This window comes from Giraffa tippelskirchi, chromosome 11 (assembly GCF_054371585.1).
Source record: "Giraffa tippelskirchi isolate mGirTip1 chromosome 11, T2T-mGirTip1v1.2.pri, whole genome shotgun sequence".
NCBI lineage: Eukaryota > Metazoa > Chordata > Mammalia > Artiodactyla > Giraffidae > Giraffa > Giraffa tippelskirchi.
In genome coordinates this window covers 104,540,519-104,824,161 of record NC_137285.1, presented here as the reverse complement: position 1 = coordinate 104,824,161, position 283,643 = coordinate 104,540,519, and the positions used below count along the sequence as shown (strand labels likewise).

Sequence of the window (283,643 nt, the reverse complement as noted above, 5' to 3'; positions counted from 1 at the left end):
AACGTTCTGGATACCTTCTTCAAATACATCTTCCTGTTCATTACTTTTTTCTTCAACTCTGTTGAAACTGTGCTTTTTAAACCTATCCATTGAGTTCTCATTTCAACAACTACATTTTTCACTTTGAGGTGGTCCCTTTTGAGTTTACATTCATTAAATATAAAATTAATCATTGTAAAAAGGACAATTCAGTGGCATTTAGGACATTTACAATGTTGTATTAAATAAAATGACTGGATTTGAGGTTTTAATTTCAAATCTGCTTGTCCCTGATAATTTCTTATCTTATGCTTATCTTTGTAATTATATTCTTTGAAGCATTGCATTTTTATGCATTTAGTTCTTTAAACATTTCCTATATAACTAGTCTGTATTGAGTATCGGACACTCCATCATCTGCCATCCTTGAAATCTACTGTTCATTGCGGTCCATTGTCTCTGTGACTCTCAGGCATGGTAACTTGGCTTCTAATGGATTTGGTCATCTTTATTCAAGAGCTCATAATAATAATCTGTTAGGGTCCTTTGAGCCTAACTTGAGAATGTTTTCTTCCAGAGAGGGTTTGCCTCTAGTACTCTGCTCGCTGGAAAGCATCTCCAAACAAAACAGTCTCTAACTCAATTGAGAGTTTGGCTCAGAAAGGAAATCCAGATCAGCATCTCCATCTCTCCTTCCAGTATCAGTGAACACATGATGGTGTTCTCTGGGCCCCCTGTGTCGTGATTCTGGTCCACTCCAGCAATTAAGCTGATATTTCTATCTCCACCCTGTGCTGCTGTCTCTCAATTGGCTGTGAATTCAGGCATGGAAAGAGGAATTATTTATTGAGTCCCCTCAAATGCCAAAAGAACATAGTCAGAAAGCGTTGGGAAAAAGAGAAGGGGGTGGTGTGAGCATGGACTCCCTCTCTGAGCCTGTTTCCTCTAAAATACAATGAGTATAGTCCTACCTGGGCTGACTAGTTCCAGGGTCATTGTAGAATTAAGTGAAAAGACAAGGCGGGAGGATCTTTGAAAGCTGAAATAATTCAATAAATTTAAAGGATTGTTAGTACTGCAAACATCATTATTACTGCTAAAATGAACCATAATAACCAGCACCAGTGTTTCACCTCCACAGACAGGAAAGATGGAAAATCTTCAGGAGGCTCTTGGCAATGGTGTGAAGACAGAATGACAGCCAGTTCCTCATCTGCAGTTATTTTATTTCATGCCCTTGGACACATAGTTCTGCAAAAATGCCACCCATATTAAGTTCTTGAGCCATAATTCTCAAGGTGTCGACTAATGAGCTTGTTATTTTCAGCCTACAGAACCCTCTTCTTACCTCTTCTCTTGATTAGATATACAACCCCCTATATGTCTGCCTTTTAAGATCCTGACGACATGGGTTTTTCCGCTGCATCTTTCAGTAAGTGTTAGAGACAGAACAGTTTAACAGAGAAGCAGGAAAGACCAGGGTGAGGTCTAATTCTTCTTTTCTCTGAAAAAATGCCTGCCCACAGTTGTACACCTTATATTTATACGATGTTATATGTCCAATTTATTCAATGTTTTTAGAAGTCACACTCACCAACAACAGCTACTTCATATCGTGATAGCTCATCTCCATCTGCCTGACACCTTGTCACCTGGTCTTCATCTTCATTGTTTCAGGATTTAGGCAAGAAGAGGGGTGCTCTTTAGAGGGCCTCCTTGCACACCCACCATCTCCCACAAGTGATTCTCAGCCCTTCCCATTGCACATCCCCATCTTGGCTTCTTGCTGTCTCTTTCTACCCCTCTCACCAGTGTTTTGCTTCACAAAAACCCAGGAACCAAGTTGGCAAAGACAGCCATCTCCCTGGCAGGCAGATACGGGAGAAAATCCAACAAAAAAGACACATGTCTTTAGTGAGTAGCGAGGGGAAAGAGGCTGTAACACTCACATCCACAGATCCAAACCCCATCTCATTCTTAAAGCCCAGATTCAATTGCATTAATCCTGCTTATAACCTTCCAATGTGTTACTAAAAAAAAAAAAACCTCTTCCGTCCACTATGAAAGCTAGTCCTCATCTCCTTTAAGGCAATCCTGTGTCCTCTCCTCTATAGCACTTTCTGTGATTCCCCTGGGCAGAGGGACTTGAGCCAAGGAAGCATATTTAACTGGGGCTTCCCTGGTGGCTCAGCCGGTAAAGAATTCACCTGCAGTGAAGGAGACCCTGATTCGATCCCTAGGTTGGAAAGATCCCCTGGAAAAGGGATAGGCTACCCGCTCCAGCATTCTTGCCTGGAGACTTCCATGGACAGAGAAGTCTGGCAGGCCCCAGTCTGTGGGGTCACAATACTTTCTCTGACTCCCCTGGGCAGAGGGACATGAACCTGGGAAGCAACATTTAACCAGTTTCTGTCATAATGGTTTAATGCAAGTACTGCTGATGTGCTTTGATATTTGAGATTCAATGAAATTGGCTAGAATTCCATTCTCACCTCCATCCCTGTCCCTCTAGAATTCTGAAGGGGATATACTGCTAATACAGTCTCTAGTCACCACTGCTTCAACCCTATTTTGCCTAATTTGTTCAATAAACAGGTGCATTGTCCTCTCATAAAGCTGCCCCTGTTCTGCACTAAATGACCCAGATGTGAAATTCACACACAGGCCTTTATATATTTAGTAGATTCAAGTAAAGTTTTATATGATAGAGTTACATTACAGAACTCAAGTGATTTAAAATGAAATACTAGGCATCCTGTTCTAAGGATTCTATCAAGTCACTTTCCACCTCTCCACTTATTTTTTTTTAATATTTATCTTATTTATTTGGGAACTAAAATGAACTGGAATGGGTGAATTTACCCATTATATTTACTAATGTGGGCAAGAATCCCTTAGAAGAAATGGAGTAGCCATCATAGTCAACAAAAGAGTCCAAAATGCAGTACTCGGATGCAATATCAAAAACGACAGAAGGATCTCTGTTCATTTCCATGGCATACCATTCAATATCACAGTAATCCAAGTCTATCCCCTGACCAGTAATGCTGAAGAAGCTGAAGCTGAATGGTTCTGTGAAGATCTATAAGACCTTCTAGAACTAACACCCAAAAAAAGATGTCCTTTTCATTATAAGGGACTGGAATGCAAAAGAAGGAAGTCAGGAAATACCTGAAATAACAGGCAAATTTGGCCTTGGAGTACAGAATGAAGCAGGGCAAGGCTAAAAGACTTTTGCCAAGAGAACCCACTGGTCATAGCAAACACCCTCTTCTAAAAACACAAGAGAAGACTCTACACATGGACATCATCAGATGGTCAATACAGAAATCAGATTGATTATATTCTTTGCAGCCAAAGATGCAGAAGCTCTATACAGTCAGCAAAAACAAGACCAGGAGCTGACTGGCTCAGCTCATGAACTTCTTATTGCCAAATTCAGACTTAAATTGAAGAAAGTAGGGAAAACCACTAGACCATTCAGGTATGACCTAAATCAAATCCCTGATGATTATACAGTGGAAGTGACAAATAGATTCAAGAGATTAGATCTGATAGACAGAGTGCCTGAAGAACTATGGACAGAGATTTGTGACATTGTACAGGAGGCAGTGAAAAAGACCATCCCCAAGAAAAAGAAATGCAAAAAGGCAAAATGGTTGTCTGAGGAGGCCTTAAAAATAGCTGTCAAAAGAAGAGAAGTGAAAGGCAAAGGAGAAAAGGAAAGATATACCCATTTGAATGCAGAATTCCAAAGAATAGCAAGGAGAGATAAGAAAGCCTTTCTCAGTGATCAATGCAAAGAAATAGAAGACAACAATAGAATGGGAAAGACTAGAGATCTCTTAATAAAATTAGAGATACCAAGGGAACATTTCATGCAAAGATGGGCACAATAAAGGACAGAAATGGTAGGGACCTAACAGAAGCAGAAGATGTTAAGAAGATGTGGCAAGAATACACAGAAGAACTGTACTAAAAAGATCTTCATAACCCAGATAATCATGATGGTGTGATCACTCACACTCACCTAGAGCCAGACATCCTGGAGTGTGAAGTCAAGTGGGCCTTAGAAAGCATCACTACGAACAAAGCTAGTGGAGGTGATGGAATTCCAGTTGAGCTATTTCAAATCCTGCAAGATGATGCTGTGAAAGTGCTGCACTCAATATGCCAGCAAATTTGGAAAACTCAGCAGTGGCCACAGGACTGGAAAAGGTCAGTTTTCATTCCAATCCCAAAGAAAGGCAATGCCAAAGAATGCTCAAACTACCGCACAATTGCACTCACCTCACACGCTAGTAAAATAACGCTCAAAATTCTCCAAGCCAGGCTTCACCAATACGTGAACCGTGAACTTCCAGATGTTCAAGCTGGTTTTAGAAAAGGCAGAGGAACCAGAGATCAAATTGCCAACATCCGTTGGATCATCAAAAAAGCAAGAGAGTTCCAGAAAAACATCTATTTCTGCTTTATTGACTATGCCAAAGCCTTTGACTGTTGGATCACAATAAACTGTGGAAAATTCTGAAAGAGATGGGAATACCAGACCACCTGACCTGCCTCTTGAGAAACCTATTTGCAGGTCAGGAAGCAACAGTTAGAACTGGACATGGAACAACATACTGGTTCCAAATCGGGAAAGGAGTACGTCAAGGCTGTATATTGTCACCCTGCTTATTTAACTTATATGCAAAGTACATCATGAGAAACGCTGGGCTGGAAGAAGCACAAGCTGGAATCAAGATTGCCGGGAGAAATATCAATAACCTCAGATATGCAGATGACACCACCCTTATGGCAGAAAGTGAAGAACTAAAGAGCCTCTTGATGAAAATGAAAGAGGAGAGTGAAAAAGTTGGCTTAAAGCTCAACGTTCAGAAAACTAAGATCATGGCATCCGGTCCCATCACTTCATGGGAAATAGATGGGGAAACAGTGGAAACAGTGGCTGACTTTATTTTTGGGGGCTCCAAAATCACTGCAGATGGTAACTGCAGCCATAAAATTAAAAGACGCTTACTCCTTGGAAGCAAAGTTATGAGCAACCTAGACAGCATATTAAAAAGCAGAGACATTACTTTATCAACAAAGGTCTGTCTAGTCAAGGCTATGGTTTTTCCAGTGGTCATGTATGGATGTGAGAGTTGGACTATAAAGAAAGACGAGAGCCGAAGAATTGAAGCTTTTGAACTGTGGTGTTGAAGAAGACTCTTGAAAGTCCCTTAGACTGCAAGGAGATCCAACCAGTCCATCCTAAGGGAACTCAGTCCTGAATATTCATTGGAAGGACTGATGCTGAAGCTGAAACTCCAATACTTTGGCCACCTGCTGCGAAGAACTGACTCATTTGAAAAGACCCTGATGCTTGGAAAGATTGAAGGTGGGAGGAGAAGGGAATGATAGAAGATGAGGTGGTTGAATAGCATCACCAACTCAATGGATATGAGTTTGAGTAAGCCTCGGGAGTTGGTGATGGACAGGGAAGCCTGGCATGCTGCAGTCTCTGGGGTCGCAAAGAGTCGGACAGGACTGAGCCACTGAAATAACTGACTGATTGGTTCCCTGATCAAAGATCCAACCCTGGCCCCTTGAATTAGAATCACAGAGTCTTAGCCACTGGACCACCAGGGAAGTCCTCTTCACCTCTCTGCCTCTTACTTGGCCCTCACTTCTGCCCTCTGTGATGCCCGATTCCTATAGATTTCTTACACAGATTTGTTTTGGTATTGCTCTCCTTTCTCAGCATCCAGCTGATCCTGGCTCTCAGGTTCTCCCCTCCCACCTCCACGTGGCTCATCAAAAAACTTTTCTAATGGATGTAGCTTCTTTCAAAGAGCAATTGCAATGTAGGTTGTAATTGTAGTCATTTTCACTCCATTGTCTGTGGTCATGTTTGCTATAATTGCTCATTTTTAAATATTGTTCTCTAGAAATGGTGAGCATCTGGGAGCAGCTAGAGGACAGGATCTGCACAGGTTTTCCTGTTCTTTGTTTAGCGGATAATTTTGAAGATATTTACGATTTCCTCCTTGCCTCCCTTTCCTCCAGCCAATCAATAATTCCTGTTCTTCCTTGCTTCTGGGAGGGCAAAGACTGCTAGATGTCATTTTATTCTTACTCTGGTAGTATCTCAACCCCCACTTTCTGGCTGTGCTCATAGACATCCAGAATCATGACATTTGCCAGCCTCCCTCAATGTTAGATGTGGCCATGTGACCAAATTTGGTCCATTATGTATGAGCAGAAGTGAAGTGCACTTCAAAGGAAGGGGCATTTCCTTTCCTCTCCCTTATTCCTCTATGTGGGCCCAGGGACATGATTGGGAGCTCCCAGGGACCATAAAGATAAGAGCAACCTCCCTGGGAGTGACAGAGCAGAAAATCAAAAGGTGAATCCCCAGCCCCACATCAGCCCTGATGCCCATGTTCACGTTCATTCATGAGATAAAAATTAACTTGCATCATATTTAAGCCACTGTATTTTGGGTTCCACCCTTGAGAGTCCCTTGGACTGCAAGGAGATTCAACCAGTCCATTCTAAAGGAGATCAGTCCTGAATATTCATTGGAAGGACTGACGTTGACGTTGAAACTCCAATACTTTGGCCACCTGATGCGAAGAGCTGACTCATTTGAAAAGACCCTGATGCTGGGAAAGATTGAAGGCGGAGGAGAAGGGGATGACAGAGGATGAGATGGTTGGATGGCCTCACCAACTGAATGAGCATGAGTTCAAACTCTAGGAGTTGGTGATGGACAGGAAGACCTGGCATGCTGCAGTCCATGGGGTGGCAAAAGTCGGACACGACTGAGCGACTGAACTGTTACAACGTGCATGCATGCTCAGTCGCTTCAGTTGTGTCCAACTCTTTGCAACCCTATGGACTGTAGCCCGCCAGGCTCCTCTGTCCATGGAGATTCTCCAGGTAAGAATACTGGAGTGGGTTGACCCTTTCCTCCTCCAGGGGATCTTCCCAACCCAGGGATGGAATCTTCATCTCTTACATCTCCTGCATTGGCAGGTGGATTCTTTACCACTAGTGCCATCTGGAAAATCCGTACATTAGAGAAACCAAACACGAATTCCTAACAATATTAATTTCTTAGGGTTGCCACAACAAAATGCCAGAGACCAAGTGGCTCAAACAACAGAAATTTACTTTCTCACAGTTCTGGAGGCTGGAAGTCTGCGGTCAAGGTGTCAGCATGACCTTGAGGTTGGTTTCCTCTAAGGTCTGTCTCCTTTGACTTGTACATGGCCGCCTTCTTCTGGAATTTTCACATGGTCTCCCTCCTGTGAGTGTCTGTGTTCAAATCTTTTGTCATGAGGACACCAGTCCTATTGGGTTACAGCTCATGGGGAAGACTTTATTTTTAACATAATTATCTCGTTGAGGTCCTTATCTGTTACACTGTGAGATACCAGGCCTGACGACTTTAACATAGGAATCTTGCAGGGACACAATTCAGTCCATAACACCAATGAAGACAGTACTCTTCCTGTATTCGTGGCTTCTGTTTTCCCAAGTGGATATGCTAGGTGTCCTTGATGGAGAAGAGAGACGCTGGAAGCATAGAAAGAGAGTCTCCTTGGACTAAAAAGAGATTTCCCTTAGCCAGAGAGGTATAGAGGAGGAACTGCCAGCAGTGGGGAGCATGTCCTGCTCCCCACTAGCTCCCCAGCCAATGACTAGGTACGGGATTCCTGTACCTCAAACCTGAGCTCTGGGGGGAGGACAGCAGCAGAGCAGGCTCAAGGGAGCCGCAGCAGTGTGGCAGGCAAACATGGCCACCAAGAGGCCCGTCTCCTGGTGCCTGGGCTCCATATGTGACCTGGAATCTTTTTACCACCTTGGGTCTCAAGACACTGAGATGACAAAGTTTCAGTTCCCACCAACCAGGCAGAAACTGGGCTTGGAGTCTAATTAATGTTGTTTTAGAGAAAATAGAGAAATGCATTATCTCTTGTGTGTGAGTTTCCCTGGTGGCTCAGATGGTAAAGAATCCACCTGCAATGCAGGAGACATAAGAGATGTGGTTTCAATCCCTGGGTTGGGAAGATCCCCTGGAAGAGGGCCTGGCAACCCACTCCAATATTCTGGCCTGGAAAATCCCATGGGTTTTATCTCTTGTTATCTCTAATTAATTAAATAAAATCAGTGCATTGTATGTACCGGGGCCTGATGAAGAATCCATACAGAAGAGCATACTCGAGGGTCCATGGGGGGTTTGGAACGGGAACAAAAGCACATACACACACGATCCCCTCTTCCATCTTTACCCCACTCAGCCTTCCCACCTGGATGTGACCTGGATGTGTTTCCCTCTCCTGAACTCCACCGGGTGTTCATCCCCTCACAAGAACATTGATTTCCTTGGTGGGCTTGCGCTCTTGCCTTAAAAATCCCTACGACATCCTGCAGCCCAGACAGGGACTCTGCTGATGTTTTTCTTTCTTTCTGTTTTCCTTTTTGTTCACTTTTTTCTTTTTGTTTTTGTCCTTTTTATAAATTGTTGGTGTTTCTCTAACTGAATGAAATGGGCCCTGGGTCAAGACACAAAAACACACAGTCGCTCAGAGTGGAATCACCTGGAGGAAGCTTCCTGAAGGCGGGCGCTGGGCTGGCTCCAGGGAGAGGAGGAAGATGTGGTTTGGAGCAGAGTGGTAGGAGAGATGGGGAAGGCCCAGGAGATAGGCAGCACCCCTGGCCCTCTCAGGAGCCTGACATCAGGAGTACTGTCCTGCTCCTGGTCGTGATTTATTCAACTGCGGCTGTGACTGACAATATCCCAAGCATTTGGTTTCCTCTCTGAGGACCCACCATGTGGGAGGACCCTGAGCACAGCCTTTGGATACAGACCTGAGCTACACAGGATGCTAGGACAGAGGCATGAGGGTCAGCCATCAGCCCATTTCACAGAGGACCACACTGAGGCCAGAGAGATGATACACCTTGCCCAGGATTGGGCCAAGAACTGCTAAAGGACAAAAGAAGGAGACAATATGGCCCAAAAGGAATGACAGCATTTGTCCCCAGTCTGAGTGGGACATGTGTGTTGCCATGGTTTAAGCCCCTACCTGAGGGCATGCCAACTGCTAGGTAAGGAAATCCGGGCCTGGCTAGAAGGAAGCAGTTGGATAAAATAGAAGAAAGTCATGCAGGAGCCAGACCTCTGAGGTTCTGTCCTTACCTCTGGCACACTCCAGAGCCAGGAAGCAAAGCTTGACCATCTGTGCCTCCATGCCCCCATCTCTTAAGGCGGGGCGATAACAGCTCAGCTGTGTTTCTGCTCCACAGTCAACATGATATTCTGGTCTGGTGGTCAGAAGAGAACGGAAGACCTAGGTTTGAATCCCTGCCTCATCCATGTGACTTGGGCAAAGGCTGTAGAACTACCGGAGGCTCAGTTTCCTCATCTGTAAAATGGAAACATCTTATCTACTTACAGGGCTGCTGGAAGGACCAAATGTGATGTTGCCTAGGAAACCGAGCAGGACAGAGATGTGAGTGGTCTGGGCTTTCGGAGTTTGGGGAACTTCACCCTTGCCTCACATCAAGCCATGCAGACCCTCCCACCCTAATCCATGGCTACTCGCTACCCCCCAGCACAGCCACTTCATTCAACTCAGGCTGCTGTAACAGACTGTAATAGATTAGGGGGAAAGGTGCTTAAACAATGGACATTTATCTCTCACATTTCTGGAGGCTGGAAGTTTGAGATCAAAGCACTGACAGATCCCCTGTCTGGCAAGAACCCTCTTCCTGATTCACAGACAGCTGTCTTCTCATTGTATCATCAGGTGGCAGAGAGTGAGAGAGGAAGTAAGCTCATGTCTTTTCTTATAAAGGCTCTGTAAAAAGAGGTGACCACACACCTACAGTCAATTAATCTTTGACAAAGAAGGCAAAATTATACAATGGAAAAAAGATGGTGTCTTCAGTAAGTGGTGTTGGGTAAGGTGGATAGCCACATGGAAATCAGTGAAGTTAGAACCTCCCTCACACCATACACAAAAGTAAACTCAAAATGGATTAAAGACTTAAATACAAAACATGACACCATAAAACTCCTAGAAGAGAACATAGGCAAAAACATTCTCTGACATAAATTGTAGCAATGTTTTCTTAGGTCGGCCTCCCAAGGCAATAGAAATAAAAGCAAAAATAAACAAATGGGACCTAATCAAACTTAAGAGCTTTTGTACAGCAAAGGAAACCATCAACAAAATGAAAAGACTACCTCGGACTGAGAGAAAATGCAAATGATGCAACAAACAAGGGCTTAATTTCCAAAATATACAAACAGCTCATACAACACAACAACAACAAAACAAACCTGATCCGAAAATAGCATGAAAAGATGCTCACCATCTTAATTATTCTAGAAATGCAAATCAAAACTAATGAGATACCACCTCATACTGGTCAGAATTGTTGTTTAGTCACTAAGTGGTATCTGACTCTTTTGCCACCCCATGGACTATAGCCCTCCAGGCTCCTCTGTCCATGGGATTTTCCAGGCAAGACTACTGGAGTGGGTTGCCATTTCTTTCTGCAGGGTATCTTTCCAATCCAGAGACTGAACCCGTGTCTCCTGCATTGGAAGGTGGATTCTTTACCACTAAGCCACCAGAGAAGCCCCCTGGTCAGAATAGCCATCTTTAAAATGTCTACAAATAATAAACACTGAAGAAGGTGTGGAGAAAAGGGAACCCTCCTACACTGTTGGTGGGAATGTGAATTGGTGGAGCCACTATGACAACAGTATGGAGGTTCCTCAAAAAACTAAAACTAGAATTACTATAATCCAGGAGCCTTACTCCCAGGCATATATCCAGACAAAACTATAATTCAAAAAGATACATACAGCCCTATGTTCACGGCAGCACTATTCACAATAGTCAAGACTTGGAAACAACCTAAATGTCCATCAATAGATGAATGGATAAAGAAGATGTGGTACATATATACAATGGGATAATATTCAGCCATAAAAAAGAATTAAATAACGCCATTTTCAGCAACATGGGTGGACCTAGAGATCATCATACTAAGTGAAGTAAGTCAGGAAGAGAAAGACAAATATCATATGATTATCACTTATATGTGGAATACAAAATATGACACAAATGAACTTACCTACAAAACAGAAACAGATTCACAGACATAGAGAATGGAGGTTGCCAAGGGTGGGGGGATGGATTAGGAGTTTGGGTTTGGAATCAGCAGAACCAAACTGTAATATATAGAATGAATAAACAACAAATCCTACTGTACAGTACATATATTCAATATCCTATGATAAACCATAATGGAAAAGAATATGAAAAAGAAGGTATGTGTATGTATAACTGAATTCCTTTGCTATATAGCAAAAATTAACACAACATTGTAAATCAACTATACTTCAGTAAAATAAATTAAAAAATGATATTTTTGCAGTGGAGAAAGCCGGCAGACTCTATCCTAACCAAGTAAACGAAATTCAGTTCACCAATAATGGCACAACCTGACATAAGGTGCATCCTGCAGTGATGGACTGAGAGGGACACAACACCAATTTTGCAGTATTACTGCCTGAAGTGCATAAACTGAATCTAATTATGAAGAAACACCAGATTAAATGACAGCAACAAAGTAATAGCCCCTGTACTCTTAAAAAAATGAATTGAATAATAGCAGTAGGGATAGAGAAAAAGTAGGCCAGTTCACGAAATAATTAGAAAATAAATCTAACAGAGTGTTCTCTACTGTATGTAGCGTTCACTATGATCCCTGTGGGGGTGGGAGAGAAAGGCACACAATTAGAGACCTGTTTATGCCTAAACTTTCTCTTCATAAATGCTCAAGAAACTGGTAACATTGGTTATCTCTGGAGGAGGGAGGTGGAGAATTGGATTTGGAGACAGCATGGTTTTTCACTATAACCTTTTCATCCTACTTGAGTTTTTAAAATCATTTAAGTATGTCATTTGTTTAAATTTTATTTGTTTAATCATCTTCTTTATTTGTTTATTTTTGGCTGTGCTGGGTCTTTGTTGCTATGCTGGCTTTCTCTAGTTGCAGCGAGTGGGGGGCTATGCTCTAGTTGTAATGCATTGTGGTGTCTTCTCTTGTTGCAGAGCATGGGCTCTTGGGAACACAGGCTTCTGAAGTTGCAGCACAAGGGCTCTGGAGCACAGGCTCAGCAGTTGTGGTGCACGGGCTTAGTTTTTCCATGGCATGTGGGATCTTCCCGGACCAGGGATTGAACCCGTGTCCCTTGCAATGACAGGTGGATTCTTTACCACTGAGCCACCAGTGAAGCCCTAAAGTTTTACATTTTTAAGTTAATTTTAAAAGGTAGCTCCCAAAGATAATATTAAGTAGAAGAAAACAAACACAAAAGAGTACATTTCATATGATTCCACCTATATACATTGCAAAAAAAAAAAATTAATCCATGTAATAAAAGTCAGGCTAGGAGACTCACATTTCCCAATTTCAAATCATATACGAAGCAACAGTAATCAAAACAGAGTGGTACTGGTACTTCCCGGATGGTCCAGCGTAGCAGTATGGGAAATGAAGATATCATGGACGACTTTAGGGATTTTGGCTTGAGTGATTATGCTGATGGGGGTCCCATTTATCCAATGAGAAAGACTGGAGGTCAATTTAGAATATATCAGATTTGAGATCTCCAAGTGGCTACACAAAATAATAGCTGATTAGTGGGCCAGAGCTCAGGAAACAGTCTTGACTGAAGTTATAAACATGTTCTTCATTTTTGCAAGAGGGAAAACATTTAACAATATAATTTGAATTAGACATTTAGTAATAATATTTAAAGGCACTCAAATCCTAAGAAATTTGATTGATCAGTTCAGTCAGTTCAGTTCAGTTCAGTCGCTCAGTCGTGTCCGACTCTTTGCGACCCCATGAATCGCTGCACGCCAGGCCTCCCTGTTCATCACCAACTCTCGGAGTTTACCCAAACCCATGTCCACCGAGTCGGTGATGCGATCCAACCATCTCATCCTCTGTCGTCCCCTTCTCCTCCTGCCCCCAATCCTTCCCAGCATTAGAGTCTTTTCCAATGAGTCAACTCTTCGCATGAGGTGGCCAAAGTATTGGAGTTTCAGCTTCAACATCAGTCCTTCAATGAACAACCAGGACTGATCTCCTTTAGGATGGACTGGTTGGATCTCCCTGCAGTCCAAGGGACTCTCAAGAGTCTTCTCCAACACCACATTTCAAAAGCATCAATTCTTCAGCGCTCAGCTTTCTTCACCGTCCAACTCTCACATCCATACATGACCACTGGAAAAACCATAGCCTTGGCTAGATGGACCTTTGTTGGCAGAGTAATGTCTCTGCTTTTAAATATGCTATCTAGGTTGGTCATAACCTTCCTTCCAATGAGTAAGCGTCTTTTAATTTCATGGCTGCAATCACCATCAGCAGTGATTTTGGAGCCCCAAAACATAAAGTCTGACACTGCTTCCACTGTTCCCCCATCTATTTCCCATGAAGTGATGGGACCAGATGCCATGATCTTAGTTTTCTGAACGTTGAGCTTTAAGCCAACTTTTTACTCTCCTCTTTCACTTTCATCAAGAGGCTCTTTAGTTCTTCTTCACTTTCTGCCATAAGGGTGGTGTCATCTGCATATCTGAGGTTATTGATATTTCTCCTGGCAATCTTGATTCCAGCTTAAACACATGTAAAATGACATTTGTATAAATCACTCATTGAAGCATTGTTTGTAAATCACCTAAATAGTCACTAATATGGGACTGATTGGCTTCCCAGGTGGCACTAGTGGTAAAGAATTCACCTGAAAATGCAAGAGATGCAGGTTCAATCCCTGGGTCTGGAAGATCCCCTGGAGGAGGAAATGACAACCCACTCCAGTATTCTTGCCTGGGAAATCCCATGGACAGGGGAGCCTGGTGGGCTACAGTCCATGAGGTCACAAAGAGTTGGACATGACTGAGCACACACACACACACACACACACACACACACACACGGAGCTGGTTAAATAGACTGTAATATGACCACAAATGAACTACAAAATCATTGATAAAAGAATAAGTCAACTTTATATGTCCTAATATAGAATGCCCTTCAAGAGATATCATTCAGTGAAAAAGTAAGATGCATAGCAAAATGTATATAAAAGGCTACATTTGTGTGTTCTCCATACTTCTTCAAAAAACAGATTTGCTATGTTATATTCATGGATTATTTCTGGAAAGATACATAACTGCTGGAGCCTGCCCACTGGCTCAGTGGTAAAGAATCCACCTGCAGTGCAGGAGCTGCAGGAGACATAGGTTTGATCCCTGGATCAGGAGGATCCGCTGGAGGAGAGCATGGCAACCCACTGCAGTATTCTTGCCTGGAGAATCCGAGGGACAGAGGAGCCTGGCAGGCTACAGTCCATAGGGTTTCAAAGAGTCAGACACAGCTAAAGCGACTTAGCACACATACATCACACAATTGCTAACAACTGGTAGCAATGACTAGGGGACAGAAGTTGATGAAGATTTACTTTCTACTCAACATTCTTCCATATAATTGAATTTAGAACAATATATATGCATTACATTGGGGCTTCCCTGGTGTCTCAGTGATAAAGAATCCACCTGCAATGCAGGAGAGGCGGTTCAATCTCTGGGTCAGGAAGATCCCCTGGAGAAGAAAATGGCAACCCATGCCAGTATTCTTGCCTGGGAAATCCCATGGACAGAGGAGCCTGGCGGGCTACAGTTCATGGAGTCACAAGAGTCAGACACAACTTAGCAACTAAACAACAACAACATGCATTACAAACATTTTAAGTATGTAAATTATTTAAAACATGGTTTTGGGGAAAACAATCACTCAGGTAGCAGTATGGAGCAACAACTGGAAGCAAGAGACCCATTAACTGGCTACTGGAATAATCCAAGCGAGAGAAGATGAGTCCCAAGGCTAGAGCTGTGTCAATGAGGATGGGAAGGAAGAGTTGGCTCCAAGAAGCATTTTACGGGTATAATTCAAAGTCGGATGAAAGGCTGGTTATGGGGGTGAAAACAAGAGAGAATAACTCCCAGGATTTGGGCTAAGAAGGATTTTGTACTCAGAGTTACTCCACTCAGGTCTACCTATTCCTCCAATAGCTCCTGGAAGGGCAGATGGACAGAGATCTTCCTGGGCAAGCTGAAGAGAGAAGCTGAGGGCATGCCTAGGTGAACTGAGCTCCAGCCACCACCACTGCCTCCCCCCCACCCCACCCCCACACTCTCACCATTACATGGCCTCAGGACTGTGCCTCATACTCTCATCAGAGAAGCTGAAATATTAATACATACCTTCCTATATGCAGTGCACTTTGGAAGAAAGAATACCCGTCAACACTCTCCTTTCCTTCCTGCCAAGGAGCAGCAGAAATGCCTCCAACATAAAGAAAATATTTCTGATTTTTTTTTTCATTTTCCCCCATCTAAGAGCTGAATTTCCCCCTCTTAGAAGAAATTCCTCCTACTTTGCAGTATAGCCTGACCCAGAGTAGCTGCCGATGCTCTATTTGCATGCCGCAATTCTACTGGCTGAAGCCAGCTGGCATTGGGATGTTGGATAATTGTCAGCTTCTTCAGAAGGAGTGAGCTTGCAAAGCAGGAGACAACAGTTTGCTTACGAGGCAGCTTTGCCCAAGATGTGTCCTGGCTGTGGAAAGTTAAGATGGAGGCGACCTCAGAGAGCTATGGGACCTATGACTGTATTTTTCTTTGTTCTGTTTTCCCCAAAAGCCAATAAAAAAATATGCTAACTCTGCTCACATTCCACAAGGATGAGTCTTGTTTATCCCTAGGCACAGCAGTACCTGCCAAAAAACTGCTAATTCAATTTCCTTTTACTGGAGAGACTGAGTCAGGACTCAGCGGGGGCTATTCTCACCTCTCAGACAGCCCTTTCTGGGCCTCCCCCAACTTTGAGCAAACTGAGCTCAGCCAAGACAACACCCCCGAGGCTTAGCCTGAAAGTCCAGGTAACCCCACATCCCATGCTCTCAAACATCTCTGCCAGGCGCTGCTGCCCAGGAGATGGGCATGAGCAAGATCCCACCAGTGGGCAGGTCCTGACCTTCCTGGGAGATTCCAGCCCTCTGCTTTGGAAACCAGCAACCTACCTCACCACTCCCAACCACCACTGAGAGAAGAAGGAGCCCCCGGTAGCCCCTCACATACAAGGTTTATATCCTCAGTCTTTCTGACCCACTGCCCAGCCCATGACTATATTAACCATGTGTTTTACTTTCTGTATTCTGATGCTTAGATATCTGGGGTGACTGCCCCCACCACAGTCCGCTAGTTCCTGGAGGTAGTAAACCATTCACGCACCAGTGCACCTTTCAAATAGAAAACAATCACTTCAATCAACCAATCTGATTAACCAAACTAATTCAATTAACCAATCAGATTGGAGGGTGCCCATATCCTCAACCATCTCCTTTATCAGGCTCTCACACTCCAGATCACTAGCCACCTGGCTTCATCATCTCATAGCCAGGTACCAGCCAACTGGAAACACGCTTGTGCCCCAGAGCGCCCACTGAGATGATTCAAACTAGCCAATCCTAAACCTGTTAATCGCCTCATCTATTCCTTCCCACAGAAACCACAAGGAAAACTCTTGCCCACAATTTCCCCTTTTCCTCTGCCTCCTGACTAGCGCCAGTATTTCCCAGTGGGCTCCCCACCACCCCTGCCTCTGTGAGTGGGGTACAGTACTCTCGGAATCTATGACTATAACCAACTACCTTTTCAGTGGTAGTCATCCCCTCATGGCTGGCCTTCCACACCTAACAATAAAACCTATATTTTTAAACAACAACCTCAGACCTCAGCTCCCACCAACTTTTAGAACTGTCCTCACCAGGTGACCTCCTTGTTGCTAAATCTCTTGAATACCTTTTAGTCTTTACTTGTACCACTGACCACTTGCCCATTTCTGGGGTATGGCTCTCTCCTGGCTCTCCCATCCTTCTGACACTCCTTCTCACATTCATTTGTGGCTTAAACACCAGTGCCCCTTCAGGTCCTGTCCTGAGTTCTGTATTCTTCTAGGCCTATAATGCCCCTTGGGCACTCATCACCCCCTATTTGCCAACACCTACCAAATATCTGCCCTCTACTCAGACCATGCTCCTCAGCCCTAGCCTGGACCTCTCCACTGCTTATCCATAGATCTCAGACCCAACAGAGCTGACATTGAACTCAAGATCTTTTGTCTCAAAAGAGAAAAACAAATATCACATATTAACACATATATATGGAAGCTAAAAAAAAAAAAAATGGTACTGATGAAACTATTTGCAGGGCAGCAACAGAGATGCAGACATAGAGAACAGACTTGTGGACACGACCGGGGAAGGAGAAGGAAGGATGAATTGACAGAGTAACATTGAATCATATACATTCAGTTCAGTTCAGTTCAGTTCAGAGGGCTCAGTCGTGTCCAACTCTCTGCAACCCCATGAATTGCAGCACGCCAGGCCTCGCTGTCCATCACCAACTCCCAGAGTCCACCCAAACCCATGTTCATCGAGTCGGTGATGCCATCCAACCATCTCATCCTCTGTCGTCCCCTTCTCCTCCCGCCCCCAATCCTACCCAGCATTAGGGTCTTTTCCAATGAGTCAACCCTTCGCATGAGGTGGCCAAAGTATTGGAGTTTCAGCTTCAACATCAGACCTTCCAATGAACACCCAGGATTGATCTCTTTTAGGATGGATTGATTGGATCTCCTTGCAGTCCAAGGGACTCTCAAGAGTCTTCTCCAACACCACAGTTCAAAAGCATCAATATACATTACCATACGTAAAATAAATAGCCAGTGGGAATATGCTGTTTGATGCAGGCAGCCCAACCTGGTACTCTGTGAAAACATAGAGGGGTGGGAGGTGGGAGAGAGGTTTAAGAAGGAGGGGACATATGTATACCTTATGGCTGATTCATGTTGATGTATGGCATAAACCAACACAACACTGTAAAGCAATTATCCTCCAATTAAAAATAAATAATTTTTTAAAGGACCTTTTGCCCCAAAGTTGCTTCATCTCTTCTTTCAGAGCAACCACACCACTGGTAGTTATTGTAAGACCTCAAACACATCTACGAAGTGCCCAGATACTGTGAATTCTCCCATGTACGTCTCCTTCATCTGTCCCACCTTGCCCGTCCATCCCCACAGCTCCTGCCCCGTTTCGGGCCCTCGTCCTCTCAATCCAATTCCTATGCTCCCATTTGAGCTGCATCCATTCTTGTGCATCCTCCCAATCCCACACCATCACTTCAGTTTCCACTCCTCTCTCCAGAATGCAAGTCTCATCAAACTTCTCCCTGGCCTCAGAGCCTGCCATGGCTCCCCACTGCTAACAGGATAAAGGCCAAAACCTTTAGCCTTATAAATCCAGTCTCCTGTCATCTGGCTTCTTCTCTCTCCCCCGCCACATCTCAGGCACCATCACTCCGCCCACTCCATGCTCGAACTACGTGGGACTTCAGAATGTGCCGTTTCCCAGACACTGTTAAGGCCTCCATGCCTTTATTTCTGTCAGAAACACCCTTCTTCTTTCCAGAGAAACAACCACTGCTTTCTCCCAAACCCTCCTGGGACTTTCCTCCTTTTTTGCCTGATAAACAGCACCAACAATACTTGATTGCTCTTATTTCTGTTTCTTTTAACTATATTTATTTTATTTTTTGGCTGTGCTGGGTCCTTGTTCCTGCACGCAGGCTTTTCTGTAGTTGCGAAGAGCCGGGGTTACTCTCTTGTTGCAGTGAGCGGGCTTTCATTGTGGTGGTTTCTCTTGTTTCACAGCATGGGTTCTAGGCACGCGGGCTTCAGTAGCTGTGACTAGTGGGCTTAGTTGCCCCGTGGTATGGGGGATCTTCCCAGGTCAGGGATCGAACTCATGTACCCTGCGCTGGCGGGCTGGTTCTTAAACCACTGACCACCAGGGAAGTCCCACTTATTTCTTTTCATATTCACTCAAAAATATTTACTGAGCTCTATTTTGTCCTAGGACCTGGGGGCCCTCGAGAAACAGCAGGAAATAAGACACAGACAGGCCCTCAAGTAAGTGTCTATCACACTAAAACCATCTGGTGCCGTTTCAGGGCTCCAAAGAGCTCTGGCACCACAATAGTGGCTGGTTTTCCCCAGGCTTGCTGTTGGATCTGCACAAGCACAGCCACTTTACTGCCTTTTTATGTTTTCATGCAAGACTTGAACCTGGCAAAGCAACCCAGACAGTGAAATTCTTTCCTTTTTACATACCATTTCCCTTGTCACCTGCACCAGCAGTAAGATCCCTTCTACTTCTCTAAACACCCATACCACTTTTTGTGAAATGGAATATCTACTGCCATATCTATAAACAAGAATGTCAGAGCCATCTGAGATTCTGGCCCTCCAAATGTGAATTTCTGAACCCGGAGGGCCCCCCAGAGAACAACGCCTGCGATATAGTGGCCACCATTCCCTACAAATGGGAGGGGGAAGGGTTGGGTGGATATGAAAATGCAGGATGCTAGCCCCAGATAACTGAGATGCATATGAAACAAATGAGTTCAGTGAGCTCAGACGCTTTCATCTTCCCATACATAGAAGAGCGCTAAATTCCTAGAGATACCTGATTTTCCTTATTGTTCAGTTGCTAAGTCATATCTGACTCTTTGTGACCCCATGGACTGCAGCACACCAGGCTTCCCTGTCCTTCACTATCTCCCAGAGTTTGCTCAAACTCATGTCCATTGAGTCAGTGATACCCTCCGACCATCTCACCCTCTCTCACTCCCTTCTCCTCTTCCCCTCAATCTTTTCCAGCATCAGGGTCTTTTCCAATGAGTCGGCTCTTCACATCAGGTGGCTAAAATATTAGCGCTTCAGTATCAGTCCTTCCAATGAATATTCAGGGTTGATTTCCTTTAGGATTGACTGGTTTGATCTCCTTGCTGTCCAAGGGACTCTCAAGAGTCTTCTCCAGAACCACAAGTCGAAAGCATTAGTTCTTCGGTGCTCAGCCTTCTTTATGGTCCAATTCTCACATCCATACATGACTACTGAAGAGAAGAGTGCTAATTCATGGAGATATCTGGTTTTCCTTAATTAACAATAATCTTTGATGTTCAGACTATCTGCCCCCTTTGTTGTAAACTTCTTTAAAACCTGACTCCTTCCCCACCTCCTTGGAGCAATTTCTCAGGGCTACCTGAGATGCTGCCTCCCGAGCTTGAAGTCCTAAAACTTCCCACTGCTTAAACACAACTCTCAACTTTCAGGTTGTGACTATTTTTTTTAGTTTAGCCATCTTTAGAGCAATTCATGTTGATTGCCACCTTTCCTCCAGTTGCCTGCCACAGGCAACCCCACACTATCTGTATCTTCCCACATCCGCTTTGCTTTGGGTCTATGCCTTTGTTTATCCCCTCTCCTCGATCCTAAATGCCCTTTCTTCTCTTCACCTGGTGTATATGTTATATGTGGCTGTGTAACAAACCACTCAGAGTAGTAACTAAAGGCAATAACAGTTCTGGGTATCAGTGGTCAGGGGTCAGCAGGGACAGTGCATCTGTGCTCCATACAGACTTGCAGGGCTCACCCACGCATTTGCAGCCAGTTTACAGGTGGACTAGGAGTTGGATGATCCTAGAATGACTCACTCAGTGCCTAGCAATTCAGTGGGGCTGTTAGCTGGAGCATTTGAGTTCAGGTCTCTCCACGTGGCTAGCCTGGGCTTCTTCACATGGCAGCTAAGTTCCAAGGGGCAAGCCCTCATGAAGTTTCTGCCTGAATCACATCTGTTCAAACCCCATTGGCCAAAACCTGTCACGTGGCTGAGCTCAGAATCAGTATGGAAGGGGTATGACTCCCTGGGTAGCCATCAGCGGAGCAATGTACCACAGTCTGTCCTCTACTACTAAGGATGTTCTAGGTGGCTCAGTAGGACCACACATGTGTTTGTGAGCATGTGGCAGGTCAACTTGGGGCTAGCTTATCCCAAACGGTTGTTGATATAAACTGAGGCACCTCGGTTCTCCATGTGTTTGCTCAAACTTTCTCTTGTGGCAACTGAATTCCAAGAAGGCAAATCCCAACATACAAACACTTATCAAGCTTCTGCTTGCATCACATTTGCTGACAGCTCATTGGCCAAAGCAAGACACATGGCCAAGTCCAGAGTCAATGCAGAAGGTGATCACAAGAAGGCATGGAAATCAGGATGGATGATTCATTGAAGGTCAGTAATGTAAGAATCTACCATGCTTTTCCCCTATTGCTTTCTAATTATCTATTTACCATTTCCATCTCCCCACTTGGACAACTCTTCCAAGGCAGAGACTATGCTCTATTGATCTTTGTATACCCAGGGTTTAGCCTTGTGCCTTAAACATTGTGCCTAGAGCAATAATGTCTTTTAATTATTTTATTAATTTCACACATTTTGTTTATTCATTCATCAGTTCATGGACTTTTCTGTTGTTTCCACTTTTTGGCAATTATGAATATTGCTATTAACATTTGAATAAGTTTTTTGTTTTTTTTAATGAAATAAATATGAGCATTTTTAATGATAAAAGGTACAATTCATAAAGAAGATAGATATCATCAACTATTGGATACCTAACAACAAAGAAACAAAGATACATAAAGTAAAAATCAGAAGAAATATAAAGGAAAAGAAAAAATATACAATCATAGTGAGACATATTAACATTTCTCTGAGAATATTTTATCAAGTACAGAAAAAATAAGAATAGGAGCATCTTGAATGATGTCATTAATAATTTAAATATAATAGATTTATATTATTTTATATCCTACACAAATATATTTAAAATTTTGTGTCTTATACATTGTTATTAGATGTCCAAAGGACATTTAGAAAAACTGGCAAAAAGATACACATTACTATTAATTATTTGATCAAACAGTCATGAATAAAGGTTCTTAAATGTTGAAAATGTGATCTTCATCGGTGCTTGGACCTCTGCCCTGCATTCTAAGAGAAACTTCCCTTTTTTGTCATACTCTCCAACCAAACATGCAGTTTTTCAGGGTGACCTCACTCAGGGAGTTGTCTTCAACTAGAGATTAGGAGAGGCAGGAGAGTGTCAAGCAGTTCCAAGACTTTGTAATTTCGTAGACTAGTCATATTTCCAAAGAAGTTTGAGGAGCAACAGAAAATTACCACTTTTATTTTTGCGCCTAGAAGGGACATTAAAAACACACCATCTACCACCATTGGTTCAAAAAAGTAGAAAGGCATAAGCTTAGAATGAGAGTACAGACCATCCCAAGGAAGGGCCAGTGTGTAGCCTCAATTAGACCAAAATTAGGACTCAACAGTCTTGACATCTGATCAAATTGTGGGGGGCTCAAGTGGTCTAACCACAAATTCTATTTCCCAGTTATTAGCTTCTGTTGATAAGTTCCTCTAGTCAATTAACCATCTTTTTTCCTTCTTATCCCTGAGAATCAGCCTTCAGTTCCCTGCCAGTCCACAGAATTATTCAAACCAGCCAATCATATCCTCCTGCAAGAAATGAGCATTCCACCCTTTGGATACCACAAAGCCTCCCAGAGCTCCTCTTGTTCACTATTCGAGTGCAGCTCCTGAGTGACAGACAGGGCCTGGCTTGTGGTGTCTTTCTCTGGGCTGTGAGTACAGGTGACTAATAAACTGCTGTCAATCACATCTGTACAGTGTCAGGGGTCAGACATGGATTATTTCTTGCCATATCAGTAAACAAGAATATCAAGTTCATGCATGCTCAGTCATGTCTGACTCTTTACCACCCCATGAACTGTAGCCCACCAGGCTTCTCTGTCCATGGGATTATCCAGTCAAGAATACTGGAGTGGGTTGCCATTTCCTCCTCCAGGGGATCTTCCCAACCAGGGACTGAGCCTGCGTCTCCTGCAGCTCCTGCAGCTCCTGCATTGGCAGTTGGCTTCTTTACCACTACCACTATCACTTCTTTACCTGGGAAGCCCCTCAGTCATCAGCAATCACAGCCCTCCAAGGTGAGCTAGTGAGCCCTAAGGGCACTCAGGAAGGAAAAGAATACCTGCCATCTAGCAGCCATCAGACTACAGCCACTCCCTATGGTGAGCCCTGAGGAAAGGGCGCTCAGGATGTGAAAACACAGGATACTGGCCCCAGATAGCTGAGATGCACCTGAAAGCAATAATTTCAGTGAGTGAGCCCAGACTCTTGCGCCTTCCCATATACAGAAAAGCGCTAAATTCCTTAACTTTGGAATTCTGATTTTCTTTAATTAACAATAATCTTTTGATGTTCAGACTGCCTGCCAGACTTCTCTATAACCTGGCTCCTCCGCTCGCCTCCTCAGAGCAGTTCTCTCAAGGTCACTTGTGATGCTGTCTCCCATGCTTGAAGTCCTAAAAATTCCCACCAAATAAAACAGAACTCTTAACTTTCAGGTTGTGACTATTTTGTTAAGTCAACAGGTTTCATGTGTTTGACCATCTCCGAAATCCTAGGATGGGAATCTGGGAATTCTCCCTTATCAACAGAGTGAAGGGGAGGCGATCAAAACAATGTAGCAACCTGACAGGTATGTTCAGAGTACTCTACAACGTCCTTGTTTTTTCCATTTCATCCAGGCCAGTGAAGTCAGTCCAGCAGAAGTCTGAAGACCCACCCTGGAAGGAGTGGAGCACCCTGTACGTGGAGTCAAAAGATCTGCAGTCTAGCTTGTCTTGGCTGTGTTTCAAAATATTTGTCTGACCTTTAACACATCATTATCCTTTTGGGGCTTCATTTTCCAGCTACAAAATGGTGAGATGGCTTCTGCCACTTTTATAAAGACAATCAGATGAAATCAGGAAATAGAGTGAATGGCTGGTAGACCCTTTGTTAGCCTAAAGAAAGGTGCATTTTGAGAGGAGCATTACTCCATGTATCTCCAGATGGGGCACCTGGAGGTGATGGGAGAGGAAAGACCTCAGGGACCTGCAGGGCAGCCACAGTAAGTCAGGAAATCTTGCCTTAGGGGGATAAACCCTTCCTTCCTGCTTTCAGCACTCCTATCCTGTGCCATTAGAAAATGGGAGTTTTTAAATCTCCTCCCCATCAGGACCCTGTCTTCCATCCCAGCCCCTAAATGGATCATTTGAGCCATTAACTCCATCCAGTCAGACACCTTGGTTTAGCAGACACACTGTTGCCACACTCCCCTCCCCTTCCTGAAGTAAAGTGCTTGGGGACCCAGAAAATAGGCCAGGTCCTTGAAACCTTATCAAAATAGCACAGCTAGGCCTTCCATCCAGCAACATTCAGAGACCAGGCCATAGAGTGGGAAACAGAGCATCCAGGGTCTTATCCAGACAGAGCCCAGATATTTTCTGTTGTTAAGGGGCCTGTGGGTATCCTCATGTCTTGCCCAAAGGAAAAAAGAACCATCTCCAACCCCATGGGGGTAAGGGGCAAGGTTAAGCTGAAGCAAAAGCAACTAAAGCAACTGTGTTTTGATAGGAGAGATCCTTGGATTGAGAACCAGAAAGCTGTTGAGCAGGAAAGAAGACAGAGTGGAGAGCCAAGGAGGAGGCTAGCGTGTCCAGAATGCAGCAGGAAGAATGGGAAAGATGAGGCGGTGGTGGAGGTTGGCCGCCAGGGGCAGGACATCCAGGGACTTAAAAATTACCCTCCAGGGCTCTCCTGGTGGTCCAACGGTTAAGAATCTGCCTTGCAATGCAGAGGACACTGATTCAACCCCTGGTCCGGGAAGATTTCAGGTTCCACATGCCACGGAGCAACTAAGCCTGTGCGCCACAACTACGGAGCCTGCACTCTGAAGCCAACAAGGTGCAACTACTGAGCCCATGTGCTGGAATTACTGAAGCTCTCCGTCTCTAGAGCAGGTGCTCCACAACGAGGGAGGTCACCGCAATGAGAAGCCCACACACCACAGCCAGAGAAAGCCTGTGCACAGCAACAAAGACTCAGAGTAGCCAAAATTAAATCCATAAATACTTTTCAAAAAAATTACCCTCCAGACAATGAGAAGCCAGGTCACCTCATCTATGAAAAGGGATGGTCTGCAGTTCCCAGGTCCTGGGAGCCTGTGAAATGTAGACTCGGGTAGCCCTACTACTAGGCTAGGGAGATCCTGGGTGGGCAGGAGCAGCTACATTTCTCATAAAGTGCTCCAGGAGCTCCTGCTGTTTACCAGAGCCAAGGCTCCATGGATTGGACCATCTGTGAGGCTTGTTCCAGTTAGAAAGTTCCATCACTCTAAGTGCTGGGAGGCCACCTAAGGAGGGAGGGAGAAGGAAGTGAATCTCCCACTTGCTAGCCCAGGGATGGCTTCCAACAGTACCATTACAGTAATGGAAACTGCAGAGAAGGTGCCAACACTGATCTCTGTGAAGAAATAAGAGAATGGCTAGGCAGGGGGGGCAGGGTCAGCCCACAGGATGTCCCAACCAGAACTCACAAAGAGGCCACAAGGATGCAAATTAATCAAATAAACCTTTGTTCCAAAAAAAAAAAAAAATTGGAGACACAAGTCATCAGCACTGGCTATTAAAAAAAAAAAAGTCCAAGGGCTTCTGGTGACTTCAAATTAATGGAGCAAGGACAGATGCCCCAGAGTGATAAAAGAGTGGTATCTGCTGTTCTCTCTAGTGGTCCTGTCTTCTCTCCCTTCCCACAGTTCCAGAATTTCCCCTTCCCCTGGGCTGAGATGCAGCAGTGGAATATAGCTCAGCACCAAAGACTTGGGGCTCCAAAGACTTGGGGCTCCATAGCTCAGGTCGACTGGCCATCTCTCCACCTATTAGCCATGAAATGGGATAAGATGATCCCAGCAGATTGTGGCCATGGATGGAACCGGCCAGGCAGAGTGTTTTATAAAGGGCAGCACCCCTTCTCTTGTCTAAAGACCAAGCACACAGTGCTCAGGGACTTGGGTGGGTGTGAGGGGTAAGAGGAGAACATGAAATTGAGAAGAACCTTCTAGCTGTCTGCACCAGGAAGTGCCAGCCCCGGAGTTGAGGGACACAGTGCCCCAGAGCAGAAAGCCTCTTAAGAGATGGGTGTTCCAGGCTGGGTGAGGAGTTGGGGCAGGGCTGGGGACCAGCAAAGACCAAGTGCTGCCCTTAAGGGCTGTTGCTATGTGGAAAAACACCCCACTATCTTCCTTTGGAGAAAACCTGGAATATTCCAAGACCAAAAACCTCTCACTGGCTGCTGCCGCGGAGATGGGTTCTAGCTGAAACGGAAACGAGGAGGCGTGGGCGCTGCCTAAGGGGGCCCAGCAGCTGGCTTCCATCCACCATTCCTTAACCCCTCGGTTTTCGCGCAGGCTTCCGAAACCTAGGTCAAAAGAAAGGGTTAAACCGTTAAAAGGGGAGCGGTCTTGGCGGGGCTCTGGGAGGCGGCTAGCGTTCCCTGAGCGATCCCAGCCCGATCTCTAGGGTCCAGAACCCTGCCCTCCCAGACCAGGCCAGCCGGCCAGAGGATGGCGGCCCCCTTTTGCTGCAGAAGTCCCCTCTTTCACATCTATCTCGGACCGCCTCCTCCTCCCTCCACCACCCTTTTTCACTGCCGCTCGGCCTCTGATTGGCCGAGCCCCCGGGCCCTCCCCGCTCCCCCTCTCCCACCCCTGGTGAAAACTGCGGGCGCGGGGTACGGTGCAGCAACTGGAGGCGGCGGCGCGTCTGCGGGCGGCTGCAGCGGCGGAGGACCCGAGGCCAGGTGGGAGCTGGAGCCAGGGCGGGACCCGGGGCGCAGGGATGGATAAGTCTCGGGCGCCCAAGCAAGCCCTCCCGACCCGAGGCTTCGGAAAACGGACCGAGGGCGCCCTGGGAAGGAGCTGCGCAGTGCCTGGAGAGGGGCCTGCTTGCAAGGCAGGGGCGGGAGCCGCGGCGGGAGCCGCGGCGCACCTTTCGCCCGCTGGGAGACGCTTACCTGGGACTGGAGTGCTGGAGGAGAACCGGGAAGAGGGCGGCAAGGACAGGCTTGGATTCTGCTCTCCACCCAGACGTACCCAAACCCAGATCGTAAAAGCGGGGTTGGGGGGCGGTGAGGCGGGGTGAGACTAGGGGAACGGAGGACCGAAAACTGAAGGCAATCTCGGCCCTGCGACCTCGCGGCGGGCTGGGTGCAGGGCATCCAAGTAACGGGAAACCGCAGTGCCGCGGGGCCGGCGGCGGGGCGGGGCGGGGTGGTCGGGAGAAGGACCGGCTGACAGAGGAGGCGAGAACCGGAAAAGGATAAGGGAGGGAGAAGGGGGACCTCAATTGGGAAAGGGGAGGCTTGGAATAGGAAAACGGAATAAGGGTGGGGTTAGTCGAATGCGGACTAGAGCGGGAGGGAGCGCGAAGCTTCTCCGGGTTCTGAGCTGCGGGGACACAAGGCCAGGGAAACGCTAACAGACGGCGCCCCCCCCCCATAACGTCCACCCCACCCTTCCGCTCTGCATCCCCTTCCAGTTCCAGCCCCATTTCTTCCTTTCTAGTTCTAGCCGCCTACCCCCTTCCTCTCTAGATCCCAAGCTCGCCACCCGCCTCTGTAACTCGGTGTCTGCTAATCAAAACCAGATGTTGCCCCCCCTCCTTTCTTCCCCAACAGCACCTCCGGGTCCCTTTCGGCGGGGGTCTGAAAGGGAACTGACTGCAGCGCAGGCGCCCGGGGACCCCAGCCTCGCCCCTCCCTCCCCGCACTGGGCCGAGCGCCGGGGACCTGGATGCGGCTAGCGGCGCGCCCTGCGCACGGGAGCGCTAGCACCTGGGCACAGCCTTCCTGTGGCCTCTCCCTGGCGAGCGCTCCTGCAGAGAGGCTAAGCTACCCGCTCTGTTGCCTCGCCAGGATACTGATTGAGCCCAGGCTGCAAAAAAAGATGGGGCAGACAGCCGAGTCAGAGAGGCTACCAGAAGCCGGACTGGAAAACTGCAGGTCCAGGAACCCCGCCCAGAGAGCTGAACAATAGAAAACGTCTTGGTTCCGATGCAGAGAACACATGCCAATAGGAGACCACTGCCACCTTTCTCACACACAGCCGGAGACACGTTTAGCTGTGTGCCAAGTGGGGCCCACACACACATGACCGACCACCCAACCATCATCCCCAGCCACACAGTCAGTCAAAGATGAACGCTTGTGGATCACTTACTCTTGAACAGTGCTAGATGTTTGTCATTCTCCTTAAGCCCCATCACAACCCGGTGGGTATCTAAAGCCAGGTTCATTCAGCATCTTTCAGGCATCTGTTATATGCCAAGAACTGTTTGGGCATTGGGGAGTTTCTTCAGAACAAGAAATAGGAAGGCCCTGAATGAGAAGGTTTTGTTTCATGGGTAGAGAGTTCTGGTTTTTGCAAGATGAAAAGGTGTTTTGCTGAACTTTTATTTCAGGTTGGAAGGATCCTTAACAAAAGAAGCCACAAATAAATACACAAATAAACAATTTCAATATTTAATAGAGGCTTATTTAACTTAATTTCAATATATAATCATTAAAAGAAAAGAGAAACAGAAACAGTAAAGTAACAGCACATACATCACCAAATTGGGCTGACCAGCATCCAGACTTAAACAGCACTGGGAAGTCCCAAATAACAGCAGTCTGGAGTCCCAGTTGGAAAAATGTCCCAGGCTGTGCATCCACTTAGCGGGTGAGACTTCAAATTGCAGTTTTGGGGGTTCCTGCTTGTAATCCCAGGTGACAGCATCATTTGTTTGCATGCAACAATGCTCTTCTGGTTTTACTTATTTAACCTTTTTACAATGCTGTTTGTTTCACCTTATGAGTCATAGGATTTCATTAGACCCTGGGGGATTGGCCAGACCCTCAGGGGTTCAAGAATTCCAAGACCCGCTCTTTTTTCTTAACTAAAGCATCTCCTGACTAGCTGTGCTTGCAGGAAGGCACAGAATCCGGGCAGTGTCCAGGCAGGTCAGCGGCCTGCTCTCCTGCTTCTGAAGCCTGAACAAGACTTCCTCCATTTTAATTTCCTCAACAAAAGGGTTCTGGAGATTGGCTGCACTACAGTGTGGATGAACTTAACACTTCTGAACGGTACACTTAAAAATGATTAACAGGGACTTCCCTGGTGGTCCAGCAGTTAAGACTCCATGCTGCCTGATGTAGCCAATTTTTTTTTTAATATATAATGGTTAAGATAAATTGTGTTTCTGCAGATTTTATGATAAAAAAAGTAGGAGGTCCCTGCCTTGGAAATGATCAAGTTAAAGTCACTTATTCAAAGCCACCCAGCTAGTAAATGTTCACATACACACACACCACAGAAGGGTGTGTTCTCCCACCCCCTTGCTTTCCCTGACAGGGAAGAGCTGAGTGGCAGTGTCACATTCACTTGAGAGGTGGGAAGGGGAGAGGGCTGTCGAAGGGGCTTGGATGGCCATTATGGGATGTCTCCCAAGGGCCCCCAGCCCTGGCAGTAAGTCTGGGCACACTTGCCCTACCTCCTGGCTGATTCTCATCTTGTTCCACCGCAGATCCAGGACTGAGCTCTCGGCACCATGAACCCTACCATCGGCATCGCCCTCCTGCTGACAGGTATCAGGCAAGGGGTAGGGCTGGGATTCCAAGCTCCCTGGCTGCTTTCTTTTCAGAAAAGCTAGCTTCTTCCTCAAGAACTCAGAACGTGGAGGTGACTGAGGGAGAGAGGGCTTCTTTTATCCCTAAGACAGCTGAGCAACCTAGTTGGTTTTCTGACCACCTGGGACCATTTCTGGAAACACAGTTCACTAAGCCTGCCCCATACTGAGTTGGAATCTGCAAATGCGGACCAAGATGTAGCATCAACTCCCCCAAGATCTCTTGCCCATGGAACACACTGGTGGGACCCCAGGACTAGAACAGAGGGAGATGGGCTGGAGTCTGCAGAAGGGAAGGTACACTGGCCCTCAGGGTCCCCTTGGGCAGGGAGAGGTGCTCGACAGCAGACCCTTGTGCCCTGCCTGGTCAGGCCTTTCTCTGCTGTGAATGTGGGTGGGAGGCCCCCTGCTCTATAGGTCCTTCCCCAACTTGGAGGGGGGCACTGCTGGTGCCAGTCTTACAGGTGGCCCGTGGGCAGAAAGTGACCAGCCTGACAGCCTGCCTGGTGAACCAGAGCCTTCGTCTAGACTGCCATCATGAAAATACCACCACCACACCCATGCAGTATGAGTTCAGCCTGACCCGTGACACAAAGAAGTGGGTGCTTTCTGGCTCCAATGGGGTCACTAGGCCAGAATACAGCTCCCGAACCAAATTCTTCAGCAAGTACAACCTCAAAGTCCTCTACCTGTCCAACTTCACCACCAAGGATGAGGGGGTCTACACGTGTGAACTCCGCCTCTCTGGCCCGAATCCCACCGTCTCCAACAAGGATGTCTCTGTGTTCAGAGGTGAGGCAAGCCCCCAGCAAGATCAAGTAAGCAGGCAGAGGCAAGCTGGGGAGGAACGGGCCGGCTGGGACACGTCTAGGCTGGGCTGCAGAGGAGAGTGGCCCCATAACCTCTCTCCCCTTGTCCCCTACTGCCGCCTGTGCTCAGGGGAATCACTACCCCCAGCATGAAAGGGGGAAGGGCTAAGGGGACAGTCAGACAGGTGGAGTAGTGTGGTGGATGCTTCCCCTATGACTGTGGGCAAATCACTCGGCCTCCCCAAACCTCCTTCTCCCCACCTGGAAAACAGTATGGCTCTAGCTACCTCACCCACAGTTTTCTTGTGATAATATGTGTTCAGGGGCTCAGGAAAAAAAAAAAAAGATGAAAGTGTTAGTCACTCAGTCATGTCCGACTCTTTGTGACCTCATGGACTGTAGCCCACTGGGCTCTGTCCATGAAATTCTCCAGGAAAGAATACTGGAGTGGGTTGCCATTCCCTTCTCCAGGGGATCTTCCCAACCCAGGGATCCAACCTGGGTCTCCTGCGCTGCAGGCAGATTCTTTACCATCTGAGCCACCAGGGAAGCCCTTCAAGGGCTCAGGAACCTGCAAATGGGAAAGATGGTTGGTTCAACCAGGTTGGCCCTGGTTGCAGCCAAGACATCATGGCGCCAGCCTCCCTGAGGGAAAGCACCCTTGCTCTGAGCCTGGCCCCTCTCCATTCCTGCCCTGCCTGTCTGCCCCATTCTCTCGCCACAGATAAACTGGTCAGGTGTGGGGGCATAAGCCTGCTGATCCAGAACACCTCGTGGCTGCTGCTGCTCCTCCTCTCCCTGCCTCTGCTGCAGGCCATGGACTTCATCTCCCTGTGACGGGTCGGGCCCACGGAGGACACAGGAAGCCACAAGGCCCAGTCCAGAGATCCTGCTTCTCTGAGTCAGCTAACCCCCTTCCCCACAACCCCTCACACACCTTGGGGAGAAATGGGGACCCCACCCCTCCTAAGGAATCCCAGTGCTGCATGCCATTCCCTCCCCTCCGCCAATGCCACCTCACACCCCCTCTGCCCGCCACTGGCTACTTGTACTCTTTGTTCCAGAGCTGCTTCCTTCTGGTGTATATTTAGGGCTTATCCTTCCTTTTCTTGGGGAGTTTGTGAACACGGATGCCAGGGTTGGAGACCTGATGGAGAGTGAGGGGATGGGAGGGATGGAAGGATGGAGGGGTATCAGTCCCTGGAGGCCGTCATCCTTGCCCACGGGGACCTGAGGCCTGGGAGAGCCCTGCACGAGGAGTGGGAGGGTGTGTCTGGCCCGAGCAGGCGGGACGGCGCCTGAAGGCCCCAGATGTGGGGGCACCGCCAAGCGTGGCCCACCATGTGAGGGGAACACCAAGCGTCGCCACGAGCACTTTCTGCCACAGAAGAATGCCATCTTCTTACCCTGCCGAGGGGCCGTGGCCCCAGGGTTTGGTCCAGTGATGATGCCAATTGTGCGGGAAGCCGTGCTGATGGGTTGGAGGCAGGTGGAGGGTGCATCACCCTCCCCCAGCACAGAGGAGGCTAAAACTTGGAGCCCAGTGTCTCACTGGCCCAAACAGCAGCTGGGAAGGTGGCAGAGGAGGACAAGCCCCCTCCTGGGCTTATCCCAAGGTCCTGTGAGCTTCCGGAACTCGGACCTGAAGGCAGTCAAGTCAGGTCTGGTGGAGGCCCTGATGGAGACCCACGGAGTTTGGCCCCAGTGTTTCTCCAGGAGGCTCTTCCCCTCTCCTCCAGCAGTGCCTGAGCCTTCTGACAGCCCCCTGCCCCTTAGGCCTGCCTTCTCAGGGACCTCCGGGGGGGCCTGAGGCAGGCCACGGGGTGAGACCCATGAGTGGGACCTGTCTCGAGCAATGGCTTTTCCCAGCACCCAGCTCCCCACCCAGCGGCTCTGCCATGTGTAGTGCCAGCACAGCTTATGGCATCTCGTTGAGGAGAAAGAATACTGTACAATAAAACCAAGCCTCTGGAATCTGCCCTCCTGTGGGTCTCTGCTTTGCCTCTCTCTCCAGGCCTGCCCCCCACCCCACCCCCTCCCTTAGCCAAGAGGTCCAACCCCCTGCCTCCTGTCCCCGCCCACTGCCTCCAGCGGTGGACCACTGCACGCCTGGCTTCTCAGAACCATCCTAACACCACGTTTGCCCAAATACAGGAATATTCCCTCTCTGCAGACTCACCTGCCCACAGCACGCTGTGGGCCAAGCCACATGGCGCTGGTTCCAGGACAGGATAACAAGCACCAAGGTGCGGAGTCTGCCTTCTCAGATGAGGTTGTTCTCAGAAATGCCCCATCAGGTTACATCTGCTACGTGGGAGCTGCTCTCATCCATCAAGGTGTGAGGACAAGCATCTCTTAAGTCCAGCCTGGCCGTAGAGAGCTCTGGGGTGGGGAGACAACACAGGCGCATCCCGGGCTCCCTCCCCTAAAATCACTGAGTAGAATGCCAACAGCGCCCCCTGGCACCAGGGGCTAGAACAGCACCACAGGGTGGCTCTGGGTCCCAGTGGCTGGCAGAGTGACACAGCTCCCAGACATCCTTCCAGGCTTTGCCAAGGGATCTGGGCGAGGAGAGTGGTGACTACCCAGTGGTGACTACCCAGAATCTGACTCTCCATCTGATATTTAGTGCTGGGTAGGATGATTTTTCTGAGCTTTTGCTTAAAGGCCTAGGATCTAAATTCACGCCAGTGACTCCCAAGCCCCTAGTGGCCTGGCTAGAAAAGAGCAAGAGAAGTCCCCAAGGAAAAGACACTGTGTTGCCAACAACAGGGGCCCACCCATCCCCACGTGGGCTGTCAGATATTAAGTACAGGGCACCCAGCCTGGACACAGTCCCTTTTGCTTTGCTTGGTGGTGGTTTCGTCCCTACATCGTGTCCAACTCTTGCAATCCCATGGACTGTAGCCCGCCAGCCTCCTCCATCCATGGGATTCCCCAGGCAAGAATACTGGAGTGGGTTGCCATTTCCTTCTCCAGGGGATCTTCTTGACCCAGGGATCAAACCCAGGTCTCCTGCATTGGCAAGCAGAGTCTTTACCACTGAGCCAAAAAAGAGTCTTTAGCAGGGGAAGGGAATTCAAATGCTACACTCGGGGTAGTAAGAGTTCAAGTTGGAAGGAACTGGGAAGCCAGGCATGCAGCCTTGACTGTGAGAAGCCATGAGACCCTGGCACCTGCGTAAGCCCCCTATGGGGTCTTTGTCACCCTGGCACTGTTCCCCTCAAGAGTTTAGTGCCCCACCCCCCAAGGGTCCGTCTACCGCTGTGGTGCAGAGGGGGAGGAGGAGAGCCCAAGGCTCACAGTGAGTGGGGTTAGCTTCAGAAGATACAGAGGCCATCTGAGGTCCAGGGACTCCCAGAAGGCAGAGACAGAGAAGAGAGGAACAGGCCTGGGCCTGAGAAGGTGCTCAATGACTTAAAAGTCAGAGCTGTCAGGCCTCACAGCACAAGCCGACCCGGAAAGACTGTGGGCTGGGGCTGCGGCGGGCTCTCAGAGGCAGGCCGCCACAGCAGTCAGCTCCTCTCGGGCCAAGTCGGTAGAGCCTGAAGGCGCTGCAACACGTCCACGGTGACTTGGCTAATAACAAAGAGGGGTAGTTAGGGACTTTGGGAAGGTCGTGTACACACTGCTATATTTTAAATGGATAACCAACAAGGACCTGTTGTATGGGACTCTGCTCAGTGTTATGTGGCAGCCTGGATGGGAGGGGGGTTTGGGGGAGAATAGGTACAGGCATATGTATGGCTAAATCTCTTCACTGTTCACCTGAAACTACCTCAACATTGTTAATCGGTTATACCCCAATACAAACTAAAAAGTTTAAAATTTGGGGGAAAAAAAGAGGGCTGGAGCCCACCCTGGTTCCTGCACAGATGCCCAGAACTCACCCCACCAAGCCCCTTCCCACTCCTCCTCACCCCTCCCCACACCCCCCTTGGCCGTCTTGGTCCCTTAGGGCACAGAATGCTTGCTCTGTGGCAGAGTGACACAGAGTGAAACAGAAAGAAGCTCCTCTCCACACCTCCGTCACTGAGACAGAGGAACATCTGAACATCTGGTGTGAGGGTCTTCCCAACACCCAGGGGCTCCCTTGGGAAGGGCAAGGGGATCACCATGGGGAGATGCAGGGACTCTCTGGCCAACCAATTAATGTACCCGCCATCCAGGGGACCCATGACAAGCGTCCTCCAGCCACCTCACCCCCTGCCTACCACCACCACCATGATGTTCCTGTCCTGTGTCTGCAACTCCCATGTTGTGATGAGCAGGTTTGTCTTTACATGTGAAGAAAGCAAGTCCCAGGTTAGGAGTCAACCACTTTCTCATCCACCGTTAAGGAATCTGTGGGGCTGGAGTCCTGAGTTCTGGCAAAGCGTGACAAAGGTCCTCCCTCCTGCTAATCCAGCAAAGATTCAGGACAAAGGTGGGACTGCCTCCTACCCAGGTCTCTCAGGGCCCAAATATGCCCACCGCTCGGGAGGATCGTGTCCTGTGAAGACTCCCAGAAGGATTTCCCTGGTGGCTCAGTGATAAGAGAATCTGCCTGCCAATGCAGGGGACTGGGGTTCAATCCCTGGTCTGGGAAGATTCCGTATGATGAGGGGCAACTAAGCCTGTGCACCACAACTCTTGAGCCTGTGCTCTAGAGCCCTGGAGCTACAACTACTGCAGCCTAGAGCCCGTGTTCTGCAACAAGAGAAGCCACTTCTCTTCACCCATAGCAATTACAGAGTAGCACTTGCTCACCGCAACTAGAGAAAGCCCACTGCACACAGTAGCAAAAACCCAGTACAGCCAAAAAAAAAAAAAAAAAAGACTCTTGGGAGGCATCTTTGCCCAGCAAAGGGAAGACCTGGGGACAGGGAAGGTATGGAAATAGGCACATGCTGGAGAGGGCAGAGTAGGACCAACAGGAGAGTTCTGCAGAGGCCAAGTGTGGCTCCACCCTGGAAGGGCCTTTGATAGCCTGGCCCAGCAGCAGAGGTGGGAGTGCCTGGCAGTGGGCATGGTCAGAGGAGGTCATTCAAATAGCTTCTGGTATTCAGTGGAAACCTGGGCTAGAAGATCCTAGTCACTTCACCCTTCAATGCCTCACTTCTCTGATTTCCAAAATAAGATGGGGGAAACTCCCTGGTGGTCCAGTGGACTCCACGCCCCCCACTGCAGGGAACTAAGATCCTGCAAGCTTCGCAGCACAGCCAAAAATAAAATAAAAAATAAAATCAGATGGTAGTACTGGAACATTTATTTGTACAACAAATGTTAAGTACCTAGCTGTGCTAAGAGGGAAAAGACACAGCCCCTGGCTGAAGGAATCTACAGCCCAGTAAGAAGTAAGGAATTGATTTCAAACCAGTGATTGTTGCTGGGAGGCAGCAAAGCTGTGGCAGACTGCTTAGTGGTTTCCCAACATGCATTCTCTTCTTTTTCAGCAATAGGACCCACAAATTTGAACTAGAATAAAGACTACATTTGATCAGAATGAAGACTACATTTCCCAGCTCCCTTGGAGCAAGATGTGCACATATGGCTAAGTTCTGTCCAATGGAACAGTAACACAAAATAATGAGTATAATTTCTATGTAAGTGTGTTCAGTCACTCAGTCATGTCTGACTCTGTGACCCCATGGACTGTAGCCTGCCAAACTCCTCTGTCCATGGAATTTTCCAGGCAAGAATACAGGAGTGAGCTGCAATATTCTTCTCCAGGGGATCTACTTGACCTAGGAATCGAACTCGTGTCTCCTACATTGCAAGCAGAGAAGTGCTCTTAAAGGGAGAATGTGCTTTTCAACCCTTTTCATCTTCATGCTGGCTGGAATGTGGAGTTGATGGCTGGAACTGGAGCAGCCATCTTGGACTGTAAGATAGAAGTTGTATGCTACACATGACAAAGTACGAGACAGCAGCTTGGATTCCTAGTGATGGTAGAGCTATCAGAGAAGCCATAGAATACTGTGTTAGAGCGACTGTTACTTGGAATTTCTGCGCTCACAACTGAACCAAAATGTACCTTTAAAAAGAAGTTGCTATTTAACCGATTTCTAGAGCATCCACACCCTAAGTGCTCGAGTGTCTAGAAACCCCTCTGGTGCTTGGTTGAACAAGGGAATCACACAAAAACGAAAACGCAAAAACTGAACTTCAGGGGGTGGTTCTGTGCCTTCCAGCGTCTTGTACAGCAAACCCTGACTCGTCTTCTTCCCCCAGAATATGTCTCCAGTAGCTGTTGGATCTGCCATGATCACAATGAGTTACCTGCATTTATTCCAAATAATCGCATTTACTCTCAACTGTATGCGAATTGTATAAGGTTTCTTATGCCCAAGCTTGAAAAATGATTTCCCAGTAGACCAGGTGGCTCCCTGACCTAAATCATGGTATTTATTTACATGGAGAGACCTGACCAGAACCTTCTGCTCACGTCCGTCCCAGCACCCGGCAGCTGCAGCCATGGGAGATGGTGCCGCGGCCGCCGAATAGAGCGGAGTTCAGGTGACCATGTCGGTGGTGGGGTTCTGCCCTTGGTTTGCTGGGTGGGGGCTGGGTGCTGCCAGCCCCCCTTCGAAAGTGCAATACAAAAGGGACACCGTGTATATGCAGCGTGCGTTTGGTTGTTTTTCTTAAAAATTTTTTTGCTTCTGTTTTTCTTTGCAGTTATTAAATCTGTATGCATGGACTTTTAAACCTCTGCCATACGTATATGCACCAATGGGCATTATTACCGTGTCGTGTTGTGTCACACAACACTCAGAATGCTGTGTTTACCCTTGTTTTTCCAGAGTTGTGATTTCCAGTCATTTCTTCAAGGGAAACTAAATGATTTAGTTGGAGCAAAGCTTTGAGTGTGTCAGTGTGCTTCTGTGTGGCTGTGCTCTGTCGCCGTCTGAACCTGTAGTGAGGTCGCAGGGCCCCTGGGACCCACCACCCGAGGCCGCCGGGTTTGCTACGTTCACTGTCTGAGTTTTTAGACTCCAGAGGGAGACACATTTTTCTAAGTTGCGCGTGGGGGCAATGTGTCGCCTCACTTCCCTTCCGCTCACCCGCACATCTGACCATTGGCTAGGTCTGCCGCGCCACCATCCAGCTTGGTCCCTGATATCGGGAAGAGCTGAGGTACGGCAGTGGGGTTGGGCAGCCTCGTCGCCCCCCAGCCCAGGCCCACTGCGAGGGCCCCATGACCTGCCAGAGCTGGTGGCAGCCGCGGGCGAGGCCGCTGTGGGGCTGTCTGTCCTCGTCACCGTCCTCGGGGGCAGGGTCCCGAGGCTCCCACCTCGCAGCTGCAGTTGTGTTTCTTTCAGAAGAGGCATCTCTCCGTAGGCTGTTGACTCTCCCCGTGTGTAATACCCATTACCAGAATGACCGTGTATTCAGTTTAATCACTCATTATTTCTATGCTGAAAGATTTTTAACGAAGGGAAAAAAACAACAGCAATAACATTGATGTCTATGGAGCAGCTAACTCACTCACATAGTGTCCTGCTTTTCATACAGAACTCGCCAATGTACAAAGCGACCGTGTAAATACTCTCTCCTCTTACACTCGTGTATCATACGTGTACATGGTGGGTCCTCCCCCGGGACTCTCTCCTTACTGGCAGCTGTCCTATTTTCTGGGTTGTTTCTAACAAAGGAAAAACACACCCACTGGCTCGCCTGGCTTCCTGGGCAACCCCACCCGTCCTTCATGCCTGCTCACCGGGCCTGAGGGGCTGTCTTGTTCTTGCTTTAAGTCAGGAGACACAAACGACACTTTTTTTTTTTTTTTAATTAAGGAAAAAACCCACAGCTCCACCCTGGTGCCCATCAGGAGCGTCTGCATTGCCATCCCCTTCTCTCATTTGCTGCTGCTAATGACAACATGATGACTTACTCTACTATTCGAAAACTATTTTCATGTAATTAATGTATGCTTTCTTGTTTATAAATGCCTGATTTAAAAAGAAAAAAAAAAGAAGTTGCTATTTAACACGACTTAACTATATGCTTAAAAATGGTTAAGATAGTAAATTTTATATATATATATTTTTACCACCCAAAAAAAAGCCAAAAATCAAATTCAGAGAGACAGAAAGTAAAATGGTGGTTGCCAGAGTTTGAGGGGAGGGGGGAGGAGGGATGGGGAGTCATTATTTAATGGGTACATAGTTCCCATTCTGCAAGATGAAAGCATTCTGGAGATGGATGATGGCAGTTTCACAACAATGTGAGTGTACTTAAGGCCACCAAACTGTTTTATGTATTTTGACACAATTTTTTTTTAAAAAAGGAAACAAGGGAACTTCTTGCTGTGTTTATGTGAGCACTTATATTTGTAAAATGCATTTTAGAGTCTTAACTGTGTCAGGAAGTAAAAAGGTCAGAGAGTGGGCAGATTACACATCCAGAGAAAGAGGAGGTACAGGGGGCCAAAAGCTGACAGGCCAGAGGGCTGGAAGGAACATCCACGTGGTTGTTGAAATCATGGAGAATGATGAAAGAGACACAGTGGAAAGGAAGCCATTGAGCCAGGAGCCAGCAGTGACCTGGAGCCAGCAGGTGGCAGCAGTGAGGAAGGGTGGCAATAGGGTACCCAGATGCCAGTAGATTCCTCCACAAGGGAGGAAGGCAGCAAGGACAGTCCCCCACCTGTTGTGGGTTGAAGTGTAGCCTCCCCCAAAAGAGATACATTCAAGTCCTAATCCCCATGACCTATGAACGAAGCCTTATTTGGAAACTGGGTCTTTGCAGATGTAATCAAGCTAAAATGAAGTCATAGGATCAGGGTTAGTTGTTCAATCATGTCCAACTCTGTGACCCCATGGACTGTAGCCCACCAGGTTCCTCTGTCCACGGAATTCTCCAGGAAAGAATACTGGAGTGGGTTGCCATTCCCTTCCCCAGGGGATCTTCCCAACCCAGGAATCCTGCATTGCAGACAGATTCTTTACCTTCTGGGCCACCAGGGAAGCCTATAGGATTAGAGTGGACTCTAATCCAAAGATTGGTGTCCTTATGAGAAAGGGAAATTTGAACACAGAGAAACAGGAGACACACAGAGAAGACAGCCATGTGAAGATGGAGGAAAGACTGGAGTGGTGCTCCCACCAGCCAAGGATCACCAGGGACCACCAGAAGCTGGAAGAGGCCAGGAAGGACCCTCCCCTAGAGGCTTCAGAGGGACCATGGCCCTGGCAACACCTTGATTTTGGACTTCTGGCCAAAAGTGTAAGTCTAAGAAAAACATTTCTGTTGCTTTAAGCCATGGTCATTTGTCCCAGCAGCCCTAGGACACCCAAACCCCACCTCCTGACCCTGAGGTGTGTGAGGGTTGGAGTAAAAGCAGACTCCAGTGAAAGTGGAGAGGGAAGCTCAGAAGGAAGGGAGATACATACATACATATATATATATATATATATACATACATACATATATACATATACATATAATTATGGCTGATTCGCATTGTTGTGTGGCAGAGGCCAATACAACATCGTAAAGCAAGTATCTTACAGTTAAAAGAAAAAGCAGACTCCACTGAAGGAGGCTTCAAGGGAAACAACGTCCTCAGGGGACAGTGAGTTTCACTGAAGGCCGGCACTCAAGAGACTCTCCGGAGAAGAGACCGAGAACAAAGCAGAGCTTGTCCATCCCAGGGAAGTGTCCGGGCGTGAGAGGGTTTTGAGGAGGTGGGGACGGGAACTGGCTCAGGTAAGGAGATGCTACAGAAGAGAAATGCTGAATTCTCTGGACCACTGGTGACTGAGCTGGACAGGGAGGACCAGGCCTGAGGCAGTCACTATGGGATGGTGGGCAGTCAGTTTCACTATGGCCTGATGCTTGGTCCCACTGTCCGGGGCTCTTGGGGTGTCAGCTGCAGCCTTGGCACATTTAGGACACTGGCGCCTCCTGCTGTGGGGTCTTCTGGGGCAGCTCCAGCCACCACACAGGGTGACACAGCCTCTTGGAGCCTCCATGTCCTCTGATGATGACAGCCAGCATCACAGCTCTGGGTTCAGGCTTCGGGCTTTAATGCTTCATGGCTTTCTGCCATCTAGACCCTAGCTGTCCAGTATGGTAGCCACTAGCCACATGTGGGCACTTAGACATAAACAAGTAACACTTAAGTAAATTGAATTGTCAGTTCCTCAGCCACAACAGCCACACTTCAAGCGCTCAACAGCACATGTGGCTGGTGATGTTCCCTCCTCACAGAAAGCTCTATTGGACAGAGCTGCACCAGGCCAAGGGCAGGAACCATGGTGGTTTGAACTGCTGTCCTTATGAAGCAGAGCTCAGCCAAACTTGTGAAGAGGAGGAGGGCCTTTAAAAGGGACACCCCTCAGCCTCGCGCCCTCAGGTGAGGGTCAGCTCCAGGAACGCTCTGAGCACACCAACCCTCAGAACCCAGAACACCGTGTCAGAAGGCCCAGAAAGGGGAAAGCTTCTCCTCCCCGAGAGTCTAAGACCCATCACCCCCCATTCTTTACTTCCTGTCTCAGCACAACTAACAGCGGAAAGTCCACTTCCCTCAGAGGCATGGGCTGGGGTGCACCTCTAACCCTAAGAGGCCACTCAAACCCAGACTCATGACATATGCCAACTCAGTTCATTTGAAAATGTCTGTGTCAGCTGGCCGTCTGGGCCCTGAGTAGGCCTTAAGGACGTCCACCACCCACCAGCTCCCTCTCACCTTCTATCACCTACAGCACCCCCCACCCCCCACCCAGGTCCCTGTCTCACACCTCCGATCCTGTACACATACGCTGGGCGGAGACCCAGCCAGGGCACTTGAAACTCAGAGCCAAGGCATACTTTCTCCCTAGTGCCTTCTAAAAGAGGTAGAAGGCCAGAAAACAATTCCCACCCACCAGATCTAAATACCCTCTCAGTTCAGTGATGGATACTTGCTCCACATCTGGGAAACTAAAACCTCTTTGTGGTGATTTTCCCAAAGCAAAGAATCAGTCAGCCCCAGTGGGAAGTCTCCCTCTATATATAAACTAAAAATGTGCTTGAAACTTTTTCAAAAATATATTTATTATTTTTATTTGGCTTTGTCAGGTCTTTAGTCGGAGCATATGGAATCTAGTTGCCTGACCAGGGACCGAATCCAGGCCCCCTGCACTGGGAGCGTGGAGTCTTAGCCACTGGACTGCCAGGAAAGCCCCTGTGCTTGCAACTTTTAAAGGATGGTTTTTCCTGTTTCTCCTTACCAAGGTGTCAAAAATCACAGGATCTGATCTCCAGCCGGCATCCTTTATAAAGGATTCCGCAAAGTCGGCTTGGAGACCATGAGGGAATGAGATCTGGAAATCCTAAAGCTCGGGAGACAAGCCTGCAGAAGGCACCTGGCCTGGGGAGAACCCCTAACTGCGTGTCGCCTGCATAGAAACCAACTAGACTGTTGAAACTGCAGGGAAACCCCAAAGAAGTGAAATCACCCAGGGATGACAAATAGAAATTATAATATACATATTACTGCTAACTTCAGATCTGTAAAATATTACTGATACTTCCTTTAGTGCGAGAGCTAAATGTTAGCGTTGATTTTAGTCAAGATAAAATATTTATCAGGCATTGGATATGTCGCTCAGTCTTCCTAAACTTATTTTTTTTATTAAAGGTCTTCAACCATAAAAACCTCACATTGTTTTCCAGAAACCTGACCCTCAGGATTGGGAAGAAAATTTTGCCAAACCAGGAGAAATATGAGAATGAAACTCTGGGAACTTCCCTGGTAGTCTAGTGGTTAAGACTTTGCCTTCCAGTGCAGGGTTGGGAGGAGCCAAAATCCCACATGCCTTGTAGCCAACAAACCAAAGCAGAAAACAGAAACAATATTGTAGCAAATTCAATAAAAACTTTAAAAATAGTCAACACCAAAAAAATCTTTAAAAAAACAAACAAACTGGGAACTAGGAAGCAATGGAGGCAGTAAGAGGGGAACCTGAGGGGAACAAAAGAAAGAGAATAAGACAGACATGGCCCCACAAGATGCAGTGAATGCAGTACGATGATATTTTTAAATATTACTTTTGTTGACTTCCCTTTACCCCTATAGCCCTACTTTAACCAGCCAAGGTTTTGTGCTCATGCCTCGGCAAAAGGATGTGACAGCAAAAACCAGGGGGCAGGGCTTCCCTTGTAGCTCAGTGGTGGAGAATCCGGAAGATGCCACAAGCCACGGAGCAGCTAAGTCTGTGCGCTACAACTACTGAGCCTGTGCTCTGGAGCCCGGGAAACACAACCACTGAAGCCCATGTGCCCCAGAGCCCATGCTTCGCAACAAGAGAAGCCGCCACAAAGGGAAGACTGGGCTCTGCAACTAGAAAAAAGCCCACGCAACAATGAAGACCCAGCACAGTCAAAAATAAATACATAAATTATTTTAAAAAGGGGGGGGATGGGAAGCCAGTTCTGGCCTTTATACTCCATTAGCCTAGACCCTTCACGAGACAGAAAGGACTCACGGCCTGGAGAGAAGTTGTGGAAAAGATGTCTTGGGTAAAGCCAGGCCTCCCATTGGCATGACCACCAGCACCACCAGCAGGCATAAGCGAAAGGGGAAGCCTAGGGACAGAAAAAAAACCCAGAGAAGGTTTTGAGATCTGACCACAAGGGGGCCCTACCACCCAACCAGGGGTAGATCCTAAGATAGAGGACAGGGCCCCAGATAGAGGAAGTGACTGCAGAGAGCAGCCTATTTTGGAGACAGCTGGAACCTTGGACAGCGTCATGCTTTCTCATGCTATTTTGGGGCCTGGAACAGGCAGAATAATTCCCACATGTCCAAGAGTGACTGAGAGGTAGAAGAGACACATCAGACCTAAAGAGGTCACACAAGCAGGAACCAGGCAGCATACATCCCAATGGACACTTGGGTGGCCATTTAATATTGGGTTGGCCAAAAGGTTCATTTGGGTTCTTCCATAACATCTTACAGAAAAACCCAAACGAACTTTTTGGCCAACCCAATAACAAGGGTTACTAACTTCCTCCAGGGCTTTAGTAAATATGTATGGGACACCCCTCAGAGTTCAAGAAATCCTTGGAGAAAGGAAGGGCAACTCCATCAATGGACTGAAACTCAGTGACCACCACTCCAGTTAAATAGGGGCTGGCTCCACATAGAACAGTTTCCCAGGTGGTTCAGTAGCAAAGAATTCGCCTGCCAAGGAGGAGACTCAGGTTCAATCCCTGGGTCAGGAAGATCCCCTGGAGAAGGAAATGGCACCCACTCCAGCATATTCTTGCCTGGGAAAGTCCATGGACAGAGCAGCCTGGCAGGCTACAGTCCATGGGGTCGCAAAGAGTCAGACACGACTTAGCAACTAAACAGCAGCCCCATAGAAATGTAGTTATATATATACATACATATATAGATATATACAAAAAAACAATGTTAGTTTCCTATATATCTGAGTTGATAGACTAAGAAAATACCTCTGTTTGAAAACTATGGGAGGAGAGAAGTTGAAAACTAGCAAATTTTTGGTAGTAAACTAGACAGATGATGCCACCATTCATAGATGTGGGGATTAAAGGAAGGGGAGCAAATGGAATGAAAATGGTAAGTTTAAAGGTTTAGACATGCTCAGATTGAGGTACTGATGTGATGTCCAAGGGTATGTCAGGAGGCAGTTGGATAACTATGACTGGTACTCAGGAGTGAGTACAGATTTGGGCATCATCAACCCGTACAAGTACTAGCTGATGGATGAGCAGGAGATCAGATGAACTCGTGCACTCACTACAGGCCAAGCACCACTGAAAGCTTTTTGTTGATATGAACTTTTCTTTTTTCACCGTGCCACATGGCTTACGGGATCTTAGTTCCCCGACGAGGGATTGAACCCGCACCCTCAGCAGTGAAAGCATGGAGTCCTGACCATTGGACTGCCAGAGAATTTCCTATATGAACCCATTTAGCCCTCAAATCAACTCCGTGTGGAAGCAGATACTACTATCCCCATTTTTTTTTAATATCTTTTTTGACATGCACACACTGCTATCTATCTATCTATCTATCTATTTATTTATTTATGGCTGCGCTGGGTCTTCATTACTACACACAGACTTTCTCTACTTGTGGTGAGCGGGGGCTACTCCCTAGTTGTGGTGCAGTGGCTTCTCTTGTTGCGGAGTACAGACTCCAGAGGCAGGGGCTTCAACAGCTGCAGCACGTGGGCTCAGCAGTCGTGACTTGTTGACTCTAGAGCACATGGTCTTCAGTAGTTGCGGCCCACGGGCTTAGTGCTCCGCAGCATATGGGATCTTCCTGGACCAGGGATCAAACCCATTGTCCCCTGTATTGTCAGGCAGATTCTTATCCACTCTGCCACCAGGGAAGTCCCCCATTTTTTGTTAACATACGAAGATACAGATGTAAAAGTTGCAGGGCTCGCTGCTAGTAACCAGAGGAATCAGAAGTTATCTTAGGAAATCTACAGTATACAATCTGCAAGTATAACAACCACTATGCTATGAGCTCTCTGAAAACTGAGAAGGAAGGAACACCAGAGGAAAGGGGGGAATGAGAAGGAGGTAGCAGGGAGTAAAGCATTATCACACAATCTGTAGGAGGTATCAATTTTGCAAGAGGTCAAGTAATCGAGTATGACTAAAAAGGCCCATTGGAGTGAGCAAGCAGTAGGGGATGCTGAGTGGGTGGGGCCGTTTCCAGCCGTCTGCAGAATAGACGGGGAGGTGGGGAGACAGCGTGCACAACTCTTGCAAGAGAATTTGTGAAGAGAAGAGAGCTAACAGATTTAAAGATTTATGGTTTTTTTAAGGGGAAGAATTGGGAGACATATGTCAAAGGGAAAGTTGGCAGATATCGTATAACATCCCTTATATGTGAAATGAACTTACTTGCAAAACAGAAAGAGACTCACAGACATGAACTTGCTGGGTGGTGTGGGGAGAATGAAGGGAAGGGGAAGTGAGGGGATTTGAGATGGACAGGTACACACTGCTATATTTAAAATGGATAACCAACAAGCACCTACTAGATAGCACAGGGAACTCTCCTCAATGTTATGGAGCAGACTGTATGGGAGGAGAGTTTGGGGGAGAATGGATACATTATATATATGGCTGAGTCCCTTCACTGTTCACCTGAAACTATCACAACATTGTTAATCAGCTATATCTCAATACAAAATAAAAAGTTTTAAAAATAAATAAAATGGATAACCAACAAGGACCTACTGAACAGCACAGGGAACTCTGCTCAATGTCATGTGGCAGCCTGGAGGGGAGGGGAGTTTGGGGGTAAAATGGATACATGTGTATGGCTGAGTCCCTTTGCTGTCCTCCTGAAACTACCACATCGTTAACTGGCTATACGCCAATACAAAATAAAAAGTTTAAAAAAGACAAAGACAGGACTCCAGCCAGGGACAGTGACTGTGAATGTGATGCGGAAGAATACGGAAGAATACAGGAAGAAACACTTTCAATCCCTGATTTCCAACCTCAAGCCAGTCCTTGAAGCTGCCCATCTGTCCCTACTGTCTGTCCACAGTTCATACACTCACTCTCCCACCCACTGGCCCATACTAGCTAGTTCTCAAAGGGTCATCCCTAGACCAGCAGCCTCAGCATCACCCAGAAACTTTTTAGAAACTCAGATTCTCAGGCCCACCCAGCCCTCCAAAACCAGAAACTCTGGACGGGGCCTGAACAGACGCTCAAGGTGATTCTGATACACACTCAAGGTTAAGCAGCCCCAAGATGACTAGTGCATCAGCTGCCCCCAACCTCTCTAAATTTCCAGCCCTTCCTCCATCCTCTCTCTCAGCTGACCTTGCTGCCTAACTCAGTGAGGAAAAGAGGCCATCCGAGAGAATCGCCACCAGATTCCACCACATCCATCCATCTCTCTGCCTTGGTGCCCATACTGTGCTTCTCGTTTCTCTCTCTGGATGCACCTTAGTGCCCCGACCAAAGCCAAGCTCTCATTATGTACAAGATCCCATCCGCTCTTACCTCATCAACAAGGTTGCTCCACTAATCTCTGTCCCGCATCATCTGACTCTACTGGCTTTTTCCTATCAACATATAAACATACAACTATTTTTCCCACTTTAAAAATTGTCTTTGTTACTGAACAGGACCCTATGGGGCCCTCCCACAGCACAGAGCCGCCTATATCCTCTGCCTTTCTCTTATTTGTAGAAAATCTTTAGCCTCCTAGGCCTTCCCAAAGAACAAATTTAATCAGAGAAGTGAGAAAATGCAGAATGAAAGGAAAACAGTCAAGCAAGACAATAAGAGTTTATCTATTAAACCAAGTCAGGGGGGACTTCCCTGGTGGCCCAGTGGTTAAGACTCTGTGCTCTGCAGATACTGAAACCCTCACCAGGTGGAAGAAGTTAACTTCATGCTGACCACAAACACTTAGACCCCAGACAGCTGGAACTGAAACTGTGCAAGTCAGACTGGGACTTGAGCCCTCAGTCTTCTAACTGAGATCACACACGTAGCCTCAGAACTTAATGAAACTCAGGTTATTAATGTCTCATCACAAAAAGAATTCAGTGAGAGACAAAGTGATAGGTAAAAAGTGGACTTAGAACACACTTCTCAGAGTGTAGGCCGTCTCAGACGGTGAGAGTGGCCCCAGCATATGGGGTTGTCAGTTTTTACATAGGTGGGTAATTTCATAAGCTAATGACTGGGAGGAGTATTCTAGCTATTTGGGGGAAGAGGTGGGAATTTCCAGGAATTAGGCAACCACCCACTTTGACCTTTAGGGTCAGCTCTGAACGGTCAAGGTGCTGGAGGGTGTGTCATTTAGATGCTAATGTATTATACTGAGCATATAACGAAGCTCATTTGCCATCACTTCATGGCAAACCAGATGGGGAAACAATGAAAACAGTGAGAGACTTTATTTTCTTGGGCTCCAAAATCACTGCAGACGGTGACTGCAGCCATGAAATTAAAAGATGATTGCTCCTTGGAAGCTATGACCAACATAGACACCATATTAAAAAGCAGAGACCTTACTTTGCCAACAAAGGTCTGCCTAGTCAAAACTATGGTTTTTCTGGTAGTCATGTATGGATGTGAGTGTTGGACTATAAAGAAAGCTGAGTGCCGAAGAACTGATGCTTTTGAACTGTGGTGTTGGAGAAGACTCTGAGAGTCCCTTGGACTGCAAGGAGATCCAAATAGTCAATCCTAAAGGAAATCAGTCCTGAATATTCATTGGAAAGACTGATGCTGAAACTGAAACCCCAACACTTTGGCCACCTGATGTGAAGAACTGACTCACTGAAAAAGATCCTGATGCTGGGAAAGATTGAAGGTGAGAGGAGAGGGGGATGACAGAGGATGAGATGGTTGGATGGCAGCACCGATTCAATGGACATGAGTTTGAGTAAGCTCCGGGAGTTGGTGATGGACAGGGAAGCCTGGTGTGCTGCAGTCCATGGAGTCGCAAAGAGTGGGACAGGACTGAGCGACTGAACTGAACTGAACTGAATGAGGCTCAAGGTCCACTGGAAGTCAAATCTTCTGCCATCTTGGACCTAGATGTTTCTAACCAGTTTGTCATGGTAGCTCAGTGGTAAAGAATCCGCCTGCCAAAGAAGGAGACACGGGTTCAGTCCCTGTTGGGAAGATCCCTTTGAAAAGGAAATGGCAACCCACTCCAATATTCTTGCCTGGGAAATCCCATGGACGGAGGAGCCTGGCAGGCTACAGTCCATGGGGTCACAAAAGAGTCGGACATGACTTAATGACTAAACAACAATAATTCTCTAAAACCATTTAATGTCGGAGATCTCAATGACAAACTGGCACTTGCCAAAGGCATTTGCCATCTGCCTCTGCAGGGACTGAATCCTGTGCAGTTGCAGCTGTTGATCTTCATATGCCCTGAAGGAAGTTCAGGGTGGAAAACAGGAACAAGATACTTTGTGTTCCAGGGAAACTGGCAGAACAGGTCCTTAGATAGCTAGATATTTTCAGGAACTGATTTTATAAGCCCAGTCCTTGCATCTCCTCCTATCTAGAAGAGCACTAAATCTCCTCATGGGGACATCAGCTCCTCATGGCTAGCAGAAAACATCTGCAAAGAAAGTGCTTAATTGTATGAACTCCCCCTTCACCAAAACCACATATACTGACCTCCCCAACACCTCACCTCATTGGAGCAGTTTCTCAGAGCTATCCGAGGTGCAGCATCTAGGGCTGCAGTTCTCATTTTGCCCCCAAATAAAACTATTTTCCCCCTAATAAATCGTAACTCTCACATTGTGTATCTTTTTTAAGTCGACAGAGAGCTCCAGGATTCAGTCCTTGCACACCTTTTCTTTCCTGTTTATATTTGCTTCCTTGGTGATTTCTTTTAATCTCATAGCTTTAAATAACATCCATATATGCTGATGACTCTCAATTGTATATCTCCAACCCAGATCTTGTCAAACATGTAAATCCAACCTCTTTCTTGGTGTCTTGACACACCTAATAGACATCTCAAACTTAATATGTGTTAAATCAAGTTCCTCATCTTCCCCTCACTCCCAAATCTGGTCCTTCTGTGATGTGTGTGTGCACGGGCACACATGCGCACTCAGTTGCTCAGTCTTGTCTGCGACCCCATGGACCCCATGGTCTCTCTGCAACCCCATGGACTGTAGCCTGCCAGGCTCCCCGTCCATGGAATTTTCTGTGCAAGAATACTGGGAGTGGGTTGCCATTTCCTACTCCAGGGATCTTCCCAATCCAGGAATTAAAACCCATGTCTCCTGTATTGGCAGGCAGATTCTTTACCACTGAGCCACCTAGAACAAAAGCTGACTAGGTGTTGGATCTTTCTTTTACTTTAATCTTTGCTTCCTGTTGCTTTTGTTCACTAACAAGATACTGTCTGTACATAACAGCCTGCCATAGGGAACCCTCCCTTCTGCCTGAAGATTAAACCAAAGTGCCTTTGTTTAGGGAGACATCCTGACCTTGTCCACCTGTGAATGGGTATAAGAAAGAAGAAATTAACACATTTCCTTCCCTCTGTTACCCAAGACTGGCCATTCCAGGAGATATTTGCAAGACTTATGGCCTTTTTGGGCTTTCTAGGTGGCTCAGTGATAAAGGATCTGCCTGCCAATGCAGGGGACTTGAGTTTGATCCCTGGATTGGGAAGATCCCAGTCTGGCAGGCTACAGTCCATGGGGTCACAAAGAGGCGGACACGACTGAGCGACTTCACTTCACTTCACTTCTTGGAGAAGGAAATGGCATCCACTCCAGTATTCTTGTCTGGGAAATCCCATGGACAGAGGAGCCTGGTGGGCTAGTCCATGGGGTCACAAAACAGATGGACATGACTGAGCATACAACACAAGGCCTTTTTAAATACTTTACTTTCTCACCTTCTCCCCCTCTCTGTTCTATAAAAGACATCCAGACCTCGATAAGATGTTTTTTTTGAGACACTAGTCTGCCATCTTCTCTGCCAACTTTCCGAATAAAGTCACTATTCCTCGCCTCAGCACCTTGTCTCCCAATTTTCTGGCCTGTTGTGCATGGAGCACAGAGAGCTAGGACTCAGTAAACCTTTCACAGCCTATACATCCTCAGTTAATGGTCAGGCCAAAAATTCCTCCCTTTTTCTCATGCTACCCAATCCATCAGGAAACTCTATTGGCTCTATATTCAAAACATCCAGAATCCAACTGCTTCTCACCTCGTCTCCTGTTATCACACTAACCAGAGCCACTGTCACCTCTCATGGGATGACTGTAGTGACCTACTTAGTCTCCTGCTTCTACTCTGGCTCTCTTCAGATCTGTCCTCCATTCACTGTGGGGTCCCATACCAAGGTGACAGATGCGAGACCTTGAACCAAGGCCATCTATGGAACTAACTGAACCCAGTTGTAACCGTTGCCAAAAGCCCCCCAATCCTTACAGGCAGCTTCCTGACCCCAAATTAGGCAAAATACCCACCCTAACCAATCACCTAATGCCACCTTTCCAGCAGGAATTTTTTGTCTTGAGGCTATAAAAATTGGCTACTAACCCACAAAAACTGTCGACTCTCCCTGACCTGTCAGAAGGTCAGCCCACTGCACTTGAAGCACCCTAAACTCATTCCCTTCTGAAATCCTCTGTGTCTGGAAATTCTTTTCCAACCCAGGCTCAGACTGCCATGACATACAGTGGTTTTAGGGACCCTGTTAAAACAAAAATCAGATCTATGTCCCTCCTCTGTTCAATGGCTCCTATCTCAGAGTAAAAGTTCAGTTCAGTTCGTGTCCGACTCTTTGCGACCCCATGGACTGCAGCACACCAGGCTTCCCTGTCCATCACCAACTCCTGGAGCTTGCTCAAACTCATGTCCATTGAGTTGGTGATGCCATCCAACCATCTCATCCTCTGTTGTCCCCTTCTCCTCCTGCCTTCAGTCTTTCCCAGCATCAGGCTCTTTTCCAAGGAGTCAGTTCTTCTCATCAGGTGGCCAAAGTATTGGAGTTTCAGCTTCAGCATCAGTCCTTCCAATGAATATTCAGGACTGATTTCCTTTAGGATTGACTGCTTTGATCTCGTTGCAGTCCAAGGGACTCTCAAGAGTCTTTTCCAACATCACAGTTCAAAAGCATCAGTTCTTCGGTGCTCAGCTTTCTTTATAGTCCAACTCTCACATCCATACATGACTACTAGAAATCTTCTTTCCAGTAAAAGTTAAAGTCACTGAAATGCTCTTAGGATCCAACAAGGGTGTTCCCTTATCTCTTTGACTCCGTCTTCCACTCTCTAGCTCTCCCTCTTTCACTCTAACTGCACTGATCATTCTCTTCCTCAAAGATGGCCTATCTCAGGACATTTGCATTACTGTTCCCTCTGTTTCGAATACTCCCTGCCCAGATATCCAGATGGCTCACTCCCTCAAGCTCCTTTGGGTTATCCAAAATCACTTTATCATTGGGACCATCTCTGATATCACCTGACACACTGTATCATCCTCCTTGCTTTATTTGCCTCTATCACTCTGACTGCCATCCAATACTATATATTTTACTTATTTCCTTATTTGCTTATTGTCTTCTACTTCTACAAGAATGTAAGCTCCTTAAAGGCAAGGACTTTGCCTGTCTTGTTCACTGCTGTAACCCCACTTCCAAGAAGATTACCCAGCATGTCCAGTAGCTATCTGTAAAAGGCAATGGAATGAGGGTCTTAAGGTAAACAGATAGAGTAGGAGGTCCCTGGAGAAAGAGAACTAGGCATGGCTTTTTCGACAGAAGAGAAGCCATTTTTGGCCGAAGCTGTTTTGTCATCTAAGCCTGGCCTCAGTGGCAGCTCTTGAACAGGTCTCGGTGATCAATGACTTTAAGTGAAGGGAAAGAATCCAGAAATAAAGGAAAACGAGTCAAGAAACAATTGCTCAGTTAAGTAATAGTAAACAATAGTTTAATAAAAAGAGTCCTAGTTCTTCCTCAAGGGATATATATAAGAATCTGATGTCAATCTTTTTGTTCAACTGGATCTAAGGTGCTCACCAAGGTGGAGGATGATAACTATCTGCTGAGACCCTAGACAGGTCTGAATCTAGGGAATGATGCTGACCTTTTCCAACACTCTGACTTCAATCAACTAAGGCTCTCTGTTAAAAAGCAGAGACATCACTTTCCCGACAAATTCCGTCTAGTCAAAGCTATGGTTTTTCCAGTGGTCATGTATGGATGTGAGAGTTGGACTATAAAGAAAGCTGAGTGCTGAAGAATTGATGCTTTTGAACTGTGGTGTTGGAAAAGAGTCTTGAGTCCCTTGGATTGCAACGAGATCAAAGCAGTCAATCCTAAAGGAAATCAGTCCTGAATATTCATTGGAAGGACTGATGCTGAAGCTGAAACTCCAATTCTTTGGCCGCCTAATGAGAAGAACTGACTCCTTGGAAAAGAGCCTGATGCTGGGAAAGACTGAAGGCAGGAGGAGGAGGGAACAACAGAGAATGAGATGGTTGGATGGCATCACCGACTCGATGGACATGAGTTTGAGCAAGCTCCAGGAGTTGGTGATGGACAGGGAAGCCTGGTGTGCTGCAGTCCATGGGGTCGCAAAGAGTCAAGACTGAGGGAGTGAACCAAACTGAAGGCTCTCTATTAACCTTTGATCCAATTCTATGCGGAATTCCCCTTAAGCCCCTTCATGAATATGCATACACTGCCCAATCCCTTTCATGAATATGCATGTACCCTTAGCTTAAAACTTCCCCAGTTTTGCTGTTCAGGGAGACACTGCTTGGGGTAAGATCCCATCTACTCTCCTTACTTGCTGCAAGTAATAAATTCTTCCTTCTCCTGATCTTTTGACCTGGTTGTGTGTTTTGGCTTGACACCCACCAAAAGGGGAGCCCAGTTTGGGGGTAACAATAAGGAAATAAAAAAGCTGAGATCTGGAAGATATTTGTCTTGCACAAGAGGGACAACGGCTCTCACCTCTCCTAGAGCAGAGGTAAGAGTGAATTCAGCTATGTTTGTAGGCAGAACTTTGAGGGTTTCCCTCTTGATTGCCTCCAGTTCCTCAGAGAAACAGAAGACAAGGAGGGACTTGGGAGAGTGGTAATGGACAAACGCCAGCTGTAGAGAATAAGAGAAACAGCTAAGGATACTTGGAAGGACTGATGGTCCAGGTGAAATTGAAAACCTTGGACTTGCCTTGGCACCAATCTACCTGGCTCTGTGGTTTTCTTCACGGTGGAGGAAAGGGGGGAAGTTACATACAAAGAATGGAAGTGACAAAAAAATCAAGTTTCCTTTGGCCTTTTCTTGAAAGACAAAAAGAGAATCTCTTCTACTGACCCAGTGCCACTGTTTACCCACTTCAGGAAACACCACCAATCACTCGTCTCATGTTAGTAAAATAAGCAGAGAATGTCTTAAAGAGCAGAGAAGAAGGGAAGAGGCAGAAGAACTGGCCCTCTCCCAGTCGGGTGGGAAGGAGCTGGAACATTTAGCCTTCCCTGAAAACTGAAAGCTGATATATATGCCCTGGGGTTCAACGCTGAGCCTTCTCCCGGGGACCCTTCCTCTTTCCCAATACCTTCCAGCTGTCCCGTCGTGTCATATTCAGGTCCACTTCAGGTGCTCCAACCACCCCCTCCAGGCTCGTGTGCCTTTTCTCCACGTGGTTGTCTGTATATGTCGGTCGCCTGGGAGATCCTGGTCGGGTGGGGCTCTGATGACGTCACAATAGGAACAAGCCAATCACCGTGACGCGTCTCGGTGACGCGGGACGCGAGGTGTGGCTTTGCCGGCCCCGGCGCAATGAGGCGGCGGCCCGCTGGGTGGCGCCGATTTCCCGGGGAGGTCCTCTTTGGGCCCCCGGCGGAGGTGGGGTAGAGGCGGGCAAGAGCCGAGGCCAGGGAGCTCTCTGCGTCAGCGGCTGTTCACTGCGCCGCTCCAGTACCAGCCGGGACTCACCCGTAGCTCCATGCTTGTGCCCGGCTCGACTCATCCGTCCTCGGAGAATAGGCAGGTACGTGCCACCTGTCGGAGACTGGGGAGTTGGGGATACGGAGGGCAGTGCCGTTTGAGGCTCCGAAAGTGAGGTGTCAACGACCGCCTGGGCAGAATGGGCACTAGAAATGTAGGGCAAGTGCCAGCTGAGCTGAGGATCTCCAGCTGTGGGTGCCAGTTGTTTGTGTGAGCAGACAGCTCAGGGTGCCAGGGAGAGCCATCTGTGTGCTGATTAGTGTGTTCTAAGGAAACGCTGCTTGGGCAGGACCGTATCTCCGAGCCCTGTGTGGGATGTGGCGGAGAGTGATGCCTGGACCCTTACAACCCCTTCCCCACGTGTGCGTGGCAGCTTTCTTACTCCCTCCTCTCAAAGCTCCTGGGGGCTTGTCTCTGGTCAGTTTGCCAAAGTGGGTGGGAGTAGGGGGGAGGGTAGTAGTTAAGTGGAAGGGGGGTAGATTTTCCACCAATCCCAAACCAGAAAGAGGCATCTTTGAAATTCTCACCAATCCCAAACCAGAATCAGGCACGCGATGCTCCAAGGCAAGTAACTTATACTCAACAGCCTAAGGAAGTCCTGGCCAACCCATTCTGGCTGTCCTCTAAGGAGGAGCATCTACCTCCTGACCTGGCTGCTCTTAGAATGGGACTGAGCTGGAGATCCTGCCCATGCTCCTCTCCCCAGGCACAGGCAGGAGAAGGTCCCCAGAGTCTGACATGTACAGTGGAGGAAAGGAGAGCTGGTTGGGCTGGGGTTGGAGCAGCCACCATTCCTTTGATGCTGTAGATGATGCCAGACTGGAGTCGGAATGAGGACTGGAATGAGGGCTGGGGACGAGGGCGTCCTCTTAAGTGCATCGTCAGGACCTGAGCTGAGTCAGTAGTCTCTGCTGAGACTGGGTGGAGGCACCATCCCGGGTACTCCCAGTCCCCAGGGAGAGCCATCGAGAAACAGGAGAAACAGACTGGGAGCTGACAAGCGCACCAAGGCCCGAGAGGTTAAGAATCCTGCACCTTCCTCCTGTGACCCTGCCCAGCCAGCCCAGCTCTGTAGGCTCGGGATCCTGAACACTCCTCCAGGTAGAGTGGAACCACTCCAGAGCAGCCAGGCTTGCTCCTGGTAGCCTGGGGGAAGCTACACTTGCTGTATTTTTCTAGGTAGAGAAGGAAGGAGCCCAAGTGGGCCTGGCCCTTCTCTGATGGGTGGACTGCACATCTGGGAATAGGGTAAGCCTCATTTGCCTTGCAAGCTATGGGATACGGATCACCTCCGAAGACCATGGCACTGTTTTCTGACATGAGAACAGGGCACTCCCACGGGGTGGCCTGGAGGAACCTTTTCTCCCTAGCAAGGTTCACCCGACAAATGCTACCACTAATTATAAGTGGAAGTATTCGATATAGTAGTAATGATCATTTATTGAACTCTTACTATGTGCCAGTAAATTAACAAGTATTATTTAATCCTCACCTCCATGAGGTATAGCATTATTATTACTCCTGTTTTAAGATTAAATAGGCTTGGACTGCTTTAATGACCGCTTAAATGTCTCCGAGGCAATAAAAGGGAAAGACTTGGAATACAAGCCCAAACCTAGAAGTCCATTATAAAAGAGTTTGAACTGGAAACCTGAGCGAGGTCCCTTCTGCCTCTCCCTGCCTCTGTGTCCTCGAGAAAGCTGCTGTCTGCCTCCAGGTCCCCTCCATCTCAAAGCTAAAGGAGGTGGACTGGGCCTTCTTCCTTTTCTCTAGTTCTGTGACTGACACCTCCTTCTCCATATTTTTGCCTAATTCCACCCCCATCCCTCTACCCTCTTTCCGGTTCTGCTTCCCCTTGAATCCCCCTTCTGTTCCATTTCAAAATGCTCCCTGCAAACAGTCTCCTAGGATCTCCTTGCCTGGCACCCACCTCGAGAGGGAGGGCCTGCCACTGCCCCTTTAATTCTCCCTGGGCTCAGAATGCCAGCGAGTAGAGCTAGCCATCTCCATGAGGTCAGATAAGATACTATATATATCGAGTCAGTAACCTGAGCCCCGGATTACCCGGCCCAAGTCAAACTCCTGCTTCTGGGCTCACCACCGCGCTCCCTGCCCTGCCGGGGAAGGAGAAGCCCCCAGATCCTGCCCAGTGGCCCCGGACACAGGTCAGTAACTGCCCCTTTGGTATCTGAACTTCACAGGGCCGTTGTCCAGAGGGCCCTGGACTGTCTGAGGGATCCCTGTCTGTTTGGGGGAGCATGTGAGAGGCCACCCCACCAGGACTGGGAGGTGCTATGGGCAAGACCAAGGGGCAGGACCAAGGGCTGGGAGGCCAGGAGGAGGAAGCTGAAGCCCTGGAGGAGAGGGAAGGAGACTGGGGCTCTCCCCTGGAGTAGGGGTTCCAGGAGAGTGCCTGAGACAGTCGTGGTTGGAAAACAGAATTTAAGGATTCCAATACTGCCTGGGGGCCCCATATCTTTGCCTTTTCTTAGAGGTGTAGAGATGCCCACCCCCTCCCAACCCAAATGAAGGAGAACCCTAAAGAGACACTGCCTTAAGCCCACCCACCTCTTCTCCTCCAGGCGGAATTCTGGTTTTAATCTCCAGTCTCTTTATCTTACCTCTTTTGCCCCCTCCCAGCCCTTGAGTAACTGTTGGGATCTAGAGAGACTGAGAGGGACACAATCCCCTTGATGACCCCTGGCAAGGCATATCAGGCACTAAACTGGTAGGTCAGAGGGTACCAGCCCGAGAGGTAGAGCCGCTAGCGGCAGGCTGAGGCTCCCGGGCATCTGAGAGCAGTAAACAGAACTCCTGAACTGTGAGAGCACAAACATCCCCCACCCCGACCCCCCCTCTGCCTAAATCTTCCACTCCTGCCAGGACATCCCTCGAGCTAGGGGATGACGCCTGTGTCTAGGCAGTGTCCCAGCAGCTGGGCTTGTGGGTGGGAAAGTGTAGATGGAGACAGGCCCCTCTGTCAGCCCACTTTACCCTTCAAGGTCAGCTGTCTCAGTCAGTGCCTCATTCCGATGTTGTTAGCAAGCAGCTTTGGGAAGCTCTGAGGTCACCACTGTGACGGTTCCCAAGCACCTGTGGGGCTGGCTGGGATTCCCTACTCACCTGCCTCGGACACGGATAGGAGGGGAGGGACTGAACGCCGCTGAGGTATATGTCTGAAGCCCAGCTAGGGGTTTTCTATCCAGGCAGTGGCAAAGCCACAGAAGCTGGCGTGCCTTCACCCCATACAGGAGAGCGGATCTGGGCAGAGAGGGACCATGAAGGCTGCTGGGATGTTGGGCTTCACCTATCCCATACTCTGGGGGCCAAGAGTGCCTGGCATTCCTGGGGAGCAAGTCCCTCCCCTGGCTGGGCTGGTTAGGGAGCCCTTCACGTGAGCAGCAGGAAATGACAGTGGCTGACGTAATGGGCTGGTGGCCTCAGGAAGATAGAGTTCATTTTAAACCCTGACTCACCTAGTCTGGGTACCTTGGGGAGTGGGCCAAGCTGCCGCAAGGGTAGGAGGCGGGGGACATGCAGGAGCTTGGCATCACAGGTGAAATGGAGGCCTCCTGGACCATCTCTCAGCAGATCAGCATTGTTCTGGGGCTCAGGTTGCGCCTGGCTTCGCTTTCATTTGCCCGCAGTGGAAACTTGAAGGGCAGCTCCTTTGGGAGTCTGTACCTGCCATGCTGTTTTGCCTAGACGGTGGATACCTGGACCCCCTCACCCCATGCTGCAGGCCCCCCACCCTATGCCAGCTCAGGGAAAAGCCAGGGAAGAGAGAAGGGGGCAGTGGGTTGGCTTCAAGGTAGGTGTTACCAGACAGAGCCCAGGTAGGTCCCAGTCCCAGTGTGACCCCGGGGGATCCACACCACCTCTCTGAACCCTTGTTTCCTCATCTGCACATGGGCATAATAATAGCACCTGTTGCTTAGGGCAGTCGTGAGGATTAAGTGAGTGATTAATACGCGGTGTCCCAGAAGTCTTAGTGCTGATTTAAGCTTTAATAACTTCAGAAATATGAATGCTAAATGCTTCACTTGACTGTTTCACTATTTAAATTTCTTGTCTATTTGAATGAAAGTATTTTGAATTTCAATTTAACGTTTAAAAAAATTAAACCTTCAAATGACATTTGTAAGCCAGGTGCATTGAGAAGGCTGTCTCAGTGTTGGGCTTTCGGCTGCTGAAAAATGACAAGCTGCCTAAGAAGTACCCAGTGGGATGCCTGGCCCAGGGGTGCTCTGTACGTGCTGGCGGGGCGATGGCCAACAGGTTCCCTCCTCCTTTCAGGAGGAGTGCCTCCACACCTCCCAAGAAGGGGAAACTGAGTAAAGCGAGAGGGAAGCAAGGGAAGCCTGGCAGAGCAGGGAAGAGCCAAGGGTCCTGGTGAGCCTGCACGGAGAAGGAGGCTGGCAGGAAGGCTGCCCCACTGTCCGAGGTGGCGGGCACCTGGGGAGGTGCTGCCTGGAACCGCATGCCTGTACTTGCCAGCTCTGGGTAAACAGCGAAAGGAGTCAGGCAGCAGGGGCCCCACGCTGGGCAGGGAGGGGCACGGGGGAATCTCAGCCAATTGGTTGGCCTCCCACTGCCCCATGAAAGGGCCATTCAGTTCAGGCCGTTCCTTTAGCAATGAGGAGACTCACGGCCATGTGAGTGCCCGTCCTGTCCCTGTCTTGTGCAGCAGAGCTATAGCCAGGGCCCCGGCCCGCTCTCCCGCCCAGGGTGCCTCCTGCAGCCTCCAGGGACAGCCATGCCAGGGTGCCTCCTACAGCCTCCAGGGACAGCCAGGTAACTCAAGGGGCACCAACCCAAGCTGTCTGCTCACCTGCAAGGTGCTGGCACTGTCCTCAAGATGGAAACTAGGGGCTGGGGGAGGAGACAGGCATGCTCCAGGCCTCAGCCCCAGTGGGGACCCTCTCCCCAGACAGAGGAACTCTCTGCCAGATGCCAGCGCTGACAGACAGCTTCCAGGGGGCTGTTAGCGGTGGGGAGGCCTGTCAGTTGTCTGGCAGATTGAAGGAGACAGGAGAGCAGGGTTTAGGAGCCCTCCCGCAAGTGGGGCGGCTCCACTCTCGACCCCGATCCTGCCCAGGGTGACCTGTGGGCCATCTGTCCCTGTCCACCGTACCTGTTTGGCCCCAGCACTTCTGCATCAGCAGGGCCAGAAGAGGCCACAAGCTTGGGGCACTGCCTGCAGAATACCAATTCCCCCCCAGTGCTGGGGGGAGGGGTAGAGAGACCTGTGGGGAGGAGGCAGGAGTTCAGGCCCTTGTGGGGGTGGGGGGACATATCTGATTGGCTGCCGGGTGTCCCAGAGCCCAGCTCCTGAGACCTGGAGTCTCTGTGACTTTGAATTATTGATGGAGCTCTCCAAAGTGAAATAGAGCAGGACTGGTCCCATGCCCCCACTCCGAGCCTCTGCCTGTCTCCACCCCTGGTCTCCTCAGCCTTCATCCTCTTCCTCCCCTGGACCCCAGGAAGCTAAGCAGATGAGAGGGAAGCTTGTGGTTCCCCCATCCCTACACCAGGTCCTCCTCCCGTTCTCCTTTCCTAGAAAGGGGTACAAGTTGTGCTGGCCGTGGGAACATGGCTGGTTGAGGGAGCCCCCAGCCAGACTAGGCGGGAATAAGGGTGGATGATAATTTATAGGCCAGGCCTTTCTGACATCGGCCTGGACTGAAAATGGCTGGAGGTCTCTGGCAGAGCCTGGAAGTTCTGTCCTGGGGCCTATATGAAAAGTGCCACCTGCTCACCTCCTCCCACCTCTGCAACCTATCCCATACCCTACATGGACTGAGTATCTAGAGCTCTCTGCCAGGCACTTAGCACTTGGGGCTTGGCACCAGGTCCCCTCTGCCCTAATGAGCTGGGCTGCAGCCTAGGGCAGGCTAGGCTGCCTGAGCCACTGACTGCCAAACAGCTAGATTCTGCCCACAACCCACTCATCTCACCAGGAGCTGCAGGGAGAACCCCAATGCCCGGGGCTGCGGTCAGAGGCCGGCCCGGCCAGCAGACAGCCAGCCCCGACATTATTATAGGCCTACAAAGGGAGGAGCCAGGCTGCCTGGCAGGGCTTGGGAGAGGAGATAATAACCACTGTCTTTGTTGAGAGCTTTCACATGTTATTATCTCATTTATTCCTCGCAACAACCCTGTGAGGTAGGAATCATAATGATGATTACTATACTGATTTTGCAGGTGAGGAAATTGGGGCTCAGAGAGTTCAATGACTAGGGCAGAATCACCCAGCTAGTCAGCCATGGGGCAAGACTCCTCTGAGTCCTGGATGGCTCTGCACCCCCACCACCTCAAGAGCCCCCAATAGCCCCTGTTGACCCTCAAGGAAAGTAAGAGATCTTACCTACTCCTCCTTTGCCCTCCAGCTCCATTAGAGATAAAGCCTGCAGGTTTACAGTGATGGAGGGACTCTGGGGGTCCCCACGTGAGCCTAAATTTGATGGGGGTGGTGAGTCGAGGTAAAGTGGGAAGGGCACTGGGCTGTAAATCTGAGAGACATGGACACCAGTTCTGGCCCTGCTAGCATGTGACTCTGGGCAAGTCAGTGGCACTTTTCCACTTGTACAACAGAGAACATAAGATGGATGACCCTTCATCAAGTGGACACTCTCATATGCCCCCGGGGGCGGGGGGTGGTGGTGGTGGATGTCCTAAGCAGTCTTAATTGGCTAGAGCATGCACTTGGACACAGCTGACTCCAAGTTCCTGAAAAACAGCTCGGGCAAACATCTTGCTGTTTAGTCTGAGTAACAGTTGGAGGATGTTGCTACAAGTCCTTTGTAGCAACAATTAAAGCTAGCTTGACAGTGAGGGCAGGTGACAGGTGCAGTGCTTCTAACTGATGATCACCCTTGTTTCAGCAGCGGGGAAATCTGGGCTAGATTCCCAAATCTGATGTCCCCATGGTGAAACCTGGCTCTAGCTGTTTCACATCGGTCAGCTTTGGTGTCCTCTATGTAAAGTGTGGTCATGGCTGTCCACTCCCTAGGCCCATGGGAAGGTTCAATTGGATGATGGATGTGGACATGCCCTCTTTCACTTGTGGTAAAATATATATGATGTGAAATTAAAAAAAAAAGATCAACTCGTTGGGGCTTTGAAAACTCCTCAATTCAGAGGTTCTGTGTTCCTTTAGCAGATCCACCCCAGCGGCAAGGACTGCGGGTGGAGACAGGAGCGCTGCTTGCAGTGTAGGATTTTAGCCTCTAGGGGGCCCCCTTTGCACGAGTCATTATCACCATCAGTTTTCTGTGGGTACTGATAGGGGAACCCCTGGGAGGCCACAGGGCCCTAACTCCACTTAGAACTGAAGGCTTAGATCAGTTAAGAGGGTGGGCTCTACCACACGAGGATCCCCCACCGCAGCAGGTGACCATGTCCAGGGAAGCACTCTGGGATTGGGTCTGGAGACTGAGGTCAAGCATCCCTCTCAGCCACTCATCACCACCACCACCCACACATAAGCCCCTTTCCTCCTCTCATGGGCCTCCTGTTCCTCATCAGGGATCTGGCTAAATGATCCTCAGGTCATGCTGTCTGAACAGTGTAAGATTCCCAAAAGATTGCTCCCAAAGAGGGGAGCAGTCCTTAACTCTTGGAATGTCCAGCAGTTTTTAATCCAGGGGGTGAGGGCGGTGGCATCCCCCATCTCAGGGGTGCCTGCAAAAAGAAGCCAAGGAGAGGAAGCAGATGGGATTTGGTTTGGAATACTATTGGGGGCTTTTTTGTTTTTGTTTATTCAGCTGCACCGGGTGTTAGTTGGGACATGTGAGATCTAGTCCCCAAGCCAGGGATGGAACCCGGGGCCCTTGCATTGGGAGTGCAGAGTCCTAGCCACTGCACCACCAGGGAAGTCCCTGGAATACTATTTGTTGCTTGAAGGGCCGCAGAGGTGGGGCAGTCCCTGCTCTCAGGCTGGGGGCTTTGAGGGGAGCACGCAGAGCGTCCAGTCCAGATAGTGCTGAGATTGATTGCCCATGTGGTTTATGAAAGCCTGCTCAGCTCTGGGGCTCTCCCTGAGGTGTGAATGCCTGGGTGTGTGGAGACCTGTGAGCCAGTGCACACGCACATGCAGAGGTGTGTCCCACTGGTGGGCCAGTGACTTTCCTGGAAACAGACAAGTGTGGCCCCTGGTTGAGGTCACGCCACTGGAGGATGGAGAGCAGGCACAGCGGGAGCAGCCTGACCCCCAGCAGGGCCTTCTGACAACTGCTTTCCTTGCCTTTCAGCCCATGAGGCTCCCAGTCCCCACCGAGTGCCGCCCTGAAGGATGTCCCAGCTCTCCTCCACCCTGAAGCGCTACACAGAATCGGCCCGTTATACAGATGCACCTTTCACCAAATCGAGCTATGGCACCTACACTCCCTCTTCCTACGGAGCCAACCTGGCTGCCTCCTTCCTGGAGAAGGAGAAGCTTGGTTTCAAGCCCAGCCCCCCCACCAGCTATCTCACTCGTCCCCGTACCTATGGCCCCCCCTCCATCCTGGACTATGACCGAGGCCGCCCCCTGCTGAGACCTGACGTCATCGGGGGTTGTAAGCGGGCGGAGAGCCAGACTCGGGGCACCGAGCGGCCTTCAGGGAGTGGACTCAGCGGGGGCAGTGGATTCCCTTATGGAGTAACCACCAGCTCCCTCAGCTACCTGCCCGTCAGTGCCCGCGACCAGGGGGTGACCCTGACCCAGAAGAAGTCGAACAGTCAATCAGACCTGGCCCGGGATTTCTCCAGCCTCCGGACCTCAGATAGCTACCGGCTGGACTCTGGGAACCTGGGCCGCAGCCCCATGCTGGCCCGCACACGCAAGGAGCTGTGCGCCCTGCAGGGCCTGTACCAGGCAGCCAGCCGCTCCGAGTACCTGGCCGACTACCTGGAGAACTATGGTCACAAGGCCAGCGCACTTCAGGTGCCCACCCCGACCCCTCCCTCACGAGCCCCCGAAGTCCTCAGCCCTACCTACCGACCCAGTGGCCGTTACAGTCTGTGGGAGAAGGGCAAGGGCCAGGCCCTTGTGTCCAGCCGCTCCAGCTCCCCAGGGCGAGACACCATGGTGAGTTTGCCCCTTGGGGACCTGGTGATGGGCTAGGGAGGAAGCCACTGATGAGGAAAGGTCTTCCACCTTGACCGACGATCACAGGCAGAGGTTTTCCTTCCCAGGCCTCACAGTGGCTGTTCCTATAGCCCAGGTGGGGACGAACCAGGGAAGTCATCTCAGCACACCTGGTGCCCTCGTGGCTTGATGTCTTTGCTCAGGGGCTCTCCCACTCTCCCCAGGAAATGCACTTCATGACCTGTGCACTCAACGATGGCCCTGTAGTGCTCTTGGAAATGCCCAGCTACCCCCACATACACTGCGACTCTTATCCTCTGCCTTCCCACCCAACATGCCTGGGGCTCCTGCAGGCCCTGCCCCATCCTGGACTGCACGCTGAGACTCCCAGACCACCAGTGTGCCCTGTGGTAAGAGAGGCCCCCCAGCCCTGACTGCATCTCTCCTCCTGCTCAGGCTTTTACCTCTCAGCCCAGAGACATGGCTTAACGTTGGGATGTAAGACATCAGAAGAAGAGGGTCTCTCCTCTGATGGATGCAGCCTGGCTCTGGACCAGGGGTCTAGACAGGAGTAGTTCTCGTGTGTCTGTGGAGAAAACGGTGCAGAACTTCTTGTCTAGGGCTTTAGATGATCCAGTCTCTTTCTACTCCAATGTGCCTGGGTTTAAATAAGGGAAGAGGCTCTGCTGGAGACTTGAGTGAGGGCTGGCATGACCCACCCACATCTGATCCCTGACACACCTCTCCTGGGGCACTGACTACAATTCTTCCTTTTGTGTAGTCATCAGTTTACCCATTAGGTGGTGAGCTTTCAGAGGATGAGAAAGAAATCAAATCTCTAGATCCCTCACTATGTGTCTAGCTCAGTGTAGAATTCAGCTGACCTATGTATCACATGGATGGATGGATGGGGGAGTGAGTGGGTAGATAGATGGATGAATGGATGGATGGAAGGGTGGGGGTGAGTGGGTACATGGATGGATGGATGGGGGATTGAGTGGATGGATGGATGGGGGATTGAGTGGGTAGATGGATGGGGGAGTGACTGGGTGGATGGGTGGGTGGATGGGTGGCTGAGTGGATGGGTGGATGGATGGATGTGTCGGAGAGTAGATGAGTGCATGGATGGGTAGTGGGGGAGTGAGTCGATGGGTGGATGGATTGATGGCGGGGGGAGTGGACAGATGGATAGATGGATATGAGTGGGTATGCAGAAGGACAGGCAAGCATATGGGCAGAAGAACCAGGTGTTGTGTCATCTTCATTACTTTATGTGCCCTTCTTCTCTTAGGACACGTGTCTTTTAGAAACAGTAGCTGTGCCATAGCAAGAAATGCTGCTTAGGGGACTTGTCCAGAAGAACGGAGCAGGGGTATAGGATGGGGCGAGGCTTTGGGACACAGACCTTGAAGCTTGTCATAACTAAAGGTCCTGAGAGGACAACTTGATACCATTGCTTAGAGAGTCTCAGCCTTGCTGGACCCCCGGTGAAATGCCATGGGAGATGCAAAAGCTGGTGCCTCCCAGAACATTCAGACTCTGAGGAGGCAGGGCTGGCTACATTGGAGGGCTAGAGTGGACAAGGAATGGCAAACGACAGAGCTGGCCTCAGAGAGAAAGACACGCTCTCAGGGGACATGTACTTGGGTTGGAGCGTGATTGGCTGGAACAGGTCTGGTGTTGCTCATCTCAGGGGCAATCAATCAGAAAGCAGCTCTCGATGGAGGGGCCTGGGTGTTAGAGGCCTCTGAGGGGCTCTCTTCCTTTGTTCAGAAGGACTCTTTATGGGGCTCAATGTTCCTAAAAAGTGGGGTCTGCAGACTGACTACCTCAGAATCATCTGTGTGCTGAATTGTCTGGGGGCCCCATCCAGACCCCCTGGAGGCAAACTTTCTAGGGATATAAGGCCTGAGACTCTGCCCTTTTTTCACAAGCTTTTCAGGTAATCTTCAAGCACAGTGAGGTGTGAAAACTTCCCCTCCACAGACTAAACTACAGAGCTGTTCTCAGCCCCAATCCCCTGAGAGCAGGGCCTCCTCCTTCCCACACAGGCAGGTCCCAAACCTCCCTGGAGACTCCACAGCGGACACCCCGGCCCCAACCTCCTCCCCCAGGGCCAGCCTCAGGGGAGTTCTGCAAGAGGACCTCAGAGGAGTGGCCAGGTTGACCCAGGGCAAACTCAGCCACCGTAACATCCCTTTTTCCCTGTCCAGAAACTACCCACAACACACAGGAGTAACCACCAGCCGTACAACTGAGCTAGTGTTTCACTCTGAGCTCTTCCTCAAGAAAAAGGTCGTCTGAGTTTTTCTGTAATAGAAGAACCCAAACAAATTTCCTGGTCAGCTCAATACTAGCAACTGGGAAAGGCCCCTCTTGGGCTCAGTGGCATAAGACCTTGATTTAACCTCACTCCTCTCCCCTCAACACCCTCACCCTCGCTTCTGGTGCTGATCACATCTTGCTGGGGTGAAAACAACCCTGTTCATGGGGCCTGGACCACTTCTTCCTAGAACCAGGTCCAGTTTCTTTTCTGACCTCCATCCAGCACTCTTCCTGTCTCTTTCATTCATTTATGGTGTTCAGCTTACTAGCAGCGTAACCTTAGAGAAATGCATGAACTTCTGAACCTGTTTTCTCTGTAAAAGGAGAGCATAGTTCCCACTTTAGAGATCGTGGTGTGGAATCAAAGGTCATGGTGTGAAAGGGCTTGGCACTTAGTAGGTGCTTGATCAATATCAGTCCTCCTTTCTGCCTTCCAGGTGCTTCGGCGGGGCAGGAGAGGTCCCTGCCCTCGAGGAAGCTTGGGGAAATAAGTTCTAAAAATAGTTGCAACAGGAGGCTGCCCTAGGTGTTTTTTCAGTGTCATAGGTGATGGGAAAGGGAGAGGTCATCCGAGGCTGGGATGAACAGTTTGACCGCTGGAAGAACACTTCGCCTCTTTAACCTTGGATACCTCTCATCTGAACTGTTGCCTCACCCATAAAAGGGAATGGCCAGGCCTGCCCTGCCCACTTCCAAGGGATGTCATGAGGTTCAAAGCAAATCATGGATGTGGAGGAATCTGCAACCAGTAAAATGCAATGGGAGAGCTGGCTTAAACTCAAGGGGGAAAAAGTACTGGTGGAAAAGAAGGGGCCTTTGGCAGCTGACTGGAGTGGGGGGAGGGGACCACCACTGGGAGGAACAAAGGTGAGAAACTGCATCCTAGGGCAGGGCCCTGCGTGAGATCTGACTCCTCTGCGGCAGCCCTGGCCTCCCGGGCTCTCTGAGCAGCTGACCTGAACTACCGGTCAAAAGAAGCAGGACCAACTGGGAGGCAGAACAGATCTAACCAGACTCAATCCTCCTGTTAATAGTAACAGCCCACACGAACTTGGAATATCACAGACTCAGCTGAGCACGAGTGAAGAACTGGTAGAGGGGGACAAGAATTCTGAACACCTCCCATCCATGGCTGGCTTGCTTAAGCACCAACAAGATGCCAGTCCACGGAGTGTGCGCTGTCAGCCTAGGGCAGTGAGGGCTGCCCTAGACTCCCCCTTCAGACAGATTGCACAGGAGCTGTATGTTGGTTCAGAACTGGGTTTTTTTGTTGTTTTTTTTTTTTTAACAAAAAATGCAAAAAATACCCTTCACTACCCACAGTGGGGACTTCAAGCCAGGCCAGGTGGGTTGGCCCTGCAGAGAGCCAGGGGTCCAAGCCCCCAACTTGGTCACATCCCCCCTCCACCCCACCTCTCTTGTTCCCCTGGGCCTATGGAAGGACAAGCTGTTCCCACTGATCCCTGCCAGGGCTGTGCTTTAACCCCTACAATCCATGCTAATCCTCCGCTCCACCCACTCCAGCTGCTCTCTCCCCTAAGCCCAGGCAGTTCTGCCTACCAGCTTCAGCCCTGCGCTCACCCTGCCCAGCCCTGCCCAGGGCACCCTCTCCTCTCCCTAAGAAGAGCTGGGAGCTGGCCCAGGGCCCTCCAGAGCACAAGTCATGGGCTGGGCACCTGCTATTCAGATGCAGAGCCCAGCCCAGCCTCTTGCCCTCACACGTCCCACACCCTTGCCCTCTGCTCTGGGACCTGTTGCTAGGAGCAGTCCGCCTGGGCACCTGGACTACCTAGATCCTATTTGCCACTGGGCGGGCTGCTGACTCATCTCACAAAGCCTCGGGTTCCAGCTGTTCAGTGACAGGGAGATTATATAAGATGAGGTCATGTGATTTTCCTCTCGGGTGGGACTTTGGACTTGACTGCTGTCAAGCAGTGGGGGGAAGGGAGGAGTTTTAGTGTGAAGTGGAGGACAGCAGTGGCTGTCCTAGGGCTCCTGGGTGAGAAGTGTGACCTTCCCCTCTGTCCCCGGCCTTCTCACTGTTTACTCAGCCACGCTGAACTGCATCCCTGCTGTCCTGTTTGTCCAGCTTGGCAGCCTGAGACCCTGGGGCTTGTCCTCACCTACTCAGCCACCTGGAGGAGGGCAAACTTCCTGAGGGCCCGAAGCTGTGCTCTCGGCCTAGGAAGGTCACACAGAGGGGTCCCGTGGCAGGACTGATCCTAGCTGCTGAGAAAGAAAGGGCAGTTGGTTTGTAGTCTGTGGTCAGAATCAGCAAGACGCCAATGTCTCCAGGCCTTGAAGACCAGCTGTGGGCTGTGACCTGGCCAGTGGCCTTGGAGTCGCCTTACCCAGGCTCATTTTCTCAATCAGTGCCCAGCACCATGCTCCCTGCTTTCTCCTCCACCCCTACTCTGGGATGGATGTCTCGGTGAGTGAGTTCAAGTGGCATGGGGATGGGCTCAGCAAGGCAGGAGTTAATCCGAACCTGGCAAAATGTTCCCTGCCTGTGGGAGAGCCGCTCCACTGACCATCCTGCTGCAGAAATGAACATCATGTTCAGGGCCCAGAGCTGCACACGTGGTTCCCTGTACCCTCTCACCTCAATGGAGACGTAAAACTGGCGCCCCACACAGAGACATAAACGAGAGAGGGAAGTGTGTGGGCCTCAGGAATCCAGCTGGTCCAGACCAGACTGCCCAGGGCCTCCAAGGAGCACAGAGCTTTAGGCCTCCTGGGGTCTGAGTGATGTAGGAAGGAGGAGCTTCCCGGGGACCTCGGTCCAGCTGGTTGGCCCTCCCTCCCCAAGGGCACTGGAGGGCTGAGAGCCAAACCCCTAACAAGGACCTTGAGTCCCCACCAGTTCAGTCAGGCCACCTGTCTGTCCCGTCTTACATGGGTAATTGCAGGTATGTGCAGGAGCAGGGTTTAAGCCGTGTTTCTAAACCTGGGACTGGGCTGCCTACTAACAGCTGAGAAAGCAAGATATTTGCAGTCTTGTCTTCACACAACTAACACTGACTTTAATTTATTTAAATACTCCATCCGTGCCAGGGGGGATTTGAGGGGAGAAAATACCGCCAGGGGAGGCAGGCCAGACACAGGGTCTGAGAAATGGCAGTCCTGGGCTCCAACAAGGAGTTCTGCTGAGATTAGCTCGGTGTGTTTGAGGCAAAAAGTCACGGAGCCAGAGCCAGATTCAGATCCCTGGAGACTGTATGCTTTGCCCATGCCACTTCAGGAAACGGCATTGAGGAGAAAGGGGTCTTGGTTAGTTGAGAAATGACCACAGTTCTTCATGGCTGTGTCCAGCAGCCATCACACCTGCCTGACGAGACTGGACCCCATGTGAATTCTTTCCAACCAGACTTCTCAAAGGGCACCCATGCAGGAGCCTTCCCCAGCCGGGCCTCCCTGCTCCCAGCAATGCCCCTGACCTCCTACATCCCAGGAAAGAGGGAGAGAGCAGGCTGGCAGAATGCCATGATGTCCCCGGGGTAGCTGGCCTACGTCATGGGGAAACAGGCCAAACACTCCAGTGGGTGACCACCTGACAGCACTTCCTGCAAATCACTCAACACACAAACCCAGACTTACCCCACCCTCTGAGGCTCAATGGGACTTCCAGCACCGCCTGGTCTGGCCCCCTTTCATGATGAGCTCAACACCTCTATTAAGCACCCACTAAGAGAACTCACAGTCCTGCCCTTGAGCTATCAGTGTGATGGTACAATCAACACACAAGCTCAGACCATCTACAGAAGTCTTAGAGACATGTATAAGACAAAGATAAACATACTAAGACAGATTGGGACAGTGGCAACTGAATGCTAGAAGACCAAGAGTATGCGGTAATGGAATGTTTAGAACTTGGAGTTCATTAGAAAAGGCTTTGTGGAAAACATGAGTTTTGAGCAGAATTTACAAGGAGATAATTGACAGAGAACAGGAAGGGCATTCCAGAATCTCCTGGTAGTTGTTACTAGCATGGGTTTTGCTGTAGGACCTGTCTGGGTTCAAAGCCCCACACTGCCATGTACCAGCTTTGCAGTCCTGGCAAGTCGTTTGACCTCTCAGGGCTTAAGATCCCTCATTTAGAAAACAGAGGTAATAGTTACTGCGTCACTGTCACTGACTTGTTATGCAAGTTAACTGGCATAATGTATATAAAGCGCTCAGCAGTGCCTGGCATTTAGTAAGTACTTCACTGGTGACAGTTTTGTTAAAGGAGAGAAGGCATGTGCTAAAGGGGGTTGATTGGCAGTGGGGATCAGAGAAGAGTGAGGGTGGTGACCATAGTGCTGTCCAGCCTATGGACCACAGCCTCACAGACAAGGCTACCTAAGGCTTCCGGACTAGCTGGAAGAGTCGGTGTGTCAGGGCAGGGGAGTAATGTGATGAAATGCAACCCTTGCTGCAGCCAGTGTGAGACTGGCTCAGAGGGGTGTGGTTAGGAAGAAGGAAGCATGGAGGGAAAGGTTGTTGCATCTTGTCCAGGGCCCAGCTTTGATCCCAGCAAGGACAGTGACTGGAGATCTGCTCTTCTAATGTCACTTACTACCTAGGAGGATGCCCTGAAGCCCCTGCCTCTTGCCCACTCCTCCCACCACCGAGGCGGGAACACGGGGGCGACCGTCTGTGCTCCTCTCTCAACAGCACAAAAGTTCTGTGGGAGGCCTGGGGTACAGCCATACATGTGTCCTGGACACATTCCCCATGTGGCTGTGGTTGTGTGTGCAGTGCGCGTGTACATGTGGGGATGAGCAGGCCAAGAGGAACAGAAGGAGGCCACAGATGAGTAACAGCACACACTGCTGCCTCTCAGAGTATTTTTAAATGCTAAAAATACTGGCTAAAAATAGCCATCAAGCTCCAAACAAGATACTTTCTCCAGGCAGATTCTATGTGGGTCCCTGATAGGTGAGATGGGTGGAGCAGCAGGAATAAAACCCAAAGACCTCTGATCTCCGAGCATTGCTGCCCTTAGGGTCAGAGAAGGACACTCCCCCCACCACACACCAACTGAGCACCAGTTTCCCCACGTGCTGTGACTTTCTCCCCACCTCCCAAAAACAAATCAGAACCTGAGATTCTCAGAGAGATGGAGTTGCGTAGATGAGGCCAGAAAAATGTTTCTTCCTGGGGCCAAAAGGGACAGTGACCTGTTGTCATCATGTAAAAAATCTAGGCATTGCCTTTCTTGATAGTGGTCCAAACTAGGACCGGAGGGAGGAGGGGAGTTCGTCCGGAAGCCATGGAAATCTACCTTCAGGCCCTCTTACCCTCACGGACTGGGTGGATATTGGGCTCCAAGAAGGCCTGAGTCGTCCCCTCCCACCCACACGCCCAGAATGTTGTGCAAAAGTTTGTGTGTGGGTGCATTTTTTCCTGAAAAAAATGAGTACGGGGCTTTCATCGGGTTCTCAAAATGATCTGCAGCCCTCCAAAAGTTAGGAATCTTTCGCTGCCTTCGGGGAAGCTCACCCGCTGACACTCGGCCTTGGAGACGTGTCCTCTTTGGGCCTCAAAGGCAGTTTCTCCCGAGTCCCAACCCCGAGGTGGTTCCCGGGCTCCGCGCTCTGGTCCTGCCCGCCCGGGTCCAGCCCGCCCTCGGGGACTGCAGGTCTCGGTCGCGGGCTGGCCCGCCTAGTCCCCAGGAGCTGGGGGCAGCCGGGCCGGGGGAGGAACCGCGGGAAGCGCGGGGGCGCGGCCTCACTCCTGTCCGCGTGCAGAGGCCCGGGGGCGGGGCCGAGCGGGGCGGGGCTGAGACCTGGCCCCGCCCCGGCGATGACGTCGCGCGGCCGGAGGCGCCGGCGGGGGCCCCCAGTCGGCCGGAGCACGAGAGCCGGCGCCGGGGCGGTTGGCTGCTCGCGCCGTGGAGGTTGAGGTGCGGGAGCGCGCGGTCGGCCCGCCGGAGCGGTTACCGCCGGGCGCCGCGGACGGCGTGCTGTGGCGGCCTCGCCGGCCTGGGCGTCCGGGCCGTGGGACCTCGCGGTACTCCCCCGCGCCCTATTGGCCAACGTTAGGCGAGGGGCCGAGCCCGCCGCCCGCCCCCCAGCATGCGCACCTCATACACCGTGACCCTGCCCGAGGAGCCCCCCGCCGCCCCCTTTCCCGCCCTCGCCAAGGAGCTGCGGCCGCGCTCCCCTCTCTCCCCTTCCCTGCTGCTCTCCACCTTCGTGGGGCTCCTGCTCAACAAAGCCAAGGTACGCGGGGCCCTTTTTCGCGACCCTCACGCAGAGGGCTGGGGTTCTGCCTCCTTCCCGGGGTACCCCCCTCCCGCCCCCTTCCACCGCGCGCCCGCCCGGCCGGGGCACAGATTCTTCCCAGCCCCCACCCCTCCTTTCCCAGGGTCTCCCGACAAGGAATGCCCCCTCCCCAGGCGATCTCACGCTAACTCGCGGCCCCCTCCTCCTTGCTGAGGTCCCTGCCCCCCCACCCCGAGTCCCCCGAGCCCCCCTGCCGCCTCCCTCTCCTCGACCCCAGCACCAGGTGGCTCTTGGGCTCGTAATTCCTGGCACCTATCAGGACAGGTGCAGAAAAGCGTAACCTTGACTAGTTCTCGGGGTGTGAGGGAACCGGCAGCTCGCTGGACTCTGCGGGCGTGACTCCTCCAAGGCCAAAAGCCAGCAAGAAAGGCTGGTGGGAAAGGGACCGCCTCCCCATCACTCATCGCAAAACGCCCTCTCCCAGAGGGTCGGCAACAGGGGTGCTTTGACCCCGCGAAGGGCAAAGGAGTTGCAGACAGGGAAAGAGGTCACCGTCCCTTCCCTCCCCTCCCCAGTTCAACGCGGTGGGCCCTGGATCCCTTCAGTGATGTAGCCGCCCCAGAGTGATGCTGAGGCTAAAAGCTGGGCACTGCCCCCTCGGGGAAGGGAGAAGGGGCCAGAGCTTGACAGATCTTATGTAACAGCACAAGCTCCCGTGTTGGCAGTGCGTGCACTGCCCCGTGCCAGGGCCACACCAGGCTCCTTGGCTGCAGCCAGGACTCATGGCTGACCCTCATGGCACAGGTGAAGTAAGCCGGAAAAGCCCTTTCCTGGGGTCTCAAGTGAAGACACAAACGTCCATCAGCCTTTCTTTTGTGGCCCGTGTTCCCAGATGTTTCCTCCATGTTCACATAGCACCGGGGCTCTTGCTCCTTCAGTGGGCAGTGAATGCTGTCTGTTTACTAGCCATGGAGGTGGCACCTGCCTTCTAGAACAATGGCTGCTCCTGAGTCGAATTAGGTCTTCTGATGGCTAATTTTAAGGAAGTTTTTGCCCCGAACTTTTCTCAGCTCTTTGCACTTGAGCTCCAGCAGCCTGGCTGGAGTCATTTCCTTCTCCTGCTGAGAGGCTGGTGGGCAGGGTCTCTCCCAGCTTCTCCAGTTTGGGCCTCTCCCTGTCAGCCCTGAGGTAGGATTGTTTTCCCCATAAGAAAGGTCACTCCTGGGACATTTTGTTCCCCTCTGGAATGGAAACTGCTGACTTTCCCTGGAGCTCCTTATTTCCTATTCATGGCAGAAGAATATCTGGCTGGGCAGAGAACAGCCCTGCTCTCCCCTCCACTCCCACCCCCTGACTCCTGATACCCATCCGCCTTCTACACAGAGTGCTTGGAAGTTGGCAGGCACTTTCAAGCTCAGGAAATTTTAGACAAAGGCACAGCCCCCACCCCCAGAATTAAGAGGGTCCTGGTGAAGAAGCCTTAAAGGAGCCTCTCCCATCTCTCCACCAGCCAGGCCAGACATAGGGTTAGATTCTTAAGGATAGTAACTCTCATAGTGACCTGTTCTTGACCTGCCCTCCGCTGGTTCAGAGAGAGAAGTGTCAACACCACAAGAATGCTTCGTTAGAAAGACGCCTCCAGCCTCCCATTGCCGCACCCCCGCTGGTGCTGCAAGACTGCTATCTCAGTCGAGGGCCCACTTTGGTGGACAGTGACAGTCACCAGCGGTAGAATGCTTTGCTTCTGTGGCCTGTTTAGACCGATGTTGTGTGAGGCATGAGGGGCAGGTAGGGGAGGGGTGCGGGGTAGAACTGATAAAGCACTGCTGGAAGGAGGTCTTCGAGTGGGTATTGTAGGGGAGGAAGAGCAGGTATGCAGGTGTGGGCAGGCTTTAATGTTTAGTTCCAAATGAGCAACACAGACTTCAGTGTTTCTGTTGAGACCCAGGTCTACTTCAAAAGGCTGATAAGGTCTTTGTCCAGGGAGTTATCTCTGTTGTGGCCCACTGACTGGAACACCAGGGTTTAGATTGTCATAAAGGTAAGATTTAAATGTCATGTTTGGGACCATACACTGCTGATCTTCAGTGATGCTTGTACCCCACCTGCTGCCAATAGGCTTTTCTTTCCAGCTGCAGGTGGACAGCAGGTCTGCCTGCTAGTTTAGGTATTTCCCTCCCTACCTGTGAGGGTTAGACCTGATAACTGGCAAGGAGGGATCGTATTACTTGTAGGGGATCAGCAGGGCAATTCCTGAGAAAAGCCCTCCTTCAGCCTGCCTCTCCCCACCCCACCCCCTTATGCTGACAACCTCATGGGCTTTGAGCTGCTGACAGCACACGGCATGAGTAATTTTAGCTGAGTTATTTCAGGCTCCTGTTCTGATCAGGGTTGAGCTGGCCCCACGCATGCCCCAGCCAGTGTTGCTCCAGAGTTGCCTGCTCCCGGGTCCCCTCCCCAAGAAAGAGGGTAGCAGGCTCATCTGTATGCTGATGCTTTAACCTTTTGAGCCAGAAGGTTATCTGACTTCTTAGAGGTTGGGCCAGGATTAGCCAAGAGACCTGGACAAACAATGCTCAGAATCCTGTTCACTCTCCCACCCCCTCACCAGCCTCCACAAGAAGTACAGGAGCAAGAGTAGCACCTTCAGCCAGGTGCTGACCTCTGCTTGGCCACAAGCTGCCATCAGAAGGATTCCCAGCCAGTGGCCGATCAGGATGTTGAAACCTGAACCAAGCAGGGAGGATTCTCCCAGGCTCTAAACAGCCCACTGGAGCTGAGCTCAGCTGGAAGGAATTCCACCTGTCTCTGGCAGTTCAGAATGGCAGGCCGACTGGAGTTTTTCCCCAGCTGAAGATCTAAACTCAGTTTAGATGTTTTGTCATTGAACTTTTCAAGACCTCCATGAAGTGCTCATTATGACAGCTGGTTTAGATATCAGACATCTCAAGAGTACAAATGTAGGTCATTAGAGTGCCTGGATTTGGGACCTGAAATTTGTCAAAATCAGGTATATGAATTCATAGTCTCTGGCTTCTAACCTCCAGTCTCCAATATGGCAGAGAATGAAAAGTATTAACATAAAAGATGGGGGGGGATTACATGTCAATTAAAGAAAGAAAAACCACAAAAGTCAAGAAAAGAAAGCAAAATCTTGAAGAATGTTTTTGTTGTGTGTTGAAAATGACAGGCATTCCATACCTTGCTTTCCTACAGTATAAGTAGACTAAAGTTGAAGAGAGGATCATGTGTGTGGCCTGAGGCTAGTGGCTACAACTGGCAGAAAGTTGCAGAGAACCTAACGTAGGCCAGGCCTCTTCCTTCAGCCTGAATATGCCTCATGTTCTTTGCTTACAGAATTCTAAGAGCACCCAGGGTCTGGCTGGTCTTCGAAACCTTGGGAATACGGTGAGTTCTCCCCAGCCCACTTCTTTCCCGAGGTGGGACTCAGTCCCATCTCAACTGGGACTATCTAACCAGATGATCCTGGCTGCAGCTAACTCCCTACCCTCTAGGCCAGTTAGTACCTGCCCTTCCTGGCTGATGTTTTACAGAGTTGCTGGGCTCTGCCTCACCCCGACCCCAGCAGGAAGCACTGCTAAAGGGGAGTCACCCTTTTAACTGATACCTTAGTCACTTTCCTGGATCCTTCTCCTCCAGAACATCCATCACTTCCCACCCACTCTGTCCAGCTGCCCGACACTCTTTTGTACACCTCTGTAGTAAATAACCAGTTACTTCACCCGTGCCAGCAGTGGGGATTTGCCTCACTTCAACACTGTGACTTACAGAAAGAGGAACCTGAGGCTGTGGGAGGCTTCATTTGTAGGCAGGTGTACCAGAGGGCTCTGATTGTTGGGTAACTAGACATGCCAGCCAGGGGTCTTTGTTCCGCTGCTGACGTCCAGTGGTCTCCCGCAGTGCTTCATGAACTCCATTCTGCAGTGCCTGAGCAACACGAGGGAGCTGAGAGACTACTGCCTACAGCGGCTCTACCTGCGGGACCTCAGCCACAGCAGCCGTGCACACACGGCCCTCATGGAAGGTGAGGGCCCAGCCCTGGATGCTTTTCCACGCTCCTGTAGGAGTCAAGGGTTACATGCTTCTCTCCCATTTCTCTTCCTCTGGCTTCTTCTTGTTGGGACTCTACAGAATAGAGAGAATGGCTCAGCTATCCTCCACGCCCCCCTCTACCCTTTTCTTCTTCCTATAGAGTTTGCAAAACTAATCCAGACCATATGGACCTCATCCCCCAATGACGTGGTGAGCCCTTCTGAGTTCAAAACCCAGATCCAGAGATATGCACCGCGCTTCGTCGGCTATAAGTAAGGGCCTTGGGGACGTGTCCCTCCCCAGAGTGGGTGGTGGTGGCAGCAGATTCGAGGGACCAGAGGTGTTGCTTACTCCCTTTTCTTCACGTTCAGTCAGCAGGATGCTCAGGAGTTTCTTCGCTTCCTTCTGGACGGGCTGCACAATGAGGTGAACCGGGTCACAGCGAGGCCCAAGTCCAGCCCTGAAAACCTCGACCACCTGCCGTAAGTAGGAGGAGAGGGCTGGGGCTCAAGCTATGGGAACTTCTTTGGGGATAATAATTTCAGAAGAATTTTGGATATAAAGGATTTAGATGGCTAGGCCTTTAAACTTATCATGGTTTGAGCTCTGACCCAATTGTCTTCCTTTCTCTGGGTCTTAGTGATGATGAGAAAGGGCGCCAGATGTGGAGAAAGTATCTAGAACGGGAAGACAGTCGGATCGGGGGTAAGTGCAGGCAAGGGGGGCAGGGGTGGGTTGCCTGCCTTCCCTGTTAACTGCTTGGCCTGAGCAGAGCATGAGAAGCCCATTCTCCCAGGACCCCTCCTGCTTCCCAGTGCCCAGCCTCCCGAGGACTGAGGTGGGAGCAGTGAGAAAGGAGACATGGCGTTTAAACGTCGTGTGTCTGTCTCTTCCCTAGATCTCTTTGTTGGGCAGCTGAAGAGCTCCCTGACGTGCACTGATTGTGGCTACTGTTCTACGGTCTTTGATCCCTTCTGGGACCTCTCTTTGCCCATTGCTAAGGTAGGCACCCCTGTCACCCCAATTTTGAAGCTCTTGCTCTTACCCTTTCACTTCGTTGACCTCTGACCCCTCACTTCTCTCTCCCAGCGAGGTTATCCTGAGGTGACGTTAATGGACTGCATGAGGCTCTTCACCAAAGAGGACATGCTTGATGGCGATGAAAAGCCGGTACGTCACCCTCTGTGGCAGTGAGGGTGCGTCTCCCCGAGTTCTCTTGGGGGCAGACCAGCCTAGGAATTGCTGCATTCTGCCGTTGGAGTCACCCATGAGTCCTTCCCAGCTCTGTCCTGTTATGTCTTTCAGACGTGCTGTCGCTGCCGAGCCAGAAAACGGTGTATAAAGAAGTTCTCCATCCAGAGGTTCCCAAAGATCTTGGTGCTCCGTATCCTTCAGATGGTCAGGGCAGGGGCTAACGTTAGAGAGTGACTGAGGATGGGGGGCAGGTGAGGGCCAGCAGGGCAGGACGAGAAAACTCGCTGGGCTCTCCCCTCCTCTGCTTCCTGAGACGTGTAGTCGCCCTCAGGGGCTCTGTCTCCTGTTCTAACTCGGTCCTTGACTCACCAGCACCAGATCTGAAGCGGTTCTCAGAATCCAGGATACGAACCAGCAAGCTCACAACATTTGTGAATTTCCCACTAAGAGACCTGGACTTGAGGGAATTTGCCTCAGAAAACACCAGTAAGCATTTCTCAACTGGAAGCACAGAACCAAGGCATGGGTGTCTGAGCTGCAGATGGGAGGCCCCAAGGTGGCGGGAAGCTGCTGAGGAGAGAGAGGTGGAAACTGGGAGGAGATGCAGGACTGGGAAGGGCAGAAGGGGAGGGTGCAAGGGATACCTTGGGGCTTGACACCTCAGGCTTCCTCTTCAGACCACGCTGTTTACAACCTGTACGCCGTGTCCAATCACTCCGGAACCACCATGGGCGGCCATTACACAGCCTACTGCCGGAGTCCAGTGACAGGCGAGTGGCACACTTTCAACGACTCCAGGTGAGACAGGCCTCGGGCAGGGCTCCCGGCTGTCAGACACCCGTCCCTCACCCAGGAGCAGTCAGGGCCAAAAGGTGTGGAGCTGCCCATTAGAAGGCTCTCCAGAAGGAGATGGCCTCTGGTGTCTAATAGGTCAGAGACAGGCCCTCATGCTCCCCCGGCTGCGCGTCACGGGCCCCCCAGGCCGCCAGGCTGACCTGTCCTGCTTCTCCGCAGCGTCTGCCCCATGTCCTCCAGCCAAGTGCGTACCAGCGACGCCTACCTGCTCTTCTACGAGTTGGCCAGTCCGCCCTCCCGCATGTAGCAGCGAGGAGCTACATCCCATCCTCCCTCCCCCGTGGTGGCCCCACAACTTAAGTTTTTCTAAAAAGACCAAAAAAAAGCAAAAAAAGTCCTGACAAATAAGAGGAAAATAAAGGAAAGTGAAACTGCAGAGCAGGAGATGCTGCAGCCTGGCCGGAGCCTGGAGCGGGGAGCCCGGTGCCCCCAAGCCATGCCTGGCAGGGAAGATTGGCAGGACGCAGACCGAGCCAGCACGGTGCCCCTCAGCTTCTCATGTGCATTTGTAAGCGTGTGGTTCTTTTCCCGTGTGTGATAAACCGGAGCCCTCTGTGGGGAGAAGATCCTTGTCCACGGGCCCACTGGCCTCGGCCCAGCCTTGGCCTCCCAAGAACACAGCGCCCTCTGGAGCCTGCTGGGAGGATCGCCGCCTGGAACGCTGCCTGTCTTTACCTGGACCCCGCTCGCCTGTCCAGGAGCAAGAAAAACACCCATGAGCCAAGAGCCCTCTTAAGGCTGCTAACTCCAGGGGGACAGATAAGGGGACGTCTTTGAAAAAAGCTGTTTTTGATTTTTAAAAGCCCAACTTTTTTTTGTTTAATTACTGTAACTAAAGTTTTCAGACTGGAGATGCCCTCTTTCACACCTCTTCACAGCTGGGATGTTGTGCTGGTCATTTTTTTTTTTTTTTAATTCTTCAAGTACAACTTGTCTAGTGCTAGCCCCCAGTGGTGCTAGGTGGGAGTTGGCCAGGCCCAAGCACAGCCACAGTAGACCTGGGATCTGACAGGTTTTTGTTTTTTTTAATGTTTTGGATGGAATCTAGTTGCCTCCAAGACTTGTGCCTTATAGTGTTTGGGGACCAGGGGGTAACTGCCCCTCCCTGAAATATCTCTCAGCCTCTTCCCTTTTCCCCAGTGCCATGTCCAGAGCTGCCAGGGAGCTCGGGGTCACACCCGCAGCCCCTGGCTCGTTTCGCATTGCAGTGAGGTGAAGAGGAGAGGAGATAAAAGGAAATTCTTCTGATAGTGTTTCAAGTTCTTCCCGCCAGCTTCCTCTAATCCAGCCCTGGTCTACTCCCCAGCTGTTGGAAGGATAGCACGAGCCCCTGACCCTTGAGCTTCTCTTACCTTTAATTTATTCCCCCTTAACTTGCTCCTTCTCCCCAGCCTCCCTGCCCTTCCCCTCTTCTCAGAGCCTCCTGACATAGGCCCTTTGGACCGAGTTTCTCAGGGATGCCCATGCCACCCCCAGCTCCCCTTGGCATCAATCTGCAGTTCAGCCTGGGAGTTGGAGCCTGGGTGTCTGGGGACATCTTGCCTCAGTTGCATGGTTCTTCCCCATGGGCTTGATTTTTCTCTAAGTTGTCGGGCAAAACTCTGTGTTGTCCCAGAGAGAAAAGCTGTTCAGCACCAAGGCCCAGAGCTCTGTGCTTGGCACACCCTGCACACCCACACAGCTGGGACCTGCCTGTGCCCCTCGAGGGCAGAATTCTCCAGTGCTCCCAGCAGGCAGCAGAATAAGACACCCTGAGTCTAACTGGCCTGATACCCTACTCCAGGGAAGACCTGTGAACCTGAGCCAAAGGGCTGGTGTATACACTTGTTTACCATGTAAGCAAGAGTAGATGAATGTGTGATGTACAGTGGAACCTTGTACAGAATAAATCATAGCTTTGAGAAATAAGCTGATAAGTGATGGAATCTTGATTTGGGAGGGGTCTGAACCCAGGAAGCGCTCCTAGCCTATCAGTGGCCAGATATTTTACTGCTTCAACAAGGTTGTAAATTCCAAGTTCTGGAAAAAGTTAACTACCTACTTTTTAGCTTAAACTTCTCAATTCTGTTAAAAAAAAAAGCCGGAATAGTACATATTTTGAATACGATATTCATCTGGATTCACCGATATTTTAACTTTTTGCCACATTTGTTTATGTATACACTTTATTCTTTGGGCAAAACATTTAAGGGGTGAGGCGTCCTATTACCACTTCTGAACACCTCAGCGTGTTTCTCCCATGTAACCACAACCCTGTCTTCACACCGAGGAAATCATCTTTAACAGACCTCTCTCTAAATGGTCTGTCTGTTTTTTAACTGCTGGTATGGGCACCCTGGTGGTTCGCTATTGACAACTCGGGTCCCTCTACAGACCCATGACGAGCCAAGACAGGTCTCCAGCAGAGGCTGAATACAAACAGCACGGTTTGCTCTTAGAGCAGAGTGGCCTATGCCTGGGTGTGGAGTAATGAAGGCCTGGTCCTCGTATGAAACATCTCAACTTGCCCCACTAATACCTGGAAACAGCTGCGTTTACATTAAAAGTGTTCTCTGAGTACTGTTTTCAAGACATCACCAGATTGCACTTCTTGAAGGAAGGACCCCCTTGGAGCCCCTGGGACCTGGTTCCTTGGGTTTTCTCTTTTTTTCTGTTCAGATTTTCCATTTCTGTCACTGATCTAGAACTGGGGAAACTTAAGTCTCCACCAGTTGAGCTTAGAGTGTCTTAGCGGGATTTTTCCCAGTAACAACTGCCACCCATGATCCAGACACTGAGAAATCAAGGCCTCCCTCCCTCTCCCTCTCTGAGACAGTGGCACCTGCTGTCACACCTCCTGGGCCAAGACAGAGGTATGTCTGGGCATTTTCCGAGTAGGATCGAAAACAACAGTGACTCAAGGCAGAGATTTCTCCCAAACATGCCCTGGCAGGGGCCTGACCTAGGAAAGATAATTTCCCCCAAACCACAAGTGAACAGGATGACCTTCGAATGGAAACATTAGGCTTCGAGCAAAGTAGATGGCTGAGCCCCTAATCCATGTAAGGTGCTCTACCTCTTCTGTGACCAGTTTTTCACAAGAGGTGGAAGTCACCTGTGTGTTTTGTTGTCTTCTGGGGAACAGACTATAGGTTGGTCATGTATGGATGTGAGAGTTGGACTATAAAGAAAGCTGAGCGCCGAAGAATTGATGCTTTTGAACTGTGGTGTTGGAGAAGACTCTTGAGAGTCCCTTGGACTGCAAGGAGATCCAACCAGTCCATCCTAAAGGAGATCAGTCCTGGGTGTTCATTGGAAGGAATGATGTTGAAGCTGGAACTCCAATATTTTGGCCACCTGATGCGAAGAGCTGACTCATTTGAAAAGACCCTGATGCTGGGAAAGATTGAAGGCAGGAGGAGAAGGGGACGACAGAGGATGAGATGGCTGGATGGCATCACCGACTCAATGGACATGGATTTGGGTGGACTCCAGGAGTTGGTGATGGACAGGGAGGCCTGGCGTGCTGTAGTTCCTGGGGTCGCAGAGTCGGACACGACTGAGCGACTGAACTGAGCTGAAGGGCCTCCTCGAGGACGGGGGCTCAGCCCATCCTTGCTCCCGGCCCTTCCTTCTGTACTTAACCTGTGGTGCTTTCTCATCCCCGTGGCAACAGGTCCTAGTGCTGCCCAGGTTCCCAAACAGCCTGTCGCCATGTTTCCTCACCCATCAGCTTTGCCTCCTAGCAACTGGGATTGCAGTCCCCATTCTTTGCTGGCATCCCAGCAGGCCTCTCCCTAGAGGAGAAGCTCCCCTTGCTCCTGCTCTTATGTGACCTTGAGCAAGAACCTCCCTCTTTCTGGGCCTTGGTATCTCATCTGTGAATTAAGGAGATTGGACTAGAGCTTCTCAAAGGTCTCAACTCAAATGTTCTCACTCTAAGTCATTTTTTCCCTAAATACAAGTCCTACCTCTGGTTCCCTGCTTCCATTTCCTAGAGTCTATCTGTTTTAAAGGAGCCAGTGCTCAGAGAATGCATCCTGCTTTCTGTTGGGGTCACCTTGTCCACGTTCTCCTCTTGCCAGGGAGGACACAAGCTCTAGTCCCCAGCTTGTCGGTGGCAGGGACAGGATGCAACTCGGGGATCTTGACTCCATACCAGCTCTCTCCCCACCTTTTGGTCAAATAATTGACAGCATTTTTCAGGGCTTTCTGCAGCAAATTGCCCAAGCCTGTGTTCAGCTGAGCGGAACAGTAACCTGGGAACTCACTCACTTTATACATTTATATGTGCTAAGTCGCTTCAGTCGTGTCCAACTCTTTGTGACCCTGTGGACTGTAGTCTACCAGGCCCTTCTGTCCATGGGATTCTTACACGTTCATACAGCCAAGAGCAAACCAGCACGATCTGTTGCATACCTGGGCCCACGCACCTCTGAGGGTCCCGTCCTTCACTGCTCCAGAGGCACAAATGAGCACCTGGGCAGGAGGCAGGGGGCAGCAGAGAGAATAGCATTCATAGTCCAAGCAAAGCACTTCATTTCTCTGGGCTTGTTTCCACCTCTGTAATCTGTGCACAACAAAAGCTACAAAGAATTGTGACTGCGAGAGTCTGGCACATAGTAGGTACTCAATAGATGTCCATTTCCTCCAGCCTCACCTCCATTTCCCAGACTGTGCCATCAACACTCCACTAAGATTCTCATAGCAAGTGATCCTTGACAAATGCCTAGTTCCCCTGGCCTCTCAGAGTGCTTCTGACTTTTCAGGAATGCAATAAGTATAGTACAGCATGGCCCAAACCACACAGAGTTAGTGACGCAGAGCACTGTCTGGGCATTCCAAAGCCAAGGGCTGAGCTCTTCTGATTTCCTGGTATTCAGTGTGACCTTCCTCTTGGAGACCACAGAGGGTGGGCTGGGATAGAGCTGCAGTCATCCTGGCTCCTAGAGACCAAAGATCCAGGAACCAGAGGGGTGAGAGTCAAGGGTACAGGTGGCAGTGAATAATGAGAGGAGAGAGTATTTGACAGGCTTAGTGAAGGAGAATTAAGTCCGAGTGCACGCCTAGAATGCTGACCCTGGGAGCGAGCAAAAGGAAAGTGTTCAGATTAGAGGACAAGCCTGGACAAAGACAGGTAGGGTGGGTGCAGTGTGTGCCAGGGACCAGAGAGAGGCCGATCTGGCAGGAGTGGAGGTCTGGGGCCAGAGGCCCAGTAGGAGGGAGAGCTAGTGAGCCAGAGTGTAGAAGGTGACAGCTAACTTTAGCTGGCCTTGCCCTTTCTGGTTATGGAGGGGCCACAGAGAGCCAGGCAGGCCAAACTTTTGCAAGAACCAAAGCAACAGCCCAGTGTAGCTTCCAGGGGTCTGGAAATTGCCTGAGCAAGAAAAGGGGTCACTTCCTTTTGCTTGTTAGTTTTATCCTCAGTGGCTGGCAGGAAAGTCCATGCAGTGGCCCCTGCAGTGGCAAGAAGAGGGAGGGCTGGAGACACAAAGTCCCTGCAGGCAGCGAGGAGGTGGGGACACCCCTGAGAAGGAAAAGGCAAGAAGGCCAAGGCCTGGGGCCTGCAAAGGAGAAAAGGAAGCCCAAGAGGCAGCCAAGAATGAAGCAAGAACCTGGGACTCCATGGCCACCAGCAGAAAACCTCCCCGGGGGCCTCAGGGCCCAGGCTTCCTCCGCACACCTGGGCTCCAGCAAAGGCTGCCTACAAGGTCCTTGCCCACAGGCCCTCTCGCCCCCACTATTCTACACGGTTTGCAGAAAGAACTTGGAAGGAAAGAAAAAAAAAAAAGGAAAGGAACAAAAGGAACAAAAGCTAAAAAATCAGAATCCAATAGACCCAGCTCTGAAACCTAGCTCTGCTCCTTGCCAACTGTGAGACTCTGGCGCCTCAATGACATCTGGAAAATGGGAACAAAAACGCCTCCCTGTCCTTGCCTCCCAGGGCTGTTATGAGTTAAATGAGCCAATGACTAAAGGGTCTAGGTTCTGTTTCTCTTGTCCATTCACCCAAGCCATCTTCCCACCCTGCCCTGGTGCCTTGCCCCCGCTTACCTCCTCTCCTAAGAACACTTTCACAAAGTAGCCAACTGCAAAGGGTGTCGTGGAGGATTGCCGTGGGCAAGGGCCAAGCCAGAGAGAAGCTTCCAGCCCTGCCTTCCTCCCCCTTGCCTCCTTTCTACCACTTCCCCACAAACAGGGACTGTTCTGAGACCTGGTTCTGACCAAGCCACTCCCTGCTTAAAATGGGTTACAACCCAGGCTCCTGAGGCCCACAGTCCTAAGTAGCCCCTCCTTTCTGAAATCCCTATCCAACCCCCAAGTTTTACCTATTAAAATCTTTTTCAATTCTCTTTTTTTTTTATTAAAAAAAATTTTATTTGGCTATACCAGGTCCTAGTTACAGCATGTGGGATCTAGTTCCCTGACCTGGCATAGAACCCAGGCCCCCTGCATAGGGAACACGGAGTCTTATCCACTGAACCACCAGGGAAGTCCCTCAATTCTCTAACTTTAGACTAAATGTCCACCCTTTCCAAGAAGTCTCCCTGCCTGTTATAGCTATCAATATTTACCATGTTAAAATTTGAAATGAATCCAAATACTTATTAATTTTTAAATAAAATTTTAAAATAACAGTAAACCTTTTACATGCTAACGTAAGTAACATTTTCTTTCTTTTCTTTCTTTTTTTGGCTGCACCACACAGTTTGTGGAATCTTAGTTCTGTGACCAGGAATTAAACCACCTGACTGAACCAGTGACCCCCTACTGTGGAAGCACAGAGTCCTAACCTCTGGGCTGCCAGGGAATTCTCTTAAATTTTTTTTTTAAACTACATTTTCCAAAACAAAAGGAATTTAGGAAGAAGGGTAGTATTTACATTTTTGCAAATCTCATTCACACCTGGCTGGATTCTCACCTGCTTCACATCAGGCAGCCTCGTGAAACCCCGCTGTGCACTCAGGAATGCAAGGGAGAAGGACAAATAATGCCTGTGTTATTTATGGACAATACTTTTGACCTTTTAAACCCTCTAAAAGCAGTCCAGCCTTAGGACCCAGGAAAGCCTTCTCCCCTAGACAAAAGTGCCCCAGGGCCCTCCAGCGGGTGAATGGAGAGGAGCTGGGAACTTCCCTGGTGGTCCAGAGGCTAAGATTCTGAGCTCCCAGGGCAGGGGTCCAGGTTGCATCCCTGGTCATGGACCGAGATCCCACATGCCTCAGCTAAAGCGACTGCATGTGTCAACGAAGATCAAAGATAGAGTGCAACTAAGACCTGGCGCAGCCAAATAAATATTTTTTAAAAAATAAAAAGAGACACAGACTTAAGAAAACAAACTTATGCTTGCCAGGGGGAAGGGGTAGTTAGGGGTTTGGGATGGACTGGTACACACTGCTATATTTAAAATGGATAACCTATGAGGACCTACTGTATAGCACAGGGAATTCTGCTCAATGTTAGGTGCCAGCCTGCATGGGAGAGGGGTTGGGAGGAGAGTGGATACATGTATATGTATGTCTGAGTCCCTTTGCTGTTCACTGGGAACTATCACACTGTTAATTGGCTATACTCCAATACAAAAATGTTTTAGGTGTTTAAAAAAATTAAAATAAAAATAAATAAAAATAAATAAATAAAAAGAGAGAGAGGAGCTGGATGTGTGCGTGTGAGGAGAGCTGCCTCAGGATCACAGACTCAGTCTCCCCTCTTCTCTCCCCACTGGGCTCCTCACTCAGTTCCCCTCTGTCACCACCCTGCCTCGGGCCAGTGTAGAGGGACAGAGGTGTGTCTGAGAAAATGTGCGTTTTGGATTTTCCCAGTCCTAGGTTCAACTCCTGTCTGGGTATCTTACCAGCTGTGTAACCTTGAGGAAGTTACTGAACCTCTCAGAGCTGTAGGGCATCATTTGTAAAAGGATTATGCGGCCTCACAGTGATTCAAGGAGAGAAACCGCACTTAGGATCTCTCACCCAGGGCTAGTATGTAACAGACATTCTACAAACAGTAGAAAAAAAATACGCTGCTTCCCCACCTCCTGCCCTGCCCGACTCAGCCTGAGCATGGCGAGTCAAAACAGATTACAATCCCTTTCCAGTCTCCCTGCAGACAGCTGCGCCAGGCGGGGATTTTCCAGGAGAACTTCGCTCCTGGAGAGAGAGGCACGGAGTGATGTAGTTTGCAGAGGGTAGATTTCTATCCTGCAACAGCAGATGGCACCACCCACCAGAATTCACAGCCCATCTGAACGGCCTGCCCTGACCCTGCCCAAGGCCTCAGGCACCTTCTCCTCCTCTGTCCTTTCTCCTGCAGCCTGAAGCGGCCCAGGAAGAAGCAGCCCATCCCTCAAGGTCACAGCCCACCCCTCAAGGTCACAAGCAGCCCCTACATACCATGTCCCACCCACACCATGTCCTTGTCCCTGGGCACCCAGGTGCTTTAGGGGGACTTTCAAAGACCCAGCTTGGGTAATGCCTCAGTCACCCAGATGCCAAGGAGCACTTGTTGTTTGGTCACTAAATTGTTGTCTGACTCTTTGCGACCCCATGGACTGTAGCCCACCAGGCTCCTCTGTCCATGGGATTTCCCAGGCAAGAATACTGGAGTGGGTTACCATTTCCTTCACCAGGGGATCTTTCCCACGCAGGGACTGAACTCCTGTCTCCTGCGTTAGCGGTCATATTCTTTAGCACTGAGCCACCTGGGAAGCCTGGAAGGAGTAGAAGGCCGCTGATTTTGTCCAGGGTACTCAGGACTCACAGGCTTTGAAGCTGCCAAGCCCTCACACCTGGCTTTGAAGGCTCCTTCATGTTTGCAAGACTGCCCCACTGCCCCCCTTTCCTCCCAGCACTCACTCAACACCTCAGTGAGATTAAGAAAGGGGGTGACCAGCTCTCTGTCACAGCCCGCTCAGAGCACCCAGCTTCCTGTGCAGGGTGTCCTCAGCCATGGCCTGTGCCTTTAAGGACCGCTGCTGTGTGCCAGGGTCTTGACTTCAGCATCCTCAGCTGAGTTGGATTAAGGGACCATTCCATGCCTTTGTGAATTCCTTCTGGCTGTTGTCCCTTCCCCCACACAGACGGAATAGCCAGCAGCCTGAGCCAGTCTGCCTAGGGCAGCAGGAGAGCTGGTCTAGCCCGACTGCCCTCTGCCTCAGGGAGCAGAGGCTGCCCCTTTGAGAGGGGGACTGGGGCAGGAAGTGGGCTCTTTGGGGTCTTGAGCTGTCGCAGGGATTCCAGAAAGCCATGCAGAGCCTAGAGCCATGAAGGACTGCTCGGATATCGTCCTCTGTGTGGAGACGACAGAGCTGAGCAAGGTAAGGGTCAGCAGGGCCACTCCCGCGAGACCCAGATGCCTGCCTAGGGCTACCCGGCCCTGCGAACACGCCTGCCAGGCAGCACTGCCGCCGGCCCTCAACCCTCTAATCTCTCCCTTCAGACTGAGTTCTGCAATCCTGCTTTCGAGCCTGAATCAGGGCCACCTTGCCCCCTCCCCGCCCTCCGGGAGGACGCTGACTGCAGCGCCCGAGCTCCCTGGCATGGTAACCATCTCAGGGGGTGACCCAGGGGTAGGACAAGAAAGGCCCGGGAGCTGAGGGTGGTAGGTGAGGGATGCCCAAGGGAGAGGGCTCTCAAAACCCCGCCCTGCCTGTCCACAGGTCGGCATCCCCGACGGCTGCAGCCAGACTGCCGCTTCTCCTGGCTGTGTGTCCTCCTGCTGGCCGGCCTGCTGCTCCTGCTGCTCGGGCTGCTGGTGGCCATCATCCTGGCCCGTGAGTCCCCAGGGCCTGCTGGAAGAAGGGCTTTAGGATGAGACTCCATGAGCTCTACTGCCCATGCGCCCAAGGGATCCAGAGCCTCTGAGCCCCCTCCCCCATCTTGTCACCTTCAGAATTGCAGGCTACAACCCCACCCGGAGCCACCTACCGTCCACTGCCTTCCCGAGGCCTCACCACCATTGGCACTACCCCTGCCACCTCCACCACCACCTCCCAGGCAACTGGGACCCTTAAAGGGCAACTGGAGGCAGGAGTGAGCCTCACACCCCAGTCTGGTGAGTACTCAGGGCTGATCTTCCTGGAGAAGGTCCCAAAATGGCAGGAGGGGTTGTGCAGGAAGAGGCACCTTGAGGAAAAAAAAACCTCACTCTTCTTTTGACCTCTGAACGCTAACCTCCATCTCTGCAGCCTGTGGGGGCCTCCTTCCCGGCCCAAGGGGCTTCTTCAGCAGCCCCAACTACCCAGACCCTTACCCACCCAACTCCCACTGCGTGTGGCATATCCAGGTGGCCACAGACCATGCAATACAGCTCAAGATCGAAACTCTCAGCACGGAGAGTGTGGCCTCTTGTCTTTTCGATCGGTTGGAAATCTCTCCCGAGCCTGAAGGCCCCCTCCTCAGGTAGGTTCCTCTGTCCCCGGAGATCCCAACCCCCACTCTCTCACTCCTGTCCTGAATGACTGTCTGGAGGGCAGAACCAGGGAGGTGCAGAGGGAAACTCTTGACTAGGAGGAAGAAAGGGAGAGACTTGGCCTCTGCGCCCAGCTTTGCCACCATCTTGCTATATGACCTTGGGAAGGTCACTTCCCCTCTCTGACCTTGGCTTCCAAATCTGGAAGCTGGAGCTCCCACATGCCTTTCCCATGAATCAATGCTTCAAGGATGGACAAGCAGGTGCCAGGGAGGTCACAGCTCTGCTGGAAAGGAACGGAACCTTTTTTGACACATCGTCCCCAGGACGGGGCTTCAGGAAAGAGGACCACAGAGCCCAGGCAGGCTCCACTCCCGCTGGCCCTGAGCTCTGAGCCACCATCACCCCTAATCTGGCTTCTTGCAGAATATGTGGGAGGGTGCCTCCCCCAACACTCAACACCAATGCCAGCCGCCTCCGGGTGGCCTTCGTCTCTGACAGCAGTGTGGAAGGATCTGGCTTCCATGCCTGGTACCAGGCGGTGGCCCCTGGACACGGTGAGTGTTCTCCCACCAAATGCTCAGCTACCCGGCCACCAGCCACTTTCTTCCCCTCCAGCCACTCCCAGCCCGGCAAAAGGGGTAGAGACTCTAGAGGGTTCTGAATCCAGATGCCAACCCCCAGGGAGCTGTGCACATGAGGAGTTCCCCTGTGGCCAGTCTGTCTGCTTGCTACGTGACGCGGTGTGTGACGGTTTCACCGACTGTGCTGACGGCAGTGACGAGACCAACTGCAGTGCCGAGCTTGCAGGTACAGATCCGGTCAGCCTCGGGGTGGGTATTGTCTGATCCAGGTGCAGGCTGGACCCCACCCCACCCCACCCCCGGCCTGGCCCAGCTCCAAACCTGCCTGGTCATTCTTCTGGCCCAGAACTTGTTTCCCATGGGCACAGCCAAGACTCTTTGCCACTGTCATGGCCAGGCCTACTGGCCAAAGGCACAGATCCTGGTAAACTCATGAGCCTGCCCCCCTCCTCTCTACAGGGTGTGGGGGGAACCTGACTGGGCTTGAGGGCACTTTCTCTGCTCCCAGCTACCTGCAGCAGTACCCTCACCAACAGGTAAGCCAGCCAGTGCTCCATGGGGAGGGCAGTGGGGCACACCTGAGCATCGGGGTTAGTGCGATTGAGAACGGCATGGCAGATACTCCTTGTACCTGGAAAGACCAGAGATCAAGCAGACAGGAAGGGGACATTATCAAGTGCTTACTAGGTACCCAACTCCCGTGCTGGGTAAGCTTATCGTGAGACCAGATAAGTTAAAGGCCCTTCCGCCAATGATGATGAGAGCGATGTGGGCCAAGCCCGCTCAGTCCCTACCCCACCTGCAGCTGGGAAAGCCCGTCTGGAGCTCAGCCTGAGAACCCCGATTGGGACAGGAGAAGGAACCCATAAATTACCCCACCTGTACCCCCCCCCAGCTTTGCACCTGGCATATCTCGGTGCCTGCTGGACATGGCGTCGAACTGCTCTTCCACAACTTCAGCCTGGAAGCTCAGGACGAGTGCAAGTCTGACTACGTGGAGGTGTACGAGGCCCCCAGTTCAGGGGCCCTCAGCCTCCTGGACAGGTATAGGGCAGAGCCACAGGAGGAGCCAAGGATACACCCCCGCCTCCACAGCCTGACGTCAAGGCTGCCCACAAATTACCATACCCGTTCAGTAGCCTCATTGTCCTCTCTTGGACCAAGCTGGAGGTCGCCTCACTGTCACACTTTTTTAAAAAAGGCTTGTCCTTCTGCACCTTTGTACCTGTCCCTCTTGCCTTGACTCCTTACATTGCCTCCTCCAGGAAGCCCTCCCCAGGCCTCTCCCACTCCCATTTCCCCTGAGTCCGTTTCCACTTCCCCCAGAACCCTCACTGATTTTCCCCAGGTCGAAGTGGCTCAAGTTCAAGCAGTGTGTCTAGTACTTTGTCTACTGAACACGTGTGTCCTCCTCCCATGAGTCAATGACTATGCCTCCCATCACCTCTGGCATCATCCAGAGCACCCGGCTCCCCCTCCCTGGGCCTGCAAGAGGCCTCATGCATGCTTGCTCAGCCAGAGGGGCCCGATGCCAGGATTGCTGCCTGCTCTGGACAGGTTCTGTGGAGCAGAGCCGCCCCCGCGTCTCATCTCCTCGCACCACCAGCTGGCAGTGCTCTTTAGGACAGACCATGGCTTCAGCATTGGGGGCTTCTCAGCCACCTACCGGGCCCTCAACGCCACAGAAAGTAGGTGGCCCTGGGCGCATGGGCGTGGGCAGTAGGGGCGCCTCCAGAGAAATGGGGAAGGGTTCTAGACCCTGGTCTGGGCACAGTAAAGGCCGTGGGAGTTCAGGCATGTCCCCCTGTGCCTGCAGACCCCTGTAGGCCCGGAGAGTTCTCCTGCCAGGATGGCGGGTGTAAGAGTCTGCAGTGGATGTGCAGCACGTGGCGAGACTGCGCCGATGACAACTGCAGCAGCCCCTTGTTCCCACCCCCAGGTGAGGAGCCTGCCCCAGGGCACTGCGGGCAGTCCTGGCAGGCCTGGGGAGGCTGGGTGCCCGTCCAGAGAAACCCACGGGCACACGTCTTCACAGTTATCCCCGTCCTTCCTGATGGGGGCTGGGGGCCCCCTGTTCAGACTCTGGACCACTTCACCAAATCCTGAAGGGATTCTCCCCCAGCCTTGGCAACAGTATTTAGAGTTACCCCCAAGGCAAATGGGAATCTGGGAGACAATGGTTGGGGTTTCAAGAACCACTCCTGGCTTTGTCACACAGAGAGGCTCTCTCCAGGGCCCACCTCACAGATGTGGGTGAGCCTGGGGGAATTCCTTCCAGATGGCTAGTGGTTCTGCCAATGTTGGTGACCCTTGCTTCCTGAGATCACAGAGGTGCCTGCATGATGCCCGGGGCTGGCGAAAGATGCTTGGAGTAGGCTCCCGAGAACAGGAACCCTCTACATGTATATAAGGCATCTCTCCGTGTTAACTCCTTTGATTCTCACAACAATGGTAACCCATTCCAGGATCTTGCCTAGAGAATTCCATGGACAGAGGAGGCTGGCAGGCTACAGTCCATGGGGTTGCAGAGTCGGACACGACCGAGCGACTGACACTTTCACTTTCTTTGGTTCTCACAACAAGCCCCAGTCTGACCCATGAAGGGTGATTAGGTGACTTGTCCCCAGTCGCACAGCCAGGGGGTGCTCCCCAAGGTGACCCTCCCCTCCTCTCCCCTCCCTGCAGAGCTGGCCTGTGAGCCTGTCCAGGTGGAGATGTGCGTCGGTCTGAGCTACAACACCACAGCCTTCCCTAACATCTGGGTGGGCATGAGCACCCAGGAGGAGGTGGTGGAGGTCCTCAGAGGTTACAAGGTGCTCCGGGCAGAGATAAGGAGGAGCCCCCAGGAAGGGAGGGAACCTGGGGAGCCGGATGCCTGAGGGCTCCTCTCTTCCTTCCACAGAGCCTGACAAGCCTGCCCTGCTACCAGAATTTCCGGAGGCTCCTTTGCGGGCTGCTGGTGCCCCACTGCACCCCACTAGGCAGCGTCCTTCCCCCTTGCCGCTCTGTCTGCCAGGAGGCAGAGCGCCAGTGCCAGTCTGGCCTGGCGCTACTGGGCACCCCCTGGCCCTTCAACTGCAACAGACTGCCTGAGGCAGCTGGCCTGGAGGCTTGTGCCCAGCCCTGACCCTGAGGCGGGGCCCCTGCCCTCTGCTACGCAGCCTCCTTTGCCCATCAGGGTGGGCAGGCAGGGGAGCAAGGGAAGGGGCCCAGCATGGAACTCTGCCCATGGCCCCCACCTCAGGGTACTCCCAGGGAGGGGAAGAGGAGTCCTCAGTGGGGCTAGTGTGGTCCTCCCACCCTCCCAGATCATCCCCTATCCCTTTACTTTCCCAGCTGCTGCAAACAGCTGGCCTCACTCCGCGCTGTACCACTGACAATCTGGACCCCTTCCCACCCAAGTCTCTGACCTTGACTTCCTGTCTTCTGCCTTCCCCATCTCCCATCTGGTTTTTCAGGCTCTCTACCACCTGCCTTCTGACATTTTCATTTATTCAACAGAAAATGTCATCTAGAGTCTAGTCATGTGGCAGGGCCTGTTCTGAGCCCTGGCCATCCAGTTGTCTACTGCTCTAGAACCCTCCACCGTCAGTTCTCAGCTTCTGTTTCTCCTGGATTTATCCTTGGTCTCTGTCGCGGCATCATCTCTGCTTCCAGCTCCTTGGAGCTATGGATATCCTGAGCGTCTGTCTCTCACAGTTCTGCCTCTCTGTGCCCGCCTCAAACCTCTCCCTCCTTTCTCCCCCAAACTTTGGCCGGCCGCCGCACGACACCACGAGTTATTTCCCTGCTATTTCCCGGCCCGGGCTCTTGGCCCCCGAGCAACTGGTTTCCTCTTGGAGTCTGGGAGGAGCACAGCGGAGCCGGCAAGGAACGAACCAGGACCAGGGAGACACCGAGGGCAGGGGGAGCCTGGCTGGAGAGAAGCGTAGGGAAGGCAGCCCTGGGGTCACCTGGAGGGTCTGGATTAGCGAGAGCCCCGAAAGCCACGGAGAGAGCGAGCAGCCCCGGGCGCCGGGAGGGGCGTGAGTGGGGCGGGGAGATGGGGCTGGGGGAGGGGACTGTGGGAAAGACTGGGCGCCGGCCGGGCGGGAGGAGGAGGGAGGTCCGGCCTGTTCTTCCCTCGGCGCGGGGCTGTAGAGGTTCCCGGGTCTAGGGACCTCTTCTTCTTCCCCACGCGGCCACTCAGCCTCGCTCAGGGACACGGCGGTGGGGTGGGGACCGAGCCGGCCGCACCGGGAGTGGGGACCGAGACAGGTCCCAGGATTCTTGGTCCCGACTCCTGTCCTGCCCGGCCCACAGACGACCAGAGGCCCGCGGCGTCCGGGCTCCGCGTGCCAGCGCCATGAGGCCGCTCCTCGCCCTTCTGCTCCTGGGCCTGGCGACCGGCTCGGCCCCTCTGGACGACAACAAGATTCCCAGCCTGTGCCCGGGGCACCCGGGCCTCCCCGGCACGCCGGGCCACCACGGCAGCCAGGGCCTGCCGGGCCGCGACGGCCGCGACGGCCGCGATGGCGCGCCCGGGGCTCCGGGAGAGAAAGGCGAGGGCGGGAGGCCGGGTAAGCGGCGCCTCTGCGGCGATCGGTGGGGACGTCCCAGTGAGCGCGGCCCGGCTCTTGCCCGCGGGGTCCCAAGCTAGGGGTTCACGCCAGGGGGCGCCGCTCCCGTCCCCGCCCGACCCCGTCAGATCGGGGAGCCCGCAAAGGAGTGACTCAGCGGCGGGAGCCGGAACCCCTGGGACCCTCAGATCTGCTCCGAGCCCTGCAAGAAGCGAGGATGGGTGCCCCGGGGCGCAGGGCGGCCCAGGCCGGGAAGGGTCGGCTGAGAGGCTGAGGGAGGGTGCGGGAGGACCGCGGCGGGCGCACCCTAACCGCTCTGCTTCCCTTCCCCCCACTCGCAGGCCTCCCAGGGCCGCGTGGGGAGCCCGGGCCGCGAGGAGAGGCGGGACCCATGGGGGCAACCGGGCCGGCGGGCGAGTGTTCGGTGCCTCCGCGCTCCGCCTTCAGCGCCAAGCGCTCTGAGAGCCGGGTGCCCCCGCCGTCGGACGCGCCCCTACCCTTCGACCGCGTGCTGGTGAACGAGCAGGGACATTACGACGCCGTCACCGGCAAGTTCACCTGCCAGGTGCCCGGGGTCTACTACTTCGCCGTCCACGCCACCGTCTACCGGGCTAGCCTGCAGTTTGATCTGGTCAAGAATGGCGAGTCTATCGCCTCTTTCTTCCAGTTCTTCGGGGGGTGGCCCAAGCCAGCCTCGCTCTCCGGGGGCGCCATGGTGAGGCTGGAGCCTGAAGACCAGGTGTGGGTACAGGTGGGCGTGGGGGATTATATTGGCATCTACGCCAGCATCAAGACAGACAGCACCTTCTCTGGATTTCTAGTGTATTCTGACTGGCACAGCTCCCCTGTCTTCGCTTGATGCCCACTGGAAAGTGAGCTCATGCTCACTCCTCGGGGAGGAGGGGGTGACACCGACGGCCCCATCACCTAGGAGGGCTGGGCCCCCTGGAATGTCCTGAATGACTGCGGAGGTGGGGTGGGGGCCTCTCCGTTCTGCTGCCGGCAGGGAATGGGGATCAAGGCTGAGATCGGGGCTGGCAGCATGGGGCAGTGGCTGGATTTCTGCCCTAGACCAAAGGAGTTCACTGTTCTGGCAGATGTAGGTTCCCCCCAGTTGCTCTGGCCCGGGACCCCAAGGTGCGGTGCTCGCTTCCTGGTCCTCTGTCTCTCTGGATCTTCCCTCATCCCTCCTGCTCCTGGGCCCTTTTTCTCAGAGATCTTTCAATAAATCTAATAAAACCCTCCTACTGGCTTCAGTCTTTCTTTACCAGAGGAGATGCTTTGATTCTGAGAATGGGAAGACAAGGTAGCAGGGTGGAGGGAGAGGGTGCTCAGGCAGTCAGGAGGGCTCTTAGGCTGGATGGAGCTACGGACCAGGAGAAACAGAAAACAGCCCAGGTGACGAAGAGGCTGCTCCACGGAGCTGCCCCCCCAAGCGGTGTAGGTTGTGAACAGGAGCGCCCTGCTGGGGATGGTGACCTGGGGGGGGACTCTGGCCACCCAAGAAGGCACACCTTTTTCTAACTCAAAGATGTCATAAGAACTGGTTGGAGCTTCAACACACACATCCCTGCCTTGACCAACAAAAAGGAACTTGGGATTTTCACCCATGGATGCTCTGGCTATGTGCCTGTTTCCTGGATGACTGGAACGCTATTTCTCTGTCCCCGTTGCCAGGGGGAGTGGAGTGTCCCTGGCTGTCTAGAAAGGTCATTTCACAGATGGCCACAAGGGGGCGCCCCAGTTCCAGAATGCAGCAGTGACCCTAGATAGCTTGCTGCTGCTGCTAAGTCACTTCAGTCGTGTCGACTCTGTGCAACCCCATAGACGGCAGCCCACCAGGCTCCCCCGTCCCTGGGATTCTCCAGGCAAGAACACTGGAGTGGGTTGCCACTTCCTTCTCCAATCCATGAAAGTGAAAAGTGAAAGTGAAGTCGCTCAGCCGTGTCCGACTCTTCTGGACCCCATGGACTGCAGCCTACCAGGCTCCTCCGTCCATGGCATTGTCCAGGCAAGAGTACTGGAGTGGGGTGTCATTACCTTCTCCGCTAGATAGCTTGAGCTCCTGGCTATTAGGGCAATTAGGTAGAGGTAGGGTTTTGAGGTCTCCCAGTGTGATTCCAGATAGGGGTGGGGGAGAATGGGGTCATTTGCTCTCAGCTCAGGAAGTTTATCTTCTCTCATAAAATATTTATCCTCACATTAAACAGAGACTGGAAGGAACTAAGCCTCCCCTTGGTCAGCTCCCCTTCCAGGGTTGGGGGAAGGGGGCAGAAAAGGCCTTCCTCAGGCCTCTCCATTCCAAGGTGGATGTGGGGAAGGCTCCCTCACCACGCTAGGCTGCGCCACTAAGTCTGAGGCTAGCCGCAGAGCCCCTTCAAGCCTCCCCACCCTGTCCCGCCCCTAACCCAATGACTAACAAACCCGGCTTGCCAGGCCCACATCAGCTCAGGCTCTCAACGCAAAAGTGGAGGGGCCTCTCCTCAGCGTTTCCTCCTGCCCTACCCCTTTCCCCCCTCCCCTCCTTCCAGAAGGCTGTCCCTGGCATTATGCTCCTACACTTAACATACAATTATGGGGTAGTGTCCCGCCCCCCTCAACCCTTTGCAGGTCACGTGAGGATTGATATGACCAATGGGGACCGGGCCCATTAAGTGAGCTAGAGACAGGCCTCCCAGCTCCCCATGAGGAGGCCCTGCAGCTCTACTCCAGCCCATCATAGCGCCACTCTCTGCCAAGAGATGCAAAGACAAGCACCAACTCCTTCAGGGATCTCAGCGTAGATTGGACACCAGGCAGCAGGAGCCCCACGTTCTCTCCCGCAAAGAGCGGCACTAGAGGAAAAACCTGCTCAATGGGTAGGCTCACCTTCCTCTCTCCGAGGGCGCCACTCTGGCAAAATGGAAAAGATAGGGCTGTGCTTAGTCGCTCAGTCGTGTCCAACTCTTTGTGACCCCATGGACTGTAGCCCACCAGGCTCCTGTCCATGGGGATTCAGGACAGAATACTGCAGTGGGTCGCCATGCCCTTCTCCAGGGGATCTTCCCAACCCAGGAATCAAACCCTGCAGGTCTCTCACACTGCAGGCAGATTATTCACTGAGCCACCAGGGAAGCCTGGAAAAGATAGGGAGAGCTTTCCAAAAGCCCTGCATATGAGAGGGTCCAGATTGGAGAAGGTAAAAGCAAATCTAGCTACATAGGGCACAGGCTCTCCCCAAGGCACGTCTCAGCTCTTCCCCTGCCAGTTCCCCCATCAACTACACTTGTTGGGACTGAAAGACCCTGCTGCAGCATCCGTTACCATAACCAACCATTCACCCTTGCAAAGATGCACACAGAGGCCATCAGAGCTGTAACACAACTTTATTCATTGGATCCTGGGCCAGACGGACCCCTCAGGGAGCTGCATGCCCCTCAGGCCTGGCTCCTTCTGTATTTGGACCCTAGTGAAATGTGCACAGTCTGTCTTCCCCAGTGGCAGGGAGAGATGGCCAGAAGGGGAATGCCATTGTTTTCTCTGTGATGTGGGGAGTGAAAGGAAGAGGAACAGAAATCTGGTTATCCCTCCTGAGGTTCCCAGTGGTGCAGGGTATCAGAGGGTACATGGTCCCAAAGCCAGGTGCAAACATACACACATACACACACACCTGGGGGGTAATTCTTGATCCCAGCTGTCGGGTCAGGTAAGAAGGGAGCCTTGTAAGATCACAACAGGTAGAAGCAGCTCAAAGGGCACCTGAGAAATACTACCCCCAAAGCCTGCCAGAGCATAGCAGCTCCAGCTGAAAGCAAATGTTCAGGATCATTCTAAGGCCCTTGAGTTGCCAAAATACCCAATGACATTGATGGGCGTGGCTGAAGAAGCTGGGAAGGAAGTGGGGAGGGAGCAGGGAGAGAACCTACAAATCTGCAACAGAAAAACCAGAAGCGAAGCGGCAGGAGTCCCCAACGCTGGCATCAGGGTGGGCCCTGGCAGGCTGGAGGGGAGTCCACAGTGAACAGTCTCCGGGGCCTTGCAGAGTGACACCCTCGCCACCCTCAGCATCACAGGGACACACGGGGTAAGGAAAAGCTATTACCCTGCCCCTACCCAAGTCACAGTCTTCCAGGGTTTCCCATTTCAATGTCCTGGAGATGCAGCTTAGAGACGCAGCACGATGACTCTGGGGGCAGCAGGGGATGCAGGCCGGGACCCAGAGATCAGGTGTGAACACTGTCTGAGCGCAGGTGGCTGTGTGGAGTATGGAGGGGTGGGCAGGCAGGGAGGAAGGGAGGAAATCTTCAGAGGTAGACGTTGAGGGTCTGCAGGATGCCCCGGCGGCACAGTGGGCAGTTGCGGTGGTAGACGGGGTGGCGCATCAGGATCTCAGTGCAGGCCTGGCACAGGCACAGGTGCCGACAAGGCAGAAGCAGTACCGTCTTGCTCTGGTCCTGGCAGATGACACACTTCTTCCGCTCCTCCTGCTCCTTCAGCAATTGCCACGGGTCCTGCCCAGCTACAGACTCCTCCACGTTGAGCCTCTCCCGGCCCCGGGCAGCTGTCACTCTGGCCATCCTGACCTCCTCTTCTTCTGCCTCCGATCGGGGCCCAGCTTCAGGAAGAGCGTCCTGTCGCCATGTCCTGGCTGAGGGCAGCCTCCTAGGGCCACCCTGGGGGGCTCCAGGGGCCCCTCCCCGGTTTGGCCAGCTCGCCAGCTGTAGGCTACGGCTCCAGACTCGGCGCCAGGCCTCCAAGCCCAGGGCTAGCCGAGAGAGCCGCACAACATCCTCTCTGAGCCGGTGGTAGGATGGCCGGGCATGGAGCTGACTGAGAGCCCGGGTAGCCAGCCTCAGGGTGAGGTCCGGGTGCAACAGAGTCACTGTCACTGCCAGCACGCAAGCCAGCAGCGCCAGGCCAGTGAGATTGACAAGCATAAAGCTGGCCAGGAGGCGGGCAGCTGAGGCCAAGAGCTCCAGCACTAGCTGGCAGGGGGTCCAGAGAAGGATGGACATGGCCACAGCACTGCTGGAAACGTGGGCTAGGAAGGCAGCCACTACATCTGTCATCCTCCACAGCGGCCCCATCACTGCATCCCACAGGGCCAGCACAAGGGAGAAGAAGTTCTGAGTGCCAATGAGGCAGATGTTGACCAGGCTATTGATCACGTAGGCCACCAGGCTCATGGTGATGGCACAGACGTCACAGATCTGACGCAGCAAAGCATGGCCGTTGGAGACTAGATTGAGGACGCCCCGGTGGAGGATCTCCCGGCTCCTAAGCGCCCCATGGGAGGCCAGGTGCCCCAGGAGCTTTAGGCTCTCCAGGCCAGAACAGCAGCTGTACAGTACGGTAGACATGGCCTGCAAGCCCCCACAGGTGAAGCGGACCATAGCTTCAATCAAGGCCAGCAGTGAAAGTAAAACTCCACGGCCCAAGTGCAGAAGACTAGTCAGTACCGTGTGTGGCAGGTTGTAGATGAAGGCCAGGAGCCAGGCCAAGGAAGCCAGGAGGGAGGATACCAGCAGGAAGTTGAGGTCCAACACCAAGGTCAGCACATCCAGCAACAGGCCCACCCCATTCACTACCAAGTACACAGCCTCCATGATAGGGCTATGGGGTTGGTCCAAGAGAAGTCTGGCTCCCGGTTGAGCGGGGTGTCAGGGTTGTCAATATTTGGGGGGAAGGGGGGCTCAGGGATTAATCTGGAAGGAAGTGAACGGTCTCTCCAATACAGAGAGCAACTGAGGAAGAATTGGGTTAGAAGAAGTGGAGTCTCAGGGGAGGGAAAGAGGGCCAGGTGCCGGTCCAGGACTCCCGGTTTTGAAGGCGGTCTGTTTGGGAAGAAAGAGGCCAAACATCTTTAAAGTGGAAGCGATCCCGGGCTGGAGGAAAAATCTCAGCTTTGTAGGCCTGCTGGTGGCGTACCACAGCCGGGCAATGGGTCAGATCGAGAGGAGACCGGGAACGGAAGGGACCGGGCCAGGCCGGGGCCGGGTGGGGGCGGCGCAGGCTGGGCGCGGGCTCGCGGCCCCGCTACGCAGGTGCCCCTGTCCCCTCCCGGCCCCCGTTCTCTGGGCTCGCGGCGCTTTGCGCCCAAGGGAGCAGGAGGGAAGGGAGCGAGCCTCAGCAAACCCCAGGCGCGGCCTCTACTCCGCTGGGCGCCGCCATCTTGTGTGAGAAAGGGTGGGGCAAGAGGCATGACAAGGAGGGAGGGGCGACGAACTCTGGCCAATCGGTGAGACCCCAACCACAGGAAACATCGAGCATTCATTGGTCCGTTTGAACGGCGCCCAAACATATTCCGTGCTTTACAGAGGTGGGGCGGAAACAGATTGAAATCCCCGCCTCCTTGAGGCGGGGATTGGTCAATTGAAGGGCAGAGGCGAATTGCCCCAGCCCCGCCCCCTAAAGGAGAAGGATTTTGTGTGTGTGTTCAGTGGCTCAGTCGTGTCAGACTGCGACTCCATGGACTGTGGTCTGCCAGATTTCTCTGTCCATGGGATTTCCTAAGCAAGAATGCTGGAGTGGGTTGCCATTTCCTACTCCAAGGGATCTTCCTGACCCAGGGATCGAACCCGCGTTTCTTGAGTCTCCTGCATTGGCAGGTGGATTCTAAAGGAACAGGACTTTGGACTGGGCCAGTAGGGGCGCTGTTCTTTCTCTTCACCTCCAGCCTTGATTTTTTTTTTTTTTTTTTTTTTAAGTACGGATTGGTGGTCACTGTTCTGAACCAGGCTTTAGGATTGCACCACCTCCGCAGCCAGACTCAATCCCTTGTCCTCCTCCATTCATCCATTTACTCCGCCGTGTATTGAGCTGCTACACATGGTACTGAGGACGCAAAAAAATGTTTAAGACCTGCCCGCTCACAAGCAGTTTAGGGGGAAACATTGTGACAGGGGATTCCCAAGCTGCTATTTCCAAACTGTTTCCTCAAGCTCTGTCACGTTTTCTCAGCATCCTCAGGAGATTACCTCATTGTCAGTAAGAAAAAGTGGTCACAGGCCGGAAATAGCTCACACTCCTAGCCTAGGCCCTATTCATTTGTTTACTTAAACACTCTAGTTAGATATCTGCCTGGGCAGCCTTAGTAGTGGCCCGCAAAATTTATCCCTTTTTAAAATATTCAAATAATATTCAAAATATCTAAGATCCTATCCCAGATATATTGAGAGCCTGGTGTTCTCTACTTAAGCCAAGGATACTTGGGGGTGAGCCTTCCCCTGGCCTCTGTTTCTTTAATTTCCTGCCTGCATTTGTTCACTGAAAACAATGCACAACAAGAAAGTTGTGAGTTAAGTTTTACTTAGGGTAAAACGAGAACGCTAGGCCAGCAGACATTCTCTCAGATAGTTCTGAGGAACTGCTCAGAAGAGGTAACAGGGGAGGTGAATGCTGCTGCTAAGTCGCTTCAGTCGTGTCTGACTCTGTGCGACCCCATAGACGGCAGCCCACCAGGCTCCACCGTCCCTGGGATTCTCCAGGCAAGAACACTGGAGTGGGGTGCCATTGCCTTCTCTGGGGGAGGTGAATATATATATGTAATTGTGGTAGGTAATCGGGCAGACGTGCAATCTCGCACATGTTTTTACAGAAGGCTGCTGCTGGTCACAGGAAGTTTGCTGCTAGTCGTGAGAAGCAGATGTCTCCGTTAATGATTGTAGTGCTTTTCTAGATATAAGAAGGTGCAAGAATTTGGGTTCATAAAATCTCCTGAAAATAACTATCTGAAGGCCTGTTCTGCCTGTTTTTCCCAGAGCACAGAGTGCCTCATTCCTGCTCTTGGCTCTGAATTCCCTTCAGGGTATGTCAAACTTCAGTGACTGGTGGCTAGTGACAGTTTTTAGTTGGCACATTAAACTCTTCATCTCCATTCTGGCCTGGACTTAGTCTTAAACTGTCTCCATCACCCCACCCTGGACACTGCCTGAATCCTTTCTTTCCCAAAGCACCACTGAGTCAAGGCTGAAATATTCTGCACACCTTTCTGAGATAGGCAGCTCCCAGTACAGGTTAGAACATGGTGCAATTTCTAAACTCCCTTGGTTTTCCTCTAGCTTCTCTCTCACATCTGTCAGGCCCCAACTTCATGTTTTCTCTGAGACATGTTTTCCCTTTGTCTTCCTCTTCCTTTTGAGATTTCCCCTCTTTCTCTAGCCACCAGACTCCAACTCTCCATTGTTATGATTTATTTATACTGCACTGGATCATCGTTTCTACATGCAGGCTTTCTCTAGTTGAGTTGCTCCAGCTCCTCATTGAGATAGCTTCTCTTGTTGCCCAGTATGGGCTCTAGGGCGTGTGGACTTCAGTAGTTGTGGAGCCTGGGCTTAGTAGTTGTAGCTCACGGGGTTAGTTGCCCCTTGTCATGTGGGATCTTCTGGGACCAGGGATCAAACCCATGTCCCCTACATTGGCAGGCGAATTCTTAACCACTGGACCCCCAGGGAAGTCCTGCATTGTTGTTTGATATACAGAATAGTCTGTTTCTACCCTCAATTCCATCTAAACTTTAGCCACAAAATGCTCATTTGTCTACACAAAGGAAAATAATATAAAGATTTGTTTAACCTTCTGCCCATATCACAGTCTGTTGTGGTTATTGTTGCTGGTGGGTTTTGGTTGGTTTTTTTTTGCATTTTCCCCTAATCTGAAATCTTGTCGAAAATGCCAACCTCTTCTTCAAGATACTTGATCCCACCACCCATAACCTGTCCTCTTCAAAAATTGTACTTGTCCAATGAATACTATTGTGTTTTTAATCTATCTTCCTGCAGCACTTGACACCAATGACCACTTCCTCCACCCTTGGCCTCTGGACCTTACCCTCTCCTGTCTTCTTTCTGTGCCCACCACGACCCCCTCTCCACTCTACCGATGATTCCCAAATCTATGTCTTCAGCCTGAATTTGTCTTTCAAAGTTCAGGTTCCAGCTGCTTCCTGGACAGCTGCTGGATATCCTACTGGTGCTTCAAACTCAATGTGTCCAAAATCAAACTCAGCAAATTTGCTATGCTTGCACTGTGTGTAGTTAACCAGCCAGCTTTCTACACCAAGAAAGACCTTGAAGTTGGCAGGATCCTCTAAGACAGTATTTCCATTAGCCTGGGACCAAGGCCTCACCTTTGTGATCTGAGACATACTTGAACAAGACACAACCTTTGACTCTGCTGGCATTCCAGCGGTAGACAGCCAGAGGTTACCTGTGGTCAACATTCTTTGGGTGAATTACTGTGGGTGAATTTCTGCAAAATGTTCTCCATTCCTATGCTAGAAATATAAAGTACCATGTGACCACAGTGCAAATGAAGTGCTGGGATGACACCCCACCCCACCCTCCCACCACTTGGGGAAACCAAGGCACTTCTGGGTTCTGAGAGGTTGTAAACACTCTCTTTGAGGTGATTTTTGTGGTTTGGACTTAAGCAGTATCTCTACTGACTTGATAATATTTCTTTCTCTTCCAGGACTCTGTTTCAGATAACAGCTGGTTCAAACCCACTGTTGCCAAAGCAGGGGTCATCTCCATTTGAAAATATTTTTTAATGTTTATTTTTATTTATTTATTTGGCTGCTGTGGGCCTTAGTAGCATCATGTGGGAACTAGTTCCCTGTCCAGGGATCAAACCCAGGTCCCCTGCATTGGGAGAATGGAGTCCTAGCCACTGGACCACCAGGGAAATCCCCATCTTCTATTTGGAGGCTGGAAGACTGGGGAGCATTGGTCAAACAAGCCAACACCAGGCCTCCCTGATAGTTCAGTGATAATCTGCCTGCCGATACAAGAGACGTGGGTTCAATCCCTGATCCAGGAAGATCCTACATGCCACGGAGCAACTAAGCCCATGTGCCACAACTATTGAGCCTGAGCTCTAGAGTCTGGGAGCTGCAACTACTGAAGCCCATGTGCCCTAGAGCCTGTACTCTGCAACATGAGAAGTCATTGCAATGAGAACGCCATGCACTGCAGCTAGAGAGTAGCTCCCACTCTCCACAACTAGAGAAAAGTCTGCGCAGCAATGAAGACCCAGCCAGAAATACATAAATACATAATTAATTAAATACATAAATATAATTAAATTTAAAAAAGAAAGAACCAACAGCAACTGGCTTTAGGGAGGAAGTTCAAGTTGCTTATGAGTGTGAGTTGCAGTGATTTGAGAAAAAATAAACCAGATCTGGAGAAAACTTAATGCCTGGAGGTGCTATCCTTACAGAATTGTGTCATGGAAGATATAGTGGTATGATCTAAAATGTTCAGGCATCTGCCCAGGGGCCTGCTGGAACAACAGCTGGTTTCTGCTGTTGTGCTAAGTGCAGGGCTTTTGTGTTGCTAGGTGAGAGATTCAAGCTGGGACAACAGAGGGGGTTTTTAGAGGTTGTTCAGGCTTGAGGATTAAGAGATGGGGTGAAACCAGAAAGACTGTCTAATTTAGGAGTTTTGCTTTGTGGCGTTGTGTGTCCTATAACCCTCCCCTTCATCTTTCCATCAAGTGTTCAGTTAAATCCATATCACTGCATGGTCTTAAGAGTTGGATATTTTTTTCCTTTTTTATTTAATTTGGCTTTTTAATTATGCAAATCATTTACCAGATCCCCAAAGTCAAACTATATGAAAAGGTACATTCCTAAAAGATTTGTGTCATGGTCTGTGTGTGGGTTGGAAAAGAGTTTCCAGATATGAGGCAGAATGAGAAGAGACTAAAGTTTATTAGCGTGGGAGACGCAGTTAGAACAGCAAGCTGGCTCAAGAGAAAGCCAACCCCTTTCAAAGGCTAGTAGCCAATTTTTATAGCCTCAAGACCGAGAAAATTCCTACCGAAAGGGTGGCATTAGTGATTGGTTAAGATGCTATGGGCGTTTCCCTGGTGGCTCAGATGGTAAAGAATCTGCCTGCAACTCAGGTGATCCAGGTTGATCCATCCCCTGGAGAAGGGAATGGCTACCCACCCACTCCAGTATTCTTGCCTGGAGAATTCCAGGGACAGAGGAGCCTGAGATCCTGAGTTCATGAGATCACAAAGAGTCAGACCACCACTGAGCAACTAACACTTTCACTTTTGGGGATGCACTGGGTGGGTATTTTACCTATTATGGGGTCAGGGAACTTGCTGGTTCAGATCCCAAGGCTTATGGCAGCAGTAGATATAGGGCTCCATCAGTTCCAGAGATTTCTGTCCTGTGACCTTGGTATAGGGCTCCACACCTCTGAACTGGGTATAGGGCTCCACAGTTTGCTTTCACCCTGACCTTCCACCCTGTTCCCTTCGAGTAACACCCTAAGCCCCACAAATCACAAACACACTGAAAACTGTTTTCCTCTCTCAGTCGGCATCTGAGGCTTGACACTCACTGGTACAGGAGAACCCAAACCCTAAACATCAGCTCTAGTAATAACACTGTTCAGGCCGAGAGAAGCACTTCACATCTCATAACCCATGTCCTGGAAACATGAGGTGACTGTATCCAAATGCCACAAAGTTCTATGGTTTGTGCCAGGGGAGGATTTTAGCCACTGAAGCGCTTAGGGAAGAAAAGAAATACATTAATTAACTAGTCAAATCCTCTTGCTTTTCCTCCTGTTCCAATTTATAGTTCCAGAAGTATTCAGAAATTAATGTGGTATGTGCAATAGTGGCTGAGGAACATTTGTAATATTAATTCATGCTTTTTTAAATTTGTCTATATATGAGTCTAGATGAAACATGCTCGCGATTTAATTGGTTTTAGTCCTGTTCTGATTTACGGGAAGGACTGAAGAAAAGCAACTTACGATTTTAGGCTTTGATTTAAAAGGATGTTGAAGGCAAGTTGATAATGCGATTGACATAGTTAGTAAAAATCAAGATGAACAAGGTCATTTTTTTCACTGAAAATCCAGAAACATTTTTTGTGCCATATGCCATGTATGGCACATAGTTATTTGTTACTATGACCTGACCTCAACTGTGATCATCATGGCTTTCTTTGGAACATTAAAAAGATTATATACAGAATTTTCTGGATCTTTCCAAAGATGAAACATCTTAGGAAAACACATATCACATTTGACTTTACAACATTCTTAGACACATGATGAGAATATTGGCTAAATGCTATTAAAACAAGTAGACTTAATTAACACATGATACTAAAAGAACTAGAAGAGTTAAGCAAAACAACAGAAAACTCTCAAATAAAGAGTTTCCACATGGTCCCAAGTGGAAAATGACATTATTCTTGAACAGGTGCTACCCACAGATATTTGAGAGGGACTGTTTCTTAATATTAATAATATTGACAAAAGTTTAACAAATCTAAACCTAAGTTTGACTGTTTTAGTTTCTTTGTTTTTTCACAATTGATGAGCTAATACTAATACATTATTGTTACTAACTGAAGTCCATAGTTTACATTAGGGTTCACTTTAAATGTGGTACATCCTATGGGGACTTCCCTGGTAGTCCAGTGGCTAAGACTCCAAGCTCCCAGTGCAGGGGGGTGGAGTTTGATACCTGGTCAGGGAACTAGATTCCAAATGCCACAACTAAAGATCCCACATGCCGCAATGAAGACCCAGCACAGCCAAATAAATAAATAAAAATAAATATTAAAAAAACCCCTGAAATCTGCTGTAGATCCTATGGATTTTGACAGATGTATTATACCATGGTCTACCATCACAATATCATGCAAAGTATTTTCCCTGCCCTAAAAATCCCCTGTGCTCCACAGGGATGACCATTTCCTGCCTCCCCTACAGCCCCATTTCGTGGCCATCACCGATCTTTTTGCCATCTTCTTCGTTTTGCCTTTTCCAGAATATCATATCACTGGAATCGTGCAGTATGTAGCCTTTTCAAATTATCTTCTTAGCAATAAACATTCAGCCTTCCTCCATGTCTTTTTGTGACTTGATAGCCCACTTCTTTTTAATCCCTGCATAATATTCCATAGTATGGATGCAGCTATCAGTTTGTTTATCCATTCTCCTATTAAACGACATCAAGATTGCTTCCAAGTTTTGACAATTATGAATAAATCTGCTATAAACATCCATATGGAGGTAGTTGCGTAGAACTAAGTTTTCAATTCATTTGGGTGAATACCAAGGAGCGTGATTAATGGATCTTATAGTAAAGGTATGTTTCACTTTATAATAAACTTCCAAACTGTTTTCCAAAGGGGCTGTGCCATTTTGCATTCCCATCAGAAATGAATGAGAGTTCCTGTTGCTCCACATGCTCTCCAGCACTTGAAGTTGCCTGTGGTTTTGAACTTTAGCTATTCCAATAGGTGTGCATTGCATCTCACTGTTGTTTTAATCTGCAATTCCCCAGGCTTCCCTGGTGGCTCAGACTGTAAAGAATCTGCCTGCAATGCAGGAGACATAAGAGACATGGGTTTGATCCCTGGGTCATGAAAATCCCTTGGAGGAGGGCATGGCAACCCTCTCCAGTATTCTTGCCTGGAAAATCCCCTGGACAGAGGAGCCTGGTGGGCCGCAGTCCATGGGGTCGCAAAGAGTCAGACACCACTGAAGAGACTGAGTGCAGCACAGCACTCGCCACTACCGAACCGTATGCTTAAAAATGGCAAAGGAGTTAAATTTTACAAAATTTTTTTATCACAATTGAAGAAACACAAACAAAAAACCCTACCTATGCATTTACCCTTTGACCCAGAAATCCACCTCTAGGAATGTACCGTTAAGACACTTTCAATAAAATGAAAATTTATTGTCACATTATTTATAATTGCAAAATACTGGAAATTGTTTTTGGCCCCGCCTGTATGGCTTGTGGAATCTTAGTTCTTGGACCACAGCAGTGAGAGCGCCAAGTCCTAACCACTGGACCGCCAGGGAATTCTCTTGTGTAATTTTGACTTTTAGAAGCATGTTAATTTCCTACACACTTAAAATATTAAACTAAATCAAAATATGAGGAAAAAACAAACCAAACTGAATGCAAACAGAAACAAATGAACTCAGCTGAATTTCATATGAGTGATATAACCACACAGCAAGGAGGGAAGTATATCCTGTGTCTCAGATGGTAAAGAATCTGCCTGCAATGCAGGAGACCCGGGTTCCGTCCGTGGGTCAGGAAGATCCTCTGGAGAAGGGAATGGCAAGCCACTCTGGTGTTCTTGCCTGGAGAATCCCATGGACAGAAGAGCCTGGTGGGCTACAGTCCGTGGGGTCACAAAGAGTTGGACATGACTGGACAACTAACACCACACCATACATCCTCAGCCTGGGGGAAGTAAAGATCTCTTGAACTCACTTTACTAGGCTTACTTTTTGTAGTGTACAAAATTTTGAAATATTGTTGGGAGCCAGAGTTCTTCGTTTGGAAGAAGGGAGACATAAATATGGAATGCAGGAAGGCAAGGTAGAGAACTCCATGAAACTGGATCGAAATTGTAAGTTACCCGTATAAACTCATGCTTTCTATAATAATAATATATATATTAGATATATTATATATTAGCTTAGATGTATTATATACATAGTATATGTGATTTTGTGTGTCCACTGGAGAACCAAGAAGCAATAAAACCCTAGTAGCAAGAAGTATACCTAGTACCCAGATGTTGGTTTCTACCATTCCCCACTAAAAGAAACAGGGTTCCTGGGGAAAAGAGTTGATTATAGTGGCTGAGACAGAGGAGGTAGAAGGTTGAAAATTCTGCCAGAAATAAAGTAGTGCCAAAAATTATGGGGCAGGGGCCAGCAGACTGGGCGTGGGGGTGGCTGTGTCAGAGGATACAGAAGCAGATCAAAGGTGGCCACATCTGGGTTGATTTCAGCATCAAAATAAATAAGGGCAGTAATGGCATAAAACCCACTAAATAAAATAGGAATCCATGAGTCCAAATATATTACAAAGAATATAAATAAACAAAAAATTAGAAAGGAGGGCTCTTGTTTACAATGGAACACTGACTGATGCAGAAGGAGGGAGGCTGACAGGAGAAAATTATCATTTCAAACCATCACAGTGACTTCCCTAGCAGTCCAATGGTGAAGACGCTGCACTTCTAATGCAGGGGTGCAGGTTCAATCCCTGGTTGGGGAACTAAGGTCCCACATGCTGTGGGGTGTAGCCAAAAATTTAAAAATAATAATAATAATAAATAAAACCATCATGGTAAAAATTGGTTCAGACCAGAACAATTAAGGGATGCTAACGTATGTATTACTTATACAGTATTTCAGCCCGGGTTGCATAACCCTACTTCATGCACAAGATTACACCAGACAAATCCGGTTGACAAATATGAAGGCAACGTCTGAGGAACCATTGCAGGTTACAGGGAAATAACAAGACCTGAAGACTAAAGAGAGTAGAGAAACCTGGTCTGCATCCTGTTCTAGAGGGAAAAGACCAACACCACAGTGGATGTTTGGGACTCTTGTCAAACCGGAATATGGATTATAGACTAATGTTTTGTATCAATTTAAATCTTCTAAATTGGATAACTGTATTGTGATTATATGGGACAATATCCTTCTCAGGAAATACTGAAGTATAAATGGAACTAGGAGCACACTGTATGCAATCTACTTTCACGATTTAGAAAAATTATACATATGTACACACATCAAATAAAAAATTTTAGTTAAAATTTAATATAAGTTTTAATTTAGAGAGAATCAAAAAGCAAAATCTGGGGAATTCCCTGGTGGTGCAGTGGTTAGGAGTCTGAGTTTTCACTGCTGAGAGTGTGGGTTCAAATCCTTGGTGGAGGCGCTAAGATCCCACAAGCCAGGTAGCGTGGCCAAAAAAGAAAAAAGCAAAATCTGTGGCAAAGCATTAATCATCTTTGATTCTAAGTAAAGAGTATACAGGGAGTCTACACTATCTCTGCAACCTTTCTGAATGTTTGAAATCATTTCAAAATAAAGTTAAATATATAAAAAGAGAAGCTAAAACAAGGAAATAAAAATGTTTGCAAGGGCATAAAGGAAAAGACTCACAGGCAAATAATCTCCAAACTAATTTCTCTTGAGACTAACTTCTGGCCAAGTTCAAACTACAGCTTCAATTGCAGAGAGATTTTAAGAAATGTAACAAAATAGTACTCTTTTGTGTTTTTTTAAAATAAGAGCTCAGCATTGAATAATTTGCAAACAGTAAAATTTAAACACCAAATGGATCTAGATATTGCTTTAAAGGCTGTTGAAAATTATTATGATAAAGACTTACATGATGAAAAAATACTTTCAGGGATAAATATTTATTATCTGTGACTCCTTTATAATGTTTAAATGTGAGGTACAAAATTTATGATTCAATTCTGAATCCAAGTATTGCTTTAAAATTGTTAGTAATAATTTCAGTTTGTAGCAACGTTTCTCTAAATTGAAATTTATTTTTTAAACAGCTAAAAACAATAACCCAAGAAAAGTAAATTAACTTGGCATTCCTAGCAATAGAATATGCATTATGAGATTTTTATTATACAAAGTAATTAGGGATTTTGCCAAAATGAAGACAAGAACATTTTATTTAATGGAATATTATAGCACATGACTTTATTATCCATCCAAACATTGCTGGCCCTTCTTGAGGACACCCAGACATGAGCGATGAAAATTAAGTTAAATTATCTTGAATATTTTGCTGACTTTAAGTCATACAAAAACTGTGGCATTACATATCTTTTAATTTTGTCATTAGAAAGGTTATTTGCCAAGGTAAGAGGGCAGAGCATATTTAAGAGTTAGCTAGCCTTCAAATAATTCAAACAGCTTGACATACAACATGTGAACCTCCTTTTATATCTGACCTTGCCACACAAGTATTGGAGGTTTTGGTCCTTTAATTATTTCTATTTGAAAGTATAAATAGATGTTGATCATATAAAATATTTATCTATTCTTATACAAAAGGTAGCATTCCACATATAGCACTGTATATCAAGCTTTTAAATTTAGAACTATATTCTACATCAACCATACCTCAATAAAAATGTCAATGACTCTCAAGTAAATAAATAAAATTATATTCCAGTGATCATTCTGTATCAATGTATAGGGGTGTCCTTATCCTTTTAACAGCTGCATAGTACTCCACTTAGTGGAGTTAATTCAAGGATTGTTGATAGGGGACTCAAAAGTGTTGTGTCCCATCTCAAGTTGGATGTGGTAAGGAGAGAAGGCTCCCAAGACATAAGGAACATAAGGAACCACATTACTCCCAAGCTTATGTTTTATTCTAGTGTGAAGCTTTTATAATCAGATGGATTGGCATGTTCAAAGTTAAAATAAAGTGATACCCCAGGTACAGCAGGTATACCCCAGGTATAGCAGCAGCCTCTCCAGAAGTGGCTGGATGTTTCCAACCTCAGTCACCCAAGGGAGAGAACAGATCTGGGAGGGGAGACAGGACCTTAGAAAGTGGAACCTTTGTGGGGCTTCCCTGGTGGTCCAATGGCTAAGACTCCATCCACGCTCCCAATGCAGGAGGCCTGGGCTGATCCCTAGTCAGGGAGCTAGATCCCACAAGCTGCAATTTTAAAAAGATCCTGCATACTGCAACTAAAAAAAAAAAAAAGATCTCACATTTGGCAGTGAAGATCTTGCAGGAGGCAACTAAGACCTGGCACAGCCTAATTAATTAGTTAAAAAAAGAAGGAAAATGAGACCTTTGGTTCTGTCCCTCTGTGCCTGAACTCAGATGGAAGCAGAAAGTGGCTTCGTCCCGCACCGTACAGCACAGGGTGGGCTGCCGTCAGCCTCAGCAGGCCCAGGCAGGCCTCGTGAGAATGTAGGACGTAAACGTTTTGGGAGGCTCGGAAAGTGGACTGCAGAGCCCCTGCCTGCAGCTTTGGTTTGCGCCCTGGCTCCGGCCTTACTTGTGTTTCCTCCACAAGAATGGCTTCCCTCAGTCTTTCCTGAAGTTGGTGAGATTTGGACGTATTAGTGGTAGTAGTAGTATTGTCATTTTTCTTATTATTATCATTTTGAGAGTCCACTGCGTGTAAGGATTGGTGGTCCTGCGCAGGGCGCCATGCAGAAAGCCATGATTTAGAAGCTGGAGGAAGGAGGGCTTATAGATGCTTGAGGAACATCCTTAAACCAGCATGAAATGTTGGAGGTTGAGGTGAAAAATACGGCTTTGATATCTTCGTGGAAGACGGTGTTATTTCATCCCTGAATCTGGTTCAGTTCCCTTATTGACTGATTACTGTGTTAAAATGCTTGTTTAGCAGTGATTGTAAAATAAAAGTAATTAACATGTACATGCTCTCTTGGGGCAGACTAAGGGAAAACAGGTGTTCAGCCTGGAAAAATGTTGCTCATTGGATTTCCTATTAAGTCAGTATGTCTTGGGTTTAACTTTGAAACAAATTAAAAAATTTAAATATTTTAAAATCCAAAAAAAAAAAAACACCAAAACTGATTGGCAGGCGTTCCCCGGCTCAGAACCGTTTATACACACCCTCCTGTGCTAAACCATTTATCAGGGTCTACAAATCCTCTGTAATCTGGCCTCATCCCTCACTAAATTCATTCCTCCCTTGCAGCATATGAACCAACCACTAGTCGTCTCCTGCACAGAGGATGCTACCATACCTCATTTACCCAGCTACCTGCCATTATCCCTTAAAATGAAGCTAGGGGTCATCTCTTCCAGGAAGTCTTCCTTGACCTCCTAAGGTTGAGTTAAGTAACTGTTTCATATGCATTTGTGCACCCTAGTACTTGCACATTATATTCTAATTGTTTACTTATCAGTCCCCCTCACTAGGGCTTCCCCGGTGGTTCAGTGTTAACAAATCTGCCTGCAGTGCAAGAGAGGCAGGTTTGATCCCTGGGTCAGGAAGATCCCCTGGAGGAGGGCATGGCAACCCACTCCAGTATTCTTGCCTGGTAAAATCCTGTGAACAGAGGAGCTTGGCAGGCTACAGTTCATGGGGTCACAAAGAGTCGGACACGACTGAAGCAACTGAGCACACATTCCCTCACTAGAGTACAAACCTCTTACGTCCATGAACCTTGTCTTAATTATCATCCCATCCTCCGCCCCCAAATTTAGTATCTGACACACAACAACCTAGTTCAATGATGAGACAGAGAAGGGAGCTGCCACCACGCCCTTTTCCTTCAAAGCAAACCCTCTCTGTCCACATGTCACCTCTATTTGTACCGCAAATTTGTACCGCAGTGTTGGCATCACTCAGGACGAATTGAAATGAAGCCTAAGACTCTGGCTTCTCCAACTGATCAATTCTGTTTTTCCATCCCCCTTCCTACCTGCTTTCCGTGAATGAGGGAACAATTTAAATTAGGGGCACCAGGGGGCGCTCTCAGGCAAGAAGAAATAGAGAAATCCTTCAGTTCAATCCCTGTCGTGTCCGACTCTCTGCAACCCCATAGACTGCAGCATGCCAGGCTTCCCTGTCCATCACCAACTCCCGGAGCCTACTCAAACTCATGTCCATTCTGTCCATGATGCCATCCAATCATCTCATCCTCTGTCGTCCCCTTCTCCTCCTGACTTCGATCTTTCCCAGCATCAGGATCTTTCCCAATGAGTCGTTTCTTCGCATCAGGTGGCCAAAGTATTGGAGTTTTAGCTTCAGCATCAGTCCTTCAACTGAATATTCAGGACTGATTTCCTTTAGAATGGACTGACTTCCTTTCGGATGATTTCCTTTAGGATGGAGAAACTCTTATAAACCTCAACTCCAATTTCATCACATCATTGCTCAAGAACTTGCAGTGGCTCCCCACTGCCTCTTCTATCTTAAGATCCAAGTTTCTCTCCCATGACTTTACCCCACTTCATCTGCCCAACCTCTCATGTGGATGCACCCTCTACCCTCTTGAATTTCTAGTGAGCCGTGTAACACTTTATTTTAGCACCAGCTCTTTGCATAAAGGTGGTGCCAATAGGTGGTAGCAGTGGCTGAAGCTCTCCTCAAGACACTCTAGGTAAACATACAATGAAAGTGAAAGCGGTGAGCTGGCTATGCAAACAGCAATTCATGTCTGCCAGCCTCCCCACATCAGCCTGACCTTCTAGCCAGATGCTGATGCTGAAACTCTTTAATACAGAAGAAGCAGTTGTCACTGTGTGTGTCCCTTTCTTCAGCCTCACCCCTCCTCTCCTCGTTTGTGCCACTTGCTCTGCTTGGAATGATCTAGCCTCACTCCTCCCCTATCTAAACTTGACTTTTCGCTGGAGCCTCCACACTTCCAGAAAGGCTTTCCTGGCTAGTGCAGGCACCGTCCATAGATGCTCCCTCTTCTGAATCCCTGTTGCATTTCCTGTTTATACCACATAATTCGTTGGTATTCAATCTGCTGCTTTCTTTTCCATGATGTGTTTACTTAATCCAGCTGTAAATTATCACAGGTATGGGGCCCAGGTTTGGGAGTTGGATCGATCTTTGTTCAAATTTTAGTTCCTTGGAGTGATCAAAAAGTTCTGGAACTAGACAGTGGTGATGGTTGCATAACATTGTGAGCATGCTTGATGCCACTGACTTGTACACTTAAAGTGGTTAAAAGGGTAAGTTTTAGGTTATGCACATTTTAGCACACTGAAAAAATGTAGCTCCACTACTCACAGGCTGTGTGACTTTAGGTCATGTAATTCTTTTCAGTTTCCTCATTTTTTGTTGCAAAGATCAAGATAAATATTAGCAATGAAAATGACCCTTAAGTCATGGGCTGAGTTGTACAGCCCTGTGAAAATATTAGCTGTGAGTAGCTTCTTCACTTATTCTGAGTACTGCCATGTCCCTTCTCAACAGTCACTGGTTTGGCCACTTGCCCAAGATTAGTTAATTAAGTGGCAGGGAGATCTCAAAGCCACCAATTCCTTCATGGAGTTTACAGCCAGGTATTGGAGACAAGTGCTTCTATGGTGGTTCAGTCGGTAAAAGAATCCACCTACAATGCAGGAGATGTGGGTTCGATCCCTGGGTCAGGAATCCCCTGGAGGAGGTCATGGCAACCGGCTCCAATATCCTTGCCTGGAGAATCCCACGGACTGAGGAGCCTGGCGGGCTACAGTCCACGGGGTTGCAAAGGGTCAGACACGACTGAAGGGACCGAGCACACGTGTTCACACCCTGGAGAGCAAAGCTGAACCAGCTCTTTCCAGCGTGACTGGGACACAATGGGAAGGTGCCAGGGAAAACGCAGCCCCAGTCTCACCTGGTCTGGGGATTTTCTCTGACTCCAAATTCTGTGTTCTCTCCACTTTTCAAGTTCCCTTGAGGCTGCGGGCCCTGGGATGTGGGTCAGGGAGACAGGGTTCAGCGTCCCTCTCCCCCCAGCTTGCTGTTCCCTTCCCCCCACCTCTCTGGCAGCCTCCAAGACCAGCTGTGGCAACTACAGAAGGGGTCACAGGCCCTGCCAGGGTACAGTGAAACAAGGCTCCCCTGCTCCGGGGCTCCCCCTGGGTTGTTCAAAGCTCTGGGTGTCTCCAGGGGTGTAGCAGAATCTGGGGTCACTAGGCTTCCTGTAGGCTCCTCTTGGGTAGACTAGCTGGCCCTTCCTCAGGGACAACTCAAAGTCAAAATTTAAACAGCTCTCTGGGGACACTCCTTCTCCTGGGTGGTGGTATTTTGGGGAGCGGATGTGAATTTCCCCGAGGGGGAGAGATGTAGGCTCCCAGTGTCCGGCCCTTTGCCCCCCCCCCCATATCGCTCTGTTCTCCAAATTTAGGATGGGAGGAAGAAGTGGGAAGACGTTTGGGTCCTCAGAGGCCAGAGAGCAGAGACCCAGGACCGGAAGCGAGACAATCCTTTATCACAGCTGACAGGAGCCCCCAGCCCTGCCTGAGGCTGAAATCCTGGCTGGATCATCCTACCCTCCCCTCCATCAGAGGTCACTGCGCCCCTGGGAGGCAGTGCTCAGGGATTCCCCATGCCGTCTGGCTCTCTCCCCAAACTCCACCCGACTCCCACCCGCAACTCAGCTCCCCCTCCGTTTCCCAAAGCAGAGACTGAATCACCTCCACCAGCCCTCGCTGGGAAAGGCCTGGAGACCGGATTACGGGGCTTCCGGAGAGCCCCCAAGGTCCCATGCCTGAGCCCCTCCCCGGCCTGCAGCAGTCTGAGCATTTATGGTAATGTTTGGATTGGGGCGAGCTCGGCCGGATGCCCCGCCTCCCCAGGGCAGGACCTGGGATCCCCTGGGCTGAGGCCCTGGGTGCTGGAGGGCAGCCCACGTGGAGAGGGACTTGGGGTCAGAGAGGACTAGAGGGGACAGTCCAGGCCCGAGGGACAGCTCAACAGGGCTGGGGTCTAGGATGGGAGGGATGGGTCCCCCTCTGCACACTGCACTCACTGTGAACCCTCCCTCTGGTTTATGGGTCCCTAATCCCCAGGAAGAGTCCCCCTGTGGCCACATCCTCTTTTCCCTCCCCCCCCCCCCCTTAGCAGGGAAGGGGCTGGGAGGATGGGAGGAGAGGCCAGCAGCTCCCAGGGGAGTCGCTGGAATGCTGGGAGCCTGGGAACGGACCCTGCAATGTCCCTGGGAAAGCCAGGCTGTGGGAATCCCACCCACAGCCCCCTCCCCAGGATGCGACACCGGATGCCAGAGACAGATCCTACCTCCCCAAGAGGGGGCTTCTGTGAGAGTGGGAAAACCCCCCTGTCCCAGCCCAAGCCTGGCTCGACCCCCCGGAGTTCAGTAGGCCAGCTGTGATGGTGACGCCCCCTCCCGCGCCCTCCTCTCCCCCGCCGGCTCCGATATAATCCCGGTCATTGTGCCACCACCTCCCCTCCCCCGCCCCTTCTCTGGACCCCTGTACAATGGGGCCTTTGCCTCTTCCAGCACTCAGGGTGGAGATGAACTCACTGACGGTTTCTCCAAGTTTAAAAATAGCCCCTCCCATCTCCCCTACCCCGCCCCACCCACCACCACCACCACAAGTCACCCTCCTCCTCTTCCTTGGCGTTTCTGGGGCGCAGCTCAATCCAGTCTGCATCTCCTTCCTGCCTGGAGTCAGGTGCGAAGGACATGGGTAAGACCACGTCCGGCCAAGACAGGGGCCGCTTCCCCCTATTCAATCTCTTCCCCAACATTTTCCACCCAGCCCCCCAGTATCCGGTTTCCTGGCCCGGATTGCCTCAGCAGCAACTGCCCCCCACCCTCCTCCTACCCCGTTTTTTCACTCCCTTAGCACAGTCGCCTCCCAGCTCAGACCCCCAACACTGGAAAAAATTCTCCTACCTCTCTTCCAAAGACTCAGACTGAACCCTATTTTTAGGCCAGGCTGGGGGGGGGGGATTCCCCAGCCTCAGTCATTGCCGATATTGCTGGCCCACCCCCTCCACCCCATAGCTCCTTCTCTTACTGCAGATGTAAACTTGTCTTTATCAGCTTCCTTCCTCTGTTCAGCCTGCCCTTCTCATATCCGCCAGGTTAAGGCCCCTCCACCGGAGGGGGTGGGTGGGAGACCACTGTACCCGCTCTGAGTGAGGGCTCCTGGGTTTAATCTCACCCCAGCAGGACTAGACCCCCGGGGCAGGACTCGCCTTCTTTTTACCTCCAGCTCCACGTGGGGGATGGGGGGTGGTCCCACATCGTACAATGAAATGAAAGCCCCCACTCACCCCGGAGACAGCAGTTGAGAGACTCAGACTGTGGCCACCACCCCACGCAGCCTCAGTTTCTCTACCTGTGGTCAGACTTATGCCCAAGAGACGCACCAAGGGCCTTCTGCACCCCCTGGGTCTGCCGTGGGAGTGAAGAAGGCAGCCTTCCTACCCATTCCTTCTGGAGAGAAATGAGGCAGGGAACTTAGGGCTCTGGTCTGGGGCTCTGCTCATCCTGGCCTGCATCTGGGCAAGGCTGCCTCCACCTGAGTCCAGGCACAACAGTGTCTGCAGATGGAAAGCCCACAGTGGCCTCCTTGGCTCTCCCCTTCTGCTCCATCCTCTCGCTGAAAGTTCTTCCCCGTCTGCTTCCTCTCTTTCCTGCAGCTGTGGATGCTCTAGCTTCTGGCATCTCAGAGAAACGGAGATACCCATCTCAGACACCCTCCACCTCCTGCCCCTTCACCCTGTGCTGCCATCACTCGGCCTCCTTCTGCCTCCAGTCCCCTCTGAAGCCTCTCCAAGGACTTGACCTCTTTGGTTTGGAATCCTAGAGGGCCCCGCTCATGAAGCCTTCTCGAGATTGTCTGCCCCCTGACCTCTACCACCCACTCCCTGGCAGTCCAGATCACCCTAAGCTACTGGCTTCCCTAAAGGACAGTCTCTGTGCTAGTTTGGTGGGGACGTGTGGGACACAGAGGTCACCCTGGGCTCTACCCTCATTTCCCTTTCACCGCAGAGGCAGCTCCACCACCCCCTCCTAGCTTCACTCTTCTCACAACGGAAGAAGAATTCTGAACTGACCGTCCTTGGTGGTTAGCTGGCTTTGCTTTCAAGCTGGAGAGAGGAGAATGATTAGTTAATGGTGTTAAGAGAAGGGAAGGGGGTGGGGGGCAGGGAAGCAGAATACCATGCCCAGCTCTGAGATTGCCAGGGCAAACAGCATCCTTCAGCCATTCCCACTCCTGCCCCTGCAGACAAAAACAAACGCATCCATTCCATTCTGGGCCCTGGGCCAGTCCATACATTCACTCTAGGGGATGAGGAAGCACCATCCTTCTCTGACCCCCCACCCCCACCCCGGGCTCCAGGCCCCTGGCTTGGCCCGCCTGGCATGGCCTCTGGCTGAAAATTAATGGAGATGGAGGAGGGGACCAGCAAGGATCTGAAAGATGAGGGCTGATGTGGCTCAAGAGTCATCTCGACGTCATCAAAACGCCATCCCGGAGCATCCTCTAAGTCACCTGCCCATCTCAGGCATTTGCCACCTCACCCTGCTCCTCCCCCAACCAGCGGCAAGGCTGCCCTGCCTAGGACAGGACTCTATCTCAAATCCAGGCCCCCTTTAGACCTTCCCAGTTGGAGGGGTCCCAGCCGATGTGGACCCCTTTCCCAGGGTCAGGGAGCTGGGGGTCTGTATCTAAGAGACAAGAATCAGTCTCACTCCCCAGAGCCTCAGTTCAGGTTCAAGGGACCAGAAGATCCAGGCTTTGGGAATAAGGGGAGATGCAGGTCCCCTCGCCTCGCTGGGACAGATTCCACTTGGGCAGGGCAGCCTGGAGTCAGTTCTGATTCCTCCTCCAAACCCCCCACCCTCAGCAGCTGGGGGGGCCAGAGACTTGCTGCAGGGGGTCCCTTCAACCCTCAGCAACAGCAACAGGTATGGGGGGGCGCAAGCTGGAGACCTTGTGCCGATTAACTCACTTCCCCCCCTCTTTTCTTCATTCAGGGGAAACTGAGTCCCAGGTTGGGTTCAGTGAGTGAAGCCAGCAGAAGCAGAAACCTCAAGATCCGGGCTGGGTGGAACAAGTGTAACAACTTCGGGCCTGTGAATGCAGCCCCTCCCTGCTTCCTCTGGTCTGAGACTTGAAGGGGCTGGGGGTGAAGGGACCACCCTTAGCGCGCCGTCTCCACTCCCCAGTACAGATGCCTCTGGGTCTGTGGACCCTGAGCCCAGGGTTCTTCCCTCAAAGCGGCCAGGACTGCAAGACTTAGGGGCAGTGCCAGGCCGGCGACCGCCGCAGTGATGCAACCGTTCTGGGAAGCCCGATTTCTCTGGGGCAGAGGTCCGGGGAAGTGGACGAGGCGGCGGGCAGAAGAGCTTAAATGGGAGCGAGGCCCCCATCAAGGACACCAAGGACCTGCCAGTGGCCCCTCGGCCAGGAGGTCCCCCAGGGCTACACGGGCTGGCTGGGGCTAAGCGGGGTCTGACCCGGCGGGACTCCAGCATCCGGGCCAGCTTCTCCCCGCAGCCGCCTCGAAGACACCTGTCACCGCCCCCTGTCCGTTCCTTAGCGGGGGGCTGGGAGGAAGGCTCCGGCCTAACCCCGCGCCGCGCGGCGCAGCTCCGGGCATCTCGGCGCCGGGCCCGCCCCCTAGGGCTGCGGCGCGCCGGGCGGGGGGTGGGCTGCGCGGGGTGTGGCGGGCGGCCCGGACGCCCAGGCCCCCTCCCCCGCCCCCCTGACGTCAGCCCCCGGCGGCCGCGAGCTCCCTCACTTGGCTCTCGCCCTCCGGCCGGGAAGCATGGGACGGTCCGTGGTCATCTGCGCTTTCCTGCTCGCCGTCTGCTGCTGCTCTCGCCGCGCCGCGGGTAAGTGAGCTCGCTGGGGCCCCGCACCCAGAACGGCCCGGCCGGGCGGTCTTCGGCGGAGAGTGCCCGGGAGCAAAGCCCGCATCCTGGCGAGGGCCAGGGCTTTGCGCGGCGGCGTGCGCTCCTCCTCTCGGGGTCCCCGGAACCCGGCGCCTTGAGCGCGTACAACTCTTCTTTGTGGCCAGTTTGCAGCCTCTGTTCCAGACCATCCCGGGAGCAGGACTGGGGAGACGGGGAGGGGGCTGCTGCCTAGAGCGGGAAGGGGTGGAGCAGAGTCCCTTCGGGCGCTGGGGAGAGCTTTTCTTCAGGTGCTTTCTCGGGGGCGGGGGGCGGGGAGCGTGATTAGAGCCTTGGCGGGAGGGGCAGCTACAGCGCATCCCCAAATCCTGAATTCCGCGCCCGCCTGTTGCTGGAAAACGCAGCTTTCTCAGCCGGAGGGGTGCACCGACCCCTCCCTCTCCCGCCTGGGCTTCGAGCCAGGCTAGAGGTGAGCGAGAAGGGGAGGAACGGCGGCTCCAGCCCTGCCAGGGCGTTGGCAAAGCCTGGAGCGCCGTGTGGGTCCCCTCGCGCCTACCCGGGTGACGGGGTCACAGGTGGCAGGGACTAGGGATCCCGGAGTCCCAGAGTGCGAGCGCCCCAGGCTTGTTACACCTCCCGTAATGGGACCAGATGCAGGTGGGAAAAGGGCCCCTGCACCTCGGAGTTTTTCTCTGAAACTGCCTAGGAGCCGGGCGCTCCCGGGCTCACCCTGCCCTTGTATGGCCGTAGTGGTGTCGCTCGTTTCTCTTGGCTCAGTTTCCCGGGTTCCAGCCGCTGGCTGGCTGGGGAAGGGGAGGTCTGGGCAATACCCAACGCCATGGCTTCGTGCCCAGGCCAACAGTGTCCCTGGGGTACCCTCGGTTGCTGCCTTTCTGGGGGATGGAGGGGAAAGGGCTGCATGGGGCTCCAGTGCTGCAGAAGGTCCAGCCCCACCCTGCCCCGCTCTTCTAGTGCTGGGGAAACCGAGTCAGGGAGCTGAGGCTTTTGCTCTGGGCTGAAGACCACTCCATCTGCCCTCATTATCTGGGAGCCAGCTCAGGGCAACCACCCAGGCATCCGAGTCCAACCAGATGGTATGGAGTGACATCACCTCCTTATGGGGCGGGCAGGACACTGGCACCACTGACGTCACTCTTGCCCACTGCCTGGCCCTTGCCCTGACCCCTGCCCCCGACCCCAGGGAGAGATTCTGGCCCCTCCATGACTCCAACCCCTCCTGTACTCACAAGACTCCCAGGATGGGGTCCCTTGAGAGTGTGGGAATTCACAGAGGTGCTGCTTACGGAGTAGGAGATAGGGGTCTCCTGGCCAGGGTTGCCCATTGGGGTCTTATGGGGGGGAATTGGGGGGCAAAGGGTAGAGTAGTGATGTCTTACCCTGGGTTTGGGGACAAAAAGGGCCTGTGTGCCCAGGCCTGGCACATGCCTTGCATTCCCGCACTCTGAGCTCACCCAGAGAGGAGGGGGCCTGGAAGGAAAGGGGCCTTCCTCTTGGCCCACCCTCTGCCAGCCTCATCTGGGAGTTCCTGATGCTCAGGGTCTCTGCTCCAATGACCAGAAATGTCCATCCCCTCCTCCCTTCAGCCAGGAGAGGGCCGGCCAGGGATTGGGGGATCATACACAGTGGTTGAGGCTTAGAAAGGACAGTGTGCCCTTCGGACCCTCATAGAAGTGGCAGAGAGAACAGCTGCTGTGAGCGGGTGTGAGCGAAGGGCATGATGAGCAGCTGGAGCTCACACAGCTGCTGGTGCCCCCACCGCCCCCCCAGGTGTGCCCGGAGAGGCTGAGCAGCCGGAGCCCGAGCTGGTGGAGGTGGAAGTGGGCCACACGGCCCTTCTGAAGTGTGGCCTCTCCCACGCCCAGGGCAACCTGAGCCACCTAGACTGGTTTTCTGTGAGTACAGCAGAGGGCAGCAGGGGTGGGAGGCCCTACCCTTCATGTAGGCCCCAGGACCCTCACCCCCGCCCTGCCACCTCCGCTCAGGTCCACAAGGAGAAGCGGACGCTCATCTTCCGTGTGCGTCAGGGCCAGGGCCAGAGCGAGCCTGGGGAGTACCACAACCGGCTCAGCCTCCAGGACAAAGGGACTACTCTGGCCCTGACTGGCATCACCCCCCACGATGACCGCATCTTCACATGCCAGGGCAAGCGCCGGGCTCAGGAGCACCGCATCCGGCTCCGTGTCTTCAGTGAGTGCCCCGTCTGTGCCTCGTGGGCAGCGTGGGGCATGGGAAGCGGTGGTCCCACATGCCTCCCCATCTCTCTCCCTTGTAGAAGCTCCGGAGGAACCAAGCATCCAGGTCAATACCCTGGGCATTTCTGTGAACAGTGAGGAGCCTGTAGAGGTGAGATCTGCTGGCGTGGCCTGGGGTGGGGGGAGGCGGATAGGCAGGAGCTAAGAGGGGGCAGCTTGGCGGGGTCACAGAGGCAGGAAGCCTCACGCCCTGTCCTCCTTAGGTTGCTACCTGTGTCGGAAGGAATGGGTACCCCGTTCCTCAAGTCACCTGGTACAAGAACGGCCAGTCCCTGAAGGAGGAGAAGAACCGTAAGTCATCCTCTCTGCCCTTAGAAGCCGTGCTTGTGGCACTATATGGGGACTGCTTTGCACTTTTACTTTGTTTTTTTGACTGCACTGTGAGGCATGCCTGATCTCCAACCAGGAATGAAACCCATGACCCCTGTGTTGGGAGCGCAGAGTCTTTAATCACTGACCACCAGAAAAGTCACTACTTTACTTTTTTTTAAGTACACTAGCCATCCATGAAAATATTATCGTTACAGTTCAAACTGTACAGAAAATCTAGAAGGAAAATTTCCTTCGTGCCCCAGACCCCCCTTCCAGAAATATCTTTGCTGTCAGTGTGTATGTATTCTTTCAAGCCTATTTCTAGGTCCTTACTCACACATGTAAATACATCTAGGACTATATAGGGTTTTGTTTTTTATTACTTAAATCAGTGGTTCTCTTCTAAGGCTGATCTTGCTCTCCTCTGGGACACTCAGCAGTGTCTGGAAATATTTTTGGTTGTTGCAAATGGAGAGATGCAACTGGCATCTGGAGGGTGGAGGGCGGTGAGGCCAAGGATGCTGTAAACATCCCGCAGGGCACAGAGTACTTCTGACTCCAAATCTCGGTAGTGCTGAGGTGGCGAAACCCTGATCTGAATGGCATGGCCTGCCCTACACTTTGTTTTCCTTTTGACAACAAGTCCTGGAAATCTTGCTGGATCACTCTGTTTAGATCTACCTGATTGTTTACCTACTGCCCAGCACTTCACATGGCTGAGCTATAATGGAATATATAATATAGCTACAATATGATCTAGCTAACCATTCATTCTGGTTTGTAGACATCCAGAGTGTTTTCTCTTTATTTTTAAATCACTGTAGTATTATTTGCACACACCCTTGTATGAGTGCCCACGTGTGTTTGGGGTAGATAACGAGCAGTAAATAGCTGGGTTGAAGGGTTGCAGGTGGCATTTGTAATGATCCACAGCCCTCTACAGGGGCTCCCCTGCCATTCTTTCCCCGACCCAGGATACCACAGGGTGGGGTTGGCGGCGGAGCAGAGACCCACCGAACCCTTCTCCCCTTCCTCCTTGACCAGGGGTCCACATCCAGTCATCCCAGACCGAGGAGTCGAATGGTCTGTTTACCTTGCGCAGCGTTCTGCAGGCACAGGTGTCTAAGGAGGACAAAGATGCCCAGTTTTACTGTGAGCTCAGCTACCGGCTGCCCAGTGGGAACCACATGAAAGAATCTAAGGAGGTCACTGTCCCTGTTTTCTGTGAGTACCGACCCTTCACAGTGGGGCTGGGTCCTGCGAGCTCCTGCCGGCCTGGTGCAGGGGCCGCTTTTGGGCTGAGAACTGTCCCCTTTGCTTGTGCAGACCCGGCAGAGAGAGTGTGGTTGGAAGTGGAGCCTGAGGGGATGCTGAAGGAGGGAGACCGCGTGGAAATCAGGTGTTTGGCTGATGGCAACCCCCAGCCCCACTTCAGCATCATCAAGCAGGTATGGGACCTCTCTGTTCTGGGTGGAGGCAGGCATGCAGGAGTGGCTGGAGGTCTGCTTTGATCATGCCTTCGTCCTCTCCCAGAACCTCAACACCAGGGAGATGGAGGAAGAGAGGACAGATGACAACGGGGTCCTGGTCTTGGATCCCGCCCAGAAGGAGCACAGTGGCCACTATGAATGTCAGGGCCTGGATTTGGAGACCACGACATCGCTGCAGAGCGACCAACAGGAGCTGGTGGTGAACTGTGAGGGGCTGGGGGCCCAGGACAGGGGGACCAGGCTGGGGCGAGAGGGAATCTGCCCCACTCTGTCCTGCCTGACCCCACTGCTGCACCCCCAGATGTGTCTGATGTCCGGGTGAGCCCCGCAGCCCCCGAGAGCCAGGAGGGCAGCAGCCTCACCCTGAACTGTGAGGCTGAGAGCAACCAGGACCTTCAGTTCCAGTGGCTGAAAGAAGAGGTACCCAGGTGGGCCCAGGGCTCTAGGGGGGTGGGTGGGCATGGGAGTGACCTCTGACCCGTCTCTCACCCCAGACAGGCAAGGTACTAGCAGAGGGGCACGTGCTCCAGTTACACAACTTGAAACGGGAAGCAGGGGGAGGCTACCGCTGCCTGGTCTCTGTGCCCAGCGTTCCTGGCCTGAACCGCTCCCAGCTGGTCAATGTGGCCATTTTTGGTGAGGCCCTTGAGTTGGTTGGTGGTTTCAAGCTCTTTGGGGTCAGAAATCACCTGCTGCCCTGGGGCGCTCTGGTGCGGGAGGGGGTGGTGGGCTGGCAGAGTGTGCTATCTCAACCTGCCCTGCCCTCAACGCAGGGCCCCCGTGGATGGCATTAAGGGAGAAGAAGATGTGGGTGAAGGAGAACTCGGTGCTGAATCTGTCCTGTGAAGCCTCGGGGCACCCTCGGCCCAGCATCGTGTGGAGCGTCCACGGCGCGGTGAGTGGGCATATGGCAGCCTCCCAGGCGCTGGGCCGTCCCCTCACAGGCTCTGCTGCCACCACCCGACACCCTCCCACCCCTGAGCCGCGTCTCCTTCCTTGTAGGCAAGTGAACAAGACCAGGAGCCGCAGAGTGTCCTGAGTGTCCTGAATGTCCTGGTGACCCCAGAGCTGTTGAAGACAGGCGCTGAGTGCGTGGCCTCCAACTCCCTGGGCAGAAACACCACCATCATTTTCCTGGAGCTGGGTAAGGAGCAGGGTCCTGCAGAGGGGGTGGGGACCAGCCCCCCTTGGGCTCGTTCCTATCCCACCCCTGCCCCCAATCCATTTCATGTTTTCCACCCCAGACTCCAACAGAACCACCAACATCAGCACCTCCACCGTCAGCCCCCCTGCCAGAGCCAACGGCACTTCAACAGGTGAGCTGGGCTGGACCGGGCATCCTCATGCTGCCCTGCCCTGCCCAGCCCAGGGGAGCCCCGGACAGCCACCCATCTTCCATCAGCCCTGGACTGGGCAAGGCAGATGGTAACATGGCAGCTTGGGGTAGGGAGTGACTCTGAGTTTCTTTGTGGAACAGAGAAGAAGCTGACAGAGCCTGAAAGCAAGGGTGTGGTCATCGTGGCTGTGACCGTGTGCGTCCTGGTCCTGGCCTTGCTGGGCGCTGTCCTCTATTTCTTCTACAAGAAGGGCAAGCTGCCATGTGGACGGTCGGGCAAACAAGAGATGTAAGCACAGTACCTGGCATCTTGCACAACCCCCCCATCTCACGCTGCCAGCTTGCTGCCTCCTCGGGGACGTTCCCCTGCCAGCCCCCGGCCCACTAGCCTGTTAGGAGCAGGAATGGGACACCTGCTTTCCCACCACTACCCAGCTCCTTCCAGCACACCGCTTCCCTTCTTCCCTGTTGCCCTTCCCCAAGCTGGCCCAGAACTCCCAAGGGCCCATCACCCAGTGCCCCGTCCCTCCTGACAGCTCCTGCTTCCCTTGCCCTCAAGTTGCCAACCTCTTGCCTCCCTCCCTCCTCCCAGCACGCTGCCCCCGTCTCGTAAGAGCGAATTTGTAGTTGAAGTTAAGTCAGATAAGCTCCCAGAAGAGATGGGCCTCCTTCAGGGCAGCAACGGTGACAAGAGGGCTCCAGGAGACCAGGTAGGAGGCAGTTCCTGTGGCCAGAGCCTGACAGTCTTCAGGGATTGGGAGCAGCAGGGGCTGACGGTTGCTGAACACTAACTCTGTCCTTCATCCTTCCCCGTCTCCAACGGGGAGCAGCTCCCACCTCGCCTCCCTAACACTACTCACAGACGGTAGGGCCAGGCAGGTGGCTGAGGGACCCTGGAGAAGGTAGCCCCCAGGACCAAGAGCAGGACCCCGTCCATCACCACTTCCTGAACGGCGCTGGTGGCTCACATCACTAGGTGTGACGTGCGGCCCAGTGGGATTTGGGGTCTCATCTCTCATTCCCTCCCCTGCCACCCCCCCGCCCCCACCCCACCCTGGCTTCTTCCCTCCAGGCGCTGCACCTAGTTCATCAGCTGTGGCTTCAGTCCCTCCTCCCTTTTAGCGCTCACACCTAAATCCTGGTCTGTGTCTCTGAATTCCCGCCTCACTTCCGCTCTTCACCCACGTTTAGGGAGAGAAATACATCGATCTGAGGCACTAGCCGCTGAATCGCACGGCGCTCCCTCCCCTGCCTGGAACCTTCCCTGTTCCCTGCTCACCCTCCTCCCCAGCACTCAGGATGGTCGCCAAAGCCTCTAAAGTGGACTACTGAAGTGGAGAAGATCCCCCTCCAGCTCACCTGCAGACCCCGTTTCAGAGGGCACGTGGGCTAGGACCCGAGCTGTCCTAAGAAAGACCTCGTGTGGCCCTGGAGGCCCCCTCTTCGGGGACCTGTCCACCACGGTCTCAATTTGTTGAGTGACATCATGCCAAGGAGGGGCCTCAGTATCCCAGAAATGCATAGGAGAGTTTCTTACAGAACTTGTTTTCTCTTTACACATTATGGATGTAAGTACCTGTCTTCTACCAGCAACCAAATTAGGGAGCCTGTTTACCTTGAGCTGACTTCCTGCTCCAGGGCTGGCTTTCATAATCCAGTTGTATCGCTGAAGCGTGGCTGTGGTGAGCCCAGGCCTCTCTCCGGGGGTGAGGGTCGCTGCTCACTTCAGTTCTGGGGAGACCCCCCCATAGTATATGGAAGCAGCTGCCTGCCTGCCTCTGGAGTCCCTTTTGCGACACTCCTTTCTTTCCCTGGGCAGAAGCCAGGACCTGGTATTGTTCCTTACAGGACAGTCAGTGAGGATGCCGGGCACAGATTTCCAGAGTGAAGGCCATTGGGCCCAAGCACCCTCATTCACTTGGCTCCCCCCACCCTCTCTAGGAATCACGTTATGACTGAAGGCTGGGGGTGGGGGCTGGAGATGAGGTCCAGATTGTCCTTTACAAGGGTTAAGGCTATAAAGTTATATTAGCACCAGGGTCCTCATGGGAGAATGGTACTTGGAGATGAGAAATGGGCCTGGCTAGAGCTTTGGGGCGTGTATGTGTATCTGCGTGTGTGTGTGCGCGCGCGTGTGTGTGTATATATATGGTTTTGTTAGGTTGTAAATTTGCAAATTGTTTCCTTTTTATATATGTGTGTGTATATATATATATGAAAAATAAAGCTTAATTGTCCCTTAATCTTACACTGTTTTTTATTCATCATGGGTATCACAGCAGCCTAGGGCCTGCAGAGTTGGAACGTTGCCAAAAGGAACACAGAGCCCTTTGCAGTTGGGAGCAGGGACCAGAGGTCACCTCTGTTTCTCAGCAGAGGGCTCGAGCTCTAACACAGGATAAGCTTGCTCCTCAGCAGCAGAGCTGCCCCGATCAAGGCAGCTTGCAGAGCCTGGTGAGCTGTCGGCAGAGAGTTTTTGCCCCTTTCCTGTCACTTAGACGGCTCTCCAGGTAGCATGACAGATGTCTGGTGATGAACTGGTGGGGTTATGCATCTGTCCCTATAGTTCCCCGATGTATTCTCCCTGACCCACGAATGAGCAAGAACTCTGGTCTGCTACAACAAAAGAAACTTTATTTAAAAATATTTTTTACAGACATGGGTGCCTGAAAAAGCTCTTTAGTTAACTGTGTATGGAAGTGAAAAAAATTAATAAATAACATTAGTATAACAGAACCTCTAAACATTAATACATTGGCAAAACAAAATGGACTTAAAATGAAAATGACTCTTAAAGCTCTGCTATTCTCTGTAAGAATATTTACCTTCTGTTTTATTCTTTACAGGTGAGAATGATTAAATACTGCTAATATAATTTTTTTATATTAATGACATTTTTAAAATAGTCCACAAAAATCTCATCTAAGGTTTCATTTTGTTTTATTTTTAACACTGATATACAAATGGGACTCTTCATTCTGGAGAAAGCATCAAGTTCTCTCCAGCCCCACCCAGGCCAAGAATGTCAAAATCCTGAATAAGGAGGACTTTGAAAAGAACTGTTTCTATCTCCCAATTCTTTATTAAGTTAAAGGCAAGGAAGAACTGAGAAGAGGGAAAGAGACAAGTAAAACGTCATTATACAGAAAACTGTTGTTGAAACCTACAGTGGCCACCATACTGAGGACAGGCTTCTGTTCCGGTACGTGGTCCTTGCTGCCCTGCCCAGGGGAAAACTCACCCCTGCAGAGGCACTATCTGCTTAATGCTCTACGTCTGAAGTTTTCAAATGAAAGGAAAGCCAAGTCTTAAGAGAGAGGCAGGAGGTCTAGGCCAGTTCAGGATCCAGCATAAAGACAAGACAAGACAAACAACCTCCTCTTCTTGGGAGTCCACTCTACACTGTTCCGTGCAGTTGGGTCATTGACAGGATCGGGAGGCTGGGTCACCTGAAACGGTCCAGAGGATACTTGGCAGTCATGGAACATTCTGTCTCCCGCTGAATACAGAACATCCAACCTGACAATTAAGATTCTGACTGGAGCCAACCAAATGATCCTGGGGTACAGTGCTCATTTCTTCCAACTCAGCACTGTGGCTGGGAGAAGGGACCACAGACCCGCTGCACCTGGGTGCCACCTCCCCGCACGGAGACAATTCCTCTCCCCTAGACTGGAGAACTAATGACACTCAAGGTAGAGGAGCTAAGACTCTGGTATTTCCATATTAAGTCCTAAAATGCAGCCTGGGATACAGTGCTGCCTTAGAAAGGCACAAAATGTTTGGTTTTTTTTTTTTCAGTGTGCTAAAAATTGTTTTGTTTTGAATAAAGGAAAAAGATATATAAGGTTAAAAATACCAAGTCACCACAGCCAGAAAGCAGAGGGAGGAGGTACCTCCTAGCTGCCACGCCCCTGCCACACATTTCAGCAGGAGGCCAAGGCCAAGACACTAAAACAAGGCTGAGACGGGCAGGTCAGGAGGCATCCGCTCTTGTGGGCCTGGCACCTGCAGGCTCACTCACCCGGACAGCAGAAGGAAGAAGCCAAGGAAGAGAATACACGTGGTCTATAGCCTTGTAAGCAGTCCCCTGCCTCTTCAGCTTCCAGACAGCCATAAGCTCAGCTTCCTCAGCCACAAAACAAGGTCAGAGGGAGGCGGGGAGGAGGGAACTGACACACATGGCACGTTGGCACCTATGTCAGAGTGCTGGGTGCAGGCACACATATACCCCACGGGGGGCCCTGCATGGAAGCGGCCCCAGGCCTGGGGAGGCTCAGACAGCCTGTACCGAGCAGGATCCCCTGGCCTCCCAAAGTGACCCAGGGGCAGGAGAATTTGTGAAGGGCGCCTCTCACATTTTGGGGGCCGAATAAGAATCTGGGGCCGGGCAATGAGAACTCTGATTTGTTCCACTGCCAGATCAGTAGGTTGGCCTTCAGCCTCCACTCTCTACACACACAGGGAGTGGTCAGCCACATTTTTCTCAAGCACTGAACAAGGGAAGGGGCAGCGAGATCTCCAAACAGTTGTTAGTCTGTTAGTCAACAGCTGTCCCTTGGCACCGTGCTCTCCAGAAGACTGTCAGGGGGCCTCCAGGAAGGCCTGGCTCTCCCCACCCTGACTCCCCCACTCACTCCTGGGCTACTTTCCGGAACCAAGAAACATTGGTGCTCCCCCTCTGAAACCAACCCAGACTTCCTAGGACTCGGTGAAGGCAAGTGGCACTGCTGTCCCTCTGCCCCTGAATTCTGGAGCCTAGAAGGGAATTTCAAACACACAGGCCCCAGCCTTCACCATGAGCCTCAGTGTGTATCTTTGGATTATTAGGTGACTTCGATGTACATCAAATGACTCCAGTAGTTTAAAAAAGTTGTAAGTAATTATGAAATGCATTAATGACAAGGGACAGGCTCTGGGATGAAAGAAATAAGATCAGAAGATTCAGGCAAGCAAAAGCACGGCTTTAAAAAACCAACAAATAAAGGCTTTACTACAGGACGACAAAGGAAGCAACCGGACAGAGAGGACAGATGCATCCTGTCGAAAGAGCTCTCAGTAGAAACTCTCAACTGGAATCTATACCTAATTCACATCCTGGCAACTGTCCCAATGTCATAAATTCTTACTGCAAAGTAGTTTCTGAGGTACCGCAGAAGGCCTGCCTAAGGACATCACTGCAGAGGAAAGACTAGATAAACGGTGGGGAGGAGGGCGTGGAGGGACTGAGGCCACAGGCCCGGAGAATGAGTATGTTCTCAGCACTAAAACCTGAAGAGAGCCCAGAAGTCCACGGGCAGGGACGATGGGATTTGTGATCTGCTCTCTGAAGAAACTGAAAGACAGCCAGAAACCTGAGATTAAATGAAGGCTAAGAAATGTCACCCAAGAAAAGACTAGCTCTGGAATAGGAGAAACGGGTCCTGAAGAAAGATGTAAGAAATCTTGGATGCCAGGACTCATAAAGGCAAGAATAACAGGCAATAAAGAACAGTGAAGACAGTAACCCAAGTTAACGTTAACCTAAGTGTTTCTTCAATGTCCCAGACACAGTCCTCTGCCTGCCTTTCCCCTCTCAAGAAAGCAGTATGGTAAAATTTTACTACTAAAGTATTGGTTTGGCCAAAAAGTACATTTGGGTTTTCATGTCATGACATCGTGTGCAAAAGCTGATTGAACTTTTTGGCCAACCCAAAATGATTTAGGGTCTCTCTCACCTCCAGTCAGAACCTCCCACTGCCCCTTCTTCCCACCTGAACTAACATGCGGCTGCGCCCTGTGTGGCAAAGGCTGACTGGTTGGGTGTCCACACCTGATCAATAGGAGGGGCTGATTTCCTTGAGAATATGAATAAGAGGAACTGGGTATCTGTTAAAGTGATGATCTCTAGAACTGGGGGGTCATGAGGACTTGAGGACCAGGGTACTGATTTCAGGGCCACACATTACTGACAGATTTACTTGCAGGAGAAAGGACGAGCTGCAAAGTTTCTCAGCTTCACGCAGAATTAACTGTACTGCTTCACTGGGTTATGGAAGATACTCTGCATCCTGATGACTCCCTCCTTTCTTCTGCTTGAATCCTTCTGTTTCTTGTATCCGAAAGACTGCTCAACAGGACGGTCAAAGATACAGCCTTGACCTTCTTCCACTATGTGCCCCGCTCCATGCATTTCTAACATGAGGCTGCTGATGTAGACTGAGATCAAAGTAATAGTAATGCTTTATGCTGAGAATCCTTCAGATCGAATTTCTAGGGCCTGAAAATCCAGAAGGAGAATAACGTGTTGATTCTTATACTAAGTTCCAGGGTCTCTAAGCTCCATACTCTTAGAGATACAGGCTGACATTTTTGAGAACTGAGTTCAGTCTACCTCACTGCCTGGCTCTTGGGAGACCAAACAACTGGTGGACGATCAGGACCTAGAAACAGGTGCTCATCCTCCTCTCACAACTTTGGCCCTTCTAAAGAGACACAGGATTAGCAGAAAGGTTGTGGAATGACCGGAAACCAATTCTACACAGGATGGGAGATGGTAAGAGGTCCCAGAAGGGTCGTAAGAAAACTTCCTAATAAAGGGAAATAGGAATACAAGCAGCTAAGTAAAAAGATCAAGGAAGGCACTAGAGTGGAAAGGGGACTGTAGGCAGATGCTTTCCTTAAACATTTGACTGCCTTACTGTGCAACTCTGAGCCAATGAACAGACCCACCAAACAGACTGTAAACACATAAAAATGGTGGGTAATCCATGAGACTTACATGGAGGAATCGCCCAGACATTGTCAAAACTATACGAAGATAACAGGGGTTAAGGGGAGCATCTTGAATTGATTCTTAACCAGGACAGCTCTATACGGAAACGTATGTCTGCATAAAGAGCTGTGACTATAAACTGCACAGTCGAATTGGGAATGGGTATTTTAGGGCCAAATGCACATGCTGGATAGTCCAAGCACAATTCCCCAGCATCAGTAAACCACCCTGTGGTGGCAGGGGAGAACACGGAGCTGGCACTTCAGGCTCATGGTATTCAGTCACAAGAGAGCCAGGCCAGCGGTGAGCATATCATTATTCCATGGGCAGTGGTCACTGCAGAGTCAGCAAGGCCAACAGCACGAGGGGAGATTTACAGTTTGGGAAGAGGGCCTGTACCCCTCTGCCTCTCATGACGTGAGGTAGGAGAATATTCTGCACTAACACCAATGCTGGTCACATGCAAAAAGGTCTAGATCCTGTTAAAGGGAACATACAGCTGGTTTCTACTTTGCAAGCAAATATACAAAATTCATGTGTGAGGTTTCTGATTGGACCATAAAATATATTTTACTTTTCTGTAGAGGAAATAAATATTTTAAGTATGAGAAATAGCAACCCCCCTAATTTTTCTTCTAAATCCACAAAACAGCTAAATGATACTAACAGTACTATCCCACACCCTGGGCCCTGGTGTTAAGAGTCTGAATGAGAAGCAAAAGAACAGAAGGACGGCACAACACTCAGAGCAGGGTTGGGGGCACAGAGTTAGGGGAGAGAATGGCCACCCACAGGTGTGTATCACTATTGATATAAATATTAACAGATAAACGCTGAGACGATAGACTGCCAAATATATTATTTACCTAAAGGGAGGTATATCACTGAGCCCACAGGTTTTTTCCACCTTGAGAACCCCTGACTTTAATGGAAGGAGTACGGCAGGGGCGGTGGATGAAGCAGGCACCCAGCATCAAGGAGGGCTGTGGAAAGCAGTCTAGGGAGACATGGGGAAGCAGGGTTGAACCGAAGAGCCTAATGCATTTGAGAAAAGGGAAAACAGCAAAGTGGTTTTTACCTTACTCACCTGATAGCTAACGGAGGAGGAACCATTTGTAATGTAGAGGGAGAAAGGGGATGTGATTGCTCCAAATGGCAAAATTCAAAGCCCACTTGTGAAAGGGCAATTTAGTTAAATTCAGAGCAGAACCAAAGAATTAAAAACTGCCACACGAACTGAGGATGAAGAATGGGTGACTGGTGCCTCAAAGGAAAACTTAACAAATTATGGTTTTGGAAATATCCTCAAAACAAGAGCCATGTGAAAACTTGCCTGAGGCTCACCTGGCAATCTCAGGCTCAGACCCAGGCATGAACTCAGAGCACCCAAAGGAACCTCTCACAGAAAGGTCTGAGACCTTGAGTGTCCGCAGACAAACAACCGACAAGCTAAGAACCAGGCCAAGCAATGGTGCATATGTTCAACACCGAGTTTGAGGGCTGACCCAATGAACCACACAGGTACTCAATGAACTGTTGAGTACTGAATGACCCAATGAACCATTATGAAGAAAAAAGGATAAGCTTGCCTTCAGCGTATATAAGTAAGGACATAATCTTCAAAGAAGATTTTGCATGCACTTTGAAAAGACAAAGGATTTGCAGAACCACTGCTTTGTTCTCTTGACAGATCTTCAGACTATAGGTAGTATCTACAGATGAGGAAAAACTCCAGCAGGCAGAGGTATGCAAGCTGCTACCATGTTTTCTAGTTCTTCACCTAGGCCTTCCACATCTAAACAAAAGTGCAAAAATGAATGCTACCACAAGTGAAACACTATACTGGCTTTGAGCGGGAGACGCTAGGTTCCTCTTTCCTACTCTCTGTCACTTTCCTCTGCCCTCTCCACCCCCATTCAGGCCCTCCTGCACCCAGTGGGGGCTGCGTCATTTTCTGCCATAAAGAGAAGACACTGGGTAACCACGGCAATTCAGCAAGAATCCCCGAACCATCCACTCTGGGAATGTAAATGGCTCGGAGGCAAGAGGAGAAAAACAAAAGATTTAGGAGTAACTGAAAGCCAAGAAAAGAGCTAGAAAAAGCTTTAAGTCCAAAGATGATAAGATGGGAAAGAAAACAGATGCAAGGTCATTTCTGTTTGGACTGTGAGACAAAACCAGGTTTTAGATTGTGAGGCAGGTGGGTTTATCAAGGAGCAGGCTTGTTTCTGACCAGGAGGAAGGTTACCCACTGCCAGGGAAGTCAGTTAAAAGGCTCGGGCCGGAGAACTAACTGAAATCAAGAGGTCCCTTGGTAGTATCTACAGGAACAGACCAACAAACTCTGAGTCTTCTTTACCAACTGGCAAGGGCACAAGCTGCAGGGCTTGTCAATGTTGTCTGACTGCAGTAAAGGCATTGATTACACCAGTGATGTCTAATGACAGTGGGGAACGCAGTCACTAAAGAGTATCTGAGAGCTAAAGGGAAGAAGAAAGGGGATGGGGAGGAAGTAGGAAATGCTACATTCCCAAAGCCATAGGCACAAAGAGAAACGCGAGTCGCCAGGCAGCACCAGTGTAGGGTTGGTGCTGTCAGCAGAATGCTGTGCTACCCTGGAGTGATACCCCTCAACTCCTTAAAGCAAAGAAAAAACTCATCTCTGAAAATATAACCTGGCTCATCATCACAGGGAGACACACATATAAGCTGAAATTTACTGGGAAGAAAAGCTGAAGAGAGAAATCCTTATTGTCTGCTTTGTGCAATTTATGTATAACAAGGTAGAGAGCATGTGAACGGAGCTTCCTAAGTGCTTCATGGTATTTGGGCCAGAAAGCCATGCTGGAAACAAATGTTTTCCCCTTCCCATTAAGTAGAAAAACTCATGACCTACATTAGAACACATACCTGGCACCAAGGCAACTGACTCCCGCAGACTACTTTCTGGGGAGAGCATGGAATGTATCTGAAGGCCTCTATCTCATATCAGTCATTACATAATTATGATAATTAAAACATCTTTTTAAAAACAGATACAATGTTCCTATAGAAACAGTGCTTTGGAGTGACCAGTGTTCGCTGCGAGTATCAAACAGGACCATAATGACAGAGCAACAGTACTTTTTTCCCACCTATCTACCAAACAAACCAACACCATCACACATTATAAAGAACATCCTATAAGCTGCTTGGCGTCAGTAAGGCTGATCACAGCAAGCCCACTGCCAATGACGGACACTAAGGAGGAGGAGGGCGAAGGAGACAGGGAAAAGACAGAGCAGGGGGTGGGGAGGTGTTCTAAAAATACAAGACTTCAGCTATGCACATGATAATCCAAGCCAAAGGGGAGTGTTTGAGTTGTAATACACACTGGGGTTGGGGAGAAAACCACAGTAGATGGAAGTCTTTAAGATTCCTTCCTAAACCTCTTGTGCTAATTCCCCCCCTGGAATTTACACACACAGCAGGTTAATCTTATAATCACAGGACATACACAACCACAGACAGACAGACAAGACGCACGCAGCCATATTCTTAACCCAAGAAAGTCTTAAGTCCTCAATTAGGATTTACAGCACAGTACTTCTGCTTTCTGGACTGCTCCCCAGGTAGGCTACCATTTCACAAAAATCCACACTCTTTCCAAGTGGGAACTGAAGGACACCATCAAATGCACTCTTAAAACAAACAAAAGAATCAAGCCTCTTAGCTGTTCTGTCCTCAGTCCACTGCTTTGAAATCTTGGAACCACAGATGTGATACCGCACAGACAGGGCAAGACCTCACTGTGAAGTTTCCAAAGGAACCTAGCCGCCCTTTTGGGTGCTACTTGAGCGAGAGCTCCCGGCTCCTCGGTCCTCTAAGCTGTGGCAGGGAGGGGGTGTGCTAGGTGGCAACGTGGGCCGGAGAAGAAATAGAAACGAATTCCCGGAGGATGTTTTTGGCCATTTCGATGTTGTTGTGGGCAATGACCAAGGCTTTCTGAATGTCCTGATAGGAGTAGCCCTGGCTCAGGAGGCTCTCGATCTCGCTGGAGAGCTGCGGGGAGGCGGCGGCCGAGGCTGCAGCACTGCTCTGCTGACAGCTGCCTGCTTTCCGTTCAGAGTTGATTCTCCGAGGGAACGGCTTGGGTGGCCTCTCAGGAACCTGGGCACTCTCAGTAAAGTCTGGAAGAAATCCGAAAGAGAATATTTGCAAACCTGGGGGCGGGTGGGGGGGAGAAAGCCTCATCTAATAACAATGTGCTAATATGAGATATTACTGACTCACTGTCAGTCGGGTACCTGTGTTCTTCAGTCACACGGCTCGGTTTTTACAGCTTTAAGGGCTTTAGTGTACAGCCTTCCTCTCATGGCAGGACAGCCTTCTAAAGACACCATGCACTTGCCCTACTGACGGGGACCATGCTGCCCTGCACACACAACATCTGCAACATGCTTTACACTGAGCACCAAATTTTCACATGCATTACTGCCTGAATGAGCCAAAAAACATTTCTGAGGGGCCAGAGCAGACACTAGATTTCTCCCTTTACAAATCAAGGAACAGAAATAAGCTGAGGTCGCAGTGAAGAAGCATTAAACAAGGCTGGGTGGCAGAGGATCACCGCCTGTTTGGGCAATGGATGCCATGTATCTTTTTTCACCAGCTGTCCTGAAGGCTGTCTTCTGTTTCTAAAGTGACCGAAACTCTGGCCGCTGCGTTCCCAGGCAGCCACAGGTGCAAGGACAGCCCTTAACAGTTGAGGTCCAAATGTGGGCTGGCTCCAGGCCCACTCAGTGTGCTTTCCAGCAGGACAGGGCCTAGACATCAGGAGTGTGTGCTCCAAATCATCAAGCTGAATTATCACTGTCATCACGCATGCTCAGATGAGCCAGAAAACCTACTACCCCCAGCATAAGCAGAGCCAGGGTGTATGGAGTAACCTTATTTCTAAGTCAGGCAAAATTCTCAAGAGTCTAAATCAACTTTAACTTCCCAATTTGTGTCCCAGGACCAGCTTTCCTCCCACTTTGGTCCACTCCTTTCAGCTACTGACTTACTGTCACTAGGCAGTCATCTCTGTTTTGGTATAAATAGGGAGCCACATAGCATTTCTGGGTAAACCTGAGGGAGCCTGGAGACTCACATGTGGGGGGATCACCTTCCAGGGACAGCCAGCTGAAGGAGGAACTGGCGTTGGAGATGTCGGAGAGTGTGCGGCGGGCCAGCACCGCAGGCACGGGTGGCTTGGGGACATCATACCCATCCTCTTCATTTTCTGACTCCTCAGGGCCAGTGTTGGCATGGGCTGCAGCCAAATTCCCTTCACCTAGAGAAAAGTTTGTGCAGTTATCCTCTTTTTCTAACGTACTTCTCTAACATTTCAGGACAGGGACATCCACTCACCAAGCATATATAGCAGCAAACAGTTACTGAATATCCATTATGGGCCAAACACTGTGTGGCCGGGTGGGTAGAAATAAAAGAAACAAGGAACCTAAAATCTGCACCAATCCTGCAGCTCTACTTTTCTAAATATGTCAAAAGCTACCCTGGCCACGGTTAATGGCCACTGAAATCCAAGACTCAAGCACCACTTTACAGCATTCAGTCAACATTTTCATCTGCATTTCACCTTGGAAGATCAGCCAGAGGGCCCTGTTGTATGTACTGCCTTCTTGAACTTTCAACTTGGTAAGCTAGTTAATATGGGAATTGAGTATTCACCACCCACACACACAAGAATTTCATCAATGTTGAAAAGCAATGGGAGTACGAGGGAGCTAGCTGCCAGCACTGCAGGTCCAGGCTGTATAACACAACGGCCGCCAGGCCCTGGAAGGATGAAAAACCCAAATGGAACTGGCTGTGTGAATGAGAAATAAAAGAGAAGAAAGGCCTTTACTGCCATAGATCAAAGATATTTTGCAAAGAAAATTATTTAAGATTATTCCACTTAGATCAAGTTCTCACTGGCCAGACATTACTGGCTCATTCCTCCGGCACATCAATGATTGTTAAAGCAGCAGAACTGGGGACTTCCCTGGTGGTCCAGTGGCTAAGACTCCATGCCCCCAGTGCAAGGGGCCCAGGTCTGATCCCTGGTCAAGGAACTAAGATCCCACATGCTGCAACTAAGAGTTTGCACGCCACAACTAAAGATCCCACGTGCTGCAATTAAGACCCGGCATAGCCAAATGAATAAATAAATTTAAATAAGTAAATAAAGTAGCCGAATGACTACTCACCAAAGGTACCACTCTCTGTGACAGATGGCGCCACCTGGGACTGAATATTATACATGGCTTCGTATGTACAGCTATCGATCTGCTGGTCACAGTCACACGTTCTGTACCAGAAGGAAAGTGACATAATGATCTTCAGAAACAGAACTCTGTTATCTGCAAACTTACCAGGAGTCACTTATTCACAATATCTCTAGACCATGATTCTATCAAGATAACACTCTCCCTTTGCCAGTGTCACTACTAGTAAATATCATAAGATTGACTCCTATTATGAGTAACAGCTGTGTATGTTTTTGAAATTACAGTGATGCTGAAGAAACATTAAGTGGAACTGCTTACAGCTGCAAGAAGCTTAAAACATTAGCAGCTACACACATCTTTCGGCTTTATTTTTGGCTGGATAACGCCATGTGCAGGCAGCAAGCCAAGCAGGTGAGTGAGTCGGTGTCAACTGAATTCCCAAACAGGACTGTTGTGAACCTACCGTGAACTCTGTGCCATCTCCGGAGGCCACTTCACTTCTGGCTTTTGAAGTCCCACAGGCCTAGAGGAAGGAGTCATATACTCTGTGTCCTCCTCACTTTCACACTGCTCCCCAGGGGGCAGCTTTGGCACAGGAAGAGGTCTGGAAGAGGAAGAATTAAAAAACAGAAAAAGAAAACAAAAAGAATGAATTGCTTTGCAATTACCTGAAATAATTTGAAAATCACTGTGGCAGAAGAAATATATAACATCCTCAGATGTTCAAGAAACTCCTAGTAAAAAACAGCAGGCATGATTCTAAACACGTAAGAATGGCAATGAGTATATTACCTGTTGCCAATTACTGTCTGACTCTAGGTGGTAAGATTCTGCTAACTTTCTTTAGCATTGCTCACCTGTGTTTTTTAAATATTCTTATAACACATACTATTTTCACAAAGAGAAAAAGGTCATTAAAAGGGTGATCCAAAAATTTTAATTACAATTCTTTTTGTTGATGTTAATAAAAATATAAAATTGCACCATTTACTCATTAAGCATTTTGGCGATACATACTTTAAAACATTCACATTCTTCTGTCACAGTAATTCTACCTTGGCTGCATCTCTGGCTATGTAGAAAAATACACTGAAGTAAAGTCATTACATTAAAAGCTTTTAAACAAAATAAATATCCAACAACAGGAATGATTAAATATATGATGTCATAAGCTTGCGGGAGATAGTGAAGGACAGGGAAGCCCATGTGCTGCAGCCCATGAGGTCACAAAGAGTTGGATACGACTGAGCAACAACAAAATAGTCATATTATGTAATAATATACAATCATTAAAAGTGAGGATTTTGAAGAACTTTTTAACTGAAAGGAAGAAGTGCCCAATATATAATGCTAAGTTAAAAAAAAAGGGAAAACATAAAACTATACTGATGTAAAACATACATACATTTCACATGTCTACAGCCATGGCCAAGTAACAAGTATTGTCTGACTGTCTGCCTACAACAGCCAGCTATAAAAGCAGGAAACTATACAAAAGAAAGAAGCAAAGGCATATTCTCTTTCCAGAGGCAAGCATAATACATTGCAACAAGCCCCATATTAGAAGTTCTGAACTTGGGCTTTCTATGTAGTTTTCAACAGACTGAGGAGAGAGGGATTGGAATCTGGGAATACCATGATGGCCAAGACATAAGGAATCAAAAATCCTGGAGAAGGGAACAGTAGAGACACAGGTTTGAAATGCTGCCTGCAATTTTCCCTAGAGCTACTGTGAATCCTTAAACCATGTATGTATGGGACAAGATTCTGAGAAACCAAACAAAAAGCAGTAGCACTTTGGCTGTCTTGCCAAACTAGAGAGACAAAGTTCAAAGTAACAAATATGGCCTTTAAAATAGCTATAATTTATATGTTCAAGAAAAAAGAGAATTTTATTAGAAAGCTATACATGAAAAGTCTAGAACCTAAAAACACAGTATTTGTTAGATGGATTCTGGGGCAGATTAGAAACTGAAAAAAAAAAAAAGAAAGAAAAAGATTAGGCAAGTGAAATAGAGTAAGAACTATTCTAATTCAACTAAAGAGAGGAAAAAGAATGGAAAACATGGAAATGAGCAAAAGAGCTATACGAGGTATGATGAAAAGACTCAACTTTCAGGTAACTGGAGTCACAGAAGAGAAAGAGACTGCACTGTTTCAGTGTATCTGAAGAAACAGTACACACTGGAAACTAACACAACATTGTAAATCAACTATACTCCAATAAAAATTCTAAAAAAGAAAAAGGAAATAGTGGCTTGAGATTTTCTATGCTGATTTTTTTTTGTGGAGCAGTGGGGAGGTGGAGAGAAGGGGGCTGCACACCACGGCTTATAGGATTTTAGTTTCCCAACCAGGGACTGAACCCAGACTCTTGGCAGTGAGAGCACAGAATCCTAACCACTGGACCACCAGGGAATTCCCAGTGGCTGAGATTTTCTAAAACTGATTAAAAACATCAAATGACAAAATCCATAAACTCAAAAACTACATAGGCACAGTATAGTAAAACTGCTGGGATCCAAAGACAAAAAGGTGTTATAAGCAGTCAGAAAAAGAAACATTACCCTTAAAGGAGCAACATTACTCTCATTTTCCAACAGAAGCAATAAAAGTCAGAAGGCGGTGTGATGATATTTTTAAAGTGCTGAAAGACATGGGTTTGAATTGCACTGGTCCACTTTTATGCACATTTTCCCCATAAATGCATACTATAGTACTACATAATCCACACAGTTGGTTGAATTTGGATGCAAAACTGTGGATACAGAGGGCACACTGTAGTTATATCTGGATATTCCAATACATAGTGGGTTGGTGCCCCTAACTTCTGAATTGTTCAAGGGTTGACTGTACTATATTTAGTAAAAATATCTTAAAAAAATGAAAGATAAAAGATATTTTAAGTCAAAGAAAATTTAAGTGAATCCATTAATAGAAGATACACTAACACACCCTCCTCTTTCTCTCCCTCTGCTGCTCTAAAGGAAGTTATTTAGGCAGGAGGAAAAAGATTTCAGATGGAATAGTGGCAAAGCAGGAAGAAATGAAAATACTAGAGGATAAATACGTGGAAATTTAAATGTCCTTGAAGTGTTAAGAGGCCCTGATTTCAAGTGGACTCTAATGATCATGAGTCAAAGGTATATGTTGGAATCCCAAGGATAACTGTTAAAAGAATATAAGGAGTGAAATGGTATAATAAAAAGTATTTTACTCCCAAAGAAAGAAAATAGGAAAAAAAAAATGAGCAAAGACAGGACAAATGGGGGAAAGAGTAGGGAACAAATATTTTAAAACAAAAATGCTGGACTGGATTTAAGGGGGAAAAAAGCCAACAAGTATATCTATATATACTGCTTATGAGAAACATACCTTCAAACATCCCTTCAGTAGGAAAGTTGAAAGTAAAAGGATGGAGAAAGATCAAGCCAACACTAAAAGAGAGCTGAGTCCAGGGGTTAGGTAGGACTCTGATACAGACATTTTAATATATAAGTCAAACTCCATGGGGTCACAAAGAGTCAGACAGGACTTACGCAACTGAACAATAACAATAAAGCAGACTAAGGCTGGTTAGAAGCACAGAGAGTAAATGGAGTAACAAGAACAATTATTATTTAGTCAATAATTCTACATTTCTATGTACCCTAATTACACAGACTAAATACACATACAAGTGGACAGAAATAAGCAGAAAAAGAAGAGACCCACAATTATAGGTGGAGTTATTAACATAACGTCTCTTAGTATTTGACAGAACATGTAAACTAAAAAAAAAAATCAGCAAGGAGATAGTACATTTGAATACAATTAACAAACTTGACATATACAGAATATTGTGCCCAACAACTGCAGAATATTCATTTTTATAAAATGAAGGTGGTAATAACACATATGGAATTTACCATAAACCAGTCAATAAAGAAGGTCCCACAAATAGCACAAATTTAAATCACAGGGTATGGTTTCTGACCACACTAGAAGGAAGCTAGAATGCAGGAACAGAGAAATAACTAGAAAATCTTCCAATATTTGAAAATCAAGGAACATATAAACAACTGATGAGTCAAAGAAGAAATCACAAATGGAAAATCATCATAAAATTTGAAGTGAATGATAAAAGAAAACATGACATATCAAAATTTGCGGTTTACAGCTACAGCATCTGTTATGGACTGAATGTTTGTATCCTTCCCAAAACTACTGTGTTGAGGCCCTAATCCCCAGTGTGGCTATATGTGAACATGGGGCATCTAAAGCAGTAACTAAGGCTGGATGAGGTCATGAGGATGGGCCCCAACCCAACGGGACAGTGTCCTGATATGAAGAGACACCGGAGAGCCTGCTGTTGCTCTCTATACCTCTCCCTCGACACACGTATGAAGGAAAAGCCATGTGAGAACATAGTGAGAAGGTTATGCAAGCATGTAAGCCAGTAAGAGATTCCTCACCAGAAACCAAATATGCTGACATCCTGATAGATCTTGGACTTCCAGTGGCCAGAACCATGAGAAAATTAAATTCTGCTGCTTAAGCTGCCCAGTCTGTATGCAGTATTTTGTTATGGCAGCCTGAGCAGATTAACACAGCATCCAGCTCATGGAGCTAGAAAAATAACAAATAAAGCCTAAAGAAAGTTGGAAGAAAAAAATATAAGAGGAGAAAGCAATGAAACAAAAAGCAGATACTCAGTGAGGATTCTGGGAAGATGGTAGGAGTTGTCTGAGGTAACCCTTTTGGAACTCCAGAGTCTGTTGAAAGCTTGTAACTGCCAGGTAAAGGTCAGGATGCTAAACTGCTATTAATTTCAGTTCTTAGCATAGTGGCAGCTATCCATTCCCAACTCTTGTCACAGGGCAGAGAGCTGTACAAATGTTCCTCAAGTAGCCTGCACATAACATTCAGGAGTCAAGGTGGACAAAAAGGACTCACCCCCTCAAATATTGGGAATCTCTGTTCTGATCACGGACTGCTGCTCCCTCCTGTTCACAGAGGTGCTAGCAAAGGGGCAGGAGCAGCAGCCACTGCTGCTGCACCTCCCTGAATTGTTGTAAGTCCCTCTCATTCTGGCTGAAGTGACTTCCGTGAGATTTAAAGGAAGATGTGGGGAAAAATCAAGAGAACCATGTGGAACAAAATGAAGGTATCAACAGAGACAGAATAAACCTAAGAAGAAACAAAAAAGAAATTCTAGACTGAAAAGTACAAGTGAAATGAAAAAAAAAAATTCACTAGAGGGATTCAAAGGTAGACTTGAGCAGCGAGGAGAAAGAATCAGTGAACTTGAAGAGAGAACAACAGAAATCAAGGCTGAGGAATAAACAGAAAGAAAAAAAGAGTGAAGAAAACCAAACAGAGTCTAAGGGAGCTGTGGGACATACCACCACCAAAGGACCAACATTCACACTGTGGGAGTCCTAGAAGGAGAGAGAGAGAAAGGGGCAGAGCGAACAGATGACAAAATAAGGGCCCCAAACTTCCCAACTCAGTGAACACAAGCATCTGAGAAGTTCAACAAACTCCAAGTAAAAGGAACTCAAAAAGACTCACACTCTTAAAAGACAAGGATAAAGAAAGAAGCAAATCATTACACATGAGGGATCCTCAATGAGATTATGAGCAGACTTCTCATCAGAAACCTTAGAGGCCAGAAGACAGTCGGCTGATATATTCAAAATGCTAAAAGAAAGGAAGCCCTCAACCAAGAATCCTACACAGGCATACCTTATTTTATTGCACTTCACAGACGGCATTTTGTTGTTTTTTTTTAATATAAATTGAAGACCTGTGGCAACTCTGTATTAAGCAAGTCTACTAGCACCGTTTTTCTAATAGCATTTTCTCACTTCATGTCTGTGTGCCACATTTTGATAGTTCTCAAGATATTTCAAGATTTTTCATTATTATATTTGTTATAGTGATCTGTAATCAGTGATCTCTGATATTACTATTGTAAAAAGATTATGACTTACTGAAGGCTCAGGTGATGGTTAGAATATTTTAGCGATGAAACATTTTACATTAAGATGTGTGTGTGTGTGTGTGTGTGTAGGACATAATGCAACTGCACACTTAATAGACTACAGCTGAGTGTAAACATAACATTTATATATACTGGGAAACCAAAACCAAAGAATTCAGGTGTCTCACTTTACTGCAATATTCACCTTAATGCAGGTCTGGAACCAAACCACAGTTTCTCTGAGGTGTGCCTGTACCTGGTAAAATTGCTTCCAAAAGCGAGGGAGAAATCAAGATATTCCCAAATAAACAAAAGCTGAGGGAACACATGACCACTAGACCTGCCCTGCAAGAAATGCCCAAGTAAGTCCCGCAGGGTGAAATGAAAACACTAGACAGTAATTTCAAGCTGTATGGAGAAATAAAGACTTGCATAAAAGGTAAATACACGGAGTTATAAAAGCTAGTATTGTTGTAAGAGTGTTTTGTAACTGTACCTTTTTTTTTTTCTACATGGTTTAAGAGACCAATGCATTTAAAAGGAAAAAAATCCATAATTAACAGTGTAAAAGCCAGTATTACTGTAACTTTGGTTGGTAACTCCACATCTCTTTTTCTGTATAAATTTTAGGAAACTAATGCACTTAAAAGAACTAGATCATAAACTAGTTTAAAAGAACTAGGGGCACATAATATATAAAGATGTAATTTAGTGACTCAACAATCAAAGGGGTGTGGTGGAGCAGTAAAGGAGCAGAGATTTTACATGCTACTGAAGTTAAGCTGGTATAAATTCAAATTATACTGTTACAGCTTTGGGATGTTACATGTAATCCCTATGGTAACCACAAAGAAAGAATCTATAGAACATACACAAAAGGAAATGAGAAAGGAACTTAAAACATTTCACCACACACAAAAAAAACTAATGCAGGAAATGAGGGACAAAAACTACAGGGAATAAATACAAAAAACAAACAGCACAATGACAGAAGTCCCTCCACATCAGTCAGTCAGTCAGTCAGTCAGTCAGTCAGTCAGTCAGTTCAGTCGCTCAGTCGTGTCTGACTCTTGGCGACCCCGTGAATCGCATCACGCCAGGCCTCCCTGTCCATCACCAGCTCCCAGAGTTTATCCCAACTCATGTCCATTGAGTCAGTGATGCCATCCAGCCATCTCATCCTCTGTCGTCCCCTTCTCCTCCTGCCCCCAATCCTTCCCAGCATTAGGGTCTTTTCCAATGAGTCAACTCTTTGCATCAGGTGGCCAAAGTATTGGAGTTTCAGCTTCAACATCAGTCCTTCCAATGAACACCCAGGACTGATGTCCTTCAGGTTGGACTGGTGATCTCCTTGCAGTCCAAGGGACTCTCAAGAGTCTTCTCCAACACCATAGTTCAAAAGCATCAATTCTTTGGTGCTCAGCTTTCTTTATAGTCCAACTCTCACATCCATACATGACCACTGGAAAAACCATAGCCTTGACTAGACAGACCTGTGTTGGCAAAGTAACATCTCTGTTTTTTAATATGCTGTCTAGGTTGGTCACAACTTTCCTTCCAAGGAGTAAGCATCTTTTTAATTTCATGGCTGCAATCACCATCTGCAGTGATTTTGGAGCCCCCAAAAATAAAGTCTGACACTGTTTCCACTGTTTCCCCATCTATTTCCCATGAAGTGATGGGACCAGATGCTATGATCTTAGTTTTCTGAATGTTGAGCTGTAAGCCAACTTTTTCACTCTCCTCTCTCACTTTCATCAAGAGGCTTTTTAGTTCCTCTTCACTTTCTGCCATAAGGGTGGTGTCATCCGCATATCTGAGGTTATTGATATTTCTCCCGGCAATCTTGATTCCAGCTGTGCTTCGTCCAGCCCAGCGTTTCTCATGATGTACTCTGCATAGAAGTTAAATAAGCAGGGTGACAATATACAGCCTTGACGTACTCCTTTTCCTATTTGGAACCAGTCTGTTGTTCCATGTTCAGTTCTAACTGTTGCTTCCTGACCTGCATACAGGTTTCTCAGGAGACAGATCAGGTGGTCTGGTATTTCCATCTCTTTCAGAATTTTCCACAGTTGATTGTGATCCACACAGTCAAAGGCTTTGGCATAGTCAATAAAGCAGAAATAGATGTTTTTCTGGAACTCTCTTGCTTTTTCAATGATCCAACAGATGTTGGCAATTTGATCTCTGGTTCCTCTGCCTTTTCTAAAACCAGCTTGAACATCTGGAAGTTCACGGTTCACGTACTGGTGAAGCCTGGCTTGGAGAATTTTGAGCATTACTTTACTAGCGTGTGAGATGAGTGCAATTGTGCAGTAGTTTGAGCATTCTTTGGCATTGCCTTTCAATTGCTTTAAATATAAATGAGCTAAACTCTCCAATAAAAGACAGAGACTGGCAAAATGGATTAAAACACACAATCCAATGATATGCTATCTATAAGAGACTCACTTGAGACTCCATGACACAAACAGGCTGAAAGCCAAAGGATGGAGAAAGTTATTCTGTGCAAGTAGTAACCAAAGGGGTGTGGGGAGGAGGGACCTATGCTAATATTCAGACACAATAGACTTTCAGTCAGAAAAGGTTACAAGAGACAAAGAACATTATATAAACTGGAAGATTTAACAATTATAAACATTTATACACCTAATGACAGACCATCAAAATATCAAAATATGAAGCAAAACCTGACACAATGGAAGGGAGAAACAGACAGCTCCACAATAACAACTGGAGATTTCAACACCCCACTCATGATCAGGGACAGAACAATCAAATATAAGATAAGTAAAGAAACAAAGGACTTAATACAATAAACCAATTAGATGTAACAAACACAAAAAAAACTCTACTCAACAATAACAGCACACATGCTCTTCTCATGTACAAACAGGACACCTTCCAGATGGACAATATGTTAGGCCACAAACTAAGTCTCAATAGATTTTATTTTTTTTAATAAATTTATTTATTTTATCAATAGATTTTAAAAGATATCATATAAAATATTTTCTTTAATCACAACAGATGAAGTTACAAATCAATAAAAAAAAAGTAACACTGAAAAGTCACAAAACTGTGGAAATTAAATGATACACTCCTGAATAACTGTGTAGCTGAAACCATACTGGCTCCATTCTGTGAGCTCCATCTTACACCTGCAGTCCCACGCCTTCCCCCTCTCTGTGACTGGGCTTTAGCCTGCTCACAAGGAATATGCCCAAGCCAGGTAAGTTCTCTATCAACTTTTACCTGTGTTTCATCTGATATGAAAACTGGAAGAATACCTTTGGCTGGCATAGATGATTAATGGTCTGTGAGGAATAATGGCAACAGACACCCCCCCCTTCGCCCCACCCAGTTCCTACTGCTGCAGACACACTTCTCCTTTAGGAGTCAGATTCTATCTTTAGCTTTAGCCCCTTTATACTCCCTTGTTCCCCTTTCAGTGACGTGCAGTGCAGCTACAAGTGCCTCTGGATGGTTGTCTGCCCAATACTGCCTGTACCTAAGTTTCCCACAATACACTTCACGTTGTACCTTATTTCACTTTTTTGGTCTCAAAGTTCCTTCTCATTTTTTGTTGTTGGAAGAGGATGTTTGCTATGACCAGTGTGTTCTCTTGACAAAACTCTCTTAGCCTTTGCCCTGTTTCATTTTTACTCCAAACTTGCCTATTGCTCCAGATATCTCTTGACTTCCTACTTTTGCATTCCTACTATGTACATATACAAAGAGAAAATAATGGAAAGAAGCAGTCCAATACATGATAATTTTTACATAATAGAAATACAGGTCAATTTTTAAATTCTTTACAACCCTCTGGGTTTTCTAAATTGCCTATAAATAAGTTGTTTGAAAGTATCAACTCCACTGTATGAAATACAGTTTTAGTAAACTTACCTGGCAGCCAGAGAATAAATGGCATTGGCAGATGCAGAAGGTTTGATTTTGGGATGCTCACACTCTGCACCTGCTAATGGGCTGCTATTCATATTCTGGAAAGAAAAGTGTTAAAAAAAAAATTCTTAATATAGCTAAGCATCTCCTCTTATTTAATCTATTCAAAATAACAAGAACAGTCATATAGACAGAGACCTCATCCTCAATGCCATGCTTTGGGCTTATTATATGTGACAAAAGTATAGTTGAAGGTTCGAATATAAGGGTTAGGGAGGATAGATCTAAAAATGAGGTAAGGAAATGAGGGTTTTTTTTGTTTTAATTCTATCAAGATTTGAGGAAACTGGCTGTCTGCACAAATACCACTGTAGCTTTAAAAATCTACATATTTTTCTATAATGATGCCACTGAAAGTCAACCCTAATCCACTCTCACTAATTAAGACTGCCTATCCCATAAATGCTACTTAAATGCGAAGTTCCTTCCCCTTTCCCTTTCAACCAAGAAATCCACAGTTCATTTAAGGACCACAGCATTTCTCAACTTTACCCTCCAATTCCATCTTCTTCTTGGGTTTCTAACTACCCACTGGCTATGTCAAATTCAACACGTCTATCCCTAGTTAGCCAGGTTAAAAACCTCTGGGGTGTATGCATATGTGTATATATGTATATGCGACCTCTCATCCTTTTTTCCACCAAGCAACTACTTTCAAGACTCACTGGGTCTTTGTTTCATGCTCTCTAAAGTCTCTACCTAATCAGGCTCCCCCTTCTGCTCCTGGACCAGGAGTCTCCCTCTCATTTACCCTGTACCAGCTATGCAGAACCCCTCTGTGATTACAACCACAGACTCTCCCAAACTCATCTGCTTTCCCTCCATCCCCTGTTGCTCTAAGTCTTTGCTCAGAAATGTAAGCTATCCCTCATGTACCTCCCCATCCCAACTCCAGCTTTCTCTACACTGTTTTCACCCTATTTTTCTCCACAGCATTCATTGGCATTCAACACCTTTTATATTTTATAGTTTATCCTGTTTATTTTCCATCCTTCCTCCAGTAGAACGTAAATTTTTTGAGGGCAAGATTTTTTGCTGAGTGCATAAAGAACCAACAAGAGAAGAAATACACTTCTCTCATCCCCAGTTCTATCCCTTATCTCCTGCTTATCCAATGGACTGCTAACCTGTCTTTTTTCAATCCATTCTCTTTCTAATCCATTCTGCATACTATTCCTAGATTTCTCTCTCTAAGCCATCATTTTGGTCACATTATTGCACTCATTTAATCTTCATGTACTATTCATTTATATCAAATAAATTCTAATTCTTCTGGGAGGGTGCCCTCTAATCTAGCAGCAATGTTCCTTTCTAGCCCCCTTTCCTACTCTAATACATAAAACTTCTCCTCCTCTCAAACACTTCTTATTCCACAATACATCTTAAGCATTTCTGTCATTGTAGGTCTATCTTAAAACAGTATCCACTTTGGAAAGAATACTTCAAATTCAGATGCCACTCTTCTCGTAAAGCCCTCATGATTGCTCTATCTGGAAATAACCTTTTCTTTCTCTAAAATTAAAGTGTTTTCTATTTATACAACTCATGGCAGAAATATGCTTATTGCATTAATAAACATATTAACAGATATCAGTTCAGTTCAGTTCAGTCGCTCAGTCGTGTCCGACTCTTTGTGACCCCATGAATTGCAGCACGCCAGGCCTCTCTGTCCATCACCAACTCCCAGAGTCTACCCAAACCATGTCCATCGAGTCAGTGATATACTTCTTGAAAATAGGGATTATATTACCTCTGAATCCAGTACAAAACATACCATAGAACATTCCCCATCAATGTCATCCACAAATATTTGTTACTACGATAAATAATTTCAAAATCAGGACTCACCATGGAGGTATCCAGACTGAATGTGCTTCCAAGCCTAGGCATATCGGTTCTGGGTTCCATTTGTGAGGGCAATGAAAATGGAAGTGAATGCCGGTTGGTTAATTCTCTCCCTGTCCAGGGATCACTAGGGTTTGGGGCAACTACTGGTACTTTGGGGATTGGCCGATGCAGCCATGAAGTTTCACCAATGCGGCCAGAGGGGACAGGGGGCAGTTTGTCTCTGGATGGACAGTCGCCTGGTGTACAAGGCAAGGGGCGTCTCTGAGGGCGGGTTTCTGCTCCACCAGAATACGGCCGGTCTGGAGGGGGTGGCGGTGGAAGATCTCGAAGAGTGGGAGGTATTGGTAATGGTTTGTCCTTATGAAGAGAGCCAGAAGGAGCCTATGGAAGCATGATGGAAGCAATCAAATTCCACTAATCCACAAAAAAGAATCAGAAAAAACTGTAGAAATGGATAATGCTTTACCTTAGAAGCAGTTCCAAGACCAGAAGCACTTGAAGGGATAGATATTCGCTGCTGTAGAAGGTCAAGTCGTGGTGGCACTGGGGGAAGGGAAGCTTGTGGGGCCATGGAGAATGGAGAAGGAGGTCGTTCCACCTAATACAAGTACAAATTTCCTAATAGGTTATTCTTGTTTGGAGGAGGGGTAACTCTCAACTCCTAAAGATGTAAACAAGTACAATATGAACAGTGAATATACCAATGAGCCTGACTTTGGTTTACAGAAGCGCTTTCTGAATTATTTTTATCTTGCCATAAGAGGGCGCTCTCAATCACAAAAGTACCACAAAGATACAAGCTACAAAGCTTATATCTAGAAACTGCTGTGCTGTAAGAAGCTTCCAAGCTTATAATTTTAAAAAACTTTATGACTTCCCATCTCTTAATCTTCAGAAGAAGAAAAATCTTTTCAAGATTAAGAAAAGAAAGTCGTATTAAAGGAAAGGGATACACATTAATCTCTCAACAAATCATCTAGGAAAATAATGCTTAAGGAGCAGAATAAAGAAAGAAATCAAAGTAAAATAAACTCTCCAGAGGTTATTATGATTCAAAGAAAAAAAGAGATTTATAAAATAAAGTGATCGATGGTATTATTAAAAAGCATCTTGTGTTCTTCCAAAGAAAGGTTATTTTGATTCAGTAATTAAAAGGGATGATTTTTTTTGTCAATTTGTATTCCAAAAATTGTGCCAAATCAAAAGAAACAAATAAATGTATAACCTTTTCCATTTCCCTGCCCACAGCAGGGTGATGAATAGCTGATAAGCTTGTCCAAGTAGGCTGTCAAGAGATATACGAGAATTTATACAAAATACTACTTTGCATTTGCATTTCCTGAAAGCAAAACAGATGGAAAATAGGCAAATATGTATTACAAGCACTTATTTAAAATGACAGAAAAACAACCATCTCCATATTAAGTCCTATCATTAATGCCAGGAGGTGAATGAGGGAAAAAGCCTGCATTACAGGTTACTTGCTCTGACTCACGCTTAAGAACATGGCCTCCACGTCAATGGAGCATGAGCAGCACAACACCTCAAGGGTTAAGAAAGTGAAAAGTCACACTTACTCTCCCTCCATTATCAATATCTAGTCAGTCACTCTATCTTCCCCGGTGGCTCAGACAGTAAAGCGTCTGCCTACAATGCAGGTAGACTGGGTTCAACCCCTGAGTCAGGAAGACTCCCTGGAGTAGGAAATGGCAACCCACTCCAGTATTCTTGCCTGGAAAATCCTATGGACGGAGGAGCCTGGCGGGCTACAGTCCATGGGGCTGCAAAGAGTTGGACTGAGTGACTTCATTTTCTTTCTTTCTTTCACTGTATCTTGTTATTTTTCCACAAAAGAATGTCACATCTATATTTTCCTTTTCATTCTATTACCAACCTCAGACCTAATTTATCAAAAACACCTTCTAACGAGTCTCCCAACTTTCTAGTTTCTTATCTCGCCAAATCATTTTGCTCATCATTACCAGCTTAATCATCCTTAAATCCTCACTAGCTCAAAAACCATCCACCAGTAACTCCTACTTTCCCATGTCATAAAATGTCACTTTCCTGCCTGGCTTTCATGAGTCTAATTTGGTCTCCCTAACCAATAGCATTTTCTGTAATTCTCTATTTTGGAATTCCTACCTCCTTAACTTTCTTCAAGCTGTTTCTCAGTTTGGAAGGCCCTCTCTGCCTATTTTGATACCCCCCACCATCCACCCCTCCTTCTCATCCCTAAAGGGCAGAGGGTTGAGCTAATCAATCATATTCTTCAATTCATGCCTCAATATCATAACCAATCCCTAAAATGTTCTTTTATCTCAACATATAATAAAGCTCCAGAAAAGGATAAAAGCACATACAAGGAAGAAATTACAAAAAAACAAAAAAAGAGTATCTGCAAGACCTGAGGGATATAAATATCCATATAGAAAGTGTTCATTACATAGGCAGCCCAAAGAAAGAAAAGAAACCAGCCATAACCAGCCAAACAACAACACCCTTAAGTTTTCAGGGAATCAAGGATAAAGAAAATATTCTAAGGCTTCTGAAGACAGAGAGAAAGGAGGCACCAAAGAGCAAAAATATGCTAGAAACTAGAAGTCACTGAGGCTGTAACAATTCACAGAGGTGAAGTTTTTTTTTCAACCCAGTAAGTCTATATTTAGTCAGTTTGAGGGCTGAATAAAGATATCTGATGTCTCAAAAATTTCACCTCTCACCTTTTCACAGAAAGCTATTTTGAGAGCATACTCTACTCAAACAAGGAAGTTAAAGCAAGAAACAGAAAAACATGGGAGTTACGAAATCCAACACAGATGAGAGGCAATGAAGTCCCATGATGATGGCGAGGAGAGACCTCAGGGTGGCCGAATGCAGCACACTCAGTGAAAAACCAGTCCACACTGGAGCCAAAGCACAACAGACTCCCACACATCAGGATACTACATTACACAATATCTGCTTTATTAATATGTGCATAGAGTTTACTCCATAGAAAATTATATCGAGAGGGTATTTGGTAGTGACAGGTACAAAGTGAAAACTAAGGAAATAAATACAAATCAATTATTTCAGAAAAGTGGAAGGTTGTAAAACAAAGCAAAAGTAATCACATTATAGTATATTACTTGAAACAATAGGGAGCAAAAATCATTTAAACACTGAATACTGACTGAACCAAAAAACATTACAACTAACGACAGGCGGAAGTTAGGGAGTAGAAAGGAGGAAGGTAAGAGATTTAAATCCTTTTCTAAACACATAACTAATATTGAAAAATCAGGAGAAAGCAGTATAGCCTATGGCTAAGGAACAGTTTTAGGAATGGAAAAATCTGAATGGGACACAGGAGCTGGAGGAGATGGAAGCAGATAACCGACATTTTTAGCAATTCTTTTAAACTTTAAACAACAACAAAAAACCATGTGTATTTATCACAAGGATATTTTTAAAAGTAGATTCACTATTTTAAAAACAAATCAAAATTAAGCAACAAAACAACAAGCTACTGGGATGTGACGAAGCAGGTACTCTTCATAGTCTCATATACTTTAGGAGTGACCTTAGGACAAAAAATACAGGGAACAAATTTTAATGTCTATCCAAAAAAAGTTAGAGATATTTTTACTCCAATATTTTATCCATATAAAGTAGATAATGAACTATAAGGTACAAAGAATAAGATGAAACACCCATATAGAACCTACCTTTCAGCTAAAAAATGAAATACCATTGCTTTCTGAAATTCCCATATGCCCCACCACTAATTATATCCCTCTCCTTTCTCAAAGAGTTTAAATGGACATACTCTTATCTAGCAATCCGACTGTTAGAAATTCACCCTACAGACAGACTTGCAAAAGAACACCCATAAGGGTCAACTTCAAAAAACTAAAAATGTACTACTCAAATAGTCCAGATTTCCTCAACTATCCATATAGCATAGATACATTTATTAATTCCTGTTTCAATGTGTTTTTAATTCCCAAACATCCAAAGCAATTACTATGTGCTCAATTGTGAGTAGCCAATTACAAATGAGAGGTGACTCTTGCCTTCTAGGAACTTACAATGGGAAATGATTATATTTTTGGTCACACAACATGGTATGTGGGATCTCAGTTACCCAACAAGGGATCAAACCCAGCAGTGGAAGCAAGCAACTCTAACCACTGCCATGGAATTTCCAGGAAATACTTTAAATAAATTATTACCAGGTGGTAAGTTCTATGGCAGACATTTCATAGTATCCCAGAAACAATCAGCCAGACCTAGATTATATTTGGGTAAATATGTGTGAGTTAGGGGTAGGAGAAGGAGGGTCTAGTCTGGAAAGATTTCTCAGGATATGAAAACTGAGCTAAATCACATAGAAACTATCAAGACAAAAGCATGGAGAAATCTTTGATGATTCAGCTTCCACAAAACACAAAGTGGAAAGGATTATCAGGGCAAAGTGCCTAGAACAGAGAATGTACTTACTAACCCATTAAGTAATGAGAAGTCATTAAAGAGCATGAGGCAAAGGAATGAGATGATCAAGGTGTGTGTTGTAGATCAATGACTCTGGAAACAGGGAGAACCTATGCTTCTGAGAGCCTGAAATAAGGCAGTGGCATTGAGGACAGAGAGGAAGAGACAAACTGGACACAATCATTGAAGAGAATCCAACCCATCGTCTCAATATTTATTGAGCACCTACTATGTGCCAGGCAGCTGGGTGTTAATATAAACGAAAGATTCTTCTGTACCAAAAAATGCCTCCTATGAAAGTTGTAACAGCCTAAACTACAGAACTGACAGCACATTAGAACCTTTGTCTGCCCTATATTTATTAAAATCTTTGGTGACTGCCTTACTTTGAATTAGTGAATAAATCTCTGTTTTTATCCTACCACTGATGTAACAGAATTTGGTCACATCCTTTCTTGGCCTTTATCTTTCCTATCTTTACTAGGGCCTTTCTAGTTTGTTTAGTCTTTGTATGGTACCTCCTACCACCCTCCAATCACTTTAATTGCCATTTATTTAGTTGTTAACAAGGCCTCATTTCTCCTGCCTAAACTCCACTAGAGAAAAAAACAAGGAGAAAATATTCTAGTCACAGTAGCAAGACACAGTCCAGTTCTTTTACTCCCCCTTCATTTTCTCCACCAAGCTATCTGAGTAGAATCCAGTTCTAGGATACAGACAGTAAGAGCATGGGTCTTAAAGGTGGGATGCCTGGCCACAGATTCTGGTTCAACTTACTAGTTGTGTGACCTTCAGCAAATTTCTTAACCTCATTGTTCCTTGATTTCTTCAACTGCTGAATGAGAATAATAACAGCATCTACTCATAGGGTTACATGAATATGGATAAGTATAGGATTATGAGTTAAAGTAGTCAAGTATCTAGCATGGTTCTCGTTCACACGGTAAATGTTCAATAAATATTAGCTATTATTACTCCTTGCATTTTAGATGTTGTTAAGTGCTCTACTGCTTTAGGACACAGCTGATGATAGATTTTGCCACAATCTATTAAACTGTAGACTTACCTTGGCACCAGCCAATTCCTTCATCATGAAGAGAGAATCATCAGCTCGTTCATCGTCATCATCATCATAATTTGGGGAGGGAGCTCCCTCTGCTCCTTGCCTCAACAGGCTGCCACTTCCTCTAGGATCAAAGGGATCAACCACAATGGGCTCAGTACCTTTAATTTCACATCGGCAGAAAGGACAGCCCTGGCCTTCTGATTCCTACAAAGGAAACAGGAGATGGTGACAGACATATCTAAAAGTTCTTAAAATATTCGTCCACTAAAAATATAGTACCTAAAAATGAAAAAAGCACCAAAAGTTTAGAACCTACCCCACAAACCAGGCCATTCTTTACATCCATAAAGGATATACAATCCCCAATTCTTCATTGTGATTATTTAGCTGAGAAAAAACATGGTTTGAATCCATACCTGCCAGGATGTTAGACAGGATGTGCACATGAGGTGGCCACAGGGCTCAATCTTCACATCTTTATCATTCTCAGCACATATTTTACACAGTTGGAATGTAGAGCCCATCTCACAGTATAATTCATATTGCTCCTTTGATTAAAAAAGAAAAAGAGATTATTTGGTCTGCTACAAACATTTGTTGACTGAATGAATGAATGAATGAATGAATGCAACTATAAATGCTAAAAATAGGAAAACTGAAGATGGTTACTTGTAATACTAATCTTTGCTTGGAAATGGAGTGTCACAACAGTGAACAGGTAAAACAGAAAGCATCTAGTCTTGGTCCTATTTTAAGAAGCAGGGTTTAAAAAGAGACCACACACATGTAAATTCACTAATCTTGTCGATGGTTTAAAATTTTAAGTGTTCCAATCACTTAATATAATTCTGTCAGTTCTACAGAGTAATGTACAGAAGCTTGGGTCCAGCAATATGATTAAAATGGAAAACAAAACTCACCTGGGTCACTTTGATGTGGTCTTGGGGAGTTGGTTCACATAAGCCCGTCAGGTCAGGATTCTGATTCCGTCCATCAGGAAACAAATAGCTGTAAAAAGAGTAATCAATTTTGGGGGACTACTGAAGCCAATTTATCACTGCTTACTAGTACAGACAAATGTTATTTAGGAATTCTCTCACTCTAAAAGGGCAATTTAGGAGAAGTGCAAAGAGAAATTTTATTAGTACTTCAAAAAAATTAAATAACACGTATCAGTTCTAAGAAGATACTCTTCAAACACTGATATTCTTTCTCCAGGGTATCACAGGCTCTATTTTAATCAAGGCGTTGACAAGCTTTCCCTGTAAAGGGCCAGTTAGTAAATGTTCCAGGCTCTGCAAGCCACATAAGTCTATGTCACATATTCTTTTTTTTTTTTTAAAACAACACTCTGAAAAGGAAAAACTATCTTAGACACAGACCAAAAGACCTAGTCTGTGTGCCATAATTTACCAACTCCTATTTTTATCTGTGGATGACCACAGATTAAAGTGTGAATTCTCAGTTTAAAAAAATGACATCTGCTTCAACCAAAGACCTTAAAACGCCCTTGTTTACAGATTTAACACTAAGAGACACCAATCTGAAAGAAAAATAACAAGAAGCAAATTAAGCCACTGAGATCAACTCTACCAGGAAGCTTCTAGCATCAAATTGCTCTGATATCTGGTGAAGTACCCCTTTCAGTTCTAACATTACTGTAGAAAATGATGTGTAATGGAAAATGGATTTTCCTAATCACTTTAAAACACAAGTAGTTTTCTCATACCTGGTCAACTGTTAGTATTTTTAGTGCTTACCAACTGATAATCAATTTGAATCCCCAAAGGAATAGGAATTCTGGAATAAATAGGAACTTAAGTCATAAATATTAGCAGAGATTACAAAAATCCATAGCCTGAAGAAATTCTGCTGAATTAAAATGAAGTTAGGATGAAGGCCACTGGGCCTGCTACCATCAGGAACATCTAAATCATCCTAATTTTGCCTAGTCAAATAACTGGTAACATTTTCTGCTAATTGGTATAGAAATATATGTATTTTAAAATATTTATCTATTTATTTATTTGGCTGAGTCAGGTCTTAATTGCAGCATGGGAGATCTTCACTGTGTCACGAGGGATCTTTCACTGTGGCACTGAAATCTCTAGTTGCAGCATGAGGACTTAGATGCTCTGCAGCATGTGGGATCTTAGTTCCCCGACCATGTCCCTTGCACTGCAAAGCGAATTCTTAACCACTGCACCACCAAGTGACACAGACTTATGTGGTTTGCAAAGACTGGTGAGATATTTACTATCCGGGCCCTTCACAAAATAAGCTTATCAACCCCTTGATTAAAATAGAGCGTGTGGCATTGTGCCCTGGAGAAAGAATATCAGTGTTGGGAGGACAATACTGATGTTGTCAGGGTTGTAGTTGCTCACTCCTGTCCAACTCTTCGTGACCCTTTGGACTTTGGCCCACCAGGCACCTCAGTCCATGGGATTCTCCAACCAAGTGGGTTGCCATTTCCTTCTCCAGGGGATGTTCCCAACCCAGGGATCTAACCTGTGTCTCCCGTGTCTTCTGCACTGCAAATAGATTCTCTACCTGCTGAGCTCTAGGGGAGGCCCCTGTGTTTGGAGAGTACTGTATATTTTAAAATCTAATATAGACCTGAAAATAAGTTAACGTGTGGGAAAAAAAGAAAGATAAAATCTACTCAGGGTAACAATGGAAACAGTAAAGGAAAAAACAATTTCATTCAAGGAATCCTTTTTAAATAAAAACAGAAGTCCTACAGCAGTTGAAAATTCAAACAATATAAGCTGTTAATATGTTTCCTGAATCTTAACCTGTAGAGAAAACCTGGAATAAAGTCATTAATGATGCAGTTGCACAGCCCTAAGTTCCTAGACTTTAACAGATGATAAACAGTAGGTACTCACAAGCCTTCCCTGAAGCCATCAATCAGCGCTTGGAAGAGAGGTTTATTGTGAGGGATTGTCTGGAGAATGTTCCCATCAGCAGTGACATACCCAATAGCCCACTGACCCAGACGAGTACAGCTCAGCCGGAAAATGTAACTGAAAACAGAAACAAAACCTTGATTACATATGCTTGCATTAGGAGGGAAGATGAGACAGAGACGAAAATCAAAAAGACCATCAATAATAGATTCTTCAATGACTCCACACCAAAAGTAAAAGGCACAAAAGATTAATTCTTAAGTGGCTTGAAAGCATTTATCAAATCATAGTATCTGAATAAGTCAATTCCTCTGAAAACAGACATCAATCCTACCACAGAAATGTGGCCACTGGGGAACTAGAAAAGATCACGTTTCCTCCTTTTCAGCAAAAGTCACAGAATAAAATTCAGGTGAATAAACTTCTTTGCTTCATTCCACTGACCTGCCAGGTTTGTGAATGAATTTCTGGAGTCGCGCTTTCACTTCATCATATGTCAGGAAAGCCATGTAACCAGGATGAGTTACAGCAAGGCTATTCCAGTTCCTGAGCAAAGAGGACCAGGGCTAAGGAAACAAGAGATCAATCAGACCATCCGGCTCCAGACATACAACCAGCCTCAGAGCAATGAAGAACAAAAGGAAAAACTACCTCAATGCTCAAATATAAATTCTCCATTTAGTGTCACAAATTTTCAACCATATTATTACTTTAAGGGAAGACAAACATGTTTGGGAAATAAAAACTTTGAAAAGCTAAGAAGAAAATAAAACATGCTTATAGGGAGAAGCCTAACTGTACAAAATACAGAAAATTTTCAAGCAGCTCTAACCTGCTGGAGCTGTTAGAGTAATGATGAAGTTAAACAACAGACAAAAACAGAGAAAACAGGGCAAGGCCTGATGTGCAAGTAAGAAGTTCCAAATAAAAGTTTGTGCAAGGTAGCACATACACACATTATTTTTAGAAAAGGAAAGGAAGTTGTGAACCATCAATGCATCTCAATATTAGTCAAGAATTTAATACCACAGGAGAAAAAGCTGGAAACATACATAAATGTTCAGTAACTGAACTCAGTAAGTATATTATAACCATTTTTAGGGTAAAATACAACCATTAAAATAATGCAAAGAAAAAAAATGATGTAAAGAAGAATATTTAATAACAGAGAAAGATTATAAATATGAGGGGAATAAGCAGATTATATAGTTACTCTTTTTACAAATATATGTCCAAATGTTATTTTTTGAAAAGGTTTCCCTTCAGAAAAGTGGCAATAATTAGTTCAGCCAACATTTTAGTATCCTACCTGAAAGAGTCTTGTAAAGATGTCGAATTCAAAAACTGAAATATAATCATTGCAGGTCAGATCAATAGTGGATTTCAGAGCCATGGCCTCCAGCCCAGAACTGATGGGATGTACTTCATGAAGGGCCTGTCTGAAGCTCTTCCAAGGGACTATTGTCCTAGGATGCGGGTGGGGATGGGAGAGAAGGCACAGCATGAGATAGCAGATAATTCCAGGCATTACTACAGGAAATAATTTTTTACTCAAGGAAAACAGAGTCTCTTTAAATTCTCAAAATCCACTTTAATTTTCTTAGAGAAACTGAATTATATTTTACATTGAGAACAGAAAGGGCATAAATGATATGTTTCTTCACTTCTTAATGAGTAAATTAATAACAGAGACATCTTTTCCCACTTTTCTTTGGCAGAATGCCACAAGTTAATCCCCTTTCTCAACTTCACATATTTGTTGTATCAGCGAAGCATGGAGAGATGAGATTATCCTTTTTGTATTAGAGATGTAACCTGTGGCCAGATCTTCACTCACATGTGTTTAAACTAACTTTTTAAAAGCACATAAAACACTCTGTGATTCTTTTGAGGAATCCACACTCTCAAGGACTAGACTTGAGGAATATAAAGCTTAAGGTATAGGAAGAAAAGAGTTCTGATACAGATGAAGAAGAAATTATTTAACAAAAGAATGATTAAACTCCAGATGTGGCTAGCAAAGGGTACGGTGGGATTTCTATTTCTCAAGATTAAAATAAAATAAAATAAAATCTCAGTGCCTTTATGTATTCACCTGCCTGAAAGTAAGAGATCAAGTGGCAATTCAAACTCTTTTCTAAAGTAGATAGTTACTAAGTTAAAGTAACAAAGTTAAACTCATGCCCATCCTCTTCAACTAAGTTTTTAAAAATCACTAATTATTCTATATCTGATGTTTAAACACAACTTCTTAAAATAAAGCAAGCATTTAACATACATATGTTAAATCAATATGCAGTATACACTTGAGACGAACTTAACAATGTGCATCAACTATATTGCAATTTAAAAAAAGCATTCAAACAGAGACTTACATTAGGATCTGTATATTCAACTGAAAAATTTTATTGTTTTCTACTTTTTCAGTTCTTTGATTTAAAATTTCAGAGTATATTCAAGAACATTTATATTAATACTTAGAAACAAAAACTTGACTTAAATAATGGGCTTCCCTGGTGGCTTAGTGGTAAAGAATCCTCCTGCTAATGCAGGAGACATGGGTTCAATCCTTGTTCCTATTCCAGGAGGATCCCACATGCTGTGGAGCCCCTGAGTCCCTGCGCCACAACTACTGAGCCTGTGCTCTAGAGCCGGGGAACCTGAAGTATTGAAGCCCTCATGTCCTAGAACCTGTGCTCCACAACAAGAGAAGCCATGGCGATGAGAAGCCCATGCACCACAATTAGAGAGTAACCCCTGCTTGCAGCAACTAGAGAAAAGCCTGTGCAACAGCAAAGACACAGCACAGCCAAATAAATTTTTTTTTTTTTTTTAAAAAGGACAATATAACAAAGTGGAAACACAAGCCACAGACTAGGAGAAGACATCTCTAATGTTAGTGACTAACAAAGAATTAGTATCTTACAATAGGAAAAAGTCAAGTCTATAGGAAACTAGTCAAGTCAGGAATAGAAACAGCCAAGTCAGAAAAAGAATCTAGACAGGTGACAAATGTGAAAAGGTGCTCAAGCTCCCTTGTCATTAGGAATATAAAGCAAAATATGATACCAATTCATATTACGAGTGTTAGCCAAATTGCAGAGCTACTGGAACACGTGCATATTACTTACAGGAATAGAAACTGGTACAACCACTTTGGAAAGCAGTTAGGCAATGTTTGGCAAAGCAGAAGATGTGAAACCCCCTGACTCAGCAATTCCACTCCTAAGTATGTAAGTATTGGGAAATTCCTGCATATGAAGGTAAATACAATTTTGTTTTCTGCAGCACTGTTTTGCAATAGCAAATAATTTGAAATGTATGTGTTCATTAACAGCATAATGGATGAGGAAAGAAAGAGAACAGCATGGGTTTCAACAGAATTGCAAAGGTCTACCTACTTCTTTAAGAAAAAAAAAAATGATCAGAGCAAAAAAAAAAAAACTAGGTTAATATTTACCAAAGTTGGGAAGTAGTTATGCATATATTCATTATTTATCTGTTTCCCATATTTTAAATATTCCATCAGTAAAAAAAACTAAACAAAAACCAAAAACACAAGTTTCAGTTCTTCATAGTTCAAATTCATTATTTTGACACTTACTTTTCCCCAAAAGCTTTCCTCCAAAATTCTGCAGCATCTGCTTTAGTAATTCGAAACGTGTCTCCTTGAAAGAGTCCACTTGGGAAGATTCCTTTTAGTTCTGCCAGCATGTGGCTGAAGATCAGGGACAGTTTGGTCAGGTTTCGCCTAAAAATGATCAGAAGTGCAATGGTTAAATGAGCACATAAAATTATTTTTATTTTAAATGTGCTGAATCCACTACACCAGGTGTGCGATTATAATGCAAGAAAGACTGTTGCATTCACTAAAGTCCACTCCTTTCCATCCGTTCAAATAGACATTAACAGGTAAATAAGAAAAAAAAAAAATTTAACAGTAATCTATTTCAAAACTTTTAATCTTAAATTAATCAGGCCTAATAACTGAGCATAAAATTCTATGAACAAATCTACCTTTTTTAGGCTGACAGATAAAAGAGGACTCAACCAAAAAGTGTAAGAAGTTGTACACTGAAATAACCATTCACTCACAAAAGAGATGTTAGAAAAGCAAAATATATTATTTCCTGCTTTCGATAAACTCATCTGGATGTTTAAATTATCCCAACTCATCTAAATTAAAAATCCTCAATAAAGAGGACTATTTAAATATCCAGAACAAATATTTTCACTAATCAGACCTAAAAGAGGTAAGTTTTCCTCTTTAAGGAACTTCTTTTTTCTTTATCAAAAACTAAAGGCTAACATCCAAACCATGTAAAAATTTCTAAATAAGTGTACATGCTACTACTATATTTTAACAAGTTAACTTTAGCCTGACAACCTCTGTTTAATGGTTGTGGTTATAAAGTACCAACTCAACACACCAGAGGATGTCTCTACTTTCAGGTGTGTACTTAAATCAGGTTATCTCAGTAATCTTTAATGGGACTGCTACAGAACAAGATACAGATGTCTTAGATATTGCTATTCACCAAACCAGCTACTATTACAGTTGCTTATTTTCCCTTGTCTCAATAATTAGCATTTATGTATTAAAAAGTCAATTCTTGTCATACAAGTAGACAATAAAATTTCAAGTCAATCCATGATCAATCTTTATTGCCTCAAAATTCTCTTTAACACAGATTTTTCTTTTCATAATGCTATATCAGAGGGTCACCAATAGTCCCATCTTTGTCCTTCCTGGATAAAATGCTGCACCAAGTCCCTATAGTCCTAACTTTTCTGCAAAATACTTGTGAAATCTTTCTAATCAGCTTTTCAACAAATCAGCTTCAGTTTTCTGGTATCTGTCTTCTAGCACTTGTATCAAGTTTTACTCTTTCTAGTTTTCCTGTTTCTGAAAGCACCGAAAAAGTGATAAAATCAATATTCACTGAAGACAGTCTAAAATAATTCATATGCCAAATAGCTCAAGTAAGTTGGAAAGCTCAAATAAGTGAGTAAGTTGAAAAACACAATCACTTATCCAATCCCTAAACTCCATTAATTGTTTTCCTCTTGGTACTCTGAGAGCCTTCAATTGTTGCTGGTTAGGACAGTTACTATTTTAATAAGCAGGAAACAAAAACAGAGACTATTGAGTTATATATATCACAGATAATATGACAGAAAATCTGCAAAGCACAAATTATTCCCAATGACTTCCCGAAGTCTTCAGCAGGACATCAGACTGCACAATGCACTAAACCTTAATATTTACATAACATGCTTAAAGATAAGCAAGATAGAGTCCTGATTCCCTTAAGATATGCTAAATTGCTGAGAACTATGTGTAAAGAACTATGCTAAACAGTACAGCAGAGTAACATATATGATAGAAAATACACATACTACAAAGTTACAACAGAGATCTTTTTGGAAGAAACAGCTTGAATCCTACTTCTTGAAAATGTCTTTCCTTAGTTTCTCCAGTGTCATCTTACTTGCTTTTGTTCTTCCTTTGGCTTTCCTTTCTATTCTCCTAAATTAGCTATTTCCCAAGAATCTGCTCTGAACGGAAGAATCTGCTCTCCATTTCCTTTCTTTCTCCATGCACTCTCTTGACTCTTCCTTTGCCAACTCAAGGATTCAAAAACTGCTTTGCAAAAGATTCCCAAATCTTAGGCCTTGGTAGCTTTACAACTGCCTACTGTATTTCTCCAATCAAATGCTAGCACCTCAAAGCAACATTCTCAGACTTAAATTAACCTTCCTTGAGTGAGGTGTTAAAATTTGGAATCTGAGATTAACAGATATATACAGTTCAGTTCAGTCGCTCAGTCGTGTCTGACTCTTTGCAACTACATGAACTGCAGCACGCCAGGCCTCCCTGTCCATCACCAACTCCCGGAGCCTACCCAAACCCATGTCCATTGAGTCGGTGATGCCATCCAACCATCTCATCCTCTGTCATCCCCTTCTCCTCCTGCCCTCAATCTTTCCCAGCATCAGGGTCTTTTCAAATGAGTCAGCTCGTCGCATCAGGTGGCCAAAGTACTGGAGTTTCAGCTTCAACATCAGTCCTTCCAATGAACATCCAGGACTGATCTCCTTTAGGATGGACTGGTTGGATCTCCTTGCAGTCCAAGGGACTCTCAAGAGTTTTCTCCAACACCACAGTTCAAAAACCATCAATTCTTCGGTGCTCAGCTTTCTTTACAGCCCAACTCTCACATCCATACATGACCACTGGAAAAACCACAGCCTTGACTAGAGAGACCTTTGTTGGCAAAGCAATGTCTCTGCTTTTTAATATGCTGTCTAGGTTGGTCATAACTTTCCTTCCAAGGAGTAAGTGTCTTTTAATTTCATGGCTGCAATCACACCTGCAGTACTACATACAAAATAAACAGCAAGGACCTACTGTACAACAGAGCTATATTCCGTATCTTGCAATAACCTATATGGAATAACCTATATGGAAAATAATCTGAAAAATAATATATGTATAAAACTTTGCTGTACCCTTGAAACATATATAATCAACTATACTTCAATCAAAAAACTTGTCTTTAGTCTATTCCTATACATGTTCAATCACACCACATATAACTAACTACCTTTTAAGGGGAGGGAGGCACAATTTCTACAGTACCAATGGGACAAAATCCAGCTCAGCTTTGATTTTTAGACTTTTCACTAACCTGGGTATAACTGACCTTTATAACTAATTTCACTAGCATATTCTAGCCAAACTGAATATTTTCAGTTCAGTTCAATCGCTCAGTCATGTCCGACTCTTTGCGACCCCACTGACTGTAGCACATCAGGCTTCCCTGTCTATCACCAACTCCCAGAGCTTGCTCAAACTCATGTCCATTGAGTCAGTGATGCCATCCAACCATCTCACCCTCTGTCATCCCCTTCTCCTCCCGCCTTCAATCTTTCCCAGCATCAGGGTCTTTTCCAGTCAGTCAGTTCTTCACATCAGGTAGCCCCAAAGTATTGGAGTTTAAACCTCAACATCAGTCCTTCTAATAAATATTCAGGACTGATTTCCTTTAGGATGGACTGGTTGGATCTCCTCGTAGTCCAAGGGACTCGCAAGAGTCTTCTTCAACACCAAAGTTCAAAAGCATCAATTCTTCGGCACTCAGACTTTCTTTATAGTCCAACTCTTACATCCATACATAACTACTGGAAAAACCATAGCTTTGACTAGACGAACCTTTGCTGGCAAAGTAACGTCTCTGCTTTTTAGTATGCTGTCTAGGTTGGTCATAGCTTTTCTTCCAAGGAGAAAGCATCTTTTGATTTCATGGCTGCAGTCCCCATCTCAGTGATTTTGGAGCCCCCAAAAAATAAAGTCTGTTACTGTTTCCATTGTTTCCACATCTATTTGCCATGAAGTGATGGGACCAGATGCCATGGTCTTAAGTTTTCTGAATGTTGAGTTTTAAGCCAGCTTTTTCACTCTCCTCTTTCACTTTCATCAAGAGGCTCTTTAGTTCTTCTTTGCTTTTGGCCATAAGGGTGGTGTCACCTGCATATCTGAGGTTATTGATTTCTCCCAGCAATCTTGATTCCAGCCTGTGCTTCATCCAGCCTGACATTTCGCATGATGTACTCTGCATAGAAGTACAGGGTGACAATATACAGCCTTGACGTACTCCTTTCCCGATTTGGAACCAGTCTGTTGTTCCATGTCCAGTTCTAACTGTTGCTTCTTAACCTGCATACAGATTTCTCAGGAGGCAGGTCAGGTGGTCTGCTACTCCCATCTCTTGAAGAATTTTCCACAGTTTGTTGAGATCCACACAGTCAAAGGCTTTGGCATAGTCAATAAAGCATAAGTAGATGTTTTTCTGAAACTCTCTCACTTTTTCGATGATCCAATGGATGTTGGCAATTTAATTTCTGGTTCCTCTGCCTTTTCTAAATCTAGCTTGAACATCTGGAAGTTCACAGTTTACATTCTGTTGAAGCCTGGCTTGGAGAATTTTGGGCATTACTTTGCTAGTGTGTGAGATGAGTGCAATTGTGCAGTAGTTTGAGCATTCTTTGACATTGCCTTTCTTTGACATTGGAATGAAAACTGACCTTTTCCAGTCCTGTGGCCCCTGCTGAGTTTTCCAAATTTGCTGGCATATCGACTGCAGCACTTTAACAGCATCATCTTTTAGGATTTGAAATAGCTCAACTGGAATTCCATCATCTCCACTAGCTTTGTTCGTAGTGATGCTTCCTAAGGCCCATTTGACTTTGCATTCCAGGATGTCTGGTTCTAGGTGAGTGACACACCATCATGGTTACCTGGGTCATGAAGATCTTTTTTATATAGTTCTTCTGTGTATTGTTGCCACCTCTTCTTAATATCTTCTGCTTCTGGTCTGCACCAGAAATGGTCTATACCATTTCTGTCCTTTATCGAGCCCATCTTTGCATGAAATGTTCCCTTGGTATCTCTAATTTTCTTGAAGAGATCTCTAGTCTTTCCCATTCTATTGTTTTCCTCTCTTTGCATTGATCACTGAGGAAGGCTTTCTTATCTCTCCTTGCTATTCTTTGGAACTCTACATTCAAATGGGTATATCTTTCCTTTGCTCCTTTGCCTTTAGCTTCTCTTCTTTTCTCAGCTATTTGTAAGACCTCCTCAGACAACCATTTTGCCTTTTTGCATTTCTTTTTCATTTTACCTCTTCTTATACATACTACCCTGATTCACTTTTTCATCTCTGAATCACTATGTATTTGTTCCTTAATTTGAAAAAGATACAGCTTAAATGTCACTTTCCTAAGAGGCTAGCTAGAAGTAACAAACCCCTAAAACACCCTGAGTATTTTCACTGCAGTTCTTTTCTATGTCATCTGAACCCATCCTGTATTACAGTTATCTGTGTACATGAGGGCTGAATTCATTTCTGATGTATATTTATATCCTTCTGGCATCATTTCTAACCTTTATTACACCTCCAGAAAATATGTGACTGCATACTATGTGCTGGGCACTAGGGATGGATACAACAATGAACAAGACAAAATTCCTGGTTTTAGAGCACTCCCATTTCCTTGGTATCAGGGTTATATGAGAAAAAGGCTTTGAAGAAAAATAAAGCAGGGTATGCAAAGAGAGGCCTGTACGGTTGCTGTCTTTAGAGAGGATGGTCTTACGGTCCTCTCTGAGTGGTGATTTTTCAAGCCAATTCTGAAGTGAAGGTAGGTAGCCAACCTTTGGGTGACTGGGCCATGTTGACATCTTTGACTTTTCAAATAATTTTCCACTAAGAATCTACCAGGTATCCAGTACTATGCTGGATCAGAGATAAAATACAAGAACCAAAATATAATGGGCCAAAAAGCTATTTTAATTGTGGAGTAAGCCACAACAAGGGGAAAGTTATTGACCACAAGGATATAATGGCACCAGGTGCATAAAAGCAATCTGAAGTGCTGGCTGAAATAGTTACTGAAAATCAATTTAAGACATTTTCCTACTCAAGGATGCATCCCCCAAAAAGCCAGCTTATATTTCTTAAAACCACCAGAGATGTGCACCATAAGCATCATACTTCTTAAAAGGAAAAAAAAGAAACTATAAAAGCCCATGCGTGGATCAGAGTATTTGGTAAGTGGTCTGAGTTGCAATTCTATTAAAAAACATTTTAAGGCAGTAGGCTTATGCTTCAGTGCCTACAGGGCAAAATTTAACCAGCAAAATCTGTCTAAACTTGTAAACTTAGAGCAATGAAGCATGATGGATATTTGGGCTTATGGCAAGTAAGCAATTACATTTCAAAATTCTGTCAGCAGTTACTTCAACTTATACAATGTGTTCTAACATTTCTCCAAAGATCCACAGAGGAACACAACTATTTAATTTTTCTTGTAAATGACCAGAAGACAAAACTTATCTTTTTTAACTTTGAGTGGTAGCAACAGCTTTTCCTTAATTCAGTATTTGAAGACAGTTATTTTTACTACCCTTAACACCAACCTTCACATCTAAGTAACTGCAAATTCTACTCTATAGCTTCCATCTTTCTCTTCTCTTGTCCTCTCACAACTTCCCCAGAATCAAATGCTGATTCAGTATGCAGTGTCAATTTTTAAAAAGGTTCAGGACTGGTATGAGTTCTTCTCCCCTGCCTCAGGTCCTACTCTAAAAGCCAAAGTACCTTTGTACCTCTGGCCTAATGTAATGGTATACATTTTTCCATGTATAATTTCAGCTAAAAGGGACTAAGATTCATGTGTCACCAATACATAAGGATATTGAAAATTAAACAATCATTGTTCCTGTTTTAGCTTCAAAAGTAAAAAGATAAATACAACCTGACAGAAACCATAATCACCATTTCTATAGACCAAGCAAGACAGTGTTGGAAAGTAGCCTTTATATGAATATAAAACAAACAGAAAACTCCCTAAAGGATGCCAACCAATGAATTTTCTATTACACAAAATACTAAAACACAAGCTGCCATGTTACTCTTGGCCACAAAGTACTTTGCAAAGAGGAAATGGAAAAAAGAACATAGTATGGGGAGATATATTAACCCTCTATATTAAAGTGTATCTATTAATGTTTAAGTTAAGTACAGAGAACAGTACTGTTCTTTTTTGTTATAATGAGAATGTTCCATCCCAAAAAAAGTTCCAAGAAAAAGACTTTTGAGAAATTAACATTAAGAGATTGAGGTCTTCTAGAAAAAAAATTAAATGATGACTTACAAAACAATCAGTCCAATGTATTCATAAAGATATTCTCATGGTTACTTTTTCTGAAACTACATTTTGATAGTCAGCTGCTGTCATTCAGGAGCTAAACTATAACTGACAAGCATGCTCTGTTTATTCTTTCTACAAAGGAGTACTTGAAAATATATATGATAACAGTCAAGATGACTAGGGACTTCCCTGGCAGTCAAGTGGTTAGAATACCATGTTTCCACCGCAAGAGGCACGGGTTCAATCTCTGGTCAGGGAACTAAGATCCCACATGCTGTGTAGCATGGCCAAAAAACAGGGGGGAAAAAAGACAACCAGAAATCTAAAATGTATTTCCTGGTCTCCCAGTAATTTACTGTGTCCTACAACAGTTATTTAAACTTTCTGAGCCTCCACTGACTCAAATGTAATATAAGGAAATTGGAACCAATTACTCTCAAAGGTATCTTTCCACTTATAAAAATGTATAAATGTATGCTATTATCACTGATTTGAAACTGGAAAGGAAACCTTAACTTCAGCAGTTGTAACAGAGAAAGAAAGCCAGCACTTCACCCTTATATGACAGAGGGCTAGAAATTATGTCAAGAAACAAGAATTTTTAAAAGTACATTTAATTTCTGCCTGCCAAGAATTTAATAAACTTACATCTTATGGAATTTAAAAAGTTACTTGTATGACCCATATACGGGGATAAATTAAAACACTGTTGTCTACTCTAGTACGAGGGGTCTACTAAATTCCAGAATATGTACTGAATTATTTTACTCAAAGAATTTTATCATTTCTGAAAAAATAACATCAAAAATCATCCCAGCTAAGTGAAAATACTGTCACATGTGAAAATGGTTCAAAGACTCAGAAGTTTTATTTTTAAAAAGCAAAGAAAGTGGAACTTTCCTCTTGAAAACAATAATTTAGGTAACTGTAGCATCTAGGTGATAGGTATATAATTATTGTAAAATTTTTCCCAATTTTTCTGTATGACTGAAAAATTTTATAATAAAACATTGGTGGGGAAGACCCCAATAATCTATTTTAATAATATCTGTATACCCAATGATCCTGTACTTCCCAGGGGGTAAATTTCAGAATGATTAACACTTAATACAATGATTGACAAACAAGCTGCACACCATTATACAATACCATTTTGGAGCGGTAAAATATTTCCCAAATAAGGTCACAATATAACTCACTCTGCCACTCAGTCATGATGTGAGCTGTAAAACCTATACAGATGATAAGAAATAATTATACTGCTCAAAAGTGACATGATCAATGCTTTTAAGTATTTCATTTACTGGTACCATTTCAGGGATAACTGTGTTGCTTTTTCTATTCATTAAACTCCAAAACTTTATATGCAAACACTAGTGTCATCCAAAGAACGCTGAGTGAGAACATACTGAGATGACATTTATAACTCAATAGCAGCATCCTCTGCTCACAGTAATCAGCTTTAAAAATAGATACAACGGAACTTCTTTCAGCAAAGCTTCACAGGAAGTCAGTGAAGTACTGTTTAACTCTTATCTGCTTAAACTGCTAAAAAAAAAAAAAGGAGGGAGGTGAAGCAAAAACCATCACCTATTTAAAAAAAGTACTAAGCCAATATATCTAAAAATATCAATGACCTTTTTTGCTTAACACATATTAAGTGTATTTGATAATATACTAATGGTCATGCTTTTGAGACTCCCCCCCAAGTTACATGGTAACAGATTAGAATGGTATTATTCAGAGCATTTGGAGCCATTTCATAGAATTTTAAACCTCAAGAAACCCTAATCTCATTCACCAGGTAGAGGGGAAGGCAGCAGCCTGCAAAAGAATCTCCAACATAACCCTCTAATTCTATTACAACCTTAAAACATAGCCTCAATCTCCTTAATCTCCCTACACCAAGACCCTCAATGATTTACCAATAACTACCAAAAATGTTCAAGTTACTCTGCTTATAAGTCTAAGCGTGCACAGTATGGTCCTGATTCACTTTTCCAGACATATATTACTCAATATTTCCCAAAACGTTCTATATTTTCCAGGCTCCAGGCCTATGGTGATGGTGTTACATCAATAATCTATGGCTCTCTCTTTCTCTAGTACTTAACATTAAGAGTTTACTATGTATCAAACAGGCTCTTCTGGTAGCTCAGGCAGTAAAGAATCTGCCAGCAATGCAGGAGACTCGCGTTGGATCCCTGGGTTGGGAAGATCCCCTGGAGAAGGGACTGGCTACCCACTCCAGTATTTTTGCCTGGAGAATTCCATGGACAGAGGAGCCTGGCAGGCTACAGTCTATAGGGTCTCAGAGAGTCAGATATGAGTGAGCAACCAACACTTGCACTTTTTTCATGTATTAGATACTTTGTTAGGCTACATGCATACCTCATTTAATTCTCATAATAGTGCTTTGAAACAGAAATTACTAATCCTATTTTACAAGGAGAAACAAAGACTTTAGTAACATCAAATAAGCTGTCCGAGGTCACAGAGCTAGTAAGTGACAGAGCAAGTCTGTGATTCAAGAGTCCAGGCTTGCTAGTGTGATACATATCATTTCCTTTCCAATGACTATGGTTACAGAAATCTTGCCCATTCAAAATTCATTTTAAATGCTATCTTCTCGGAAATGTATTCCCAGTCTTCATTTAGTGTCTACTTTTAAACTCAGACACACCCTTGCCATGCCTCACAGCATCTTGTTCATACTTTGTACTGGCTTCATCATGTTCCACTGTGTATCAGGTGTCTTATTCCACAACTGGATGACAACTCCTTAAGGGCAGGCGCAGCGAAGGTGTCTTGTACACTCTATCCCCGGCAGTGGTGAGCACACTGCCTTGCACTTACACATTCCATAAATTTACAGGATTGAAAAATATTTATTTTTTAAATAAACTTTTTATTGTGGGATTTTAGATTTACAGAAAAGTTGAAAAGATGGCATTCCCCCATATATCCCTCATTCAATGGTTTCCCTTAATAGTACCATCTGATATTCCTGTGGTACATCTGTCAAAACTAAGAAACCATCAGTACAGTGCTATCAACTAAACCCTAGACTTTATCCAGGTTTCACCAGTTATTTTTTCCATTAATGTCCTTATCTATCCGGGGATCCAATCTGGGATACTACATTATATTTATCCACACATCTCCTTAGTCTCCCCTGATCTGTAATAGTTCCTCAGTCATTCCTTATTTTTCATGATCTTAACTGTTTTGAGGAGTACCAGTTACGTATTTTGTAGAATGTGTCTCAGTTTCTATTTAGCTGATGTTTTTCTCGTGCTTTGACTGGGGTTATCAGCTTTATGGTCACAATACCACAGAGGTGCCTATCTTATCACATAATACTGGAGGGTACATGAAGTCCCAGGACATCACTGGTGATGTTAACTTTGACCACCTGAGGTAAGTTAAGGCACTAAGGATTTGCCATGCTTCTCCACTTACTACTGGAAAAGATTTTTTTTTTTCACAGATACAGTCCTTCTTTCCTAACTCATATAAAACAAATCATATACTCAAGTCACTATTTTTAAATGATTAATGTGATATTCTCATTAAAGCACACACTATAAAGACATAGTATTTATAACTTAATACCTTTGGTTTTTAGTGCATTTGGAAAAAACAAAAACAGTTTAAAACTCATTGAGAACATTTAGCAAATGTTCACTAAGTTACATTAACTTAAGGTACTATCATATTTCCTAAAGAGGTCAAGAATATAATCAGACTTCCCTATCTTTCAAAATAACCTCTGAATTTACTCAAACCAAATTCTGAAAGATAACTATGTAAGTTACATACACTGGAGCAACTGTCTGCAGCTAAAAGCAAATTAACCCTGAGAACTTATTACTATTTCTCTATGTGTGCATGCTTAGTCACTCAGCTGTGTCTGACTTTTTGTGATCCCATGGACTGTAGCCCATCACATCCCCTGTCCATGGGATTTCTCAGGCAAGAATACTAGAGTGGGGAGCCATTCCCTTCTCCAAGGGGTCTTCCTGGAGAAGATGCCCTCAAAGAATCGAACTTTCATCGCTTGCACTGCTTGCACTGCAGGCAGATTCTTTATGGTCTGAGCTACCAGGGAAGCCCACTATTTCTCTACACCAGTGGCTTAAAGAATATAGAAATACATCAGCAACATGATACAGAAATCTCCAAAACTTCTCATACCCCTCAACAAGTGACAAAAACTACCAAGCACCTTCAGAAGTTTTATCCCATGAACTTAAAAAAAAAAAAACTTTAAAATATACAGATATACAGACAGACCAACTATATACTGAGCAAGAGACAGCTCTAATAGAATCTAACCAAATACGTAAAAAGCATATCAAATTGTCATTAATTATTTAACTCCTGAGTATATGATTTATCAGACATCCATTTCCATTTCAAATATATTGCTTCCTAGAACAAACACAAAGTAACTATGAGATTTTGCTGTTCTCAAAAGTTGGGAAAGAAGAAATTTTCTGTATCTACTGAATCTCCTCTATGTGGAGGCATCAAAATCAGATAATCTTTATCACTGCCATTTTCTGCTATGTATTTTCCATGAAAAATAATTCTCCTCAAGTTCAAGAATCTGTGTCTGTACAGTTCTGGTGTTAGTATTTTAGTTAGTAGTATTTAGTATTTAATTAGCAGCATTTTACAAAATTTAATATGCTTTTATTAAAAAGCTATAAATAAAGACAACGTCAGATAACACCAGAAAGAAGGTCTTCCTGGCCCTGACCAGTTATCAAAGCAAACTCACACATTTAGGCAGACTTTGCTGAGGACTAAAGTGTCAAAAGAGCATGGGTGGGAGAACCACTATTTAAGACTAGTATATTTTAGGAGGCTTTTTGGACTTTAAAGAATAGATAGGCTTTCAAAAGACAAATGGAGAAGGCACTGGCACCCCACTCCAGTACTCTTGCCTGGAAAATCCCATGGACGGATGAGCCTGGTAGGCTACAGTCCACGGGGTCGAGAAGAGTCGAACACAACTGAGCGACTTCATTTTCACTTTTCACTTTCATGCATTGGAGAAGGAAAGGGCAACCCACTCCAGTGTTCTTGCCTGGAGAATTCCAGGGACAGAGGAGCCTGTTGGGCTGCCGTCTATGGGGTCGCACAGAGTTGGACACGACTGACGTGATGCAGCAGCAGCAGCAAAAGATAATATGGGAGGGCAAGGGATTCCAAGCCAAGGTAATGACTAAAGCAAAGGCTCAGCAGACAAAAGTTCAGGGACTGGCAAATAGATGGACATGGGCTTCCCAGTAGCTCAGTGGTAAAGAATCCATTTGCAGTGCAAGAGACACAGGTTCGATCCCTGGGTCAGGAAGATTCCCTGGAGAAGGAAATGGCAACCACTCCAGTACTCTTGCCTGGAAAATTCCATGGACTGAGGAGCCTGGTAGGCTACAGTCCATGGGGTCGCAAAGAGTCAGACACCACTGATCGACTGAGCATGGACTAGAATGTCATGGCAGCATATGATAAAATTGAGTAACACAGGCAGGACTCAAAATGTAGAGATTTAATTACCATGATGAGAGAGATTACAGATGCAGCAGGAAGTCATTAAGGGTTTGGAACTAAGGAGTGACATCGAATCTGTTTCAAGGCCATAAATGACAGCAGTATGCAAGATGAAACAGAGAGGAAATGACAAAAAGCAGCAAGCTCAATCAGGATAGTACTGCAGTAGAAAGGTAATGGGAGCCCAAAAATGGGCAGTAAAATACGACAGATTTGAGAGAGACTGCAGAAGTAAAACCAAGAAAATGAGATGATTAGTAGGAGGGAAGAGAAGATGAAACTGAGCCTGAGCAGATGAGAGTAGGGTCTTAAAACTAATATATTAATAAAGCTAATACTTTTTTAAAAACTTTTTGCTTTTTTATTAGATGATGCTGTGAAAGTGCTGCACTCAATATGCCAGCAAATTTGGAAAACTCAGCAGGGGTCACAGGACTGGAAAAGGTCAGTTTCATTCCAATCCCAAAGAAAGGCAATGCCAAAGAATGCTCAAACTACCACACAATTGCACTCATCTCACATGTTAGTAAAGTAATGCTCAAAATTCTCCAAGCCAGGCTTCACCAATACGTGAACCGTGAACTTCCAGATGTTCAAGCTGGGTCTAGAAAAGGCAGAGGAACCAGAGATCAAACTGCCAACATTTGTTGGATCATCGAAAAAGCAAGCGAGTTCCAGAAAAACATCTATTTCTGCTTTATTGACTATGCCAAAGCCTTTGACTGTGTGGATCACAATCAACTGTGGAAAATTCTGAAAGAGACGGGAATACCAGACCACCTGACTTGCTTCTTGAGAAACCTGTATGCAGGTCAGGAAGCAACAGTTACAACTGGACATGGAACAACAGACTGGTTCCAAATAGGAAAAGGAGTATGTCAAGGCTGTATATTGTCACCCTGCTTATTTAACTTCTATGCAGAGTACATCATGAGAAACGCTGGGCTGGAGGAAGCACAAGCTGGACTCAAGATTGCTGGGAGAAATATCAATAACCTCAGATATGCAGATGATACCACCCTTATGGCAGAAAGTGAAGAGGAACTAAAAAGCCTCTTGATGAAAGTGAGAGGAGAGTGAGAAAGTTGGCTTAAAGCTCAACATCCAGAAAACTAAGATCATGGCATCTGGTCCCATCACTTCATGGGAAATGGATGGGGAAACAGTAGAAACAGTGTCAGACTTTATTTTTGGGGGCTCCAAAATCACTGCCGATGGTGACTGCAGCCTTGAAATTAAAAGACGCTTACTCCTTGGAAGGAAAGTTGTGACCAACCTAGATAGCATATTAAAAAGCAGAGACATTACTTTGCCAACAAAGGTCCGTCTAGTCAAGGCTATGGTTTTTCCAGTGGTCATGTATGGATGTGAGAGTTGGATGGTGAAGATAGCTGAGTGCCGAAGAATTGATGCTTTTGAACTGTGGTGTTGGAGAAGACTCTTGAGAGTCCTTAGACTGCAAGGAGATCCAACCAGTCCATCCTAAAGATGAGTCCTGGGTGTTCACTGGAAGGACTGATGTTGAAGCTGAAACTCCAATACTTTGGCCACCTGATGCGAAGAGCTGACTCATTGGAAAAGATCCTGGTGCTGGGAAAGATTGGGGGCAGGAGGAGAAGGGGACAACAGAGGATGAGATGGCTGGATGGCATCACTGACTCGATGGACATGAGTTTGGGTAAACTCCGGGAGTTGGTGATGGACAGGGAGGCCTGGTATGCTACGATTCATGGGGTCACAAAGAGTTGGACACGACTGAGCGACTGAACTGAACTGAACTGAACTGGGGTATAGCCAATGAACAGGCTTCCCTTGTGGCTCAGCTGGTAAAGAATCCCCCTGCAATGCAGGAGACCTGGGTTCGATCCCTGGGTTGGGAAGATCTCCTGGAGGAGGGAACAGCTACCCACTCCAGTATTCTGGTCTGGAGAATTCCATGGACTGTATAGTCCATGGGGTTGCAAAAAGTCAGAGGACCAAGCAACTTTCACTTTCACTTTCTTTCATAGCCAGTGAACAATGTTGTGGTAGTTTCATGTGAACTGCGAAAAGCCTCAGCCATACATATACAATAAAGCTAATATTTTTGAAGGGCTTACTACGTGTCAGGCATTTTATATTTTTTATTATTTAATTTTCACACACAATCCTCTAAGACAGATTCTGCTCTTACCCCCACTTTATAGATGAAAGAAACCTTGGCTGAAAGAAATTAATCCAAGAGTCAGTCTTGTAACTAATGCCTGTCACCACTACATAATACTAACCAAGGGAACTTAGAAGAGGAAGCTGGTTTGCTAATGAAGAGGACACATTCAATATTCAGACATGTTGAGTGTGAGATGTCTGAAAGATATTATTATGGCCTGTCTAGCAGGAAACTTGGGAAGGAGGTAGCAAGTAGGGAAACAGACTTGTGAGTATCTGTATAAGGTCATTGACACTGCTGAGAATGAACTATCTGCTAATTCACTCACATGGGATAATCAAAATGAAATGGAGCTTTTATCAAATCAACATACTGCACACCTTAAACTTACACAATGCTGCATGTCAGTCACATCTCAATAAACTTCTAAAAGTTTAAAAGAAACTGAAACACAGCTTTGAAAAGATTTGGAATTTCTCCCTTTGGGAGTATGGGGGTATGTAGGATGGAGTCAGAAAAGGACAGAAGTGGCAGGCTTCTCTTATTAAAAAAAAAATATATATATATATATATATGTGTGTGTGTGTGTGTGTGTATACACACACACATATATACACATATCACCCTAAATATTTGCTCCAAAGAAATTAAAATATATATCCACACAAAGACTTGGACATGAATGTTCCTGTTAGCTTCATTTATAGTAGCCAAAAACTGGAGACAACTAAAATGTACATCAATGGATAAACAAATTGTGATAAACCCATTAATAGAATTCTACTTAGCAAACAGAGGAATAAGCTACTTATATGCAACTTGTGTGTGTGTGTGTGTGTGTGTGTATGAAATTATTTTATAGATCCAGTGACTTTTTATTTCCACCACAGTTCAGTTACTACCTTAGTCCAAACAACTACCATCCCTCCCAGATTACTGAATCTGACCCCTGACTGGTCATCTTGCTCTTTCTGTATTGCTTGGCAACGAGCTTAACTAGGACCAGGGGCTCCTCCTAACATTTTCCCAAGGAACCTCCACCTCCAAAGTCTCTAGCTACCAGGCAGCTGGTTCTCAGCAACTCCTATAAAGAGGTGGCACCAAACACACTTTTTACCTCACTTATCACATTGACCCCCACAAATAGAGAGAGTGCAGGGGTATAACGGGGGAGGTTGAGCCCCTTTCCTGAAGCCCACTCTCAAGACACAGCCAACTGTGCTTGAGCACTTCTCTCCACAAGACACCAAGAAAATATAGGTCTCTATACAGGCTCATCCTTCCACCTATGAATTCAAGCCTGATGTTCACCTAGAATGCACTGAGAGCAAGATTTCAAGAATGCCTGCTGGGTCTTCTGGGGTGGTCCGAAGGTTACAATTCTGTGCTCCAATGCAGTGGGGATTGGTTCAATCCTTGGTTGGGGAACTAAGATCTCACATGCCGCACCGCATGAAAGCAAAAGTTAAATTAAGTTAAAAAAAAAAAAAATACTTGCTGAAGACAGCAAAAGAGACACAGATGTAAAGAACAGACTTTTGGATTATGTGGGAGAAGGCGTGGGAGGGAAGATTTGAGAGAATAGCACTGAGACATGTATATTACCATATGTAAAACAGATGACCAGTGCAAGTTCGATGCATGAAGCAGGGCACTCAAAGCCAGTGCTCTGGGACAACCCAGAGGGATGGGGAGGGAAGGGGAGTGGGAGGGGGGTTCAGGATGAAGGGACACATGTGCATCCATGGCTGATTGATGTTGATGTATGGCAAAAAGCACCACAATACTGTAAAGTAATTAGCCTCCAATTAAAATAAATAAATTAAAAAAATACTTGCTGAATGAATACTTGCATAAAGAAAATTTCAATAGCCTTTGAATCATGCCATTTCTTTTTTAAAAGTAATGACAAATACACATGACATAAAATTTATTACAACTATTTTGAAGTGTATATGTATGACATTTCTCTTAACATTTTTCCCCCTCCCAGAATTTTTCAGTGAGTGTATATCTCTAATTTTTAAAAAATCAAATACTTAGGTCCTGTGGTATTAAGCAGTGCCTTAATCACTCATCAAATCTATAAAACCTTAATCTAGTGATAAAAAATAAAATAGGTAATATTCAGTCATATACAGGCCTAAAGAGACCTTCACAATGTTTCATGTCAAGAGAACTTAGCTTGGGGCTTCCCTGGTGGCTCAGTGGTAAAGAATCCACCTGCCAATACAGGAGAGACAGGTTCAATCCCTGGTCTGGGAAGATCCCACACACCACAGAGCAACTAATAAGTCCATGTGCCACAACTACTGAGCCTGTGCTCAGAGATCGGTTTCCGTAACTGCTGAAGCCCGCGTGCCCTAGAGCCTGAGTTCTGCAACAAGTGAAGACACTGCAATAAGTCCACACGCTGCAACTAAGAGCAGTGTCTACTCATCACAAGTAGAGAAAAGCCCACGCAGCAACGAAGACCCAGCACAGCCATAAATAAATCAAATTATTTTTAAGAAAACAGAGAACTTAGTTCAAACTCACTGTTAACAGAAATAATGATGAAAGATTTCCTTTTAAGTTAGAACAGAAGAATAGAAGAAAAGGGATGGCTACAATCAGGCTCAACATTACAGGGAAAATACAACATTCAACTAATTATTTTAAATGTAAATAAGAAAAATACCATAAGAATAAGAAACAAGAAATAGTAACTCTGAATACTTAGATCATTTAGATATATTTTATTAGATGCTAAACAAGATGAGTGTTCTGCACGTAAAAGGAGTAGGGGAAGGGTTTAAACAAAGAGGAAAGAAAAATGCTAATGGGAGTTTTTTATTTCATTTCTTTAACAAATTTAATATATAGGGTTTTAAGCTTTCCAAAGAAAACTTATACTTCAGGTTCAATAAACAGCAAGTAAAACTAAAAAATATATATATATGTTTCCAGGATTCAAGTTCACTATGCTTCTAACATTTTCACACTACTAGATATCTCTAGCAAGCATTTGCTGCTTTGTATACTACAGTCTGGCAAAAAAGACGTTCTTGTAGCCAGCTTTTGAGCTTGTTCTTTAAGATGTCCTAATTTAAATGCAGTTGTAGACTTCACAAGTATTATGGTTTTAGAGCAAGTCTTCGTTGGCACTATTAGAGCAAAGTGATTAGAAAAGGCTTTCGCGCGTTCTACTCAACATTCACTGCCTACTTCTCTATACTGCTCTGGTCTTATAAAAGTCATCACTGATTCTTTGAGGGGAGGCAAGAGCCAGGGAACCTTCATATTCCCTCTCTATCTGCATAATCAAGCCTATGTTCTGTTAGAAATATTCTGAGTGACATTCTCTTGCTATGTGAATACCTAATCCTGTAGTAAATCACACTATTGAATATTTGCCTGTTCAAATGACAGGTCTATTAAAATGTTTTAACTTCTCCAAGTTTATGTAGTTTACCATTTCATATACTACTTGAAATACGGCCTCCAAGGGATCATTTCTGCAATATGAAATGAAACACACAATCATTATTCCTTTAAATTCAAACCAAGAAAATGAAAGTAATTGTTAATAAACACTTGGGAGACTAGCTTAATTAAAAAGGCCCTGGCACTTAATAACTTCATACACTTGGGTAACGTAGTCTAACTTTCTGAGCCTTGGTTTCCACATCTTTAAAGTGAAAAACACATAAAGGCAAAGGTCATGCTCTTTTTGTTCAACATAAAAGAGAGAGTGTCCAAGTGATATGTGTGGTGAGATAGGCAGTGAGTAAAGAAGATTAGAGTACATTTGAACTTTTCAGGCATACAGCAATCACATGATAAATATTAATGGTATCTGAATTTGGAAAACCCAAACCCCAAATTAAATTTTAGACTGAGACTCTTGCTTTCAGCCAAGATGGAATCTGCAGGGACTGGATATGCCCTCTCTGAAAGAACTAAGAAACTGGACAGAATATATAAAGTAATGGTTTCCAAAGAGTGGACATCATGCAACAGACTGTGATCCCTGAGAGGGGAAACAAATGGAGGTGAACTCTTATGACTGGTTATACTTACCGCCTGGAGTTTTCAGGTCTCAGCACTGGGAGGGGGGACCCAGGCAGAACCTGACAGTCTTTTGAATTGAGAAAACAGAATTGAGGGTCTGCGGAAACCACAGCAGTTGGAGTTCTCAGTACAGAATACAAGAAAGGAGAGACATGCATAGAGAGCACAAGCTCAGGAAATCCACAGGTGAGCATCGATAGGCAAATGGCAAAACCTGAGGTTGGGGACGACCCATCTGAAAGGAGTACAGGGAACACGCCCCAGTTCTCACATAGGAGGAGGAGGGGGGAATTTTGTAATTCAGAGAGCACAGGTAGTTCTAGCACGCAGCTAGATTAAAAGCTATTCATCTATCTGGAGAAAACGCTTAAATTTGAAGATACATGCCCCCAGTGTTGATAACAACACTATTAACAATAACCAAGACATGGAAGCAACCTAAATGTCCACCAACAGGTGTATGGATGAAGAAGATGTGGTATGCGTGTGTGTGTGTGTGTGTGCATGTATAGACACAAATACAAAACAGAATATTACTCAGCTAAAAAAAAAGAATGAGATAATGCCACTTGCAGCAACATGATGGACCTACAGACTATTATATGTCTGCTGTCACTTTGTTTGTTTGTATATATATGCTGAGCACATCATGAGAAGTGCCGGGCTGAATGAGTTACAAGCTGGAATCAAGATAGGTGGTAGAAACATCAACAACCTCAGATATGCGGATGATACCATTCTAATGGCAGAAAGGGAAACAGCTTCTTGATGAGGGTGAAGGAGGAGAGTGAAAGAGCCTGCTTAAAACTAAATATTAAAAAAACTAAGATCACGGCATCCGGCTCCATTGTGCTATGCTTAGTTTCTCAGTTGTGTCTGACTCTTTGTGACCCCACGGACTGTAGCCCCCCAGGCTCCTCTGTCCTTGGGTTTCTCCAGGCAAGAATACTGGAGTAGGTTGCCAAGCCCTCCTCCAGAGGATCTTTCCAACCCAGAGATCAAACACAGGTCTCTCACATTGCAGGCAGATTCTTGACCATCTGAGTCATCAGGGAAGCCCAAGAATACTGGAGTGGGTAGCCTATCCCTCTTCCAGGGGATCTTTCCGATCCAGGAATCGAACTGGGGTCTCCTGCATTGCAGGCGGATTCTTTACTAGCTGAGCTACCAGGCCCCATTACTTCATGGCAAATAGAAGTAGTGACAGATTTCCTCTTCTTGAGCTCTAAAATCACTGCAGATGGTGACTGCAGCCATGAAATCAGATGATTGCTTCTTGGCAGGAAAGCTATGACAAACCTAGACAGTATGTTGAAAAGCAGAGACATTACTCTGCCAACAAAGGTCCACATAGTCAAGGCTATGGTCTTCCCAGTGGTCACATAACGGCTGTGAGAGCTGGACCATAAAGAAAGCAGAGTGCCAAAGAATTAATGCCTTCAAACTGTGGTGCTAGAGATGACTCCTGAAAGTTCCTTGGACAGCAAGGAGATCAACCCAGTCAATCTTAAGGCAAATCAACCCTGAATACTCATTGGAAGGACTGACGTTGAAGCTGAAGCTCCAGTATTTTGGTCATCTGATGTGAACACCAGACCCACTGGAAAAGTCCCTGATGTTGGGAAAGATTGAGGGCAGAAGAAAAAGAGGGTGCCAGAGGACGAGATGGCTGGATGGCATCACTGATACAATGGATGTGAACTTGGGCAAACTTTGGGAGATGGTGAGGGACAGGGAAGCCTGGCACGCTGCAGTCCATGGAGCTGCAAAGAGTCGGACATGACTGAGCAACTGAACAACAACATATATACCTATGTGTATACACACACAAAAAAATGGAATATTACTCAGCTAAAAAAGAACGAAATAATGCCATCTGCAGCAATATGATGGACCTAGAGAGTATTAAGTGAAGTCAAGCAAATATCATATATCACTTATGATACAAATGAATTTATTTATTTATTAAAAATAGACTCAGAGACATAGGAAAAAAACTTATGGTTTTCAAAGGAGATAATGGAGAAGGGGCAGAGGCACATTAGAAGGTTGGGATTAACATATACACACTGCTATACATAAAACAAATGACAAAGACTTGCTGTATAGCACAAGGAACTATACTCACTATCTAAAATGGAAAAGAATCTGAAATCTCTCTCTCTATATATATATATATAATTACACCTGATATACACCTGAAATTAATACAACATTGTACAAAATTAACCACACTTCAATTTTTAAAAGGTTAATATTAAAAAAAAAAGTTATTCTGGCCTTGCCTAACCAAGTTTAAAAGGATCAAACTATTCAGCTATATTCCAAAACACAGCTCAAGAATATTTATAAGGATACGAAAGTATAGAGCACCTACCACAGTAAAATTAACAATGTCTAGCATCCAATCAAAAATCAGCAAACATGAAATGAAGCAATAAGCAAGTGAGGATAAAAACAAATCAATAGAATTAAATCCATGAGTGACACCAATGACAGAATAGACAAGAATATCAAAATAATTATTCTAACTATATTTGTACAAAAAGAGAGAGAAATTCTTGTACATGTTAAAGATATGAAAGAGATAAAAAAGATCTAAATCCACCTTCCGGACACGTAAACTAAAATGGAAGGGATTCTCAGCAGATTAACTATTGCAGAAGAAAAGATTAACTAGCTCAAAAGCACAAGTGATAGAAAATCCTCAAATAAAACACTGGAAAAAAAATGAAGAACAGAGTACCAGTGGCCTATGGGATGACATCAAGTAGCCAAATATACATATAAATGGAGTCCCCTAAGGGGAAGAAAAGAAAATTTTTTTTCTGAAGAAATTAGATAAAGATTTTCTAAAACTATGAATTTTAGACTAAAATAGTACAAAGAACAAATTATGACAATGTCATATCTCTTTCCCAAGTCCAAGGAAGACATTTCTATTCCACATTTCTATTCCAACCTTTACCCACTGAACTCCTCAAAACAACAATCTAAGCAGCTACACTCTAGCTGTAGGACCAGCAATTATTACCAGCCTTGATATTCTGTTCCCTTGAAATGTATAATGGTTCAAACATAAAAGAGGATTAAGATTAGCCTGCCATGCTCCAGAATTATAAGACAGTACTGGAAAAGTATAACATCAAGTCACTCTTTAAGAGACTAAAAGGAACTGTATCAAAATAACAGCAGCATGAATCACTATCTTTTTCCTTGCACTACTTTTCAATTCTCTATAACATGGCTGTAGCATTTTTAAAACTTGTATATCAATATAGTAGTTCTCAAAGTGTGCTATGCAATCCCTAGGGGTCTTTGAGACCCTTTCAGAGAGTTTGCAACGTTAAAAACTACTTCCATACTACTACTTAAGATGTGACAGGATTCACCTTTTCCACTGGGCTGGCACCTGCACCCACGGCACAAAGTCAATGGTGAGTCGTGTCTTGCTGGTGTCCTGGCTGAACCAAGGCACCGTATCATCACCATGACTTGCAGTAAAATCAAAAGCAAAATGCTAGTTGCACTTCAGAATATCCTTGATGAAACAGGAAAGACCATTAATTTCTTTAAATTTTGAATATTGAGAATATTTTTTAAAATATCACGTGTGACCAAATGAGAAGTACCCCAGAAGCATTCTCGCTGTAATAACAGTTGTCCTCACAAAAAGCATTTGTGCCATGTTTAGTTAGTTGAAGAAGTTGCTTTTTTGTGGAATATCTTCTTTTGTAAGCCATTTTTAAATGTACAATTCTGTAGCATAAAGTACATCCACAATGTTGTATAACTATCACCACTACCCATGTCCAGAATTTTTCAACATTCCAAACAGAAATGTTAGCAATAACTACCTACTCTCCCTCTGCCCAGCCTCTGGGTAACCTCGTTTCTAACTTTCTGTCTCCATGAATTTGCCTAGTCTAGATACCTCATATAAGTGGAATCTTACAATATTTGTCTCTTTGTATCTGATATATTTCACTTAGTACAACGCTTTTAAGTTTCAGCCATGTTGAAGCATGTATCAGAATTTCATTTCTTTTTTATGGCTGGATAATATTCCATTACACGAGTACATCACCTATTGCTTGTCCATTCATCTACTGAGGGACACTTGTGTTGTTTCTACCTTTTGGCTATAAGGAAGAATGCTGCTATGAACACAAGTGTACAAATATCTAAGTCCCTGCTTTTGATTCTTTGGGGGTAGATACTTAGCAGAATCAGTGGATCATATGGTAATTCCACTTCAACTTTCTGAGGAACCACCAAATTCTTTACAAAGTGATTGCACTATTTTACATCTCCACCAGAAATGGAAGAGGATTCCAATGTCTCTTCACCAACTTTTGTTAGTTTCCCTTTTTTCATAATAGCCGCTCTAAAGAGTGTGAAGTGGTATCTTGTGGTTTTTATTTACATTTTCTTAATGACATGGAGCATCTTTTCATGCACTTATTGGCCAACTACATAACTTCTCGGGAGAACTGTCTATTCAAATCTTTTGCTCATTTTTGAACTGGGTTTGTGTGTGTGTGTTTCTGTTGAGTTGTAGGACTTCTTTACATACTCTGGATTTAAATCCCTTATCTAATACAGGCTTTGCAAATATTTTCTCCCAATTGGTGGTTGTCTTTTCATTCTCTTGTTAGTGTCCTTTGATGGATAAAGTTTTATATTTTGATAAAGTCCAACTGATCAATTTTTTTTTATTGTCTATGCTTTTAGTGTTATAACTCAAGAAATCATTGCCCAATCCAACATCATGAAGATCTTCACCTGTTTTAAGGGTTTGGTATTTAGCTCTTTAATTTAGGTCTTTGATCATTTAAAGCTAATTTTTATATGTAATATAAGGTGAAAGTCTAACTTCATCCTTTTAATTGTGGTTATCCAGTTTTGCTAACACCATTCATTGAAAGACTTTGCATCCTTGTTGAAAATTAACTGGCCATATGTATGAAGGTGTATTTCTGGGCTGTTTTATTCCATTTGTCTATATGTCTATTCCTACGCCAGTACCACATCATCTTGATTACTGTAGCTTTGTAGTAAAAGTTTTGAAATCAATAAGTGTGACTCTTCCACCTTTGTCCTTTTTCTAAATTGTTTTGGCTTTTTAAAGTTCCTTAAGATTCTTAATGAATTTTAGGATTAGCCTGTCAGTTTTTACCAAAATGGCAGCTGGAATTTTAACAGGAATTGCACAGGACCTTTAGATCAATATGGGTAGTACTGCCAGCTTAGCAATACTGAGTCATTCCCAATCTATGAACATGACATGTCTTTCTATTTATTTGGGTCTTCTTTAATTTCTTTCAGCAGCATTTTGTTGTTTTCAGTGTACAAATCTTTTACCTCTTTGGTTAAATTTATTCCTAAGTACTTTACTCTTTCTGATGCTATTATTTGAAATTGTTTTTCTTAGTTTCATCTTTGGATTGTTCACTGATGCTGTGTAGAAAGAATACGATTCAGTTTTGTGAAGTTTTGTATTTGATCTTGAATCCTGTAACTTTGCAGATATCATTTATTGGCTCTGGTAGTAATGGGATTTTTTTAATGGATTCCTTAGGATTTTCTACAAACAAGATCACGTCATGTGCAAACAGAGATAGTTTTACCTCTTCCTTTTCCATGTGGGTGCTTTTAATTTCTTCTTCTTTTTTTTTTGCCTAACCACTCTGGCTAGAACTTCATATGATGAACAGAAATCATGTTGAATAGAAGCAGTGAAAGCAGACATCCTTGTCTTATTTCTCTCTTAAAAAAAAAAAAATTTTACTTATTTGGCTGTGCCAGGTCTTAACTGTGGCATGTGGGATCTAGTCCCCTGACCAGGGGTTGAACTTGGGTCCCCTGCATTGGGAACACAGAGTCTTAGCCACTGGACCACCAGGGAAGTCCCTTCTGATGTTAGGTGGAAAGCTTTCAGTCTTGCACCATTGAGTATAATGTTAGCTGTGGGATTTTCACATATGGCATGGAACATCATTTTTACTTGAAAGAATGACTAATAAACAAAGTATGGTTACTCAGACTCGGCTATTTGGCAGTTTCTCCAAAATAAGCAAAGTGACTTGTCACTTCAAGGAAAACAAGTGATTGCCCATCCTCCACTATGAGCTTAACAGCTTCCAAATGAAACTTTTCTAATGATATTTAACTAATGAATGTGATTATTCAGTGATGTGTCAACACTTGGAAAATCTACATAACCTAGTGAACCAATATTTTCCAAGTGATCAAGGGATGATGCTATAAAACCGTGCATGGGTAAAAAATTCATTCCAAATGCAAGACAGATCAATGAATTTTGACGTAACCAAGTACAAAATGTTGTCTGAGGCAGTTTAAGAGATTTGCAAAAATGGAGAGATACTTATTTTTTAAAATATTTCCCAAGGAGCTCCCTTGGGAAGTAGTGGTCAGTTTCCTTGGTTGCCTAGTGGTTAGAATTCCAGGCTTTCACTGCTGTGGCACAGGTTCAGTACCTGCTCAGGGAACTAAGACCCCATGAGCCACATGATGTGGCCAAAAGGAAAAAAATTTTTTTTTCTATTAAAATGTTTTCATGTTTAAAAAAATATTTTATGTTAATATATAATGGGCTTACTATTAAAAGTTATTTTTAAACATTTTCAACTTCTCAGTTTTAATAGTGAATATGGTAAATGTTGATAGATATATAATCCACATACATGAAAGTTCTTTGAGGTCTTCTTTGAGGAAAAAACTATATCAATTAACAACAGCTCTATACAACAATGCAGATATTTGGTTTAAAACAAACAGTACTTTAGGCACTAATATTCAGCCAAACACATACATTAGAATTTCTTAAGATCTTATTATCAATATTAACAATTAACCACAGTAATTTATGATTAACTGGTCTGCAAGTGCTGTCATATTATAGTTGTACAGGATGGTGTTAAGAACTAAATGTGACTTTTCACCTTCATTAAACTTCACCCTGTCCACTTGAGCCCAGTTCTCTAGCCTCTCAACCTGAGAACTTAGGACTTTGCCTAGGTTCACTGAACTCAACTGAACCCACCAATCATGTTACTACAAGAAATGGGAAGTTCAGGATTGTCCTTGTAAATCCAAGTTGTCACCTAAGAAGTATCACATCTTTTTCTTCTTTCAAAAAATAATTTCGTTGATTATATATTAATTGGAGAAAATTGAGAAAATATATAAATAGAAAGAAAATTAAAATTACCTCTTATTCCAATACCTAGAAATAACTACTGCTGATATTTTGGTATCATTCCTTCCATGTTTTTTCTATATTTCTTAAATACATTTTACAAAAATGTGATCTTATTAGTTACAGATACAATTCTGTGGCCTCTTTTCCTTTATAAAAATATTATAATTCATGTTGTATATTATATCCCCAGGATTTATTCATCTTATAACTAGAAATGTGTATCTTTTGACATTTTCACTATTTCTTTAATATACTGCCTATCAAAAATCTTTATTGACAAAACCTTTTATGTCTACATAGCACATCTTATCTTCTCTTGTGTATGTAATTTATCTTATGTTGGACATTTAGGTTGTTTTCAGTTTTTCCCTTTTATATACAGCATCTAAATGAATACCTTTGTAACTGCATTTTAACCCAAATCACTTCTCTGTTCTTTCTGATAAATCACCCTCCAGAAAGGCTAAACCAGTTTCATTCTACCACAATCAGGTATGAGTACTCACACTCCTGTACCCCCTCCTTTGAAACATTAGTTATAAGTAGATTTTCGTTTTCTTGTCTTTTGCCAATTTTACAGGCCAAAAGGAAATTTTTTACGACTAACAAATTGATGGAAGGGCTTCCCTCATAGCTCAGTCGGTAAAGAATCTGCCTGCAATCCACTTCTTTCATGGATTACTTATTTCCTTTGCTAGGTTTGTATTTAGAATTTGAGAAGGGGCAGGAAGGATATTTCTTTTTTTTTAACTTAAGTATAGTTTATTTACAATGTTGTATTAATTTCTGCCATACAGCAAAGAGATTCAGTTATATATACATTCTTTTTTATATTCTTTTCCATTACAGTTTATCACAGGATATTAAATACAGTTCCCCACGCTATACAGTAGGACCTTGCTGTTTATGCATTCCATATATACTAGTTTGCACCTGCTAACTCCCAAATCTCACCCCACCTCCTTTCCTTTGGCAACCACAAGTATGTTCTCTATACCTGTGAGTGAGTGTTTCATAGATAAGTTCACTTGTGTCATATTTTAGATTCCACATATAAGTGATATCGTACAGTATTTGTCTTTATCTGACTTACTTCACTTAGTATGATAATCTCTAGGTCCATCTGTGTTGCTGCAAATAGCATTATTTCATTCTTTTTTTATGGCCAAGTACTGTTCCATGATGTGTATGTACATATGTGTGTGTGTATTATATTCCACATCTTCTTTATCCATTTATTCAGGTTGTTTCCATGTCTTGGCTATCGTGAATAGTGCTGCTATGAACATAGTAGTGCATTTATCTTTTTGAATTATTGTTTTCTCTGGATAAATACCCAGAAGTGGAACGGCTGGATGATACGGCAATTCTTAGTTGCTTTTTTTTTTTTGAGGAATATCCATGCCATTTTCCACAGTGGCTGCACCAATTTACAGTTCCACCAACATCATAGCAGGGTTCCGTTTTAGAGAATTCTTTTGTTTCTGTTTTTTACTCTGTGTTGGCTATTTTAATCTATTCTCTACTTTCTTCTTTAGTAGTGCCCCATCTTAAGTCTCCTTTGATGATTTCTCTCCCCAACCAGATATCCTGGCTTTAAATACTATTCTGAATATTACCAAAATTCTCTCTCTATTTCAGGTCTCTCTTTCTAAACTTCAAACTCTAATATACCCAACTGCCTGCTTGATGTATCACCTTAGATGGCTCATGAGAATATTTCAAACTTAAAGTTGTCCAAAATGGAACTCATAATTTCCCTCTCAACTTACTTTTCCCATCTCTACTCTGAATTCTCCATTTTAGTAAGTGCTGCCACCAGTTGGCAGAGTTAATGACCACAAACCTACAGAGCATCCTTGATTCTTCCCTGCCCATTCTTCTCACCATTCTCTTGTTCAATCCACTAGCAATTCTTATTGAGTCTAGCTCCACTCTATTTTCCTTCCTTTCAACTTTCTCATCCTTAGTCTAAATTATCTCATCTCTTATCTGGTCTATAGCAGTAACCTTTTAACGCATTCCCTCTACTTTCATCACTGCTACCTCCACAAGCCTAATCCATTTCCCACAACAGCCAATACTAGCACTGTAAAATAAAAATCATATCATGACTTTCCCTTGTTATTTATACATTTCCATGGCTTCCCATTACATCATCCACTTGCTCAAACCAGAAACCTAAACCAATGCATTTATAAGTCATGTTATACAAGCTTTAAAACACCTCAAGTTCTGCTCGAACTCCTCAACACAGATCTAAGCCACCATTATCTACCAATAGGATTTGGCATACTTGTTGACATCTATTTTCAGGCTACTAGGAAAAAACTACAGCAGTAAAAAATTCTGCCATTTCTTTGTGAATCACCACTCTTCCACTGGAGGATAACCTGGAAACCAAAAGAATACTGGTTCAGTGGTTATATTTTTGAAAAAAATGTAAAGAGACAGACCATAAGGTTATAATTTTGTTGTTCAGTCATTAAGTCATGTAAGATTCTTTGCAATAAGCATCATGAGGAAAGGGACTATCTCCTGTTTCCTGCTCTATCAGTGCTCCTAGAGCAGTGCCTGCCACAGAGAAAATACTCACTACTATTTTTTCTTTAATGAATGGTTAGCACATAAGCTTTTATCTATTTCTGAATTCTTCCTGGCTGAATATAACAAAACCCAATTTTGATAATTTCAGTTTATAACCACCTCTAAAAAGATAATATATGCAACAGAAAAGTTTAATCTAACTTCCAAAATGAATACAATAAGACAATGATAATACAGTAAGATAATTTTAAAATTAACTGCACCGTATAATCCCACTCAGCTTCTACTATAACATCCTGCGCACTAAGGAAAACAGGTGCAAAAACCAGAATTAAAGATAAAAGGCAAGAAAGCAGCTTATGGTTTTCACTTAATTCATTTTTTATAAAGTCTAAGAAGAATGAGGGCAAATGTATCTTCAGAGAAGTTAATTCATCTAATATCCTCTCTAAAATAAAAACAGGAAGGAACTGTATTATATACTGACAGATACTCATGTACACTCTTCTACAGAATATTTAAGGGATAAGCTCCTTAACATCTGGTCTGGGAACAAATTCCCTCATGTACATGGTTTGAGGGAACAGACATGTTCCCCAAGCCATATCAGGTTTGTTTAGAAGTGACACTTTGCCCATGTTTCACTAATCATAAAACTAAGTTTTTCTTTTAGAGTTGACTGGTCCATAGATAATCAATTGGTCTATACCAAGCCTAAATCAAAAGGGGAATCAAGACGCAGATGTTCTGCTATGGTGGAAACAGTAAGATGTAAATCTTGGGTTTACTAGAGGCCAGTTGTTGCTCAGTTGCTGAGTCGTGTCTCATTCTTTGCGACCCCATGGACTGTAGCGTGTCAGGCTTTCTGTCCATGGGATTTCCCAGGCAAGAATACTGGAATGGGTTGTCATTTTCTTCCCCAGGGGACCTCCTGGCCCAGGGATCAAACCCACATCTCCTGCCTTGGCAGGTGGATTCTTTACCACTGAGTCACCTGGGAAGCCTCTAGCAGAGACCAGATTTCCCGACAATTCAGATATTAATCTGCATTGAGAGAATGCAGGTAGTGTCCTGGCAGCATTCTCAACCCTGATCTCAGTTACTCCTTGGGCTTGCCTGCATTCTTGTCCTTAACGCAACTCAACATACTCACTTTTTCTAGAATTTTAAGAGTCCAAAAATTTTCCTTTCCCAAGAAGAAAAACCAGGAGCAAATCATAAAAGGCCTATAACATTCTTTCATGATTAAAAACAAAAACATTAAAGAAATAGAAACTTTCTCAACCTGATAAAGGGCATCTATGAAAATCCCAGTGATGAAAGGCTGAAAGCTTTCCTCCTAATATCAGGAACAAGACAAGGATGTCTGCTCTCACTACTTCAACATAATCTCTATCCAACACATGAAGTTCTAGCTAAAGTGATTCGGCAAGAAAAAGAAATTTAAAGCAACCACATGGAAAAGAAAGAGTTAAAACTATCTCTATTTGCACATGACGTGATCTTGTTTGTAGAAAATCCTAAGGAATCCATTAAAAAAAAAACAAAAAAACCCCACTACTACCAGAACCAGTAAATGATTTCTGCAAAGTTACAGGATTCAAAATCAAACACAAAACTTCACAAAACTGAATCGTATTCTTTCTACACAGCAGCAATGAACACTCCAAAGATGAAACTAAGAAAAAACAATTTCATATAATAGCATCAGAAAGAGTAAAGTACTTAGGAATAAATTTAACCAAAGAGGTAAAAGATTTGTACACTGAAAACAAAATGCTGCTGAAAGAAATTAAAGACCCAAAAATAAATGGAAAGTCATCCCACGTTCATAGATTGGGAAGACTTAGTATTGTTGGGATAGCAGTACTTCCTGCACTGATCTAAAGGTCCTGTACAATTCCTATTAAAATTCCAGCTGCCCTTTTGGTAGAAATTGGCAGGCTAATCCTAAAATCCATAAGAACCTCAAGGGACTTCAAAAAGCCAAAACAATTTAGAAAAAAGACAAAATTGGAAGATTCACATTTCCTGATTTCAAAACTTTACTACAAAGGTACAATAATTAAGATGATGTGGTACTGGCATAAAGATATACATACAGAAAAGCTAAAGTCAGTTGCTCAGTTGTGTTTGACTCTTTGCAACCCCATGGACTGTAGCCCACCAGGCTCCTTTACCTATGGAATTCTCCAGGCAAGAATACTGGAGTTGGTTGGCATACCGTTCTCCAGGGGATCTTCCCAACCCAGGGACTGAACCCAGGTCTCCCACATTGCAGACAGATTCTTTACTGTCTGAGCCACAGGGAAGGCATAAGGATAGACATATAGACCAATGAAATAAAATAGAGAGCCCAGAAATACAACTTCACACATATGGTCAATTAATTTTCAACATGGATGCCAACTTCATTCAATGAGAAAAGGACAGTTTTTTCAACAAATAGTGCTGGAAAAACTGGATGACCACAATCAAAAGAATTAAGTTGGACCCTTACTTTACACTATAAACAAAAATTAACACAAAATGATCATAACTGTAATCTTCATGATCTTGGATTAGGTACTGGTTTCTTTGCTATGAAGCTTCCCTGGTGGCTCAGACAGTAAAGAATCTGCCTGCAATGCAGGAGATCTGGGTTTGATCCCTACACTAGGAAGACCCTCTGGAGAAGGGAATGGCAACCCACTCCAGTATTCTTGCTTGGAGAATTCCATGAACAGAGGTACAGTCCATGGGATCACAAAGAGTCGGACACAACTGGGCAACTAACACTGTCACTTTCGCTCTGTTACCTATAAAATCAAAAGCATAGGAACCAAAGAAAAAAATTACTGAACTTCATCAAAATTAAAAACTTTCATGCTTCAGGGACATCCCTGGTGGTCCAACAGCTAAGACTCTGTACTCCCAATCCAGGGGGCCCAGGTTCGATCCCTGGTCAAAGTACTAGATTCCACATGCCACAGCTAAGAGCCTGTGTGCTGCAACTAAGATCTGGCGCAACCAAATAAATAAATAAAACACTTCTGTGCTTCAAATGATACTATCAAGAAAGTGAAAAGATGACCCACAGAATGGAAATAAAGTTTTATAAATCATATATCTGATAAGAATCTGGGCTTCCCTGATAGCTCAGTTGGTAAACAATTTGCCTGCAATGCAGGAGACCTCAGTTTGATTCCTGGGTCGGGAAGATCCCCTGGAGAAGGGAAAGGCTACCCACTCCAGTATTCTTGGGTTTCCCTTGTGGCTCAGCTGGTAAAGAATCTGCCTGCAATGTGGGAGACCTGGGTTAAATTCCTGGGTTGGGAAGATCCCCTGGAGAAGGGAAAGGTACCAAATGATACCATCAAGAAAGTGAAAAGATGACCCAGAGAATGGGAATAAAGTTTTATAAATCATGTATCTGACAAGAATCTAGTATCCAGAATATGTAAAGAACTCTTACAACTCAACAATAAAAAGACAAGTCATTGTTCAGTCCCTAAGGCGTGTCTGACTCTTTGCGATCCCACTGACTGCAGCACACCAGGCTCCCCTTTCCTCCACCATCTCCCAGAGTTTGGTCAAATTCATGTGCACTGAGTCAGTGATGCTATCTAACCATCTCATCCTCTGATGCCCCTTCTCCTTTTGCCTTCAATCTTTCCCAGCATCAGGGTCTTTTCCAGAGAGTCAGCTCTTTGCATCAGGTGGCCAAAGTACTGGAGATTCAGCATCAGTCCTTCCAATGAATATTCAGGGATGATTTCCTTTAGGATTGACTGGTTTGATCTCCCTGCTGTTCAAGGGACTCTCAAGAGTCTTCTCCAGCACCACAGTTCAAAAGCATCAATTCTCCAGCACTCAGCTTTCTTTATGATCCAACTCTCATATCCATACCTGACTACTGGAAAAACTATAGCTTGGACTAAATGGACCTTTGTCGGCAAAGTGATATCTCTGCTTTTTAATATTCTGTCTAGGTTTGTCATAGCTTTCCTTTCAAGGAGCAAGTGTCTTTTAATTTCATGGCTGCAATCACAGTCTGCAGTGATTTTGAAACCCAAGAAAATAAAATCTGTCACTGCTTCCACTTTTTCCCCTTCTACATGCCATGAAGTGATGGAACCAGATGCCAAGTAACCCAGGTTAAAAAAAACAAGCAGAGGATTCAAATAGACATTTTTCCAGAGAATATACACAAGCAAAGAATAAACATATAAAAAGATTGCTCATTTTATTACAAGTATTAGGGAAATGAAAATCAAAACAATGAGTATCTACTTCATACCAAGTAAGATGGCTATAACAAAAAAAAGTATTGGTGAGAAGTTGGAACCCTTATACATTGCTTGGGGAATGTAAAATGGTGCAGCTGCAGTGGAAGACAATTTGGTGGTTCCTCAAAATGTTAAACACAGAATTACCATATGACTTAGCAATTCTACTCCTAGATATATATCCAATAGAACTGAAAACATATAGTCTGGCAAAAAATTTTGCATAAATGTTCATAGTAGCATTATTAGTAATAGTCAGAAACCACCCAAATGTCTGTAATCAAAATGTCAATACAATATCAATAAAATATAATTACAATACAATATAAATACCCTGGTAGCACAATGGAAAAGAATCTGCCTACCCATGCAGGAGACACAGGAAACACGGGTTCGATCCCCAGGTCAGGAAGACCCTTGGGGAAGAAAATAGCAACCCACTCCAGTAATCTTGCCTAGGAAATCCCATGGACAGAGGAGCCTGGTGGACTATGGTTCATGGAGTTGCAAAGAGTTGGACATGACTTACCGCGCGCACACACATACAAATACAATACAAATATAATTTTGCCATAAAAAGGAATGAAGTAATGATCTATGCTATAAGATGGATGAATGGGAAAACATGCTAAGTCAAAGACCCTAGACAAAAAAGGCCACATGTAAATGAAATGTCTATTACAGGCAATCCACAGAGACAGAAAGTAAATATTACTGATCACCAAGGGCTAGGGAGAAGCAGGAGTAGGGAATGTGGAGTGACTGCTAACGAAAATGAGGCTTCTTTTTGGGGTGATAAAAATGTTCTGGAATTAAATGGTAGTGACGGTTGCACAACTTTGTGAACACACTAAAAACTACTGAATTATATACTTTAAAAGGGTGAATTTTATGGTATATGAATTCTATCTCAATTTTTAAAACTGAATAGGAAAAAAGCCTCCTAACAACCAAACTACAGATCACAAAGATCATAGAGGAAAGCCATATATTTTCCTTTACTAAAAACAAACTGTATTCTCACCTCAAATTTATTTATTCCCACTTTATATATAATTTGTACAAGCCTGGTTGTATGGTCAAAGCCTATAGTGGATTGAAAGCTTTATATTAGGGGAAATGAAATTGATACCAACAGACATACTGACAGTAAGATTCTTTTAAAAAAGCAAAAGAACTTACAAGCATCTTGTGAAGCCATGTAGTAAGAGCAAACTGGTCTATGCATCTCACTGCATGTATGTATGCATGCTAAGTCACTTCAGTTGTGTCTGACTCTTTGCAACCCTATGGACTATATATAGCCCACCAGGCTCCTCTGTCCAGGGGATTCTCCAGGCAAGAATACTGGAGTGGGCTGCCACGCCCTTCTCCAGGGGATCTTCCCCATCTAGGGATCGAACACTTGTTTCTTATGTCTCCTTCACTGGCAGGTGGGTTCTTTATCACTAGCACCATCTGGGAAGTCCCACACACTTCATTAGGTTATGCTTACTAATGACAAACAGCCTGACCCAACAATCTATGTTTATAGTTATGAAAGTAATGAAGATGATTAACATAATAAGAGCTAACCCACGCATTATTTTCCATATGCCAATCACTGTTCTAAGTACCAAACATTTACTTATCAAATTCCCAACAACCCCACAAGAAGTTGTTATTATTATCTCATTTTATAGATGAGGAAACCAAGGAATCACACTAAATAAGTGGAAAAGTTAAGATTCAAACGAAGGCAGTTGGCTTCAGAGTCAATCTTCTTCTTAACCAGTAGACTATCCTGCCTCTCAGAGATGAACTATCAGTCATAAAAATTAAAAAAATTAAAACGTCAAACAATGTTCAGTGTGCTCCAAAAAGCCTGAAAAATCTACAATTTTTGTTTCACTATTTTAAAAAAGCTGCAGTCCATGAGGTCACAAAGAGTTGCACACAACTTAGCAACTGAACAACAATTCAAAAAATTAATAAATAAAACTTTTTCTATGGCAGCATGTTATCAACAGGAGAAATTCTAGAGGTCAAAAAACAGCTCTTTACAATCTGACTCTAACCTGTATTTCCAGCTTATCTATCTCCCCTAGTTCTAGCCAAACCAGACCGCTCACGTTCTTTAAACAGAGCCTGCATTTTCATGCCACTGTGTTAAAGGCCTTCAAAAGATCCTTCAAAATCTAGCTCAAATAATACTTTCTCTGTGCCACCTTCCCTGATGCCACTAGACAAAACTGTTCATACAGCATTTTGCACATATTTCTATTAAAGCATTTATCACATGACATCAGAATTAAATGCTTAACTCTTCTTTTCACCTCCTAGAATTAGAACCTAGTACATTGTGGATGATAAATAAAATTATTCTTAAGTTGTGGTACTTAATAAAGTCCAAAATTACTTTTAATTCAGCAATACAAAATGACTGGTTAGCTAGTGTTTAAGTAGTCATGGTTTTAACAAAAGCCATAAAATTTAAATAATTTAAGTAGACAAAGGTCATTTTCATATAAATTAGATGTTATAAAAGTTCCTACAAATAGAATTCAGTCACCAGAAATCTTCTTAAGAAGAAATTTCTAATACTCTAGACCAAACCTGAGTCATTTGTCACAGTAAAGTTAACATGAATAATGATGTGGGTAAAATTTTAAGTGAGAGATGAAAGTTCCCAGAATCTAAGCCAACAGAATCAAAGGCTACAAGGATACCATTTAGTAAGTTACTGCTTGGCACACTGAATGAATGCCCTCAGAAATCATTGTCCCTCCCAATTCAAGTCATTCCTCAAGAGTAAGTTACTCCCTAAAAAGTTCTAACAGAATTTATATCTTATTACTTGTTTCGGGTGAGTTAATATTTAATTCTGATTGGACAAAACACAACTATGCAATGCATGCAATCAATCTATTTCTCTCCCAATATGTAATTTACAACAACCAAGCCAATAACATATGGAACAGCCAGTACAGATTTTAGCATTTAATAATTACAAAAGAATACTTAACGGTTCCTCAAATATTCATTGAATTAACTGCATTTTGCCAATTCTATTTGAAAAGTATTCCACTCTTCTCTATTTGAAAAGTTACTTTATCTATAAAGGAAATGTCATTTCACTTAGGTTTATTTTTTTTTAAAAGTTATCCAAACTACTGGCTAATTTTTTTCTATTATCCTCAACGTATAACCTTACCTAATATACTACCAGCTCAAATGAGGCTTCCCAGATGGAGCTAGTGGTAAAGAACACGCCTGCCAATGCAGGAGACCTATGTAAGAGACATGGGTTCGATCCCTAGGTGGGGCAGATCCCCTGGAGAAGGACATGGCAACCCACTCCAGTATTCTTGCCTGGAGAATCCCCTGGACAGAGGAGCCTGGCGGGCTACAGTTCATGGTCCAAATCTGACTCCTTACTATTTACTGTCAACTCCAACTTTTTTCTTTCAAACTCTCACCTATCCACAAATGTCCAGATCTCTAAAAAAACCGCTTGCCTCCAGCTCATCTTCCTGACTGTAAGTCACTCACACTTTTCAGAGGTAAATGAATGATCAGCGCTAGGGATGGATCACTACCCACCAAGGCAACCTTTAACACAAAACACAGCTTTAAGGCAAAATGTTAACTTTGCATTCTATTCCTGTTGACATAAAATTAAAACCAACTCAACTATTTCTATGTGTTACCCATTCGGGCAGTCACAGACCTGAATAAATATTTGTGTAGTATTCTCCATTACCTAGGCTGAGAATTCTCCTCATACATTCTTTCTTTCCCCTCCTTGAAGAGGCTTATGGTCTGCTTAGTTTTCTTCATCAAATTCTCCATGAACACCCTAAAATACTCATTTTCTCCAAGTGTCTCCATCTTCCCCTCATATCTTGACAAGATAGTGCGGAGATGCTGGTAGGTATCTGGCAGCAGGTCTAAGATATAAGGTGGGCTATTCTTTAGCGCCAGCTTTGGGTTCTGACACAACCGCACCACCTGCAACAAATGGAAAAGAAGGACTATTACTTGGAGGATCTTATGGGCAACTTCCTTTTTTAAATTTAAAAAAAGTTATAAAATATGTGCTCTTTTGCAGAAATATGAAAAATGCACAAGAATATAAGAAATGATCCATAACACCCCCCTACAGGCAATCACTTTTAGCAGTCCCCCAAAAGGGTGGGTTCTTAAAACTGTATCTGACAGTTCAGACAACACACAGAAGACTAAACAATCGGGGTGAGGGAGACACCCACACACATGCCTAAAAAATGCAAGATGAAGTACAGCAAGTTCCTTTGAAATGCATGGCTCATCCCACAACAGAACAAAGAAAATTTCCAGGGGCACAAATAAAAAATACGGCTGCCCTGGGAGGTGAACCTTGGAAATGTAGGAGCCTAGAGCTTTGACGACCTCTAGGGGACAGGAGCACAGACGCCTTGGACCCAGCAAAGACCCAGCAAAGAGTTGAAACCAACTCTTTCAAGACACCATTTCTTCCCATTTAAATGCAAGACTCTCAGAATGTGCCTGGTAATTCATTTTACTTTCTTTTACTTTAAACTTTTTTGAGTTCTTAGCTTTAAGTAGGTCTCTTTTTTAAAAACATATAGTCAGATTTTTTTAATCCAATGTAACAATCTTTGTTTTTTGACTGGTGAGTTTAGTATATTTTATATTTGTTATAATGATTAATAATTTGTATTCATTCCTATTCTTATTTAGCACTTTCCATTTACATGGATTTTTCTGTGTCTGAAAAAAACATAAACTAGCGGAACAATAAAGTCTGTTTCAGTAAAGAAATAGACCCACACATATATAGACCCTTGACTTATCACAATGGAGTGAAGATCTTTTCCAAAAACAGTAGTGGTACAATCATACAGGAAAAAAAGAAAATCAAACTAAACCCTCACCTTATACTATACAATAAACAAAACAAATCAAGGACTTCCCTGGTGGTCCAGTGGTTAAGACCTTGCACTTCCAATGCAGGGAACACAGGTTTGATCCCTGGCCAGGGAACTAAGATCCCATGTGTTATACAGCATGGCCAAAAATTAAGATAAATAAAATAAAAAGAATCCACTCTTCAAAAAAACAGACAAAACTAAACAAAAAACCTAGATGAGTTCTAGACCTAAATGTGAAAGGCAGCTTTAGAAGATAGTAAAACCATCTTTCATTATCTCATGGTGGAGAAAAAATTCTGAAACAGGACCATAAATACATTAGCAATAAAGGAAAATATTAAAGTCTACTATACTCTAAAAGAACTTCTAGATACCATGAACGAGTAAAAACACATGTACAGAAACAGAGAAGATATTTATAATATGTATATATTAAGACATATATATATACCCAGAATATATAAAGAACATCTACAAATCAGTAAGGCAGATACAACCTAATACAAAATGAACAAAAGACCTGAACAAGAACACAACAAAAGAAGATTTCCAAATAACCACTAAACATATGAAATGGTCCTTAATCTTATTAATCATTTTAATTTCATTAAAATGAAAATCATACACTCACAACTACCACTACACACACCAAACTGGTAATGCCAATCGTTGGAAAGGAGCAAGAACCTTCAAATACTACTGGTGGGAATCCAAGATAATAAAACTACCTTGAAAAATAGTTCAGCACTATATTGTCAGGCTAAAGATTTATATGCTCTACAAACCTGCAGATCTCCACCTGGAAAGGTATACCAGGATACACATAAAAAAATATGTAACAACTAACAACTACAAACAACCCAAATGTCCATCAACAGTAGAGTAGATAAATTGTAGTGTATCTATTAGCAATAATACACACTGGAGAAGGAAATAGCAACCCACTCCAGTATTCTTGCCTGGACAAAGACAGAGTAGCCTGGTAGGCTACAGTCCGTGGTGTCGCAAGAGTCGGACACGACTTAGTGACTACACCACCACCACCACACTACCACACGGATGCTCCTCGCAAAACAGATCTAAAGAAACCAGAAAACAAAATATATTTAACACAATTACACATATATGACTACACTACTGTTACAAAGATATCCCATTAAATTGCTGAGATATGCATACATAGGTGGTAAAAATATAAGTAACAGAAAAAAATAAATTTTATTTGCAGCTGATATAACTGTCCATGATTAAAATAAAGGAGAACTGACAAAGCATTAGAAACAAACAGTCTAACAGGTTACTGGATTCAAAAGTAACCTGGATTCAAAACTGATATAACAAAACAGCATTCATAAACATTTTATAAATAATTTTAAAACATGATTTTAATTGCTGTCATTTTAAATGGCTTAAATAAAATTTTAAGGCTCCTAGGAATACATCTAACAATGTGCAAGACTTTTATGAAGAAAATTATTAACTTTACTGAAGAATGTAAAAACAGAAATTAAGGAAGAATTGTATCATGTTTAAGAAAATGTCAGTTCTCCCCCAAGTTAGTATATAAATGCAGGGCACTTCCTATCAAAACCCCAAAAAGCTTTTTTGTAGAACTTAACAAGTTGATCCCAAACTCACATGGAATAAAAAGAAACCAAAACCAGTCAATTCTATTTTGAAGTAGGAGGTATTTACCCAATGGGCTATCAAGATTCTTTCATATCGTATAATTAAAATAATGTGATATCGGCCAAAGACAGATAGATAAATGACCAAATGGATAAGAAGAGAGACCAAACAGAGACACACACGTATAGCAATTCAGTATCAGAAGCAGCATTACAGATAAGTTCAAGACGAGTTCCCTGGTGATCCAGTGGTTAGGACTCTGCACTTCTACTTCGGGGGCACAGGTCCTCTCCCTGGTCAGGGAACTAAGATCCTGCATGCCCTGAGGTGTGGCCAAAAAAAAAGCAAACCCACAAACCAATTAAAGAGAAAAACTACGGAAAACTGGTTATCTATATGGAAAAAATATGTCCCTTACACATTACATAAGAAGTAATTTCCAGTGAATTAAAGATTTTGTGCAGAGAAAAAGCTTTGAAGATTTTAGGAAAAAAATTCAAAAATATTTGTTGAACTTTATGATCTCAAAGGGGAAGTATTACATAAGACACAAAAACAAACCATAACCATAAACAAAACAAAAGACAACTCACAGAATGGGAGAAAATGTTCTCAAACAAAGCAACTGACAAGGGATTAATCTCCAAAATATACAAACAGCTCATTCAGCTCAATTTCAAAAAACAAACAACCTAATCAAAAAATAAGAGGAAGATCTAAATAGACACATCTTCAAAGGAGACATACAAATGGCCAAACACATGAAAAGATGCTCAACATCATTAATTCAACATCATTAATTAGTAGAAAAATGCAAATCAAAACTACAGTGAGGGATCACCTTACACTGGTCAGAATAGCCATCATCAAAAAGTCTACAAATGGGGGGCTAGTGGTTAGGATTCTGGCCTTTCAACTGCATGTCCTGGGTTCAATCTCTGATCAGGGAGCTGAGATCCTGCAAGCTGAGCTGTGTGCCAAAAAAAAAAAAAGTATTCTTACACCTAAAGCATGATTTTGTTGTGCAGAATATAACTGATTTCCTTTTAATCCATTCTGACAATCTTTGGTTTTAACTAATTTGATCTGTTTACACTCCAATTATGAAACTTATTATTGCAGGTCAAATACTGCCAATTTCACATGGTTCACTTAGTAAGTTCTGACAGTATAGTAAATAATAAAATAATTTACTATTTGTTTCCAATGTCTCTCTCATTTCATATTCCTTTACCTCCCCTTTCTAGCCCTCATTTAGTTTATGCGTTTATTGTCCCAATTTTCTCCATTAGCTTGTCAAATATACATTCTTCTACTACTCTTTAAATGAACACCTTAGTAATTATAAAATGCACTCTGACTCATGAAAACTTATATCAAGTAGTACTTTTATCACTTCCCAGACAATGCAAGGGACGTGGAGCACTAACTTCACTTACTCTTTTCAAGTCATGTGCTATTAGTATCATACATTTTAATCCCAAGCAGCTTATCAAGTTCATAAGTCATTATTACTATTTATTATTTTATACAGACAATATTCATTCATATTTACCCACATAACCACCCTTCCGAATCCTCTTCATTGCATCTGAAACCATTCTCCTTCAGCCTAAAGAAGACCCTATGCCCTTTAGGGCATAGGCTATGGGCTGTAAGTTCTCCTCAGCTACAGGTATACCTTGGAGATACCGTCATTTCTGTACCAAACCACTGCAATGAAGGAAGTACTGCTATAAAGCAACTCACACAAAATTTTTGGTTCCCCAGTGTACATAAGCTATCCTTATATTATACTGCAGTGTATTAAGTGTGCAATAGTAATGTGTCTTTAAAAATAATATACATACCTTAATTTTAAAATATTACTAAAAAATTGCTAATCTTCAACTGACAACACAGGGCTGCCACAAACCTTCAATTTATAAAAAATGTATTATCTGTTAAGTGCAATAAAATGAGGTATGCCTTGTGGATACCACTGTTCCTGTTGAAAAGTCATGCTGTCAGTCTCATTGCTGCCCCTTTGAATATAAAATGTCTTTTATTCTGTGGTTGCTTATAAGATTTCTCTTTTCCTCAGGCTTTATTAATAATGTGCCTAGGTGCAGTTTACTCTGAATTTTTCCTGCTGTTGAGAAAACTTTTTTAATTTATGACTTCATTTTCACCAGTTTTGGAAAATTCTCAACCAATTTCCCAACAAATACAGCTTCTGCCTCATTCTTTTTATTCTCTTTCTCAACTTCAAGTACTTGTGCATGAGAACTTTACTCAGTATTCCATATGCCTCTCATACTCTTTTTGGTATTCTCCATCCTTTTGTCTCTCAATGCTTCAGTCTCGTTTTCTGACTTATCTTCCACTTCACAAATTTTTCCTTCAGCTTTATACTGTTAAACCCAACCACTGAGTTCTTAACAATCAGTTCTTCTGTTTTTCAGTTCTAGAATTTCTATTTCATTATTTACCATTTCAGATCTCTGAAAAAATTATCAATTTTACTTTGAATTCTTCTAGAACATTAATCATAGATATAAACCCATGACTGACAGCTTAAATATCTGCATCCCTTGTATGTTTCTATTATTAATCTTTCCTGTTGGTTGTAGTTTATCTTTTCATAAGCCTTGCTATTTTTTATTGAGGGCTGAACACTGTATGTAAAAAATTATAGAGATAATCTGAGGCTATGGATGATATTATTCAGAAAGGATTTACTTTTGCTTCTAGCAAACAGATTAGCTAGGGACACGAGGAATTCCAGGTCGTCTTAATCTAACCCAAAATTGAGATTAAAAGGCTGGGTTTCAGTCTTCAGTTCCCTGTCAAGACTGGTTTACTTCTGTTTCACCCTTACTCCTATAATTCAGGCCCTCAGGGACTCGACCCCCAAATCTAGAGTGTTTCCCTCCACCTTGGCAGGCCCTAATTCCAGTTTTTTGTCCTCCATGACATGAGCATTTTGAAAATTCTATTTGGCCTCTTCACCTATTGCTTTCGGGATCAACAATGACCTCATGGGGAAGGCAGCCTCAAAAATCAGGCTTACCTTTCAGAGCCTTCCTTATCTTCCAGATCCTGGCCTCTAATTCCTCACTGCCTTTATAGCTCTTTGACCTCTTCTAGCTTCTCTAGTTGCCAGCAGCATTATTTGGTTCCAAACAACCTAGTCTAACATTGGTAGAAGAAGAAATCTGATTTCCTACGCTTTAATTCATATTTTAAAATGCCTATTTTCTTGTGTCACCAAAAGCTCATATAAACTTTTTAAAGACATCTAAATGATTGTACTCTATGGACATACCGCATCGTAAACCATCCCCTCCACTTTAACATTAATATTGCTTTTAAGTCTTCACTATTACAAATATCTCTGCGATGAACAACTTTGGGATCACTAGGTCCATCTAGAACAATTGCAAAATTCCAATTTAATTACTAACTGTTCTTCAAATGATGTAAGAGCATATGAAAAATTTTAAACTAAATATTTTATCCTTTGTACATCATTTCCTGTACTCTTGAAATATAGCCCTATATAAGCGTAGCAAATAAAGACAAGCTGAATCAACAAAAATATCTGATTTATGAATATTTTAACAGTGTTTTAGGAAGTGGCTCATCCTATTAAGGGTTTCAAGCCAAAAGGGAACAACACAGCCAAGAAACAGGACTCTACCTCAGAACACAACATATTTGAAATGCAACAGAGTTATGAATTCATACTAATTTGAAAAAAGTAGTCTCTGATTTTTTTTAAGTCAGTTTATTTTCTATTTTTTAACTTTACAATATTGTATTTGTTTTGCCATACATTGACATGAATCCACCATGGGTATACATGTTTTCCCCTTCCAGAACCCCCCTTCCACCTCCCTCCCCATCCCATCCCTCCGGGTCATCCCGGTGCACCAGCCCCGAGCACCCTGTATCATGCGTTGAACCTGGACTAGCGATTTGTTTCACATATGATAATTTACATGCTTCAATGCCATTCTCCCATATCATCCCACCCTCACCCTCTCCCATAGAGTCCATAATACTGTTCTATTTATCTGTGTCTCTTTTGATGTCTCTCATACAGGGTTATCTTTACCGATTGACTAAATATCATATATATGTGTTAGTATACTGTTAGTCTCCGATTTATAAGTATTACATTCCAAAATCTCATTTGTAAGGCAGGTATTTATGATTGAGAATATGCATTTATAATAAAAATTAAAATGGTAGGTTCTTAAATTAGTCCATGGAAGGAGTTAGGGGAGAGTGACATTGAGACTAAGAGATCAAGACTGAAGGTTTTTATTTTCAGAGACTATTGAATGTGTTTTATATAGATAAAGAACCAGAAAAGAAGAAGATAAATTAAATGGGGTCTACACACAGCTAGGAACACTAAACACCTAATACCATTAAAAGAAGGGACACCTTCTTCCCCTAAAACAGGAAGAAAGGGAGTGAGGACAGGTTGAAACAGACACAAATTCAGAGACGTGAAAGCAGTATATTTAAGAAGGTTGCACCTGGTTTTGATTTTTCTCTGTATCCATTCAACAAATATGTCAGGCACTGGGACACAGAAGTGAAAATACAATACTCCTGAATCTGAGAGGAATCAAGCAATAAACAACAAAAGGAAATCAATAAGAAAAATATCGGCTTCTTTGCAGATAATTAAAATAGAATAAGAAGAAAATACTGAAAGACACTGTAGCATAGTGAGTAGGGAAACCTTCTCTAAGCCGAACTTCAGTTCAGTTCAGTCGCTCAGTCGTGTCCAACTCTTTGCAACCCCATGAACCGCAGCACGCCAGGCCTCCCTGTCCATCACCAACTCCCGGAGTCCACCCAAACCCGTGTCCATTGAGTCGGTGATGCCATCCAGCCATCTCATGCTCTGTCGTCCCTTTCTCCTCCTGCCTGCAATCTTTCCCAGCATCAGGGTCTTTTCCAATGAGTCAGCTCTTTGCATCAGGTGGCCAAAGTATTGGAATTTCAGCTTCAACATCAGTCCTTCCAATGAATACCCAGGACTGATCTCCTTGCAGTCCAAGGGACTCTCAAGAGTCTTCTCCAGCACCATAGTTCAAAAGCATCAATTCTTCAGCGCTCAGCTTTCTTTATAGTCCAACTTTCACATCCATACATGACCACTGGAAAAACCACAGCCTTGACTAGACGGACCTAAGCTGAACTTAGGCTGAGTTAAAATTACAGGAAGGAGCCAGTCATGTAGAATCAGCAGAAGAGTAGGCCAAACAGAGGGAACAGCTAATCCAACAGCCCTAGAGTGGGAACAGGTTTGGATCTGAGGAACAGAAAGGTCAGTGAGACTAAAATGTAAAGAGCAAGGTGAAGAGGGTCATTAAAAGATGTGGAGCATCAGGGAATTAAAAAGGAGACAGTAAGACAAAGCCTAAAATATAAGCTTTTATGTGTTGAATTAAAATTAAAATGTTTTAATATGACAAGATTATATCCAATAGCCACATCAGAATGTCCTGTTTCAGTCTTTTACCTTCAGTAAATTTCTTAACTTCTGAGCCTCAGTTTTTACCTGTAAGACAATGATAATACCCACCTCATAATAAGTGTTTATGAAGGGACTGCACAATTTCAAAAAAAAGCAGACATTCAAGGCTCGTCCCCTCCCCATTTCCATACAACTTGACCAGGTTTATCTGCAGGTTACACAGGAATTATCTATTGAAGACAGAAGGTTAGACCTCATATAACCCTTTGATGACTCCCAGAAACTGACACCATTATTCCTACCATCCCGGCCATGCGACAGGTAGCCTTCCAAACATGTATGGTCTCAGACTACTTCGTAACCAAAAGATAGAGAAAAGGCAGCAAGCCTCCCAAGAATAGGGTGACCAACAATCTGCAAAAGCTACAGTATCCACTCCTTCAAAGGTTCAAACCAAGCAGAGGTCCCTCCAAATTTATTATATCCAGGGCCACACACCCCTAACCCATATATTCTCCCTATTTCAAAGCAAATGTATTAAGAATTCAGGTTTAAATGCAGTATTTGCCTAATACCTCTGGAAAAAAAGGTATACTTCCTTTCAATAACAACTAAACTAAAATTGTTCTGCCCAACCTATAGTAAGCAAACAATAAATGCTGTTAATGACAATGAACTGAAAAAACATATTACCCCTCACAACAAAGAAATTTAAAATGAGTTTTAAAATGTCTCCTAACACTTGATTAGTTCACATTTTTGAACCACCAACATGTACATCCCATGAATGTTACCAGTCCCTCCTTAGAATGTGACCTCGTAAAGATCGTTTGTAGATTAAATATCTGCTTTTCTCAAGATATTTCAAAGATAAATCATCACATGACCAGGGAAATCAGCACTCCACTGACAACTCTGAGTCTTTAACACTAACACAGACCATAAAGAAAGTACATAGGTAGAGTAACTTTTTTGATATTAAAATCTCCAGGAAAAAAAAATTCCCTAAATATTTAAAGCCTCTAAGGGAAAAGTTTCCCAAAGCCTTTGAATAATTCAAGTCAATAGTTAACAAACATCAAAAGCCAAAAGAACCTGCCTTTATTACTTAGTGAATTTTAAACACTGAGTTTTCGTTAACCTCTAAAGTACAAATGAGCATTCTGAGCTTTAAAACTTCACCAAAAAAATTTCTGAAAGATATTTTCCTGCTTAGTCTATTCTCCATTTGACTAATTTTATTTTGCTTTACAAGTCTTGGAATAGCAAAAATGGCTTCCTTTTGTTTACTTCTGCCTATACATTTATAGCATCACTCAGAACAATGTCAAAAAGAAACACACTCAGCTCTGGGAAACCAACAATATCCTTGTACAGCTGCCATATACTCCATTATAATAGCTTCCTCACTAGCCTAGCACCTCCCTTTGCTTCTGCCAAGGGCTCAATGGTCAACAAAAAAAAAATTTGTAAAGTGCTATGAATACAATAAAGAGGAATAAATTATGGTTGGAAATTGCTAAATTTTAAAAAAGATAAAAGTTACAGAGAACAGTGCCTATGCCTAATTCTATTCTGAACACAGAATCTTCTGTAACACTAAGCAATTAAATTTCTAGTTAGGCAGAAAACTATACGCTTACAGTTTTAGTATAACTTATAGACTATGAATGATTAAGTATTTTTATCTCTGTAACCTTAACTTATCCATGGAAGCATTTTTCATTTCAAACTTTTTTGTATGATAAAAAGCATGATTAAAATAACCACTATGCTTCAAAAGCAGGTATTCAGTATGGTGAACTATACATAAAACACAGAAAATTTGATTACAGTTTTAAAGAATCAGTTGCTCAGGAGAACAGAAGTATACCAGAAAGGACTAGGAGCGAGAGACCTGGGTCCTAGTCTGGTGACTGACGTTAACTGGCTATGTGACCCTGAGCAAGTTACTTGTCTTTCTGGGACTCTCTCCCTCTACAAATTAAGAGTTAGATCAATTAATTTCTTCAAGTCTTCTTAAAATTTCAAGTTTTAGAAACTAATCAACTTAGAAACTTGAAGAGATTTTAAGTTTTACAAGTGTAACTACACAGTGAAGCTTTTAAGTGAAAACAACTCATGACTTTTTTCAAACAGAAATCAGAAACCCATACTTTAAGAGAAACATATCATCACTAGATAATGGCCCCAAGGAAAAAAAGTCTTTTACTTCTAATTACTATTCTCCATTATTGATTTATCAAAACCCATCCAGGGACCTGAACTGTAATTACTACCCAACACTTCTCAAATACCACCAACACTATTTATTAAAAACACTCTGCCACTTACAACTAATTACTGATCTTATTATATTCATTTATCACATTAATAGCAGGAAAAAAATATAGTCAATAGGAAATTAAATAACTGACATGTACTTACAGTGTAACTGTGCAGTTTTTATACATGGATTCTGTTTTTAAAAGGAAAAAATAATTTTCTCCCCAGACTTATCAATGCAACTTCAAGACCAAATACTTAGCATGAACTAGAGATTAAATGATTTTAGCGTCATTTTTGGATGTCAGACTCTAATTAGAGCACAACTGAGAATTAGGATATTGTGGAGTTCCCAGTTTGGTCTAAAGCACCTCTTCAGTTCCAATTCCCTTTCTGGTCTCCTCAAGGATTAGGTAAAGATTTGCCTAATGGTTCCCATGCTGTGGGGTGTAGGGAGCAGGGGCGGGGTTCCTCACCCTTTGATATGCCTTCAGGTATAACTTCAATTATATCTCTAGTTTGTAAATGTGAGCACTGGCTCATTCTTAACTCCCTAGTACCCAGCAAGAAGTTCATGTTCAACGAAAACGTGATGTGGAAAGGTGCCAACACAATTTTCACCTAAAGAAACTAGGAATCAGCTACCATATTTAAATCAACAAAATAGACAAGGATTGTGGATGAAAGCAAATTTTTTGGAAGGCAATGTGCCAATACATACGTTTCAAAGGTTAATGTATGATTCCCTTGACCCTGTACATTTCATTTCTAGAAGTTTATTCTAAATACCTAGAAACTGCATAATAGATTGTCACTATAACACTGTTTCTAATATTAAAAATCAGAAACAACCTAGAAGACTATCATTATGATTTGTTAAATAAACATATATATTTCCATAAGATCTTAAATAAAACTTAAAAAAAAGAATTCAAGGAGACCTACATGTTGTATCAAAGTAGATAATCTTTTCATTCTAGAAGCATTTTTGTTTAAAAATTCCATTTTTGCTTAACAATGTGTTTTATATGTATTAAAAACATTATATATACTACTTTTCAAATTTAAGAACATAATAATATCTTAAACATAAATATGATACTCCACTTTTTTTTTTAAATAAAATCTGTCAAGATTATCTAAAATAAAAGTAACTGTGGAAGGGGCCTTGCTTCTTGAAGTATGATCCACGTAAGCAACACAGAGTTTCAGGCCCCATCTCAGACCTATTTAGACAAGATCCCCAGATCTGAATTTATGTTAAAGTCTGAGAAGCACTGGTTTATAAAACTCACTTAACAGAGTCTGAACACCAGTTCAAGATCCACATTAAAAAACAAAAGTATGAGTTGGGTGGCTTATCTTACTTAATTTCTCTGAATCTTGTTTCATTCTCATGAGACACATTATTTTGAAATTTTTATTGTATCAGCAGATGTGAAATTGTATACTGCTCCACATATAAGGAATTATTAGTTGTCAGTCTTAGCGACTAATACTAAAAAGGTAACAACTCGTTCAGAGCCGCTTAGAAAAAGGGATTGGAGGGATGGACCCCAAATAATAGACAGTGGTTACCTCTGGAGAGAATAGTCATTTAGGGGTATGAGAGTGAAGGGAGACTTACATTTTGTTCTACATATTTTATGATCCATAAATTGTTTCTCACAAAGAGTGCTGTACTTGTATACTGCTATTTAGATAGGTCCAAGTGAAAAAGTGAAAGTCACTCAGTCCTGTCTCTTTATGACCCATGGACTGTAGCCCTCCAGGTTCCTCTGTCCATGGATTTCTCCAGGCAAGAATACTGGAGTGGGTTGCCATTTCCTACTCCAGGGGATCTTCCCAACCCACGGATCTAACCCAGGTCTCCCACATTGTAGGCAGACTCTTTACCGACTGAGCCACCAGGGAAGCCCAGGTCTAAGAAAGGAGGCAGGAATTAGGATCCCATTCCCCTCACTGAAGTAGCAGCAGCGAGTTGGCCTCATTTTAAGATTTCCTCATGGCCGTCTATGGGGTCGCACCGAGTCAGACACCAATGAAGCGACTTAGCAGCAGCAGCAGCACGACTGATCCCAGAGCCACAGGGAAGGTCAGTGGTGGCTGTAAGGAGGCGCCCGAGGTAGTGGACACCGCTGAGTAAGACCTGCCACCTGTTCCGGAAGTTGCAGAGGGGAGACCCAGAGTCACTGCTGGTTAAGGAGCTTCTATAGCAGTGACATTCCATCTCCTAGGGCTTGACTCCCCAGTGGGTGTGCACCACTAATGCCATCACTGCACCCCTTTCCCCTCCTCCTTTTGGAAGCTGCTGCAGGAAGGAACATTGTGGGGACAGAGCTGAGGCTGGCTTCCAGTGCTCCTGGTTGACTACTCCCACCTATTTCCTTCCAGCACAAAATGTGCTAATCATGAAAACATTTCACAATGACTTGCTTGTTATAATTCCCCTCTTCTAACAAACCTAATGGAGATCAGAATTAACAACTTCATTGGAAAATGCGAATGAAATTTAGCCTCTGTTTTCAAACAAATACTTAGACCATTTTTCTTTTAATACTTAGTTCATTTTTCTTTTAATGCTCTAGGTTAGTCATTAGAGGACATTACTATATGGCTGACTGTAACATGAACTCCACTGAAAGTAGACTTGAGGAACCAACCTGCCCATGTGTATACAGCTAACAACATATTAAAAGCAGGTTCCATTATAGCAAGAGTCACCAAAAACTTTAACCAAAGCCACAAAATGAACAGAGCAGATTATCTTCTTCTCCAGCCTAAACCCTTCAAAATTTCTATCATGAATCACATGAAATGCTCAATGAGCTCACATCTCACAAGGAATTAAGGGAGAATATTACATCCATTGGGGGAATTCTTAACAGGTGTGAAAACGACACCATCTTTTTTTACAATGACTATGGATCACCTTTATAACCAAAAGAAGGTAAAACTACTTTTAGCAAATGTTATTTTAATTCAACACTCAAAAAAAAAAAAAATTCCCTACCTTATCCCCCTAATTAATCACACAGAAAATGAGGGAGCATGTTTTGATCTCATTTTACTTTATTAAAATGTCTCTGCTTCATTCAGCAAGTATAATACTATGTATTAGACACAGGAACTGAAGTTAAGACAAAGCCTTGATCCTGAAGAGCTCTAGTGGGGGAAGAGACAGATGAAATAAGAAATGATAAATGCTACCACAGATAACATGAATTAAGTATCGTGGAAAAATAACATGTAGGAGCCTTCACAATAACCATGCAAAGTAACCGGTACACATAATTTGAAAAGACACAAATCCTTATTTAAAAGTAGGTATTTCTTTTAATGGTACTAGTTAAACATCATGTTAATATCATTTAAGAAAACATCTACTTTGTGTGTGAATGGCAGTGTGAGAGTGTGCGTGAGGATTGCTGTTGTATACCTACACAGGTCATTTTCTGAAAAATGACTTTCGTTATCAAGACTGTTGTATACCTGAGACGTTACTGTATGGAGGAAATAACTAAGTCTTGTTCAGTTGCTAAGTCGTGTCTGACTCTTTGTGACCCTATGGACTGCAGCACGCCAGACTTCCCTGTTCATCACTGTCTCCCCGAGTCTGCTCAAACTCATGTTCATTGAGTCAGTGATGCCATCCAACCATCTCATCCTCTGTCATCCCCTTCTCCTGCCCTCAATCTTTTCCAGCATCAGGGTCTTTTTCAATGAGTTGGCTCTTCACATCAGGTGGCCAAAGTATTGGAGTTTCAGCTTCAGCATCGGTCCTTCCAATGAATATTCAGGGTTGATTTCCTTTAGGATTGACTGGTTTGATCTCCATGCTGTCCAAGGGACTCTCCCGAGTCTTCTCCAACACCACAGTTCAATTCTTTGGCACTCAGCCTTCTTTACGGTCCAACTCTCACATCCATACTTTGACTACTGGAAAAACTGTAGCTTTGACTGTACGGACCTTTGTTGGCAAAGTGATGTCTCTGCTTTTTAACAGGCTGTCTAGTTTTGTCATAGCTTTCCTTCCAAGGAGCAAGCCCCAACTAAGCCTTAGGAGGTGGGTAATCCTGGATTCTAAGTCAAGCTCCCTATTAACTAAGTAACATAACCTCTTCAAAGCTAAGCACCCAAAAAAGAGGGATGATACTGCCAAAGAACTAGTAAAAGAAGTTAATGTAATTAATAATGATTACCACTTGCATACCTCTTCCTTTCAGTTTTCCTTTGGGGGCACACAAAGCAATTTCATTTAACAAATATTTACAAATGCACTTACTATTGTGTAAGACCTCGTGATTAGAGACTGCAGGAGATAAAGAGATTACAGCTGTTGTCCTCGTGATATTTACATCTTGAGAGGTTAGGATAGAGGAGAAATATGTGTTTTTTTTTAATCTTTCAGCCAAACTGCGTGGTATGTGGGATCTTAGTTCCTCAACCAGGGATTGAACTCATGCCCCCTGCACTAACAGTGCAGAGTCTTAATCACTGGACCACCAGCGAAGTCCCTGTACATGATGTTTAAACTTACGAGATCCCTTATTGCGCTGAACATCCTTCCTTAGTCACTCATCACTATAATGGAATCTCCTGGAATGCAAGAATTTACACGTAGTGCTATCCTTGGGATTCAGTGAGCATGCAAACATAGGGGAGAAGTAAAAAGGAAGGGAGAAAGCAATCCAATCAAACATACTGATTCATAAATTCTGTTAAGCGCACCTTACTTCCAAAATACAAGAAGTTACTTAAGGTGTTTTTTTTTTTTACGAAAAGCAGGAAAAGGTAAGTAGCAGAAGGATTATCTTTTTAAAAAGCTTTTTTAAACCCATGATTTAAAGGAAAGCATTTTTCCAATAGATTATATTCCATTAAATAAATCAATACCTCGAGGTTTTACTAACGTAAGCTAATTTAAAATAAAAACATAGCAGGGACCTAAAATACTGCCGGCATGATGCTCTACTTCAGCAGTGGACAAACTAAAACGTGATGGATTTTTCTGTACACCTGCAAGATAAGAATAGCTTTTACACTTTGAAAGAGTTGTAAAAACAACAGCAGCCAAGAATATAGAACTGCATAGGTGGCCAGCAATGCTTAAAGTATTTACTATCTGTTCCGTGACAGACAGTTCGTCAGCTCCCACTCTACCTCACAATGGAATTTTGAGTCTCTCACTAAATTAAATACTTGATACTTCCATATTTACACTTAAGGCAATTATATGATTGCTTTCTCTATCCCCTATCCAGCTGTCTATTTCCTTACTAGCCACTTTCTTCACATACAGGTATCTTCACAAATATCAATTACAATATACTGGGATGGCAAGGAAAAAAAAAAAAACTATAGAGACTGAACCACATCTTCTGTTTAATAACAAGCATCCTAGCACAAGCATTTTTCCAACAATGAGTTTAAGTTCTGCAATGGAATAGTAAATTGGGCCTACATTGACCAGAACCCGTGACTTAGGCCAACTTCTCCATCCATATATATCAAATATTGGAGGAGAGGAGACAGTTCCCAGTACTAAATCAATAAGCTGATTAATAATAGGCTGGAATAATATTCACCTAGCTTTAATGACAAGGTTAAAATGGGTAAGAGATGGTGACTTAGAGCTAAATTCAATAAATGAGTGGGACATTTGTGGATTTAACACTAAGTTCTTCATCACTTGCATTATACGACATGAAGTCAAGAAGGGTTAGTGATACGTTAAGACTGTCAACAATAAAGTGAAAAAGAGAACATTCATGCTCAAAACAGCAAGAGTAAAAGAGCACTATCTAACAACACTACAGGAGTATTCAGAAAATCTGGAAAGCAGAACAAATCTACCGGATTAACACATCAGAAAGAAGAACGAAGCTTTCATTTCAGCACAACCAGTAACATGTGATACAGGGCACAGAATACTAAAAATCATCTTTCAAAACAATCAACACAAGAATAAAACCACTGCTCTTCCTACACTAGAATGGAAAAGCTAGAAGCCTACTTTCCTTCAACTATCAAAACCTGAAAAGCCTTTGACTCAAAACTGAGAGGTCTTTATTCTTCCCAAATAAATAAACATTCTGCAGAAGAAATCATACTACACACTCTTTAAAAAGATGGAGTTAAGGCTTAAGGGGTGGGGGGAATCATTTTAAGGACTACATTACAGAGAGACTCTCCAGTTAGACAAAAAGTTTTATTTTTAAGGAGGGGTCTCTAATCAATACAATCTTGATACATTGCAGGTTGATACATGTGTCTCAAATGAGAAACTAATTAGAAATGCAAATTCCAGGAGAAACTTTTTAACTCTAAATCCCCAAAATGCAAACCTAAAATCTTCAGATTTTGAATATATTCAATATTTTTTTTAAAAGTATCATGCACTTAAAATTCCCTTAACTGCCTATCTTTCTGTAATGGTTTTAATGAAATTTCTAAGAATGAAATTAGCATTATAACAGTAATCACAATACCAATTACTTAACATGAGAAAATCCAGCCCTGAAAAAGTAGCTTCTAAAGCCACTGGTATGCACTACAGGAGCGCTAATTCACACACAGGACTTATTAAGTATTTCTACAGCACATTTATATCTGCCAAGTGCTTCATAATCACTTTTATTAGCTGTTTCTAGTCTAAAGCAATCCATGAAAAACTTTACAGAAGAGGAACCTAGGCTCAGAGAGGAACCAAAGAAAACCAATTTTACTGTGGAGGAAATAACACCATTCTCTTACAATATACGCCTGATCCTTCTAACCATCTTTCATCTGCAGAATGAATTTTGCAAAAATCAGTTATTGATAAATGTTGAAAAACAGCAAGGAAAAATTGGATGCTCTAGAACAAACCGTTAGCCTTGGGACTAACTACTAGCTTTCATTATACAGACATACTATAAGGAAGTAAAATTCTGTCAAATGCCAAGCTTAAAGTGAAGTTATTTTTCACACTTGCTAAAAAAAAAAAAAAAAAACAAAGAAAGTATTCAAAGCAGCTCATCTAACAATTTTCAAGTCAGGTTCCGTAGTAAGGAGTCAGGGTCTATTACCAAAAAAAGTAGAACCCAACGAAAAGCAGTGTGTGTGAGGAGGAAGTTCTGGAAGGAGTCAGAATCTGCTGCTTAACCCACTCGGTCAACGTATCTCTCCGAAGATAAAGGTTATAACCAGAACCTGTGGTTTAATCAGTGCATATCTCAGCACCAGCAATGGATCCCATCCAATGTTTTGGAAGAGAAAAACTTGAGCCAGCGCTAGATGTGGAGGAAAGTTCCTTCCTCGGCCCATTTAAACATTCCCCATTTCTTTTATCTCTATCACATCTTAATGAGAAGAAGGGGAAAAAAAACCAAACAAACCAATTGTACGCTCACCCAGAGCAGTCTGCCCGCGGAGTTGTCAAGACCCCAGGTCTCTCCATGAGAGCCGGTAAAACCCAATTCCCTAGTTAGAGCCCGTCCAGCTCAGTCCTAGCCGGTAAATCAAGCGCTCTTCCTCACCCCCACTCCCTCCTATCTCCCGGGGCCAATTCCGTGACCCAGGTCCCTACATCCTGTGCAGAGCCCCAAACTCTGCAGCCCCACTAGACTTCCGCCCCGGTGGCTCCCCAGTTAACCTCCCCCAGCCCCCACCCCATCTTTGTCTCGCAACCCCAAACACACCACCTCAACGTCCCCCCCCCAACCGCAGCCCTTCCCCCGCCGCCGACCCCGTCCTCCTGCTCTCCTCCCCATCCCCGCAGCCCCCAGCCCTCGGCCCCGTCACCCCGGCTCCTCGCCTCCCCAGCCTCGCACGACCCGTCCCCTCCCCCAGCTTCCTCCGCGCCTTCCTTCCCCTCCCTCAGCCCCTCCGCCCACGCCCACCCCTGCTCCCGCGGGTCCACCGCAGGGCCTTTCACCTTGTCCATGAGCTTCCAGCACTTCTCCACCATCTTCTTGTCCACGGTCCCCGGCGGGTGGGGGCTGAGGTGGTGGTGGTGGTGGTGGTGCGGCTGGAAGGCGTCCTTCATGAGCCCGATCAGGCCGCCGGAGCCCCCGGAGCCGCCGCCGCCCCCGGCCCCAGAGCTCTTTTTCACGTTGCCGGCCATGGCCCGGGAGAGGGTCAGGGGCCCAGACGCGTCCGCCGGCTCCGCTCGGCTGCGAGTGAGGGAAGAAGGAGGGCGTGAAGGAGGGGCCTCTCTCCCGGCCGCCGCCGCCGCCGCCGCCGCCGCCGCCGCAGCCGCCGGCCGTCCGGCGGAGGGAGGGGCGGCCGCGGGGAGGGGAGTGGGCGGCGCCGGGCGCGCGAGTCCGCGCGGGCGCGCCCCCTCACAGAGCGCGAGCCCGGGGGGAGCGCGCGGGGCTCAGAGAAGCGAGCGGCCGCGTCTGGACTGAGGAGCGGCCTGTCCTGAGCCACCCCCTTTCCCGAGTCACCGCTCCCGGAAAGCCGCTGCCAAGTTTCCGCGCCGCCTCCCCCGTCCCTGCCCCCGGGGGCGGGCCCAGGCCGAACCGTCCCCCTTCGCCCCCTGCTGGAAGAGTGGGGGAAAGGGCGGGGCGGGGCTAACGTGGAGTCTGCGCACTAGGCAGAAGCCGGGCCTTCCATGTTCCCTCTGGGTTGTGGGTTATCACCCCTGGAGGAGGTCGTTGGGCTGTTTAAGTTAAGACGGGTAGAGCTAGGAAGTTCCACTGGTTAATCAGAACTAGAACAAATGCCTCGACCAGTTCTCCCACCCAGTGATTGTAACCTCTTCTGAGTTACTGATTCTGAGAGGTTCTTTTCAGAGGGTTACCCACATGAACCTCTACTTTAATAGAAGAAATTGATGCCTAAGTTGTGAGTCAACCTTCAGTTTCATGTCTATTTCAGTCTTGTGGTGAGGGGTCATTTGAATTATTTTTTTATTTTTATTTCTGTGTTTAATTGAAGTATATTTGATTTACAGTGTTGTGTTTATTTCAAGTGTACAGCAAAGTGATTCAGTTGTATATCTACCTATTTAATATATTTCAGATTCTTTTCGCTTATAGGTTATTACAAAATATTAAGTATAGTTCCTTGTGATACAGAATAGGTCTTTGTTAGTTATCTATTTTATATTGAATGTCTTCTTAAAAGGGGAGTCTACTGCACTATTATAATGATTTTTGGAAAGGATATTAGAAGAAAGATTCGGGAATTTCATGAAAGTCAAATTTAGAATGACATCTGAGTTTAAACTTCTTTTTCTAAACTTCTGGCTTTGTAAAAGCTCCTTTCTACATTATGAAAAGAGTGCGTGTGTGTGTGTGTGCTCACGCGTGCACATACTTAGTCATTCAGTTGTGTCTGACTCTTTGTTGCCCCATGGATTGTAGCCCACCAGGCTCCTCTGCCCATGGATTTTCCAGGCAAAAATACTGGAGTGCGTTGCCATGCCCTCCTCCAAGGGATCTTCTCCACCAAGGATCAAACTCACATCTCCTGCATTGGCAGGCGGATTCTTTACCACTGGTACCACCTGGGAAGCCTTAAGAGAACATGTGCATGCATGCTAAGTCACTTCAGTCCTGAGGCCCTCTTCCAGGGGAATCTTCCCAACCCAGGGACTGAATCCGCATCTCTTATGTCTCCTGCATTGGCAGATGGGTTCTTTACCACTCACATCACCTGGGAATCCCCAACTGTTAAAAAAAAAAAAAAGAAAAATTAAGACAAGTGCCGTGGAAAGAATCTCAATGTTGTCTTTACCCCACACCTGACAAATTAGGAAATTGAACTTTATTTGCTTCTCCTAACATTGTGGAAGAAAAAGGGAAGTTTTTTCCCCCACTCCCTAGTGTTTAAAACTCCTAGTTAAGTCAGGACCAAGGACAGGAATAGGAATGCTGCAGATCATTGTATCCTGATTAGACCTCAGAAAGGCTAGCAGCATCAGGCCATGAGTTCTTCTTCCAGGCCCTTTGACCTTCTGAAAACAAAACACTTCCCCCTTTTTTTTGCCTTAAGATTCCCCTGCTCAGCACCTTGTTCTGCAGGTGGGCGGGCACTGCCAGTATCAGGCCCTGACCACAGAAACCTTGAGCTTCGAACCCTGGCCTGAGGAGGCCATGCCCCTCCCAGGAACATCAGTGCAGTTCCCAGTCACTTCCACTTTTCTAGTCTCAAAGTTCCATTGGAAGAACTTTGAAAAAAACAGAACTTCCCTCGTGAAGAAGGAAGTGCCCTGCCCTAATTTGCCTCAGCTTTGGGAGTTTGCAGGCTCTGATGTGTCAATAAGTACTCAGTTCCGCCTTAGATTCCCCACCTGGCTCTTCTACAAAGCTCTTGACTGATTAGGGAATTAAGTTTATCAAATGATCCTAGAAGAGAGGGGGGGAATCTCTGAACTCAAAGACTCTTCAGCCAGACATTCTTGTTTGTATCTCAGTGGCCTGTATCTACGATTGACTATGGAGTCAGAATTATCATTTCCTATCAGTAGAATTTCCATTAATCAGTTCTTACCTAGAAAGAGTTAGAATGACTAAAGAAAAAATACAAGCAAAGCTCTTAGATAATTGTCAAAACTTCCCACCCATGATGCGTCCACCCATAGTTGCAGGCCCTCCTTTTCTCCCACTCCGTCTATTGAAACCTTTTCCTTACTGATTTCCTGCCACTTTCAATCCATTCTATCACCAGGCCAGTGTTCCTATAGTATACTTCTGACAACATAAAACGAAAAACAAAAAAGTTTCAACACTCCCCATTGCCTCCTTAATGAAGTCATGATCTAACTCCAAACTACCTTGCAGTTTTATACTATTCCAGTACATATATTCTATGCTGGGTGACTCACCAAGTCACGAAATACCACAATTCTTTTTTCATCACCATTACTCAGAACATTCCCTCTGCCTAAACAGTGCAATGAAGTCCAATCCATTTTTTATACTCAAATGTTGTCCTCCTTATCAGATACTCCAGCTAGAAATAATCCTTCTCTCTTCTAAATTTCCATAACTATCTATTTCTCATCTACCACACATTAATTTGAGGGCTTCTCTGGTGCCTTAGCAGTAAAGAGTCCATTTTCAATGCAGGAGACTCAAGTTTGATCCCTAGGTCGGGAAAATCCCCTGGAGGAGGAAATCGCAACCCCCTCCAGTATTCTTGCTCTGAAAATCCCATAGACAGAGGAGCTTGGCTGGCTATGGTCCAAGGGGTTGCAGAGTCAGACACGACAGAAGCAAAGGAGCACACATGCAGGTATTAATTTATGCTATACTGTCCTATCAACTTTAGTCTTCCACAGTACCTAGCCCACTGTAGACAGCAAGGGGACATTTTTCCCCTCATAGTCAAATCCTAGATTTAATAGAGTACAGTTCAGTTCAGTTCAGTCACTCAGTTGTGTCCAACTCTTTGCGACCCCATGGATTGCTGCACGCCAGGCTTCCCTGTCCATCACCAACTCCCAGAGTTTACTCAAACTCATGTCCATCGAGTCAGTGATGCCATCCAACCATCTCATCCTCTGTCATCCCCTTCTCCTCCTGCCTTCAATCCTTCCCAGCATCAGGGTCTTTTCAGATGAGTCAGTTCTTCACATCAGGTGGCCAGAGTATTGGAGTTTGAGCTGCAGCATCAGTCCTTCCAATGAACACTCAGGACTGAGTTCCTTTAGGATAGATTGGTTGGATCTCCTTGCAGTCCAAGGGACTCTCAAGAGCTTTCCCCCAACACCACAGTTCAAAAGCACCAATTCTTCCATGCTCAGCTTTCTTTATAGTCCAACTCTCATATCCATACATGACTCCTGGAAAAACCATAGCTTTGACTAGATGGACCTTTCTTGGCAAAGTAATGTCTCTGCTTTTCATTATGCTGTCTAGGTTGGTCATAACTTTTCTTCCAAGGAGCAAGCGTCTTTTAATTTCAAGGCTGCAGTCACCATCGGCAGTGATTTGGGAGCAAAAAAAAATAAAGTCTCTCACTGTTTCCATTGTTTCCCCATCTATTTGCCATGAACTGAATGGACCTGATGCCATGATCTTAGTTTTCTGAATGTTGAGTTTTAAGCCAACTTTTTCACTCTCCTCTTTCACTTTCATCAAGAGGCTCTTTAGTTCTTCTTCACTTTCTGCCATAAGGGTGGTGTCATCTGCATATCTGCGGTTATTGATATTTCTCCTGGCAATCTTGATTCCAGCTGGTGCTTCATCCAACCCGCCATTTCGCATGATGTACTCTGCATATAAGTTAAATAAGCAGGGTGACAATATTGACGTACTCCTACGTACAACCTTGAAATACTCCTTTCCCAATTTGAAACCAGTCTGTTGTTCCCATGTCCAGTTCTAACTGTTGCTTCTTGACCTGCATACAGATTGGAGTTGCATATGAGCTTGTGGCTCATCTACACCATCTCTGGCTTGGTTTAAGGCTTCTAATTTGTATTATGTTCAGTATGGTCTGTATATTATAGAATAGGATGGTGTAATTTGCACTTTGTTCCTGCTGCAGCAAGCTATATTTCTTGTAATGCATGATGACCTATGTGTCATATCTGAATAAAGTAGAGAGGGTGACCTTCTCTCTGTGTCTCTTTAAAACCCCAAGATGGGATCCTATTTAAAGGAAGGCAGAATTCTGCTGAAATGATCTTTCCTCTTTTCACTTCTGAACTGAGGTTAATGAGGAAAAAAAAAAAGAACGAAAGATTGACCTTTCTTTCCCAATTTTCACTTGGCTTGTTTTCAAAATGTACTAGAGATGGCATTGTGGAGCTCAGTGTCATCCTCATTCCTGGATGATTCTAGAGCTGGCTCAGTTTGTATCACATTGTGTGACCCGTGGCACTCTTCTTATTCCATTTCACCTTCACCCCAAACCACATCCTCATTCTGCACCTGAAAGTCAGTTGACTGAACGTATTTGAAAAGTAAATGCTCTTCTGAGACACGATATGTTGTTTATTCTCTGTAATCTCTTCCTCAATATGTGGCTCCCTGCATCAGCCTAGCAGAGACACTAATCATTCTATGGAAAAGTCCCCAACACAGACTTCTGGATGAGGGGAAGGACCAGGGCGGAGACCTCTACTGCATTCCTACGCAGAGAGTGAGGGTTGTCGGTGGGGTGGGGTGGTGGGGGGAGGGCAGGAGTAAATGAAAACATGCTTCAAGGTTAGAAGAAAAGGCTGCTTCAGATTTGGGACATGTGGGCAAGATTTTCTGACACTGAAGTAGAGGAACAGTAAGCATCGTGAAGAACAAGGTTGGCTCTTCCTTTTACTCTGTAAAATGTCCCTGGGATCAGAGAGGTATCCTGCAGCTGTGAAGGTGACAAACAAATATCCTCAGGCTCTGCCTGAATCTGCTATTACCTAGAAGAAGGATTTCCCCACCAAGATCTCATGGCTGTTTCTTCAGATCTGTTCCTGATAACAGGCAATTGACCAAAACTGTTGAGGAAGACAGAGAAATATCTAAAGAAAGAGTCTGCAGTTCCCTAAATCCACATGGGGGAAAGCCCTGAAGTTTCTGCTGTTTTCGTTTTAGCCACTTTGGTGTCCACAAATCTGGGTGGCAGACAGACAACAAGGCTCCCAATAGCAAAGGGCTGAGAGAAGGGTTTTGGGGAGGGAATAGCTGACCAGGGCAAGCCACTCAGCATTCTCCCTTCCCCAGATTTATTTTCCCAGCTATTCATGACTCCAGCAAGATGCTAGGCAGCATCCCTAAGAGAGGGGCACCCCCAACATTGCTCCATAAATAATTTAAATCGAAAAATGCAGGAGACTCAGTAGAAGGTCAAGAAAATCCACTAGAGGGAGCCCAAATCAACTCAATGCCACAGGGAACCAAGCTGGTTATTTTCTCAGCACCTGTCTGAAAGTCAGCCACAGACAGGAATAGGGGGAAAGAGAAAATATATTAAGTCACCATAAAAGAAGATAATCCTGTAAATACCTGGTGAAAATCCAAGCCTTTCAAGATTTACAAAATCAAAGATTTATTTTTTGGCCGCACCCTGTGGCTTGCTGGATCTTAGTTTCCGAACCAGGGATTGAACCCATGCCTCTTGCAGTGGAAGCACAGAGTTCTAACCACTGGATTATCAGGGAATTTCCCAAAATCAAAGATGTAAAGATTTAGGAAACGGAGGCTGAGCAAGGAAAATGACTTACCCAAATTTACATATCTGGAGAAGGGTGAGGATGAGAACTTAAAAGCTCCTGTCTCTAACCAGTACCCTTTCTTCTTGATTTGCATCTATGTCAGGATAGAAGGGCATGGCAACCCACTCCATTATTCTTGCCTGGAGAATCCAGTGGACAGAGGAACCTGGAGGGCTACAGTCCATGGGGTCACAAGAGGTCGCAAGAGTCAAACACGACTGAAGCAACTTAGCACAGCACCTTGAGGTCCTAGGTCTGACTGTCCTCTGTGTCTCATTTATCTGAAATAGGAAACTCTCTCAACTACCGTCTTCTGGATTTCTTTCCCTCTTTTACCACAGAATACCTTCCTGAAAGGGATCTTCAATTTTAAGCCTATTTAATAATGTCATTTTGTTGATGAGACTTTGAGAAGTGTAAATCACCCCAAATGGCTACCGTCAGTTCTTTTCCTCTGTATCAGCACAATAGCATTATTTCAGATGTGTAAATCTGTAATTTGTAAGTGTCCAAATTGCAGGCAGTGCTACATAGAAGTGAATCATAGTTAATCAGTTCCAAAGCCCTTTCTCCTCAAACTACACTTAGGATCTGGGAACAAGAAGAATATTGGCCCTCTGAGACCTTGATATTTTAAGCGTTGTATTTAGCCCCTTCTACTAGACATGATTAAAGCGACTAAGCAAGCATGCATGTACCTTCCTATCAACTCCCATGTTTCCCAGTTGCCTGGACAACGTGCAGCCTCCAGAAGCCCAACCCTTCCAGTTCTCAGTCCCACCCCCAAATGAAATTTGCCACTCTAGATTGGGTCCCAGAACACAATCTCCTCCTCCGGCTCCTAGCTGGTTGGGCCTTTTCTCTGCCCCTCCTGGACAGTGGGTCACACCACAGGGAGACACAACAGAGACAAGTGAGGGTCTTGGAGGAAGGAAGAGGCAGGGTAAGGATGATGGGAAGAGAGAAGGGGCCAGGTACTGAGTTTTATTTTCTCTGAAAGAGGGTTGAGAGGAATGACTTCTGTACTTAGAGCCTGACTGGTAGAGAGAAACGGGTTCATCCTTCCCACTGGCCCCAGCCTTGCCTAAGTTTCCAAGGAAACCAAGAACTGAAGCTTCTGGAAAGTGTAAGAGACAGACTTGGAGATGAGAGCCCTAATTCTCCTGGGACTCCTGGTTCAGTCTAGAGAGTCAGGAGAGTGTCTCCACGTCTAGACCTAAATATGAGCCCCCTCCCTCCCTCCAGGACAGGAAGGAGATGCCACCCAAGACCAAAGAAAAAGGGACAAAAGCTGGGGCCCAGAAGAAGAAAAGGAATGCAGGTGCTGGTGAGTCAGACTGGGTGGAGGTGGGTGCCTCCCTGCCTCTCCTTGTTCTGGCTCAGAGACCTCCAGAGAGAATTCAGCCCTCTGCGTGACAAGATGGAGCTGTCTTGGCCTTCTCCCTTTATATCCATATCCGGGTTCCATGGAGCTGGGAACGTGGGAAAATCAGCACCCATGAATCCCTTCTGGCTCTGTGCCTTCCTTATATATTCATTACACATCTTTTAAGTACCTACTATGTGCTGGGCAGTGAACTCATTTGACTTTGCCGTCAGAGATCCCTCATTTAGTGGTTCTCATATCTCTCACACAAAAAAAGAGAAGTCCAGGGTACGGGAGGAGGATGGGAGGGGAGTAGGGAAGGCTGAGATCCTGACAGGCTGAGGGTCTGCCATCTTGCCAGGGCAGATGTGGAGGCTGAATCCATGTGCAGGCTGGCGCTGCTGGAAAAGGAGTTGCTCCAAGACCGCTTGGGTAAGAAGGGTGGAAGTTCTGGGAGCAACAGAAGTGGGACAGTGTGCATTTGTGTATCCCTGGGAGCTTAAAGTTTTGGAGCTATGATGGAGGGCTGAGCTGATCTCTAACCATCCCCTAATGGGAAAAGATTGTCAAGAGTTGGGGTTGTGAGGACAGGGTGGGCAGTGAGGGTTGCAGATGGAGTTTTTCCCTCTTAGTAACAAAGAGTCTGTAGCATTCTAAGACGGGGAAGGGAAACACACAGAATGACAATGAGAGACTGGCAGCCTGCCACCAGGTTTCTGAAGGTGGACAGAGTCTATCAAGGTCATGGGGGCTGATTCATTGGAGTCCCCAGCCTGTGCAGAGGGCTGCCCTGCACTGTTCACAGCTCTGCAGAGGGATGAAGCCCGCCGAGCCAAAGCTTCTGAAGACCAGCTGAAGCAGAGGATCAAAGACCTGGAGGCTGAACTGGAGGGGGCCCGGAGCGAAGGGAAGGCCATATATGCAGGTGTGAAGTTGATCGAGCAGGTGGGCGGGAGACAGGGGCCCGGAAGAGGACAACTGGGAGGGCCCAAGGATGCTAGGAAGGGCGACAAGGAGGACTTCGAACTGCCGTACCTAGCCTCAGCCCTCCCAGCACGCACAGGAATCCTGAAGGAAGCAAAGGAAGATCTTCTGTGGTCTTGGGCAGGAACCTTCCATGATGTGCAGTGCTATGTGCTTGATGTCGCATGGGTTATAAAACGCAGCCCTAGCCTTTATCTCACTCCTCCCATGGGAGTGTGTGCGAAGGAAGGCCTGAATTCCCATTCTGAGCTGGCACAGTGGGTGGGTATCTTGTTTCCTAGCTCTGTCCCCACTTTCTCAGATCACCACAAGAAGAACCCAGAAGACCTTTTTTTTTTAAAGATTTTTTTTTTTTTGACGTAGACCATTTTTCAAGTCTTTATTGGATTTGTTACAATATTGCTTCTGCTTTATGTTTCGGATTTTTGGCCCTGAGGAATGTGGGATCTTAGCTTCCAGATCAGGGATCAAACCCGCATCCCCTGCATTGCTAGGTGAAGTCTTAACCACTGGACTGCCAGGGAAGGCCCCCGAAAGACCTTTATGCACCTGTCCACTGGACCAAACAGAGCCCTCCCCACCCACAACTTCCTGTCCTTTCTCCGCTGCTCTCTCCCCACCTGGGTCCCCGGCCACCCACCGCTCTGCCAGAGATGAGTCGTCAGTGCCGGAGCCTGCAGGAGGCGATGCAGAGTCGCAGCAGGCAGCTGGAGGAAGAAGTGAAGGGCCTGCGCAAGCAGTTAGGTAGGCTTCCCAGGTGGCCCTAGTGGTAAAGAACCCGCCTGCCATTGCAGGAGACTTAAAAGATGTGGGTTCCATCCCTGGGTCGGGAAGATCCCCTGGAGGAGGGCATGGCAACTCACTCCGTAGTCTTGCCTGGAGAATCCCATGGGCAGAGGAGCCTGGACCGCCCGTTCCATGGGGTCACAAAGAGTCGAATACTAAGCAATTTAGTATGCACACACAGCACACCCTACCCTAAGAGCGCTTTCTCTCAGAGGATCACTGATGTAGTCCAGCCTGAAGGGGTGGAGTTAGGATGGTCTTTCTTTAGAAAACTGCAATTTAAGCTCTCATACTGTCTTCCCCACTGACTCTCCTACCACTTGCAACAGAATGTTCAGGATGGCCAAAAATACCCAATCTTAAACTTTAAGTTATAAGTGAAGAAGACCTAACTTTCTTACTGCATCTCCCTCTGTCAATGGCCTCTCTAAATAAAGACAGTTCTTACTCCCCACTGCCACCATGTCTCTCATGAGCAAAACACATTCTCTCTTAGTTGGGCTAATTTTTAGAATGAAAGCAAGCTTGAATGTAACTGTTTGAATTACTTACCTCTGTATCTTCAAGACCTAATGTGTGGTAGGTCCTAAATAACTATCTGCTAATAAATAAATGAGCTTCTAAATAAGCAACAAAGCAAAACAACAAAACAGGAAGCTCTTGCTCTCTTCCATCTTGGTAACAGGACAGAGTTGAAAAATTTTAGCATGGTGCAGATTTTCCACAATTTTGGCCTCAAAGTTTTCTTATGGTAAAATAGCTTTAGTTTAGCTTTAGATATCCAAGAGTTGCTTATCTGCCCACACAGACCCTGAGTTCCTTTCCTAATCTTTGCCTTATCTCAAATGCAATCAGCATTTATTAAGCACTTCCTACATACTAGATGCTTTCCCACAAGTTATCACATTTTTTTTAATGTATTTTTATTTATTTGTTTGGCTGCCTTGGGTCTTAGTTGGGAGCATGTGGGATCTTTAGTTGGGGCATGTGAACTCTTAGTTGCAGCGTGTGGGATCTAGTTCCCCGACTAGGGATCGAACCCGAGCCCCCTGCACTGAGAGCACAGTCTTAGCCACTGGCACCGGGGAAGTCCTCACATTATCACATTTAACTCGCAGAGCACACCTGTGAAGTATGTGTCATTTTCTCTATAAAGATGAAGAAACTGAGTCTTAGAGACGTGTCAGATGTTACACAAGTAGTGAATGGCAACCTGATTTGGGAGCCAAATCTCTTGTCCCAAGCGCCCCTCCCCCCTTCCTGTACCTTAATGGTATATGTCAGCTCTTTATAGGAACTAGGGGAAGTTGACGGCTCTGGGGGAGTCTGGAACAGTCCTGCTCTTGTTGTGGTCTTTGGGTGGGAGACTGTTCAGAGGCAGAGTGAGTGTCACCATCCTGTCCTTCTCTCATCCTCCCTCCACCACCATCTCCCTCAGAGTCGTGCCAGAGGGAGGCTGAGGCTGCACAGAGGGAGGCCAAGAAGGCCCTCGGAGAGCGGGACCGGACTCTGGCTCAGCTTCGGGCCCATATGGCAGACATGGAGGCCAAGTATGAGGAAATCTTAGATGTAAGCCCTACCCTCTGAAGACCAACCATCCTAGTACCCAGCCCTCCCCCATCCCCACAGATCCCAGCGAGTATGACAATGACAGACCAGGGGGAAGGGGAAGAAGCATCTCCACAGAGGACTCTGCTCTGTCTTAAGGGGATACAGCCATGCCTACCCACTAAGAATAAGAGCTTGAAGACAACACTGGCTAGGAAAGCTTACAGACCAGGCTGGGGGCACCCCTCACCCCACCCTCTCCCTTCCTGAGATTGAGGCTCGGTGTCTGCAGGACAGCCTGGACCTGCTCCTGGCCAAGCTGAGAGCCGTGAAGCCTCAGTGGGACGGGGCTGTGCTGAGACTCCACGCCAGGCTCAAGGAGCAGCTCCGCCAGTTTGGACTCAACCCCCTGGATCTTTGAGGCTGTGAGTCTCTACTCCCTGGGGCCCTCTGAGGCCCCAGCAATAAAGCTGTTTTGATGTAGACCTCAGCAGGACTGTGAGCTGTGGTTTTTTGGCAGAGAAGAGTGCCTCTCATGGGAATATCTCAGTTCTGGACTGACCCATTACCCTGAAGATGGAATAAGAAGAGAGAAATTTGACAAAGTTTCAACTTCTCTCCTAGAGAGTCTGGGTCCCACCCCTTGAGCCTGGAGCCCTTTTGGTCACCCTATCCCCACCAGCACCAACAAAGGCAGCCAGATTTGTGGATAAAGGCCATTTCTATAAAGGACCAACAGTGACTAGGCACCAGCCCACACAAACCTCAGGTGCCCACAGAGGGAAGGTGCAGCTGGTCTTCAAATTCTTGTAATATACCCAACATTCTGGAGTCATGCTTAGGGAAAGTTCCAGATGGCTTCAATCCTAGCCAGCCCCACAGCCCACCTGAAAAGGGAATATTCTCTGCTTCTCCTTTATTTTACTACAGCGTTCTCAGTTCTACTTCATTTCCGGTTAAATATGGAAGGGGGAGATTTTGAAAAGAATTCCCAGCATTGCCTTTTACTGAATTTATAATGTCGTTGAAAAAGTTAAAAAGTTTACTTAGTTTAATTAATTTTGTATAAAGTAGGAATAACCAAATATATTCTAACTGTTCTGCCATCTCTTGGGAATAACAGAATATATTCACCATAATAGAAATAGCAGAAACAGTTCCTTTTCACCCTCTGTAGATTCTTCCTTTCAGTAATTTGTATTTCATCCTTACAGACTGATCTTTCATGTAGAACTGGTGGAGGTTTAGGTAAAAATGAGCATCGGGATTCTACTCACTATGCACAATTGTTTCCACTATGCACAACTGTGTATCTTTTAGCTATGGTGCTTAAAGGGCTTCCCGGGTAGCTTAGTAAAGAATTCGCCTGCAATGCAGGAGACCTGAGTTCAATCCCTGGATTAAGAAGATCCCCTGGAAAAGGAAATGGCAACCCACTCCAGTATTCTTGCCTGGAAAATCCCATGGACAGAGAGGAGCCTGGCAGGTTACAGTCCATGGAGTCACAAAAGAGTTGGACGCGACTGAGCAGCTAAGCCACCACACCACCATGGTGCTTAAATTTCCTCCGAGGGAAATAAATATAACACATTAAAAAAGGGGGGAGGGGGAGGTTTCCCACACCAACTAATTCTCTGTAGACATGATTTAACATTTGTGTTACAATTTAACTCAACTGTGACACTATCTACCTGGCCATAGTATCAGATCCCTCAGGTTAAGGGCTCAGTCCCACAGGACTGCCCTCAACCTCAAATACCAATCTCAATTCCAGGTTGTCACTTGTGCTTTTGACTAACTGGCTATCAATCAGTGATAGCCACAACCCCCTCCCTGGGTTCAATCATTTGCTGGAGTGATTGAATTCAGGGAAATGGTTTACTTACTAGATCACCATTTTATTACAAAGGACACAACTCAAGAACAGGCAGATGCAGGAGATACACGGGGTGGGGTTGAGCATGGAAGCTCCATGCCCTCTCCAGGAGTGCCACCCCTCCAGCACCTCCATGTGTTCAGCAACAAAGAAAGCTCTCTGAACCTGTGCTTCTGGGTTTCTATGGAGGCTTCATTATGTCGGCATGATTAGTCAATCTTTGATCACTGGTGATTAATTCAACCTCCAGCCCCTCTCCCCTCCCAGGAGACTGAGGGTGGGGGTGGCACTGAAAATTCCAGCCCTCTAATCACATGATCGGTTCCCCTGGAAACCAGTGCCCCATTCTTAGGTGCTTTCCTAAAGGTACCTCATTAACAAGGGTAGCTGTAATTGAAAGAGCCTTATTATGAATAACAGAAGACACCTTTATCACTCTTATTACTTAGGAAATCCCAAGGATTTTAGGAGCTCTCTGCCAGGAAAGGATAGAAAGACCTAATATATATTTCTTGTTATAAATCACAAAATCACACTGCTCATCTCAAGCGGATCTTCATCTCTGGGGCACAACTCCCAAAGACCCCACATGACTTCCTCCGGAATCAAACGGGAAGCTCCCTCATGGGCCCACCTGAGGGCTCTGGCCACACCCTCTTCCAGGAGGTGGACCCACGGGAAGGGAGAGAGACCTTGAACAATCCTGTGACTGGAGGTACCAGGAGTCCTAAAGCTGCAGCTTCTGGTTTAAAGAGAGCATCTCAGCTCCCACCACCTCAGGCTGGAGGGTGAAGACAGGAAAGCTTGGGCAGATCATTGCCAAGCATGGGGTGCTACAGCAGATCTGAGGCCAGAACCCCGTCCTAAGCAGAGAAAGAAGGGAAGATGTCATTCAGGGAACAGAAGAGTTCCTTTTCCCTGTCCCCACCTGCACTGGAATGCCCAGGAATAGGGGCTTCTTCTTTGGGGTCCTTCTGTTCCCACCTAACCTGGCCTAAAGTCCCAACCGAGGTCCCCCAGACTGCTTCACCCAGCAGCCTCCCGCTCTGCCCTCCTCTCTGACCCCTCCCCCTCTTCTGGCTGCTCATAGTTGCTCTGTCTTTTCTTCCTCACCTCTCTGGACCCTGGGGGAATCCAGGCTTCCAAGTCCTGCTGAGATCTGGCCGCCAACTTCAGGCACAGGGGTGGCTTTGCTTCAGCCAGCTGCTGAAGTCTTTCTAGGTCATTCTCTCCACCCATGGGATACCCATTCACCTCCAGGATCACGTCTCCTGTTTGCAGCCCAGCCTGGGCAGCAGAGCCTCCTAGGGTCACCTGGTGGAATAGGTAGGGTCTAGAGGAGCCTGGAACACCACAGAAAAGTTTGCTGGGTATTCTAGGGCTCTGGGAGGGAAGTCGAAGAAGGCTCATCAAGAGGCAAAGGATTGAAAAGATCCAAGGTGCCTGGGGTATCTGTCACCTGGGAGATGAAGAGACCAGGCCTGCAGGCCACACAGCTGAGTCGGAAGCCATAATCACCGCCAGGCCCAGGGTACAGGAAGAACTGGCGGAAGTTGCATGGGACAGAAGCCACTGTTGTGTCTTTGACAGGTGGGTTCTTGGTCTCAACCACAGAGGCTGAGCCACTACCCCGGGGAGAGTCAGGAGCCTCTGTGCTCTCCAAGAAGAGGAGCGGAGACAAGCGAACCTGGAAAAGAAGAAGAGGACAAATCCGTTGCTCCTCCCCAACCTGAGCCCTGCTCCATTCCGGCCCCGTCTCTAGCCCCGGCCCCTCAGCTCGCACCATGCTGAAGAAGCGGTCAGCCTTGGGGTCGACGACAATGAGGGAGACACGGGAGCCCTGAGCCCGGATCTTGGACACTGTCTCCTCGTGGCCCAGCCCCTCCACGCTCTCCCCAGCCACAGCCACCAGCCGGTCCCCAGCCTGCATCCCGGCCTTCTCCGCTGGCAGTCCTGGGTCCACCTCCCATAGGAACTGACCTGGGACGCAGACATCCTCATGGTTCCTTCCCCACGGACCCCCACTGCCAGCCCAGGCCACTGTGTGCACACTGGGGAACTGCCCCAGGGGTACACAGGAGAGGAGGAGGCCCCGGGCTGGGGTTCAGCTAGGGCCACCACTTGTGTGCACTGAGTGGTGGATGCAGACACTGGTGTGCCCACCCCAAGGCCCACCTTCCCACCCCATCCCCAGAGCTCCCACTCACCGAGGCGACCATCAAGGCCCTTCTCCTCCCGGAGCACGAACCCGAAGCCCTGGGGCCCTTTCTCGAGATGCAGACAGCGGGGCTTGGTGGGCAGTGCCCAGCCCTCTGCCAGAGGTGCAGCCAGGGGCATTCCCAGCTGGCGACACTGTTCCTCCACCTCTGGCCCTGCCACCAGCAGGGTCACCTGCTTGCCACTCTGCCAAAGCTGTGGGGACCCAGCAGGGCATCAGCATCAACCAACTGGGGAAGGAGGGCAGAGGCAGGCACCCCCTCCCAGCCCTTCTTCCCAAGCCCTGGAATGAAGCCCTCAGGAAGGGAGGGGTTTGGCGAGCAGAGAGTGAAAAGGGAAGGATGGTGACAGAGGTACAAGATCAGACCGAGAGATTGAGAGTCTGCTTCCCGAGACAGGGACCAGGCCCAGAGGGGTGAGGACCAAGAGGAACCAGCCATACCTTCCTGTTGAGTTGGTTATGCGTGAGCTTTTCCACACTGACCCCATTCACTTCTAGCAGCCGGGCCCCAGGGGGCACTCCTGCCCGCTCAGCTGCTCCTCCAGTGCTCAGCACTAACCAGAAAGGACCCCGATGTCCTGGAAGCCCAAAGACTGAGTTTCTGCCTGCTGCCCACCCAGAATAGGGCTCAGGGCCCCCGTGCTGACCCCTCCCATGCTCTAAGCTCACCTTGGGTGACACTGAAGCCAAAGCCGCCCTCATCTTTCACTATGTGGCACAGCCGAGGCCGCACCCCATGGCCGAGAGGGGGACAGAGGTGGGCGTTGTTCCCCCTCTGAGCTCGGGCCACCTCATGCACGTGCTGTGCCAAAACTGTCAGCAACACTCGAGGCCCGCTGGCCCGGATCCGGCGTATCACCTGAACAGCAGGCACGCAGGGTGGGCTTGGGCCGGCCCCCCTTATGAACTTCCCCTCCCCGGAAGCTACACTCTTCACCGTGGGAACCAGCGCTCTGGAGGCCTTCACCCAACCATTCTAACCTGGGGCATCCCTAAATTCTGGAAGATGGGGGAGGTTGAGGCCCCCACATACCCAGGGAGGTGACCAAGAGGCTTCTGTCTCCCCCAGGTGCTACAGAAGTTTCCCTCATACCACTGGGATTCCAGCCCAACCTCACCATCAAATAATCTTCATGTTCCACGACGTGGTTGTTCACCCCCAGGATCCAGTCTCCTTCTCGAAGACCCTGGAGCTGGGCGGAAGAGCCTGGCTCCACCCTGCACACCACATGCCCAGCCCTGCCCGGCTGCTGCTGCAAGTGGAAGCCAAAAGTCCTGCCCTCCTCTTTATTCAGCAGGTAGAAGCGAGGCCGTTCCAGGCTCCAGAGATCTAGATGGGGAGGTGGGCAGCAGAAAAGGTGGAGGAAAGGGGACATGACCCAACTCACCTTGTGCCTGGTAGCCCCTGCCCATGTGATTGAACAGCGGACAGGCTTCTGCCCAGTTAGGTGTCAGGCAGTGGGGCTGAACACAGCCCAGGGAGAGTGGCAGGGACAGAAGGAAAAAGCCTAGCCCCCTTCCACCTCCATGTAGTCACTCCCCACCAAGGCTGTCATCAGAGGGAGACAGTGAGTGGTTTCCAAGGAGACGAGATGCTTTGTGGTGCCCTGGCGTCTCTGGGGAGAGGAAGTGGTTGCCCCAAGGGGTTGGGGGAGGTTACCAGAAGGGTCGTAGTCTTCAGCCAGGGAGAGGACAGGATTATCAATGCCCAGCTTTGGGTTAAACTCAAACTTCCTGCAAGGAGGCAAGTCACGCAGGTAGGAGAAAGCTGACATCCAGACTTGGGTCCCAGGCTCGCCTTGAGGTGCCAAAGGCAGCTGATGAGCCTCCCCACCTTCAGTTCCCTCCTCTCCTTGCCCCAGTCTTTCACAGCACGGCACTTACAGGGCCAAGGAAGCTGTGTCCTGAAGATCTGCCAGGCAAAGAAGGGGTGAGGGGCGAGAGGCAGTCTGACCCCCGAGACTCCACTTCCATGGTTGTTAACTGAAAGGACTTAGGGGAACCCCCAAATTCAGGACTCGCCCTATGTTCTGCTCCAAAAGGGTCTTCCCTTCCCCTTCCTTCTGCTCCTTGGCCCAGGCCTTCTGATATACACAGAAATCTGAGCATATCAGTACAGGGCGTGGACCAGGAAGACAGACACATCCACCCACTCACCTCTCACCTCTTAACTTCCAGTCTATTTTCAGGGCTCCAATCCCCAATACCAAGTGTGTCCTGGTCCTAAAGCCTTCCAATCCACCCTCTGCCCTGAAGTCCCCTCCGGATGGTTTCTCCCGGCCTCCTACCTGCAGCTGCCTCCATGGTTGGATCTGCGACCCAGCGCTCAGTGTAAGGACAAGGTCCATCGAAACCAGCTGATCCTCCCACCTACCCCCGCCCCCACGTCCCGCCTCCTTCAAGACACTGCCTTAGAAGCAGCTGGGTAATGGTTAAGGGGAGGAGAGTCTTGCCTTCTGGGGAAGTGTGTATGTCCTTCCCGCCCCATTCCTGAGCCCCAACTTTCTCAGGAGGCTCTGCTGCTGTCCCAGGTCCCCCTCTGTGCAGAGAAAGGTCACTATAATTGCTGGTCACTGTAATTCCAAGCCTGGGATAAGTGTATGACATGGGTGACAGAAGCCCTAGGGCCCAACACGGCCTCCCACCCACCCCAACATCTAGTTCATATAGCACCCCCTCCCCAGCCCTCACTGCCTCTGAACTTAGTGCCCAAGAAACATCTGCAACAGAAAGTGTCCAGTAGTTTAACCAGAATGACCAAGAACAGTACCCTTTCTTGAAAGCAACAAGCAAAACACAGGCCACAGTAGTTGGAAGACACAGCTCTTTAATAGCAGCAAGTCAGCGCCCACGTCCCTAGGGGCCACCGAGCTTGGGTACCATTGGTGAAAGGGGGACAACGGTGAGGAGACAGCACCAGTGAGAGAGGAAAGGGGCTGCTGGCATCCTGGGTGTCCCCAGAAAACATAAAGGCAGGACACAGAAACGCTCCAACACATCTGGACAGCAATGCCCCTGGCAAGTCCGACATGAGAAGAGTGCCCCCTGGTGGCACAATCAGAGAGGAGCTTGGTGGTGCTGCTACAGGACAGGTGTATTCCCTGAATAGCTCAGCGGTAAAGAATCTGCCTGCAATGCAGGAGACACAGGAGACATGGGTCCAATCCCTAGGTTGGGAAGATCCCCTGGAGGAGGGCATGGCAACCTACTCAAGTATTCTTGCCTGGAGAATCCCATGGACAGAGGAGCCTGGTGGGCTACAGCCCAAAGGGTCTGACACAGTTGGACACAACTGAAGCAACTTAGCATGCACGTACACACACTAAGGGACAATGTGGCCACCAAATGCCACATCTTTCAGTCCTTCTAGCCGAAGGGAGGTGAGGCATGTTCCACGATCCTGGAAACTCCAGACTTGGAACTTTGGTTGGACATGCCCTAGGAGAGCAACTGGCACACCTGTGTGCACATTCCATCCATCCCCTGAAGGGATCTTTCTAGAAATAGTAGTGGAAGCTAGGGGGTTGCAGACAGAAGGGATCTGGGGCCAGGGGACACACACACTGCTGCCATGGTCTCAGCTTGCAGGGCCACCCAGCTGCTCCAGGAGGACCCTGACCTCACCCTCCACCCGCAGCAGCTGGGCCTTACGCCAGGGATTAAGGGTGGCTCCCCGGTTGTCTTCCAGATCCCTCAGCAGCAACTCCAGGTGGCGCCGGACCCGGCCCCGATCCCAGCTGTTGAGGTTTCGCTGGACTTCACCCAGGATCACCGACCAGTACTCGGACACTGCTGTCCCCTCCGTCAGCGACACCACGACCCGGGCACCGCCCTCTGCAGCACTCCCCAAGTCCCGCAGGGCCTGGCGGCACTCTGAGCTCAGCTCGTTGAAGTAGAGACTAGTGGGAGAAAGCAGAGTAGATGCCGTTCAGCGGGGCTCCGAGAAGGAAGGTGGAGGGTGGGTGGACAGAAAGCGACGGGTCTCATAACTCATCCCCTAGCTGTGGAATGCGATGGGGAAAGTGTCTGCGATATGCCAAGAGACGGAAGGCGGTGGCCAGTGGGAGGCAGGGATGGCACTAGAATTCAGTGGGACCAGAGTCGATAGGAACCACGCCACTAGGACCCTAAGAGAAATGGTGGTGGAGAATCAGGGCAGGGGAAGGGCCCATCACGGATGGAGGGTGGGGCGATGGGACAGGGTGGGGGAGGGGGCAGGGAAACTCACTGCAGCAGCTCCAAGGAAGGGTGCTTCCAGGCAGCCTTCGCTAAGGCCAGGGCTGCCATGTCACCAGCACCGTTGTAGGCCACGTTCAGCTCCTGGAGCTGCTGGTTTCGGTCCAGCTGGGCAGCCAGCAGCTCCAGGCCCTCATCCCCCAGGCCCGTGTGCAGTAGAGACAGGTGTTTCAAGGAAGTATTTCCTGCCAGCCCCTCCAGCAGCAGGGCCACGCCCGCCGCCGTCAGCGGGTTGTTGGACAGCCTAGGGCCACAAGCAGTCCAAGGTTATGAGAGCTCCTAGCAGATGCCCTGTGCTGAGCACCAGGACTTGAGCCTAAAGGGTGCATCGCCTGGGGCAGAGACCAGCCTGGTTGCAGAGAAATGCAGGCCAGGAAATGAGGATGGAGAAATGGGAGAGAGTTCACTGCAGAGGAGGAAGAGTGAGATGAAAGCTGGCTTTTCCCTCCCCTCCTCCTGCCTTCCATTCTCCTTGTGACACCCCCCTTTCCCCTTCCTCCTCCCTTCTTCCTCCTTTTTTCACTCCGTTCCAATCCCTGCTTTGCCCTCTGTTCCCAATTGCCCCTCCTTCTTCCCACCCCATTCATCTCCCCTTACTCCAACCCGAAATCAGGAACCCAGGAACCCAGGCTTCTGGGTTGCTAGTCAACTAGTCAACACTTTGGGAGCATCTATTGAGTGCCCATCATCAGGGTCATCCTCGTGAGGCGACAGGGAAAATCCTGGGAGGGAATCAGTGGTGTTGTTACCAGGCAACTGGCCTGGGTGTTATTCCACTGGCCCCTCCCCAGGGTGATTTTAGCCACGTGAGGCTTACTTAATACCTATGGCCCGTGGTACTTTCCCCCTGCCTGGCTGCTTGTACTACACAGGGAAGATGGGGGAGTGGGGGGAGTAAGGAGGGTGGGTCAGGGTCTACCCTCCTGCAGTGTTTATTACACCAGGCATGGTGGGAAACGGAGAGCCCACCCTTGACTGTAGCTGGCCAGGGAGATGGAGCCCCCCCATAGGGTGCTCACCGCAGGGTGGTCACTTGGCACTGGTCATGTAGCAGCAGATCTCGGAGGTCCCTGCAGGTCTCGGGGCCCAGACTGTTGAGTTGCAACCTAGAGCAGAAGGTGGCCAGAGGGGTGGTAAGAAACTAAGGAAGGAGTTTGGCCTGGAGCCCGCCCACACCAGGACCCTCCCTCATCATCCACCTCTTGTAGTCCACAGCTGCGTCCCCTTCCGTGGCTCTTGTCACCTCCACCCACACCAGACTCACCCCACCCCCTGGTCCTTCCTCGCTCCCTTTGGTCTCCCGAACACTTTCTCCTCTGCCAGTGCAGGAGGGCAGGGGCTCACCCCAGCTTCCGGGCACGCAGGAAAACAGGCATGAGCGTGCGCAACCCAGCAGGATCCAGCTGGCAGGAGGCCAAGTTCACCTCGTCCAGGGCATGCCGTCCACTGCCCAGGACAGCTGCCACCACTGTGCACTTGAGGGGCGTCATGCGCACACCCGCCAGGTTGAGCTGGCGCAGAGAGCCAAGCACCTCGGCAGAGAAGCGCTGATTCTGGAACTCATAGTGGAAGAAGAGGTGGTCCAGGAGCTCTGAGGGGGGCAGCACCTGCCGGCCCAGCTTGCCCAGCTTCTTCTTGATGGCCTGGGCGTTCTCCAGGGCATCCAGGGTCTTGATGGGGCAGCCAAGCTGAGCCAGCACTGCCCGGTTGTGGGCAGACAGAAGCCCGCCCATGAACATGGGGAAAAGCTCAAAGACTTCATCGTCTGGAGGCTCGTCCGGGTGGCGCCGGGGACCTTCGACGCCCAGGATACTAGCACCCATCTGGTCTAGGACATCGTCGTTGTAGTAGTCCTCCTCTCGGAACATCTCCAGCACCATGGCCTGGGCCACTGCCTCACGGCTCTTACCCACCACGCGCCCAAACACTCGTGGAACCACCTGGAAGGGAAGCAGTGTGGAGGAATGGGGGGCGTGCACAGCCTCCTGCTTGCCTTTCAGCCTTCCTGCCTAAGCCTCACAGTCTCCTTTAAACTGGAGCGTGATTTGTCTGATCACATTACTCCCCTCCTGCAGCACCTTCCGTGGCTCCCTGCTGCCCATGTGAAATAGAAAACTGCATAATTTGGCCCCAACTGGACCTTTCCAGAGTCATCTCTCAGCACTTGTCTCACATACTACAGACATAAGGAAATTCTTTCTTTTTCCCTAACACCCCTTCTGTTTTCAAGTCCAGGGTTGGTGGAAAAGAATTAGCATATATTATGCATTTAGCTTGAAGAAATTAGCATATACTATGCATCTAGCTTGGTCCCAGGCTAGGTGGTGTAAATACATCACCATCTCAACATCATCACTGTCATCACAGCAGCGATGACTGATGTTGCTCCTACTACTTTAGACCCTTCATGACTTGACCTGATGAAATAAAATTCATATTTTAAGGTAAGACAAGAAAAATTTAAACATAAAATTTTTCTCTGCCCCTTTGGGCCTCCTCGCTTCCTTCTGGTATGCACTGCGCATCTCCATTCTACATATAACTATATTTCCCCAATGGCAAAAATACCTGCCACAAAGATCAGTTTTTCCTTCTGGTGTCAGCCATGTGACTCCTTTGAAGATAACATTCCTTTTTCAATCCTATAAGGGGTCACGATGATCTACCCCTCACCTTGTATATGCAAACATCTTAGGTGAACTTTATGTAAAATGCCGATATATCATTTTCCTTAAAGATAGCGATTGATGCAAAACAAGACTTCTCGACTCTTTGCAATCCCATGGACTGCAGCCTGCCTGGCTCCTCTGTCCATGGAATTCTCCAGGCAAGAGTGCTGGAGTGGGTTGCTATTTCTTTCTTCAGGGGATTTTCCCTACCCGGCCAAGTCTCCTGCATCTCAGGCAGATTCTTTACCAACTGAGCTACTAGGGAAGCCCAGGCAACTTGAAATACTGATCAAATATATAGTTCTATAAGATGAATGACTGTTAAGTTGTAACTCTAGATACGGGAAGAAGCAACAAGAGGGAATCATTTTCCGGATCATAACAGACTAATAAGACAGGCAGGTCAGAGGACTTTGGCTACTGTTAATAAGGCCTAGTCCAGTAACAGCACACTGAGTGACCCATCAGTGAAATCCTTGCCTGACCTGGGAACGAGCAGTCCTAGCTCCCTGGAACAAATTCGTCACAAATTGCCGCCCAAACCTGATCAAAATTAAGACTAAAAGGGAAGGGATTGTAAAATAAAGAATGTTGCCCACCACCCAATTCTACAAAATCAAGTCATTAGCTACTGCAGTTGCTGGCCTACAATAACCTTGAAAGGAATTCAGGGCAAAGATCAGGATGAGGCAATTTGTGCTCTGGGTAAACTGACAGTGAAAGTGAAAGAGGAGAGTGAAAATGCTGACTTAAAACTCAGCATTCAAAAAACGAAGATCATGGCATGCAGTCCCATCACTTCGTGGCAAATAGATGGGGAAACAATGGAACCAGTGACAGACTTTATTTTCTTGGGCTCCAAAATCACTGCAGATGGTGACTGCAGCCATGAAATTAAAAGACACTTGCTCCTTGGAAGAAAAGCTATGACCAACCTAGACAGCATATTAAAAAGCAGAGACATTACTTTGCTGACAAAGGTCTGTCTAGTCAAAGCTATGGTTTTTCCAGGAGTCATGTATGGATGTGAGAGATGGGCTATAAAGAAAGCCGAGCACCAAAGAATTGATGCTTTTGAACTGTGGTGCTGGAGAAAGCTCTTGAGAGTTCCTTGGACTGAAAGGAGATCTAACCAGTCCATCCTAAAGGAAATCAGTCCTGAATATTCATTGGAAGGACTGATGATGATGTTGAAGCTCCAATACTTTGACCACCTGATGCGAAGAGTTGACTCATTGGAAAAGACCATAATGCTGGGTAGGATTGGGGGCAGGAGGAGAAGGGGACGACAGAGAAAGAGATGGTTGGATGGCATCACTGACTCGATGGACATGAGTTTGAGCAAGCTCCAGGAGTTGGTGATGGACAGGGAAGCCTCGCGTGCTGCAGTCCATGGGGTCGCAAAGAGTCGGACATGACCGAGTGACTGAACTGGACTGAAACTGACAGAACCGGTCCTTAGATATTTTCAGGAGAAATTTTTATGAACCTGAATTCTTGCATCTTTGCATACTTAGGAAAGCACTAAAACCATTCACTGAGATGTCTATTCCTCATGACTAGATAAGGCTTCCCTGGTGGCTCAGTGGTAAAGAACCCATCTGCCAAGCAGGAGATGTGGATTCAATCCCTGTGTCAGAAAGATCCCCCGGAGAAGGAAATGGCAACCCCCTCCACTATTCTTGTCTGGAGAATACCATGGACAGAGAAGCCTGGTGGGCTATAGTCCATGAGGTCATGACACAACTGAGGCAACTAAACACACACAGACACACACTCCCTTTAACAAAATAGTATATGTACTGGCCTCCCTCTTTACCTCTGAAATAGTTCTTAGAACTCTCTGAGAGACTGTCTCCCAGGTTATAATCCTCAGATTGGCTTGAATTAAAATTTCTATTTCTTTCTTAGATATGTTATGGAACTATTGACCGAAACAGCCTGCCTTGACCAGAGCGATGATGACCACTTGCATGAGTTATCTCACAGCAGGAGGTCCCAAAGAGGAACATGGTGCTGCTGCCAAAAACTAACCTGGAAAATTTGGGAGAGGCCAAAAGGAGGGAGGAGATGCCAGCCCCATAATATTGTCCTACTAACCTCCCAGAATCCTTCACACTGGAATCCATCTTGGCTAAGAGATGCACACGCCACTTGGAAGGACCCTGAGTCAGACTAAATATAGGCCAAACAAGATGATTGACCAAAGACAACCCAGAAATTCATCCCATCACCATCACACCTGAGACGGTGAGTCACAGTGCAGAGCAGTTCTGCTTCTCCCCACCCCCTTCCCTACTGCTCTCTGCCTGGACGTCCCTTCCCAATAAAGCCTCTTGCTTTGTCAGTATGTGTGTCTCCTCAGACAATTCATTTCCAAGAGTTAGACAAGAGCCCACTCTCAGGCCCTGGAAGGGGTCCTCCCTCCTGCAACAGATGGACGATTGATTAATTTTTCATTGACAGGCCTCTGCCAACCACAGTGCCTTCATCACAGCCTCTCACTCACTCTGCTCTTGTCCTCTCTGCTTCTCTCTCTCTCTCTCTTTTCTGTCTTTTTGACAGTGCTAAGATTTTTCCTCCTTCAAAGCTATATCCTCTTCCTGGAGTGTTTTCCCCCAGTGCTTCTCCTGGGTAATCCTCCAGGGATCAAATTAAATGCCCTTCCTACAGAGCGGCTTTCCTTATCCCCCTAAATCAGGTCCCCCTTACACCCTTCCACAGCACCTGGAACTTGGCTTTCCAGGCACTTCACAGAGTTTTTAATCATATGGTTATGCTGACATGTTTGTGTTGAGACTGCATGATCAGAAAAGACAAAAACCTGGGGTTCTGTTAGTTTTTTTCCTCCGAATCTAACACATTGTCTAGCACACAGCAGGCACTCAAATATCTGTCGGAAAAAATGAATGTGTGGGAGGTTGGTGACATCAGCTCCCATGTTTGCAATGGTTCTGAGAAGAAAGGACCTCTGGCCAGAGCCACGAGGTTGTTTTGTGGCACCTCCTCTACTGGCATGCTGCAGTCCGTGGGGTCGCAGAGTCAGACACGACTGAGCAACTGAACAATAACCTCTAATGCCTGCCTTTTTTTTTTTTTTTCACTTGTTACAGGCAAGGTTCTCACCATGGAGGGTAGAGTATCCCTCCTGCAACAATCATCTGGAGACAAGGTACGAAAACAGTCACCCTGGGAAGCTGAATCAATAGGCTCATGTTGACACAGACAGGACCCAACCTCTGCTAGGCAACCCTCCCTCCAAGAGGGGCTGGGGGTGTGGTGCCCCCTCAAGTAACTGAGCAGCTTTCTGAATCCTATCAGGAGACCACAACCTCACTGCAATCCAGATTAAGCAAGTACATCCTCAAAAGGGTGGAGCAGCCTCAGCAACGGCCATTACCTCCCTGCCTGGGTTGATGCTGTGAGAAGGGATGGGCTGCCTGAGCCTGTTTATATTTAACAAAAAAAAATCTTTTTAAGCTTTTATTTTTATTATGCTGCACTGGGTCTTATGCTTGGCATGTAAAACCTTAGTTGCATCATGTAGGATCTAGTTCCCTGACTAGGGATCAAACCTGGACCCCCTGAATTGGGAGGGTGGAGTCTTGGCCACTGGACCACCAGGGAAGTCCCTAACAAACAATTAAATAGCACTTACTATGTGCCAGGATCTGCAGATGAAGACATTTAATTCTCATATTGGGCCAATGATACAGATTCTTTATTTTTCCATTTTGGAGTAGGAAATGGCAACCCACTCCAGTATTCTTGACTGAAAAATTCTATGGACAGGGGAGCCTGGGTGGGCTACAGTCCATGGGGTTGTAAAGAGTTGGACATGACTGAGGGAATGAACACACACATTATTCCCATTTAACAGATATGGACCTTGAGACACAGGGAGATTAAGTAACTTGTACAAAGTCACACAGCTAGTAAGTGGCAGAGCCTGGATTTGAACCCAGGTAGCTGTGTTACCGGAGAACGCAATGGTAGCCCACTCCCGTACCCTTGCCTGGAAAATCTCATGGACGGAGGAGCCTGGTAGGCTGCAGTTCATGGGGTCGAGAAGAGTTGGATATGACTAAGCGACTTCACTTTCACTTTTCACTTTCATGCATTGGAGAAGGAAATGGCAACCCACTCCAGTGTTCTTGCCCAGAGAATCCTAGGGACGGGGAAGCCTGGTAGGCTGCCGTCTATGGGGTCGCACAGAGTCAGACATGACTGAAGCGACTTAGCAGGTGTGTTACAGAATCCTTGTTCTTAAACCCTGATGCTTTGCTGCCTATAAAAAGGAAAACTTGTTAAAATTCTGTCTGCTTACCAAGGCCTTGCTTCCTCAAGATAGGTAACTGTAACATTTCTACAGAGGACCGGGATTACCAGCAAAGCACCACAGCTTCACAGAAATATCCACAGTACATCAGTAAAGTTTAGCAGAAAAAGCACAGGATTCAGAACTATAAAACCTGCACTCAGATCCCAGTTATTCTACTTACTGAGTGACCTTGGTCAAGTTACTTAGCCTCTGCAAGTCCCAGTTTCCTCATCTATAAAAAGGATTATAATAGTGTTTCATTTACAAGGCATCCGGCAGACATCAGCTGAGAGTGGATACTTCTTCCCATCAAAAACTTAGTGCATCTGCACTGCTCACGGCACAGTCCTCGGGCCTATAATTTGGTTTCTGGAGCGGACCTGCACCCCGGACGGATTGTCCTAAATCAATTACCAATGCCCTTTATCCTCCTGGTATAAATGAATAAAACGGCATCTGCTTTATAATCCTGTCTCTAGTGATTAAGTTAGGATGAGACATCACTCCCAGAGTCTAATCACCTCTGAGGAATAGATACAGTTGGGTTTCTGGACCTGCAAAGCACAGGATAGACCTTGGACTGTAGTGACCCCTGCCGCCCAGCAATGAAGACTTGAAGGAGAGATATTAAACCACCCCCAAAAACCTATCATCAGAGTTGTGGGATTGGTATTAATAAAGTCCCTGCACTCTCAGACTCCCCTCCAAGCATTCCCCAGCCTATGGCTTCTCTCTCCCTCTTCCTTATACCCCAATCCCATTAAAAGCCAGACTGCCCAGATGTGAAACAGAGCCAAGAAGGAGATTCACAGCTATGCAGGGAAAACAGGTTCCTTCTGGGAGAGGAGCAGGGGGTGAACAGGGAGAATGGGGGCTGGCAGCCGGGGGTCCTGGGGCTGTTACCTTGAGCAGGTTGAAGAGCAGCGGCAGGGCCCGCAAGGGCAGCAGCTTGGCCATGATGCCCAGGACCAGGCTGACATCCTCCCCGACACGGCCCACGAGCTCGGCCACTTCCTTGCCCACCCGCTGCAGAGTCGTCTTCCGCAAACCCAGCACGATGTAGAGGGCAGCAAGGTATTCCTGCATGGCGGGTACGGTGAACACGAAGGTACCCGCGTGTCCTGGCTCCACGCACGGGGCCAGAAAAAACCGCAGGGCGTCTCGGCGGAAGATGTGAAGCAGCTGAAACTCCTCTTCTGTCTGGATGCCGGCTTCGAGGCAGCCACGCACGTCCTCTTCAGAGAAGTAGGTCTTGCGGGAGGACACCCCCTCGTAGGCCAGCTTGCCCATGGTACGGGCCGCATAGGCCATCAGGGACAACTTGGAGGGGTCAGTGCTGTCCAGCATCTCCCCACTGAAGTTAAGACGCAGGAAGCTGGTGTAGATGCTCGTGAGGGTCTGGCCGGCCGGCGTGGGGGCATGGAGGAAGTGCAGCGTGGCACAGACAAGCCAGCAGTAGGAGGGCAGGAAGCAGGCAGCGGCGATCTGGTGGTGCCCCTCCAGGTTCCTGGTCAGCATCTGCACCAGGTGGTCACGCTGAGCTGGCGTGACCGACACCCCCCCAGCTCCAGGCCCACACTCCGGCTGGTTGAGGCGGAGCTGGAAGTAGAGCTTCTGGAGGTTGGTATCGGAGAAGCCACAGATCTCGCCATAGCGGCCCACGTACTTGCTGGGGATGCGGCCGATGGCAGAGGGCCGGGTGGTCACCAGAATGCTGGCCTGGGAAGAGCATGGTGGAGGGTTAAGAAAGACCCTGGTGTCCTCACTGCCTCACTTGCCAGGGAGGAGAGTCCAAGGGTGAAGATGATGATGATCTCAGTAATAATAACTCAGGCTTACTGCAGACCCACTATGATCCAGGGTACCACGCTAAGCACTTCATATGAAGCATCTCATTTGATCAACGCAACTCAAGGAGAGAAGGAAATGGAAGCTTGGAGAAGCTACTGACCAGCTCAGTCCCACAGCTCAGAAGCGGAGGGGCAGGATTTGAACTGACCCAGAGCCTACGCTCCTATGCATTAAATATGTGGACCCAGAACGCAAAAATCCTTAGGGGACAAGTTAGGGACAGCCAAGCAGGGCAGGGCACACTCACCTTGGGCAACAAGTATTTGCGCAACAGGTTGACGATGACAGCAGCTGGCGCCTCTGGCTTCTCGGGGTCACTGCAAAGCGCTGTGCTGGCCAAGGAGAAATTGAGGTTGAGATGCTCCAAGCCGTGGAGCACAAAAAGCAGGCGGGAGCCAGCAGCCGCCATCAGAGGCAGAATCTCCTTCAAGGGTGTGTAGCGCTGGGCTACAAGTTGGCACAAGGAGGCGGGAGCAGGGCCCAGGGATGACAGGTCCTCGCAGGAGAACGGGATGAGCAGCTCGAAGGCTGGCAGCCGCCCATAACACCAGTCCAGGACCATCTTGCGCACCAGTGTGCTCTTGCCTGTGCCCACGGTCCCGTAAAGCACCACCGTCTGCACTTGGCGCCCACAGGCATCTGGGTCAAAGAGCTGGGACAGGGCTAGCGGGGGGAGCCCAGCGGAGGGTGGCTGGCGCTCCAGGGCCAGTTCAGCCAGTGGGCGCAGCAGCTCATCAGGGGTGCTCTCACGGATCACAGGGTCTACATGGACTGTGTCTAGTGCAAAGGTCGGGCCGAACTGGCGCTCTTCCCTGGGCAGCCGGCTGAACCACTCGGCCAGGCTGTGGCGGTGCTGCTGGATAGCTTCTGAATGGGAAGGCAAGAGGAGAGGGGGCGTCAGGGAGAGGGGCGGGGAAATGCAAGAGCTTAGGGAGATGGTTGGATCAAGCTGCCGAGTCAAGACACAACATCTGGAGATGCTGGGCTCCAAAATGGTGCTGGACACACAGGACTGACTCCCTCAGAATGTCCAGGAAGTTCAGACTCCTGCGACAGGAAGTGGGGAGCCATAGGGTGAGTGACAGTGAGTCTCGGCTGACTGGTTGGATGATTATCTGTGGATGATCTTCCCTGACAGCTAGAGGCAGTGTGTTGAAGGGAGGGATGATACGTCCCTCCCAGTGCTTTGTACGTCTAAGTGTGCACTGCATGAGTGTCGCAGGAAGGGGTACACAGATGGATGGATAATAAGGCCAGGGAGAGTGGGTCCACGGATGGCCAATGGTAACGGATGCTCTATACCACCTTCCTGTTTGCTTCTCTGCCCACCCTCCCCGACCCCATCACACCCCCTGGGATTCCAGCAGCCCCTCTCCTCAGGCTGACTGAGGAGCCAGTCCCTTTACCAGATGCAGCAATGCCCCGGAACAACTGTCCGTGCCTCTCGGATGAAGGACCATGGCCCACTGAGCTTCCATTGTGGCGTATAAAGGCCCTGTGAGCAAAGAGAAGGGGTGAGCTGGGGCTTGGCTGCTGGGCTCAGGCTCCACAGAGGCTCAGAGTCCAGTCCTGCCTCAGCTGACAGACTTCTGGCTTCCTGAGATCCAGCCCTAACCCTGGACATCCAAGTCCAGAGCCTCGTCTGACTCTCTCACACCCTTCCCTGGGCCTGAGGTCTCGCCCCTAGCCCTCCAGCTCCCCACTGCTCACTGCCTGCCTGGAACTCAGGCTGGCCTCTGCCGGACTCCGCCCACTTTCCACCAGTCCTTCCTCTGGCTGACCACCGTGACTTGCACTATGGATGATATAAGCCAACTTCCTCTTTAGGTCTAGTAGCTGACTCTATACCCTCTCTACCCACCGGAAGACCAACCTCTCCCCAGGGCATCAAGCTCTCTGCCAGTCCTGACCCTCCCCAGGCTACCCTGCTGTGTCCAGATGTGTCCTAAAGTATGACACCGAGGCCTCACCTTGGGGACCCAAGAGGGCGCTCCCCTTTAAGGGGCCAACTCCAGTGAATCAGGAAGGGGATATGTTCATCTACAGAGAGAAAGAAGAAGGAAGAAATAGCATCGAGAACTCACCCACACTAGCTCAACAATATACAGACTCCACATCTACGTCAATCCCCCTCATTATTTGAACTGCCCCCTTGAAGCAGTTATTATATTTCATTATGTAATTATTTCGTTAACATTCATTCACACCCATTCTTCCATGAGAGCGAGGATTACATCTGTTTTGTTCATAATTATCTACTTTGAACTAAGCACAGGGTCTGGCACACAGCAGGCACTCAATAAATACCTGTTGAACGCAAAATGAAATCAGACAAGTGTTCCTGGACTTATGCAGCTACAGGGACCCTCAAAGATCTTCCAGTTCGACTGCCTTAGTTTAGAATGGGAGAAAGGAAGCTGGGGAGATGCAGTGACTTGTCAAGGTCAACAGCTAGTGAATCACAGAGCTGGGACTAGGACACCTGGCATCTGGATCCCTGCTCTCCTGGGGGTGCCATCTGGACTCTGAAGACGAAGGGAGAGTTGGAAACAGGAACCCCTGCTTCCTGCTCACCTGCTGGCTGGAGTACTCTTCCCAGACAAGGGCTCCAAGAGGCCCTGGGCAAATGGCAGGCCCACCTCATGGCAGTAGAAACGATCAGAGCCTGAGGGACTGAGCACACCACCTTCTATCCTGTTCCCCTGCAGGAAAAATGGTAAGAATGGACCCACACACCCCAACTTTCCCACCCCACCTCCCTGAGCAGGCCAAAGGGTGGCCTTCCTCCTCAAGAGAACATTAGCTTTTCTTCAAGTGTCAGTATCGCCAAAGCCCTGGCCTGGCCTTCAGACCTCCCTCCTCCACATCCCCCACCTGAGTGATCCCATTTTATCTCCTACCACCCACTGCCTTTCCCTTATGGCTTCATGATTGCCTTTCTCCTGAGTTCCAGCCTAATGAACTATTTAGTTGTCCTTTTAAGAAAACAAATTTATTTATTTTGGCTGCGCCGCAAAGCATGTGGGATCTTAGTTCCTTGGCCAGGGATGGAACCTGTACCCCCTGCAATGGAAGCGTGGAGTCTTAACCACTGGACTACCAGGGAAGTCCCTCTCATTGTCCTTTTCTTCTTTTGCTTGGCTTCCAGCAAACTCATAGGAGTTCTGTGTTCATGTTCAGAAGCTTTTCTGAGCGAACAATTCCCAGTAAACAATCATCCACTCTCCTCTGAAGTTTTTCTGTAGCTATCGGGTCTTTTTAGCTGAGTTTTAATGGTTTGACCGTTTTATCTTCTCTGTGACTTTTATCTAACCTGCTTTTCAGGTTGACATAAATAATAGATAAATGAATGAAGGACTTCCTACTTGGTGTCTCCATATGGACATCCTGCCTGTGCTTCAAGATGCATGCTCACAGAACTGAACTCAGCATCCCTCGTCCCTCTTCAGTTACTTTACCACACATCTTCCCAATCACATGATTTCTACTTGAAATCTGTCCCCTTTGTCTTCAAATTCTTCCCTTCTCCTTCATACACTGGAAACAGCCTAGCCCATTCCTTCTCCCCATTCTTTGCCAGCCTGTTCCTGTTGCATCATCCCCCCATCCCTGTGCTAACTCAGACCCTCCCCAGACTACCCAGCTCTTCTGTTTACTGGCCTCTGCCTTCAGTGTCATTCCATTCCCATCCCTCATCCCAGCCACCAATCGCCTCCCTAAAATCCCAGGTTGTATGGAGTCCAAACATCTGACCCACATCTGCTATTTTTCTGATAATGCCCCTGACCAGAGCCTTATCCACTAGGCTTTCTGAATCTTGCTTGCACTCTACTAACTTTGTTCATACTCTTCCATCAGCTTGGAATGACCTTTCTCTCCTGCCAAAATCCTACCCAAGCTTTTAAAAACTGCTTAAAGGCCCTCTCTCCTGGGAAGTCTTTCCCGATCCCTGAGCTCCCTTAAATGAAGCACACAGCTATTTGGCAGCCAGTCTCCACTGGGATATGGCTCCTTAAGGGCAGGACAGACTTAGGGAGAAGTGGGTGCACTGGGCCCTCTTGCCAGCAGGGCCAGCCAGTGGAGGTGCAGGCTGGGGCTCAGACCTGGAGTCCTGGTTGCAGAAGAAGGGTTAACAGGCAGCCCTGGCAAGCTGGAAAAGCTTGGGGAAACTAGCTCAGTAGGAAAAAACCAGACACAGGGCCTCTGATTCAAGATGGGACTTGCGATGGGGGCGGGGGTAGGGAGGGTAACTTTCGGAGGATCACCCCTGGTCTCCAGAGCAGTGAGAAAGGAAGAGGGCACCGCAGGAAAGGTACCAAGTCTGTGCTCGCACAAATCCAGAGCACCTCCTCTTAATCGGGGACCCCAGCTTTCCTTGTTCAAGTTGGTTTCAGACCCAAGAGGAGAGCCCGCCACAACGGCCACCATTCAACGCACCGCTGCGTCCTACGCAACCCCGGCAGCCGGCTCCAGCCCCGCCCCGCCCCCGCTGCTTAGACCTTTACCCGCCACCCGCCGCGGTCCAGGCCGGGAGCAGTCGCCGCTGGAGTCTCCTGCTTACTCGCAGAGGCCCCGGCGCGGCGCCGCGCTTCCTGTCCGCCCCGCCCGCCTGGGCGGAGCCCTGCCCTTTCTGGCTACCCGCCCGGCAGCGGGCACGCGCTAGGACGCGCCTCGGCGCTCCGGGCCTGCGGGTCCCGGGAGGAGGGAGATAGCGAGAGAGGCTGGGGTGCTGGAGAGCAGGCCCGGGGCGAGAACTTCCCCATTCGTCCGGCCATCTCCCCGCGCCTTCCGTGCTACACCCCTCCATCCGGGCGGGCCCTGCCGCTGGAACTGTCTTCTGCAGGTCACCGAGCGACAATCTCACCCCATTAGTTACGACCTCTCAGGCAGGACTTGTCGCGACGCCCATTTTACAAATGAAGGCACTGCCGCTCAGAAGGGTGAAATGACTTGTCGGTTGACCAAACTTGGAAGGGGAAAAGCCAGAACAAGTATCTGGGGCCTGAGTCTTCCTATCTCGGACCCCTGGGCCTTCCGGAGGCGACCTCACTCCCTCATCCCCAGGACATTCTTCCCTCTGTGCCTCTTCACCACTTCAGCCTACCTCCTGGCAGAAATCTTGGAATCTTGGGTCTTCCCTCTGTACCTGGCTCTCTTCACCTCTGCCCAGAACCTCTCTGTGTGGCTTCTGGTCACTTGCCTCAAGGAAGACAGAAGAATGGGGCTGAGGGACTGCTCTCACCTCTAACTGCCCTTCTTGTCTGGCACCCAGTCATAGCCTAGCCCTGGGGCTTCCTGGTCCTCAAAACCCCCACTCTTGTCCCTGTGCTTCCATACCTGGCACGCTCAGGATCCACGACGCTGAGGGAGTCGTCACCCACCACCCACAGCCGGGGCATGCCTCGGCAAGCAAACACAGGTGTGCACTGAACAGAGGTGTGCAGTAGGGAACTGGTAGAGAGGCAGCCAGGCAGGGCTGGGAGGAGGGCTTTGTGATCTTGATTTCAGCGAGGCAGCAGTGAGCAGTGGCTTGAAGCAAGATCTTAATGCCCTCTCCAGGAACTGAACCTGGGTAGCCCGGGTGATGAACAGGAATCCTAGCCACCAGACCAGCAAGGGCTCGAGGCTAGAAAACATTTTTCCCTGGATCTTTGCCCCCAGTGAAAAATACATGTATCACAGAGGCAGAAATTGTAAATGTAGGTATAAAGTATCATTAGAGACAGGGCACAACAGGTGGGAGAGCATATAGAGAAATGGAAGTTCAGTGAAATAAAAGTTCAGTGAAGGCAAAAGCAAAGCAGAGATGCACACCCGGAAAGAAGGGGCATACCCCTTAGAGAGGAGGAGTGCAGTAAAAAAACAGTGAAGTCATTTATACAGGTCAATTATTCTGGGTCTTTGTCTTTCTTCAGCCAATTATGTGGTTTCTTTTTCTACACCTGACCTACCCTGGGACCCTCCCCTGGTTGCACAGGCATCCCTCAGTCTTTATCTCGAGGTGAAGGGTTCTGGGAGGTGCAAGAAAGTGAAGTCACTCAGTCGTGTCTGACTCTTTGCGACCCCATGGACTGTAGCCTACCAGGCTCCTGTGTCCATGGGATTTTCCAGGCAAGAATACTAGAGTGGGTTGCCATTTTCTTCTCCAGGGAGGCACAAGACTCATTCATTATTGCCTGGAATTATCCCCTAACTTTTGACCCTCAAGGTGCCTTTCTGTGCATGTGTAGTGTCTCCTTTGTCCCAAAAAGGGGGGAAAGGAGATCCCTTAATCCTTCACTCAAACAGAGTTTTGCACCTCTTTGTCCTTGCCATGACTATTACCTTAATTATTGCCATGACTATTACCTTAAGGTGTTCACAAGAGACAAAGACTGGCTATTTACCCTGCTTCTGTTGTTACTTCCATTTTGGAGGGCAAACGGGAGGCTGATTATAAATTCCTCAACTGGAGCCTACCTATCTCTTATATCAGGAATTGCAAACAGTTGTTAAGTATCCAGGCTGAAGCGCACTGCTTCCAGCCCCATGAAATGCAAACAGGAGGCCGGTTGTAAATGTCTAGCCTGGAGCCCATCTATCTCCTGACTCAATGTCTACCCTCCATCCAGACTGAGGATTCACTTATACATGTAAACATCTGTTCTTTCACCGAACGCGTGGTATTGGGCTAAGACTCAACAACAAAAACAAGAAGAACAAGGACCAGACCAGAGCAGCTCCCCTCTAGGGAACCCAAAGGATGGTACTTCAGAGGCAGATGGAAGCTTTAGGAAAGTCTGGGAGAGGAAGTTACTAACTGACTGTGACCCGGAAGTGACATTTGAACTAGATCTTAAAAAATAAGATGGTACTCAGCCCCAAAAAACAATGAAATAATGACATTTGCAGCAACATGGATGGGCCTAGAGATGATCATACTAGGTGAAGTAAGTCAGACAGAGAAAGACAAATATCATATGATATCACTTATATGCAGAATCCAAAAAAAAAAAAGATACAAGGAGGGAGGTTTAAGAGGGAGAGGACACACATATATGTATATCTATGGCTGATTCATGCTGATGTATGGCAGAAACTAACACAAAAATTATAAGGCAATTACCCTCCAATTAAAAATAAATTAATTTAAAAAATGAGCTTATTTACAAAACAGAAATAAACTAACAGACATAAAAAGCAAACTTACGGTTACCAAAGGGGAAAGGGAGGGGAGGGATACATTTGGACTTTGGGATTAACAGACACACATTCCTACATATAACATAGATAAGCAGGGACTTCCCTGGAGGTCCAATGGCTAAGACTCCATGCTCCCACTGCAGGGGGCCTGGGTTCAGTCCCCAGTCAGGGAACTAGATCCAACATGCCACAACTAAAAAGGTGCCACGTGCTTCAACGAAGATGGAAAACGCCGCTTGCCACACTAAGACCCAGCACAGCCAAATAAATAAATAAATACTTTTTTAAAATAAAAAGTTAAAATAAAATAGATAAACAGCAGATAGCACAGGGAATTATATTCAATATCTTGTAATAACCTATAATGGAAAAGAATCTGAAAAAGAATATATGTATAACTGAATATATGTATACATATATATATATATATATAAAACTGAATCATGTTGCTATACACCTGAGACATTGTAAATCAATAATACGTCAATTAAAATTTTTCTTAAAAAGCCAAGGAATGGAAGGACATTCCAGACAGCAGGTAAACAACACATTTGATTCCTACAGAGTTCTGAACAGGGAGTGGGAGGGGTAAGGGGTGAGGAGAGAGGAGGCAGAGGACCCTGCGAATGTGGTTGTAGGGGTGACATTTTGGGCCTGGGGGGCTCCTCTAGCATCATTCCACTTCCCTAGCCACGTGAGCCAGACAGGCCTCTGGCTGCGTTACTGGACCCAGTACGGAACAAACCATTTCCCTCCCCCACCCCCTCAGCAGGCATGCTTTATTAGCTTACCATGTAAGCTTTATTAATGACATATAATTTGACTGGCCTCTTCCAGACAGAAGCACTGTGAGTCATGCTGTGGGCATGTGCTCTGTCGTCTGACCTCAGGATGAGGTCACAGGTACCACAGAGCCACAGCACAGAAAAGTGCCTTGGTCATCTCTGTCCCCCTGCACCTTGCACAGACCCTGACACAGAAAGCAGCACTGTGTTGAAGGAAACAATCTCTAGGTCCAGGAAGGCTGGAATTCAGGGAGAGTGGGTCCATTTCAAAACATGTTTGAAAGCTGCCCCGCACCTCCGCAGATTACTGGGACTGGGAGTAGAAATTGAGAAGGCTCTCAGTAGCAAGAGCATAGCAACTTGAGGGCTTGCTCAAAGCATTTCTCCATGCCTTGGTTTCCTTCTCTGTAAACAGAGGAAATGATCATACTCCTCCTCTCAGCCTCAGGGGGTTGCTGCAAGAAACAAAAGTGCTTTCTTCGCAATTGTGCGAGCCACTCTATGAATGTTCTCTGTGCCTGAATGGCCCTTGTTGGCTCTGGAATGGCTGTTCATTTCCTTTAGCTCCTAAGGGAATGTACAAATGTGTGAACTTGTAAGTGTTACTCTTTTGAAAGTATTTTAAATTTCATCCTAAAAGAGAAAGAAGGGACTTCCCTGGTTGTCCAGTGGCTAAGACTCTGCGCTCACAATGCAGGGCCCCTGGGTTCAATCCCTGGTCAGGGAACTAGATCCCACATGCTGCAACTAAGACTCAGCACAGCCAGATAAATAAATATTAAGAGAGAGAGAAAGTAAAAATGAAGAATCGTAAGACTATATAGTGGTGGGATTTTGTGCCTTCTGACTTACGGGAGCCATCTATTGGCATTATGCCAGGGAGAAGGTGGCACCCAGAGTGGCCCTTAGAGCTAACTAGAATTCCAGGAGCTAGGACTCAGACTTCCCGCTTCCCAACCCCCACTCCCACCTCCATAAGGAACTCAGTTAGTCCATCTTCAGCCAAGCACCCAGCCAGTCATAGATTGGGCCCTACCATACCCAGGGCACTTAGCTCTGCCTGTGGCACTACTAGGGTATTCTGGGCAACTGGTAGGACTGATGCTGCCCTTTCCTTTAGTCCCCAAGCTCAGGATCAGGAGGAAAGAGGGTGGGACAATGTATTCCTTCTTGGGTAATCCTGCTACCAGCACTTAAGGGCTTCCAGACAATTGCCTACTTCAAATCTCAGGCCACAATGATAGGGACAGAGTACAGGGACAAAGTAGGTGATTAAATAGTTAATCCCACTAGGGGATTGTAAGTATAAAAATATGGGAGACCCCTGTAAATTAATGGGTGCTCAAGAAAGCAGATTTCCTTAACTACAAAACCACACAGGCTTGTTTAGCAGTGAAACCATGCAACAGAAGCACAAGACATGCTCCAAAACAAGAAAACAATGGTTAATGATTCCTAGGACATGCTCTCTGCACTCATAAACAAAATTTGGTCCATAATTTGTGGACCTAGCTTGACCCTATAGGGACAAGAAAACTCCCCTGCTCAACCTGGAGAAGAAGGAGTTGATGATAGAAGCATGACGTCAAAGACAAAGAAGTTCTTCTCGCCTTCTTCATTTTTCCTTTGATTATAAAACTGTAGTCCAGTAAGTTCTGGGTGCAGCATTCCTTGCCCACCTGCTTGTAAGTCTCACAAGCATCCTAGTCTAATGAATCATTTCTCTCTGTCTTCTCTGTGCTGAGACATAAAAAATTCTGGTAACAGAGGTCTTCGGAGCCCCCAGACCACACCAAATGGTTTCAACCAGAGCAGTCCTCATGGCTGATGGGTTGGCCCTGGAAATGTGGCTCAGTAAGAAAGAAGTGAAGAGGAAATGGGGAAAGCTGTGCTGAGCTCAGTAGGGTCCCTGCCACTCTTATCCTGGGGCTTAGGCCCCTGGAGCTTTCTGCTTCTCACTGCCTTCACGACTCCTAACCTCTCCTCTCCCTCATAGGCACAATCGGGGAACCAGGGTTCAGTGAGTTCTGAAAAGACAGCCAGGTATCAGTCGGGAAAGAACACACCCAATGCAACAGACACAGAACCCGTGTACACAGCTTGCATATGTGTGTATATATGTGTGTGCTCCCCTGTGTCTGACTCTGCAGCTCCATGGACTATAGCCCTCCAGGCTCCTCTGCCCATGGAATTTTCCAGGCAACAATACTGGAGTGGGTTGCCTTTTCTCCTCCAGGGGATCTTCCCCACCCAGGAATCGAACCCACATCTCTGGAGTCTCCTACATTGGCAGGCAGATTCTTTACCACTAGTGCCACCTGGGAAGCACAGAGCTTGCAGATCCACCATAAATAAGCATCATCAGCTAATGCCAAGGATGAGGCAGGAGGCAGAAGACCTGGTTGCCAGAACTGATTCCGACTTCCATTAGCTCAAGGCCCTTTGGCAAGTTACTTAACCCAAGACTCAGTTCTCTTATCTGCAAAATGGCTTGCCACGAGAGATAATGTGGGTTTGATCTGAGACTCCCTTGAGATAGTGAACATAAGCATTTGTAAGATGTGGAGCATACTATAGATACCTCATAAGTTACACACTCACCAGCTTGATTTCCATCTAGGATTTCCCATCCATTGCCACAGCTCCCTAAAGTGCATAGACTTCTTGTCAAGAGCTTTGAAGACTGCCTCGTAGCCCATGGTACCGAGTGTCAGACCCACACACATTTCCACACAGCATACTGTATAAATATAGGTTTTATTAATAATGAGTGAAATCCCACAAATACAATGGGCATCTCTGTGTGATGGGGAGACTCTGTGGCAGGGTAAGGAAGGTACAGAGGTATGTGCACAGGAAGAAAGGGTGACAAGTGCCCTAAGGGAAGAGGAAATCAGAAGTAGAATGAGCCTGGACCCCAGCCACCCCAGGAAAGTCAGACATGTCCTAGGTGCATCTGTCACTCTGGTGCCCTGGCCATGCTGCTCTGACACCCAGGGCCCACTTAGCTGATAGGAAGCAGGTAGCAGGACATGGACAGGAGTTTGAATGAGCAGCAAGTGGCCATGGAAGGGGTGGAGGAGTGACGTTGCCAGCTTGACACACAAAAGAAGAGACATGGGGTGGCAGTGGCCATGTCCAACTTATGCTCGTGCTTTGTGCTCGTGTGGGGTCCTGAACTCCAGGGAGCTGGTACCCTGTGCCACCCCAGGCTTGGGAAGGAGGGAAGACTGGGGGGGGTAGACACCTGCAGCTCCTGGAGACGGCCTGGGCAGCACCAGCCTCATCCTTAGAGTCAAAGTGGGAGCCCCAGGAAGAGGTTGGCACTGGCCTCCCCACAGCACCTGCCACCACCAAGCCACCATCACCCTTCCTCTGAGCCATCAGGGGGATGGCGAGTGTGTGTAGGGTTGAGATTGCCTGTTTGTGTAGTGTATATGTGCCTGTAACCCAGGAGAGGGGAGGGAGCACTGCGGGACCACATGAACAGCAAGAAAGGAGGCTTGAGTCTTTGCCCACTCACCACCAGCCCCCCCACCCCCACACCCACCCCGGAATAAAGTGCATTCTCCACTTCCAGCAACAGATGGGAAAAAAACAGAGACATTATTGCAGAGGAGCCACAGGCCCAGCCCCTACCAGAGAGGTCCGGGGGACAGCCCAAAGCGCCAGGCCTCTCCAACCCCTAGGACTGGGAGGGATGGTCCGACAGATCCAGACACCTGTCCCAGCAGATTGTCCAGATCAGCCAGGGTCTAGGGGTGGAGAGAGGTGAGGAGGAGGAAGAAGAGACTTCCAGAGTCTGTCCCTGCCCCGTTCTAACAGGACATCCAGGAGACCTCACCAGGACCCAGCCCTAGAACCCCAACCTTATAACAGCCAGTTTACAAACACTTGTGTGGTGGAACCTCAAAGAGGGGGCCACTTTGGTCAATTGTAAGAGGGGGCCTGGAGAGCCTGGGGCTCCCAGGCAGACAACAGAGGAGGGGGTCGGGGGCGGGGCAGGAAGGAGGGTGGCAGCCTCCTAGTGGTCTTCGCATGCAGATGTTGGAGAGAGGAGGGAGGAAGCTACAGACCGCATCAACTTGGAAAGACTCCTGGGCATGGCAGAGAGGCCTGGCACCCCCACCCCTAGGGCCAAGGCTGGGAGCATAGTCCGGCAGCCAGCCTGCGAAGGAGCTGAGAGAGAGGAGGGCCCAAGTCTACAAAGTTAAAACAGTCCCGAAGGGCTGGGGCCCAGGCCAGTGCAAAGCTCTATCTCTCGGACTTGACTCGGTAGCGGAGCACAAGGTACGCCAGCAGCCGCAGGGACAGGAAGAAGATGCCCAAGGCCAGGAAGTCTATGTAGAGCTTGCCACCCTCTACATCCATGGCTTGGAGGACGCTCTGTGGCTCCTGGAAAGGGCAGTATTCCTTCAGGCAGCTCAGATCTTCTCGCCCCATGCCATATATGGTCAGGATCACACCCTCGAAGCCATACCTAGGCAATCACAAGCATCAAAGCAGGACACAGAGCACAGGGTCCCTGTCGCCTGGGCAAACTGCCAGAGGCCAGGTGCAATCTCTCACCTGGAGGTACAGCCTCCTGCAAGGAGGAGCAGGGGAAGATGGTAAGGGGAGGGGTACTGACCTGACATAGGAGAGGTAGGAGCTCCACTGCAGGTAAGTGGGGATGGTTTTGAAGCTGACGAAAAAACCGGAGAACAAGAGGACGGGGACAGCGGTGACGGGACCCACAAAAGTGGCCACCTGCAGGGGAGGGAAGGGGACCGGGCCATCACAGGGGTGACCAGAACAGACTCAGGACCGGGGTTGGGGGGCCCAGGCTTCCCAGAGATCCATCCCACTCCTTGGGCCAGCCCCTGCTTCCTCCCACCAGACTCCAACCCCTCTCTTGGGGGTCCCCACGTGCCAGGCCCTCACCTGTAGGGAGTTGGAGGCAGCTCCAATCAGCATCCCCAAAGACTGGGCCACCAAGGCTGTGGAGGCAGCCAGGGCTAAGAAGAGCAGGAATCGGCTGGTCTCAGCTGGCTGGCTTGTCATCCAGTACATGATACTGCAGTACACGGCTGGGCATATCACCTGGGGAGCAGGCACGGGGCTGGGCAGCGGCCAAGACCCTCAACTCCACCCAAGCAGGAGCCTTTAGGACAGCAACTGCTAGAGTGTCCATGCCTGGTCCTCTGTACTCCTGCCCATGCTGTCACTTGAGCTTGACATGTGTCCCCTTCCCTGGCTCTAAGAACCTCATTCATCTTCCATCAGACCCACTCAGACCCATGCAGGCCTGGAGACTTCTTTGAAGGTCCATCCCATCTGGACCAGTGTATTCCTTATATTGTTAATTACTTTACGTATGAGAGCCTTTTGTCCCCCTGTACGTGCTAAGTCACTTCAGTCGTGTCCAACTCTGCAACGCTATGGACCATAGCCCTCCAGGCTCCCCTGTCCATGGGATTCTCCAGGCAAGAATATTGGAGTGGGTTGCCATACCCTCCTTCAGGAGATCTTCCCAACCCAGGGACTGAACCTGTGTCTCTCATGTCTCCTGCATTGGCAGGCAGGTTCTTTACCACCAGCGCCACCTGAGGAGCCCTTTGTCCCCATCAGTTCCTGGGCAACAGGGACCGAGACTACCAAGTACAGGAGTGAGGGTTGTTCCCTGTACAAGGCTCTCAACCAAGAGGCAACCAGAAGTCAAGCCCCAGGTGTACTCTTCTCACCCTGCCATGGTGCACCCTCGCCCTGGGGAAGGGACACCTTTTCTAATTTGCTCAAAGGTACCCTATGGATCATTGGTGACCCTGGTGCTTGGAAGAGGGTGGCGGTGGCCATAACAATCAAACCCAGCCAACATTATTGGGTACTTCAGTATGTGCCAAGCACTATTTTAAGTACTTTACCTGTATTAACTCATTTCATTCTCATAAACAATCCCAAGGTAGATATTATCATCATTCTATTTTACAAATGGAGACACTGAAGCAAAGAGAGATTAGGTGACCTGTCCAGTGTCTCACAGCTAACAAGGAGCAGCAAGGCTCCAGAGCCCATGCTGTTCTCTACTGCCTTGAGTAAGAGTCATTTGTAGGGCTATTGTTTTCATCATTTGTTGTTAGTCCTCTCTTATTCCCACTGGAACATAAATTCCACGAGGTCAAGACTACTTCCATCATGTTCGTTGCTACACCCCCAGTGCCTGACAAAGAGCCTGGTGCATGGTTGGTACTCACCACCTCTTGCTAAGTGAGTAGAAGTGAAGGAAAGGATGGCACGTAACAAGGTTGAGGGGGGCCAGGAAGCAAGGATGGAAGGGGCAAGACAGGAGGGAGGCAGCAGGGAGGTAGGAGGAAGAAGCTCACCTGGAAGGGGACATCAGCCATGGTCTTGGCCAGGAAATACACTTTGAGGCTGTACCAGTAGTTGAGATGCTCCCTCATGAAGACTGCCATCTCTAAGGGGACTGAAGACACAGGCTGATGAGGCATAGCACCCTGACCCTACCCCACGCTACCCACGCCCACCCACGCCCAGGGCATCTCAGCTCACAGGTGAGCACAGTTGGCATCAAGGCGGCAAACATGAGGAAAAGAATGGAGAAGAAGAGGCAGCCGGTGTTGTTTAAGACCTTGCTGGCATCGTTGCCAATGTGCAGGTAGAGGAGACCAATGAGCACGCCAATCACCACATGGGATATGAACCGCAGGGGGGTCAGGACCTGTGTGGGGGGTGATCATGAGGAGAGAGGATGGATCACAGGCTGGGGATGGGTGAGTCACACTTCCATAGGAATGTGGGTATGCCCTCACGGGCACAAAGACCCACAGGAGCACTGCGGCGCTGCTGGGAGAGGGATCCATCACCATCTCCACTGCTGGGATCCTACACCACACAAGGCCAGGCCAACACCAGCCTCCCCCTCCTCCACATTGATGTCTCACCATGTCCCTGAGGATGGACAAGAAGCTCCTTTTGAAGAGGATGCAGAACTGCGTGAGGGTGCTGGTGGCAAAGGTGTGGCTTTCAATGGTATCCACTTCCTGGGGAGAGGAAATTGGATCAGGTGAGCCCACCCCACCCACCCACCACGTAGCCAGCTCAGTTGGTGGGAAAACCCCTGAGCCTGTCCCCAGGGACAAGGGTCCTCCAGAATTCTCCACCATTGAGCTGGGTACCTGGAAGCTGGCCTTCGAGGTGTGAGTCAGAGTGATTCAGAGAGACACAAAGAGGGAGTAAACAGAAGTGGGGAGGGAGGAGACAGAAGGGGAGTCAAGGACACCGGTGGTGGCTACTAATAGATCAATTGTTTATTTTTAAACTTTATTTGACTGAGCTGCATGGCTCGTGGGATCTTAGTTCCCTGACCAGGGATTGAACCACACCCTAGGCAGTGAAAGCACAGAATCCTAACCACTGGACTGCCAGGGAATTCCCCAGTCATTCTGGGGAACTTTTAATCCATTGAATACATTTATCCTAAGGCTATAATACCTTTATGCAACCAGTTTCATGATAATATTTTTAACAATGGTAATGATGACAACAGCAACAATAACCCTCCTGGTCCCCTGGGGTCACAGTATCTCATTTAAGGAAAAGAGCCAGCTAGAGTAGGAAGAGCTTTGTGTGACTAATGTAATTAGTCCTCCCAATAAACCTGTGAAATAAGTATCATCACCCCCAAGTTAAAGATGACAGTAAACCACACTGGCCACGAGGCCAGAGACACATTCAACCTTGCTTACCAGGTGGCACTACAGTTGCTCGGTAAGAATTTGTTGAATGAATAAATGAATGAGAAAGCCGAAGCTCAGAGAGGTTAAGTAATGTGCCCAAGGTCACACAGCTAATAGTAGGTCTATTCCAAGTCCTGGGCTCTTCCTAGTACCCAGCAGTTGGGATGCCTCTGGGGCACAGCCTCTCCGGCCAGGCCATGTCCACGGTCCTGTCTTCCCTCCCCCACTCTGCATCCTGCTCCCTCCACCCCTACTCACCGGAGGGCAAGGGGGACAGAGGGCGGGGACCTCATTCTTCTCAGGGCCAGTGTTCTTCTCTGCCATGGTACAGAGCCCATTCTCCACAGCCCTGAACAGCAGGGGGTTCAGGTCTCCATACTCGCCAGAGGCCACCTCGATGACTGGGGGACACAGAGTGGGTGCACTCAGCTAAGATCTCTCCTTGCTTCCGAAGGGCAAGCCAGCCCTTCCTTGAGTATGTGTGGAAGGCAGGTGACAATGAGATCTCTGCCCCTGGGAGGTCCAAGTACATGATCTGGACCCCCAGGTTTGGCCCGCCACCATATCCCAGCCAGGACCACCAGGCCCCTACTCACTGAAGTCAGCCGGGTTGTGGTAGGTGGGGCAGTGCAAACCAAGCCCCTTCAGGTAGGGGATCAGGTTGGTGACCATGCCCTTGAAGATGCACTGACCCTGGCTCAGGATGTAGAGCTGAGGCGGAAAAAGAAGGGCAAGGAAAAGAGCACAAGTGGGTCAGGCAGGTCCCATCACACCTTGACTGACCCCCGGCCCTCTCCCCATTGCTGATCAGTCACCTTTGAGTCCCAGAGACCCTCACCTTGTCAAATATCTCAAAGAGCTTAGCACTGGGCTGGTGGATGGTGCAGATGATGGTTCGGCCCCCCTGGGCCAGGGACTTCATGAGGGACGCCACTTGGAAAGAGGAGGCACTGTCCAGTCCACTGTCCAGAGAGAGGCCACCAGGGGGCAGGGTGAGGTGGGTATGGCCAAGAGAGTGTCTGGATGGGGCAGCTGCTATGAGGGCGAGGGAGCTGGCAGGAAGGGGGTCACTCTGGCCACCCCTATATCCCATCCCCTATATCCCTATATCCCCTGAATTGTATGATTCAGGTGTCTGGAGGTACCAAGAAGCCCAGACTATGGTTAGGTGCAACAAGCAATTATTAAGCATTTATTGAATGCCAGGCACTGAGATTACAAGGATAAATAAATAAGACATAGACTCTGGTTGGAAGGGAGAGAGAGAGAAATGCACAGATCATTTGAGACAATGTGGACAATGCTGTAGAAACAAGGGGTGAAAAGTAGGGGAGAATTCACCTCCACTGTACAAAGGTTTGGGAGAGGAGTCAGAGGAGGTTCCTGAGTGAGGCTGGCAGAAGGAAGAGCTAAGCCAGTTGAGGGGGCAAGGGCAGGTTCAGTGGTGAAGGACATTCCAGGCAGAAGACACAGCATGTGCAAGGCTCAGAGGCATGGAACACATGGCTTGACGAAGAGAATAATAAGCAGTTCAATCTTATTAGAGCATAAAATACAAGACAGTGCGAAGCAAGATGTGAGGCCAGAGAAGTAGGTTCAGCCCCAGACCTTGTAAGTCCTCTGCCTTTATTCTGAGGGCAAATGTGAATTGTTGCATGTTTTTAAGCAGAGGAGTGAGTATTGCCAGACTTGTCTTTTAGAAAGTTCACTCTGGTTGCAGTTTGGAGGAAGGATGGGCTGGGAGAGACTGGAGACAAGGAGAGAGGAGTCTGTTGCAGAAATGCAGGCAAGAGTTGATGATGTCCTGAATTTTAGCCCTGGCACTAAGAATGGGGGTGGGGTGAATCTGAGAGATGGAGAAAGAAGGTAGACTCAGCAGGACTCTGTGATTGATTGGCTGTGGGGGAGAGAAGGAGCGGGTGGCATCAATCAGGGAGGACATGGGGATTTCTGCGAGGGTGAAGGATAGGGCTGCTAGGCAACAGGCTTGGCAGGGGTGGAGCCCTTCTCTGGCCCCAGGAGGCTGCAAACACGTGCTCTGGTCTCCAGCAGCAGAGCAGATGCAGCCTCCTATTCTGGCTCTAGGCTGAGGGGAGGGGGCAGCCCAGTAGGAGAGGAGGGGAGAAATACCTGGTGGGCTCGTCAAAGAACATGACAGGTGGGTTGTTGACCAGCTCCAGGGCGATGGCCAGGCGCTTCCTCTGCCCGCCGGAGAGCAGGGCTGTCCTCGTGTGGGAGCAGGACAGCAGGCTGAGCGCCGTCAGGATCTCCGTCACCTGGCCCGGCCCCCCATCCAGCCCAGGTCAGCTTCAGAGTCTCTGCTTCCCCCCAGCACCACCCCGATGTATTTATTTATTCAAAAAAATTTTTTAATTGTTTTATTTTTTTGGCCACCCAGCACGGCATGTGGGATCTTAGTTCCCTGACCAAGGATGGAAACTGGGACCCCTGCAAGGGACATGTGGAGTCTTAACCACCTGGCTACCAGGCAAGTCCCACCACCCCAATTTAAATAAGCATCTCCCTTAAACCCAGCGTCCCAGCCTTGGCCACCCCTCTCCTCCCACCCAAATTGAGGGCACCCCAGATCTCAGAGCCTGGAAAAGACAGCTGCCTTGTTTCCCATCCCCACCCCCCTACCCCCCCACCCCTCCCCACTCACCAGCTCCTTCTTCACCTCCTGCTTCTCATTCAGTTTCAGGTTAGCAGAGACCTGGGGCCCAGAGAGGAGGTGGATCAGATATGCATGGGGGCGAGCACAGCCTTGACCCCTTGGCCAATGGAAAGGGTGGGGACTGCAGGCGCCTGGGGGGAATGGGAGGAGGAGATGGCTGTCCAGCCCTCACCATCATGGCTTCCAGCACCGTGAGGTGTGGCAGTAGCTTGTCTTCCTGCATGATGTAACAGGACATCTTGCGGAAGGTCCTCAGTTCCCGCGGCTTCCCATTGACCAGGATCTGCCCCTTCATTCCAGACTCCCTGCAGGAACGTCGTCAGTTAGGGATGGAGGTCAGGGTCACTTCAGAACCTCTTCCGTGCTCCCCAGGGTACCTCTCTTCCTGGGCCCTGCCCCCATTCTACCCCAGCCTTGTCCTTACCTATATCCTGCCAAGAGGTTCATGAGCGTGGACTTGCCAGCCCCTGAGGGGCCCATGATGCCAATCATCTCCCGGCAGCAGAATTTACCGGATAGGCACTTAAGGAGAGTCTTATAACCTGCAATGTGGGAGGGAGGGAGGAACTTTTGATCAGCGCTACAGTGAACAGAGACACCTCAAACTCTTAGGAGCCATGGCTATCAGTGAACTAGGCAGTCTCTACTCACTGTGACTTGGTTAGGATGGCTGAGTGACCCTCAGAGCCCCAGTGATAACCTGTACCCTCTCATTCTGTCCCCCCAGAAGCAACCACCACTAATGTCAACGTACCCAAGGTGACAGTGCTCTTCTGAAAGCCATGGGAAAACCCCCACATCCGATGGGTGGGTATGGAGAGGGGATCCAACAGAAGACCCTACTTCTCTTCTACGAACACGACAGTCACTCTCTCACCCACTCCGGGAAGACTTTTCCAATTTTCCAGTCTGAACTGGCTAACTGTCCTCTATTCCCACAGAAGTTCTCATATGCTGGCATGTTTGTTACTTGAGGTGCCTGCCCCTCAGCCCCCTCCCCCAGCCTCTTAGTCAGTGAGCTCCTTGGGGACAGGGTCTGTGTGTGACTCATCTTTGTAACCTTAGCATTTTGGCTGGCATGTACTAGATGCTCAATAAGTGTTTGTTCTGAATGTGTGTTCTCAGGGCCTTGGCCTCCTTCTGAAAGTCTTTCATCAGCGTGCTCTGTCTCCCCACCAGGCTTATCTCTGCAGCCCCTAATGTGGCCCAGTAAAATCTCACCTTTCACTCATTGGGAGGCAGCATATGCATTAAGACTACATATTTGGAGTCAGTTGGAACTGTATTCAAATTCTGACTCCACACTCACCAGCTAGCTGTGTGACCTGCGTCAAGTTGCTTAACCTCTCTGAGCTCCAGGTGCCTCATTTGTAAGGTGCCTCATTGTAAGATAGATAGTATCTATCTCATAGGGTTGCTATAAAGGTTCAATGAGATAATATACGTAACGTAGGGCTTCCCTGGTGGCTTAGTGGTAAAGAATCCTCCAATGCAGGAGAAATGGATTCGATCCCTGTACTGGAAGGATCCCATATGCCACGAAACAACTAAGCCTGTGCACCACAACTACTGAGCCCATGTGCCGCAGTTACTGAAGCTGCACACCCTGGAGCCTGTGCTCTGCAACAGGAGAGGCCTCCACAACGATAGGCCTTCGTACCGCAACTGGAGAGTGGCCCCTGCTCGCCACAACTAGAGAAAAGCCCGCACAGCAACAAAGACCCAGCGCAGCCATAAAGAAAGAAAAAAAAAAAAAATATATATATATATATATGTAAAGTATATGACACAGTGCTTGGTACATAGAGCGCATTAAAAGCAAGTGACATTTTAATGTTAATTCCATGTGACAATGCTTATTGATATACATTACATTCCAAACTCTGTACCAGACACTCAATCAAAAAACAAAAAAACAAAAAAATGAGGAAGACACAGTTCCTGCACTGAAGACAGTGATAGCCTAGATAAAAGAGATGGACAAGAAAACATCTATGGGGACTTCCCTGGTGATCCTGTGGCCAAGACGCTGCGCTCCCAATACAGGGAGCCCAGGTTCGATCCCTGGTCAGGGAACTAGATCCCCCATGTCCAAACCAAGAGTTTGCATGCCACAACTAAAGATCCCGCATGCCACAACAGAGACTGAATATAGTACGGGTGGCAACTAAGACCCATTACAGTCACATAAATAACAAGTAATTTTTAAAAAAATAAATCATCTGTAGATCTGAAAAAAAGATAAAGTAAGGGTTATCATAGAAGCATAAGTCTTGTGCAGTGAGAATCTAGAAAATAGAACTGATGAGGGTAGAGGGGCAAGGGGAAAATCAGGAATGGCTTCATGGAAGAGGTGGCATTTGAGCTAAGTGTTGAAGAAAGAGCAGCATTTCAAAATCGAAAAGGAAGGCAGAGGCTTTCCAGGCTTTGGGAGGAAAACGCTGCTATATAACAACATATATGCAATACAATCCAGGGAGCAGAGGGCAGAGATTCCAGAGTCAACTGCCGAGACAAGGGGTAGAGAGGAAAGATGAAGCCAAGGAGGCTGGCCTTGCCTGCCCTGCTTACAGGCCTGCCTCAGTGAAGTTGAAATGCCAATCCCTACCAGCCAACACTCACTACCACTCTCTTCTGTCCCCTAAGGAGCCCAATTCCCTCTCCATTCTATCTCCTTAGCAGAGGCAGTGAAGGGATGTGATCTTTCACTCTCCCTCTACAGCACCCAGCTGTCCCTCTGAACACATTACATCAGACAGGGGATCCTCTGGTGCCCACTGTGGGATCCTGATCATACTAACTTCCTGGATGGTGCTTTCTGGTTTACAAAGCTCATTGCCTCAGTCACTGCTGTAGCAACATGGATGAGGCAGCTAGGGCCCAGAGACATTCAGTGACACCCAAGGTCACACAGCAAGTTCTTTACTTGGAGAAGGGATGTCATGAATTCCAACCCTCTGCTTCAGTCATTGTCACCATCAATCAGAGAGACGTGTGGCCGTGCACACCGGCATATGCCTCTCAGAGCTACTCACAAGAAGTGATTTCTTTTGCAGGGGAAGAAATTGGCAATGATGAACCTTCCCCTCATTTAATCACTGCCAAGCACTTGATTGAACTCTGATGCCGAATTCAAATATCGTCTTAATGCTTGCCTTTCACAAAGCATTTTCATCGCTATCATCTCAGCTGAGCTGCACAAGCCCATGCTGTGGATATTCTTATCATCCCTGTTTATAGGTGAGGAAAGTGAAAGCAAGAGCGGGTAGGCAGTCTGCCCAAGATCACGCAGCTTACAAGTGACTAAGAACCCATGTCTTGGGACTCCTGCTGGACCCCAACTGCTCAACCTGGGAAGGGCCTGCTTCCCAGGCTTTCAGGATGGAGACCCACCAGAGTTCTAGTTCTGCCTCCATCAGTAACTCTCTTTGCAATTTTATGAAGTCACTTAATCTTTCAAGGCCTCAATTTCCTCATCTGTAACATAAGGATAGTAATATCTCTTCCCAAGGGCAAAATAAGGTTATTATGACTATTAAGTGAGATTAATAATAATTAATAGAAAAGTGTTTTGAATATCAAGAAATGTCATATATAATTAGGAGAGGCAGGTGACAAATTCTGACCTGGGAAAGTCAGAATCTCCCTTTCTCCATGCCCCTTATTCTTTTTCCTCTTGAAATGAATGAATGTGCCTGCGTACTCAGTCGTGTTCAACTCTTTGTGACCCCATGGACTGTGGCCCACCAGGATCCTCTGTCCATGGGGATTCTCTAGGCAAGAATACTAGAGTGGGTTGCCATTTCCTTCTCCAGGTGATCTTTCTGACTCAGGGATCAAACCTGTGTCTCTGCGTCTCCTGCATCGAGAGGCAGATTCTTTACCACTGCTTCTAATTGCTCTCTGTCCTCCAAAAAAAGGGACAGGTATTCACGTGAGAAAAGCAGGCAGAGAGAGGAGTACAGAGGGCAGAGAGAGGGACAAGGGATGCAAAAAATGGCAGAATGGCCAGTAGAACAGAATAGGGCTGGCAAGGGCAAAGGAGGGCAGGACCTGGTCAGGGGTGCCCATTTGTGGCTGGTGAGTTGAGTTGAAGCCACTAGAGAGTTGGCCCATCTAGACACTTCTTTTGTATTTTCATTTCTCCTGAAACTGAAAGTGTTAGTTGCTCAGTCATGTCCAACTCTTTGCGGTCCCATGGGCTGTAACACCCACACTCCTCAGTCCATGGAATTCCTCAGGCCAGATCACTGGAGTGGGTAGCTGTTCCCTTCTCCAGGGGATCTTCCCAACCCAGGGATCGAACCCCGGTCTCCCACATTGCAGGCAGATTCTTTACTGTTTGAGCCACCAGGGAAGTCCTTAAAACTGTGAGGGTTAAGAAAATAACAGGTACCTCCTCATTGTGCCCAAAACTGGCCTTAGGACCAACAGCACTGAGCAGAGAGCCCAGATATCTCAAATTCTAGTGACTCAGACCCTGTGATCTTTTGGTCGCTCATGGGAGTGAGGGTAGGGAGTACAGAGAGAGTACAGGCTCAGCTCTGCTCTGAAGCACCCTAAACATTTCTTAAACCTCAGAGAAGAATGTCCCAGCTCCATCCCTGATCCACACCCAGGCTCTGGGGAAACCTCAGCTTCTCTATTCCCAGCTCAACCTGCCCAGAGCAGGGGGATGGGGTGAGGGGCAAAAGGTGCAAGAGATGAGGGAGATGGTGAGGATTCAGAGAATTTGGGGCCCCAGGCAATCCCATTACCCACCTGTCCTAAAGATAGAAGCAGTGGAGATGGGAATGCTTAACAGGGAAGATAAGAGAGAGAAAGGAATACTGCAAGGAGAGCTGAAACCTGGCTTCTGGTCCTCACACTGCCACTTTGTAGCTGTGTGACATCGGTCAAGATACTCAACTTCTTTGGGCCTCAGTTTTCATATTAGCAACATAGAGGGGGCTTCCCAGGTGGCTCAGAAGTAAAGAATCCACCTGCAAAGCAGGAGACCCAGGTTCTATTCCTGAGTCGGGCAAATCTGGAGAAAGAAATTGCAACCCAGTCCAATTTGCCTGGGAAATCCCATGGACAGAGGAACCTGGAAGGCTACAGTTCATGGGGTCTCAAAAGAGTCGAACAAGACTTAACAACTAAACAACAAGATGTCACCTATCCTACCAACCCTTGACCCTCCCTGCCTCGGAGAACCTCGGCAAGAGTGAAGAAGACGGGAATGAGAACATCTTTTAAAATTAGCAGTGCTCCATAGGTCCGAGGATTTTTGCTAACCACTGAGGACAACCGCTGCCACACAGCCCAGACTTTCTCATATCCACCCTAGAAGGCAGGAGCTCTACCTGAAACAAAGAAGGACAACTCCTCAAGGCCCAGAAGCGATAGCATCAACTTAAAAGAGGAAATAGCCCATTGAACCTAGTGTCCCATGGTGCTTACAGGTGTGAAGGGAGCTCAGACCCTGGCACCTCAGCTGTGCACAAAGTAAGTCAGGGGCTGAGATTTTAGTGGACTGGCTCCTGCAGGATTTGCAGAACAGGGGACAAACCCAGGCCTCCTGTTCCAGAAGGGGCAACTCATGGGGGCCCACAGTTCCCCACCAGACTGCTCCCTTACCCCGTTTGCGCCAGCAGGGCCCCTCCCTCACGGAATAGGACAGCTCCACGAACTCAATGTCCACCGCTGAGCGCTTGGGTAGGTGGGAGAAGCGCTGGGCTTCGGTGATGTGGTTCTCCACCTTCTTCAGGTGCCTGGTCAGCATAGGGGGCTCCGCCCCGTCTTCCAGCACGGCCATGGCCACAGCTCCAGGTCGTAGTCCACAGCCCACGGCCTCCCGAGTCTTCTCCGCCATCACGCCAAGTCCGGCCTGAAGGCAGAGGCCCTGCTCAGTTTGGGGCAGACCTCCATCCCTGGCTCGGAGCTCCCTTGCTTTCTCATGTGCCCTTGCCTCCCTGCCTCCTTCTCAGGGTAGATCGGCTACCGGAAGCTCCCACATTCCACCTCCAGAGCATCTGCCCTCCACCGACCACCACTCCCCGCGCAGCTACGTTCAGTTCCCACCGCTCCTCGGTCCCGGGCAGCCCCAGCCCCAGCCGGGCCCCTCGAAGCCCGCACCCGCTCCCTCCTCCCCGTGGAGGCTCTGATCTCCTTACCCCGCAGGCCAGCAGTCTCTGGGGACTGGATGGGGCGCGGGTGGGGGGTGGGGGCAGGGGGGCGGGGCGAGGGTGCAGAAAGGGCGGCTGGCAGAGGCTGCCTGTTAGGAAATCAGGGTAGCAGGGTGACCGCAGGATGGACCAGGCAAAGGCGGAGGAAGAGGAGGCTCTGGGCCTCCCGCTGCGCCTCCCTCCCCATCTCTAGGCGAGGTGCCCTGGCCAGTCCCTCCTGCCGGCGGCCCTGGGTCCGCGCGCCCTGGGCTCTCGCCTCAAACGGGCTCACCACCCGGATTCAAAACCCGCACTGCCAACTAAGCCCCGCATTGGGGGTCATTCCCCTCCAATCTTCCGCAAGCCTGGTCACCTTGAGTCGCCCCGGGCTGGTGCAGAGCTGAGATGATGAGCGCTGCCACGGCTGAGGATGGAGACTCCAGGTCCTCCTTACCTGCCTCTGGATGCGGCACTGAGCCCGGTGTCCCGGCTCCCGAACCCGGCGGCCGGGCCGGGGCGGGGCCGGGGCGGGGTAGGCGACAGGGTAGGGCTCGAGCCTCAGGTCAGAAAAGAGATGACAAGTCTGGGGAGGGGCGACTGGGGCGTGCCCCTACCCCTCTCTGTCGTGCACACCCGGTTCCCCAAGCCCGATCTTTGGTGCCTTGTCCTCCCGAACCCGCCGGGCGACTGAGCTCTCGCCCAAGCTGCCGCCAGCCGGTCCTGCCGTTCTTAAAGGGCCCACGCCGCCCCGCAGCCCGCGGGGAACAAGGATGGCGAAGGGGAGAGAAGCGCCGGCTACGCGGGGTGCGGGAGAGAGTGCAAGTATGGACCCAGGGGATTGGAGACTGGGGATTGGTGGCAAAAGGCCGACTCGGAGGCGGTGAAGAGAGCTGAAGTCGCTCAGTGGAGACAGGTCCCTGGATTTCAGACTATACAATGGTGGTGGAGGAGGGGTGAGGGGGTGCAGATTCCGTCACTCTCAAGGGATTGTGGAGCTGCCAGCCTATCTGCATCACCACCACCCCCCCCATCAATTTCCCTCAATTCTGGCCCTTGAGCTCAGCATCCCCCGGGAATTCCCAAGCAAGAGTCTTGGGGCATCCTCCCCACCTCCCCTTTCCCTCTCTGAGGGCCAGGAGACCAGTCAAAAAGGGACAGAGCTGCTTTTGGAGAATTCAGAGGCCGCTCCAAGGTTAAACCGGTACTCAGAGCCCAGCCTGCTCTGACTGATTGCCGTTTAGTCACTAAGTCATCCACTCTTTGCCACCCCGTGGACTGCAGCAGTTCAGGCTCCTCTGTCCATGGGACACCCTCACCCCCATCCCAAGCAAGAATCCTGGAGTGGGTTGCCATTTCCTTCTCCACCTCCGACTGTAGAAATCTCGGTTCTCCCGGTCAAATTCGGGCCTTTAAGACAAACAATGCCTGATGCTGGAGGTACATGTGTGCCAGGGAGTAGAGCAGAATGCTGTGTTTGGCATCTTCTCACACACGTGTGCATCCTCACCCTCACCCTACAAGCCTTTAAGACCCCAGAGCACTCCAGGGGCTTCCCCCTGCCCTGTGCCTTTCTCAGGCATCTCCTCCTGGCCCCAGCCTGCCCCAGCCCCAGTCTTCAAGGGGTAAGTAGGTTAGCCAGCTGAGACACGTGACCTGAGCTTTTAAGTTCCCGCCTGTCACATAGCAAAGACGGATGGGAGGGGAGGCTGCTGCCACTGCTGAGGCTTCTCCTTACCGCAGCAGACAAGAGGTTACTAGCAGTCAAACCTCTCCTCCGTGGTCCCCCTCCTCCTCCAGCCTCTCTGCAGCCTGGAGGCTGGCGGCCCCTGCAGGACATCTCCAGGCCCCACCCTGTGACTTAGAGTTGCAAACAGATTTCAGGTCCAGCCCTCTCTACCTTCCTCTGATCCCATGCTCCACATCGCCACTGTTCCTCAGGACCCTCTATTCTCCAAGGTAACCTCCAGTCCTCTACTATAGGCTCCCCCACCCCAATAGTTGCATTATCTCATTTAATTCTCACAGTATCCCTATGAGGCCGGTGTTACAACAACTCTTTACAGATAAAGAAGCTGAGGCATAAGTTTCTGAGGTTTCTGAGGTTAAGCCATGTGCCAAGAAGACATATCTAATTGGTAGCAGAATAGGGCTTTTGCCCACTCTGCTATGAAGCCCCTGGAAACCCTGTTCCAGGACTGTCTCCCTCCACTTTCTGGACAGGCTGTTCATAACCTGCACAGCTTAAGGACATTCTCCTCCATTCCATGGCATATAACTTGACAATTTTCAGGAAAATTTCCTCCCCTTCCTTAGGAATGCTCTGTCCCCATTCCTCAGGACAGACTTCCCTGTCTTCAGAGATCAACATTCCCAATTCTTCTACTAGCTTTCCACCCTGTGTGATTCACATCCCCGGCCCCAGAGCAGTGGTCCCCAGCTTTGGCTGAGATTCAGCATCACTTGGGGATTTTCAAAAGATGCTTAGATAACACTATAAAGCAGTTCATGCTGATCTCTTAGGTTGGATCCAGGCATTAGTATTTTTAAATGCTCCCCATTGATCCCACTGAGCAGGCCAAGTTGAGAGCCACTACCCTAGATGAAGCTTCCAATTCCCTGGGTTAGAACACTTGTCGTGTGCCTACATGTCTCTTCCCTGGGACATTCTCTAGGACACAGGACACCCTCTCCCCATTTTGTGAACACTTCTTTCATGTCCTGAATTTGGAGTTGGAAGATGTGCATTCTACCCTTGGTGCTTTCACTAATTCTGTACTGAAGTAAATTTCTCCACTTCTCTGAGTGTCATTCAAGTGGTGGGGATGATGAAAATCCTGCATATCTACCTCAGAAGGTTCTTATGAGATTCAAGTGTTCAAGTGCCTAAATTGGTGATTTTTCTCCTCAAGAACAGATCCTACATCCTTATTCTCTAAGTCAGACTTACCATGGTTCAAGGTCATTTAATTTTCCCCAGAAGAATCTCTCATTTCCTTGGCAAAGGAGAGGAAACTACATTTGTTGAACGTCTTCTATGTGCTCGGCTTTCATCTTAGGGATATGAGCTCTGAAGAAGGAGCTAGGTCTCTCTCTTTCTCCCCTGAATTCCCAGAACCTGTACACAGAAAACCCACTCTATAGCTATCTGTTGACTAAACAGTCTAACCAGTCCTCACAACTTTAGAGGCCAGTATTTGTTACTATGATTGTTTTATTTGGCTCCACCGGGTTTTAGCTCTGACTGGCAGGATCTTCAGTCTTCATTGTGGCATGCAGGGTATTTAGTTGCTGCCTACAGGATGTATGGTTCTTTTTTTTTTTTTAGTTGCAGCACACAAACTCTTAGTTGTGGCATGTGGGATCTAGCTCCCTGACCAGGGATTGAACCTGGGCCCCATGCACTGGGAACGTGGAGTCTTAGCCACTGGACCACCAAGGCCAGTTATTATCCTCTCATGTTTCAGATAAGGAAACTGAAGCTAAGAAAGGTTAAGTACTAGTGTGAGGTCATACAACTCATGTGGTGGATCCAGGGATCCAAATTCAAGACCACACATTCTAAACCATGACGTGATCTACGATGTCAAGCTTCCTCAGTCCCTGGTAGTGTCACCTTCCCATTTTATGAAGCAGATCCATCTCCATTCTCCTAAACAGGCTTTTTCCCCTTCTAGGATACAAAAGTTTTCCAACCTTTTAGAGGTCCACTAGGGTAGACCCTTCCCATTCTGGGAGATACCTCCAACTCCCTCCATATACCTTCCCAGACAGGACTTTGATTCCATAGTATGCACAACTCTAACTCCTGGAAGAGGCCTTGTAACTCGAGAATAGTGGTTCTCAAGCTTAGCACACGTGAGTATCCCCTGGAGGGGTCCTTACAACACAGTCCCCTACTCCCTAGAGTTTCTGATTCAACATCTGGGGTGGGGGCAGAGAATCTGCATCTCTAATAAGTCCCCAGGTGATGCTGATGTTGCTAGTCTGGGAGTATACTTTGATTTCTCATCCCCCAAATAAACTTCCAATCTCCTACCCTGGGCTTTTCCTCAATGCCTCAGTGAACCTTCCCCCCTTTCCTCAAATATACCTCCTCCATTCCCTGCCATTGATCTTCTTCTGTTTCTAGGATCCTCCCCAATTCCTATTCCAGAACCTTCCCTCCCATCACCACCGAGACAGCCTCCATCCAGGACAGGTTCCCTAGACCCAGATAGGTAAGTGTTGACGGTAATTGGCTTATGAGGAACAAGGCAGAAGCAGAAAATTTCTGTCTCAGTTTAGTGCCAAGAAGTAATCAAGCAGATACAGGGTGCTCTGGGCACGGATTTGTAGGAGAAGCAGTTGATAAGGAGATTGATGGACCTATTGCGAAAAGGGAAGGGTATCAGGATCCTATGAGAGCTGGGCAGAAATTGGACTGAGGACTTTGGAACTGAGTCAGTTTTGCTCCCACCACCCCAGGTTTTTTGTCCACCAGGATAGTCTCTCATCTTTGGATAGATTATTATCAAGTGTATTTATCAATGGGCGGACCCTCTACTGTCTACTTGGGGAAATGTGAGAGAGTGGTGGATAAAGAGGGAGGTGTTGGAGGCAGGTAGTAAAGACGGGTATAGGTACCTGAGTCCAGGCAGTGGAGTGGTATCTACAAGGCAGAGTCCCTGATGTTACCTTAAAACAAAAAAATTATTGTTAGAACTTCCCTGGTGGTGCAGTGGACAAGAATCTGCCTGCCAAGGCAGAGGATATGGGTTCAATCCCTGGTCCATGAAGATTCCACACACCACAGAGCAACTAAGCTCATGTACCACAACTACTGAGCCCAAGAGCCCAAACTATCGAGCCCAAGTGCTGCAACTACTGAAGCCCGCATGCTCTGCGGCACACAACCACAACTACCGAGCCTATGTGCCTCGCCCCAGCACCTTAGAGCCCACATGGCATACTGCTGAGCCTGAGTGCTGCAGCCACCGAAGCCCACCTGCCTAGAGTCTATGCTCGGCAACAAGACAAGCTACTGAACTGAGAAGCCCGTACATAGCAACAAAGACCCAGTGCAGCCAAAACTAAATGAATTAGTTTTTAAAACCTCATTTAAAAATATAAGAATATAACATATATAACAAAATCAAGCAATATTGAAGTGTATTTTAAAAGTGTGATATTTCTCTCTCCATCTCTTACCTGTGATGTACTGCCATTTCCTTTTGATAAGAAGAAAATGAGGGGTTCTTCAAAGGAGCAGTATGCCAAGTTTCTCTGCCCAAGTCATTGTCTCTCTTTCCTTGAGAACCCACACACCTCTGCCTCCCAGTCTCAGCTTGCCATCTTTCTTTCCCTAGAACCTGAACTCCCACGACACTCCTTTGTACCCTTTGCATGGAACCAGCATGAGACCAAGTGTCTGCCCAGATTTTCTATGTGACATGTTTTACTGCTGCTAACACAGGGATTACTCCACTGGAGGGTGGGAAGAAAGGCCACAGTTAGTATGTGTTCAAAATGCTTTATTTCCCTGGGTCTCCGCTACTTCAAGGACCTCTGTCTCCACTCAGCAGCCTACTTCCTTGTGGACATACTCCGGAGTCTTAATGCTGCTGCTGCTAAGTTGCTTCAGTTGTGTCCGACTCTGTGTGACCTCATAGACGGCAGCCCACCAGGCTCCCCCGTCCCTGCGATTCTCCAGGCAAGAACACTGGAGTGGGTTGCCATTTCCTTCTCCAGTGCGTGAAAGAGAAAAGTGAAAGTGAAGTCACTCAGTTATGTCCAACTCTTAGCGACCCCATGGACTGTAGCCTACCAGGCTCCTCCGTCCATGGGATTTACCAGGCAAGAGTACTGGAGTAGGGTGCCATTGCCTTCTCCTCCGGACTCTTAATAGCTCCATTTAAAAATGCCCCTTTTCACACACACATACACACACAACCCAATCAAAAAATGGGAAAAAGACCAAACAGACATTTCTCCAAGGAAGAAATACAGATGGCTGATAGGCACAAGAAAGATGCTCAACATTGCTAATTATTCAGTTCAATTCAGTTCAGTCGCTCAGTCGTGTCCGACTCTTTGCGACCCCATGAATCGCAGCATCCCAGGCTTCCCTGTCCATCACCAACTCCCAGAGTCTACTCAAACCCATGTCCATCGAGTCAGTGATGCCATCCAACCATCTCATCCTCTGTCATCCCCTTCTCCTCCTGCTCCCAATCCTTCCCAGCATTAGGGTCTTTTCCAATGAGTCAACTCTTCGCATGAGGTGGCCAAAGTATTGGAGTTTCAGCTTCAACATCAGTCTTTCCAATGAACATCCAGGACTGATCTACTTTAGGATGGACTGGTGGGATCTCCTTGCAGTCCAAGGGACTCTCAAGGGTCTTCTCCAACACCACAGTTCAAAAGCATCAATTCTGCGGTGCTCAACTTTCTTCACCGTCCAACTCTCACATCTATACATGACCACTGGAAAAACCATAGCCTTGACTAGACGGACCTTTGTTGGCAAAGTAATGTCTCTGCTTTTAAATATGCTATCTAGGTTGGCCATAACCTTCCTTCCAAGGCGTAAGCGTCTTTTAATTTCATGGCTGCAATCACCATCAGCAGTGATTTTGGAGCCCAAAAAAATAAAGTCTGACACTGTTTCCACTGTTTCCCCATGAACTGATGGGACCAGATGCCATGATCTTAGTTTTCTGAATGTTGAGCTTTAAGCCAACTTTTTCACTCTCCTCTTTCACTTTCATCAAAACTATGAGGTACTACCTCATGCCAGTCAAAACGGCCATGATTTAAAAAGTCTACAAATAACAAATGCTGGAGAGGGTGTGGAGAAAAGGGAACCCTCCTAGAGTGTTGGTGGGAATGTAAATTGGTGCAGCCACTATGGAAAATAGTATGGAGGTTCCTTAAAAAACTAAAAATAGAGCCACCACACGATCCTGCATTCCTACTCCTGGGCATATATCTGGAGAAAACTATAATTCAAAAGGTATTTGTACCCCAATGTTCATAGCAGCACTATTCACAATGGTCAAGACATGGAAACAGCCTAAATGTCCATTGACAGATAAGTGGATGAGGGAGATATGGTACCTACATACAATGTAATGCTACTTAGTCATTCCAAAAAAAAAAAAAGCCATTTGCAGCAACATGGATGGACTTAAAGATTTTTATACTAAGTGACGTGAGTCAGAAAGAGAAAGACAAATTCCATATGATATCACTTATATGTGGACACAAATATATGTGGACATATATATGACACAAATGAACTTATCCACAAAACAGAAACAGACTAAAAGAAATACAGAACAGACTTGTGGTTACCAAAGGAAAGGGAGGTTGAGGGAGGGATAGAGTGGGGTAGGATGGGAATTTGGGATTAACAGATGAAAACTATTATATATAAAATGGATGAACAATAAGGTCCTACTGTATAACACTGCTACTGCTAACTGCTAAGTCGCTTCAGTCGTGTCCGACTCTGTGCGACCCCATAGACGGCAGCCCATCAGGCTCTGCCGTCCCTGGGATTCTCCAGGCAAGAACACTGGAGTGGGTTGCCATTTCCTTCTCCAGTGCATGAAAGGGAAAAGTGAAAGTGAAGTCGCTTAGTCGTGTCCGACTCTTAGCGACCCCATGGACTGTAGCCTACCAGGCTTCTCCGTCCATGGGATTTTCCAGGCAAGAGTACTGGAGTGGGGTGCCATTGCCTTCTCCGACTGTATAACACAGGAAACTATTAAAATATTCAATAGCTTGTGATAAACCATAATGGAAAAGAAGCTGAAAAAGAATGTGTATATATATATATAATGAATCATTTTGCTATAGAATAGAAATTAACACAAAATTGTAAGTTAACTGTACCTCAGTTCTTTGAAAAACCTTAAAAATATCCCTTTGTTCTGACCACCTTTCCCTCCTGCCCTCTAATCTTCAGAGGTTCACTTTATTTGACTCTAACTAGTCTCCGAGGGCCTCCGTGTCCAGTTTTGACATCACGATCCATCTCTGGCTGCTCTAATTACCTTGCTCATTGACCCTAGGCAATTCGTGTCCAGGCTGGCAGATCATGGTTGAGGATCAACCCGGTTTTCTTTCTTCTTCTTTTGCTCCAGAGGTGATGATATCCGCTTCAAAAAGATGTCCGGTTGTGTTATTCTTGGATTTCCGCTCTGCTGACTTGTCATGTGATCTATCCCACTCCTATATCTATTAATGGTATTTCTAAAACTTGACAATTCTTACAAAGAACCTTAATCCAACAGGTTATCCCTCAGTCACATTAATCCCCACTTTATCAAGAAAACAGAGACCTCCAGGCATGAAATGCCCCTCACACCTTATACCTGCTACAAACTAAATCCACGTCCCCTCTCATTCTGCCCTCCCACTGATTGAAAGAAGGGGTGTCTCCAGTTCTTTCCAAGCTCCCTCTCTCCACTTGTCCTCCATGCTCCTTTCCCAGTCAAGAAATTCAGCTATTTAGCATGCTAGGAAAAGTTTTCACAACTCCCTGAACCCTCCCTCTCAGCCTCAAGCTCCTCTGCTGCTGTACATGAAATGATTATGCTCCTCATTCTCCAAATGCACCATAGTATTCCTGATCTTGCTCACATTCATTCATTCACTGAAAGTCTATATCCATTACATCATAATCTGACAGAAATGACTTTGTTCCCCATGACTATTCCTCCTTCTTCTCATTTTGGAGAGATGTTTCTCTTTCTACTGGCTCAGTTCTTCCGTGCTTTTGTCTGAGGTTAGGAACTTGCTCCAAAGAAGAGAAAAGAAGCATTAGCTTCCACCCTCCTGGACCACCTGCCCTCTCTTCCTACCTTCACCCCTTTGTGAAGAGTAAGACAGGTGTCTCCTTAATCTTCAGGCACAACGATCTGACTCTAGATGAAACTCTAATCAAATTAGTATTGGTAGCCTCCTCCCTCCAGGGATCTGCTCTCACCCACCCCCAGCCTCTAATATCCTTCCACAGGCATCTGACTGCTTAGACTCAATACTCCGTCTCTCCAGTTCAGCACTTTCTAACCCAGGCACACAGAGCCCTGGATCCCCTCCTCCTGGAGAGCTAGAATCATACAGTATCAAGTCAAAATGTCTTCTGCTGCCCCCATGGTCCAGACAGAGTAGTGGGATTTGGTGTGGGTGTGACCCATAGGACTGGTAGGCAAGGCCCTTTTCCCTGGGTACTGTCCTGGTCCTGAAAGCTCTGCTCAGCTGAGGAATGAATGGCATCAGTAAATGCTGGAGTAATCACTCAAGGGGCAGCCCACGCCATTGCTTAGAACACCAGCAAAACATGGGCATCAAAAAAATGAAAGAAAAAAATTGATGCCAGAATTTGATAGGTTATAAATATATGTTTGTGAAAGCATAGACATTACTTTGCCAACAAAGGTCTGTCTAGTCAAGGCTATGGTTTTTCCAGTGGTCATGTATGGATGTGAGAGTTGGACTATAAAGAAAGCTGAGTGCCGAAGAATTGATGCTTTTGAACTGTGGTGTTGGAGAAGACTCTTGAGAGTCCCTTGGACTGCAAGGAGATCCAACCAGTCCATCCTAAAGGAGATCAGTCCTGGGTGTTCATTGGAAGGACTGATGTTGAAGCTGAGACTCCAATACTTTGGCCATCTGATGTGAAAAGCTAACTCATTGGAAAAGATCCTGATGCTGGGAAAGATTGAGGGCAGGAGGAGAAGGGGATGACAGAGGATGAGATGGCTGGATGGCATCATTGACTCGATGGACATGGGTTTGGGTGGACTCTGGGAGTTAGTGATGGACAGGGAGGCTTGGCGTGCTGCAGTTCATGGGGTCGCAAAGAGTCAGACACGACTGAGCAACTGAACTGAATCATACTGTACTTCCTTATATTTGCTTCCTGGTTTAATATTTTCATTTTGAATTATACACAAGAATGGGGCATCATGGGGCACCACACTCTTATCAGGGCTCAGAGACTTTAGTCTTCATCTGGTCTTTTTTTTAATAATTAAAAAATAATAATTATTCATTTGGCTGTGCCAGGTCTTAGTTGTGGCACTTGGGATCTTTGATTGCAGCATACGGGATTTTTAGTTGCAGCATCTGAACACTTATTTGAGGCATGTGGGATCTAGTACCCTGACCAGGGATGGAACTCAGGTCCCCTGCAACAGGAGCACAGAGTCTTTGCCAGTCCCCATCTTCATCTGGTCTTGATTAGGAGAAAGGTCTCTAACTGACCTGCTTTTGGGGGTTTGCCTTTGGCCCTGTTAACCTGCCACTTTGAGACAGTTGTCAATTGAGTCTAACAAGTCAAAATTTAACGAGGATAAACAGGAGAGCCTGCTGTTAGGCCCAAGATCACCACTGCAGACATCCAGAGTGAAGAAGCATGGTTTGGGCAGTAACAACACGTGTAAAGGCTTAGGGATTTCAGAGGGCAGTAGCTTCATAATAATCTGAGAATATGGTATAACTACCAAAACCATAGACCCCGAGGGCGTGGGGATGGAATGGGGACCCCAAACCACACAACACAAGGAAGTTTAGAAGAAACTGAGGGTACTTAGCCCAAAGAAGCTTCTGTTGCTTCCACTATTTGAAGGCCTAATGGGGGAACCAGAATTATACTTGTTTAGTGGAGGGACAGGTTGTGGGGTAGCCAAATTAATACAGGATCCTAGAGGACTGAGCCTGGAGATGCAGTAGCTTTGCTTATGGAAAGTCCTCACTCGCTTTTCCTCTCCCCTCTGTGTTGCCATTTTTAAAAATTACCTTTTCAATGCCTTCTTTATAAAGTTATTTATTTTTTTATTGAACTATAGTCAATGTGCAGTATAATGTTATAGGCATATAATACAGTATTCAAAATTTTTAAAGTTATACTCCATTTATAGTTATTATAAAATATTGGCTATATTCCCTGTGTTGTACAGTATATCCTTGTAGCTTATTTTTCCTTGGCTGTGCCACTTGTGGGATCTTAGTTCCCTGGTCAAGGATTGAACCCAGCCCCTCAGCAGTGGAAGCACAGAATCCTAACCACAGGACCACCAGAGAATTCCCTCTCATGGCTTATTTCATATATTATAGTTTGTATTTCTTTTCTTAAAATATTTTTATTTGTTTTTGGCTGTGTCCAATCTTAACTGGGGTGGGTGGGATCTTCCTTGCAGCATGCGGGATCTTTCACTGTAGCTGGCAGGCTCTGTAGTTGCCACATGTGGACTTAATAGCTCTGTAGCATATGGGATCCTAGTTCTCAGCTGCTGCTGCTAAGTTGCTTCAATCGTGTCCGACTCTGTGCAACCCCATAGACGGCAGCCCACCAGACTCCCTTGTCCCTGGGATTCTCCAGGCAAGAATACTGGAGTGGGTTGCCATTTCCTTCTCCAGTGCATGAAAGGGAAAAGTGAAAGTGAAGTTGCTCAGTCACGTCCGACTCTTAGCGACCCCATGGGCTGTAGCCTACAAGGCTCCTCCGTCCATGGGATTTTCCAGGCAAGAGTACTGGAGTGGGGTGCTAGTTCTCAGACCAGGGATCAAATCCACGTCCCCTCCATTGGCAGGCAGATTCTTAACCACTGGACCTCCAGGGAAGTCTCTTCTTAATCCCCTACCCCTATCTTGTCCCTTCCCACTTTCCTCTCCCAATTAGTAACCACTAGTTTATTTTCTGTATCTGTGAATCTGCTTCTTTTCACTAGCTTGTTACTTTTTTTAGATTCTACAAATAAGTGATATCATACAGCATTTATCTTTCTCTGATTTACTTCACTTGGTACAATATCCTTCAAGTCTATCCATATTGTTGCAAACGGCAAAATTTCATTCTTTTTTATGACTGAGTAGTATTCCTGTATATCTATCTATATATGTATATATTTACATACGTACTACATCATCTTTATTCATTCATCTACTGATGGACATTTAGGTTGCTTCCATACATTGGCAATGGTAAATAGAGCTGCTATGAACATTGGGGTGCATGTATTTTTTTGAATTTGTGTTTTTTTTTTTTGGATATACACTCAGATAGAATTGCTGGATGGTATGGTGGGTCTGCTTTTAGTTTGAGAAACCTCCGGTGCTCTTGCCTGGAAAATCCCATGGAGGGAGGAGCCTGGTAGGCTACAGTCCATGGGGTCGCTAGGAGTCGGACACGACTGAGCGACTTCACTTTCATTTTTCCCTTTCATGCACTGGAGAAGGAAATGGCAACCCACTCCAGTATTCTTGCCTGGAGAATCCCAGGGACGGCGGAGCCTGGTGGGCTGCCTTCTGTGGGGTCACACAGAGTCGGTCACGACTGAAGCGACTTAGCAGCAGCAGCAGCAGCCATACTGCTTTCCACGGTGGCTGCACTGATTTTCATTCCCACCAACAGTGAACTGTTTCTCCACAGCCTCACCAACATGTTGTTTGTGTTCTGTTTTGATAATAGCCTTTCTGATAGGTGTGAGATGATATTTCATTGTGGTGTTGATTTGCATTTCTCTGATGATTAGCAAGGTTGAGCATCTTTTCATATGCCTGTTGGCTATTGTTTTGCTGAAAGTTTTAACTTTCGTTTCAGGTTCGAAGGATTCCTTAACAAAAGAAACCACTCATTATACACAAATAAATACTTTTAATATTTAATAGAGGAGTATCTAACTTACTTTCAATATACAATCATTAAAAGAAAAGAGAAATAGAAACAGTAGAGAAGAGTAACAGCACATACATCACTGAATTGGACTAACATCCAAACAGCACTGGGATGTCCTGTGTAACAGCAATCTGGAGTCCCAACTGGGAAAAGGTCCCAGGTAGTGCATCCACCTACGGGAAAGACTTCAAATTGCAGTTTGGGGGGCTCCCTGTTATAATCCCAAGCTGCGAACTGACATTATCATCAGTTTACAAGCAAAAATGCAGCTCTAGTTAATTTCAAGACTCAATCTCTATTTTATCTATAGTGTCATGCACCTTACTGGTACCAATTAGTGCATTCACAAGCAGGCACGTAGTCAAGGCAGTGTCAAGGCAGGTCATAAGCAAGGTCAGAGGCCTGCTCTGCTTTCTTGTCTTTGAAACCTGAACAAGACTTCCTCCATCTTAACTTCCTAAGTTATCTGTATGTTCTCTTTAGAAAAATGTCTATTCAGTTCTTCTGCCCAATTTCTAATTGTTTCTTTTTGATGTTGAGTCACATGAGTTGCTTTATATATTTTGGATACTCTTTGAGTATCATTTGCAAATATTTTCTCTCCCTCTGTAGGTTGTCTGTTCATTTTGTTTACAGTTTCCTTTTCTATGCAGAAGCTTCTTAAAATTGCGTCCCATTTGTTTACTTTTGTTTCCTATACTTTAGGAGGCAGATCCAAAAATACGTTGCCACAACTTATGTCAGAGTGTCCTGCCTGTTTTTCTCTCGTTTTATGGTTTCTGGTCTTACGTTTAGGTCTTTAACCCATTTTGAGTTTATTTTTGTATATGGTGAACACTTTGGTGTTTCTTGAAGGGGCTCTTGCAAAGGCAAATGAACACCTACACTGACTTGACCTTAATGCCATCAGTATTTCTGCCTGAATTCCTGCAGCAACCCCTTAACTTCTGTCGGCCTGCTCTTTCATTCCCCATCATGGCCAGAATCACCATTCTAAATCTTGATGCAGTCCTTCTGGGTGGCTTTGCATTCTTTCCCAGTCTTCTCTCTCTCTACAACCTACGGCCCTCAGTGCTTGAGACCACAAAGTCCCTCCTTAAATTCTAGACCTAGTCTCTTCTGCCTGGAATAACCTGCCACCCCTTTGTAGATGGTAACTCTATTCATTTCTTTGCTGAAGCCCTTCCTGAGCCCTTACCCAAGTAATACTGTCAGCTCCTTCTTTGAGTCTCAATGAACCCTGATCAGCCACTCACTCCACTCATTTAGGTCTTTCCTCACCTCTGTACTGCAAGTCCCTCCAGGGCAGGTCCTGCCTGCGTTTATCCATCTTTGTATCCTTAGCACCGGTCACAGTGTCTGAACTATAGGAAGAACTCAGTAAATAGCTGACGGAATTAACTGACTTTTCTTTCCTAACTCTTTCAGCAACAGGCACACAAAAAAGTAGGTTTTTGTAGTAAGAATTACATTTAATTTTTGAAGGGGGTTATAGCTTCCTGCCCATCCAAGACCCCTGAGAGTATTTCGTTGATCTCTTGAGAGTGGCAGAGACTCTAAGAGTGGACACAGAGAGCTAAGATGTGACTCAGTTCAGTTCAATCACTCAGTCACGTCCAACTCCCTGCGACCTCATGAGCTGCAGCACGCCAAGCCTCCCTGTCCAACCCCAACTCCCAGAGCCCACCCAAACTCATGTCCATTGAGTCAGCGACAGGCCTAAAAAAATGGTTCATATCTTGAAGGGTTCCGACCCCTTTAAGAATCTACTGAAACAACAGGCCTTTTTC

At 46.9% G+C, this 283,643-nt stretch overlaps 11 protein-coding genes, 3 long non-coding RNA genes and 1 other non-coding gene across 54 annotated transcripts; 8 read left to right on the top strand and 7 right to left on the bottom strand.

The window, feature by feature from the left end:
• Window positions 1–26,650: 26,650 nt before the first annotated feature.
• Window positions 26,651–32,387, top strand: THY1 (Thy-1 cell surface antigen). Of its 2 annotated transcripts, XM_081541316.1 has the most exons (5): window positions 26,651–26,740; window positions 28,908–29,062; window positions 29,503–29,563; window positions 30,061–30,396; window positions 31,138–32,387. In XM_081541316.1, the coding sequence occupies exons 3-5, from the start codon at window positions 29,527–29,529 to the stop codon at window positions 31,248–31,250; spliced, it is 486 nt and encodes a 161-aa protein (XP_081397442.1). In that variant the 5' UTR covers window positions 26,651–26,740; window positions 28,908–29,062; window positions 29,503–29,526; the 3' UTR covers window positions 31,251–32,387. The 2 variants fall into 2 exon arrangements, with proteins under 2 accessions (XP_081397442.1, XP_081397441.1); XM_081541315.1 differs by lacking the exon at window positions 28,908–29,062.
• Window positions 32,388–48,167: 15,780 nt separating this feature from the next.
• On the bottom strand, window positions 48,168–53,537 carry LOC145526201 (uncharacterized). Its single transcript, XR_014068736.1, has 4 exons — window positions 53,452–53,537; window positions 52,848–52,988; window positions 48,662–48,872; window positions 48,168–48,477 (listed from the first exon to the last, which is right to left on the bottom strand). It is a non-coding gene; the product is annotated as an uncharacterized LOC145526201 (long non-coding RNA).
• Window positions 53,538–53,669: 132 nt separating this feature from the next.
• On the top strand, window positions 53,670–79,457 carry USP2 (ubiquitin specific peptidase 2). Of its 19 annotated transcripts, none has more exons than XM_081541297.1 (15): window positions 53,670–53,886; window positions 54,652–54,944; window positions 62,096–62,913; window positions 63,138–63,323; window positions 74,805–74,855; window positions 75,369–75,492; window positions 75,661–75,772; window positions 75,872–75,982; window positions 76,141–76,205; window positions 76,399–76,502; window positions 76,590–76,670; window positions 76,806–76,884; window positions 77,073–77,180; window positions 77,372–77,492; window positions 77,709–79,457. In XM_081541297.1, the coding sequence occupies exons 3-15, from the start codon at window positions 62,137–62,139 to the stop codon at window positions 77,794–77,796; spliced, it is 2,007 nt and encodes a 668-aa protein (XP_081397423.1). In that variant the 5' UTR covers window positions 53,670–53,886; window positions 54,652–54,944; window positions 62,096–62,136; the 3' UTR covers window positions 77,797–79,457. The 19 variants fall into 19 exon arrangements, with proteins under 19 accessions (XP_081397423.1, XP_081397421.1, XP_081397422.1 ...); XM_081541295.1 differs by having other exon boundaries at window positions 77,067–77,180; XM_081541296.1 differs by lacking the exon at window positions 54,652–54,944.
• Window positions 79,458–86,790: 7,333 nt separating this feature from the next.
• MFRP (membrane frizzled-related protein) lies at window positions 86,791–91,649 on the top strand. The gene is made up of 13 exons (XM_081541293.1): window positions 86,791–86,844; window positions 86,967–87,069; window positions 87,187–87,300; window positions 87,420–87,581; window positions 87,715–87,928; window positions 88,365–88,495; window positions 88,623–88,748; window positions 88,982–89,058; window positions 89,418–89,566; window positions 90,080–90,210; window positions 90,339–90,461; window positions 91,208–91,335; window positions 91,425–91,649. The coding sequence occupies exons 1-13, from the start codon at window positions 86,791–86,793 to the stop codon at window positions 91,647–91,649; spliced, it is 1,737 nt and encodes a 578-aa protein (XP_081397419.1).
• A 711-nt stretch (window positions 91,650–92,360) lies between these two features.
• C1QTNF5 (C1q and TNF related 5) lies at window positions 92,361–94,325 on the top strand. Its single transcript, XM_081541291.1, has 3 exons — window positions 92,361–92,547; window positions 92,825–93,081; window positions 93,423–94,325. The coding sequence occupies exons 2-3, from the start codon at window positions 92,868–92,870 to the stop codon at window positions 93,938–93,940; spliced, it is 732 nt and encodes a 243-aa protein (XP_081397417.1). The 5' UTR covers window positions 92,361–92,547; window positions 92,825–92,867; the 3' UTR covers window positions 93,941–94,325.
• Window positions 94,326–96,430: 2,105 nt separating this feature from the next.
• RNF26 (ring finger protein 26) lies at window positions 96,431–99,238 on the bottom strand. Its single transcript, XM_081541290.1, has one exon. The coding sequence runs from the start codon at window positions 98,664–98,666 to the stop codon at window positions 97,365–97,367; it is 1,302 nt and encodes a 433-aa protein (XP_081397416.1). The 5' UTR covers window positions 98,667–99,238; the 3' UTR covers window positions 96,431–97,364.
• A 19,234-nt stretch (window positions 99,239–118,472) lies between these two features.
• On the top strand, window positions 118,473–126,873 carry MCAM (melanoma cell adhesion molecule). Of its 3 annotated transcripts, none has more exons than XM_081541288.1 (16): window positions 118,473–119,201; window positions 121,008–121,132; window positions 121,223–121,427; window positions 121,513–121,583; window positions 121,696–121,783; window positions 122,849–123,028; window positions 123,131–123,252; window positions 123,338–123,500; window positions 123,596–123,714; window positions 123,789–123,930; window positions 124,068–124,189; window positions 124,297–124,438; window positions 124,539–124,610; window positions 124,772–124,919; window positions 125,223–125,340; window positions 125,822–126,873. In XM_081541288.1, exons 1-16 carry the CDS (start codon window positions 119,135–119,137, stop codon window positions 125,849–125,851), a joined length of 1,914 nt encoding a protein of 637 aa, XP_081397414.1. In that variant the 5' UTR covers window positions 118,473–119,134; the 3' UTR covers window positions 125,852–126,873. The 3 variants fall into 3 exon arrangements, with proteins under 3 accessions (XP_081397414.1, XP_081397413.1, XP_081397415.1); XM_081541287.1 differs by having other exon boundaries at window positions 124,515–124,610; XM_081541289.1 differs by lacking the exon at window positions 125,223–125,340.
• Window positions 126,874–127,244: 371 nt separating this feature from the next.
• Window positions 127,245–217,101, bottom strand: CBL (Cbl proto-oncogene). 5 transcript variants are annotated; one of them, XM_081541273.1, is made up of 16 exons: window positions 216,593–217,101; window positions 198,131–198,378; window positions 161,476–161,622; window positions 159,181–159,337; window positions 158,316–158,437; window positions 157,851–157,988; window positions 155,880–155,967; window positions 155,376–155,507; window positions 154,960–155,163; window positions 149,884–150,015; window positions 149,418–149,798; window positions 147,513–147,607; window positions 138,102–138,242; window positions 137,618–137,718; window positions 136,516–136,698; window positions 127,245–135,553 (listed from the first exon to the last, which is right to left on the bottom strand). In XM_081541273.1, exons 1-16 carry the CDS (start codon window positions 216,779–216,781, stop codon window positions 135,273–135,275), a joined length of 2,739 nt encoding a protein of 912 aa, XP_081397399.1. In that variant the 5' UTR covers window positions 216,782–217,101; the 3' UTR covers window positions 127,245–135,272. The 5 variants fall into 5 exon arrangements, with proteins under 5 accessions (XP_081397399.1, XP_081397400.1, XP_081397401.1 ...); XM_081541274.1 differs by having other exon boundaries at window positions 127,245–128,079; XM_081541275.1 differs by having other exon boundaries at window positions 127,245–128,079; window positions 136,531–136,698.
• LOC145526193 (uncharacterized) lies at window positions 184,764–195,432 on the bottom strand. The gene is made up of 3 exons (XR_014068735.1): window positions 192,905–195,432; window positions 192,170–192,242; window positions 184,764–185,746 (listed from the first exon to the last, which is right to left on the bottom strand). It is a non-coding gene; the product is annotated as an uncharacterized LOC145526193 (long non-coding RNA).
• Window positions 199,341–199,413, top strand: TRNAG-UCC (transfer RNA glycine (anticodon UCC)). Its single transcript has one exon. It is a non-coding gene; the product is annotated as a tRNA-Gly (tRNA).
• On the top strand, window positions 217,025–227,985 carry DRC12 (dynein regulatory complex subunit 12 homolog). Of its 8 annotated transcripts, none has more exons than XM_081541281.1 (7): window positions 217,025–217,503; window positions 224,057–224,138; window positions 224,544–224,609; window positions 224,983–225,102; window positions 225,813–225,905; window positions 227,386–227,516; window positions 227,788–227,985. In XM_081541281.1, exons 2-7 carry the CDS (start codon window positions 224,069–224,071, stop codon window positions 227,914–227,916), a joined length of 609 nt encoding a protein of 202 aa, XP_081397407.1. In that variant the 5' UTR covers window positions 217,025–217,503; window positions 224,057–224,068; the 3' UTR covers window positions 227,917–227,985. The 8 variants fall into 8 exon arrangements, with proteins under 8 accessions (XP_081397407.1, XP_081397408.1, XP_081397411.1 ...); XM_081541282.1 differs by having other exon boundaries at window positions 217,029–217,543; XM_081541285.1 differs by having other exon boundaries at window positions 217,036–217,543; window positions 224,539–224,609.
• A 1,387-nt stretch (window positions 227,986–229,372) lies between these two features.
• NHERF4 (NHERF family PDZ scaffold protein 4) lies at window positions 229,373–233,893 on the bottom strand. The gene is made up of 11 exons (XM_081541272.1): window positions 233,878–233,893; window positions 233,474–233,501; window positions 233,250–233,323; window positions 232,708–232,919; window positions 232,259–232,448; window positions 232,031–232,167; window positions 231,579–231,783; window positions 231,155–231,351; window positions 230,831–231,058; window positions 230,485–230,685; window positions 229,373–230,234 (listed from the first exon to the last, which is right to left on the bottom strand). Exons 1-11 carry the CDS (start codon window positions 233,891–233,893, stop codon window positions 230,205–230,207), a joined length of 1,518 nt encoding a protein of 505 aa, XP_081397398.1. The 3' UTR covers window positions 229,373–230,204.
• On the top strand, window positions 229,713–243,282 carry LOC145526189 (uncharacterized). Its single transcript, XR_014068734.1, has 7 exons — window positions 229,713–230,961; window positions 232,659–232,887; window positions 233,768–233,920; window positions 235,278–238,269; window positions 240,406–240,744; window positions 241,608–241,666; window positions 242,846–243,282. It is a non-coding gene; the product is annotated as an uncharacterized LOC145526189 (long non-coding RNA).
• NLRX1 (NLR family member X1) lies at window positions 234,400–249,929 on the bottom strand. 7 transcript variants are annotated; one of them, XM_081541269.1, is made up of 11 exons: window positions 249,771–249,929; window positions 247,241–247,368; window positions 246,637–246,706; window positions 246,073–246,161; window positions 244,914–245,533; window positions 243,719–244,534; window positions 237,170–237,765; window positions 236,845–236,931; window positions 235,818–236,069; window positions 235,241–235,488; window positions 234,400–234,718 (listed from the first exon to the last, which is right to left on the bottom strand). In XM_081541269.1, exons 2-11 carry the CDS (start codon window positions 247,308–247,310, stop codon window positions 234,417–234,419), a joined length of 3,150 nt encoding a protein of 1,049 aa, XP_081397395.1. In that variant the 5' UTR covers window positions 247,311–247,368; window positions 249,771–249,929; the 3' UTR covers window positions 234,400–234,416. The 7 variants fall into 7 exon arrangements, with proteins under 7 accessions (XP_081397395.1, XP_081397393.1, XP_081397392.1 ...); XM_081541267.1 differs by lacking the exon at window positions 249,771–249,929 and adding an exon at window positions 249,228–249,322; XM_081541266.1 differs by lacking the exon at window positions 249,771–249,929 and adding an exon at window positions 248,983–249,231.
• A 5,444-nt stretch (window positions 249,930–255,373) lies between these two features.
• Window positions 255,374–268,906, bottom strand: ABCG4 (ATP binding cassette subfamily G member 4). Of its 2 annotated transcripts, none has more exons than XM_081541262.1 (14): window positions 268,663–268,906; window positions 263,468–263,585; window positions 263,216–263,348; window positions 263,032–263,082; window positions 262,500–262,645; window positions 261,208–261,331; window positions 260,966–261,080; window positions 260,628–260,770; window positions 259,575–259,673; window positions 259,183–259,351; window positions 258,996–259,096; window positions 257,557–257,715; window positions 257,264–257,382; window positions 255,374–257,113 (listed from the first exon to the last, which is right to left on the bottom strand). In XM_081541262.1, exons 1-14 carry the CDS (start codon window positions 268,895–268,897, stop codon window positions 256,888–256,890), a joined length of 1,938 nt encoding a protein of 645 aa, XP_081397388.1. In that variant the 5' UTR covers window positions 268,898–268,906; the 3' UTR covers window positions 255,374–256,887. The 2 variants fall into 2 exon arrangements, with proteins under 2 accessions (XP_081397388.1, XP_081397389.1); XM_081541263.1 differs by lacking the exon at window positions 268,663–268,906 and adding an exon at window positions 264,357–264,411.
• Between the last annotated feature and the right edge of the window lie 14,737 nt (window positions 268,907–283,643).

Bases quoted from the DNA above. Each gene is read 5' to 3' on its own strand.
- THY1 (XM_081541315.1), top strand. From the start codon at position 29,527: ATGAACCCTACCATCGGCATCGCCCTCCTGCTGACAG. The intron at 29,564-30,060 runs GTATCAGGCAAG...TGCTGGTGCCAG, and splicing joins CATCGCCCTCCTGCTGACAG to TCTTACAGGTGGCCCGTGGG. The intron at 30,397-31,137 runs GTGAGGCAAGCC...CTCTCGCCACAG, and splicing joins GGATGTCTCTGTGTTCAGAG to ATAAACTGGTCAGGTGTGGG.
- USP2 (XM_081541294.1), top strand. From the start codon at position 62,137: ATGTCCCAGCTCTCCTCCACCCTGAAGCGCTACACAGAATCGGCCCGT. The intron at 74,856-75,368 runs GTGAGTTCTCCC...GGTCTCCCGCAG, and splicing joins TTCGAAACCTTGGGAATACG to TGCTTCATGAACTCCATTCT. The intron at 77,493-77,708 runs GTGAGACAGGCC...GCTTCTCCGCAG, and splicing joins CACACTTTCAACGACTCCAG to CGTCTGCCCCATGTCCTCCA.
- MFRP (XM_081541293.1), top strand. From the start codon at position 86,791: ATGAAGGACTGCTCGGATATCGTCCTCTGTGTGGAGACGACAGAGCTG. The intron at 86,845-86,966 runs GTAAGGGTCAGC...CTCTCCCTTCAG, and splicing joins AGACGACAGAGCTGAGCAAG to ACTGAGTTCTGCAATCCTGC. The intron at 87,301-87,419 runs GTGAGTCCCCAG...TGTCACCTTCAG, and splicing joins GGTGGCCATCATCCTGGCCC to AATTGCAGGCTACAACCCCA.
- C1QTNF5 (XM_081541291.1), top strand. From the start codon at position 92,868: ATGAGGCCGCTCCTCGCCCTTCTGCTCCTGGGCCTGGCGACCGGCTCG. The intron at 93,082-93,422 runs GTAAGCGGCGCC...CCCCACTCGCAG, and splicing joins AGGCGAGGGCGGGAGGCCGG to GCCTCCCAGGGCCGCGTGGG.
- RNF26 (XM_081541290.1), bottom strand. From the start codon at position 98,666: ATGGAGGCTGTGTACTTGGTAGTGAATGGGGTGGGCCTGTTGCTGGAT.
- MCAM (XM_081541287.1), top strand. From the start codon at position 119,135: ATGGGACGGTCCGTGGTCATCTGCGCTTTCCTGCTCGCCGTCTGCTGC. The intron at 121,584-121,695 runs GTGAGATCTGCT...TGTCCTCCTTAG, and splicing joins ACAGTGAGGAGCCTGTAGAG to GTTGCTACCTGTGTCGGAAG. The intron at 123,253-123,337 runs GTATGGGACCTC...GTCCTCTCCCAG, and splicing joins ACTTCAGCATCATCAAGCAG to AACCTCAACACCAGGGAGAT.
- CBL (XM_081541273.1), bottom strand. From the start codon at position 216,781: ATGGCCGGCAACGTGAAAAAGAGCTCTGGGGCCGGGGGCGGCGGCGGC. The intron at 155,968-157,850 runs GTGAGTACCTAC...CTCTTTTTACAG, and splicing joins GATGGCTTCAGGGAAGGCTT to CTATTTGTTTCCTGATGGAC. The intron at 136,699-137,617 runs GTGAGTAGTCAT...ACTTTTCTCTAG, and splicing joins CACAGAGAGTGGTACCTTTG to GTGAAGGGAATTTGGCTGCA.
- DRC12 (XM_081541279.1), top strand. From the start codon at position 224,069: ATGCCACCCAAGACCAAAGAAAAAGGGACAAAAGCTGGGGCCCAGAAG. The intron at 224,139-224,543 runs GTGAGTCAGACT...TTGCCAGGGCAG, and splicing joins GAAAAGGAATGCAGGTGCTG to ATGTGGAGGCTGAATCCATG. The intron at 225,103-225,812 runs GTGTGAAGTTGA...CCGCTCTGCCAG, and splicing joins AGGGAAGGCCATATATGCAG to AGATGAGTCGTCAGTGCCGG.
- NHERF4 (XM_081541272.1), bottom strand. The intron at 232,920-233,249 runs GTAACCTCCCCC...CTCCCCATCTAG, and splicing joins TGAAGACTACGACCCTTCTG to ATCTCTGGAGCCTGGAACGG. The intron at 231,784-232,030 runs GTATGGCTGGTT...GGGTCCCCACAG, and splicing joins ATAACCAACTCAACAGGAAG to CTTTGGCAGAGTGGCAAGCA.
- NLRX1 (XM_081541269.1), bottom strand. From the start codon at position 247,310: ATGAGGTGGGCCTGCCATTTGCCCAGGGCCTCTTGGAGCCCTTGTCTG. The intron at 246,707-247,240 runs GTGAGCAGGAAG...TTCTCTCTGTAG, and splicing joins AAGAGTACTCCAGCCAGCAG to ATGAACATATCCCCTTCCTG. The intron at 244,535-244,913 runs GTGAGTGTGCCC...TGCTCTTCCCAG, and splicing joins GCAAATACTTGTTGCCCAAG to GCCAGCATTCTGGTGACCAC.
- ABCG4 (XM_081541262.1), bottom strand. From the start codon at position 268,897: ATGGCGGAGAAGACTCGGGAGGCCGTGGGCTGTGGACTACGACCTGGA. The intron at 263,349-263,467 runs GTAAGGACAAGG...ACGTTCCTGCAG, and splicing joins AACCTCTTGGCAGGATATAG to GGAGTCTGGAATGAAGGGGC. The intron at 263,083-263,215 runs GTGAGGGCTGGA...TCTGGGCCCCAG, and splicing joins CGGTGCTGGAAGCCATGATG to GTCTCTGCTAACCTGAAACT.